The sequence below is a fragment of the Rutilus rutilus genome (genome assembly GCF_951802725.1).
Source record: "Rutilus rutilus genome assembly, chromosome: 21".
Taxonomy (NCBI): domain Eukaryota; kingdom Metazoa; phylum Chordata; class Actinopteri; order Cypriniformes; family Leuciscidae; genus Rutilus; species Rutilus rutilus.
This window is the reverse complement of record NC_140226.1, coordinates 28,585,352-28,873,709: the sequence shown is the minus strand read 5'-3', so window position 1 is coordinate 28,873,709 and position 288,358 is coordinate 28,585,352. Positions and strand designations below refer to the sequence as shown.

Below are 288,358 nucleotides of genomic sequence, written 5' to 3'. Positions count from 1 at the left end.
GAGGTTCAAACTCTGCCCAAAAGTAATGCTTAGAAAGTTGCAAATGTTCTGTCTCTGTCTGAAAAGATCATTTTCGCATGATCATTGAGAAATGTGGGAAATGACGGATCAGACTTGAATATACTCTTTAGATCTAAATTAGTTTGGAGGTTGTTTCATCTTTTGTAATGCATTGCATATTATATACAAGGAAAGTGTACAAATGAATATGTTTGATATATTAAAACATTTGTGAAAACCATTAATTCAGATATGCATTTGTGCACACTCAAAAAGGTTTTTGCCCTTTCAAAAGGTACACCGTTGTGCCAAAAGACTACATATTATTAATACATCAAAGGTGCATATTGTTACCAAAAGTATACATATTAGTACCTAAATGGTACATATTAGAACCTTTTAAAGGGGAACCGTCCCAGTGACATCTTTTGTACCATTTTTCTTTTTCTGAGAGTGTGTTGGTTTTTTGATTCATGCATTCTAGGGTTAAAGCATGCATTTTCACATGACTGAAGACCTGTGACTACCGTTATTCAACACATTTGTTGTCAGAATAAGTTAATGGCAGACTGTGAATAGAGAATTTCTACTATAGCATCTGTAATAGATTTGACCCTTTTAAACGTTTTAAAAGTTTGGGGTTGGTAAGTCCCTTAACAAGGCTGCGTTTATTCAATGTAAAATACAGTTAAAACAGAATTAATATATTTTAAAATGTAATTTATTCCTGCACTGTAAAAAAAAAAAAAAAACATCCCCAAGTCACAATTTTCTAGTGACTGGTCACATCTAAATTTTTCAATTAGTGTGACATATTATTTCTCATTGAGCCAATGTTAACAGACTATTGCAACAAGAATTGCACTTGGGCCAATTTAAAAATTTAGATGTGACCAGTTACTAGAAATTTTTGACTTGGAGAGGTTAGAATTTTTTTACAGTGTGTGATCATCAATAAACATTTTTTATGCTGCTTAATATTTTTGTGGAAATGCTTACTTTTTCACATACTTTTCACTTTTGATCAATTTGATTCATCATTGCTGACAGGAACCTTGCCTAATCTATTATTTTGCTCTTCAGAATGGGTTACTGGTTCTTCACAATGATGTATATTATACCGTATAGTACTGCGTTGAAAAAGAAAGCCATACAGAACCAACAGCTTTTCCCTCCTGCCGGCAAAAATTCAGGAAGATAAAGGCAGATAAGTATCACTCCGTTTCATCAGGATGGACATGCTTTGCATGGAATGTGTGAGATTACTCCTGAAATCCATGACCACAGGACAGTTATGATAGAGGCACTATCTCTGATCCTGCAGAGACTTTCACACCGTTACTGATGCAGGGCTGGATATCTCTGCTGGGGTCATGAGTGATGCGAAGGGATAGTTTTGGCATCTGTTATTTTCATCTGACTGATATAAAGCATATGTTTTTATAAGAAAGGCTAGAGAGATAAAATAGTTCCGTTAGTTAAATATTTCGACTGTTTTTTTCTAGTTACCTCATGCAAATCTTTCATTTCTGTTGATCAGAATAACAGTGCAGATTTTCTGATGGGGATCTTTATTTAAACAATCCCAAAGCTGATTCTTAAAATCGCATGTAAACTTAGTAAACTGGATATTTTGGGTCCTTTTTTTAATTAATATTTGTGCATGTTTGAATGTTCCCTGTTTCTTTTTCAGCAAAAGTACAAAAACAGAATGTGCCACAAAATAATGGCATATTTTTTTATTGAGTTCATGTGAGCTGCATACAAAAACAAACGTACAGTGTAGTCCGATTCTTGAACAAATTACTCTGAGGCATTTTTTCAATGAATCAAAAACATACAAGCGCAACCAATGTAGCCACAATTCTGAAATGAATGTCCTGTTATTTTAATAAATAGTTCAAAAAGACGTGTATAATTTACAGCATTCGCAGATTATATATATTTATAAGTGAAATGGACGAATCGAAGATTTAAATGACAATTAATCTAAATCAAGAGCTTGTGAATCGGTTATTAAAAATAATGGTATAACAGTAATAAGTAAGAAATAAAAAGAATAAATATAAAATGAAATAAAGTCACTATATTGTTATTATTTGTTTAAAACGACTTATATTATTACTCTGTGCAACAGTTGCAATTGATGTGTGGAAATTAATTTGAACAAATTGCAACAATGATATTTGATGATGCCTCTGAGCAAAATCTTATTTTCATTTTGACCTGATTTACATTTTATCATAGCTTTACCTGTAGACAAAGCTGACAGAACATGGGTCAGATAATGTAAACCATAATTCATCATTTCAGTTCAATCTTTAAGATCTAATTTATTTTTATGTCAAGCGCATTTTGGCTAGAAGTCATTCGGTAGGCAAATGCGAGCAAGCAGAAATCTCCATCTGTACTGATGATACCCGTGAGATTCATATGACAGCAAGTTGGAGAAAAATGGGCACACTGCCAATTAATTATTTCTTTACGAACTTTACCTTTAAAGCAATCTGTCCCATTTTAATAACAGGAGAATTCATTTGGACCCAATCATTCATAAAGAGATACAAAAAAAAAAAAAAAAAAGGGAATTAGGACAAAAAATTAATTTGGACATTTATGAGACACATTTTTTTTCTTTCTGTCATTCCATTTCAACTAATTAAGTCATTTATGCTCTGATTAAATTGTCTGTGCTGCTTAGAAATCTTCATCTGTAAATGGCAAGAGTTTTTTTCCCCCTATTTGCACAGATAACAGTAAAGCTTTTGGAAGTGTTCAAATTTTAATTCCCTTTTGCATGTCGCGTTTACTCCAAGCACCATAATTAATGAGTTTTGTTTTTATTCACCTCAGATTGAATAGAGACATCAGCGTCTGCCGCTTTCATGGATCAGGTTCTCTTGTTGTGTTTACATGGCAGCATTGCTCCAGACAGGCTCCAGCTATTGTTCCCCTGTCCCGTACTCTCCACAGCGTTACGCTCATCCAAATTCTTATTACTATTATCTCGCCTCCACAGCCGAGCGAGCCCAACTTTTTTTCTCTCCTTGAGGAGTGCAACATAATTTGTTTAGAGGATATTTAACAAGCGACACAAGAAGAGCCACTCATACATATACTGTATCTGATCTGGCTCACGGCCTGAAAGTTGATACACACTCGCTCAGGGAAAAGCCGAAACGAGTTCAGCGAGTGTTTTATTTTTCCGCCTGTCCTGACTTCTTCACTCATCCTGTCAGGCCAAAATAACCTTCTCTATTTCATTTTACTGACCTTGGTTTTGCGGTAGAAATAACTGGGGTGTCATTATGGGTTCTGTGTGGCCATTATGAGTGCTGGAGAGGAAGCTGAGCTCTTCTGTGCCCTGTTTGACAGACAGCTTTATGATTTGAGCATAAACTAACCCGTTCCATGCCTCACATTCTCGCTGGAGCCTTACTAGTGACAGCAAATAGCTTTCAGTGGGAGTAAAATGAGCTAGCATGTATGCTAGCATGCATACATTCCCATAGACACTCAGACAATGGTGTTTAAAAGTGCATTTTTGTTCATATTTGATTTGATCCGGTATGACTAGATTGTAAATAGAAGGCTGACTTGTCACAAATTATTCAAAACTAATATGAAGTCTCTTCATTTTTCTAAACTGTGGCTGTGTTCGTGTTCATCTTAGTTTGATGGCTGTTCCGATGAGTTTAATTTTACTGTTGACAACATGCCAACAAATGAACATCTAATGGGATACAAATTAATGCTGTTATTTTCAGTGCATACTAATAAGCCAAAACCATAATAATTCACTCAAAGATGAAAAGGCTGCCATTAAGTGAATGGAAATGGTGGCTGTCAAGCTCCAAAAAATGACAAAAACACCAGAAGGGGCCATTTACACAGAACGCTTGCGTGTAAAAATGAGAGGCGCAGTGAGACACGATGCAGTGGTCAAAGATGTCCATCTAGCACAGTCATTCTCAACACTTTTCCTGGAGCCAACAGTTCACATTTAGTCAGTGTTCTAGTTGAGAATGAGTCAGAGTCAAGTCTGAGACCAGAAGAGGGCTGAGTCAAGACTGAGTCCACATGCTCCCTAGTCAAAGACCACGAAAATATGGTCTTGGATTTGGTCTCGGGTCCATGTCCAGCACCATATTTTCATGGTCTTGGTCTTGGGAGCATGTGGATTTGGCCTTGACAGACCCTACCCTCTTCTTGTCTCTGTCTTGACTCGCCCTGCGTCTCAATGTCCATACTATCCATCCTAAACAGTATGTGAGATTAAAATAAGTGTGTCCTAAAGCATAGTATGTTGAAAAGAGTATGCCAGAAGTCCCCGGATGGTCTTCTATTTCCGAACTGTGGATCCGTGCACACTCTAAAGGCTAATATTGCCCACAAACCATTGCGCTTTGGTGGAGGAACTACAAACACAAGTAAAAAACTACAAAACATGGCGGATATGCGCCACCAACAGTGAAAGGTTTCCGTTACTAATCAAAGTTAACTTGATAAAAAAATATTGATTTCATGTTATCCGTGTTATATTTCATCTGTAATAACAATGTGGACTTTTATAAAGATTCGTTTGACCATTAACTTTTAAATGCATAATTTTGCATTAATATGAGGAGAGTTATCTGCATGAAAGACCCGCGACTATTAATGTGCAACTGCATTTCTCTCCGATATGGTAGGAAATGAAATTAAATGAAATTTGGAGGATTTTAACTGTGACAAGATGATGGACAGTCCAGTTTACTGTGCCACAGAGAGCCACCGTTGAAGACGCAATTGTATGACGTGATAGTATGTCCCAAAGCTTGTGTACCCTTTTGCTACACACTCAAAAGTATCAACTTTTTCTTCACAAAAAGAGTACATACTTTCAGGGCGTAGTATAAGTACTAGGCGAATTGAGACGCAGCTTCTGACTGGAATGAGCTACAACACTTAATTTTGTTTGTCTCCCTAATTGGACACACCTGGTTGAGGTCATCAGCTCCTCATCAGCACCTAAAATGGGCGTCTCAGAAATTCAAAATGCGTGGTGTTGGAGAGGCTTCAAGAACAGAGTTGAGAAACAATGTTCACTCAAAAATGTAGCTTGAAAAGTTCCTGTAAAGCTCAAACAGTAGAGCATGGAGCTAAATAAACCAACTCATTTGTTTGGAACAACATTGAAGGTAAGTCCGTTTTTGAGTGAACAATCCCCTTAAGATGGCAATCCAATGAAAGATGAAGTGCAGGCTAATGAAAAAAATTATAATTTGATTCGCTCCAACATTTTGGTCTCATATTTCCAGTCAATCAGAAGACAGGATGCCGAGCTACATCTGAAACAACAGCGTCTCAGGGGATACTTATTTCTACACTGTAAAAACCTGCAATTGCTACCATAAAGAGTTATTTCTACCTGATTTAACCTATATGATTAGTTTTGTAATATATATTTATATATTTAGGTTGATTCAGTGATGTTAAATAATATTTCTGATTTGAATAAAATCAGTTAAGTTACCTATTTTTTTTCAGTGTACTAAACGGCTGTGTGGAAAGCTGTGTAACCTGTAGCGCTGTGTGGGTGTTAGCAGCTAGCAACGAGTGGTTATCTTACGTGTGATTGCTGTTAAAATGTTGTCTGTGCTCGCAGCGATTGGTTCACAGCTGGTGCGCTCGGTGTGTTAATTCTGTCCCTGCCCCAGCCCACAGAGGGCCAACATTCAGGCAAGCAGTGCTTTCAATAATTGGACTGGGATTCTACAGCCCCCACTTTGGGGCATTGAGTTGGTGTTTATGCTAATGGCTTGGGCAATTAGCCTCAGGATGCACACTATAGAGGAAACATAAAGGATCTGAAACAGAAGCAACGGGTGGGATAGATTACTTTTTTCTTTATTAGCAAGACATTTGTATTTGATATAACTAGGCTAAACGGTAAACACATCAACGGTAAATGATCAGGTAAACGGATCCAGCAAGGCGAATACATCCAGTTAATAGAGACACTCCAAAATAACAAAGAGAAAGAAATTTGGCACACTATTGCTTCTGACAATACATAAATATTAATCGTACAACATATTTGGCAATTCAAACCAAAGGTATTGATGCTTTTAGTTAAAATAAAAAAAACACAGCTTTTAGCTTGTTCTCTCTCTCTTTCTCTCTCTCTCATTTTCCCTTAAAGGGTTAGTTCACCCAAAAATGAAAATGTTGTCAATATTTACTCACCCTCGTGTCATTAGACTCATTTGGAACACAAATGAAGACCTTTTTGATTACATCTGAGAGCTTTCTGTCACTCCATTGACAGATACATGACTGACACTTTCAAGGCTCAGAAAGGTAGTAAAGACATCATTAAGGCTATGTTTACATGGAAACGATCTGAAGAGAAAACGCAAAAGTGGCGTTGCGTTATCACTTTTTATTCTGCGTTTAGACGAGCGTTATGGGGGGGGGGAAATCTGCGTGCATATGGTGACGCAAAAGTGTGTGAAATTCGATGTAGTATGCACTCCAGGCGGCTAGGTGGCAATGTGAAGCACTGCCACACAACAACACCAAGTCCACGCGCCTGCGTACAGCCTTCAACTTGCACGTTTTTTACCCTTTAGACGGGAACGCGACGGTGGAGCGTTTTTAAGATTTCCACTCTGGAGGGTGGTTTCACTTTTTGCGTTTTTAAGCCCCAAAAACGCCGTCGCCGTCTAAACGAAAGGCACATCTGATCAAATATTTTTACGTTTTCACAAAATCTTGGTGAAAAAATACTGGCAACAATTCTCCTTCAGAAAAATATATTTTCACTCATTACACACTGACCTAAAAACACTAACAACAGGTAGCATTACATATATGTTGAACTTTTATTTTTAAAGTTTGAATGATATTTCAAATAAATCAGTATTTCATTATAGGATAAGAATAAGATCTTTTAATTTTACTGACTGTATACTGAGAAATGCAGCAATTTTTTTTTTTTTTTTTATATCTTTACATATAGTAATTTACTTGCAAAAAATATTAAGTTGAAATAACAATACAGTAATAATTACTAAAAACAAACAAACAAACAAAAAACATGTACATTGTAATCCCGTATGTGCAGTATCGGAGTCCCAGCTGTGCCAGGAGGCCTTTCTGTGTGTAGTTTGTATGTTTTCTCCGTGTTGATGTTAGTTTTCTCTGGGTTTACCCCACAATCCAAAGACATATTGGAGTGTGACTGTAGCATTGGGTGTGCATGACTGCGTGCGTGTGTGTCATCCCTGTGATGGACTGGCTATCTGTCCAGGGTGTTTTCCTGACTATGACCCGAGGCGCTGGGAAAGACTCCAGCCTCCCCATGACCCTACAGGACAAGCACTTTGGAAAATGTATGGGATATATGGATGGATGGACAGTACTGTGAGGGTTCTATAGTCCTCCCTCTCTCAGCCACTCACCCATGTGTCTTCCTTGATCCATGTTTCCAAACAAAATCATTCTGAAGCCATCCCAATTTATCAAAAGATGACAAAAAAAAAAAAAAAAAAACACTGTAATAGAGACTAAAAATAGGACACCTGCTTTCAGCCGCAATTGCAATTAGTTGTGTTTGTAATTATTATTATTATTATTTAATGTCATTGTAAAAATTCTGCTAAGGTTTTATTTTTCAATATAATTACTGCAGAAATGCATAGAGTTTGGCATCATTCTGATTTGAATGTGCTTTTATCAGAAAAATATGCTGCAAATATATAGTGTTATGCAGATGGTGAAGTATGAATGACAAAAGTGTTCATGGATTTTGGGAAATGTGGTCAATAAATGTATTTTGTGTGAAGGCAATGAAAAATGATTCACAGTTTGGTCCGCATAAACTTCTGTTTCGCTTGACCGATGCTTGTTAGCAATTGAAAAAAACAACAACAACTGTAATGCATCCTTGGTAGGCATAAGGCATGGTTTACTTCTTTAAAAAATAAAAAAGTCTTACCGATCCCAAACTTTTGAACGGTATACAGTGCCAAGATATCTTCTCAATGTATGCATTTTTCTGAAAAATTTAGTTTTTAGAGTGTTTTCTCATCTGAAATACATCAGCAGCATGTGTTGCTCAGATGACACACTCTTTCAAACATATCTGGGCAATGCTCACATGCTTGCTGGGTTCAGTGTTTGTTTACACTTTGGATATTGTAGCTATACTTATGCAAATATGAGAAGCACATGATTACCTACAATGACAAGAGTTATTTTTAGGATTAATTGCAAGACTAATTTTGCTGCTCCACTGGATCAAACCTTGCATGGAACAAAGTAGATTACGAGCTAATTTGAATTAATGATCAAGCTGTGCTTAATATGTTTTGAAAGCCAATATGTAATTCAGTACCATGCAATTCAGTTCAAAGCAGTGCCAGACATTTTAAACAGGGAATATTGATGCCCTGGAATTGGGTTTTTGAGGCATGTTCTACCTTTACCATGATAATATACTGTAAAATCACACATTATGCTGCCAATTTATGTTAAACTTCCAATGAATCAATTGATATTGATATTATAATATAATATATATTGGCATTATGAGTGAATTATGGCTGTTACCCACTAAATCAAAATCAAATAAAAAGTAATGTCATGGTGCTGCAGAGATGATGAAAGGAGAGTTGAGTATAGGATCTTTGCAGCAATTTTAATAAATAATAATAATTTAATAAATAAAATTCAAACAGGCAAATCAAATCAAAACTTAAACTTAAAGACAATAAACGACAACTAAAGATAGAAACACAGGGCAAGAGCAAACAACCAGCCAAACAAGACACAGGTGAAGAACATAATCAGTAACCATAGCTCAGGGAAACAGGAACTGAATACATGCAAAACAAGGAAAAAATTTATTCAGCAAGAATGAATTAAATAGCTCAATTGTGACAATAAAAGACATTGATAAAGTTACGAACAATTTCTATTTCAAATAAAAGCTGTTCTTTTTTCTATTTGTCAAAAAGTCGTTTCATGGTTTCCACAAAAATATTAAGCAGCATAGCTACTGCAGCATTAATAATAATAATTTTTATATCATTCAAAATGCTAGGTGTGTTCGACTTAAAGCGTGCCATGTCGTGCTTGTCAACTGCTAGACGTTTTCTGGACTGAATTCAGTGTGCAGTCAGAGATTTTCTTTGTTTGTTTGAAATTACTTTTTTGGCACTACGCACCTGTAGCAAAATATTTTTTTTATCCATTTGGAGCACAACAATTTTTTCTAGTCCAGTTTATTAAAACAACAGCTGACCTGGTTTATTGGTCTCCCTCAGTATACCAAAGGCCTCTGTAAAGCAATGATCCAACGATCATTTGGTATGCTAATAATGTACGTAATCAGTTTAGAAGGACAGATTGGATTCCCAATAGACTTTATCAGGGCTCATGAAAAGCTTTTTTGACACTTACCTTTTTGTTTTTTTGCCATAAAGTGTCATCCTGTGCCATGTTATTATTTTCCTCTTGTCTTGAATGACATGTTTAATTCCTGGGATAAAACTTTACAAAAAGCAGGATTATGCGGTCAATATTCTTCTCTGCGTGTGTGTGTGTGTGTGTGTGTCTCATTCTGTCACTGTCAGGCAGACTGTCTCTAGAGACACAGGCCTGAGGCTGGCTGGCAGGGGTAGACTATTGATCAGCTGCAATCTGGACAGAAGATGAGTACAGCTCTTGACGATGATAATGAGAAAGTGTTCATGCACTGTTGACATTTAAATATTTGTGAAGGGCCCCAAGTAATCCGCACAAGGCATTCACTCGGAGTCCTGCAATCAGATGTGACATTTATATTTGTTACAGAATAAAACTGCTCTTGGAAATACCAGAATTTCCCTACAGTCAGATTTTTAAATCATGCTTGCTATTGATTATTTTCATAAATTATGCATAATCAGCATGGATTATTTTGTTGCCAATGTGCAAAGGAAACTCTGCTAGAGTGACTTTTGTCCATGCACTACCAAAATCATTCTCAGCTTAATTTTGGATGATTTATATTTGCATGTTGTGTTATATATGTTGTGTTATATATTTAATAGCAACAATTATTATTAGTAGTAGTAGTATTAATAATATACTGTGTCACAGTCTGTGTGGCAGAACGGAATAGCCACTTGATTATTATCATTTTGTTGACCAATTAGAAGAGGCTGATCATTTGTGACGAACTATCTAAGGAGGGGAATTGTTTCGTTGAGGGTGGCGGAAGTGAACTGGTGACGTGAGAAGTCTTGTTGTTACGGAGATGTGTGCTGCCTGTTAGAGGTGCTTCGGTGCGATAAAAGAGTCTGCTTGGGAGAGAAGAGTGAAGGAAGCGTACAGTGTCCAGAAGGTGTGGCTTATGCTTACCTGGGTTTGGATGACGTGATGGTGTGAACGAGAGTGCAGCTGTGAAGCGGCGGCGGAGACTCTCTATTTCGGCTGACGGTAGAGGTGCGTGTATGGGAGGCCGGATGGGACGAAACACATTAAAACACTTGTGCATTCACATTAGACCTGTGCAGACATGCGAAACACAGACAAAACACATTGAAACACTTGCAAAACGCATGTGAAACACTTGCGCGTACAAACATATATTTGCACATATATATGAAACTACGGTGGTGGATTGCTACCACATACATATTATTTTTTCCACTCAATTGTGTTGTAATAACGAGATGTTATGTCGTTTTAATGACATCTTTTCTCGTAATAATGAGGTTATGTTAAAACAATATATTTTCTAGGCCTAAAAGGACACGTGTAGCCATGTACAGAATATGCCTTTATCCACATAAAATGTATATAGCCTATCATGCCGTTATCATACTTCTACGTTCGAAAAGCTGAAGCAAATAGTAGCAGGACATTCTAACGCTTAACATGAAAAATTATTAATGTGGCTTAATGAGACAGTGATATTAAAAGATCAAATTCTGTACACCTTATTAAAGGTGCACTAAGCGATGCCGGGAGTCGTAACTTCTTGTTTGACATTCAAATTGTTGTCAAACAAAACGAGGCTAGCTAGACCCTCCCTCCTCCTCATCCCGTCTCCTCCCTCCTCCCCTCCCTTCCGGCATAAAGGAAAGTCAAAGTAGTCACTACAAACAAAGTTAAGTTTTACTGATACTTCATTCAATGTCTAATGTCACCAAGTTAGATAAATGCTTTTATATATTGCAGAACAGAATGCAGAAAAAGAGAAACATTATCTTAAAATCGTTTTGCCACCTGAGGTTATAACTATAGCTCCCATACAAGGACGCAATAATCGCAAGATAACGTTAGCTTAGCGTTTCCCAGTGAGCATAAACAACGGCGGCGTCGTAAACAAATTTAGTCAAAGTTGTCAACTGCCTATAAATGAACATTCAAATTCATAACAAACAGTGGGTGAAAACAATCATTCACACAAATTGTCTTGAATTTTCTTGATCATTTACAATAGAGATTGATCGCTAGCTGCTAGAAACATATGTTGTATTCACCAAAGTTAACGCTGACTGCATAGTTCTAGCTAATTACATCCTTGTGTTGGTTTGGCGAACATGAACGTCAGTTTAGAAAGAAATATGGATTTACCCACCTGTTCTGCAAAAACAGAGCAACTGAATGTCGGATTGGAAGCCCTTCTGCCGGCGGAGTTCTCGCCACCTTTCAAAGGTTTTTCCGATGTAAATTCGGTATTTCGCGCGTTCCTTATCCTTGTCCCTCTTCTTTGCAATTTAACGTCGTCTCTTTGGTCGTGTGTCGGCCATAATTCAAACTTCCCTCTTCATGCTTCTCTCTCCTCCACACCCCCTTCATGGGCATGCGCACTAACCCCCCAAGCCCCACCCTCAAATACTTGCCAGTGATTGGCTTAAACACTGTGTGTTTCATGGTGCGGCGTCCGAGTGAGCCCAGTTTGTTTTTGTTGTCGTTTGTGGAGCCTGTGGTGTCTAGAGAGACCGCGTTTTTTTACAGTGTGTTCAGGGGACAGGCAGCTAGCAGATAGTGAGGAGATGTTTGCTGTATGTGACAAAAAATGTTTTGGCCTAAAAAACATGTGGTATCGCTTAGAGCACCTTTAATAAACCATACTATGTACATAAAAGCAGATGAGCCCAGAATATGAATGCAACGCATGAATTACACGTTCATCTACCGTCAATTACAATCCGCTACCGTAGTTTCATATATTTGCGCAAATATATGTTTGTACACGCGTGTTTCAAATATCTGGGCAAGTCTAATGTCAATGCGCAAGGGTTTCAATGTGTTTCGCAAGTGTTTTAATGTGTTTTAATGTGTTTCAATGTGTTTCACATGTCTGTGCAAGTCTAATGTGAACGCGCAAGTGTTTCAATGTGTTTCGCAAGTGTTTCACATGTCTGTCCAAGTCTAATGTGAACGCACAAGTGTTTCAATGTGTTTCGTTCCATCCATTCCTCATTGACTGTTTTCCTGGACTGTGCTGCAAACGAAGCTCCTGTTACTTACCTGATACTCCAAACGAAGACCAGCGGTACCGGGTACAAGCTTGACGCACCCACACATGCACACGCCCCGCAAGGCGTACAAATACACACACACACACACACACACACACACGCAATCAATCGTACTCTTTCTTGGTTGCATGTAAATTCCATCAGTTGATGGGTTTGCTCGGACATAGTTCTTCTCTTTACCTATTATTTTTTTTAAGGAGTGTATAAGATTGATTGTGACTGTCTGAGTAGAGATTGCCAGTGACGAAATGCCATTGCTGCCTCCTTATTTAAATCATGGCTTTGTTTTTTTTTTCTCTTATACTGATAAAGATATATTTTTCTTTATACTGATCGTTGTTTGTGTTTTGTATTGTTTTTCCATTTTTGTCTTGTTTTCCACGGAGGTGTGTTACTGTCTTAACCCGTGATGATTGAATATGAGTGTCATGTTGTGCTGACTGTCTGATTGTGCTGACTGAAAATAAATTTGCAAATGAATTGATTGGTTTCCTACAAGTTTAATTTGATTCTCCTTTCTTAAAAGACCTTCATATGTAGCTGGTGGTTTTTAATAAGCTATCCGGAGTTTACTTATTGCCAGGATTAAATGCCTGGCTGGCACCCGAACAAATCAAAATAAATATAAAAGTAAATGTTTGTTAATGGGCCACCATCGCTACAACTGGCATAATTATATAGACATTTTTGAGCCCCTAGCTCCACCTCAAAACCTGAACCACTACACAATTAAAAAATTAAAATGGATAATATTATTCTGTGCAACCTGTGCTGTATTCCAAGAGTTTAAGCCGCATGTTTCATGTAAGGAACAGAGAAAATACACTTAATTTCCCTCTGCCTCCTTAAATCTCATTACAAAATATGCTAAACTGGTCACAAGACGTGACTGGTGTCAAACCTAGACCAGTCTGCGGAATTTGAGAGTGTGTTTATTGCTGAGCTTCTCCGATATTTGAAATCATTTATGAAGAATAAGGTAGGCGTATGTTCTGGTCCCGGTGGCATGAGTGTCAGGCCTACAAGCATATACACTTTAATATAAACCCAGTGCACTTTTAGCTGCATGTTATTGGATGAAGATAAAAACTGCTTTTCTCAGGCACTGAGAGTTGCCCAAGCTTGTTGCGTGTCATTTTAATGAACTATATTCTCTGCAATTTTGGATGATGATACTCTTCTTATCTGGGTCACTGTGTTAACAAAGCCGTGTTCCTGAACCTACTCATTAAGCTTTTTTTGAGTGTTAAATAAGCGCCTGCTGGGAACTATTTGGGTAAGTTGGAACATGATTATTAAGCCTTATGTATCGTCATATTCAACTAGATCAGCTCAGAAATATTGAATATTTAGAGGTGTAAATGGACTCCTTGATGCTATGTTACTCATTTGCTTCACTTCTATATATTCCGTATCCTACTGATTTTATTATTTTTATTTATTTATGTTTGTAGTTAATTACACACATACCAACATACAGTTGTGGATATTTTAGTATTTAAAAGCCTTGAAGATCATTAAAAGTCCACTTTATATTAACAATCTTTATATTAACTGGCTTTTTATTAAGATAATACAGTGAAAGACAGCCGTCTGTGGTCTCCCAGTGGCTTACATTAATGGCAGTTTAATGTTAGTGATTCATTTACACCAAAAAATAAAAGCCTTAAAAACCTTAATCTCCGAAATAATTATTTTTGTCTTACATTTCATAGTGATCTCAGACAAGCTCAGTGGCAACTCGTTTTTCATCAGTTCTTTTCCGTGAAGTAGAATGTGTGCAAGGATTTTGGGTGATTGAAGGATGCGAAGAAAACACTGCATCCTTCAGACCGAGCTGAATCAAGGACATGACACTAGAGATGCACCGATATGAAATTTCACACACTTTTCCAGCAATCCATGTTTTCACTGTTGCACAGTAGAGGACGCTATACACATCTTCTGAATTGGTACAGAATCTCCAGATCAAAAAACAGTTGAAGAAGAAGCAGAAACAAGTGATAAAAGCATTGCTTATGCACATATAATAATCACATAATCACAATAATAATGCAATCAAACATTCAACAGCATATAAATCAAAACTGCATGCCTTCCGTTGCCGAATGAATTGTCGAAACCCACAAAGATGTATAAGACTGTGAAGTTTTGGAGGTGTTGATGGACGCAATCTACTCCAACTATGTTTTTATCATTGCTCTTAATCCAGTGTGAATTTTCTGTGATTTTCTCAAGTTTTTTCTCAAGATATCTATCTGTCTGTCTATCATTAAGCTTTGCCACATTTAAGTATTGATAAAAAAGAGGGCATAGGTTTTTTTTTTCTTTTTAAGCAGAGGCTCTGTTTTGTCTTTTGATATATTGTATGCTCAGACAGATATTCATAGTTGTATGAAATGAATAAAAAATGCTAGGGCTGGCTGGCAACTTTAAGATTCTCTGTAGTAAATATATTAGTTCAGTCTAAAAACCTTAAAATATTTACTGCTGTTTGTGCTTTTAAAATGATGTCACTTCCTGGAGGATGATATAATTCTTGAACTGGCTATTGTGAGCTAAATAGATATTATCAAAAAAGACTAGCAAGTTGGAAAGTTATATTGAGTATTTTTAACTGAAAATACCCACACACCTCAGTGTTGCTGAGATACATTTTCATTACAGTACCAAAAATGGCCAACTAGGGCCTACTGGGTGAAATATTTTGCACCAACTTTTGTAGGCGAGGTTTTACCAGAAACACTGCCCACAAATAATGTTTCCCAAATACTGGAATGCATCTTCTTAAATAACACAGGGTTTGAGTTTCAGGCACATACAGTGCCGTCTGAAGGGGAATTTGGTCTCATTCTTTCCCCTGAAACTTAACCGCAACATCTAACACTATGATTAACATTCACACCTGAGTTTCCCTACAAATGCACAGAAATAGTTGTATCATGAGTCAAATATACTTGAGCAGGTGTTTAGTGTATGATATTATGGTTGTAACCAGCTCTGGGAGAGCAGTCGACAACTGCCTGCTGAACGTATACATAAATATTGGTTTGCCAATTCTTAATCTCAATCCAAAACGCACGCATTGACATCAGTGTATATCAGATTACTGTATGTCAGTGTATCTCCAAATTTATAACAGCATTTGCTTGTTATTTTTTATTCATGAACAATCTATATTAAATGCATTTATTTAGAATCAATTGTGGAAGTAAGTGTAATGAAACAGTTGCTCTGGTTGACTGATGCGTATGAAATTACAAAAATGAAATTGCTCATTTATCAATATGGATTTTAGAATGTTAGTTCACTGGAAAATCATTTGTAAGAGAGTCTCTGTAAGCTGAAACATGTTACCGCTACTGCCTAAAACACTGGTTTAGATGTAAAAACCAAGAAGCATAGGTTGCCTAAGGTAATTCATGATAAAGAAAAATCAGATTTTTCAAAAAACCCAACATCTGGGTAGAAATAACCTAAAAATTAGTTGATCCTTTTTTAACCCAGGAGTTGGGTCAAAAAATAACCTAACTTGGGTTACTATCCCAGTATGCCTTATTTCAGAAAATAAAACTTTGTTTTACATTATATTACACACTTCAAGCACTTTTACATTTTTATTGCATTAAATTAAAATCTATATGAAAAAACACACACTTGGACATGTTTATTTTCCTATTTATTTTAGGTCACATTGTAATAACAATATTATAATTTTTTTTTTAAATTAAACAACAATTCTCTGAAGAGCCTCAGGAATTTAAGCCTGGTGTCCTCATCAAAGAGAAGAAATGCCTCCTCATCTATGTCTTCATCTGAAAGACAGAAAACAAGACAACATGAGTATTGTTAATAAGTCGAGACAATTGTGAACCACTCACCAGACACAGTTTTGTTTTTTACGTGGCCCAAATTGCTAGTTAACTAATGTGGTTCTTTTGCAGCATTACCCATTTTGTGTGAATGACAGTCTATACTGTCCATCTTTTCTTTCATTAACAAGTGTAATGACATTAATGCAAAGGTGAATATCTGGCCCATTCTTATGCATAACAGCTTAATGACAAGGCACAAGTATATTTTAGGGTTATATAGATATGCATACCCCACTGTCGAAGAAGTTGTGACTTTCACTTGCACTGACACATTTAAGCCTTATTAAAGAAAAATGTTTAGGTATAGAGAGATGATATAAGGGCAGTAAGAGTAAAATGCTATCAGCTCAGACAGCCGCCACTCAGTTAGCTTATCAGCGACAAAGCTGTCCATTCAAAATGACCTGGAGAAAAACATAGCAATATGGAGGTTAGCAACAATTCGAAGACTTGACCCGCTTCTTTAACTCTCACTACTTCAGCCAGTAGAGCACTGTATAATATGATAAGCACGGCGCAGCTAAACATAACTCAACTAACTTACTGTGTTGCCTCGTCGCTCTGTAGCCGCGGCTGGGTCGCACACTGGACGAGAAGCGCAGCGCAGCGCCGCGTCGCGTCTAGGACAACTCGAGGTATCGCACACTGGACGCGCACTCTCAGTTTATAATGTCTTTAAAATTCGAACACATTATTCTCTATGAGTGTACAGACACCGACGGCGCCATCCGGCATCTGTCCGCTGACTTTATCTACTGACTTTACCATGTGCTTCAATATACATTTAGTTTTACATTCATTCAGAGAAATGAGCTGATTGAATGAAAATTGCTGATGTTATCGGATTTATAGGTGAGATTCTGTTTTGACTGCAGACTTAGCAACAATTGTATTTAATTGTACAGTACAATCAGAACATAGTACAGACATTATCTTAATTTCATAATGTCCTTGAACATAACAATATTGCTGGCCATAAACTGAGAAAGTGCGCGTCCGGTGTGCGATACCTTGAGTTGTCCTAGATATTGTCGCGATAGCCGCGGCTACATGCCAACCACAGAATTAACGTTACCATGGCTAACGCTAGTCTCAACGTAGCAACTAAGCCATGGCAATTTTTTTTAGCAAATGGTGCTAAACTAGCAAGGGACATGGACACAGAAAAGTTTACGTTACATCAACACTGAAAATACTCTCTTACCTTGAATATAGATGAAGTTGCGCCGAAGAAGCACAGGCCAAAACAGATCAGCGCGAAGCGACTGTTATTTCAAACGACTGTTGTGAGAAAATTCCAGAACAACTGCGGGCGGGCGAGAGAGAGAGAGAGAAAGCCAACCCTATAACCCAGAACATGAGTTACTCTTTGAAAAATAACCCAGAAACCCAAACAACCCAGGAGTTGGGTCAAAATATTAGCCCTATAACCCAGAAAATGGTTACTCTCTGAAAAAATAACCCATAATTTTAACCCAACACAAATAACCCAGAAAATGGGTTGAAGAAATAACCCAGGAGTTTTTAGTGTGTAGAGTTCGTTTTCCCCATTGGTGCGGTTCGTTTGGGCAGGTGTGAATGCGACAATCGCACTCAGGTGCGCACCAAAAGCGGACCAAACATGCGTACAGGAGGTCTCGGTACGCTTTCAAACGAACTCTGGAGCGGTTCGTTTGTGGTGAGAACGTGATCCGACCTCGAACAGAACCAACTGCCAAAGAACTTCGCATTTTTGGACTAAACCAGTTGCCGTAATCAGCTGCGCTGTGCATTATGGGATGAGGAGAAATGTTTGTTGACAGTTTGCACTTTAAGCATGGCAGCTCAGGGACAAACTTGGAGTTGCGAGGAGGTGCGGAGCCTGATAGAAATTATTAACATTATTTTCGAGCCGCATCCTCGCTTCATTCTCAAATATTATTGTTTGTCTAAAGTGGTGTAGACAAACTATATAATAAAATATGACCAGGGATACATTCAGCCCACGCAGTCGTCTCGGCGTGTTGTCTGCCGGATTTTCCACCTCTTTGTTTACTTTGGGGAGTTCTGTTGGAATTTTCCCGCACGTTAATTCTGACCAATCGAAGTGCAGTTATGGAAATGTGTTCAAGACACATCTGGCCAACGAGTGATGTGAATGTTGTCACGTGACTGCATTTTGGTTTGTTTTATCAACTCATAAACTGATCCGGACCAGAGCGATCAGTGTGGTATGAAAAGGAACCAAAATACCAGAAAAATGCTACAAAGTATAATTTTTCGCCCTTGGTCCGGACCAAATGAACCGAACTACAGATGTGAAAGCACCCTAAGTCTGGATAGGATTCAGAACGATGATTATTCGGTAACATTGGGCAGGTTTAATTTATATGCTGTTTCATGTTAATGATCACATTATTTTTTATGCATCTAAATAAATAAAGAAGAAAGAAGAAGAAGCATCTGCTGATTGCATGTTTCTGCTTTTTCTTTGCCTGTTTTGATCAGGAGATTCAGTACTCTTTCAGTATAATAGTATACTAGTTCTTGGTTATTTTAAATGTTGGTCAGCCAATTCCTTCCTGTATAAATTAGCAGTTCTTGGCAAGAATAAGACGTTAAGCGATGACTCAGTGTATATGTAACAGACAGTTTAGACACTGTCAAGTCTTCTGGATTACGCTTTCAGCACAATCTAAATGAATCCTTTCAATTTCACATTTTGGTAAGCTGCATGTGTGAACTCATGAGGGGGGTCTGAAGCAAACACTCTAGGGGTCAGACAGAGAGGACACTGCCAATCTTCTTCCTGAAAGGGGAAATACACAGACATGCTGTCAGATAGCGGACATGCAGGACTGACAGTGAGAGACGTGACATCCGGAGGTCAGGAGAAGTGTACGAGCCATCCACGTTTGTGAATATTGGAGAAGGAAGGAGGCTCTGTGGGAATGGCCCATTAGAGAGTGCATGCACCCAGAGGATAATCAGATACAGGCCAAATTACCCCCAGCTGGACGCCAATCCTGCATTTTCATGGAGACTGAGGGGAGCGGAAAGACCCTTCCTAGTGTGTGGGTGATTGCAATTGCGATTCCATACGGAGCGCCGCTCGGGATGCTGACCCTGACCCAGTTGGTAGGTATGATGGTTTATGGGCCATTGGACTGCATTTAATTCTGCGGACAACAGAGGCCTATTACAGACATGACTGCTGGGAGATTTCATCCCTTAACCCTCTGACTTTGTTTTTTCAATCTTCACATTTCAAGCTTGAGCATGAAGAAAGGTTATTGACAGCAGCGAAGAACGGTCTTATATATTTAGTTTTTATTACCTTGGTCTATATTGTATCAACCCAGCAGCTACTGTGACTTATCTCATGGGTTATTTTTATTGGTTTTCAATACCAGAAGACAAAAAATTGGCCTCTAACACTCATGAAGAGACCCACACAGAGCCTGCACACATTTTCTAAACTGATTGTGGGGCAAAAGCACTAGAATCCTTAGGAACGGGTTTGAAGTCAACATGAACTTGCATTCAAAACCTATTTTATTTTTTTATGTGGTGTATGCCCATGCAAGTGACACCAGCTATTCACCATATTTTTTACATATAAAAGAGTACAAGACTCCCTGTCAGCCACTTTCAGTTATTTTAGCTGTACAAAAACAGTCTGTTATGCTGCTTGATAGGGCTGCATGATATATCGAAATATCGCATATTTACATATATTGCAATGACTTAACAAGGATGTTAGTACCTCAAAAGATTACAAAAATTGAGGCGGAGAGCAGAGAATAGATTGGACACATGACTGTTACATACATGTGACATGCTCAGTAGCTATGTTTCCATTCAAAGTTGCGAATTTAACGCATATCGCATAAAACATTTGCGAATAAAGCAACGTTTCCATCCAGTGAGCCGAAAAGAACAGAATCGGCACTTCCTGATAAACTGACACTAAATATCACTAAGAAAAGTAAGAGAAGCCACTGGATATTATCATTTTCTTCAGACGAAATGCAATATACGCATTTTGGAGAAAGATGCCTGCTGTTTGGGAACGCAGTCATTAGTTAGTCCACTGGTTAGTCCAGTTATGCCGTCCCATCGCACAGTCACATGATTTTTTTAATGCGCATCGAGTAATTTATTCGGTAAACTTGCTTCCATCATAGTTTATGCGCATGTTTTGTTATCGGATCAAATATTTATCTGACTCAAACGAGAGCATACGTTTTTTTTTTATCTGCATTTTTAGAATTTATGCGCATCTTGGCGTTTCCATGCAGCAGTTTATGCGATATCCAAAAATGCACATAAAATTAGGTGGATGGAAACATAGCTAATGACATCAAGATATAGGTAAATAATGTCAGAACTCTTACTGGTAGCTGAAAACGTTACATTCTGCAGAATGACACGTTGCAGAACTACCCATGACCACTGAATGATTGTAGTTTAAATTTACAGTTTAATTCTTAGTTTTTGTAAATGGACACTTGTAGCGCAAAGTTGGCAACTCTACTTTGAATACCCGTATGATTTTGGCCCGGCTGCTGGGTGGAGTTATTGTTCAGGGATAAAGAGTAAATCTGTCCATTCGCTTTGATTCATGGGGGCCCGTAAACATTGTGCTAGGTGTATGATTATAGGAGCAAGGTGTTGAACACACAGTTATTCACCCTGGAAGAGAACCTGAAACCCCACCCGGCTCAATCTGCCTTATTATTGCCTAGCTGTCCGTACATGTCCCTTACAGTAACAACGTCTCTGTCCTTCCTTCTTACTAGCACTCTTTTTGCCTCTTGTTTTTTTTCTTTCTTTTTCCATTCTCATTCCAGAATCCAGTAAAGAGAGCATGAGCACATACCTGTGCCTTAAGGTCATGGATTGAACTGGGATAATGGATGCTTTGACACATTTACAAGCCAGCAACTCTGTAATTATCATTGTGAATTGTTATTTACACCATCAGCTGACTGTGTTTTAATCCAGATCCTATCCTACAATCTGACAGGAATTTACAAGGTAGAGTTACAAGAAGAAAATGTACCCTAGAGTGCATGTGTGTATTGGTGTGAATGAATGGAAAGGTGTGCCGACAGATGCAGAACAGAAGAGCCACACTTGAACTCACTGACACCATTAACAACAGCACAAGGTTGATCAATATTGCACTAATAGAAAGAAAACTTGATTGTATATTATGACAAGTCCACCCTTGAGAAAAAATGGTATAGGATGTGCAAACTTGCAATGCAATGCAGACTTTTCCCAAGTTCTCTTATGTACACTATTTAAACTTTAGTCCAAGACCTCGGCATGGCTAGCATATGTTATGTCATTGCTCTACTTTTGAAAATATGGCCAATGTGATGAAAGGTGTCAGCTGCTAACCACAGCATATGTTGGAAACTGACCAGGATAAGAAGCCTGACATTGAAAAGCGATGTAAAATCAATTGGTGTTTAGCAGTAGGATCATTTAGCCCTGCTGCAATTGTTATGAGCATGTTCAACATAAGCTTTTGGTTGGCTAAGAAGTTAAAATAAAAACTAGCTAATTGATGAATATTCAGAGGGTGTTGTTTATGGCTGAATGTTTCACTGAGGCAAGCAGTATTGTTGGAAATTGAGAGTTTATGGATTGCCTCATAATGTGGGGAGAGGATAGAAAATAGTGAAATAAGGCCATTTGTATGACAACGCACATACACAAATTGGGACTCTATTTCTTAATACAAACATTCTCGCCAGGGTTGAACATATTTATGAACTGCCTGCTTATTAATTAGAGGATGTGTTTTTTTATTTGGCCACAACGCATGTATGATGTGGAACTGGTATTTGAATTAGAATGACAGGAAGATGAGTTGTTATTATTATTTGCTTTCCTGCATGTTGTATATTAAACTGTGTCAGTCTTAATTATGAAATTTGCTAGCATTAAGTAAATATATAATATATAAAAGCTCTCCATCTACACTAGCATTTTCCAAAAGTTGCTTGTCCACACTAAAACATCTGAATATGCTGGAATCAGCTTACAGCACATGCATAAAACATCATAGCATCATAAAAAATGCAGTTGCCTTCATGTTTTGCTATAGGACAGCAATTGTGCGTACATTTTCTGTAATATTTGCAGGAATATTATATGAACATTGAAAAATTGTATTTTCAAATGTATCCACTTGAGAGAGCATTTTCAAAAACCTCTCATGAAACCTCTCAAAAATGTGTACGCAAGGTTCTTAAAAAGAAAAAGATTTAGAAATGTACTTTAATGTGAATTTAGCAATGTGAAGAACGTGTTAGAAATGTTAGGGGCGGTTCTGTTCACTTACACTAACGTTGATTAGTGAAAAGCATTTTCCTCTGTTCTGATTTTGGTAACACCATTTTACAGCGACTTTGTTACATGTTACGTTATTAATAACAGTGAATTATGTATAATTACATGCAACTAACCCTAACTCTCGTAACCCACATAGTATAGTAGTTATATGTTGATAATTAATATTACATACTACATAAATGTATAATTACACTGTAACAAGAACACCTTAAAATAGTGTAACCTTCATTTGCAGTCAATCACGCTACTTCATAACGTAACAATTAATTTAAAGATAATGCTATAATAAGATTCACAGTTCATTCCAGCAAACCTATCAGTCAGTTTTTAGCACTTCATGATCACATTTTACAGAAAAATATGCTGTTCACAGAACATCTTTAGTTCATTCTATAGGATCTTTTGTAAAGCGTGTCTGAGTAAGTAAAGGAATTAGTGGAGTTAAACGGTCAATCGAAATACAATTTAAAAGACATTCTCAATGCAATTCTGAATAGCACTCAGTCCTAACTCACACACACACACATATAAACGCTCAGACATATGGATATGGATATTGTCAGACATGCACACAGAGTCTTTTTCTCTCGCCGAAACGTGTCTTGAGTAAATATGTTATCAGTGATTTGTGAGCGCAGAAGAAAACAGTACACTTCTCATTTTAATCTCAAAAGACCATAAACGCATCTCTCGTTTCTCTGAGACGCACTGAATTGCTGTTTCCTTACGATTCATTTCACGCTCTATCTAGCAAAAACATGCAGCACTTCTGTTCAACGCTTACCCATTGAAAATATTAATGGAAAGCGTTTGCATTAAGAAAAACCCCAATCTCTCTCCCTTTCTTCTGTCAGGCGTCTCTCAGTACATACACATGGAGCTGAGCGACAGATGTTATTGTGTGTAGCATTACATACCTGTACATAAATAAACCAAATTAAAAGAAAAGGAGGATGTTAATCCTCAGATAAACATTGGTTTTGATACAATGCTGTGAATCACCTGCCACGTTCAATAAGGTGTACATCTCAGGTTTTTCAACTGATCAGAAAATGACCTAGTTTTCACTCTTGTAGGTCAGTTCTCTTCGTTCTTTAGGTCCGAACCAAAAAAAGAAAATTATACATTTAACCCTGGTTCGCTTAGCATTTACACTGTCCTTTTTAACACTGAACCTAAACAATACAAGAAAAAACATCAACAACAAAAATGGCTTTTGTGATGTAAATTTTGCATCCTAACTTACCAAACATCCACACATGCTGAGTGCTGGGCTAAATGCGCTGTTGTATTTGTGTACACATGATGGCATTTTGACCAGCTGAGAACTCGTGAAGAGCTTAGAGAATGCATAAAGGAGTCAGAATAGTGGCAGGAATTCCTCCGTCGCACACAAGCGAAAACGCGATGTGTCTAGGTAGAGTAATCATAAACTATTATGATTTGTACTCGCCTGTTATGTAGTGTATGATTATATTTGTACTCAGATTATACAGATTATTATAGTTTTTTGCTCTGACTTTGACCTCGACTGACTTTGCTCAGATCAAGGTCAGTTTTCCCTGTGTTCCTTCCACTATGAGCACTTTTGGCAATGTAGAAATTAAAAAAAAAAAATTATTTGAGAAATATCTCAAATTATGTTTATCATCTCATAGTATTATGTGTTTGGAATCACATTTGGTTACACTTTATTTAAAGGTGTCATTGTTACAGTGTAATTATATGTTTAAATACTGAGTAATATTAAGCAACTACATATACTTACTATAGGGTTAGGGTAGGATTAGGATTTGGTTGAGGGTTAGTTGCATGTAATTATGCATAATTTACTGTTATTACTATGGTAAGTACATGTAACATATTTAAGGACACTGTAAAATAAAGTGTTACCGGTTTTATTTAACATTTTATTTGGGGAATAAAACTTTATTTTGCTAAAGTTAATTTATAGCTAGCATAGCATTTTACTTATCTTGAAAACGCTGTGAAATAATAATTTAATTACATTTTTATAAAATGACAGCTGAAATAACACAAAAAATCTGAATTACATTGATTTTACTGCGGACAGTTGTCATTTTTGTAAACAGTGAAATTTCACACAATAAATATTAACATTTTTAAAGATTATTGTGTAATAATTGAAGTTTTGGTTTGGGACACGGGTAATATTGTTAAAATCTACATAACACGCAATAAATGAATACATGATAAACAGTTTTAAAAATCATTTTAATGTGATGTACATACTGTACATACATACATAAATAAAATGAACCCATTTAAAGAAACAAAATGACATTTTATTTTATCACAAAGAATCTGTGTGCCTGTGTAGAGGACATAAAAAGAGATTAATTTTGTTTTTAGGTTGTATTCGGTCGAAGTTTCTCCTTTACAGCATGTGATTTCAATTTAATGTCAGTATAGACCCCCACTGTGACAAGCAAAGCAAATGTTCCAGCACACATCTCATTGTACCCTGAGTGAAATTTGCAAATAGTTCCCTGCCCCGAAGGATACAACACAACACTCACAGAAGCGTGCAAATACCCTAAAATTCATACATCATTTCAACTGGGGATCACTGGGGTGTGAGAACGCTTAATTATTACGAATAGGAAGGCTAAAATAACAGAATTAAGTGTGTGTGTGTGTGTGTGTGTGTGTGTGTGTGTGTGTGTGTGTGTGTGTGTATGTGTGTGTGTGTGTGTGTGTGTGTGTGTGTGTGCGTGTGTGTGCGTGTGTGTGTGCGTGTGCAAGGCCATTGCGCACGGCAAACAAAAACACACCTGCCACTCAGAATGAGTGATTACCTTTCTCCACGTGGAAGGAAAAGTCAATTCCACACTTTTTCCCCTCCTCCAAGCGCAGACACACACTTAAAATGTCTCTCACACATATGCGCTCAAACACATTCGCGTTTATTTATGAAGGCCCACAAAGTTCATGATTCTGCTGGGTGTTCCAAATCTGTAATCATTACAACAACACCAGTAGATCATTTTTATATTTATTTGTTCTTCTCGCTGTGCTGTACAGTAGCCTTTATAGTAAAGCACAGAGATCTAAGTTCCCTGGAGGGCTTCTTGTGACACAGGTTGTTTCAATGAATGATGAATATGGGCCACTTTAGTCGTATGGGGACTGCCTGTATTTATCATACTATGTCCTTGACAATTAATTCTGCAGTCAGCTACAAACATTCAAGTTTTTGTCTGTTTTACAAAACGTCCATGTAGACTGAGGGTGTATGTTTACTGGAATTAGCTTGCTGCTAAGTTGGTTTTAGGCTTTGGCTCCCTTGATGTATTTTAAGTCAAATCTAACATGATTGAGAGACTGAAAGCTTGCCGCTTCAGGAGGAAGTCAAGATTGTGCTGGCCAAGGAAACCCATCGATTGTAAGGACAGCCGGTAAGTTGAGTCTTCACCCTTTGTGGTATCTAACAGTTACATCCATCACCTCTCACAGACACACTAATATAGACTCACATTCATTGCTCACACCTCAGGGAGACTTACAAGTGGATCCTGGCTTGGTAGAAACGCATGGATATCCTTAGGTTTTCTGTGTAATCAGAGTTGTGTCCTAAAGCAAAAATGTAACAAGAAATCAATATGCAAATTAATGCAAGAAAGAAAAGAAAGAAGACCATTGGAGTACAGCATGCAAATATTAGCTAACACAATGTCATCTCTGTTGATTGGAGATTTCTTACACCTTGACTTCTTAGCTTTTCTCTTAAAGACCCCTTGTGGTGAAAATCAAGTTTTTAATGTTGTTTAAATGTCTATGTGGTGTTTTTAAAGTGCTTTAAGATAAACTATGGGCAAATTCATAAGTCAACACAATTGCTGAGTATTTTCTCCTTAAAACTGCAGTGAACAAATGACCGTCTTGAAAACGCTGGTGTTTCTGACGTCACAAACTACCTTGTAAGCAAGAGAAGCCTACCTTGTTCATAAGAGAAGCCAGGTTATCCCGGTATACGTTTCTGTTGATATGAAAAATTGGGTACATTTAGCAATATAGCTTGTGAATTATGTATATGTATATTACGATGTTATGATGAACTATGTGTCTTTCTCCACTGACGTTCACTGACGTTTCTAAGGATGCTGATTTTAGAAGGCAGCTGTCTGAATCTGAGTTGGCGAACAGGAACATGGTTTGTGTAACATTAGCAACACATTATTAGCTGTTTGATAACATAGTCAAGCAAAATACTAATCATATTAATTACCGTTATTTGTCCGAATTTGTAGAAAGCGATACATAAAACACATTACCATTATGATACGTCGACTTGTATACGAGCCTGTATAATTCATTCTTCCACGTTCAAACATTTATGGCTGAATTAAATCAGTATTTCCACTTGCTATTGTGCAGCGTTTACTATTTGAATAGACCAAATATACTTTTTTCACAAAATATTAAGCAACACAACTGTTTTCAACTTGGGTAATAATAGGAAATGTTTCATGAGCATCAAATCAGTTTATTAGAATGATTTCTGAAGGATCAGGATGTGACAGCTTTGCCATCAGATGAATAGATTACATTCAGATATTTCAATTTGTAATAATATTTCATAACTCTAATGTTTTACTGTATTTCTGATCAAATAAATGCAACTTTGGTGAGCATAAAATACTTCTTTAAAAAACAAAAAAAAACATTAAAAAGCTTACTGACCCCCAACTTTTGAACAGTAGTACTTTAGAAAATGTTAGCATGCCCATGCATTCTGCAATGGTTGCTAAGGTATTCTGTGTAATTTTAGTAAATTGTTACATGCTTGCAAGGGTGTTCTAAATGGTTGCTAGGTGACTGCATGTTGGCCCAAGTCAAAACAGCCCATCACTATGGTATTCGCAGACACAAAATTGTCCAGTCATTTAGAAAAGCAACACTTCTCCTCAACAAGCTGCAATTTAATCACTCATGTCTGTAGCAACGGTTCTGTAAGAATTACACACCAAAGTTTAATATTTAGCAACAGGGATTTATTCAAATCCATAACCCTAAGTATGAGCAATCATAGTAGTGATGTTTCCTTTAGTAAGCACCAATACTACTATTGCAAGCACTGTAATGATCGAGTCATAAGAATGATCCAGTATCATTAGCAATCTATGCCATATAATGTTGCAGTACACTTTAACAATCCAAATGATCTAAAACTAGCAGAGCCCTCTCCGGATCATTGATAAGCTAGCTGTACAAATGTAAGTGGAGGCTTATTTCAGTGTGTGAATTGGTAAGCAATCTGACCTCATGAATATTTTAAAATGAAGAGTTATTGATGATTCAGAGGAGCGGCTAAATTCACTTGCTATAGAGTGTATCATGCCGTTATTAGTTTTTCTCAGTGTGTCGCCTTTCTCTGAGATGTCTATGTAATCAAAGTGCTGTTTGTTTTCACTGGTAGTGATCTGGAGAAGGCTCTTTCTTCACTGAGGAGAGTCTCTCTGTGGGATGGATAATCTGGCCCTGGGCTTGATTCCAAAGGAACGCCATAATGACTGCTGTGACTCCCTGACCCTTTATGATTTATGCAGTGCTCCACGAATTACAGGCACCATGGACCCTCTACACATATACGCACACATTTCCATCCACTTCAAACCTCAACCCCCCATGCTCCCTAAAGGTCCAAAAGCCCAGTGAGATTCCTGTCTCAGGGATCAGCCCTACATATCCAAAAAATCTCCCCCAACACACGCCTGCTTAGGCCCCAGTGTGCTGTTGGGTCAGAGGTCATGTTGGAGCTGTCAGTGAGCTGCTTGTGTCAGGAGTAACAGCGGTCCGTAGGGACTGCCGTTCTCTCAACCTGTTTTGGGTTTGAGGTATGAGGAGGAAAGATGGGGAGCCAGGTGATAATGCATCATACTGGACACTGTGAAAGGGCCAGACCTTATGGATTTGTGTGTGTTTTAGTAGAAGACCTATTAAATTCAGATTGTCTGACAGACCTCACTGTCTACATAGGCTGCTACCTTTCAAGGCAGCATCTTAACTGAAATGGAACCTCAAGAAAGACAACAGCAACCCAGCAATGGTCACAATAATTCTCACAGGGAATTCACAAGAGACTCTCACAATTGATTCCAATACAGGTTGTTTCCAATGAAGATAGCATGTTCCCAAGCAAATTAGTTCAAAGAAAAGAAAGTTTTTTATTTTGTAAAATTAGATAAAAATCTAAAGCAAATTACCATGCATCTCGAAAACGCTGGTTCGAATCCCGCTCGGAGCAGTGCAATTAGAACCAGAGGGTTTACATTGGTGCCGTGACCCGGATGAGAGTGACGTTTTGGGGGGTGAGTGTAACAGAAGGCCAGCTAGTAAAGAGCTGTGAAGGTAATCCTTACTCCTCTGGCCTCAAGAGGCGTATAGAGCCAGCGGTCTTTAGTGTCCTTGTTTGCTCACCCACCTCCCATGTTGGAAACGCCGGTTCGAATCGCACTCAGAGCAGTGCAAGTAAAACTGGAGGGGTTACATTAGCATCTTGCTAAGCTATTGTTTGGTGTTCTAACAAACACAAAACCCACAAAGCATATGCTAATAAAAGTGCATTTAATTAGATACAGCTGGTTTCTACTGCTAATTCTTATTTGTTTTTATTTGGTAGAGACTTTAATTGGCTTTGCATTCAAGGTATTTTTGTCAGATTGGGTATTCCCTGTACACATGACCTTGGTGTGGCTAGCACTGTATGCTGAAAAATGCTAGTTAATTCTAGTATAGATTTGATGCTTGAATACACACAACACACCAAGCATACTGAGAAAAAAGTGCATTTAATTAGATGAAACTATTTACTTTGGCATTGCTAGCATCATGCAATACGCCTTGAGCTACAGGAACTGTCACAGTACTGAATTAAAGATGGGATAGCCTTATCTGTGAAAGAAAGATTCAATGCTGTCTTTTCCCAAAACAAGGTATAAGTCATCATAACTTCTTTAGCCTTTGGGTCAGAAGTGTGCCTATGATGCCTATAAATTTTTCCTAGGTAGCACACTTTGCAACACAACTAGTGTGTATATATGTATACTAGACTTGGGTGCCTCTGTTGGGTACCTCTACACATCCATCTGTTTGAGTGAGTATATCAGCCGTCCCTGAACAACCAAAAGCTTTATGAGGCCATGAATTGGGTTGCTTTTAATTGGCCCTCTGTGTAGAAGAAGCAGCCTGCAGCTACAACGAGCTTATCAGCTCCTGCCCTCCATCAATAATGCATGTGTCGGGCATTAATGTGCTGTGTTCTGCCTGTTAGCAAGAAACAACAGTGGAGTTCTTGAGGACAGAGTTACTCAGGGAGGCAAATGGATGGTTCAGCGCTGCGCGCCAGTGTAATACAGATGAATGAAGGGACAGCTGTCCTGCTTTCTTATCTCTTCAGCCCTGAGGCCATCCCCATGGATCGCTTCTGCTCTGTGACTTCAACAGTTGCCTCACATCAGAACTTTACACAATAGTATTCAATGTTGGGGTAACACATTACAAGTAACGCAAGTTATGTAATCCGATTACTTTTTATCATGTAACTGTAATGGAGGCAAGCTAGTAAGAGCTGTGCGTGTAAACCTCAATCCCCTAGCCTCAAGAGGCATGCTAGCGACTGATGCTAGAGACTGTGGTCTTTAATGTCCTTGTTAGCGCATCCGCCTCCCATGCCAGAGACACAGGTTTGGTAGTTTGTAGTTCAAGACTAAATGTGAGCATGCATTTACTCATCTCACTTGTGCAAAAACAGATTCAGTATTCCACAAAATGAATAAAAAAAAGTTAAATAATACAAACAGTCTTTATGTATTTAATCTCACTTTATTAACCAGTGTCTTTGCTGCTTACCTTCAATGATCCAATTCCGCCATACTAATAAGTAAAAATGACTTTAGATAAACATCACATCTGTGTTTCTTTTTTTATTGCTGAAGTATGAGTGTTGAACTGTCTTGATGAAAAATGTAAATTTGAGAAAAATTTTGATTTAATAGTAATTAATAAGAGTAATTTAAAGATGGCTTTACTGTGGTGCATTACTCAAATGTAACAAAATGTGTGCACACTTGTTCTTCAAAGGCATGACAGCCTCACAGAAACCTGATGCATAGTGGGAGGGGGGGTGCAAGAAATATATTAGTTATGGTAATGACCTGTGCTCAAGCAGAACACCGCCTTAGGGAAGAAAGGGCGATCAAAGCTTTTTTGCTTTTCTCTCTGGACCCTCTGTGACCCACCCCCTCATCTCTCTCTTTTCCGCGGCAGGAAGACCCCTCAGCTAAGAAGCATCTGCCACAAAAGGTATTGCTACTGTAGGTAATCCATTGTGCACTCAATGCTGAAGTAGTTACTGCACAAAGTATTTGTGAGAGATCAGTATCAAAAGGGCTCTTAGTGGTGCAATGAATTTTGGTTTTCGTTTTAAAGCGATGGAAAAAAAGATAATAGCCACGGGGCTCACATTTTTCCCTCTCCCGCTGGCGAATTGAGAATTGTTTCTTTGAGCATCCTGACCGGCTCAAAACAGCATGTTTGGTGAGGCTAATGGTGCAGAAATCATTTCAAATATCCACTGTCCTGCCAGAGCCATTAGCGTAATTCCCAGGGGGTAGTTACTCTGCAAATTTTGTCTGCATCACCTTTTAAACTACATTTTTTTAACACAAGTTGTATTCAGCACCAGGATAACTTGTCTTTTGAACATTTCAACTATATCCCAGGAAAAAAGAGCCTCATACATACGTGTATCAAACATTTCTTGGTTGGCTTTGACTTCAGATCAGAAGTGTATATATTTTTCTGACACTCTGTCAATCTAGTGTTCTGTTACATAATTTTGCATCAATACACATATTTTTATATAGCGTAAAGATTTTTTCTTGTGTTAACTGATTAGCTTGCTAAGATATATTCCATTAAAGTCCCTTTAAGGCAAGTCATTGCACTCGTCGGCCATCTTTGAAACGCCTCTTGGGCAGCTATTTCAGTTATACAAGTACAGCTCCTATCTTTTTGAATGGGGAAACATCAAATTCTCCAAAGCTGTTCACCAAAGCCTATGATTAAATTTCATATTTGAAATCACCAATGACATCTGACAACAACTACCCTATGAATTTTGTTGCTAAACGCTCAAATCATGAATTTTTCAGTCTGGACCAGCCAATACGCATGTATAGTCATAAATGTGCATCTCAACCGGAGCTTCTAAAGGCAGCTGCAGTGACACAATTGCTGCATCCAAAATGTAATACTTCCCTACTACTTAGTATGCGAAAAAGAGTACGCCAACAAAAAGTGGTAGCCTATGTCCAAATACATAGTATTCGAAAAACAAAAGTCCCCGGATGACCTACTACTTCTGCCAGATTCTGAGGTGCTCATTCAATTGACATTATATTTAAATAGTATGGAATCACAAAGTATAAAAAACTGACATTTATGAACAACATCTTTGTTCAGAGAGCACAATACAACCTTTTAATATTTATAACCTACCCTCATTATATTTGTCATATATTGTGATGATGTTTTGATAGCATTGTGTATTTAAAATGAAAGTTACAAAGTATTCTCATTTTGTGTCATCTTTAGATAATCGTTCAATAAAATGTTTCATCGACTTTAGAGAAAATCAACCATTGGTCGTTCTCGTCCTCCCTGCCAATCCATCTCTACAGCACAACTTCACCATCCAGCTTGCTTCATCATCGATCCCCCCATCAAGGTCGGTCAGAAATCTGGGAGTAACGTTTGATGACCAGCTGACCTTCACAGATCACATTTCAAAGACAGCTCGATCATGCAGGTTTGCGCTGCACAACATCAGGAAGATCAGGCCTTTCCTAACTGAGCACGCAACACAACTCCTCGTCCAGGCCCTGGTCATTTCTAGGCTTGACTACTGCAATGCTCTTCTGGCCGGACTTCTAACATGTGCAACCAAACCTCTACAGATGATCCAGAATGCTGCAGCTCGTCTTGTCTTCAACGAGCCCAAGAGGGCCCACGTCACTCCTCTGTTCATCTCCCTGCACTGGCTACCTATCGCTGCTCGCATCAAGTTCAAGGCATTGACGCTTGCTTACAGATCTATCACACGCTCAGCTCCCTCCTACTTTCACTCACTCCTACGAGCCTACATCCCTACCAGACACCTACGATCGATCAACGAGCGACGTCTCGTGGTTCCATCACAGAAAGCCACAAAATCACTTTCCAGAACATTCTCATTCACAGTTCCATGCTGGTGGAACGCTCTCCCCACCCTCATCCGGAATGCAGAATCCCTGACAACATTCAAAAAACAGCTGAAAACCTATCTCTTCCGTGAGCACTTAACCTCATAAAAAAAAAAAAAAAAAAAAATTCTCTTTAAAACCTCACTTACCGTGCTTATGCTACTCTGAATAATGCCTGAACCTTGTATTCTGAGCACTTCTTGCAGTGTTGTTGTTTTTTGCCTCTTCTTGATGACTCGCTTAAGGCGAGACACGGCAGGCAAAAACATCGTTTTTTTTTTACTGGTCAATTTTGAGATTTGGGGATATTTGTCTTCAATAACATGTCTTCTTTCAGACTTGTGTTGAAAAAAAGTCCGAAATACACATTTAGGTCTTTATTTTATTACACTTTGTCTGTTTGCGTCTGTAGATTTCTCATAAATTCAACAAAAGTTCGCGTTCTTAATCAACGTGCTGCTCCGCGATCTCTGCCGTCAGCCTGTCATCAGAAGCACCGTTAGGAAGCTCTCTCTCTTGTGTACAATCCTGTCGGATCCAAATATGGTCATTTCCTTTTTATCAGCAACCAATCGTGAAAGTAAAAGGGCTGAATGCGCAATCTCATTGGCTGATGAAAAATCTTTAAAGCCCGTTTTCTCAAAATGACCTTTCTCTCATCCTCCAAGTACGAAATCTCCACGTCAGTAGCACCTATATACACCAAACTTTCCAGACTTGTACCTAGTTATATTATGAAGACATTTACAGAGGGATTTGTAAATATATTATTCCTAGCCTGATTTATATAACATTTTATTCCAAAAAACATGGCGAAAATCATTTTTTTAAGGCTATTGACAGTATTTTCTGATTTACAGGATAACAAAAGTAGATATCCATAAATCCCTCTGTAATTTTTTTCCCATCTAATATGTGAACACACTGAAAAAATAATTTTTAACCTGGCTTTATCCAATACTCAGATATCGTTTTTTAAAATATATGCAAATTAGTGCATATTTGATTAGATATTGCCTGATTTGCATATTTAAACATTAAATTACAGAAAACTTGTAATACTTTTTTTTCTCATCTTAATGTAGGTAATCAACTGGGAAAGTTTCATGGTGATATCTGCTAGTTAAAAATTTTACCCTATTCACCTGTAGTGTCTCGCCTTAATTTTAGTCCTAATTTGTAAGTCGCTTTGGATAAAAGCGTCTGCTAAATGACTAAATGTAAATGTAAATGTGGTCCCTACCCCACCCCACCTAAGAATTAGAACAGTGAAAGTCAGATTATCATTCTTTTTGATTGTATTTCTTTTAGCTTGTATTTCCAGCCAAACAAAGTTTCCAAAAGTTCAGGAACTCAGTTTGACCCATTTTAATGCTTGTCGAGTGTCCAAACTTTTATAGAGGTCATGGAAGTGTTTAGAAATCAACAACCATGAAGGCTTTTAGCAATGTGCAAACTCAACATTACCTATGTGTGCTGGGGAAGTCCCTCACTCCATAACATTTATGTCATATTTATCTAGCATATAATTGCTCAATGACTGGGAAGCTCATGATCAGTCTTGCATTTGAAACCAAAAGACATTAAACAGAGTTCCAATTGTGTAGTGTGAATGCCTTAGCATGTCTCTCTTTTTTTAAATAGTGTTGGAATGAGTTGGAGTTTTGGATATATCATTTGAAATGTGAGAGATAAAGCAAAGGTATAGAAACTTGTTTCCTCCATATAATAATAATAAAATTATGACTTTTTATCTCACAGTTCCGAAAAAAGGCAGAATTGTGAGTTTACATTTCTCGATTCTGGCTTTATTTCTCGTGACTGTGAGATAAACTTTCAATAGTACGGAGCCCGGGAAGTCACCTGTGGGAGAAAAAAAAACAATCCGTGGCGACGGTTTGGCAATCCGTCCGCTCAGTTTATAAACCGTACTCACGAATTCTCAAACTGTTCCCTCGGTTTAACAAATCGTGCCCATGGATTAATAAACCGTACCCCCGAGTTTCTAATCCGCGCTCTCAGATTTGTAAACCGTGCCTTCAGTTTTTGCAATCTGTACCCACAAATTCATAAACCGTGCCCACGCTTTCGCAATCCGTTCCCACGGTTTTGTAATCTGTACTCACGGATTTGTGACTCGCCCTCATTTTAGAAGAACACGTTGTTAATGAATCTTATTGTATATTGTTTTATTGAATATTAAGTGGAATAATACATCAAATTGACATACGTTTTGAATGCTTAAAGTGATTCTCAATTGTAGCGGGGTGGAATATACGATTTAATATGAATGACGTGCATCAAAATATTTTGTTTATTTGTGATAATCTTAGCACTTTATTATTATTTTCTAACCTGTATTATGACTGATATTTGACAAATTGCTTTGTTAATTTTTTTGTAAGTTTTGGACAAAAGCGTCTTTTAAATATATAGCCAAAAAATGTAATAATAAGGCATAATAATAATAATAATAATTATTATTATTATTATTATTATTATTATTATTTAAGTTATAAATGAACTATAAACGAGTTAACTTAGTAATACAGTAATATGTTTGTCATCAAATAATTTATCAATGTTTTATTATTACAGGCTATAACCTAACCTTTTACAGTTTTGGATAAAATAGGCCTACATTTTTGCATAATTTTTTTAATCTTAAGTGAACTCATTTATAGGCCTAGTTATTAATTTAAATAATAATAATAATTATTATTATTATAATTATTAATATTATAAAATTTTAGGCTACATATTTTGAAGACGCTTTTGTCCAAAACTTACAAAAAAATTAACAAAGCAATTCGTCAAATATCAGTCATAATACAGGTTAGAAAATAATAATAAAGTGCTAAGATTATATCACAAATAAACAAAAGATTTTGATGCACGTCGAGAATCACTTTAAGCATGCAGACGTATGTCAATTTGATGTATTCCACTTAATATTCAATAAAACAATATACAATAAGATTCGTTAACAACGTGTTCTTCTAAAATGAGGGCGAGTCACAAATCCGTGCATACAGATTACAAACCCGTGGGAACGGATTGCGAAAGCGTGGGCACGGTTTATGAATTTGTGGGTACAGATTGCAAAAACTGAAGGCACGGTTTACAAATCTGAGAGCGCGGATTAGAAACTCGGGGGTACGGTTTATTAATCCATGGGCACGATTTGTTAAACCGAGGGAACAGTTTGAGAATTCGTGAGTACGGTTTATAAACTGAGCGGACGGATTGCCAAACCGTCGCCACGGATGGTTTGTTTTTTTCTCCCACAGGTGACTTCCCGGGCTCCGTACTATTGAAAGAAAGTTGCGAGAAATAAAGTCAGAATTACAAGATATAAAGTTGCTACGCACCAAAAGATGAGGCAGAGCAGGTTTCCTTTGGTATGAAACAAAGTTTTTAATTTTTTTAAGAAAGTCAAACAATAAATACTGTTTTGTGGCTCTTCAATGTGTCATGACCGATCGCTGTAATGCCTCAGTTCAAGCGGCACATGAACCGATCATCTGCTAGTTATGGCACGAAATAAACATGAATGAACATCAGAAGGTATGTTGTTTCAGGAAAAGACGTCAATAGACACAATTTTTCAAGTTAAAGTCCAACGACGTTAATCTACTAACTCGCCTGTATGGACAAAATGGCAGATACTGCGTTATGATTGGTCAGATCGCCTGTCAATCAAACTCCTGGCAAAGGGTGAAATGTGAGAAAAAAGCCTGAATTCTAAGTTAAAAAGTCGAACTTACTTTTTTTCTTTTTTTATTCCGTTACAGAAACAAGCCTCCATAGGAAGGAAATATACTTGTGTCTGTCCTGATACTCAATACAAGCAACATATTTATGTGCTCATCAGTGTCTGTGCATGTGTATATTGTATATAATGAATGAAGACGTTTTTTGTTATGTAGACCTCTATGACAGGTCATCCATCCTGCAGTGATTTGGCAGTGTCCTTGTGGTTGTGTGAGTATACGAACCATAGGCTTGTGTCAGCAAACTCTGATGGAAGAGTCTGCTGGGTCTCTTTAGACAGAGAGGCACGGTTTACTCGCTCTACCTGTAAATGAGGACAAAAGATGTGTGAGACTGCTGGGTCTACTAACTTTGAAAAGGAAACAACTGACAAGAGACCAGAGATTTCCTTATACTTGTTTGTTCTCGGTTCAGAGAATTTAACATTTAGATTAATCATGAATAAAAAAATGTGTGTAAATGAAATGCTAGAGTTGTTGTCACACGTTGTTGTTTTTAGTCAGTTGCACATTGAAAGAATCAACACATTGTTATTGTGTAGTGTAAAGGCAGCTATAAATGAATCAGGCCATCCATCTTCCAAACCTTGTGTTATGAATGGTTGCGGTACATGGCAAAAATTTACCCTTTGCTTACTGGCCTGATGAATCTGATCTTCAAGCAAAAGGAAATGGATGAAATATTTGAATGTTACCGATCCACAATCTGATTTCTGATTTCAGCCTGAATCATAATCACATCGTGTTCGTTAGTTTGCCAGAGGAGTTCTTCCTTGTTCTTCCTTGTCATTCGTTTATCTTCGTTTTATTTTTTATTTTTTATTTTGCTTCTCTTCAGCTATGATAATGAGACACCCGGTCTCTCATTGTGTGCTTGTGTATTTGGGGGTGGAGCAGTGAAGGGTGTGTTTGTTTGAGTTGATTTCAAAAATCAACAGTGTTTCTCAGAAATCGCTTAGTGCAGAAGTTTAATACTGAGCTTTAGAGGTTAAGAAAAAAAAAATGCTTGAGGAATATAAATCTGCTGCTGCCCTGCCCTGCCCTGCAAGCACTATAAATAATCTCATACCAATTGGTACCACTCTTATATCACGAAAGGGCATTAGAATGTCATAATACACTCGATCATTAGCATGATTTGTAACATGTTTAGTCTGGCCCATTGTGTAAACTTGCAAAAACTCACTAGCATCAGACGAGAGAGGTCTCTGACAGTACTTTATGATTAATGACCCGCAGCTGTGGAAAATAGTGAACATAAAGTCTAAAGTGTGTTCTGCATTGGAAAAAAGCACCTTTGTGGTTAGGTTGATAATTCATCTCTGTATCGTAATAAGAAAATCTGATGAGTAACTTCTGATCAAGTGATAATAACCACAAGCCAATTTAAATAAATTTACTTATCCCACAATGCTCCGCTCAATCACTGGCAACATGTACTGTGTCTTTGTGAACCTTTCTCTTGTTCATATTTCTACTCACCTACTGCAGCAGCACATAATTCTACCGTATAGCCGCCACAAGATAATATAAGTTGTCGTTCTTGTGGGACTCGGCGGTAAACAACTCTCAGTGACAAAGCCAGGAAATAAAAGCTGCCTTGCTAGGCTAATTAGTCGGCGCCTTGAGCTGGCAGTACAAATTCATTTCATTGTGTCATTCACAACAAGCTGTCGGTGCTCATCTGAAGCCCAATGTTTCATAGCCAATTTGCAGTGCACTCACCTCGTTCGACAACTTTGGCCAGTAAATCTTTTCTTATAACTATATTCATTGGTGATGAGAATGAGCAGAGGAAGGAGGAGATATAATGAAGCCCATACTTTGCTGCAGTTTAAAGCTCCTTAGAGGAGTATCGCACACAGCGTCGATATACGCCTCCCAGTAAAGATATGAATTTGAAATGCAGTGCAGTAAATTTTGCCATCTTGTAATGAGTCCTTTCCCAGCTAGCAGGGAACGTTCTCAGAACTTTCGCTAACATTCCCTACAAGTTTGGTTAATGTTCTAAAGAAAACATTTAAATGTAATGTTTACCGAACATTTTAAGGATGTTTTCTCATTTAAAAAAATGTTCCTATAACGTTATATGAAAACTAAGATATAACATTTTAACTGCAACATTCAAAAGATGTTTTGGGAATGTTTCTGAAATAACAAGTTGTACTATGATCTCAAAATATCATTGTCCCTATGTTTCATTATAACGAAAGAAGAACGTTCTCTCTGTCACGTTAGGAAAATGTTTTGAGGATATCATTGAGAGATGAGATGTTGAATGTTCTTTATAAAACGTTATTTTAATGTGACGAGTTAACAAAATTATAACATTCTACTTGCAACATTTTGAGAATATTTTGGGAATGTTGTTAAAGTTAAAGTTTGTACAATGATCTCAATATAACATTGTCCCAATGTTTCATAAAAACAAAAGAAGAACATTCTCTCTGTCGAATTTGTAGAATATTTTGAGGATATCATTGAGAGATGAGATGTTGAATGTTCTTTATAAAACGTTCTTCTAATGTGACGAGTTAACACAATTAGAACATTTTACTTGCAACATTTTGAGCATATTTTGGGAATGTTGTTAAAGTTAAAGTTTGTACAATGATCTCAAAATAACGTTGTCTTAATGTTTTGTCATAACAAAAGAAGAACATTCTCTCTGTCACGTTAGGAAAATGTTTTGGGGATATCATTGAGAGATGAGATGTTTATTGTTCTTTATAAAACGTTCTTCTAATGTGACGAGTTAACACAATTAGAACATTCTACTTGCAACATTTTGAGCATATTTTGGGAATGTTGTTAAAGTTAAATATTGTACAATGATCTCAATATAACATTGTCCCAATGTTTCATGCTAACAAAAGAAGAACATTCTACTTGCAACATTTTGAGCATATTTTGGGAATGTTGTTAAAGTTAAAGTTTGTACAATGATCTCAATATAACATTGTCCCAATGTTTCATAAAAACAAAAGAGGAACATTCTCTCTGTCACATTAGGAAAATGTTTTGAGGATATCATTGAGAGATGAGAGGTTGAATGTTCTTTATAAAACGTTATTTTAATGTGACGAGTTAACACAATTAGAACATTTTACTTGCAACATTTTGAGCATATTTTGGGAATGTTGTTAAAGTTAAAGTTTGTACAATGATCTCAATATAACGTTGTCTTAATGTTTTGTCATAACAAAAGAAGAACGTTCTCTCTGTCACGTTAGGAAAATGTTTTGAGGATATCATTGAGAGATGAGATGTTGAATGTTCTTTATAAAACGTTATTTTAATGTGACGAGTTAACACTATTAGAACATTTTACTTGCAACATTTTGAGCATATTTTGGGAATGTTGTTAATGTTAAAGTTTGTACAATAATCTCAAAATAACGTTGTCTTAATGTTTTGTCATAACAAAAGAAGAACGTTCTCTCTGTCATGTTAGGAAAATGTTTTGCGGATATCATTGAGAGATGAGATGTTGAATGGTCTTCATAAAACGTTCTTCTAATGTGACAAGTTAACACAATTAGAACATTTTACTTGCAACATTTTGAGCATATTTTGGGAATGTTGTTAAAGTTAAAGTTTGGACAATGATCTTAAAATAACATTGTCCCAATGTTTCATGATAACAAAAGAAGAGCATTCTACTTGCAACATTTTGAGGATATTTTGGGAATGTTATTAAAGTTAAAGTTTGTACAATGATCTCAATATAACATTGTCCCAATGTTTCATAAAACCAAAAGAAGAACATTCTCTCTGTCACATTAGGAAAATGTTTTGAGGATATCATTGAGAGATGAGATGTTTATTGTTCTTTATAAAACGTTCTTTTAATGTGACGAGTTAACACAATTAGAACATTTTATTTGCAACATTTTGAGCATATTTTGGGAATGTTGTTAAAGTTAAAGTTTGTACAATGATCTCAATATAACGTTGTCTTAATGTTTTGTCATAACAAAAGAAGAACGTTCTCTCTGTCACGTTAGGAAAATGTTTTGAGGATATCATTGAGAGATGAGATGTTGAATGTTCTTCATAAAACGTTCTTCTAATGTGACGAGTTAACACAATTAGAACATTTTACTTGCAACATTTTGAGCATATTTTGGGAATGTTGTTAAAGTTAAAGTTTGGACAATGATCTCAATATAACGTTGTCTTAATGTTTTGTCATAACAAAAGAAGAACGTTCTCTCTGTCACGTTAGGAAAATGTTTTGAGGATATCATTGAGAGATGAGATGTTGAATGTTCTTTATAAAACGTTATTTTAATGTGACGAGTTAACACTATTAGAACATTTTACTTGCAACATTTTGAGCATATTTTGGGAATGTTGTTAATGTTAAAGTTTGTACAATAATCTCAAAATAACGTTGTCTTAATGTTTTGTCATAACAAAAGAAGAACGTTCTCTCTGTCATGTTAGGAAAATGTTTTGCGGATATCATTGAGAGATGAGATGTTGAATGGTCTTCATAAAACGTTCTTCTAATGTGACGAGTTAACACAATTAGAACATTTTACTTGCAACATTTTGAGCATATTTTGGGAATGTTGTTAAAGTTAAAGTTTGGACAATGATCTTAAAATAACATTGTCCCAATGTTTCATGATAACAAAAGAAGAGCATTCTACTTGCAACATTTTGAGGATATTTTGGGAATGTTATTAAAGTTAAAGTTTGTACAATGATCTCAATATAACATTGTCCCAATGTTTCATAAAACCAAAAGAAGAACATTCTCTCTGTCACATTAGGAAAATGTTTTGAGGATATCATTGAGAGATGAGATGTTTATTGTTCTTTATAAAACGTTCTTTTAATGTGACGAGTTAACACAATTAGAACATTTTATTTGCAACATTTTGAGGATATTTTGGGAATGTTGTTAAAGTTAAAGTTTGTACAATGATCTCAATATAACATTGTCCCAATGTTTTGTCATAACAAAAGAAGAACATTCTCTCTGTCACATTAGGAAAATGTTTTGAGGATATCATTGAGAGATGAGATGTTGAATGTTCTTTATAAAACGTTCTTGTAATGTTATGTGTTAACACAATTAGAACATTTTAATTGCAACATTTTGAGGATGTTTTGAGGATGTTGTTGAGATAACAGATTATATAATGTTCTCAGTAAAACATTGGCACAATGTTCCATAATAACAGAGGAGGAACATTATCAAATCAACGTTCGTAAAATGTTTTGAGGATATCACTGAGACCTGAGATGATGAGTGCTTTTAAAAAAAATTATTGTAATGTGACGTGTTAACAACACTAGAACGTTTTAAATGTAACATTTAGCAATCAAACTACACAATTATTGTTAAATTGAGCTTGCTGGTCAGACAGCAGGCCAACAGGGTTCACGATGGAACATATGGTGCATTTAAGTCCTCCTGGGAAGTTTGTATTCATGAGGTTTTACAATTTTGTTTAATGTTTTAAATTAATGAAGCCACTGTAAACTTTATCATCACATATTATACTGTTACATATTAATGCTATCATATTTTGTGCAGGCATTAGCTTACTTCATTGTCACTGCTAAATACCTAAGTATAGTGGTATCCCACAATGTTTCCCACTGACACACCCCTAACTCTTCAAGATCAGGGTTAAAGAAAATCCTGAGCTTCCTACTCATATTCTCATCATTGTGGTGGCGTTCAACTTGTAAATACGATCTTTATGACATGACTTGAATGCACCAATAGCTCTAGCTTAATTAGGGACAATCCATACAAACACTCTTTGCTAAAATACATTACAGACTGTCACAGTAAGAAGTTATTCGTCCTGTATCAACGCTAAAGGCCTAACCACTGCAGTCAACACCTTGGAGTATCCATGCTGTTAAATAAAAGTCTGTAGACAAGGGTTAGGGTTAGGGTTAACCTTAACCCTTAATTTCTAACCCAGACCCGGTTTCACAGAGTTTAGATTAAGCCAGGATTAGGCCTTAGTGCATTTAATTAGCTTTTAAAAATGTGCCTTAGAAAAAAGAAAAAGAAACATTACTGGTGTGCATCTTGAGACAAAACAATGGCACTGACATATTTTAAGATATGTCAGTGCAAGTTGCTTTCAGGTAAAACAGCTCAAACGTGCATTTTAGTCTGGGACTTCAGGCTTAAACCTTGCCTGTGAAACCCGGGGTATATGTTGCAACTTGTATAGAATTATGCCAATGTTACCAAAGTGTTGTGTTGGACAGAGGATTTACCCTAAACCAACAGGTTGTGTAACTGTGCCACACAGGGTGAAAAGCAAGTTGACATTATTAGGCATAAGAGTGTTTCTAAAGGAAAGGTCAATATTTTGTTAAAGTGCAAAAGGATCATTATGGGTCACATGAATGTAACTCTAATGTTACCATGATACCAATCCATTAGTTTTTCATGTAGGTAGGTATACAGAATTGTATATGAATAGCCTACATATGCAATGTTTGCTCTGTTTAATATATAATATGTTTGCTCTTTTAAACTGCTGTTTGGCAGAGCAGTGGTAAATATATGTTGTTATACATGGTATATATTATTTGAATCAGAATCAGAATCAGAATCAGAAAGAGCTTTATTGCCAAGTGTGCTTGCACCCACAAGGAATTTTTCTTGGTACTGAAGCTTCCAGTGCACATATACAAATACAAATACAACAAGAACACAGTAATACAAATTCTAAGAATGAAAATATATAAAAAATAAATAAAAATAGTATAAAAGTAAAAAAGTAGGGTCACAGTTGGGTTTAGTCTGAATAAACATTTACAGATTATGAACATATTTACAGTATTTTGAGTAGTATGAATAATATAAATATCACCTGAATTAGAGAATATTACACTAGACAGTGGGAGTCTAGCGCATGTTACAGATTATAAACATATTTACAGTATTTTGAGTAGTATGAATAATATAGATATAAATATCACCTGAGTTTATTGCACTAGACAGTGGGAGTATTGCACTTACAGGCATATGCTTTGGGGGGCATGTTAAGTGTTCAGAAGGGAAATGGCCTGTGGAAAGAAACTGTTCCTGTGCCTGGAAGTTCTTGTGGCCAGTGATCTGTGTCGCCGTCCTGACGGTAACAGTTCAAACAGGGGGTGTCCAGGGTGAGTGGAGTCTGTGATGATTTTACCTGCTCTCTTCCTCACTCTGGAAGAGTACAGGTCCTGGAGGGTTGGCAGGGGGGCACCAATAATCCTCTCTGCAGTCCGGACTGTCCGTTGTAGTCTCCTGATGTCCGATTTGGTAGCTGAACCAAACCAGACAGTGATGGAAGTGCTTAAGACAGACTCAATGACGGCTGAGTAGAACTGGATCAGCAGCTCCTGTGGCAGATTGAACTTCTTCAGCTGGCGAAGGAAGTACAGTCTCTGCTGGGCCTTTTTCACAATGGAGTCAATGTGATTTGCCCACTTCAGGTCCTGGGAGATGGTAGAGCCCAGGAACCTGAATGACTCCACTGCTTCCACAGTGCTGTTCATGATGGTGAGAGGGGGGAGTGCTGGGGTGTTTCTCCTGAAGTCCACGATCATCTCCACTGTTTTGAGCGTGTTCAGCTCAAGGTTGTTATAACTGCACCAGACAGCCAGCTGTTCAACCCCCAGTCTGTAAGCAGACTCGTCACCATTTTGGATGAGACCGATGACAGTGGTGTCGTCTGCAAATTTCAGGAGCTTGACAGAGGGGTCTTTAGAAGTGCAGTCATTAGTGTACAGGGAGAAGAGCAGTGGGGAGAGAACGCACCCTTGGGGGGCGCCAGTGCTGATGGTGAGGGTCCTGGATGTGAGTTTCCCCAGTCTCACTAGCTGCTGCCGGTCCGTCAGGAAGCTGGAGATCCACTGACAGATTGTGGATGGCATGGAGAGCTGAGTCAGTTTGGCTGTGAGAAGATCAGGCATGATGGTATTGAAGGCCGAACTGAAGTCCACGAAGTCCACGACAGTCTGAATTGTGTAATTTATTATTATTATTTATATGTTATTGTAAGTTTATTTTTTTTTATCATGCACTGCAATGAAGACACCATTTAACCAATTGATTAAATATAACAGCCAGCTTACAAATACAACTAAATAAATAGCCGTGCACATTTTTTTCATATTCTTTCTTTTAAAACATGTAATCTTTTCCTGTAATTGCAATGTTACCACATTATTGGCTGTCTCTTCGAGTTGTTTTGAGCATGATTGGCTATTCAGACTGTCATCCAGGAATCTGGCCAATGGCAGCTATGCGCGCCTTTTACTGGTCAAGTTTGAAGTTTGAATATTCGTCTGTTAGAGTGAGAGTGTAGCTGTGTCCCAAAGTTGAAGGTTGCATCCTTCGAAGGACGCAGACTTCAAGGATGCAGCCTATGCGTCCTCTGAAGGACGCACCATTTAGCCTTCCTAGGATTTCCTAATTGTGCAACCAGGTGTTCCCGATCACCGCTCCTGGCGCCAAGCAACGGTGCAAGAGGACAGCTGCTATGATCATTCATTTTGATAACTGAGTAAACAGCTATGGAGCCAGAATTGGCTATGGTCATTTTTATGTTTTATATTTTACTGGAGGACATGGTGTGCCCCGGCGCTGCCGGATCATGTATTTTCGGTTTAGCCCTGTTTGAATGTAAAACCCAATTTAATATAAAAAGTCCAGTATTTCTCGCGCTCGTCATCTGCAGCTGTCACGGTTGCCAGGCGACAAGAACAATCCTTCATAGGCTAGACCGGTCCGAGCGCTTCAGATGCGCCCTTTGATATGGGACGCTGCTGTAGTTAGCAACAATTTGTTAATATTGTGACAATAAGCCTACATTTTGTTACTTTAATTTTCGGAACTGCATATTTCGTTAAGTATTCACTTACAAATGTGAAGTAACCTGAAGTACTTTTTTCCCTCACATCACAATGTGATTACATTACACTACACAAAAGTATATAATGTAACAACCAGATATTACTGTATATTGAAAATATACAGAAGTAAAATGCAACATAGCCTACGCAGTAATGCAGTAGTAGCCTAATATAAATGCAGTAGTTATTAAAAGTACTTTTTTTCAGAAAGCCATCGATTGAATCAGCCCTGCAAACCTGTTGGTAGACAACTTAATGGATAGTGGAAATATGCACTTTAACACTCTGGAGACCATCCCAGATGATGTCCCACCAGCAGGAGGCCTTACCAGGGGCAGCCCATCCCGGTCCAGCAGCTCAGCTCAATAGAGTCTACATCATTTTTTTCTTATTTTATGTATTGTAAAATGAAATGTTTATGTTGATTTTGATATGTTTAACGTATTTTGTAAATAGTTGGAAAAAGTACTTTAATGTAGCCTAAAGAACAAATGATTTTCATTTACCAATTTTATTTGAAAAAATAAAAAGGTATAGAATTTGTTTCATGCAGAAAGTATTACTGTAATTACAAAAATAAACAATGTCCAGAACAATTCATTCTCTTTTATTTACACAATTAAAGTTGCATAAAAATAAATGTACATAATTTTTCTTTTAAAAAATAAAAGTGAAAAAAGTTAAACAAGAATATGTAGAAAATATATATATTTTTCAATCATTCTCTCAAGAAGAGAGAACAGCCTGTCCATCCTCTCCCTTCTTTCCTGTGCACTCCTCGCCTCTGCCTCCCTCTGTAGTTGCATTTCTTCTCTGATCAAGTCCAAAAACTCGTCCTGTCTCGCCGCCTTCGTGCTGGTGCTGCTGCCTGGCTCCTCCTCACCGTGGGCACCCACTACTGAACTCGGCCCTGGTGTGTCCTCAGGGATTGAGGCGATGAGGACAGGGGGGTTGGTGCAATGCCTCTGTCCCAACATCTCATCCATGAGGACAAACCAGGGCCAAGTTGCAGCAGTGGGTTTCCCACTCACACCCTCTCCTGTCCCAGGACACTTGCAATCCTAAAGGCAGAGCAAATTAACCATGGCTTTTAATAGGACAATACATTTCAGCAAAGATGTGTGTATTACTTTTCTTTAATATATATATATATATATATATATATATATATATATATATATATATATATATATATATATATATATATATATGTAGACCCATTTTTTCCTGAATTGTTCTAAAAAAGCAGAAAAGGGTACTTAACACAGAGGAGCAATCTTAAGTGCATTGTTAACACTGCAAAATATGACACATCAAGACATGCATACAAAATACTTAAGAATTCATATTTCTGTATACTAAAATTTGGTTAAAACCACATAGCTTGCATGACAGCACTACAAAAACACATAAAAGTGAAACCCCATTGCCTTATCTACTGCTTTTCTTATTGTTTTGGGCTTTATTGGGTGAGTGATATTTCTTATAATACACAAGTGCAAATATTACAAATAGGTCGTTAAACTAACGTTATTACCACAAGTTTTGCCTAAAACTACCTGACAAATGAAGCCACGCAATGGTGACGAAGGAGTTAAGAAGAAGTTTATAAGAAAATTTAACTCTGGTTTCGCTAGCTATTTGAGTAAATGAAAACATAATACTTACATTTAAATGTTAATTTGCTGTCCACCACCGATCTCTAGTCTCGGCCGCCTTTAAAAATAAATAAATAAATGCTGTCGTCAACGGCGCGCAATGAATTATGGGGTAAAATAGGCCGCTAGTGTCCATTTATGTCAAAGAGTATAGAAGCCCAAGAGGCGAAACTCTGTTGTGTTATGGGTAACAGTCTGTAGATGGCGCTGCGGAGGCGAATCCGCCATTATGGACTGAAAGCTGCTGGAATCGTTAGCGCCAGTCAATGGCAAAATCCATTTTAGTATGTGTTAATAGTTCATGTGTGCACTGCTAGATTGCACATCTTTTTTGTACCTTTCCGCCTGTAATAGGACATTCATAGTTTTTTTTTTTCTTGCCATTGAAACGTTCACTGTGTAAAATATTAACTGTCTTTAGAAATGTTCATTTATAAAAAAAAAATTCCAAATCATATATATGGTGATGTTTACTAATTTCAAAATCAACATTTGAATAAATATCTTATTACTTATATCTAATTACTGTGTATCTGCCTATAGACAAGCGAACATATATTATTTCATGAATTTCTGTTAGTCATATAACAAGGAAAATGCATAATAGAACATAAATATTGATAGATTAAAGTTTTGCAGTAATTTTATAATTGTATCTTTGCAAACCGTAAGTGGTAGGCTAATGAAGCCGATTCGGTGGGGATACCCTTACTAAAAAGTACTAAGGAATCTTATAGTATTTTGGGACAAAATAAATGTTTTTTATTATTATTGTTTTCATATTTATAGTATTTTGGGACAAAATATTATAGTAATCTTATAGGAATACTATAGTAATTTGGGACATACTACATAAGTACGATAAGACTACTATAGCAGCTTAAAAATATTATAGAGAGGCTATACAGAACATCACAGAAGTATGTTATGTTCTGTAATACCTCTATAATATCCTAGAGCCGCTATAGTATTTCTATAGTAGTCTTATAGTACTTCTATAGTAATATTTTGTCCCAAAATACTATTTTCCTAACCAACACATATACGTATATTTTCTGTCATTTAACGTCATTTAACGTCGGTCATCCTCATTAATGTATTTTAAATTGTTTTCATATTTAGATATGACGGCCAGAAAAAATTAAGCTATGTTAAGTTTTTGTTATTTTAAGTTTTTCAGTGCCATTGACTCCCTTTATTTTTCGGCGTTTTCCTTCAGTTTTCAGTCCATAATGGCGGCCGCGCCGTCAAGTCATGGGGGCAACTGTTGCTATGGGGCGTTCTATTGAGTTTCGCCTCTTGGGCTTCTATACTCTTTGTTTATGTATCCTTCTTTTCACGGGGAAACGAAGGGTGCATTTGGCGTCGCTTTTGAATCAGGGAAGCCTTCGTCGCGGCGCGATGACGCAACCGGCCTTCGAATACGGCCTTCAAAGGATGGAGAATTGAATTGGGACAGCCTTCATCGAGCCGCGGTGACGCAATCGGCCTTCAAATGCGACCTTCCAAGGATGCAGCCTTTGAATTGGGACGTCCTTCGTCGCGCCGCGGTGACGCAATCGGCCTTCAAATACGGCCATCCGGCCTTCAAATACGGCCTTCGAAGGACGCAGCCTTCACTTTGGGACACAGCTTGTGTGTGTGTGCGCGCTGCTGCTGCTCGGGAGGATCTTCAGTACTAGCCTCCTTCGGTTCTGTGGCTTTTACATTGTTTAAAACATGGATTATTTTGCATCGTACTGTTACATTTTTATTTTGAGCGAGTTGCGGGATGTAAATGGACAACGAATTTTAACAACGTAGCCTACGTGTAACGGACATATTGCAATCTGCGGAAGGTAAATAACTTTATTTTATATAAAAATACATTCTGCTACATCAAAATATAGTGTGTTAAATTGAGAAGCTAATTTTAAATGCGACTAGAGCAATATCGATATTATGTCAATGTTTCAGGCTGCATGTGTAACGTTAGGCTAAATATTGTCAGCTAAGTTAGTTTTTGATAAAAATAAATAAAAATAAACCTCAGCATAGTCTGAGCTTTACAATGAGTGAACTGAGAACATTGTGTCTTTATACAGAGAGGAACTCGAACCACACTATGAAAACTAGGCTTTTGAATGATCGCGGGATATCGGCCTAACGTTACCGTCAAAATGATGAGTCATCATCATAATATGTTTTTGAGCTGGTGAGTAAAAATTTGCAAGCTTTTTATGTCTCTTTTAGTAAGTAAATACAAATAGCTAATAATATTGCTGTATGTGTGTGTTTCCCATCCAGGAATTTTGGGAATAAATTATCCAGCCACATGATCTTCAGTTGCGGTGAGTATTGTCATAGTAAATTACACGTGAAATAGAGGCAGAACATGTAAACTCTGCTCAAAGGCACACTGGTCCAAACCCTCCAGTCAAAATTGTACCTGTCTTCTTGATATGAGTTTTTATGGGCCTAGCTGACCCAAACATATGTCCTTTCAAAATGAAATTATTTTCAAACCTGTATGACTTGCTTCTGTGAAACACAAGAATGTTGGGAATAAAACAACATTGGAACCCATTTTATGGAAACAAATGTTCCCAATGTTTCATGATAACAAAAGAAGAACATTCTACTTGCAACATTTTGAGCATATTTTGGGAATGTTGCTAAAGTTAAAGTTGTACAATGATCTCAATATAACATTGTCCTAATGTTTCATGATAACAAAAGAAGAACGTTCTCTCTGTCACGTTAGGGAAATGTTTTGAGGATATCATTGAGAGATGAGATGTTGAATGTTCTTCATAAAACGTTCTTCTAATGTGACAAGTTAACACAATTAGAACATTTTACTTGCAACATTTTGAAAAAATAAAATAAAATAAACCTCAGCATAGGAGCTTTACAATGAGGGAACTGAGAACATTGTGTCTTTATACATAACATAAATGTCCTTTCAAAATGAAATTATTTTCAAACCTGTATGACTTAGGCTACTTCTCTGAAACACAAGAATGTTGGGAATTAAACAACATTGGAACCCATTTTATGGAGAAAAAACAAAAAAACAGTGAAGTCATTTCTCAAGATATCTTAATTAAGGTTATACAAAATAAATTCATACAGTTTTGGAACAACATGGAGTACCGGTAAATAACGATAGAGAGTCTATTTTTTGGATGAGCTGTTCTTTTTAGGACATGTTCCCAGGGTCCTTTGCTAAATTAACCATGGTTTTTATTATAGTAAAGCGTAGAAACAATATTTTTATGGTGGATTGATTACAATAATTTATTACCATTTAGTTAGTGTAGCAAAACCATGGTTAATGTTAGTAAGGGTTCTCCAGATTTATATAGCCTAACACTTAAGGAAAACATAAAAAATGGTCCTATGTCACCCAGATCAATAGTCTGTTAACACACATTAACACACTTTTTACATTTTCTTAAGATCAAGCATTGGACCAATGTTTACGGAGCAGAACAGGCACCAACAGAGAAACAAGTCCATCACTAGTAAGTATCCACTGCATTTTATAAAACCGTAGTCAATTTTAAACGCACAATGCACTCCAAAATAAAAATGATCTATTTTTTTCTCCCTCGTGCCAGATTTATATCTGTCCCAGATTTATATCTGACTTTCTTTCCACAGAGATTTTTAGAAAAATTATCATTAAAGAGAATCATATAAAGAGAAATGTGGGAGGAGCTTGAATTTATTGCCTAGCCCTGTTTGTTTGAACCGCGAGAGCCGTCAAAGCTTATGCTACTCCTATGTCATGCACCTACAAGAGCCTTTTATAGTCAACACGTCGGACGCAAGCAACTTGCAGTTTTGCCCCCACCAACAACGCATAGTATTGCTATTGCATACAACGGTGCGTCGCGTATCAAAAACTGGGACGACACATTTTTCTACTCATAGACGCATATGGCGGCCGAAGTGTAGTGATGCGTAGCCTTGCAGGCGCATATGCGTATCGATGCGTTGACTAACTCTTTGGGCGTAATTTGACTTGCATATGGCTGTCTGCTGGAAGCTAGTTATTTAAGTCGATAAAATTATAAATATGGTAGGGCTGGGGGAATTAACACGTTAATCTTCGCGATTAATTTGAGATGCTTAACGAGTTTATAAAAAAAATTTAATTAACGCAGCACTTTTTTTGCCTCATTTTAATGACTTCCTGTTGCGGAAAAGGCTGCAAAATATGCCGTCCCGCCCCTCCGTGTTTGGCGATCAGGTTTTATTCTCGCGCAGCTTTCATGACCGGGTCTTTTCCGCTCTGCGCTCTCCATTCCGTGTGTGTGTGTCGGCGCACTGACACACACACACAACACTGAGCAAACATTGAGCTCTTTGCTCAATGTTCTGCTCCGTGTTTGCGCTGCGTGTTCTGCTCTGTCGTTAACGGCCCAAACGCTCCAATCATGTACCGATCATGCACTGGAAAAGCTAAGTCAAATAACGTGAAATTTCTCAGTAGTAGACTTCTGTGAAATAGCCCTACTGAGCTGGTATAGTCATGCTGACAACAATGGTAAAATTACCTGCTCTGATCACATGCTCTTGTAATAATAGCTTTGTAGGACTATGTTTTATTTTGATAATTAGAAAAAAAAAATTATAATAATAAATTGTTAAATTTATTATGTTGATTGATTATTGAAAATAATAATATATTGATATATTGATGTTTAATATTATTTTAATACAGGGCTATTTTCTGTTCCTTTTTTTTCCTTTTTGTTGTTTAATTAGGTTATTCTAAGTTTAAATATTGATGATTACAAGCTTGGGGGAAATGCAATTAATTGCATTTAATTACAGCAAATTGTGTAAATAATCAGTTACTTTTTTTAATCGATTCCCAGCCCTAAAATATAAAATATGGATATGTTTCTTACACAAACGCATCACTTCGCTTCACCTTTCGCCTTTATTAACCTGCCAGAGCCGTGTGGAGTACTTTTATCATGGATGGATGCATTTTTATGGACTTGTCAAAAAATTCCCACAGGGAGCTACAGAATAAGAAATCTTTGAAGTCCACTTTTTTACTGTCTGTTTCCATCAGTAAAATTACAGTTTTTTTTTTCTCTCAGAATTGTGAGGCAAGAACACACAATTGCAAGAAAATATCAGAATTGTGAGCTGTCTTTTTTACTCCCCTCAGAATTCACCCTTCGAGGGAGTTTGATTGACAGGTATTTTTTACATTTTTATTTTACCAAAAATATTTTTTTCTAAAAAAATTACACAAATTAAACGTTGAGACTTTGTTTCAACTTTCATATCAAAAGTAACCTGCTCTGTCTTGTCTCTGCGTTTAAACGTTTCAGCGTTTTTTCTGTGATCCGCAATGTATTTTTCATTGCGTGACAACATGATGTGTGGCGTGAGAGCGCCATGGCTTGTTGGACATAGCAACAGTAACTAAAGGGGGCGGGTCTTTGCAAATTGCATTAACCATGGCTGCCTGTTAATTATCACTGGACTACTTCGCTCTCGCATCTCCCAAAAGTAATTTTTTTTTTGTTTTCTTGATTCCATTTGAATGGTTTAATTAAATTGCTATAACCAATTATTTAAAATGTAATGATTTAAGCAAAACGTTCTTCAAAGGTTAAACCAAACTTTTATTTGACGGATTGCCGTGTAGACCTTTGAGTTTCTCTGTGTTTTATGATATGATGATAGTTTTTCTCAAATGAAGCTAAAATGCTGCTGAAGTGACTCTCAGAGCAGCTGTATTGATGAAGTGCATTAATGTTCTCATATAGAAACGACAGCAAAAAAAAAATAAGCCAGAATTGCTTTTTTTTTCTCAGGTTTTACTAATTTATCCTGTGATTCTGACTTTCAAACGGCCAATTGCGAGTTTATATCTTGCACTTCTGAGAAAAAAAAGTTTGAATTGTGATTCGCAATTACCTTTTTTAAAAATTGTATTCCATGGCGGAAACAAGCTTTCATATGCACAGACAGTAGCTCACATTTAACATGCAGATTGTGCGCACACAGAAACCTACTGGAGCACAAAAAGTTAGTGTCAACACTGTCCTGTGATTTCTCAATAAGAAACAGAAGTTATAGCATATTTTTCTTTCTGCTTTTGAAGTAACTAAAACTTACAGCTTAGCTAATAGCAAAGAGACGATTCACAGGTATGATTAAATCACACTAGAAATTGTTCTATCTCAAATGCAGTACTACTTTATCTGTATCTGATTTAAAACAAGCAGAAATCTGTAAGAAATGTAACAATCCATAGACAATATAACTGATGAAAATGAGCTGTTACATCAGAGCAAAAGCATCGTGGGCAGTGCTGTGACATGCTGCAGCTGTGCTCAAGGCTACCTGAGTTCGAGGTTCACACTTCTCAAGCCAAGTTTGTAGTTTGTTAAAATAATTTAGCCTCTAGTTGTGTTATTAAAGGGATACTCCACTTTTTTTGGAAATAGGCTCATTTTACAACTCCCCCAGAGTTAAACAGTTGAGTTTTACCGTTTTCGAATCCATTCAGCCGAGTTTCTGATATTTGGAAGAATATCAGTAACCAGACAGTTTCTGGTCTCATTGACTTCCATAGTAGGAAAAAATATATACTATGGAAGTCAATGAGACCAGAAACTGTCTGGTTACTGACATTCTTCTAAATATCAGAAACTCGGCTGAATGGATTAGAAAACGGTAAAACTCAACTGTTTAACTCTGGGGGAGTTATAAAATGAGCCTATTTCCAAAAAAAGTGGAGTATCCCTTTAACATGTATATAATGGATTAAGTATATGTTTTAAATTACAGAAACAAAATAGATACTCATAAGGTATCATATTTATACTTTTAAATAAACTAATCTAATTAATTTCTGATTAATAATTAGGCTGGCTAATTTTGAAAGTTTTCAAAGTCAATATTGCTTGTGATCTTAATATGTAATATGTATTTGTATTATTTTTGTTTACACTGTTGCATGATCTTCTTTTATAGGCTATGAGGAAAAACTCTACCATGCACACAGAGAATGGAGCTCAATTCTGCTAACTGGGATAGCAGCTGAAAAAGAAGAAGAGAAGAACAGTAGAACACCTATTAATGCAGATGACTTTATTCTTTTTCTGCAAGAACCAAGACAACCAAAGACTGATGATGAGCGCTCTGAGCAAACAGCAGTCAAGACGTGTGATTGCACATTGGACTTTACTGAGTTCTTCATTTAATGTTGGGCATCTACTGTACGCAGAACTTCTAATAATTTATGTGAATGCCATTCATAAACCTGTTAGATTTTTGTTTTATTTTAGAGATTAATAAAATTGTATGTTTTAACAATGTTATAGCTAAGCATTTTTTATGTTTAAGAGAACATTTTGGGAACAAAAATAAAACTTCCCACTAAAAAATTTATAAGAATGTTAAGTAGTATTTTTAAGAGTATTTTTAGAGAATGTTATCCTAACTTTTAGAAGAACGTTCTAAGAATAAAAATAAAACTTCCTGCTAAAAACTTTATAAGAATAAAGGGATAATGTTCTAAAAATGTTATGATTAAACATTTATAGAAGGTCATCATCACAAAACATTTTTAGAGTGTTCTTAGAGAATGTTATCCTACCTTTTAGGAGAAATAATGTTCTAACAATATTATTATTAAACATTTTTATAATGTAAAAAAAAATGTTATCTGAACTTTTAAAAGAACATTCTGGGAACAAAAATAAAAACACCCCCTGAAAACTTTCTAAGAACGTTAGAGAATAATGTTGTAAGAATGGTACACCTAAACATTTTAATAATGTTTTTAAATAATGTTATCCGAACATTTAAAAGAACATTCTGGGAACAAAAATAAAACTATCCGCTTACAACATTATAAGAACGTTAGAGAATAATGTTATAAGAATGTTATTACTAAACATTTTAATAATGTTTTTAGAAAATGTTCTCTAAACATTTAAAAAAACATTCTGGGAACAAAAATAAAACTACCCGCTGAAAACGTTCTATGAACATTAGAGAATAATGTTATAAGAACGTTATTACTAAACATTTTAATAATGTTTTTAAAGAATGTTCTCCAAACTTTTAAAAGAACATTCTGGGAACAAAACTAAAACTAGCCGCTGAAAACTTTCTAAGAACGTTAGAGAATAATGTTAAAAGAATGTTACTACTAAACATTTTAATAATGTTTTTAGAAAATGTTCTCTAAACATTTAAAAAAACATTCTGGGAACACAAATAAAACTAGCCGCTGAAAACGTTCTGAGAAAATTAGAGAATAATGTTAAAAGAATGTTACTACTAAACATTTTAATAATGTTTTTAAAGAATGTTCTCCAAACTTTTAAAAGAACATTCTGGGAACAAAACTAAAACTAGCCGCTGAAAACTTTCTAAGAACGTTAGAGAATAATGTTAAAAGAATGTTACTACTAAACATTTTAATAATGTTTTTAAAGAATGTTCTCCAAACTTTTAAAAGAACATTCTGAGAACAAAACTAAAACTAGCCGCTGAAAACATTTATAGAACAATACATGCTAATGTTCTTAGAACATTTTTAGAACAAAAAATTTCTAGCTGGGTTCGTAACTCATTTTGTAAGTTGTCATTGCAACATCCTCCTCGCTCTGGGGTGCTTTTTCAGGAGAGTTTCTACTGATTTAGTGACCAAATTCCTTCTATAAGTCGTACAAAGATATGTCTGCATTGGGTTTGTTTAGGCATGCTAATTTTCTGTTCATATTGTTTTTTTGCGGTATGTACGTGTGTTGAATGTGATTTTCTGTATGCGTGCAAAACAGCAATGTTTAAATTAATATTAATTAATTCTTAATATTTCTTAATAAATTGCCTGTTTTTCCTTTTTAAAGTTTAGAAGTTAAGTGAAATTTAAAATGTACCCATTTTTTTTTTATCTAATCATGACATTTTAGTACAAGTGAACAGCTTATAAATCATACTAAGTTATGTTTTTTGAACATGTAAAAATGCTGTAATAGTGTTTAGGGGTAGGGTTAGGGTTAGAATAGGGGATCGAATATACAGTTTGTACAGTATAAAAATCATTATTTCTATGGAATATCCCCATAAAATATGTGTTTTGTAGCTATATAGAAATTATAACATTTATACTGCATTTAAAATTTAAGTTTAAATGCTGATTAAAATTTAAAACATATTTAATGCATTTAAAGTCTACAAATGTAATATTGAAGTAAATGTTTTTGACTATGTTGTATATATTTTAGGATGTTATGGTTTTTTGATTCGTTTTTTTTATTTATTTAATGTTTTAATATTGTGGACTACAGATGGAAAATAGCTTTTGCTAATTCTGGTACAAAACATCTTTTCGAAAGATTAATGTATTTTGTACATTGTCCCTGACAAATAAACTAATAATAAAAAATAAAAAAATATATTTTTAATATATTTATTTATATTTTTTAACATATTTATAATTATATATGATTGTTTTCTGTTTATATATTTATATATGAGCTCTGTCCATAACTATTTTCATAGTTACATTACACATTCTGCAGATTGGTCTATTAAAATGCTTTTAGGGTGATGTTACGGGTCCATGTATTCATTTTCAAATCTTTCTTGTTGTGAATCTTAAAAGTACAGTAGCAAAGACAACCTCAGGGTCAGCGGGTGGAAAATGGTCATAGAAAAATACTGTTTTTGGAGCAAGAAACATTCTTTTTTTAACAAAAAAAAAAAAAAAACTGCCACAAGAAAGTAGAATATAGTAGAATACGACATTATGCATACCATATTAGGATACAGATCTTATAACCTATAGTGCTGCCACAATATTCTTGTTCTGTTATGCAGAAGGATTATTAAAAGGCATGTCCTTCCATAAGCTGACATATTTAAAACATCCATTAATCTTTCTTCTTGTCCTCTGCCCTTGAAAGAACACATGCATCTTATATGGAAAGACCACTCACACATAGGTCAGCATGTATGAGTATCCTCGTAAAAAAAAAAACAAGGTTACTTTAGCCTACCGTAGATATAACGCATAATTAATTGCTAGGGTGAACACCGTGGAAGAAAATGGGCTTGGATGGATTTGTGGCCAGACACACAAACATTTAGGTTTTCCATCTCTTAGACAGCAGCACATTTATCTCTGCATGTAGAGACTCCTTATAGCATGTAATTACCATATCATCAGTCAAAATCCACAGTGAAACTATGATGACATTGTAATATTGAGGAATTAATGTATTCCCAAACATCCAAAAAAGCAAGTAGGGACATGAATCTTGCATGATCACGATGAAGTTCAAGGGATTGTTCACCCAAAAATGAAAATTCTGTCATCATTTACTCACCCTCATGTTGTTCCAAACCTGATATCAAAAGATATTTTGAAGAATGTCGGTAACCAAACAGTATTTTTTCGCTCTATGGAAGTCAATGGTGCCCATCAACTGTTCAATGATGACAGAATTTTCATTTTTGGGTAAAATGTTTTTTTAATTTTTTTATTAAATTTAATCATTTACGCTGTTCAGGTTAATTCAAATCTAAAAAGAGATTTCAGATAGGATTTACTGGCTGCTATTTTGCATACAATTAAAGTGATTGTGTTGCCAGACATTTAAAATGAGAAACAAATACCATAAAAGACCATAAATGTCCTGTTCTACATAGTTTTGTGAGTTTTAGACCTAATTATTCACTGAAAATCTTCTGTTCAACCGTTGCTTCCAAATTCTATTTGTGCAGTTTAAATTGCACACAATTTGCTGTCGCAACTGGTTATGAGAGTCATTTGCTCTCAAACCTGGAGTTTCATTTCGGTATGTCAAGTTCAAATATATGCGTGAATGTAAAATGTAGCATTGCAGCATAGAAGAATATGGAAATATTGGTCTTTTCCTCACACTCATGGTGGAAGGGGACACATTTTCCGCTGTTCGGCAAATTTTTGCAGTTGAATTTGAGTCATGAGCACATGAGCATTACGAGCTACTTCAGCTAAACTTTTCTCTTTGGGATCCACAAAAGAAAACAAGTCAAATGATTTTGGAATGGCATGGGGATGAGTAGATGACAGAATCTGCATTGTTTGAGTAAAAAATAGTGCTGGGCATTTAAAGAACTGTAATGACATTTCATATCTGTCTCTTCGGCTTTTTGTGGAATCTAACATTCTGATTAATCGTTACTCAGTAAAACAAAGCTAAAGCATATTTAGCTACATCTGGACTTAAATGTTCTGACTTGCCATTAGTAATACTTCATTTGTACATGTTTGCAGAGTGTAATGCTGAGGTGGAATAAAGCCAAATTCGACCTGTGGCCACAGGCAAAGGCTTAAATCAAGTATTTTATTGAGACTTTCCTTTTGTATCTGACAGGTGACTGCCGAACTGAAAACCCATGACCCAAGAAGCACCATTAATCCTTGCCGTCCCTCATGGCTCTCGCAGTTGAGGCTCAGTGCAGTAAGACTTCACTGTGTTCGGCTGTAAATAAATTACGGCACATGAATGAGGTTTCTCCAGATCTTTCTTGTAAATTCAAGGAATCCAGGGTGTCTGCTGGGTTTTACAAACTTTTCTAGGCATTATTGATCTAGACGTGCTGGATATGGGGTTCGGAAAACACACCCATTTTTGATGTTTGGTCTTTCTCTCATCAGGGTGAAATCTTGTATGTGAGACAGGATGGATGAGTCTTCAGTAGGGATTTCAGTAGAGAATGTATTTTGTACAGAGCTGATCCTCTTGTGCCGTCTAATTTGGAATGATATGTTGTCGAACCACTGACTTCATAAGAAAAAAATCTAATTTTTTTTTATCAGATACACCTATAGACAAGCTGCTGTGTTACAGAGAGTTTGAAGAAGAGATGGTCAGATAAAACCCCCAGGATGATCAGTCAGGGTACAAGAGATCATTTGTGTCAAATTGAATATGTCTTTGCCCAGCTGATGGAAAGAAATAAGAAGAAATGACATTCTACATACACTGTGTCATTTTGAGAGCTGTTGCATTCTGGGAAATATATTTTTGCCTATTGGTGCTGTTTAATCTCTTCCTAGGGCAGAATGTCTAGTATATTTGGGTATATGCGGCACTAAAGGGGCTATTTCATTGAAAAAGGATTATCCGTGCTCTTCTGAATAAAAAGAGATTGATTGTACTTTTGTTTTATGAAGTTTATTGGCAAGCTCTTTCTGAAAGCTGAAAGAAAAAATTAGCAAGGACATCATGTACAAGTGAGTAAAGTTAACTTTAGAAGAGGCCCTGAAAGCTGATCGTCTCTGTCGGACAGCACCTGGACTTTGAAAACTAGGCACTAAAACCACACACACACACGGCTCACCTTTGGGTTTTCAAAGTCCAGGTGCTTTCTGACAGAGACGATCAGCTTTCAAGGACGATGGGTGACTTAACTTGTGTATAATGGCCTTGCCAATTTTTTCTTTCAGCTTTCACATAAAATATATATATTTATAAAAGTTTACAGCTATTTTTATTTTTATATTTGTACTTTATTTGTTAAAGGGATAGTTCACCCAAAATATTTATTAATTCTGTCATTGACTACTCACCCTCATGTCATTCCAAACCCGTAAGACTTTCGTTCATCTTCAAAACACAAATGAAGATCTTTTTGATGAAATCTGAGAGCTTTCTGTCCCTCCATTGACAGCCCACTTCAAAACGTTTATAAAGAGGTCGTAAAACTAATCCATATGAATTGAGCATTCTTCCGAAAGCTCAAACATACTGCGTAACAGCGGCGTAATGCACAAGAATGGACAATAAAACTTGGCTGCCTATACAGTAGAAAGGCAAAAACGTATTTGAAATTGATGCTATCTGACTGGAGAAGCAGAGGAAAGGCGGTTGTCTTCCATTTTACCAAATAGGTTGAAAACTTCAACACCCATAATGCACTGGGCGTGTTGCTGTCCAAGGCCACTCCCATCAGTCTGCTATGGATACCCTTACCAGAGTAAAATACCACCTTGCTTTAGTAGGAAATACTTCTTAGCAAACTTTAGTTGTAATGGTGTGGAAAGAGTAAACGTTCAGTGGGAGTGAGTGACTTTCAGTTTCCGGTGAATGATCCAGCGCGATGTAGGCTGTGGCTAAAGCCTGCAAAGAATCGTAATTATGGAGAGAGCAGCGTGATGAAAAACCTGAAAAACCTCTGTGTTTGTCAACATTTCAAACTGGATGACCACGAACACAGTGTTTTAGTCCAATCGGAGGGGAAACACTGAAAGAAACTGCTGTTCTGTCAGTTCCGGATGAAACAAAACACTGTCGCTTACAGGTAAAAAAGCTTTTGCCATAGTGTTCCATTTTTACCATAATGCTGTTTAAAGAGTAGACATGCTACAATGTTGTTGTTTTTTTTTACGTAATAAATGTACCTTTACAGGGTTTTTCCTGGGTCAAAATTGGTCTTCGGTGGTGGCTGACCGACATGGTCATCCACACACAGCAAAGAGTACTCTAGTACCCACATGATCCGCAAGCCCAATATCGACAATAAATGTTACATTTAAAATAAATACAAAGAAACAGTTTGTGATTTTTTTCTTAAAGAAAAGAAAGTAATTAAATGAACAAATATGAAAATAAAACAAAACATAGACTTCACTGTATAAATTATACATTGATACTTATTAAAGTTATCAGTGAAGAGCAGTGAGTGATTTTCTCTTTGCATTTTGTTGTCTTATTAGGGATAGTTCTCCTAAAAATTCAAATTATCATAATTTACTCTCTCAAGTTGTTTTAAACTCGAATAAGTTTCTTTCTTCTGTTGAAAATAAAAGTTATTTGGAAGATTGTGGGTAACCAAACAGTTGATGTACCCCAGTGACTTCCATAGTATATTCTCCTATGAAAGTCAATGGGGATCAGCTACTGTTTGGATAGCCACATTCTTCAAAATATTAATATTAGAAAAATATTAGAAAATATTAGAAGGAAATTAATAGAGGATTGGAACAACATTAGAGTGCATTAATGATGAGATAATTTTTATTTTTGGGTGAACTATCCCTTTAAGGACAAGCGGCAGCGTGTTTACTATAACTACTGTCCCTTTAAGAGTTGCGCGCGACGCGTCTAATATACAGGCATTTGACAAGCAGATTTTCTCTCAATTTTCTCAAGTTTGCTTTCACTTTAGACATAACCGACTTTGTTTATATAAACCTTGTGTGTATTTAACAGTATAAGCACAATAAGACTCGAAAGATAACTTAGTACCAGGCGCTGGTAGACAGGCTTTTAGTGCATGTGAGCTTCACAGCACACGTCAGAACAGCGCATCAGCACGCGAATTAAATGTTTAACCGACAAGGCATTAAAGCACATGCAAATTATGAACTGCAGTGTCCCGTTCCGCTGCGTTAACATTTATGTGAACATACGTCGCGTTGTTTAGTGTGTTGGGAGGCACCAGAACAGATATAGTGCACGATTCTACGATATTTCTTCAAAAGCAGATCGTGGAGACATTTTAATCGTCCACGATCAAAAATCGTCATATCGCACACCCCTAAAAACCACTTCAAACTGGATTTTTTTTTTTTTGCGTTTATTTAAAGTTATGTCAGCTGCATGTGCGGAATGCTTGTCACAAGCTGTAAGAGAAGATAAGGCAACTTTTTTTTACTGCAATTCACACCCAACGCTAATTCAGCAAAAATATTCTCCGAATGCACCACGTGAAACATGGATTCGGTCTTCCGACCTTTATGATCAGTTGATTTTGATGCGAGGGAGAGAGCAAAGACAGAACTGAAGACGGAGAGTGCCCGCGCGGGGGTGGGGCGCTGTGATCGTTCTCTCCGTCACTCCGTCAGTAGCCTGCTTCACTCGCAAAACCCAATTACTGATCAAATAAGGCTTTGGCGGGACAAAAAATCGTTTTGGCGGCCGCCAAAAAATTTTCAATGTAGGAAAAACCCTTAGTTCACCCAAATATGAAAATTAGCCCATTATTTACTCACCCTCAAGTCATCCTAGGTGTATATGACTTTCTTCTTTTAGACGAATACAATTGGAGTAATATTAAAAAATGTCCTGGCTCTTCCAAACTTTATAATGGCAGTGAATGGCAGTTTATGTTTTGAAGCAAAGTGCATCCATCCATCATAAAAGTAATCCACACATCTCTGCGGGGGTTAATAAAGGCCTTCTAAAGTGAATCGATGTGTTCGTGTAAGAAAAATATCCATATTTAAAACTTTATCGACTAAAATAACTTCCGGCAGTATGTTTTCGACTTCGACTGTATGTTTTTTTTTTTTATGCTCACAAATGATATGACCTACATCATTGTAGTCTATTTTGATACAATTGTGCACATATGCTGAAAAGTTACAGAATAACCCAGAGGGTAATAGATATCGGAATGAACCTGGATTTATGAAGTACCATTTCCATGTCTCACTGAATGGCTCCAATGTAAGAAATATGCCATTATGCTTGAATTATCCCATTATCCAACATCACAGTAATATTTTGAGGTGCATGACAAAGTAATTAAACCACAAATTGACTTCAAGACGGACCTCTGATAACCAGGTCCAGACAGTTGCCCAGGTAATTTCAGTCTTGACCGGTTCTCAAAGGCGACCACGGGTCCTGCATATTAATGAATCTCTTCCCATTTCCTCCCATTCAAGTGTATGCATGACTTCCTGCTAATGGCCACAACTAAGAACACAATGACTCGATTTTGCACTCTTTATGGAGGTAAGGAACATTCCATATTGCATGAATGTGTCTTCCTGTTGAATTGTAGGAGTAATAACTTAAATGTAATATAAAGCTTATGTCTCTCTCTGACAGGAAATCTTGCTTCTCTGCTGCTCCCCCAGCTGTATGCGGCATTAAAGGTAAAATACGGATCCCTGGAAAGCCATTTGGCACCTAATTGAGCAGTGCTATTACTTTAAACTCCCAACGGACAGTGACAGTCACTGATGTGTGTGTGTGCGTTACAATGTGAATGAAATAGAACGGAGAAGGAGACCGGCGATACTGCGGTTAATGGTCCCGTGTTCAGATTTCTTTGTAATGCTGTACAAAGAAAGAGTCAATTGCTCTTCAATCCATTGCCACACGGTAGAGTAAAAAAAAAAAAAATCACTGCTCGTAATTATGCTGGATAAAACAAAGCTGCCAGATGAATCCGCACTCCTATTTAGTTTATTGAGGAAAGGGCTAAAGTAAATATGATAGTTCATCTCCTACAATCATAAAATAGGACTACGATGGTTAACTTCATAGATTTTCCTGTCATAATCACTATATTTCACACATAAACATCTCTCTATCTCTCTTGATGAAATATTTTAGTACACAAATCTTGGGAGGTAACCACTATGTTCAGTTCTGTCGGAGATGAATTGAGCATGCATTTCGGGTCAAAGGGTGCCTGTGTTTATTTTGCTCAGATCTGCAGACTTCTGCCTGATCATACATTAGTATGCGCTGTGCTGTCTCTGGTCTATGAAACACATCTGCCAGCCTTTTGCAGGCCTTCTTTCAGATCGAGTAAAGCCGAGAATACCAATTTACCATTAAAGTGTTTTGCTGTGAATTCAAAATGCCTGAGAAAACAGCAACAAAAATGCTGGGTAGACAAACTCTCTCTGACCTCTCTCTAAAAAGAATATACTTAAGTGCAAGTTTTTGGACACTAAATTGCATGGTAATTGTACTTAGTCGATAATTGTATCCCTTAAAACTCATTTATTTTTCCTTGAAAATAAATTCCTTCATGCCTTAAAATATCTTGAATGTAACTCTACACCCTTGCCTCATTTAGTGTACGCGGTTCTATGAATATGCAAATTAGCCCCGCCTCCACTCACTGACAGCAGCTCCGAGATTCACTCGTTGACGTGATTGGTTACAAGGTAGTTTGTGAGGTCAGAAACACCAGCGATTTCAAACCATGTTTTTGAGACCGTCTTTGGTTCACCGGAGTTTTAAGGAGAAATTACTCAGCAATGGTGTTGACTTATGAATTTGCACATGGTTTGTCTTAAACCATATTAAAAACACCACATAGACATTTAAACAGCATTAAAAGCTTGATTTGCACCACAGGTGGACTTAAAAAAAATGCATTATAGTTTAAATTGGCATTAAATGCAATTAGCTGAACCAGCTTTTTTTTACCTTTAAGGACTTGAGTGCGTCTTTATACTGTATGAAATTTCATCATTGTATTGTTGAGCAATGTGCTCAAATCCCCTCCAAGTACTTCAGCAACCACATAGAAACTATAAATAATGTCTAGATTACTGTAATGAATATTTTCGTAACAATTATGAAGATAAGGTATAAAGTGATTATCCGGTGTTGGCCATTATATTGTAATCTAATTTACAAGAAAGGATGGATCACATTCACACCCTCATGATCATAAATCCATATGGAACGGAACTGTATTTACAAACTGCTTAATCATTTGGATTTTGTCAAATTTACTGAATAAAGAGCAGGGCTGGAGTGGACCACTTTTTCCATGGTGGAATTCCAAATTAGCAGTTTTTCCAAATTGGATAAATGAAGCAACAGTTCAGCTCCTACTATTGTGTAGTTTGTATTAATAACATTTGGTTCAACAAATAATGTAAAGGTTAAATAATAATTCACTTAGACTTTATAAGAAGCAATTGTGACTTTATTTCACGCAATTCTGACTTTATATCTCGCAATTCTGACTTTATAACACGCAATTGCGACTTTATTTCACGCAATTCTGACTTTATATCTCACAATTCTGAGAAATAATGTCAGAATTGCGAGATGTAAACTCGCAATTGTGAGATAAAAAGTCGCAATTATCTTTTAAAATGTTTTATTCTGTGGCGGAAACAAGCTTCCATACCTCCTGGCCTCTTCCTCCCATCCATCCTCCCTGACGCGTACCGTTACGGTAGGGCCGGCCCAGCTATCGGTAGGCGATGCCGCGGTAGCCTACCTGAGAAAACGTTTTGGAAAAGACGGGCTATGGACCCAACCAACTCTATAGGAGGGGAGGGGAGAACTCCCTCACATGGTACAACCCATGCAGAGGCTGCACACTGCGGTGTCAGAATGTGAAACGTGTGTAGCCTAACGTAACTAACGTGACAAATGTGAAAAAAATAAAATAATAATCCTCGACCGGACCAAAAGTGAAGCGGCCCACCGGGAATTCTCCCGATTCTCCCGATTACCCACCCCGGGCCTGATAAAGAGGTATTTATATGCCAGTCGTGTTAAACTTGCATCAAGCCCAAGTCTTTTTTCAATCAAAGTGTAAGTATTTCACTCCACATTAGGGTGCTATTGCAACATTCTATTGGGTTTGTCTCTTTAGAATTAGAACAAAAGTCTTTTTGACCCTGTATCAAATTAACTGGCCCTATGTATAACAGATGTCTGGGCTGAGCAGTCAACCATGCAGAGATAATTTCATGTCTTTTATTCCTTTTCTGCTGACAAGCTAATAGGGGCCTAGCAGTACATTTAAAGCACCTTTTTATTTCTTCAAAAAAGGAAAATCATCCACGTTTCTCTGGTTCACTGGTTTTGGTTGCATTGTGTGACTGCATTACTTAGGCCATTTGCTCACCGGACTCAACTGTTCCAGGCCAAGATACAATGTTTATTCATGCAGTCACGCGTCTCTGGCCTTTCACCTGTATATCTGTTGAATATGAAAATGTGCTCACCCTCTGAGCACCCCCGCTGCCACACACACATGTGCAGACACAGGGACACTGAAGGACAGCAAAAACTGCCCACACACAAACACAGACATTTACTCTGCTTTTTTGGCCAGCATCAGTGAAATGGAAAATATGGCCCTTTGGTAGATTAAAGTCGGCATGAAACGGAAGATGCAATAGTCTTCTTCCCAATTGTGACGTATATACAAGTGAAACGGCTTCTTGTTCAAGAAAGAAATATGGGGCGAGACTTGATTTAGGCCATGGGGAATTGATTGTATGGTTGTGGTTTGCTATTGCTGTGATCTCATGTGATTGACAGGTTGTACCGCACTCGTGCCAGTAAACACATCATCAGAGAAGAGAAAATATTTCATAATTTATAATAAATACTGCCATTTTCCATAAAAACACAAGTCATTTTTTTTTTTTTTTCATTGTGACTTTAAAAGAATAGTTCATCCAAAAATAAAAAAGGTGTTTACTAACCTTAATGTTGAATAGGTGAATATTTGATGACTAAGGGCCATATTTACTAACAGTTTGCTCCAGCACAAACCCTCTTTTGCCATTAAATTACCTACTGTCAGGATTTACTCAAGACACACCTTCAGACTTTTCTGAAATGAATGGGGACTGGGGCTGTCATGCACTGCAATGGCAAAAAAGCACCCTAAAAGTATTATAAAATGGATACTTATGCACTGTATTCTTTCGGAATCCACCTTGTAGCTTTGTGTGAAGAACAAAAGCAAAATTTAAGTATTAAAATAAAGTCCACCATTGTAGCCATGCTCACAAGCAGTGATGTCAAACACAGTGATGTGTTTGAAACAGTATCACTGATATTGAAAGTGATGTTATTTTAGGCAATTTAGCTAAATTTTTCCTTTCTGCTTAAATATTGTTTAATATTTCTATAATTTAAAAAGCGTATCATGTATTCGGTCCACTGCACACTCAAAGTTACAATGTGAAACGCTGTTTCCTGCATTTTGTTTCTCTTAAATGCACCATTAAAAAAAATAAGTCTATGTAAACACATGATGTGGCTTCTGTAGAGTAAAATCATTTTATTTAGGAAAATGCAACCCTAATACAATTGTCTAATGTATAACTGGATGTGAGGGGCTGATGGGTTGTCAGTACCAGGGTTATTGTAGTTAAAACTAAAATAAAACCATATAATTTTTTTTACTTGAAATAAAATAAACATTAAGTGAAATTAAATTAAATACAACAAAAACCTACATTTTATTTTTTCAGTTGCCAATGTAGCATTTCTCCTAAGTAAAATAGGTAACACTTTAGTTTAAGGTCCAATTCTCACTATTGACTAGTTGCTTATTAGCATGCATATTACTAGGATATTGGCTGTTTATAGTAAAAGCACATATTAATGCCTTATTCTGCATGACCTTATTCCACATTCCTACTCCTAACCAATACCTAAACTTAACAACAACCTTACTAACTATTAATAATTAGGTGTTTGAGGCAAAAGTCTTAGTGCATAGGTAGTTAATAGTGAGAATTGGACCCTAATCTAAAGACTATATAAATATAAAAACTATATACTGTACACATATTTAAACAAAAACAACATATCAAAATGGGTAAAACTTACTAACTAAAATGAAAAAAGCGAATAAAACTAAACTAATTCAAAATACTAATTAAACCTACACTGAACAAAATTGTAAACGCAACACTTTTGTTTTTGCCCCCATTTTTCATGAGCTGACCTCAAAGATCTAAGACTTTTTCTATGTACACAAAAGGCCTATTTCTCTCAAATATTGTTCACAAATCTGTCTAAATCTGTGTTAGTGAACACTTCTCCTTGGCCTTCTCCATCCACCTCACAGGTGTGGCATATCAAGATGCTGATTAGACAACATGATTATTGCACAGGTGTGCCTTAGGCTGGCCACAATAAAAGGTCACTCTAAAATGTGTAGTTTTATCACACAGCACAATGCCACAGATGTTGCAAGTTTTGAGGGAGCATGCAATTGGCATGCTGACTGCAGGAATGTCCACCAGAGCTGTTGCCCGTGAATTGAATGTTCAGTTCTCTACCATAGAACTGCTATCATTTTGCTCAGTGTATAATAGCATCTCAATTATACTAAAATACCCCAGTAGTCATATAAAATAAAAATAACAAATAAAAAAAGTCATGGGGCTTTGGAATGACATGAGGGTGAGTAAATGTAGAGATAATTGAAGGGATAGTTCACCCCACCTGTCATCAATTACCCAGCACCAAGACAGCAGGTTCATTATATGTTTAACCACTTTTGTTCAATGACTGTTGGTTGGGCTGTTCTTCTTCTTCTTCATCATTATCAGCATACTGAAGGAAACCTGTTCAGATTAGGGCTTTGTGTTAAAGGTGGCAGGTGTAGTGAATGGAGCAGTGTGCACATCAAGGGCCCCAGTTTCTCCCTCGCTCTCTGTGTCCCCATGATTGCAGTGATAATATCTGTGCTGACTGTTCTGAGCGCAGCTGCTGGGTGAAAGGTCATTAGAGGCAGCTGCCCTAGTGGATCAAGGGTGCAGGTGGCACTGGGCACCAGTAGTAGAGAAGGGGCAAGTGGCAGTCAGTGCCAATGTCTGGATCCGAGTCCAGCAGGTTTGGGTCAAAAGACAAGCTGATTGTTTTCCAGGGGGAAGACCTGGAACTTATGCATGATCTAACTACGGGCCACATCTGTACAGCCACATCAAGAACAATAAGCCAAAGACTGTGTTGTTTCCAGTAACAGTCTTTCTTCCACGGCATTGTAAAATGAATAGAATTCATCAGTGGTTCTCGACTGGAGGGTCGTGGCATGCTAGGGGCCCTCAGCAAACTACCAAGGGAGCCTTTTAAAGGCGGTTTAAAATAAGACAAAACAAGCTTTAAAAAAAGGTAAAACAACGGAAAAAATTCACATCCTCACACATTTGGAGAATTTTCAGACTTTGTGAAAAATGCAAAATCTCGTCAGAAGTAGTTGGTCATCTGGGTACTTTTTGTCTACTCTTTAAGAGTACTGTGAATTCAGACATACTTCTTTTGTCACATACTGTTTTTCGCCTGCTATAGTAGGGAAGTATGCGATTTCGGATGCAGCCAACGTGTTTTAAGTGATGTAGTGAAACAGTATAAATTGGCTAAATGGCTGAAATTAATTAAAGTCCCCACAAAATCAATGAAGTTTTAGGGTTTTTATAATGAATATGTTAGCCATAAGGTTATCAATAAGTGCTTTCATCAGATATTCTGTCCAATCAAACGCTCTCTAGAATCTGAAGCGTCCCGCCCCCTTCAATAAAAATAAATTACTATTTTCTATATGATCCTTTAAAGTCCTTCTTTAACATCAACATCAATTTGTGACCCATTCTCAACTGAAACAGGATATTCAGGAAAAGAAAGTCATCAGTAATTGACTGGGTCGTGTGAAGTGGTCTCCATATGACATGGGTTTGAGGGGAGTGGTAAAGAAATAAGAGGGCTTAGTGATGTCAGCGGAAAAGGAAGTTGTTTCAGAGTAAGCCGTTACATTCTGATAAGGTTTCTTTTTTTCTTTTCTTTTTTTTTAAATGCTGATGAATCGCTCCCAATAAGACCAGGAATGTGTATTAATAAAATAAAGATTTCATGCTGACTTTAAAGAAAATTATTACAAGAATTGAAGGAGAGAGAGACCAAAAGAGCCATTCATTTCCCAGTAAAGTGCGTTGGCTATCTCTGCCTCTACAGCTGAGGACATTCAAGGTCATGAGAAACGAGACAAACTCATCTCTATGTGCACGTTTGTGTTCATATATTTATGCGTCATGGCACGTTAATACCTCAGACATCATCAATTTCCTCCCCAGACACAACTTGTCCGAGGCAAGCCGATTAAATCAAATTCAAATCAAATTATCTCCACCCCCAAAATGATCAAGTGCGTGAAAGTCCAAGCACTGAGTCAGCCGCTTCCCAGAGCTCCGGACAGGAAGACTTTGATCCAGCGCTTTCACACAGTCTAAGAGAAAAAACAGAGCAAACAATCTCTCTGAAATCAGACAATGACTGCTAATGCATTTAGGGAAACAAGCAAGGAAAGTCATGAGGATATTTAAATTCGTATTTAAAATGCAGCGGCTCCAGATAGATGGAGCTATGTGAATGAAGTTAAGAGGATTACAGGTTGTTTGGTGGAACTCGAGGCTGGCGAGGAGAGATAAAGCAAGAGAAGAGTGGACACAGGTGTTGCTGTTTGGCTCACCGCTCGGAAATCTGCTCATCCGGCACGGAATTTCACTTTACACTACGGTTATGGATTAGAAGTTTATTCTTTTTATCACTGTGAACCGTTTTTTTTTTTTTTTGTCAACCAAATTTGTGATATTTTTTTTTTCAATTCTGTCAGGTTAAGTTACAGAATGTTAATCAGAATATGTGGGCGAGCAGGACGAGGCTGAGGGCCGTGGGAGAACGGCGCGAGGCCGGTGGCGTGATTACTGATGAGCGTTCTCCCACGGCCCTCAGCCTCGTCCTGCTCGCCGCACATATGTTACATAGAATGTTATGTTTCTAAGCATCCATTAAGACATCCAACCATTCATCCATTAATTTGGTCATCCACATTTACATTTAGTCATTTAGCAGACGCTTTTATCCAAAGCGGAATACAACAAGCGATTCATCTTAAAGAGACAGTAAACATGAGAAGTTCTGGCAGTTTCAGGAATAGTTTAGAATAGTACAAGCTAGAGCAGGGTTTGTCAGGGATTCTGCATTCCGGATAGGGTTGGGATTCCGGATTCCTCCAGTAAGGGACAGTGAACAAAAACGTTCTGGAAAGTGATTGTGTGCCTCTCTGTGAAGGTGCCACGAGGCGTTGCGTACTGACCTCAGGCTTCTAGAGGAGACGAAGACTTGTAAGAGCGAGTTAGGAGTGTGCAGAGCCCGTGGATATTCTATATGCAAGCATCTAACCATTGATCCATCCGTTTGTTCATTCTAGCTATCCATTCGTTTGTTCATTTATTAATCTAACCTCCATCTTCCAATTAATTCCAATCCATCTATCCAATCATCCATCAATTCAACCATCCATATACACTTATTCCCTCCAGCTTCAGTTTAATCACTCACTCAAAGAATCAATCCAATCATCCATCCATCCAACTATCCATTCGTATTCATTAATAAAATCACCTAAGTTTTATTCGTTCGTTCGTTCATTCATTCATTCATTCATTCAACTATCCATTTGTTTGTTTGCTTGTTTCTTCATTAATTTATTCATCTACCCTCCAGCTATTCAGTCAGCTATTCAAAAAATCCATCCATCTTCCAATTAATCAACCACTCAAAATCCATCCATCCATCCATCCATCCATCCATCCATCCATCCAGTGCGTCTGTGTGTGTGTGTGTGTGTGTGTGTGTGGTGTTTCTCCAATACTAACACTAGTGAGATGGGTATATGTGGCATCTTATTCCCTGGAAGCGAGATTGATTGATCTAGTATTGATTTATTTACATGATTGATCTATTATCTAATTATATGATTAGCATTCGTATGACATGATGTCAAACTGTATATGCTAATATTCACACTAGACATTGATCAAGATGTTACTGTGCAAAAATCAGGGAAAATATGTTGACATTTGGATAAAAAGTTTAATTTGTACAAAAAGAAAATATACAATCTATTAAATGGACATAACAATATATATAAAAACAATATAATCTTGCTAACTTGCAGCTAAATGTCTCAAACAATACTTTTATTAGTATATTACATTACATTACATTACATTACATTACATTATATTATATTATAGTATATTATATTATATTATATTATATTATATTATATTATATTATATTATATTATATTATATTATATTATAATTTTGATGTCAAATCCAGAAAATGGTTCTAACACCAGTGGCGTGACTGAAATGTAGGAGTCTAATGCCTGTGGATCTTGTCTTGATGGTTAGATGGTTGTCTCCCCCTTGTGGTTCTCAGTATACAAGGGAAGCATATTTAGGATAATTGCAAAATATTTGAAGAATATCCTCTATTTTGACAGAGTTCAAAAATCCCTTAATTATGTTCTCTGTTTCTTCAGTCAGTGTCTGTTCTCTTATCACAAAATTTCCTCATTAATTTCAACTCATCTGTCTTGCCTTCTTACACAAATGTTCATTCTCTCTCTCTCTCTTTCTCTCTCCAAGTTTGTCCTTTTTCTTCAAAGCTGCTGATGTACGCATAATGAATAACATTCATCAAAGTCATAATCGCTTTCATTTGAGTTCATTCACAGTGCCACACAGTCTCTCTTCCACCAAACTAGAAGACAGAGACAGACCAAATCCAAACCCACCATGACCATACATTACTTCATTTTCACAAAGCAAAAGAACAAGTATTTCTGGCTGAGAGTATGTGGTTACATTTGTATGATTTTAAAACAAATAGCATGTATTTGTTTCAGAAATAGGACATAACATTTTATTTTATACAGACTAAATGGAATGAAGAATAATGGATATGTAATTTATAAAAACCTGTTTCCATCGCAATAAAAAAAATTATAAAAAAAATAGGTTGTGTTAACGCAATGCCATTCTTATTTTTCGCCTACTGTACCTGCCTGATTAAAGGTTGCCAGTTCCGGTGGACCTTATTTATGCAGCCTAACAATCTTTTAACGCATGTGAATTATAGCACATTATCACTTTTATATAAAAAAGTGATAATGTGATATGTGTATGCCAGGGTAAAGAGATGTGTTTTTAGTCTAGATTTAAATTGACAGAGTGTGTCTGCTTCCCAAACAATGCTAGGAAGACTATTGGGTTTGTGAGAAATAAAGTCCTTTTATTTGTTTGTTTGTTTGTTTGTGGAAATGGGCTTCAACAGATTTTTATGAAGGTGTTCAACTAAAGGTTTTCATTATCTCTGTTATTTATTTAGTTTGCTGTCAGAAAAAAGTATTTGAGCAGTTTCACACCTATGGGTTTTTACCCGGGGCCTTCACTCCATCGTGCAAATTCTGTTTGTATACCACCATTTTTTAATAGACATATTTTTCAGTTTCATTGAGCTGATGCAAGAGACTGGTGCTGAGACAGCACACGATTGATTTATTTCCATGCATTATGTTAAAAATGTAATATGAGAGTTGTAAGTAGACCATGATATGGTTTATCACACAATAACCATTTTGCAATTGTTGCCTGACCCGGCCTCATTCTTCGGATCTGTTTCGTCATTGGTGGAATCGAGCGAACTCAATAAAAAAAATCTCCGCCATCTCAGCACAAAGCTTGGAAGACAATTCGGCAAACATGAATTTTTAATCAAGAGGAGTTCCTTCTCCCAGTTTCTGACCTTCAGCCTGAGCAAATTCTTTTCAATAATTCATAATTTTCAGTATCCCACCCCCAACTGAATACATAGGCACGCTTACACACATTCATGGGGGTGGGGGCTGTGTTTTATATTATATAGTTATAAATTATATGTCTGTCTATTTACACCAATATGGTTTTATATTATATATTATTATATTATATAGTTATAAATGATATTTTTTGGCTATTTACACCAATATGGTCATTGTTGCTTTTATCATTTTATTCTGTGGATTGACTAAGTATTGCAACTTTTTAAAACTAAAACTAAAGTTATAGTATTTTTTACTTGATGTGCCTTCTACTATAATTGTGCATTAAACATATACAGTTGTCTAACCAAAATGCCACGCTGTACCTGGTGCTTATAACTGCATGTCTGTTTCATCTTCAATTTCACACCTGAGTGGGTTCTTACCCGGGCACAAGAAAACACTCTCGCTACCCATCTGTGTATTCTGCCTTTTTACAGATCTACAGAATCCCTTGAATGCTGTGAGCAAAAATAAAAGCTGTTCTTTAGTGTGTTTACTTTTAAAAAGTCTGATGAGTCACTAAGGTCGAATAAATTTGCTTCATTTTCTTTTGTAAGATTTGCACACAGTTTTTTAAACCAGTTCAATGGATATACAAAAATAAGTAAAATCGGCTTATTTTAAGTTAAATGATCAAGAAGTATGAGTAAATGTAACTTTTAAAAAGTAAAAGTAATTGTTATACTGATAATTTTACCAATAAGTAAATCTGTTTTCCTCATTTTACATATTTTACTCATTTTGGTACATCTTTTAAGTTAGTTGGACATACAATAAAAAAAAAAAAAGTTCATTAAAACTCTATTTTTAAATAGACAATTTTCATTTAAATTCATTAAAAGGTGGTGTTTATCCACTCTGTCTAAATAATTTATAAACTATGTAAAAGCTAAATTTTTGCATAAAAAATAAAATAAAAAATCTTGCCTGTAAAAAGAAAAGCATGTTCTATCTAGTGGTAGTTAGTGTATTGAATCACTGTCACTAATAGGTCTGTCTGGTGGTTGTGCTGTGTGGTTGCTAGGGTATTCTGGGGGGTTGCTTGGTGATTGATTTCTTAGTGATAGAATGATATTCTGGTTGGTCCCTAAATGTAAGTGTCGTCCAACAATAATCATAAATCTGATTTGAAAAGTAAGAGCACAACTTCGCCTAACAAGGTGTGCGATTTGACATGTCATTTATATGAGCAAGAGTAACCTCTAATAACAGAGATTACATCTTTGATTCATAACCTAGACGATCAGAAAAACCTAACCCAGGAGGCTTCCCGGATCTCTGGATTAATGGCTCAGACATTGATAATGTCTCTGCATGCTGTGCCGTGTCAAATCTTCTCAGTCCTCACGGGGATCTGCTGTGTTTGCTCTTTGTTTGTTTAACTCATCTTAATGTGAAGTAAATGAATAATGTACTTTCCTTCAGAGTTCCATTGAATGACAAATGAACCCTTTTATAAAAGTTTTCCGCATTTAAGTCCCTTTTACCTTTACCTTATTCAAGGGGGAAAAAGGTGGTTAGATGATGGAGATTTTTCAAATTACATACAGGCCGATGTCAGACTGTTGTTGAGTGTCTGTCAGCTAGTTTTTTGTGCGGTGTGTTCTGCACCATTGGCACTAGTCAGTCCCCCATCGGCGGCTTTTCGGCCAATTGAGCATGTTGAATCGGCGGTGAAGCCCCGTCCGTGAGAGAGACCACTTTGATTAGTGAACTAGTTCACGTCGAGAAGAAAAACTGTGATGAAAGAAAGCTACAAAGTGAGGAGGTAAGCAAATACTGCTTTGCAGTATGTATAGTTGCGTCCCAAGTGACGCACAATACACGATGCAGTATACACTATGTACTTGTGTACTCATACGTGTAGTGTATGAATTTTATAAGGTTATTTTGTAATTCAACATCTCAGTCTGATAAGTGATAAGTGCATCATCCAGATATTTAAAGTGTACTTTTTCATTTAGAATTTTCAGTGAACACACTTGCACTTTCTATACAACTAAACGTCATAGAAAAGTGCATAAGTACGCAAATTGGGATGCACTGATCTTCCAGTTTCACTTTTTGAATGACAAATGCAGACTACTGCCACCTGCTGGTATGGAGAGTCATTTCCTCAACCATTCAGGTGCAAGACGTACATGCGAGTTAGCCATTGACTGTGGTGTTTGTTGTGTTCAAGCGCAATTTTTTGCCCAGTCGCAGGGTAAACCACAGTTGGCTTTTGTTGCTGCTAATTCTTTGATGTCGGTTTGGTGTGTCTGGGCCTTAAAGGGACAATATGTAAGAATTTTGTATAAGAATATCCAAAAACCACTTGCACAGTGTTATATATGTCTTTCTGTTGTGTACTTCCATTATCCTAAATGTTTGCAAGAATTGTTTTAATTCAGAGAAATTCACAATTTTAAAAAGTGCCCGTCCCTGTTCACTTGTCACCTGCAATGACGTAATATCCGCGTTATCCCTGGTTTCCGCTTTACTGCCATAGTAACAGATGCGGACAACTGCGTAGTGCGTAAAGTCTAGCGGCACGCTCATGCTGTTGTTGTTTCGTTCAAACATTATGGACCATGGCAAGCAGACTTTGGGACAAAAGGAGACCAAAAAACATTAGACCAAATGAAACAGCGCTGCGTTACCTCAACATATTAATTCGTCAAATAAACTGATCTGGTAGAATTAAATGTCCTCATTCCTTTATATCCGCGGGACTCGCGTGTGGCGAGTGTGATATCTGTCTCTCATTAGCAATCGCGCCCTGCTTCATACCACAGTCATGTTAAAAAACATCAATGTTTTCACTCATCCATAAACATTATTAGTTCCATCAGCATGACAGCAAGTCTCATCATTCCGCTTATCACTGCGTCATCAAGCCTTTGTTATTGTAAGTGGTTAGCAACCTCTAGCGGCGAAAAGAAATTACAAATTGTAGCTTTAAAGCTGCAGTCGGCAAGTCTGGCAGATTGGGTTGACTTAGCCAAAATTTTGAATGTTTACAACTCTCATGCCCCTCCCCCACTACCAGCGAGCACCCTCCCATCGAGGTCGTGCTCGTCAGTGCGTGTGTAGCTGATTTTCTGTGAACGCGTCCGTCTCTTCAGCATCGATCAACACCATGGACTCGGAGGTAGGCTGCCCTGGCTAATCTATCCATAGATAGCAATAACCGAGGAATTGGAAGCTTGTTAGTAGATTTTCTCTCCGCCATCACGCTTCGTTTAATCTTCAGGCGAACTTCAGGCGTGTCGTGTGCATGTGATATTGTAACGTGCGCGAGGGAGGGGGGATCTGTGGCGTGTGCACGACCTGTGATTGACAGTCAGATCTCACACCCCCCTGCGCTGATTGGACCCGATGATCCGGGAGCGGTGGATTTTTGCAAAACAAATAACAGTTAGAAGTTAGAAGTTTGGGTTTTTTTCTAAAACCACCTTATTTATGTTGTTCTGTCGGATTATAGTGTCGATTTCACTGAATATGATCAAAAAAAATTTGCCGACGGCAGCTTTAAGGTGTAATACATGAACTATTGGTTGACTACGCCAATAATACTGCCAGCAACGCGCATCAATGTACTCTTCACACAATCCATTATGAAGCAGCTTAGAAACAGATACTTCTGATTTCCACAGATGGAGCCCCTCATTAGGCCACCACTGGTTCCACTGAATGTGTTCAAAGATGCTTCACATCGATGAGTCTTATGTATGCTCTTGTTATTGATGGGAAACAAGATCTTTCAATGGCTCTAGCATAATCGCTTCTAAGAACATTTTGTGAATTGAAACAAAAGACTTGGCACGCTTGTCTAAAGCAGGCTTATCCGTGAGCAAGATTCAGATTCAGGTCTGGATTTGTGAGGTTCATTAATATTGATAAAGAGCTGTCAAACTTATGATTTCTCTTTGAGCAAAGGTTGTGCTCTATAAAATATAGTCTGTCAGTTATATTTACCTGGTATGTGGTTTATCCACTAAAGCACATTCATGTCACAGGTATCTTGTGCTTGGGAAGACCTCAGGAGCAGTGGTGTGAATAGAATAGTATGGGCCCCCCCAAAAAAAGCTTATTTTCCCACAGATCCTTGGCAGATGTCTACCTACAGTAGGTGACATTTGTAAAATGTATCATAAATGTATTCCTATTACAAACTAATGCAGCAAAATTATGCTACCTTCTGTGATACTTAATTTGATCCAATTCTAAGGCAGCATTGCAAAATATTTTCTTCAAAATGATGGACAATAAAAGGGAAATGTCCATTTTAATTGGTTCAGTCTAAGTAAAAACTATTAGCTTTTTCACTCAGTATTAATGTGTGCTGTGTATTAGCCTATTTGTGCTTATTAGAGTATTGGGCCGTTAGCTTAGCAACATGCTAATGTCAGTATTTATTTTAAAAGTGATTCCAATGGTATTGTTCCTATGTGTGATTATTGAGTTGTGGTGTGGACTTCACTATTATCATAGAATTAGAACAATTATTAATAGTCATCATTTATACATATATAGATATCATTATTGCTAAAATCCTTGGTATGAATGGCCCTTTAGTGTGCTGTTTGTGTGGTGCGCGTTACACTTATGAGATTTTGTTTCCGTTAGGATTTTTTCTTAGAAAGTGGACAATAGCCTGAATTAATTAGAAATGACTTCAAGAGGCAAGAAAATACATTTTAGGTCTTAATATATGTAACTATTTTTATATTTATATTAGTATAATGCTTTCTGTTTCTTAGAGCTTTTGTCTTGTTTATCCTCTGCTCCTGTTTTCTGTTTTATGGTCCTGGGCTGGGTTTCCCGATAACGTTGTCTCTTAGCGCGCTACGAAGACTCTTAAAGGCCATGTTGCAGGTTAACCACCACTGTTGATCAATGGGTACATTAATCACTCAAGATATGTATACCAGTTTTAAAATGTCTCAAAAATGGTCTTAAAGACCAGTTTTTTATGTTTTTTGGTATGAACGTTTTTTTTTACGCAATTCGGTGATGACGTCACGTTGGGGAGAAGCGGAGGAAAGGTAGCCTCAGCCAATACAGTTTGTATTAGAACTATGGCGACTGACTGGGAAAAATGAGTGAAAAATCAACGTTTTCTTTATATCTAGTGGCAGTGATCATGACATTAGTTCAGATAAGTACCGGTAAACTTTGTCTTCATCTAGAAATAGAAGGCATCATGCTAGCTATGGGCAAATTTGCCAGTCCCACCCGTTATCCACCCCCTCCAGATAATCCCTAATTAAGTCTTTCCCCCAACGTGGTAAACACATTAATGATTAGTTATCCCACGTTTTGATGGTAGCCTACTAGCTCCAGTAACAGCATCATTGCCAAGTGTTTCTAAGCGTTTACCTCTTCCTCCGGTGAAAATGTTGCAAACACAGCCGCCGCGTGTCTGTCGCTGTTTGGCAGGTGCTTGTGTGGGAGCCGGCGGTGCCGTCCCATGGAAACTGCGTTGGAAAGCTTGTGCTGTAAGTGAGTGCGTTTTGGTCGCTGGTCGAGGAGCTCACCCCGCGACCAGATGTGACGTGCCTCACTCAGCATCCAGGATTTGCATGCTGCCTGAATCCGTTTGTGCTGAAGATAGCATAAACCCATTTCACGCAGGATCATGGTCCCCTTCAAGCCGGCACGCACGAGTATGTTAATTGTTTGTTTACTTTACCATTCTTTTTACACTAAGTCTTATGAACCAGCTTAAACAGTTAGTGACTAGAGATGTGTTGTATAATCTGCGCTATCTGAATACTCTCGTCTACTACTAGTCACTCTCAACGCTCTCAAGGCGGGCTTTGGAATATTCTCTCCCCAACGTGACGTAATGGAATGCATTGTGGCGGAAAGGAGAATCGTTGCAAACCGCTGTAAGATAGCCTACTTTTTCGTTTTATATTGCGTTTTGTGATACCCAACAACATAAAATACAATGGATAACAGTTTAAATGTTTATTACCAACAAGTAAACTGCACAAATTCGATGAAAAAAAACCCCTGCAACATGGCCTTTAAGGTATAACTTAACTGAAGGTATACAATTTCTAGGCGTGTTCCCCGAACCATACCTTAGGAAGCTGCTTAAGATATACCTTCTTACGTGCGACGTTACCCGGCGCTGTCTGTGGTGATGGTGCTGAATTGGTTGATATCGATGGCTCGAGAATCAATTATTCTCTCTTGCAGGGGCTGTTTATGTGAGAAAGCGGTGATCTTTATAAAAGAAGCACTTACAGAAATAGTTGAAATTGCATTTATTAGGACTAATGGGATATTATAAAAAAAAAAATCCAAATTATAATAGCCTATAATAGCCTAGCCTACATATTTTTAAATTGTATCAGATATTGCTGCCATAAGTACCATTTCAAATTTTTACGTGCTTTCTTCTCTTTCCCATTTTTGTTTGCTGAGGTGGAGCTGCGATGAAATATTGTTCTTGTAAATACTTTCCAGCATTTCAGTAATTAAAAGTGTACATCTAACGCACGGTGCTCGGCAGTGATCAAAAAGGATTTAAACAGTGGATTTTGGATCTCTTCTTGTAAACTCAGAGATGTGGATTCAGATGGCAATTAAATTACCACACGACCTGTTTGTCAAAAAACAGTAGGCCCTAGGTACTAATTTGGCCAGGGATTTTTACGCGGGTTAGGTAAGAAAAAACACTGATATTATGGATTCGGACGGCACTAAAATCACCGACTTGCCCCTGTAAATGTTTAAAATACTGTACGAGCCCATGAGAAACAATCTTAACAATATCACTGGGCTCTTTAATTAAATTAATAATATTGTATAATAATATAATTAAAAATCTAACAACAATCAGTGTAATGACAATTTTATTCTTTGCATGAAAACACTTGAATTAGCCTAATTGAACACTGTCTGGGTGTATTAAAACTTCAGAATTATATTCGTATAGACCTGCAACAGTGATAAGGTAAAGCTAAGAGTGGTCCAGACCAACCTTCCGAACGTATGACTTAAGGTATACTTAACTAAGAACGTTTCGGGAAACACGTATTAACGATAAGGTACAGCTTAAGGTGTAACTTAAGAACGACGTAGCGTTAAGGAGGTTTCGGGAAACCCAGCCCTGGTTGTTTTCACCTGTTTCTTGTTAGTCTGTTAACCTGTGTGTGTATTTAAAGCTAGGGTAGGCAATGTTTTTCATAAAAACAATAAAAAAAATTCTTACACATTTATTGTCATACTGGTAAATAATAAGTGTAAATACTATATATACATAGTAATATGATGTAGAATAGATGTAGGATGGGGCTTGATTGGAATTGATTTTATTTAATTGAATTGATTGTCCCGCCCTCCAGTAATCACGTCATCAGAGGTGAGATGAGCTGCAAGATGGAGGGAAAGTTATTTAGATTAAAGATAATAAAGGCACATAAATAAAAAAAAAATAATGATGTGCACAGATAAATTATTTATCTTGAGCACTGCAATATTCCATAAAAGATGGGAATTGTCCATTTTGATTTCATGGATGTCATGCTTTATGGTGTACGGCCTGGAAAATGATACTGTGTATACACTAGTGGTTTTATATTGTGTACCACGGTACAGCAGGACCACCATTACAACTCTCTCCTTTAAGACTCACTCCACACATCGCTGTTCAACCATCTAAATCAAATCATTACGGAAATCTGTACCAGTGGGCAGGATGGCACTGAATAATTTAACAGGAGTGTTTTCATACACAAACACACAAGGGGATGTCGAACAGAGACAGAGGATGATGTCATCTCCCTCTCACCCGCCAAACAATATTGTCGTATCTGAAAGCCACCTCGATGCACACACACTCTTCACAACCTTGGCCTCATTAGTGCTATCACAGGCTCTACTGACCAAAGAATAGAAATACTTCTAGGGGAGAAAAAAAAATGCTGAATTAAATGTTACACGACACAATGCTATCTAAAATGAAGTGTGAGAATGTGTGGCAGAGATGAGTGAATACTCTTGAGAAGGAGGTAATGCCACTGGGAGAGCCCGAGATGGAGTTTGCCGCATTAGATAAATGACTGGTTCTAATAATGTCTTTTCTTTATCAGAGGCAGGCAGACAGGGGGTGGCACCATGCCATTGCTGTTACTTTGTCCTTGTCATTGGTGCTCAGAGGGCACAGGCCTCCAGGGAACGATACTGATAGTTTAGCACAATGAGGACACCAGACTGTAAACCTCCTCTTTTGTGCAAGAAGTGACACAGGGAAGGAGTGTAGGGACGTTCATGTGTTTTTAAATTAAAGCATTTTAATTAAATCTTAACATTCAAAGCCTATGGAATGTGCAGACTTTTTGTCTTGGGTGGCCCAAGCTCAGATCATATTACATTTTATTATTTAATAATTAGTTTAAAAGTTTATGGGGGGTGGTCCATTCACTATCCCAGTTACACCACTGTTCCTATATATATTATATAGTTTATTAAATAATTATTGAAATAGTTTGATGGGTTGATAATATTTCCTCTGCGATGACTGGTCATCTGTCCAGAATATTTACCTATTTTTTTCTTTTGAATTTGTGTGCTTGGAAAAACTAATTTTCCCCTTCATCAGGTACATACTACTTCTATGACATTTACAGTTATTTATTTGTTTATTTGTTAATTATGTTTTAATTTAATAATTAAATCATATAAGCATTAGTGCAAGGTGTAACAAAAAAGTAATTACATACAAAATTGTTGTCTCTTGATTCTTCCTCATTGCTGTCATCATTGTTAAAAACTTGTACATGGAAAGTACCACAAAAAAAAAAACAAGGTCAAAATTCAGAGTTCAGATGTGCAGATGGTGATTTTTTTTTTTTTTGGTTCTTTTAAACATTTCAGTTTTGAGATGATATTGATAGCATCTTAGAACATTAATTAATGAGAATTTGTCACGCTTATTATCATCACTAGTGTTAAAACCTTTTCTTTATTCATAAAATAAAATGAAAAAGTAAACAAACTGATCATATGTGTAGTATTTTGTGCCACAGCTAAAGATAAAAAACAAAGTAAATTAAAAGCATAAATACATGAATAAATTATGATGCAAAAGGTCATTTGAAAGACACAATTTAAACAAAAAAAATGCTATGTTTATATGAAAATTTGAAAAGATAATAATAATATTTGATGATAACCCTGATATCAGTGTTATATTATTCATTAAAACTTTCCTTCGATAATAATATAGAAGGAAATCCAATGTGATTTCATTCCCAATATTGAATTGACAAAATAAATAAATCAGTTTTAAAAGCCAACTTAGACATTTAAATACCTAGGTAACATCCTTATTAAAATCAAAATATGTATGTGTGCGTTTTTTCATCAACCAGATGTGTACACAGTTTTTTTTTTGTTTTTGTTTTTTTTTTAGAAAAAAGAAATGTAAGACCTGTTCACACCAAGGGCGATTAGCTATAATGAAAACGATAAAGATAGCTCTAAAAATCTTTCTAAATATAGATGAATAATAGAGTCCACACCACAACTACAAAGATAACAACGAAACAATATCGTTGGAAGTGATCCCAAGTTGGAATCACTTTCAGAATGATTTTTTTTTTTGCTATCTGATGAACGATAAAAACTTTGACTGCTCGAGATCTTAAAGCAGGATGAAACCTCCTCTTTCCCCCCAGCCCAGTATTAGTGATGTTTGGCTGCCTCAACCTTTACCTCACCTAATCCTCAACTGAACGCCCCTTTAAAACAACATACACCAATACACTTACTCTGTGTCCCGTCATATCACAGAGGAGCAGACAGTGAGCATTCATCATCATCCTTGAGCTGATTCAAGCTGACAGGCCAACACTTACAGTAGCTTAAATATTCAGGCCAGCTTGCCATTAGCTGTGTCCAGAGACAAAGGGAAGCTCCCATCCAAGTCTGGCACATGTTCTAGGACTCTGCCCTATACTGGGTTGAGGTGACATCATCACACAGTTCACCTTGGTTTGGATAGAACAACATACACAAATGCCCTGAGACCACACATCTCCTCTCCTAATGCATTCGGTGGAGCTCGGGTTGAGTTTTGTAAGGATGCTTCAGTGGTGATGAAAACAGATGAAGAGAAATAATCAGTGAAGATCTGTTGCTTTCTTCATCTGATTGATGGAATTCCATTACTGGTGAAAGTACTTCCGTCGCCCAGCCATTAGTGTTAGACCCAAAATGACTTTCTTCACAAGTGGTTTACTTGAAATAACCTTTTGGTCACTTACAACGAATGAGGCCGTGGTCATTTGAAACAAGGGCTCAGAGGAAAGGCACTTTAACATGTAATTCCCCTGTCGGTTCTTGAGGTTACCACGTCTGTCCTGATTATTTTCACTTGGCTGGTAATAGCTCACGGTTCCCCCACCTTTTCTTGATCGGCCATTTTAGGATCTTCTTCTCGCTTGTCTCTTTGTCACTCTCACTTGACTGGCTCTGACAGGACCCTCCACATCGTGTTCGGCTGTCCATTTAACGCTAAAAATGTTTCTGGCCGTTATCTCTAAGGTTCATGTGTGACTGGCCATCATTAATGTACTAATTTATGAAAATGTATTAAATGATTACAATCTATCAATACTTCTTTAGCTAAAATAAAGGTTCTAAATATTATTATTTTTTTTATTTTTTTTGCATTGATGCCATATAAGAACCATTTTTGGGTTCCCCAAAGAACCTTTCAGTGAACATTTTCTAAAAGAACCTTTTTTTCTGTATGTAAAGAACATCTGAACTTTATTCAATATAAAAAATACAACAATTAACGTTCAATGGATGTTAAAGGTTCTTCATGGAACCGTATACCAATAAAGAACCTTTATTTTTAGGAGTGAAAAAGTAATTGTAAAGAAACTGACTGTAGCTATTCATATGAGCTTATATTTGGAAGTATAATCTAGCTTCCTTTGTGACATTGAATAATGTGAATTCGCATTCCTAAAATGTACTTTACTATCATCAAATAAACTGTAAAGTAATCAAAGTTTGATCTCTCATACAGTGTTTGTGTGGGGAAAAAAGCAGTGCTTTAAATGGAACAATGTGTACTCTTTATATAGTGTTACTTTAATGCGATAGATGTTCGTAATTGCACCATTTTATCCGATTTTTGTCTATTTTTGTTCAGTTAAAGAAAATAATTTCAAACTAAGGAAAAGAGGATAGATTATCTTATTTTAAATGAGTTCTTACATTTATGACAATAGCTTTTTGAGCAATTTCTCATCTCATTTTCCAATCCTGTTTATGTTTTTATTTTTTTATAATTCTTTTCTTCACAACTGCTCCCTATCCATACCATCAGGCATTTGTAATTAATGTTTATATTCTCATATGGAGTTTCTCTGAGTCCCCTCATGACAAGTGAATGAAACAGTGGCTGAAAAAGACACTGTATCTCAAAAAAAAAAAAAAAAAAAACACTTTTCATAATCTGCCCACAGATTGTCATGCTGTCATAGTGCCTCTGAGGTGATTTGCTATTTTATTAGAGAAAGTGTGGCTGGTATGATTTTTTAATGAGAGGGTTACTTTATTCAGGCAATGAGAGTCATTGAGCATCTGCGCTTGACTCTAGGGAGGGCTAATGGCCCACGGCTAAAGGTTAAATGCACAGAGAACAAGTTGCTTTATTGCTGTTTGTTTATTAAGATGCTCGCTTAGAAATTAAAACAGCAGTGTTAATTTTTATGGCTGCAATAAACCGTGAATTCATTTTGATTTCCTGGTGGTCTAGATTCCGACTGCTTTAAAGACATGCTGTATGCTAATAAGTTAAACCAATTGCAGCTGTATTTCAGTTAGGACTATGCTGACATGTTTGAGATACTGTCATGTTTTTTTGAGAGAGTGTTGCAATACAACATAAAGGAGGCACTGGCTCAGTCCCACAATTCTCTGATGTTGTTCTCCTTTGCTTCCACAGGGGCCAAATGCACGTTTCATTAATTCATGATGTTTGTGCAGGGAAAGAAATCCGAAAAATGTGTGTGTGCGTGTGCTTGTTTGGCAGTCGCATGGATAGTGTCCTTCTCACATTAGATATTCTGCTACCGGATGAGAAAATAACATAAGTTGGACAGATAGGAGAGTTCATCAAACCATATGCTTTTTCTGACTGTGTAAAGCACCTGCTGCTCTGCATTAAAGAATCCCAGAGAATGGCTGAAGTTGATTTTTAACAATGTCCTTGATCAGTGTGGATTGTTTTGTTATTCTGTCCCAATGTAATACAGAGAGGCTGTTATTGAAGGGATACTTCACCTCTGGAAAGATAAATGTGTATTTAAAATGTAATTTATGTAGTAGAAATTTGAAATTATTTTTGAATTTGGAGCCTTCTAGACTGAGAAAAGCCAGAAAATGTATTTCTGGCTCATGTGGATGAAAGACAACAACTCCCAGAATGCACTTGCTTCGCTGCCCTCCGAGGCCACTCCCAAGCCACGCCTACCGGTATGAGCACGCAGTTAAACAACTAGGCTAGGCTACTAGTTGACTCGAAACTTAAAAGACGCCGTTTTATCTTGAGTCTCCGTGACGAGTCTGCCCGGGATTTCGAGATCGCCCAAAATGTCCGGGATTCGGCTTTTGCGTTCTACAGTCGCCATTCATTATGTTTACTGTGGCGAGCAGGACGAGGCGGGTGACGAGAACGGCGTGAGGCCGGTGGCGTGATTACTGATGAGCGACACCTGTGAGACGCACCGGTTTCGTGGGCTATCTCTCACAGAGGAGCGGGAATTTTCTTAGCAATGCTAAAACGCACATCAACCGATCACTTGTTTAGCGTTCATGTAAACACTACATTCAGATTCACCAATCGGAGTGAATTCAGTTTAATTGAAACAAAAGGTGTGCATGTAAACAATGAATGGCGACTGTTGAAAGCAAAAGCCGAATCCCGGACATTTTGGACGATCTCGACGGCCGGACATGTCCGGGAAAAAGAGGATGGTAACCCCTACTACTCAGCTTTCTCCACAGAACAAGAGCCTGCTAGCTTAGCTTCCAAAAAAAGATGGCTGACACTATTTATACATTCTGTGAGTGAGATCCCACCCTCTCTGGGTGGGTTGAAAACATGTGGAACTAGCTCCTACTACTGGCTGTAGTTTCTAGCCAAAAAATCCTCCGATGACGCAAACTGCTACTTGTTTAAACATGCAAAGCGAGTTTTTCTTCAAGGCAGAGCAGCAAACAACAAACCATTTCATTCTAAGAGTCAGTGAAAGGTGGAAAATGGTAAAAAAAAAAAAAAACATACAGTATGACCCCTTTAAATTCACTATCAATTTGTACTCTATGGGAAATGTACAATGTGTCATGATGCTGCTATTCTGACGATTTGTCTCTTAATAATAAATGTACTTAATGACATATTGACTGGCTAAAGGTTAATGTGATGCATTCGTTGGTGAAAAGGTTAATGTATGATCTGAATATTTTGTTTGCAGGACAAGATGCACAGGTTCGATTATCCGCTGCATACGCCTGTGACAAATTGCATGTCATTATTTACCACAAAATCATGTGCGCAATTTTACCTCCAACTGGAAAATTAAATTTCCCCGTCTTGCATTTGTGTAAGTAATGTGATTATGTAAATATTCTCTTGCTAACTCCCACACAACTAGTGTCAGCATTTACCAATGTGAATATCATATTACTACAATAACCTTTTTGAACCATTAGTTTAACAGAAGAATATTTCATGTGGATGATGTCACCCTTCTTCATCCCTTTCTCACCAGTGTGTTCCTCATGTAGGGTTTGCGGAGACGAAGCACCCTGCGTGACAGGCCGGTGACATGAATAAGAAATGGCGAGCGTGGAGTGGAGTTTTGGCCCATCAAACGGTGATCACTCCTGGTTATGGACAGTGGGTAGAGCGTGAGGAGGTGTCAGAGCAATTGACATCCTCAACCCCCACCCTGCTCATGTGGGCTGTTTCTCCAATGCTCAATTGCAGTTTTCCATCAATGCTACATTTTAGAAAACCCCCGCTGAAGATGTGCTAGAGATCAGAAATTTGGGGCCTTCCTTAGGATGAATTAATTTGGAATGAATCAGTAAATCAGTCATTGTGAAATCTACTGGAAATGAGAACTACTGTGTGTACAAGAGTTTATTTTTAAATGTGATTGTTGGTACATTTTATCAGTATTTACCATATTTCAAATATAAAAAAATATGAAAAATATATACAACGGGAGATTGACAGACGGATCGGTGCAGCTTCTGCAGTAATGCGGTCGATGTACCGGTCTGTCGTGGTGAAGAAAGAGCTGAGCCGCAAGGCGAAGCTCTCGATTTACCGGTCAATCTACATTCCTACTCTCACCTATGGTCATGAGCTTTGGGTCATGACCGAAAGGACAAGATCCCGGATACAGGCGGCCGAAATGAGCTTTCTCCGCAGAGTGGCTGGGCGATCCCTTAGAGATAGGGTGAGAAGCTCGGTCACTCGGGAAGAGCTCAGAGTAGAGCCGCTGCTCCTCCACATCGAGAGGGGTCAGCTGAGGTGGCTCGGGCATCTGTTTCGGATGCCTCCTGGACGCCTTCCCGGGAAGGTGTTCCGGGCGCGTCCCACTGGGAGGAGACCCCGGGGAAGACCTAGGTCACGCTGGAGAGACTATGTCTCCCGGCTGGCCTGGGAACGCCTCGGTGTCCCCCTGGAAGAGCTGGAGGAAGTGTCCGGGGAGAGGGAAGTCTGGGCATCTCTGCTTAGACTGCTGCCCCTGCGACCCGGCCCCGGATAAGCGGAGGAAGATGGATGGATGGATGGATGGATGGATGAAAAATATACATTATGAAAATAATTGTCTTTATGAAAGACCAGATTTGGTCCTCAAAAAGCCTTTTTCCAAAAGGGACATCTTGAAAATGGGGGTCGTCTTATATTCGGAACAATAAGGTATTTGCCCGTTTGACGTCTCAGATCCCCGTAATATCAAAGCGAGATGTTTTTGGAGCTTGATGAAATAAACACTTTGTTTATCATGAGGAGTTTAAACTATGAAACTTGCAAGATGTTTTAAAGACTTCTTATATGTCAAAATATCAAGGCAAATTTGATTTATCATGTCATGAGCCCTTTAATAAAGTGTTCTTTCACCATTATCCAAAAAATAATAATAATAATTTATGAAATATAGTGAAACATACAGTATACAATTCAATATTTGACGTTTCAATTATACATTTTTAAAATATAATGCTTCTGGAAATACCTCGAATGCAGTTTAATTTTAGTAATATTTATATACTATTGTATTGTATTTTTTTAAATTAGTTTTAGTAATTTTATTTCGTTTTATAATAATTTTTCACATTTCTATTTAGCTTTATTCGTCATTTTTAGTTTACTAATTTGTACTTAAACTTCAACTTGTTTTATTTAATTGCCATGCCAAAGTTTTTCATCTAACATTAATATTTTATTTTATTTGAGCTTTTCCTAAAAATATATATTTTAATAGTTGTAGTTCTAGTGAACAATAGCAACACTTCCCATAGCTGTATGATAGCGTTTATGCAAAAATCACGATGAAAAAATAAAAACATAATTTTATAAAAAATTACAAAAAAAATTATTTCTTAAAATCTCATTTTGTTTTAAATCTACTTCCCCTACTAATTTTGCAACATTTGCTACCTCAACTCAGAAATTCAGAAAATGACGTTGCAATCTACAAGACATTTAATATTCTGTTCTGAATATTGCAATAACGCAGCAACAACCCAGAACACCCTAGCAACTAAAGCTACACTCACAACCTGCAATGGACATTTCTCATCAGAAAATGCAAAATCTAATATAATACAATTCATGCATTTTCCCCTTCACCTCTATTCCAGTCTGTTTAGGTTCTCTTATCAGAGTCCGTTTCTTCTCCTTCACAGAGAAAGATGATCACTTTTAAATATGATCTCTCAGCAACAGTTCAATCAGTTTCTCTGTCTCCACATCATTTTACTGCGCAGTGATCTTCTGCATGTCCGATCGTCTGTTGCTCCCTCCCTCGGGGGATGTTTAATGCTCTTTCAAGCATTCTGACCTGTTGTTAAAGAGTTGGATTGTCATGCTAAACATTGCCAAAGTTTCAAAAGTTTATGACAGAGTATTTCTGTGCCAAATACACTCCTTCAGGGATCGTATAAGTTTCGGAACGTTTTTTCGAGTATGGCCCTGAATGATGTCATAAAGGGCTTTGTTCTTTGTATGGGCACTTCTCCCGGAAGAGCACGCGCACACATCAACCAGAGCGAGAGCGAGAGCATGAGCAAGAGCAACGCCCATCAACGTGCTTCGTTCAGGTTACGGAAGTTTCGTTTTTGGACCACAAAATCAACAATGTCGCAAAAGAAGTGAGTTTTTGGTTGTGAGTGAAAGATAACCTTGTTCAGCTTCCCAAAGAACCCAGCGTTAAGGGAACAGTGGATGCAGTTTGTTTTCCAGGGCAGCAACGGAGTTGTGCAAGTGTGTTACTTGTTCCCGGCATTTCTGTGACTAATGTTTTATAAACACGGCCCAGTTCGCTGGATTTGCAGATAGTTTGAAACTGAAAGATGGAGCGGTCCCAGCGATAAAAGATCCCGGTCATGAGTCGGAACCGCAGACAGCAAGTAAAACTGCATCAAATGTCTGTGTTTTGTTGGAATAAGTGCATATAATGTAAACAACACGAACGTATAGTGAATCAAACGTTATCCAGGGATAATGAGATGACATATTGTGTGTGTTTAAATACACTTGTTTAGCTGACCACCATAAGTGTCCATTTGTTTATTCTCGTTGCTCGTGACTCATTAGCTCCGCCCACGGCACGCCTCCAGGAGCTCGACTGTTTTCGGAAAGAATCGGTACGACTGTATTTGTCTCTTATAAATCTGATAAAACTAAAGACTCTTTGGAGATATGAAGGATGCGATACTACAGGTCCTCAAGACAGAAACTGTGTGTGTTATGTACCCTTTAAGAACAACAGAGTCCTCAGTTTGACATGGCCAGGGTCCACAAAGATTAGATTTGAATTTATGAAGATTGCTTCACCTAGGTCGGTGCTGTAATCTATGCTGTTGTAGTATTTCACGTGTGGCCCCCTCCTCACCAAGCCACCCAAGGGCCCCATATTTCACCATGACAACGTAATCACAGCTCCGCATTAAAAAGTCATTATTGTTTAGAATGGGGGCCTCATCCAGAAAACACTAGCTATAAAATCTCTTAGCCTTTGTGTCTCGGGCAGCACACATGTTTACTCTAGAACACAAGCTCAGGTGATTTAAATGACCAACTCAGAACTCCATTGATCTCACAGAGGTTTTTGCCTTCACAGAAATACACACTTGCCATTGCAGAGCCATATGCTTCACAATTTATTCATACACTAACAAAATAATGTTTTATTGCAAATATGCAGATTATTCATTTCTTGCTGCACTGATAGCACTTCTCTAAAATGATTTGCCAATACAAATGTAAGGGTCATAACAATTAAATATATATTAGCAGCGTAGCCTATTCTAGGAATTTGAATAAACCTCAGTACTTGTACAATTTGTGTTATAGGCATCAACAATAGCTCAATCATAAGCTTGTTGAGGTAAGGTGGGCTGTTATTTTACTAAAGGATCAGACGTTCATCTGCCAGACGATAAATTGGATGAAAAAATGGCTGTCCATTTATCTCAAGCCAGTGTTATTTTAGTATTATTTATGCACTATCATAGTATTTATTAATATTTTGAATGAGCTTTTATTTTTATATTTAGTTTAAATTTCAATCTCTTTAAAAAAAGTTTGTAATTTTTTTTTTTTAGCTTTAATTTACTTTTATTTAAATTTTAGTAATTTATCACTTCAACTTCAACTTATTTTATTTCAGTTAGTTGCCTAGGCAACATTTTTCATTTTAATTAAAATCTTTACATTTTATTATTAAAATATATATTATTATTTTCATGTAATATTTATATTTTATTTTATTTCAGCTTTTTAAACAATTTTTAATAGTTTTACTTTCAGCTAACAGTAACAACACTGTTTCCAACAGTCTGGTTCCAGAAGTAAAAACTTCTTTGTATACTTCTTTCTCCTTAGGGAAATGTGTTTTAAATGCTAACTTACAAACCTTTAAAGACAGTCCTGCTGTGAGAGGCTGTTTTGCTTCTGTTGAAGCCGCAGCTGATGTTATTTATTTTTCTAATTATTTTTATTTTATTTTTCAAAAAAATCCACCAATCAGAGTTTCGACAAGCAAAACGTGTCAAAAGAGCTATTTAGCTCGGCCCTCTTCCACCCTGAGAATGAGCAATCGAGTCTCTCTACGCTCTCAAAATACTATGTATGGTCACACGTTAGATTAGGGTGGATAGATTACTATTAAATATCACCTTTAGTTCAGTAAACTCCTAATTACTGCTTATTAATAGTTAATAAGGTAGTTGTTGAGTTTAGGTATTGGGTAGGATTTAGGGATGTAGAATATGGTCATGCAAAATAAGGTACTAATAAACAGCCAATATCCTAGCAAATTGCATCCTAATAAGCAACAAGTTAAAAGTGAGAACTGGACCCTAAACTAAAGTGTTACCATCAAGTCAAGTCAAGTTAAATTTATTTATATAGCGCTTTTTACATTACAGATTGTTTCAAAGCAGCTTTACAGAGATAACTGGAAAATAATGCAAAAAAGTTTGTTTCCAGAAGAAAATAGAGTCACAGTCCAGCTTCAGTCCAAGTTCAGTGATGTTTCATTTTTGTTTTAAAAAAGTTATTAATTTAGTTCATTTATATATATATATATATATATATATATATATATGCAACAGTGGCAAGAAACCAAATATCCTTCAGGTGACAGGATGGAGAAAATAACCTTCGGAGAACCCAGGCTCAGTCGGGGAGCCAGTTCTCCTCTGGCCAATGAACGAACAGTGTATGATTATGATTCAGGCAGCATTATAGGTCAGAAGTCAGATTGGTTTGGAACAATCAGAATATTATCCAGTTCCATCTGGTTTAAGATCAGAGTCATCTCACCGGGATTGAGACGGGTTGTTGAAGATCATTGCTGATGGCTGTCGTGTCGATGAGGCCTTCGATGAGAGTCGAGCTGACACAATCTCTGCTGACACTTCAGGGATGCGTTGTGGTCGTGTCTAGGTGCAGGTCCTCCATCTGGTCTGGATACGGCCCGGATCCGGCTGACTACATCATGCGTTGTGGTCGTGTCTAGGCACAGGTCCTCCATCTGGTCTGGATACGGCCCGGATCCGGCTGACTACATCATGCGTTGTGGTCGTGTCTAGGCACAGGTCCTCCATCTGGTCTGGATCCAGCTGATTACAGTAAACCTCGGAATAAGCAAGACTAACATTAGCGTAGATGCCATTCTTCTTATGATGTAAGGAGTACATTGGGTGTTATAGGAAGTGTCCACTGTTCCGGCTTACCTAATTTATGCAGCCTTATAATCATTTAACTGCTTTGAATAATAGGAATGTATAATTTTCTATGTGTATGCCAGGTTAAAGAGATGTGTTTTTAGTCTAGCTTTGAACTGACAGATTGTGTCTGCTTCCCGGACAATGTTAGGAAGACATTTTGATATAAGCCAGCAGTCGATTTTGATATTCTAGGTATTATCAACTGGTCACATACGGTCAGATAAGTATGATTTAAACCATGCTAAAGCAATTCCACTAATGCCAACATCATTTTCGAGTCTATTTAAAAGAATGTTGTGGTCAATGGTATCAAATGCAGCACTAAGATCAAGTAACACTAATAGAGAGATACAACCACGATCGGATGATAGGAGCAAATCATTTGTAACTCTGATGAGAGCAGTCTCAGTACCATGGTACGGTCTAAATCCTGACTGGAAATCCTCACAGATACCATTTCTTTCTAAAAAGGAACATAGTTGTGAGGATACTGCTTTTTCTAGCATCTTTGACAAAAAGGGTAGATTTGAGATCGGCCTGTTATTGACTAATTCTCTAGGATCAAGTTGTGTTTTTTTTAATAAGAGGTTTAATAGCCAGCGTAAAAGTTCTCGGTACATATCCTAGTGACAAAGATGAATTAATGATAGTAAGAAGAGGATCTATGATCTCTGGAAGCATTTCTTTCTGTAGCTTAGTCGGTATACTGTAGGGTCTAAACATACATGTTGTTGATTTAGATGATTTAACGAGTTTAGACAATTCTTCCTCTCCTATTGCAACAAATGAATGGAACTTTTCCTCAGGGAGATTACAATGCATTCCCTGATGCGATACTGTAGTAGACGGTTGCATAGTTATAATTTTCTCTCTAATATTATCAATCTTGTAAGTAAAGAATTTCATAAAGTCATTACTGCTATGCTCTTTGGAAACTTCAGAAGTAGAAGCTTTATTTCTTTTTAATTTAGCCACTGTGTCAAATAAATACCTAGGATTGTGTTGTTTTTCTTGACAAATCTTTGTGCAGCACAACAACAACCTGTTCATAAATTCCATATTGACACAATCATTCTATAAGCTCCTTCCTTAATCAAAATGTAAAGCTTTTGGATGTTACAAAACTGTCAAAAACCAGGTTGTGCTTTGATCCACTGTTTACCTTCCTGACAGATGTCTGACGTCCAGCCTTTGGGAACTCATTCTGACACCTAAGTAATCCTTCAACCAGTTCAATCAGGTATCTCCAGATGCCAGAAGATCTGCTGGGATGAATCACCTCATTGTAAGGCAGCACCATAGATGTTCACCTAGCTGTCATTTATTCTTCTCAAGGCGTCTCAGGTAAGAATTGCAAACTCTCTCCGAGCCCCAAGAGGTTATGGGTATCAGCTGATTGTGTTTTATAGCTTAGCATGATGCTTGGGGTGGCCGTGGAGCTTGACCTCAAAGGTCATTGTCCTTGACTCCCTGGCTTTATTCTAGACCCAACAGGCCCAGAAAATACCACTCTATGGACCCTGCAGTGAATAAAAGTAGATTTATGGGCTGTTTCTGCTGTGTTGACACACAAGATGTAATTATGCATTAAGGAACGGCTACTGCACCCTGTTAAGGTTTAGCTGGATTGGTTAGAGACAAGCACTGAAATAAGGAGATGAAGTAGGAACATTGGGGAAAATAAGGACTGTGTATATAGATGTGTCAATGTGAACAAAATACTGCCCTCCTCGGATTTAGATCTCTATTTTTCTCTTTCTTTCAGTCTGTTGCTCCATGCATACTGTTTCTAAGTGGATCAATAAAGTCAATTCATGAGTCTGCCACCTTTCATGAATTAGATTTTTCTCCTAAATCAATATGTTCCCATCTGACTGCATCATCACTACTAAATCTATTCTATCCAGCTCGTCGCAACAACCTTCTTTCTTAGAAAACATAATATAATATGCTATATCCCATATGCTATTGATTACAGTATTAGTCTTATTAACCCAGTAAGTTCACTGTCTGTCTGCAAATGGTTCATATAAGCTGCATTAGCAATGTATTTTTCATATTGTGACTGTCTCAAGTCATAGAAATATTTACAATGGATTCGATTTCATGGGTTTTGAGTCATTCTGTTGATGTATGTCACTATTACGATGAGGTAAGTTTGTGCTTTGTGAATTTTATGCTGTGAGATTTACCTTAAAAGGTTCTGTTAGGTGCTTCATATTTACAACATTTAGCGTTTGTCATGGAATATTTCTGTGGATTTAGTCTTAATTAATTACTTTTGTTTTAATTCATTTTAAACTTTAATAAAATAAAATAAATTATTAAGCAGCTCGTAAACATACTTATCAATAGAAAACAACGTTATAACCTGTTAAACATAAAAGTATTAGGCAATCATTTAAGGCATTTTTTGGCATAAAGTGTTTGTTAAAATTGAGTCGAGAACCCTAAGCCCATTGACCTTTTTTTTTTTCAAAAGTGTGCAATGGGTTAGATTTCATAGTCATTCTATACACTGTAAGTCCCAGTTCAAGTTCTTTTTAAGATATGCTTTGTGAATTTTATCTTGTCAGAATCATACAATTGTGTTCTACATAGTGTACATCAAATATTGCAACACAAACCTTAAATGTAAGTCAACGTCAAACCTCACTGGTTCTCACGCATCATAATGCTGGGTAACGTGACAATTGAGAACCAATAAGGTTTAACGTTTTAAGGTTTGCGTCACCAAGTCTGTGTATGTATGCTTTGATCAATTATTTTGAGAATGAATAAAGGCACTTTTTGAAGCTTGAAAGTTTTGGTCCCCCTTGACTTTCACAATGTGGACAAAAACAATTGAAACATTCTTCAAAAAAGTTTTGGTGGTCTTTTGGGATCAAATTAGTAAAAGTTCCCATAAAAATATAATGTTAGAATTATGTCACATATACACTGTAAAAATGAATATGAGTTCAGAGATTCAGGGCAAATGATTGTGAAATAATGATTATGTCAAAACACAACCAACACCATCAGATCACCTTTTCTCTTTGTTCATCTGGCTGTTATAACTCAGGTACAGCAGCCAAACAAAATCTAAAATAAATGATTTAAGGTCAAGAGCCCAACTAAAACAAACACCGATCACCATAATGGCGACTTACAATTACGGTTTTCTCCTTCAGTGATTCTGCTTGTTAACATCAGGTGTCTTCAATGTTGGCAATAAAAAGAAAAGTTTAACAAAAAAATTTTTTTGTCAATTTTACTCATTTTAAATGGTTACCTTTTAAGGAATTAATTTGATTAATTATTACTCAATTCTAATTTGTTACATTTAATTAATAATATTGCTTGTAATCTGTTGCCTCAATTTTATTGATTAGATATAGCGTATTCTTTTTTACAGTGTATAAACATTATCAGTACATCAAATCACAGATGATCTATATTAATAATTGTAACTCAAATATAATTTTAAAAACTCATACAAATGGTATGCAGAACAGAAACATCAAACCAACAAGCCTATTTTCTGCTCAAGATGTGAGTTTTTGTTTTTCGGAACAAAGAAATTGTTTCAGTGCCATTAATGTTCACACTGAAATTACTGCCTGGCTTCATCTCCGGTGGGTTTGCTTATGTTATCCCGCGCTCTAATTCACCGCTAGATTTATGGCCTTTCAGGAGGGACCAAACAGGACGAGAAACTGAGCCTGTTTGATCACGGGTTAGATTCTGATTTACCATCCACAGCTTAATTAAGTTACATGGCACCAGCGTGTTGGCCAGCTGCTGGGAGACGGAGCGCTGTGAGCGGTGGAAAGGATATCTGGTTGCACAGCCTTCCCTGAGCGGTCCCTGGGGAGGTTTGCAGTTGGACAGAAGCCTTTCTGGTACCCATAAGGCCAAGCTTGACTGATGCATGTGTAATTCATATCTCTATGTAGACCTGACATGGCTTCCTAAATGTATATGAGGGTGGTGTCAAGTGAACATGAAACTTTAACTTCAGTCTGTCAGGGGAGCCATATATTACAGTGGATGTTTTGCTGTACTATGGATCATTTTCAACCCTTTTGTAAATTGAGACCGTATGCAGTTTTATACTTTGGAACCCCTTTTCAGGATCGTCAAATGATAATAAATAATGGTAACACTTTGCAATAAGGTTTCATGTGTTAGCATTAGTAAACATTAACTAAGAATAACCAATACTTTTACAGCATTTATTAATCCCAGGTAATGTTAATATCAACATTTACTAATACATGATTAAATCAGAAGTTGTATTTGTTAACTTTAATGTGAACTAACGTGAACAAACAAAGAATGATTTTTTTTATCATTTTTATTAACTAGCATTAACAAAGATTAAAAAATACTGTAACAAATGTATTGCTCATTGTTAGTTAATACATTAACTAACGTTGATCTTATTGTAAAGTGTTATCTAAATAATAAACCATGATAGGCTATGTGTTACAGTGATTTCAATACATTACAAATATGTTAATAACAAATAATATATGAATGGATTGTGTGAGTGAATGATTCAACGACTCATTCATTGACAGTCACTTGTTTCATTCCTGAATGAATCAGTGTTTTTGAATGAATAATTTGAAAGTATTATTCAATGACTCATTCATAAAGACTTTTATTTGTTTTTATTTGAAATGAATCAGCATTTTAAACTATTTAGATGAGTGAATGATTCAAAGGCTCATTCATGAAGACCTTTATTTGTTTTATTTTGGAATGAATCAGGATTTTTGAACAAATCTGTTGAGTGAATGATTCAATGGCTCATTTACAAAGACTTTTTGTTAATTAATGAATCAGCATTTTTGAACAAATCTGTTTGAGTGAATGATTCAATGAATTACTCATAAAGAGAGTCATTTGTTGCCACCTACTGGCGTAACAATGTAACCTGCAGAAAAAGTAGGCCAAAAATCCCCACCATTAATGTAAGGACTACTAGATGGTCTGTCTGGAATGCACAGACACAAGCAGAGTGATACCTTCAGTGAAAAGCTCCAAGCAAATTTGAGCAAATTTGAGGACTGAAACTAATGGTTGTATAACATATATGTCTTTTTAAAATGAACTGACTTTATGAAGAAGGTCTACATTTAAATCTTTAAATTTGTGCTTTGTTTTAATGGTACTAGAGGAATATTTTACTTAAAAATATGTTTTGAACATGTTTATAAATTGCCATTTCAAATTTCATTTGTCTAATGAGGAGGGAATCCCATTTCAACAAGTGTGAAGGTTTATGAACTTTTAAATTAAAGTAGTGATTTATCGTGCAATTGAAATGCAATTTGCATTTAAGGGCTAGTTTATGGCCAGTGAGGCCCGTCAAGGCCATTAAATCTCGATAATGAGATTTGCATTATAAAATGAGGAGGATCGAATTCATGATGGCTGATCTAGGGAGAGATGTGAAATAAAGACCCTCACTCCCCTCTATCATTCCTAATCACATATTCAAGTTATTACAGGACCATTTCCAAAGTCAAAACTGTGCAAAGTTAAGATTAAGGAGTCATTACACCAACAGCTAATCTGTGTATCTGCATGTGAAATTACAAAGATAAAAACATGATTTGTCTTGCTCAGCCATGGTTTTTTTTTTTATCTCCTGCTGGCATTTTAATACTCATCTATTCCGCTGTCCATTTTGGTTTCCTTTATATCATTTCTGCTCCTGCTTTATGAGAATACTGCATGACAGGCTCATGTTCATGACCTGAACCCATGTCATTTCTGGCCAGAGTGATCAGTGTTCTTTCATTAATGTAATTTCAGTAATGAATTCTGGGGGTGATCTCACAGTCAGAGCCAATCTAATGCAGATGGTTTTCATGTTCTTTCCCCTTCCTAGCTTTTTAAATCAATATTAGGCCTTAATTCCCCATGTCTCATACTTTTTCCTTCATTAGTAGAATCCCATAGCGTGGAGAGAATGAAATGGCCAATGCAAATGTCTCCACTGATAAATTATGTTCAGCATTTAAATATGAAAAACGTTTAACCAAATGCAAAATCAATTAATGGCATTGTTATGTCTGATGAATTTGTTGAATAAGTACCAAATGGCATCTTATATAGTAGAGAGCGTCACTAATGCCATTTCTCATGCTAAGGGCTGTGGATTTGAACAAACCCTGAAGTCTAAAGGTTTGCTAATAGATGTGCTATAATGACATATAAAAGTGTCCATGGTAGGAAAAAAGGTATACTTTGTATTCATGCTATTTCATTTGGTTTTGGAAAATGTAATTACTCTAAAAATGTCAGCAAGTATAAAGTATAACATAATTTTCTTTACACCTTGATAACAGTACATTAATGTCCAAACATATATATATTATGAGAAATACCAATAAAACATTATGCTAAACTACTTTTTTTCCCATTATGATAGCAGGACAGTTGTATTACCCAGACATTTTTGACTTGTGTCTCCCAAAAATGTATTCCTAAATTAATAGTTAGTACAGAGAAAGAGAAAAAAAATATATATATATATTCACCATTGGCCAACCAGCATTTGCTTAATGCACCATTGACTTTTTAAATAATGAATAAAGCTTAGCTTTTGTTTTTGCGTACATATTTGAGGTCATTTAATCACATTTGAGGTCACATAAAACACATGCTAATATATTGTATCATCAACTCCTTTCTCTTTAGCCATAAGGTCAGCTGACCAGACTGTTGTATCTCTATTTTTCATCCTGTAAATGAGCTGCTTACTGTTAGTCCTAAACAGAGGCCCAGAACCCCACGGAGGAAAGGACAAGCTAAGTACTCATTTATAGAGGGGATTGCTTGTGTCCTAGATAATTATTTTTAATGTCACTCATTACAGCGTCGCTGCGGGGGAAGAGCGGTATCAACATTCTTGTTGCTTTGCTTGGACACAATACCATTACAACAATGTCTTTCAATTAACCTTTCCTCTCTTCTATAATCAGCTCTTTCTGCTGGCCAGGCAAGTGCTGGATTAGAGGAGAGTGACTCGGCATTAATGGACTATGACATGGAGACAGAAAGATGGTAAGACAGAGACGGAGATGGAGAGACAACACTTGCTGGCTGAGATGGCAAGATTCTCTTGTTCCAGGCTTGGCGCCGTCCAAAAACCTTATCCTCTATATCAACCAATTACAGATATCTTGTGGAATCATTTTAAAGAGGGCATAGGAATCTTAAAAACAATACAGTAAAGACACACCAATGATGCCAATACGGCTAACATTTTTACTTTCTGATATGAAAAGCCTATTAGAATGTGATAATTCCCCCTCTGCATAGAGCAATTGCTTACTTCCTCGGAAAATAGTGGTTTGGTGCAAACAATTCCATTTCATATCAAAGCATTTTGCGATAAAATCCAAAAGTGTCCTTGGAGGGATATGAAATGAAAAGCGAGTGAAACAACGTTCTCCCAAATCAGACTAGTGCTGAATCTACTAAACCTGGGAGGGGTATTATTCATGGGATGGTTATGAGAATCATGGCTATAGCACTGATGCGGTGAGTGCCATAATCAATGTTTCAGAGTATGTCTCAGTTTTGTTTGCCTTGAATCCTGCCAGCATTACAAACAATCACAGAGAACAGATGTCCAAAATGTGTCAACAAATAGTGGCACTGAATTTTAACTCAACTCGTGTTCTCTGGCAAACCTACGAATGTGCATGACTACACATTTTCTATACCAGGTAGATTGCCTGAATGACTAATCGAACCTAAGGGGATAGTTTTTTATTTTTAATTTTTATTGTCTATACAATGGAAGTCAATGGACATCAATACTGTTTGGTCACCAAAATTCTTCAAAATATCTCCTTTTGCTTTCCACAGAAGAAAGAAAGTAGCCTACATGTTGACTATTAAAGTTGAAAATAACGCTAAAGGAAAATACAAAGTGTATCACTACATAAACTGACTGCTGCAAACCAGGCTCATTGCAAATACGTGACTCTGTCTACATTTCTGCAAAATCTGAAATGCGTTGCTCAGATCCAATTCACGAAAAATTGTTTTTACGTGCATATGATACTTATTTTATGCCGCGTAATACGCACGTACCCCACACCAATCCTACCCAAGGGGTTTACAGTGCGTATCATATGCACGTAAAAACTCATTTTCACATATAAATTGCACAATAAATACAATGCGTGCTATAGAGACGCATTTCATGAGATCGGGTCTTAATGACATTAATTAGGCGTAGAGATCTGAAACCATTCAGCTGCGCACAATTGCAAGATCATTTGCGATTTATAAATTTTACATCTGGAAGAGAGGCGTATGCGTGTTTTTTGTGCATATGTTCATTCATGTAGCCTTGCAAAAAAATAAGTATAGCCTACTTCAAGTTAATTTTGTTAAGTATACTTAAGTAAAGTACAAGTATATTTTAAGTATACTTTATGTAGTAAGTATACTAATATCGATGTACTAGAAGTATACTTGTAAGTGTACTGTTTATACTACTTGGGACTAAATTGGCCCAATTTTTACTGTATAAAAGTATACATTTAAGTACACTTTAAGTGTAACAGTAGTAAACTTTGAGTACACAACTAGTTTACTATTTAATTTGTACTGCAAATATACTACAAGTAAACTTATAGGTATACTATTTTTTGTTTATCAAAGTACACTTTGGAGTATACTCTCAGTAAACTACTAGTTTAGTAGTTCTGTACTGCAAGTATGCTTGTAAGTGAACATAAAATCATACTTATAGTTTATTTATATATTATTTTGTACTAAAAGTATTCTATTATGTTCCTTTTTAGGTATTACTTTTTTTATACTTGAAACATACCTTAACTTTACTTTAACTCTTTCCATAAAAAATAAATAAAAAAACTTTATGCATCTTTTTTTATCAACACTTGAATGTGGGCAAGTTTCATTTATAAAAAAATAATAATAAAAAAAATACATTTTACACAAAAAAAAACAAAAAAAAAACATTTTTGTCAAAGACTACGTCCGGATCGGATTCCAAACGATGATCAAAACATAGAATATATCGAGTCCATCAACACCCCCAAAGCTTCACATTCGTTAACCCTTCCTGGGTCGACATTTCATTCTGTAACGTTAGGCAGTTTTACACTGATATGCTGTTTAATGTTTGATGATCATGCTATTTTACATTTGCATAAACAATCTTCTATCACTTTTTTCTGCTTCTTCTTCACCTGTGTTTTGTTCTGGAGATTCTGTACTATTTCAGAAGATGCGTAATAGCACCCCCCTAACCTATAACAGTTAAAACATGGATGGCGGGAAAATTCAGTCAGTGGCGGGGAAAGAGTAAAGTTCCTATGTACACTACCAGTGTACTAGACACAAAAGATACTCAGATACTATACATAAAGTATATTTCTGAGAATACATAAAAAGTAAAAAAAAATATATATATTTTAAAAGAAGTAATACTAAGAGTACACTTGAATAAACTTCTTTTTAGTAAGGATAAGCATTATTAGATGAATCAAAATGTATTCATTTACACATTTGCATTTTTGTAAAAGTGTTTTGAGGTCATAACATAGTATTGTGTGAGGAACCACACAAAAAACAAGTCTTTCTTATTGGATAATCTGCCCTCTTGTGTGAAAAGGATCAACAGATGTAGGTGTTTTACTGCCTCTAGTGTTCATCTCAGTTAGAAATTGCAGTCAAATGTATGTACAAGAATGTTTTTGCAGTTCTGCAGAATGTAGCCAGTCTCAAGTGAGTCTGGGTTGTAACAAGAGTAAAGTATGGGATGTCTTATGTTACTTTACTCAACCGCAGTGAGTAGGCTAAAGAAGATGTCCTTCCCACAGAGAGATGCAGTCATAGATTTTCAAAAGTTTGCTGGTGTCCTTTTCCTAATCTGATCAGCATGACTCCAGATCAAGAAGGCAGAGACAGCTGGAATCAAATTATAGTCAGTTCCTATTACACAATGGCCCATCAACCTACTGCCTGTCACTCACACACAAACACACACACAGAGAGAGAGAGAGATGCCCTCTCAAGCAACTATAGAGTTGCCAACCAATATCGTACTTTAACTAGTTGGGCCTTCAATAATAATAATAATACTCCAGAACACTGTGTTGCTACAAGAGAAAATGACACAGAGGTGGTAAGCTGACAACTCAGTTTTGTTTAAAATACCCTATTGAAGATGCGTGCATCTGGGCGAACGGTCACTGTGATTTTGCCAAGAAAGTTGTCCCTCAAATCTGATTAGTTGATTGGAATGTTTATGTCAAGTTTAGGCATACAGCCAGGGTTATGTGCTTCTACATCAGTGTTATTCACCTATCATTTCCCTCTGATATTAGGCATAAGTTATGGGAAGGGTTATGTTTAGGCGAAGGGATTTGGTTAGGACTACATTTTCGGCCCAGAAAGTTGCTCCAGGTCTTACTCTGCATTTTAGCACAGCATTGTATAGCTCAAACATTTTTCTAGAAACCTTAATATTTCTATGTAGTAAGTAAATCATTTGCAAAAAATAATCATCAACAGTGTAGCTCTAAACTTAAATCCCACATTAAAGTGATAATAATCAAATGACAATTGTGGTAGTTTAACATTTTTGTATTGTGCGTCAGGGAAAGTGGTTGAATAATCATCCCATATTCTTTTCCTGGCCACTGTAATGTTGAGCCTGGTTTCTCCCAAGGTTATTGTTGTTGTTTCATTTCTGTCACCTGATGAAAGCACTTTTGCCTTTGGCTTACTCAGTTGGGGTTTTAAAGACCATTAATATTCAGTAATATTATCAACAAAACTTGAACTGAATTGAGCTGGATGTTGCAGAGCTGCTTTATAGCTGATTCGTCTTTTATAACTGATGAATTTTGCAACATCTGCACTGTTATTGAACTGAACTGAATCCACACTGAACTGACTCTATAGCTGAATTATGATTATTGTCTTCTGTAGAGCCGCTTATAGCTGATTTGATCTTATTTCACAATTGACAAACTTTACACATTTATTGAACTGAACTGAATCAACACTGATTTGAGCTCAATAATTACACTATTGTCTTCTCTAGCAAGATTCTAGTTAACCTGAACTGAAACCATTAAAAAAAACTATGACAAAACAAAAGTTGGTTGTATAAATGTGAACATTGTCAGAAATTAACAAAATGATTGTCTGTTTTTGTGTGCATGAGTATGTGTGGGTTTGTCGAGGAGTTAATGATCAACCCGAGTCATCACCCTAATCTGTATTTGGCAACACTGGACAGCTGCCGGACTCTTATTAGCAAACTTCTAACAGAGCTGTCTTGGAAAACTGCTGTCTTATTTAGGCATATAAAGCAATGGTTTAAAAAGAATTGATTTCACGATTGGCTTCTGGCTGCATCTGTTGTTTGTGCTCATATGGCTCAGTCTCTGAGAGCCTGCCGAGGCTCCAAAAGCATGTGTGTAACTGATGCAGACTGACCTCCAGACCAGGGTTTAAAGCCTATCATTCTTATCTAAACTGGCCTGGATTAGTTTGATTTAGAAAAAAATTAGCTTGGACAATCAGCAGCTTTGAAGTGTGATACTTTCATGAAGGCCTTTTGCCATAGGAGTTTTTCTCTTTGGACATACAGTGGTCCAAATATGTGTTTGGACACTTAATATACTCTTAAATGTAATAATATCACTTAAATATTCACGTGCAGTATGTTCTACTATTTGTGGAGTTATTTTGGCAAGTGCATTGTTTCAACTAGTGATAGGGAAGATCAGATCATTTCCCTGACTTGGATCTTTGAATCGCGTTAACAAGTTATAAGAAATTAATGATTAATTCAAAACTTAACTTGTCTTGTACAACCTGTCCAGTCCACAAGGGCTCTGATAAGGACAAATCAATATATATAATAGCTGACCTTTTTTGTTTTTTTGGATCTACGCACCGCAAGAAGTTCATTCATCTGTTTGGGACTGGTGTTTGGCGCTACGCCTTTCCATCCCCTTGATAGTCAGTCACAATAAAATATCATTACCATTCGAATAATTTTTCATCTGCTTTTAATACAGTTCAACCCTGTATGTTGGTCTTTATTTTAAAAGAGTTGTCTGGATTCTGGACTTCTTAACAGAGAGAACGCAGAGAGTAGAGTGAGCGGGTGTTTGTCTGAGATGTCATCATCCGCAGGGTCTGGGTTTTCTCACCACTTCTTTACATTCTTTATACTGGCGATTGCTGTAGACAGCATGACAACAGATATATTTTACATTTTGCTGATGATTCGGCTATTTTCCGTGTCCTCCACTGATGAAAATGATCACAGTCCTATCACTGATGACTTTGTATGCTGGTGTGACAGAGCATTCCTGCAACTAAATGTGGCAAATACAAAAGAAACGGATTTTAGACACAAGCCCTCTGTTCCTCAGAGTACTATTATCAAGGGGCAGGTGGTTGAAGTTGTGGAATCCAATAAGAACCTTGGTAGCCTGATTGACAAAAAGTTGAAACTAACCTCTAATACTGAGATGATCTGTAAAAAAAGAAAAAGAAAAGAAAAGCACAACAACTGTATTGTGTTCAAAATAGTCAACATGTCATGTGGATAAGACTCTTATGATGCTCTTTTACCAAATCTACATTTATACTAACATTTTCTTTAGAATGTTGGTACAGCAATCTTAGTACCAAGGCTTAAAAAAATGCTCTGTCCAAAATAGTGAAGGTCAGTAGTAAAATCTTATGCATTGAGCAAAGTAATCCTACTGACCTGGCGTGTGTTTCCCAAAAGCATTGTTAGCCAACTATGGTCGCAAGTTCCGTCGTTATTAGTATAGTTGATCTGAAAACTTAGTTCCAACGAACATTCGCAAGCAGCATCGCAAAGTTGTGTGGTTGGAACGACATCTCTTGGCCTGTGGTTAGAAGCATAGTTTCTTGTTTGCGTGACAAACAACTTAATAAATCCTTAACTTGAGTCAAATAAGCAAGCTGACATTCAGTACAATCTATATCTTTTATTTAGAATACATACAAATGTCATTTACGTCTTTTAGTTTGTCAAGAGATTTAAAGCACTGTTTTTGAAGAGTGCGCATGTGCGAACGTGCACTACTAAGTAAGAACGAGCCTATGATTGAATCTGGAAATTAAGCAAAATAACTGAGAAAAATGAGAAATACAGTGCTATGCATAAGTTTAGACACCCATGCTAAAGTTGACTAAAAAGAGGAATAAAAAATCATCTTTTGGAAATTGAACTTTAAAAAAATAAAAAATAAAAATCTGCCTGCCTCTATGGGAATTTAACATGGGGTGTCCAAACTTATGCACCCTGTATTTTAAGGAAGAACATTTATTTATTTACGATACATTATTCATTCACAAAGAAAATTGGTGTCCTTAAAGGTTGGATTTTTCCTAATTTTTTTAATTAAGGCATTAAGTTCAATTTCCAAAAGATTATTTTTTATTCCTCTTTTTAGTCAGCTTTAGCATGGGTGTCTAAACTTATGCATAGCACTGTAGTCCACTGATGCCATGTCCGTAATTTATAGCAAAACATCTAGCATTTTTTCGATCTCAAACAGATTCATTAAAGTAGTTATTACTCCACCACCTACATCATTAACCAACGTGGTTGAACGACCAATTTGCAACAGTACGGTTTTGAGAAACCGTGACTAGCTAGTTGATTTCTTCAACGATACATCATACTATGGAACTTAAGCAACAAGTTACGTCTTTATACGGGAAACACACCCCAGTACAGACAGGTGGTGCAGAAAGCTAAATCTATTTTATCAGTTAGTGCCCACTCCCTTTACTCAGACAGTTCAAGATTTTTCCTCTGGCTTGCGATTTAGATTTCCTTCAGTTATGAGTAATATATAGATACTCATTTCATCCCACAGCCATTTCCCTTCTGAATTTAGGTAAAGGCGGTGGTTAGTAGGGGCACGTCCTGATTTTGCAGAGTTAGACGTGTTCCAGTGGCAGCATTTTTTTATTTATCCTGGAACATTCCTGTCTGAAAACTGAATCATAACCACATCCCTACCCCTAAACTTACTCTACCCATAAGTTATCCCTAGGGAAATGACAGGTGAATAACACTGATGTAGAAGCACCCAAGCCTAAACTTGACATTAACTGTAAACTTGTCCCTTTAATATGATTGGTTGATTGGAATGTTGTTCCAGGATCAACAAAGATGTTATCCAGGAACACACTTGGTGAAATCAGGTTCTGTGTCAGTGTGTCAGTAATGTCGTTTGTGGTATTTCTGTGTTTTTCTGGTTTTGGATGTTGAAATTTCTGTATATTATGGTCTGTCTGTCCGAATGTCTTGCCGCAAAAACAATTGCCCCTTGGGGGACAAAAGCTGTAAGTTGAAATTGATTTCTCTTTCCTGTACATAGCCTATGCAGCTGTCAAATAGACGAAAGAACGAACAACTTGAACTCGGAAGGTGAACTAATAACTTCTGTTTCCTGTTGCGCATGAGTGGAACAAAAATAATGAACAAAACACTTTCTAAGGCAACCTTTTTGACATTTTGAGTCATTCAAAATGAATAGTTCATGAGCAACCCATCACTAGTTTTAATTAAAGATTTATTTATTTTAAAAGGACCTTTATACCTGATAATTGTAACACCTCCTGAACGGGACGCTTCTCCCTTGATTATTTTGTTACCTCATTTTGTTTTGATCCTGTTTCTCCTTGAACTTGGGTTATCTGCATTTAGATTTTATTTGGATTGTTCTGTGACCTTACACTCAGTTCTGCACCTTTTGTTCAGTTGTGTCCCTTTTCTCTGTACTCTCATTATTTGCTATCTTATTTTGCAATCTGTTTTTGATCAAACTGAACAGTTTAAGGGCACTAGCTGGACATTTCATTTTGAAAGCGTCATAAAACGTGCAAGAAGCAATGTAATGTCATTTTGCAGATTTCCTATTTCCAGTGAGAATGAAAGAATTTCTTTCTTTTCTTTTTTTTTATATAGTTTGAAGAACAATAGACATACTACAGCATTCAATATTATTTTCAATGTTATAAGCAGGACTTTATCCACCATAGATATTTCGGTGGATGCATCCCCTAATCATGAATATCTGGTTTCTTCGAATATAAGCTTCAAAAGTGGTGATTTTCCTCAAGCCATTCTAGATGTAACAAAAAAGTACTTATAAAACAAAGCAAGAGAATATTGGTGAGGTTAGTGTGGTGTAAATCTTAAAACAAGACTCTGCCTGTCCACAAGGGGTGAACATGTTGTACATCCATCATTCCAAAATACATCCAAGGAAACAATTTTCTCATGGGAAAAACCTCAAACACAGAAAAGAGCATGTATCATCTTCAAATATCATCTATCATCTTAGTGTCTGTAGCACCTGCTATTTACAATTACCACATAAGCACATAAGGCACATACAATTCAAAGACTGCACAAGACCAAATGCTGATTTGGATACAATGCATTTTGATATTTTGCATTGCATTTTATTACAGATGTTTTTATTTATGCCACAACATGACCTTCAGGATGCTTGATTCAGTCATCATCCTCAACAATTATGTTGGCATGCATTCAAAAGGCCAAATGAGGGCATCAGTCAGAGGGTCATAACAAGGCATTAAAAATGAACCCTTGAACACCCACAATTACTTGGAAAGATCCACATGTTGTGAAACAGCTGTCTGTGGATATGGGAGGAACTCAGAGTAATCATGCGATATAAAACAGGTGTTGCCATTCATTTTCTCTAAATTTGCCTTCTGAACTGCATACAGAAAGTGAACCCTACACATATACTGCCATGAAGACTGTCGAACTGAAAATACTTTGCGTTCTTTTCTTCGCGGTTTTTGCCTCTGCTCAAGTTATGCCCATGCCTGACTTCAACCTCGGAAAGGTTAAAACATTTATCTTGTGATCTTACTGCAAAATACTGTAAATTAAAGTATCTCGATATTATCAGAGACAGTGAGTTATAGACGTGTTATATTCATGTTTTCCAACTCCATTCTCTGCAGATGGCAGGAAAGTGGTATCTCGTTGGCTTTGCTACAAATGCAAAACATTTTGTCCAAAGTTACAAGGCTGACATGAAGATGGGAACTGCCATGATGGTGCCTACTGAAGATGGAGACCTTAACCTCAGTTACACTCATCTAAAGTAAGCTAAAGTTAGCTTTGTTGTAGTGTTAAGGCAAGACACCACATGTGTAGGGTAAACCACAATAGGGTAAAATAATTGATAATAGATTAACAAAAAAATTTTGAAATGTTGTGTTCTCTTTTTTGATCTCTGAACAATTAGTTTCTTGTTCATATCAGATTTTCTTATTGATTTAACTGACATGATTTAATTTAATTTAATTGATGGTATTGTGTTTTGGCACATGTGTGCAAAAGAGTAAGTACAATTGTCTACAATTTGCACAATAACTAAGTGCACATGACTTGTTTATCAAAAGTCATGAGTTGATTCTCAGTGAAACTCTTCACAACTTCTCAACATTGTTTCATCGTGTGAGCTAGAACAATCACTACTATTTTTGAACATGTAGGAACATCACAACTTTAAACAGCAGTGGCTACAGCAGGACTGTATACATACATTTGTATTCATACAGTACTTTCATTTTTGTAATAAATGAACATTACATTACACATTACAAATGTGTTACCCAAAAGCTGAAAATTCACAGTTGCTTGCCATGGAAGAGCAATAGAAATATATAAAAGACTGTGAGTTGGTGTTAGGGGAAGACAGTGTGTAAAAATAAACAAGCAACTGTGAATTTTCAGTTTACATAAAACATTTCTACAAAAATGTACTGTATGAATACAAATGTTCATTTTTGTTTTGTGTTCTACAGTATTGACTTTTCCTAGTCAGTTTTTACCAATCTGTTGAAATCTGTATCTAAAAATCTCAGTGTGATACACAAGAGCATTTAGCAAAACTGACTTTTCTTGTATAGTATAGAAAATCAACACATTATCAACAAATTGTCAACACAAAAATAGAAGAAAAAAACAAATTTTTCCATAGTGAAAAAAACATCTAAACATTTTGACCAGTGTGACTCACACGATGACAAAAAAAATGTATTTTTATTTTGGTGGCATTGGCCAATTTACTGACACAATAACTAGGTTTTGAAGCATGAATGAAATGTTTTGGTTTGTTACTATGTTTTGCAGGGATTCTATAAGACCTTATGCACCAGAGAAACAAGGGCGCCGCCATCTTTGGAAAATTGTCTTTTAACTTCCGTTTTGCGGTCGCTCTGTATATTTATATGGCATTTCTGTCCAGGAGTAATTCGCTTTTTAAGTGGATTTACTTAATGTAAAGTTAACGAAAGTTATCATGAGGACTGTAATGTTTAAAGCAGATGACTTAACAAATGTAAATCGACCGGGAAGATTTTAAAACGAGCCGTTCATTAATAAACACGCAAAACGCTGTGAAAATACAGACCGGAAGTCAAAAGACAATGAGCGCAGCGCAGAAAAGGGGCGGGGCTACATAAGGTCTATAGAGTTCTGATGTTCCAGCAAACAGTCGTGACAATTAAACTTACAGTTTAGAGAATTGTAAGACAAAGTGATTAAGATAAACTGTAATAATAAATTAAATATGCACTAAAGCTATATGTTCAAAATTCTTATCAGCCAGGAAAATATTATATACAGTAAATCAGGAGATGGATGGATGGAATCTCGCCTTAAATAATAATAGTCTGGATGATCGTTCTCATGCTTACAAAATAAATCATTTTAAATGTTTAAAACTTGTTTCTTAGGAGTGATGGCTCCTGCTTCAGGCTGAAAAATCTTGCGATGAAAACTGAGATTCCTGGACGTTTTGTCTTCTACAACAAGCGTTAGTCATCCTGCTTTTGCTCTTTAGCTAACAGTCAGATTGCTCTTTATTAGGGGTTTCATCAACTAGTCGACTAGTTGACTAGTCGACTGTTACAACCACTAGTCGGCGCTGTCGGACCTAATCGACTAGTTGGAAACAAAATGGCGTCAGGCGTTGAGGTACCTATGCGTCCAAACCGGTCAAGGTCATCCTATGTGTGGAAATACTTCACAGAAAATGTAGACACATCCACCGTTACCTGTAAGTTATGTAAAGCAGTGCTAAAATACAATAGCAATACGTCTGCAATGGATAATCATCTTAGGATGAAACACCCACTGCCAACAGCAACCGTTTGTGGCAATGACGCTGATTTTCATCGACTGAAGAGAGACCAGCTCGGGGCGCGAGCACGGCAGGTTACACAATACTCGTTCCCTCTTCTAGAGAGAACCGAGGTTACGTTAGGTAATATATTGGCCTATACATGCTTAAATTATATTTGCTTAAAGATGCAATGAAAAATGTAGTTAAAACTATATATAAAACTCAGAGTTGTGATGTTGACAATGTTATTGTCTGAGCGTTCACTGATGCGACGTTCACTGATGCGCGTGGTGTGGCGGTTCATAACAAGAATGTTTTAATTACAAGAATGTTTTAAATGAATGCTGCTGTTTTTGTATTAAAGGGGTCATATAATGCCATTTTTGTACAAGCTAATATGATTCTTTAGGGTCTAAATTAAAAGTTTGTAATATACTTTAATTAACAATTCTCATTAGTATTGTAAGAAAACACTAATTTTACCTGGTCAAAAACAGCTCTGTTTTCAGCACGCCGTTTAAGTGCATGTGTCTTTAAATGATAATGAGCTTTGCTCACCCCGCCCCTCTGTTCTGTGGGTACACCATATTAGACATTCTCTGACCGTATCTAACACAATAACCACGTGTTATTCGTTATAAACGTGGGATTATGAATTATATTGAGAATGTTGTACATAGAAAACATGCCGTAATGTACCCTGAGTGTAAACCTTAGACGCATTCATCGTGAAGCCTGCAGCAAGGTTTGCAAATTTCGCAAAGATTAATATAAATACTAATATAAAGGTTAATAAAACATTACACTCACATCTTCTGGAGGTTCAGCAGGAACACGTTGGTACCGATCCGTTTTTTCTCGTTTGTGAAGCTGTCTGGTGTGAAATGATTCGCGCAAACATGAAAGCACAGGATCGTGGGGAATCCCCGTGAGGGAATCCCCGCGTCAATCCTTTGGGCATATCGCTTCAAAAACAAAACTCAGCCACTGCTTCTTCAACGGCTCGGATTTAGGAACATCCAAATGACTGCTGTGTTCCTTATTACATCTAAGAACAGAACACCACAATCGCTTAGACGCCATTCTACTCCAGCATATCAACAATGGCGGACTACTAAACAAAACCACTGGATGGATTTTTATCATGATAGGATGGTTGTTGTGTACAGGCACTGCCAACAGACATTTCAGTGCAATCAACTTGTAAAAGTGCATGTACCATTATATGACCCCTTTAACACATGTTGATGAAAAGAATAACTGATGAATTTATTTATTAAGTTATTTCTGAATTTCAAAAATGCATTTCCAATGATTCACCAGAACTCCTTCCTCTGTGTCTTCCTTAACAATGCTCAATGCGTTAATGCGTAAATTTAATGACTAGTCGTCGACTGTTATGCAAAACTAGTCGACTAGCAAAAATCAGTAGTTGTGAAACCCCTACTCTTTATCATCATACTTTTGTATCTTTGGCCTAAATGTGTCTGATTCTATCAGGTTGGGGAAATGACAATGACATGCGTGTGGTTGATGCCAAATTTGATGAGTATGCTATCGTTCACACCATCAAGACCAAGGAAGGGAAATCTGAGGTTCTCAACAAACTCCACAGTAAGAGCTCACTTCGTCTAAATTTCACAATATAGCTGAAACGTTTTTGTGAAAAGATGCTAAACAGACTCTGAATGTGTCACGGTTACAGGCCGTACCACAGAAACAACTGATGACTTGAAGGAAAAGTTTAGGCAGTTTTGCCTGGACACCGGCATCCTTGAGGAAAACATTGCCATACTGGCAAAGAACGGTACATTGTCTCAATCCTTGTGGTCACTGATACTGTACAATAATAGTTTTGTTTTTTTTAAACTAACTTTTAACTACTGTTTTGCAGGTGAATGCTAAGTTGCTCAAGTGTCTCTTCAACCACAAAAAAAAAAAAAGTTGATCTGATCATCTCAATGAAAAATAAAAATCTTTCTGCTTCTGACCTCTTTGTATGGAAACATTATTTCCTCTATGTGCCTTAAACACATTTCTGTCATGACAACTCTCGGTGTGATTGGCATGGTTTGATATATTTAGTCTTGGCGGACTTGCTACTGCTGATACATACACGACACGCTGCTGTGAGCAAGTAAGACATGCTGCTGCTGTACAATATAGCGAACATGAATTACTCTATACAGGTGGATCTGGGGAAGGTGGAGGGTTTCTGAAAGCGTGCTGCAACTGCTAAAGCATATGCTAATCAAGTATTTTAGGGTTAAGCACGTAAGCTCATTGGCTACCGTTACAGCAGGAACCAGTCAGCTGTTCCCTATAGAGAATATTATTGCAAGTGATTGAGTTAAAGACTCATTAGCCTGTGCCATCTAGAGTTTCATTACAGACCTTTGTATTTACATTCTGTTCACATTATGATAAATCAATTTGTTATAGTGCTTCTCCAAACAAAATCTCAAACAACACCTCATATTAGGAGAATGCAATAATCAATATGTCGCACCTCTAAATACTTTTTTTTTATTAACAATGCTTTATTTTTTTTCTTTGTTTTCTTTACTTCTGTTGGATTAAATTGGTTTGCAAATGACAAACTGTTGATGTTTTACATTAAAATTCTCCATTTATGTTTAATTTCCACTTTGAAAATAATAATAATAATAAACCTTTCTGGGAGCAAAATACTGTTAATTACCTCGGTATTTACTTCTGCAAATATAAGAGGCTTATTTAAAATGACCTTACTATGCTTTTTTCGAATATTACCTTTAATGTAGTGTGTCATATAGCTGTTTGTGAATGTAAAAGGTCTGCAAAGTTTCAAAGATCAAAGTAAATAACAAATAGAGTTGTTGTCTTCCAAAAGAAAGAACCGATATTGAACTGTCTGAAACGAGTCATGAGTAATTCCAGTCTTACTGCACGAACCTATATAGGTTTGTGACAAATTTGTATAATGCCAGCATATGATCTTCATTGGCCCCCTGTGAACAACGTCTACTTTACTCCTCCCTCAAACACTGTAGTTGTAGCTGAGAGACTGCAAGAGTTTGGTTTGTGTTGAAGATGTTGTTTTCTGCACTGCGAAAGCAAATCCATTTGCACGCACTTCTAAAGAATGAGGATTTGAGCTCGAATTGATACGGTAAAACCAACGCCATTGTTACTGTTCGTATCGCTGTGTATCAAGCACTGAGCTGAAATTAAAAATAGAACTCCCAAAAAAATTGGGAACCTTTAAAATAGCATAATAGGGGCACTTTAAACATCTGTTGTAAGTGGCACACTTTCTGCCAGTTGGTGGCACTATGACCACTACTCACAATAGTCATGTGCATGATCAGTCACCATGACAAAACATACAGCTCAAGTTTGATCTAAATCACTGAATGCACACAGAAAATATGAGACACTTTTTCACCATAAATATTGCGTCGTCACGGCATAACCGTTGCAGAATCAAAAATCATTTCGCAATTTAGAATCTTGAATGTCTTGGCATAATGTTGAGTAAATTTCTGTTTCAAGTGTTTGACATGATGATTAGAGAATTTCGTACAGATATGTACATGTATGTACAAAATATGCACCAAGAATTTGTACACTGCAAAAAAGGTCTCTGGCCCTAAAAACATTCCTGCTGAAAGTGTTTTATTATAAACAGAAACATTGCCCTTGTCTGCAAATAGAAAATAGAAGGTTTGCACTGATAAAAGGCCATTCAGCACATTTGGGTGAGTCTCTCTCTCCTCCAGCCACATTAGTTTAGATTGAATGACCTGTGCCATAATGCAGTGTTTCTCCTTTTATTCTGTCTCTTTTTGTTTGTGGTCAGGATTTGTGCAGTTAAATAGAAAAATGGCTTTAAGAGGGAGTGAATGTTTTTACTGTAATAGATTCTAGTGATGAGTGTGAATGTGATCGTGCTGATATCTGCACTGGGTCTTTACTGGCGCATTCAGGCTGGCTGGGAGGAAATGAATCAAAAGATGGATGCCATGTAAAGAGACATCATATTTACTTCTCAAGGAAAATGTGGGTGATATGATGGTGCAACAGTGTAAGGGATAATAATGTAGAGGATTATAGGCAGTTTGTAAGGGGAAGGAGTGATTCCACTGATATGTTTCAGACAATTGCATAAATAGTATCTCGCTTCCCCCATGGTTCAAGGTTAGTACTATGATAGTATTAGAATTGTGAAAATCTTACAAAACCTCTTTTTGGGTACATCTGGGAAGAACCATAAAATGATTAAATGACTAGTCAAATTAATAAATGATGAGACTTTTTTTTTTTTTTTTTTTTTATATATGAGCAGGCGATTTTTGTGTAAATCTGGGGTCTTCACCAGGGCCTCTGTGGCCTTACGGCAAGAGGTTCACCAATTATTTTGAAACTGAAAAAAAAAGGGGGGAAAAAGGGGGAAAAGGGGGTCAACAAAAATTCAATAAAACCAAATCCAAAGTGCATTAAAATGTAAATGTACCGATTTTCAACCCTCTATCTATTGTTACAATGTCGGTAGTATATGTAAATGAACACTGGACTGAGAAATTTATTTGTCAGCAAATGACTTTTGACAACTGTGAAAACTATAGATTATCCACCTTTTTCCTGAATGTGGAAGTCTCGTCAAACTCATAGCGGAATTATCCTTTACATTTCCAGACTCTGGTGTTTCTTGTTAAATTAGTGTAGTTTCCAAGCTGATAATGTAATGTTAAACCTATGAATATGGTTTTAAAAAGCACATGGCTCCATGGTACCATCACTTTACAATGTCGCAATCTCAGACTTTTGTCAGTGCCTCACCCGTCAAAGTTTAGACTATGGCAGTCAACAACAGCACAGCTTAACCCTGCACTCATTTACATTTTTAGTAATGTTAAAAAAAGATTCTGTTTAATTCAGTTGCTCTTTTTACCCTGTTTTAACAATGGGTTCCTATGGAGACCGGAAAAGCACAGCATCAAAACGGAAGTTAGAATCCATCCTTGTTTCTTCCATGGGTGCTTCTCAATTCTTATTTTTGCATCCTCGCTTCCTTTCCTCGCGTCTCAGCTCCTCCCCCTGTAGGAAGCGAGGGAAGGCTGCAAGGAAAGAAAAGGAGGACGGAGGAATCGAAGGAAAGCTTTTTTATACATTGGAATACTTGAACACTCGAGCGTCACTTCACAGCGTCATCAGCAGCGCTCAAAGGATCTGCCCTTGTGTTGTTTTAGTTAGTTATTAAAGAAATTCATAATAAATAATAATAAAGCAAGATACCCTGTTGAAATATGTGAGATGTGTGGTTTATTTAAACTGCAAAGGTAAAGTATAAATTAAAATGATTGTGCCCGATGTGAAGGGGGAGGAGAATTTATACGTGCGTCACGTTTAGTCGGTAAAACACTTCCCCAAAGGATACACCTGTGCATCCTCGCTCATGACTCCTCGGGAAGCCTCCTCACTCCTCGATCCTCGCCTCCCCTCAGTGCAATTAGAGAACTGAGATGTCCTTCAAGATGGCTGAGCTCCGGGTCATACACTATATCCTTATGCATCACTTTCTGCCAGGACTTTTACGCGCTTTTCCCAAACCACTGAAGTGACGTCGACGTCCGGGTTAGTAGTAGCATGAGCCGTTTGGCTTGAGGTCATGGTGCAAATAGGGTCCCTAGGTTGGTTTTACTCCGAACCATGCCTTTGAGTAAACGCGTTGTTATATCTGTCAATCAGATTCGCGTGAAAGTCGCGTTCATTAGCCTACTATAACAACAGACTCCAGGCGCGTTCTTTGTAAATCATGGCAGGTACAGATAAAAACTTCTCGATTTCGTCACTTTAAAATAACGAGGAACATATAAAGTGTAGCTAAAAGTCTGATATTATGCTCAATGTAGTGAAGAAAATAATAAGCTTCATACACATACAACAGATAACATTAGCCTATTGCAGTGTTTTTTAGTTATCATACTGCATGACCATTGACACCTTCTGTGACTATAAGTAGGCTATGTCTTGTCATGTTAACGATACTGATACATCATTTTAATTTCCTTTCTCATACAATGGGGATATGAAATAATCGAAATATCATAAATCATTTATCATAATTAATTCCTCTACTTGAAGGTCTGAACCTCCTGCTGTGGATAATCAACCAAATAATTTTTTTAAATGTTGTGGGGTCGTTCGTACGTTAGCCTAAAGACCAGCTTAATTTACCAAAACAATCAACGGTTTTACCCTTCTGTGCATTATAATGGCTCCGCGGCCCCGCGCCGATCTGCAGGCTGCAGAGAGATCCTTCTCCTTCGTTTGGACTAAAACACTGTGTTTGTTGACTCCAAACACAGAGGTTTTTCAGGTTTTCCGTTGCGCTGTTCTCTCAGAATTTACAATTCTTTGCAGCCTTTAGTCACTGCCTAAAATGCGCTGCATCCTTCACCGGGAGCAATACAATTCCACACTATTATGACTGAAAGTTTGCTAAGAAGTATGTCCTACTAAAGCAAGGCGGTATTTGACTCTGGTAAGCGTATCAGTAGAAGACCAGTGGGAGAGTTTTATCCACCAAGGGATCCTTGACCTCTGGTGACTCCCGATCTAAATGTATTCATTCTTCAGAGTACTGTCCTGTTAAGGTTAAGACAGTCTTTATTAAATGGCCAATATTTTACTAGGCTACTATATGTGAAAGAAAAGGGAGAATATACTGTATGTTTCTGCATCTTTACATTCCAAGAAATGTTCTTTAGGGATTGGTAGAAGGTTATGAGAATGAACAACATCACAGATAATAATAAAATAGTGTATTTCAAAGACTTTTGGTATTCACAATATGAACAATCTTGCAATCATGTTGATTACCTGTATGTACTGTATATTCAATTTATATCCATCCATTCATTCATTCTCCAAACCGCTTGTCCTATGTAAGGTCGTGGTAATACTGCAGCCAATAGAAACACATCACAAAGAACATATTTTCTTTTGGTTCCTTTTAAATAAATAGAAAAAGTATGTCTTTAGACAGAAAAACCATTGGCTGTCCCTACCAGCATAACTGACCCTCCATCATAAAGATAAGACTGTCTTCCGTTTTACTGCACAGCCTTCTATTCAAAACGGGCTTGTGCTTGATTACTCTCAGTTCAAAACTAAACATGAATGATTGGAGCACTTTTATGCCCCATGTCATTTTGAAATACAGTCCTATTCCGGCTCATTATTGCTGCCTGCTGGGAATGCTTTTTAGGCTATTGTCAGAGCTTTACTGGTATGGTGAATTGTCTAGAAGGGACAATAGCTTTCAGGCATGCAAATGGTATGTTTGTCATATGTAGCATAAAATGTCTCACTTGGAAAGGCTGTATTAAAAGCAACCCTGCAGAAACAAAGACAATTGCAAATTAATGATCTAAAAAAGGTTTCCATTGTTTGTACAAATCTCTCCAATACTGACATAAATCTGATGTTCATGTGGCACAGCACACTTCTTTCTTTCTTCTTTTTATTTTATTTTATATATAGTCAACAATATGTTATTGTATAATTTGTTGTATCTCATTTAACAAAGAGTTGACAACATCAAGCTTAGTTTATTTATATTTTTTATATGAAAGTACTTTTAATAAAAAGAAATGGGATCAGGACATGAAGCATTCCAGAATCTAACCTGCATCACCCAAGAACCAGAGCTCAACATATCTCTGTATATGCGTCAATCAGCGTTCCATGGTTCTCAATACAACGTGTTCCTGGATCAACATCTTTGTTGATCCTGGAACAACATTCCAAGTTTAGAATATCAAGTTTAGGCTTAAAACCAGGGTTAGGTGCTTCTAGATCAGTGTTATTCACCTGTCATTTCCCTCTGATTTTAGGGATAACTTATGGGGTAGGGATATGGTTAGGACTACACTTTTGGACAGAAATGTTGTTCCAGGATCAACAAAATACGTTGACCCAGGAACATGTTGCTCTTGGCAAGATAATGGTGGCCTTCTAATAACATAATATTGATTGTATGAACACTAATCCATAGGTGTTCAGAAGTACAAATATTACTTTTAGTTATTTTGTTCTATGTAGGGTTGCATAGTTCATCGATGACACACACACACCGGACAATTTAGTGTATTCAAATCATCTATGCTGCATGTCTGAAGGGATTGTGGGGGAATCAGAGCACCAGCACAGGGAGAACATGCAAACTCCACACAGAAAGGCCTCATGGGACTCAAACCTGGGATCTTCTTGCTATGAGGCGAGATCAGTCCACGTGGAACTGAGTTTTTTCTTCATAATGTTCCTTTTGAGGTTTTGAAATCCAGGCCATTTTCTGAAGGCCACCACTGAGAATATAAATTTCTTGAAACTAAATTTTCCATCCTTGGCCACATGCTGTCTCTCAAGGTTCAGACTGCATCATGGCAGTACATGTGCACGACACGTCTTCAAATGAAGCCTCTCCTGCCCTCTTCAGGACTGATGGCAATATTAGAAGTGCTCAAAGAAAATCAATTTCAGCTAAAGCTCCTGCGCTGCCTATCGCATTCCATTATACTGGAGCTGAGAAGAGCACATGTCCAGTTACATTTCAGAGTGTGAATTATCTGGAACTTGACCACCAGATTTTTACTTCACTTCCATTAAAGGCTTTTTGGATCCACAACTTTGATCTCTCCTGCCAAGTATAGCAATTACAGTTTTTTTTTATTTGTTCAATTTTTCCACCAATGCTGCCCATCAACCAGACTCCAGGCCGTTACTGTTCTGTTAAGTTAAAGACTGAAATGAGTTTCTGACATTCTCTGTCTTCACATTTCACAAGAATGGCACCACTCCGGTTATTCCCACAGCAGAGGTGCTGGGTTCACATGGGACCTGAGGCAAATTACATATTTTCCACACTGCCATTACAGTCACATACGGCTGAAAAAGCTGGATATTTCTTCCACCCGACTTCTAAGCAGGGTTCAGGAAAATAGTGTGGTTTCTAGTGTGTATGATTTCTCACTGCTGCAAGTCATTTCTATCTATCTGTATTGCCAGAGACCCACATTAATAGTTTAAAAGGTTTTTCCTATAATGCACATTCCACCCAGTAGCTGATAGCCTCAGGTGACCTTAGAAGAGGAATGCAATTATAGGGGAGAGGTAACGCTCTATTGTTTCTGAAGGCTCACTCTGTCTCTCATGCTCTGTGTGAGGTTAAGTTTAGCCACAATATACTCTTCCATATTACTGTACTGTACTGATGTAGTGACAACACCCTGTACTTCTACATTTTACACAGGAATAAGTATAAAATATCTATCACTTTTCCTGAATCATAAAGTAGACTGTTTTTTTGTCCATGCAAAACCTGCTGCGATACTAACGTTCTGTGCTTGCAATTCACCATCTTGCTGATAGGTTGCTAAGGTGTTATTGCTTACAATATATTTTTTTGATATTCAAAAAATAAAATAGTTTTTTCCTCAGTTTCCCTATGTCCCCTAAGCTTCCTCATGTCTGGTTAGTTAGAGCTGTGAGAGTAAACCTCACTCCCCTGATCCCAGGAGGCGCACTAGAGACTGCGGCCTTCAGCATCCTTGTTAGCACCTGCTCCCACTCGAGAGACGCCAGTTTGAGTCCCGCTCAGAGCGGGTCATGTAGGACCAGAGGGGTTACACTTACATCATTGCAGTTATATTCCTTAAGTCTTCTCAACTTTATTATGTCTTTTCAGTTTCCTTATGTTCAGCTTCCTAATGTCCCCTATTCATGCTTATGTTCTTTTTGCTTCCTTACTGTATTCAGAATACTGTATACAGAATATTCATATAGCTTTCTTGTCTGCTCAGCTTCCTTAAGTCTCTACAGTATAAACAGTGATGCACCAACTATAACAGAATATCCCCTTAGTTTCCTCACGTCCTTTTAGCTTCCTAATGTCCTCTTAGCTTCCTCAAGAACCTTCAGCTAATGTTCTTTCAGCTTCATTACTTTAGCTCAGCTTCTCCATGTCCCCTCAACTTCCTTATGTTGTTTCAGCTTCATTACATCTCCACAGCTTCCTAATGTCCCTTACCTCCGCTGTGCCCCTTCAGCTTTCCTCCGGTTTTTTAAGTTCCATCAGTTTTTTATGTGCTTTTAGCGTCCTTTCGCTTTCTCGCCAGTGGATAAAAGCTGGTAACATGGAGAGCAAGTAAACACTGTTCATTTACATGTACTATCGACACTGTAACAAATACAAAGCGGGCTGAAAATCTGAGATGTTACACTTTAAGTTTGCTCAACCTTTTCAAGTCCATGCAGCTTCCTTTCAGTCAGCAGTGAGAAAAGATGTTTCAGAGGATGCTATGCAGTAATTCACTGGAGGTTTCTTTGGAGGAAATTGTTCATTCTAATAAATTGGTTTCGGTTGAAACTGTTTGTTTGAGCCCATCAGCAGCTAAACTCACTCCACTTTGTCTGTTATTTCATGCGTATTCATTCCAGTCGCCATATGTACTGTACGTGCTCCCTGAAGACTACAAAGAAGCAGAGCCCTGAAATTAGAACAGCAAACAGTACGAGCTTCCCGGAGTGTCCTCCAGTGCTAAATCTAATATTGCAAGATAATTATCATGGATTTTTTACAGCATGCTGAGCACATTTGTCCTAAAGGGGAATCTGTCAGCGTTTCTGCAGATGGAATTTGTATTTTATTTGCTCATGGTAAAATTGTCATATACAACAGGAGGATTAAAACAATCACCCAGTTTTATAGTTAGAGGAATAGGCCATATAAAAATGAATGCATGAGCAGAGATGCAGATACAGACAGGGAAATTTCCTTGTAAGAAATTTTGGATGTAATTCAAAGCAAATTTCCTTTCTAGAGGGATGATAGAAAAGTGATTTACTTTGTCTCTGAGGGAAAATTTACACCTCTGATGGTTGGTGATTTTGAACAGTACAGATGGCATTTAGTAAATGGCAAAAGATGGTCCAATTCATTTCTCAGATCACATGCATCGCAAATTCAATTTGAATACCAGATTTATGGCAACAGATGTGCGAGAACAATAGATGCTGTAGATGATCAAAAATCTTTTGCCAGTTGTTTCCACAGTGGCATGATCTCTAATTATGGTTATTTTTACAGCGTTGTCCATCACATTAGAATTATCCGGTTTCATTTAGAAACATTTAGTCAAGGGTTAAAAGGAAAAAAAGAATGAAAGGATTGTGAGATGTCAGTTTGGGGCAGGATAACTACACCCATAGGAGGTCTATAATACCTGGAGAAAACTGTTAGCAAATTCTGAGAAAATACTGAGGGGAGGTTGAAAGTCTTTCTAGAATAGAATGGACATCTAATGTCAGTGCAAGATTTGCAGCAACAAGTTTGTCTTCAACTGAACGCGAAACGTTTGATTGCCTTCAGCTAATTCACGCCTGCACGATTGGTGGCGCTGACCGAGAATACATTTTTCCTCATGTATGTATCATACATTTATGTTTCTTTTTTGACACCAGTATCAAGTTTGTAACATGTCAACAGTCTACATTAAGACTGCAGTTTGAATTCATTTGATTTGAATCATAAAAACCTCTCACCTGGAGAGCGAATTGATGCACGATGCATCCAATGCAATTATTAATTATATAAACCGATATACATTTTATAATTGTATTTATAAAATATGTTAAATCTGCAAACTTTACCTGTACATTTAAGGCAACAACTGCAGTAATGCTTTTGTTTGGTTAAAATAATCTATTGCCATGTGACTATTTTCCCAAGTGCGTTCATTAAACAGTGTCCTTTAATCAGATCCGACCTGATCTGTGGGCCTAGTTATAGCCTAAATCAAATTTAGTCTTAATTAACAGACCTGCCACATCAACTACCCATTACCTTCCTCCTTAACCGGAGGAAGCTGAGCAGCTGTTGAGGGCCCTGGAAGCTTTTTCACGTAAAACCGAATGACAGAATGAACATAAAGATGGAAGGTATCACCATGAGGTCACGCTAGCCTTTCCCTCGTTTTATTGATAATTGTACATGCCTAGAAAAGGTCAGTCAAGAGCATGCAAGAAGGAAAAAAATGTGCAATTTAAATTAAAAGGCAGAAATGAAAAATAAGCATACTGCACAATGTAGCGCTAATCTATACCAACAAAATGTCAAACATACTGTTTTCTTACTTGAGTAAACAAATGCATAATGCATTTACTGCTTTATCAGCACAATTTATTGGCCCGATGACTTTTCTATGAAGCGGATCTATAAAGTTCTCATCTCATGTGTTCTAAACCATATAAAATGTTGAAGGAAATTAGATGGCAAAGTCTGCAGGATCAATAAAGACATTGTTTGCCACTGTTCACTGATCTGCTGAGAGCTGTCCTGTAGGGCAGGCCGCAGGGCTAAACTGCTCACATGTATAATGAGCCAGACCTTTCTAGGCTGTTAAATCCAGAGGACCCGTTTTTGATAGAGAAAGCACTGACCAAATGTTCTGCTTAATTAAATTTAACATTCATCCTCACATGGGAAAAAAAAGAAAGAATGAGACATAATGAAAAAGAGACTGGAAAGCAAAAGATGAGAGCTCATGAAAATTTACAGCGTGATACTTCAGCCTATAGAAGCAAATGCTACGCTCCCCTTGTTGAGTTGTTACAAAGGTTTTAGCGTCAGCAGATTATTTCAGAATGAAGAAATATTTTTGTGTAAGTACAATGTTCTTTTTTTTTTTCTGTGGAAAAATGCAACATGGGATAAGGTTCAGAAATATAATTTTATTGATTCTGGTTAATGATAATTGAATAGGCAGGTGGGTCGTTTTTATTAAAGTGAGATTGCTTTAGAATGTCATCCAAAGAGAGTAAGAAATTTCCCTCAAGCTAAAGAATCATTATTACCACCCAATTGCAATGAGAGTTAATTCCCACTGCAATCGCAAGACTTTCAATGCATGAGCTACTTTAGAGAAATTAAGCTGTTTTAGAGTTCTATTTAATTTGTCTTCAATTAAGGATTCATCTATCAAGGCAAAACCTGTAAATCAGAGAAAATGTGGGCTGGAGTAATTTAGTTTATTTGATGTAATGCTTTGTACAAGATTTCCCAGTTGAAAACGTGATGCTTTGAAGTGCATACTCCTTCAGTGAACACTGGTTGGCAATATAACCATCCTGAGCATTATTACTTTTTTTTATTACCATGTGATGTCTAATTCAGTCATATAGAGCAAAAATTTTAAATTGAGGCAATGACAAAAATTCATTATTTGACTATAGAAATAAAAAAAGAAAAATACATATGTATTTAAGGCAAATAAGTGGATGAATGGATGGATGGATGAACAAAAAAATATGGATGGATGAATGGACGAACAAACAAACAAATTATGGATGGATGGATGGATGGAAGGAAGGAAGGACAAACAAATTAAGAATGGATGGATGAACAGACAAACAAAAAAGATGGATGGACGAGCAAACAAACAAATTGAGGATGGATGGATGGATGGATGGATGGATGGATGGACGGACAGATGAAGGAACAAACAAAGGATGGATGGATGGATGGATGGATGGAGGGACGGACAGATGAAGGAACAAACAAAGGATGGATGGATGGATGGATGGATGGAAGAACAAACAAACAAATTAAGGATAGATGGATGGATGGACGGACGGACAAACAAACAAACAAATTAAGGATGGATGATGGATGGATGGATGGAAGAATTACAAATTAAGGATGGATGATGGATGGATGGATGGATGGATGGATGGATGGATGGATGGATGGATGGATGGATGGATGGATGGATGGATGGATGGAAAGAAGGACAAACAAATTAAGAATGGATGGATGAACAGACAAACAAAAAAGATGGATGGATGAATGGATGGACGAGCAAACAAACAAATTGAGGATGGATGGAAGGGTGGATGGATGGATGGAGGGACGGACAGATGAAGGAACAAACAAAAGATGGATGAATGGATGGATGGATGGATGGATGGATGGATGGAAGAACAAACAAACAAATTAAGGATAGATGGATGGATGGACGGACGAACAAACAAACAAATTAAGGATGGATGGATGGATGCATGGATGGAAGAATTACAAATTAAGGATGGATGGATGGATGGATGGATGGATGGATGGATGGATGGATGGATGGATGGATGGATGGATGCACAAAAAATGTGGATGGATGAATGGACGAACAAACAAACAAATTATGGATGGATGGATGGAAGGACAAACAAATTAAGAATGGATGGATGAACAGACAAACAAAAAAGATGGATGGATGAATGGATGGACGAGCAAACAAACAAATTGAGGATGGATGGATGGATGGATGGATGGACAGATGAAGGAACAAACAAAGGATGGATGGATGGGTGGAAGAACAAACAAACAAATTAAGGATAGATGGATGGATGGACGGACGAACAAACAAACAAATTAAGGATGGATGGATGGATGGATGGATGGAAGAATTACAAATTAAGGATGGATGGATGGATGGACAAACAAACCAAGACAAACAAACAAATTATAAGGATGGATGGATGGGGTTTGTCACAAAGCAATCCTTAACTAGATCCTGTTTATGGATGGATGGATGGATGGATGGACAAACAAAAATGTGTACCTTGAATAAGAATATTGCAAGCAGTTCCAAAGCACACTACAAGAATAATTATGAAACAAAATCCATAAAAGTATGTAAGAAAATGTCAGAAAACAGAGATTTTAAAATTGGAAGCCATCTACAGAAATTGAAGAATAGCATGCACTATTCATAAATCTGACATGAATGGAAAGGATATAAACCCTTGTTGATAAAGCTCATCACATCTCTGGCAGAGTCATATTTGAAACAGGGTGATGCAGCATTGTGTTTGGAGATGCTTTTTTACAACAGGGTGGGACTGGAAAATTTATTGAGATAGAAGGAAAAATTGATGGATGCAGAAAAACCTGCAGGAAATAGTGCTGCAGTCCCAAGAGCACATGCACTTGGAAAACAATTCATCTTCCAGCAGACCAGCCACACAGAGCTGAAGTCACTGTGGAATGGCTTAAATCCAAAAAGGCCCTATAGTGGCCCAGTCAAATCCCACAGCTCAATCCATTTCAATGACTTCACAAATATTGTTCACAAATATTCCCCATCCAACTTGCCAAAAGCAATTTTGCCAAGAAAATTTTTTCAACATCACGGCATGCAAAACTGATAGACATATACTCAAAGAGACATATAGATGCTTCCAAAGGTAGAGTACTACGGGGCTAAAGACGTGACGAGGTAAAAGGTGCAGTGGCTTTATTCTCTTTTAAAACACTAGATGGCACCAAAATTCAGCTCAGCACATTTCTCAACATACGCCAATGATGCACGTGGAAATTTGGCTGATTCTTGGACGTGACACCGCAAAGTTGATTCTGCGCAAATTTGATCTAATGTTTAACGTTTTTTAAAATGTTGTAGATATATGTAGCAAATGAGAATAGATCAAAATTATTGACTATATTTTGAGACAATGGTCTTCTTAATGATTTTCAGATTTTCAAACGGGAGGATATGTAAAAGTACGGTATTTGGGGTAAATGGCACCCCAGGTGTTGGGGGGCTGTTGTAAAAACATTATGATTTTAAATGCATTTTATTGTCCCTTGAAGTATATTTTGTAATATATTCTGGCATTTGAAGTTTTAAAGGGGTGGTTGATTATGACTTCATTTTTCTAACTTTAGTTAGTGTGTAATGTTGCTGTTTGAGCATAAACAACATCTGCAAAGTTACAACGCTCAAAGCTCAAAGCAAAGGGAGATATTTGCTTTTAAAGAAATTGCTTTTTAAGGACTACAACAAACGGCTGGTAGGGACTACATGACATTCTAGTGACATCACAAACCCTAAAATTTACCTAAACCCCACCCCCGGGAACGTGATTTACAGATTATCATGACATGATATGCTAATCAAGGACTAGAAGATAACTACACATAAGCCAGAGCCATATAGAGAGAGAGTTGCGACAACTCCATTGACTACAATGGAACGCTTTTTTTACAGCAATGGCGGCTCGTAGAGCCTTTCAATAGTTCCCGGAAGTAACAGCAGCGCAGTAGAACAGACCGTTTGTGATGCAGTTTTAAAAGATAAGACGTTTAAAGAATAAGATTGTATATTATCAGATTATCTGAATCAAATAAACTTGTGTTTTAAAGCATGCTAGTTGATTCCGAAGCACTTCCTGGAACTATCTGAGGTCTACGCGAATCACGTGACAACTAAGCATTTTGAACTTCCGTTGTCGCAACTCTCTCTCTATATGGCTCTGACATAAGCTACATAAATTCATCAACTAACCATTCAGAAATGTCCTTTTGCTTTCTACATATTGTCACTTCTTCTTGAGTCTCTCCATCATTGTCTGACTCCGGTTTGAACATAAAAAGCTAAAAGTTTTAGAAATTTTCAGTGCATGTCTGTGTGAGGTAAAAGGACACAAGCTGTTGAAGCTCCGCCCTCTGTGCCGGGAGCAGGAGCTCATTTGCATTTAAAGGGACAGACACAAAAACAGTGCGTTTTTGCTCACCCTCAAAAAGTGACAAATTTAACATGCTATATAAAAATATCTGTGGGGTATTTTGAGCTAAAACTTCACATACACACTCTGCGGACATCAGAGACTTATTTTACATCTTGTGAAAAGAGCATTATACCACCCCTTTAATACAGTATAAGTATCAGACTCCCAAGGGATATAAAAAATATATTTGGAATATATTTAAAATAGTTATATTTTCATTTACTTTACTTTTATTTCAAGTAACAATGTTTTTTGTATGTATATATAGGCTATATATATACTGTATATACAAAAACTCTGGTTCAAACCGGAGGGTTATAGAATAGATTTGAAATAGTTATATTTTGATAGAAGAAATATAAACCTTAGCAACTGCTTAGCAACGCCCTGGCACCAATGCACAACACTTTGGCACTGTATCGTCAATTTCTGCATGGGAGAAGCATAAAAAAGAAAAGTAAAATTTCTTGTTCTGCCAAAACCATCCATAACTGTCTGTGTGCAACTCTTCATTATGTCCTTAACGAATGCGCTGATGTCGTGTGATGTCTGCGTGAGCAGGAGGGTGGAGGTATGGAAATACATGTGGACAGGCAGGTAGGACATCGTATTATTGCATTAAGATCGAATGCACTACTTTTTTTTTTTGTTGTTGTTCCTGAGACTTTCACAGAAGATATATGTACATGTTTTAATATTTAGACCACTTTTATTATTGATTGCTATCAGGATAAGAAGAGAGTTTCAACCAGTATAACAAAAAGTATTCATAAAACAAATTGCCTACCCTAACTTTATTTGTAGATCTACAGAGGAGTGTTAATGCATTGCATATACCGTTATAGTTACTTCTTTAACTTCTTTATTTTAGCTGCCAGGGCAACATTTCTCAATTTCTTTAGTTTAAGTTTTTATATATTCTATTTTATTTCAAGTAACAATGTTGTGGTTTTTTTATGGTTTCATTATTTTTTTTCTTAACGATAGTAACTCTGATTTGATTAACTTTACTTTTTTGCTAGTATTGGGGAATAAATGAATAAAAGTAGCAACATACTTGCAAATTGCCACATACTTTTCTATATGATGCCAGTTATATTAAAATTCCATGTCATCATGCAACGAGTTGATCCCAACTGTTACAGTATTACTGTCTCTATTTAGCACCGTCTCTGATCCATGATCTTCTTATACTCTGTTCTTAGACTCTGACTGCAGAAGTTTTGTGCTTTCCATGCTGCTTTTTTCAGACGAGCAGCTCAACATCGTGGTAATCGGATTATTTTCCCTGGCAATCCATGCGTGTAGTTCACATAATCAGCCTAATGATTTCATGCAGTTTGGATTGCCTGTCGAAGACACAAAAGACAACTTTAACAAATAGGTGTCAAATAATTATGATGTAGTCTCTTTTTTGCACTGCCCTTTGACCACTAAAATATTTTTGCACTGTCCTTTGACCCCTGGAAGTTGATGGTGGCAGTGGTGCAGTGGACACATCATGTCCTCTTTGTGCTTTGGAAGTGTAAGAGAGACAAAACACTTGAAATATGAAAATGCGTTAAGGATGAAAATAAAAATGCTAACTGTGTCCTTTCTGCTAGAGGACACCTGTAATAAATATGACAAATTATTGTCTATACAGTATATTTTGCATGGATGATAAGTAGTTAATAATAATTTTAAATGGAAATACTTTCAGTTGAGATCTTTATATTTAGGGTTGCAACAGATTATTCGTAGAAAAAAAAGTAAATAAAAAAATACCATTAGATTCGAGTTCATTTAAGTGCGATTTTTAAACATTTCACCAGAGGGTGCCAGAGTGCAGGAAAAGAGCTACCGGATCTTGACGGAGGTCATAGCATTTACTTCAAAGTCAAAGTCAAAGCAAATATATATATATATTTTTTTTAGAATAATACAAAGAGAACTATAGAAACAAACCCTACCTTGATTAAATTGATTTGCTCTAGGAAATAATTAGACACATGCGATTGTAAGGTGCACTAGAAAATATTAATTGCTTATTTCCAAAGTACAGATTGGATTATTTACTTTAAAATAATATTTTAAGAATATTATTTAAAAAAAATATATATATATTTAATAGCAAATATTCAGTACATATTAATTCTAAAACAAGTCCAACATAAGCATGATCAAACAGATTTTAGTGATAAAAAAGAACAAAGGTTTAGATATAGTGTGTAGTGTAGTGAAAAATAGCCTACAGAAGTGTATCAGGATCACAGCATGAGCAAGTGTCCACAATGGGGACCTAACAAGGGTGTAGTAGGGATGCTAGGGACATATCCAGCGGCTAAATTGTCCCTAGCAATGATTTTGATCAAACAATTAAAGTCATCATGAAATAAAAATGGACAGAATGATTTATCCATGCACATAAATTTTTTATTCAAGTGCCCTCATAATCTTTAATCAAAATAACTTCCCCATCCTCTTGCAGTGACATCTCTTCTGTTCTCTGATGACATGTTTACTGGCATGAAGGCGGGACAACCTGTCAATCACATGACATCACACCATCCCACATACCTTCAAAATATATATAATCTCTGTGTATAGAAATTATGTCAGAATTTTCATTTTTTGGGTGACCTATCCCTTTAATTCCAGAGAGGTGTGGCGATCGCCACTGGTAATCATGGTAAAATACAGAGAGAAACGTAAATCAGAGATTGTTTTTTTCCTTTTGTTAAATACCAGATGATCCAGGTAGTTGAGTTATCTGGGTGATGTCATTGACTGGGCTTGTTTCTGTTAGATAGAAAGCAATTATGGTTTATGGACACAAGATTAATAATCTGCATTAGTTTTAGAGGACATAATGGCTGAAGCTCAACATTTATAACCAGACCGTGAGAGAAGAGTAAACATTTAAAGTCACCCCACCCTGCAAATAAATATTAGCTGTCCTTGTTTAGACAGTAAAGGCACCATCACCCATGTAAGATACACAGTACATTGAGCACACTTTATGTGTTGTGCCTTTTTATCATGCTAGATTTATTTAATGTTTCTCGATTTTTCATTTTCAAACTCTTTCTATAAAGAATGTATGTAGGCTACATTTATGAACCTTATAATTAGATGTATGCTGTCATAAACAATTTTAACCAAAGATATAATACATTAAACTGTAATGCTATTTATTACAGTTTATATATATTCATCAGCATGCTATCATTTGATTACCTTTTTTTTTTTTTTTTTAAATGATCTTCTTTTGTGTTTAACAGAATAAAGACACTTATGCAGGTTTGGAACAACATGAAGACAAAATTTTAATTTTTGGGTGAACTATATCCCTTTGATATTTTCCTTCTCTGCCAATGAAAATAGTTCCAAATGAAGCCAAAGCATCAAGTTTTGCATGTTGCCAAAGCCCAGCAGCAAACAGATAAGTCAGTCTGGATCCACATGTTTGAGTGAAGCGTTCTAATCACTCGACTCCAGCTCCACTACAGCTGTTTTCATTTGCTCAGTTGTGAGAGAAACCCACTCTGAGACATGGAGGCCAGAACAGTTCTATAAAACGCATTAAAACAAATGATCAACACAAAACTTCATGTGCTACAATACTTTTTTAAAAAGGAAATTAATACTTTTATTCAGTAATGATGCATTTAATTGATCAAAAGCGACAGTAAAGACATTTATAATGTCACAAAATATTTCTATTTTAAATAAATGTCGTTCTTTTGATGTTTCTATTCATCAAAGTCTTCTAAAAATGCATCATGATTTCCACAAAAATGTTAAGTAGCACAAATGTTAATAAACATTGATAGTGATAAGAAATGTTTCTTGAGCTTCAAATCAGCATATTAGAATGATTTCTGAAGGATCATGTGACACTGAAGACTGGAGTAATGGCTATTATGGGAATAAATTATCAATATATTATATTAATTTAAAATATAGTCAAATAGAGAACTGTTATTTTAAATTGTAACAATATTTTACTGTATGATTAATCAAATAAACACAGCCTTGCTGTCTGTCTGTCTGCCTGTGTCTGTGTGTGTGTGTGTGTGTGTGTGTGTGTGTGTGTGTGTGTGTGTGTGTGTGTGTGTGTGTGTGTGTGTGTGTGTGTGTGTGTGTGTGTGTGTGTGCGCGCGCTAAATATTAACATCATATCGTCCACCTGCTACTCTGATCTCTAGTCAGTATCAGCACAGGCCATTAAATACCCATTCAACCCCTGATATGCGTTGTTCCTGTAGCAAGCTTAATTTTAAGGTTTTTTTTTAATTTTTTATTTGTATGTATCCCATGAACATACAATTTACCTCTCAGAATAACATCTGCAAAGATTCCCTAATAGTGTCACCATAGTGTGAAGAGAACGACTCCATCATCTGAGCTGTTGCTGTACAACAATAGGCCACGAGCAGCGTCACTCAAGCGACAAATCCTCCAGTCCTGATGCAGTGTAGGCGGTGTGTCTCCTCTCCTCTCCTCCCCCCACAATCCCTCTCTTCCTGCCTCCCACGCACACACGTCTCCTGCCCTTGACTCTTACGGAGAGCAGAGGAGTGATCTGTTCGTGTTTTGAGATTGCAGTGCCCGTCTGTGTTTCTCCATGCTCGTGCTTCAGCTCAGATGGGACACGGAAGTGCAGCGGCTGTCTGGCACATGAACGCGCGCGGCTGGTCTCTCTGGCGGGACATCCCAGGCACGGGATGCTGAACGGGAGCCGTGAGGGTTTGTTTGAACTGGGCAGGCAGCTCCAGCAGGAAGGAGACTCTCAAGCTGCTCTGCACTGCTTTCTGAGCTGCCTGCTGGGACTCACACATGTGCAGAGCTTCCACTCGCTTCCCAACTGCCTGCATCAGGTGAGCCCTGCAGGATGGAGCGCTGCGATGATGCATTGTGGGATAGAACCCATTCAAATGGGATTCAAATGTAGTAGATGACAATTTACATGCAAAATTGTTGGTAGGCTAGATAGCATGCATGTGCAAATAATGCACAGTTGATTGCACATAAAGCTGTAGTTTGCATGCAAAATCATCTCATGCATGCAGTTTTTTAATGATTCGATGGCACACTAACCTAAAACTAGCTTTCAGTCAATGCATATTTTAAACTGGCAAATGCATTCTGAAACATTAATGCTGTACACTGACAGCATGAGCCAGCACAGCAAAAACACTCTCTCATATGCAAAGATTGTGTGGTCACATTTGTTTGCTAGTGCACACAGGAGACGTGCTTGACGCTTATAGCAAGGGTTGTTTATCATTGTGTGCAAGCTATTGCAATAGCTATTCAGTGTCCATCATGTGTTTACATGAAACATCAGGGCAATTTATCGAATAACGTCTGCAGCTTGTATACATATTTCTTTATGTGTTCACTTCCCTTCAGTAATCATGGAATCTGTTGGATGACAGTCCTTCAGATAAAAACACTCATCCCTGCTTTCTCACTTTGGGTTACTCTGTTAAACTCTGTCAAGGGTCCCAAGCAATGTCCAGAATATAAACAGTGGCTCTTACACAAGAGTACTGGAATGTGTGTTATGACATTGGCCAGACGGAGTCGCTTCTGACCGTACGAAAAATACATATTTAGAATTTGCTAATATTTATCACTAACATTAACAATAATATTTCATCTGAGGTATTTTGACATTCATAAGTTATAATAACTAGAATGTTAAATTTTGAGTGAATCTGACAATCCATTGTGTGTCATATTTTAGCCTAAATTCAAAAGGAAGAAAATAAAATTTTATTGAAAAAAAGTTTTTTTTTTGAATATATATAATTAAAATGTTAAGAACATTCATATTTTTTGCATTGTGGCATCATTTTCATGACATTTAAGCACTTATTTAAGCAATTTCAGCACTTAATCCAGATTACTGCCAAAAAATGTCTTACTGTAATGTGAATATATATATATATTAAAGATACACACACACACACACACACACACACACACATATATATATATATATATATATATATATATATATATATATATATGTGTGTGTGTGTGTGTGTGTGTGTATCTTTTATATATAATATATATACATAGATAGATATATATAGATCATGACAATTGAAAATTATTTTATTGATAAGAATGGAATACATGTCTTGACGGACTAGATTTGCTGCTGCTGGCATAAGTGAAGGCTACTTCCAGAAAATGCACATACATATATAGGGAATAGGATACAAACTGCTGCAAGGAAAGTAGGAAGAACCCCCTAGCTAGCAGAACTAGGCAGGTGGTGCTGGGGAAGGTGGTGGGCTAGGGAAATTCCCATTGCACACTGCAGCCAGTTCAGGACAGAAATCAATAGGTTACGTAGATAGAACAAAAGAATGATTGGTCCATGCAGCCGACTTTAAGAGAAGCTATTAGCCAGTGTTGTTTTTGGCAGCACTTTTAGTTTTAGTCTTAGTTTTAGTCTTTTGGACGAAAATGCTTTTTAGTTTTAGTCACATTTTAGTCACTTATAAATTTGATAGTTTTAGTCAAGTTTTAGTCGACGAAAACACAAAAAAGTTTTAGTCAAGTTTTAGTCAATTTTAGTAAAAAAAAAAAAAAAAAAAGTCTTTAACAATTTATTTAGGTTAAAAAGTATTGGAAATAGGCTTAGGTTTGACAGGTTGTAGGAAGTGTTGCAATTCATAATTTTTTTTTGTGAAAAATAACCCCTGAAATGATTACTTCTGGTGAATACTGTGGAAACTAATTGATACATTTAGATAAATATATTTCATATAGCATATTATAATACAACGTATTAGGCCTAATGCCTTTATATTTATAGAATAGCAAAGTAGGCCTAATCAATATACAAGACTGAACCACGTAGATGTGAAATATAAAGGCTATCATGATCATTTTGCCAACAATGAACCATGGATTTGTTTAGTTTATAATACGTTTTATTTTTAACTTAAACAAATACAATAACATTCAAAACTCACCGGCTTAGACTGCATTTGAAGAAAGATAAACACAACAGTTTTCTGTAGCCTTCTGTGCGAATTTATTCAATAGAATTATTAGATTATCTCCTGATGCGTGCTGCTTAATATCACACACTCCGCCGTGACAAACGAAAAAAAAAAAAACGCGACGGCATATGGTACAATTGGCCTTGTATTCATTGTCCCTCACGCATTCCAGCCACGGGTATTTTAATCCCATTCAATTTTACATTTCTGTGCTCTTTTCTTTTTCGCCGGCTGCTCGGAGGTCATTTTTACATTTCCCGCTGTTGTCACTTGTCGTCATCGTTGCTACGATACGTGACTCACAATGACTGAAACGACCAATTAAAAGGGCATTCTCTGATGATGTTCCAAGATGTTAAAAAAGCTACGCTGATCATAGACAAACAGGGGGAGAAATTAGTATCTACCGCACCGTCGGTTTTTTTTCTCATAGCCTACAAATGTCTTTGTTCATAGTCTGACATATTAGAAGCTATGTGTCTGTCATGGATTTGCACTGAATTAATTCTCAAAAATACGGAACGGAACAATACTTTATTGTGTCAAATACGTGATGATTCAACCGTCAGACGTGTAATAATTTTCGTTCCATCTCGTCTCGTCAACGAAAACTCGAAAACGTCTCGTCATGTTTTAGTCACCTTGGAGCCATTTTTAGCTAGTCATCGTCGCGTTATCGTCATAAAAAAAAGGTGCGTCAACGAAATCATTTCGTTATCGTCATCGTTGACGAAAACAACACTGCTATTAGCTGCCCAAAAAAATTATATTATATATTTTTTTATTATTGCATCTCCTAAAGCCAGCTGCACAGCCAATCAATCTTTATATACTGTATATTTATTACTGTTTTATATATGTATTTATTTTATATATTTATGTTTATGATGCATTATGGTAATAAGGGATAGAGGGAATATGCTTAATTCTCATGCAAAAAAATCAAAATGTGAAATTTTTTCTTTCATTCTAAAATTTGTTGCTTTCTCTCTTTTATTCTGTGAAGCACTGGAAGTTTTGAATTTTTTCAGACAATATTCTCTCTTAATTCCTTCATACAGATTGCTGAACTCTACATTGATGAGAAGAATTGTATCCTTTTTGATAAAGTATCAATCCTCGCTCCACATTGTGTACTGAACATAAAGTATTAAATCCTTTTTGATCTGCACAACAAACATACATGTAATGAAACACTGTATGTTTTACCGTATGCTGTGTGTGCAATGCAGTTGTGCAGTTTGGTTAACGCAGGGCCTTTACAACTGTAGCTTCTTCAGTGTGGTCTTTTCCCTAAGAGGATTTGTGGACACTTATCGAATCTCAGCTGAAAGAGCATCACAGCTAATTAACCTGCTTAGACCCAGCACGAGCTCCCCTGTCATTATTCATCCACGGACTGCCATTAACAGCAAGGCTAGTGTTACGTGACATACATTCCCTCTTAAACCCATGGCCTCTCAATTACTAAAGCATAGAGTTTAAACGGGTTCAAGACTGGTAGTTTCAGCTCAAACGGGTCATTTACAAGTCATTAACCAAGATCATTCATAACCTCTTTTCCAATTAAATTCCAATTACATGTGAATTGGTCTTAACATTTTTTCTATGATCTTGAGCAGTAAATAGTGGTGGGACTTGGTGAAAAATGTGATCTCTGTGTAATTACATAAAAGAGAAATAATTGTTGTAGATTTTATCATTTAATTGAATAAGCTATTTAATAACATGCAAAACATTAGCCTGTTCAATCAATGCACAACAAGGGAATTTGGAATAGGTGATTTGAGGAGCTGGGGATGAATTGGGTTACACAGAGATGTTATCTGGAATGTTCTGCCATTCTATTGTCCTCATATGGACTAGTGCTCATGCAAAGCCTGTATATCAGTAAAAGGCAGAATGGTGAATTAGGGTGTAAAACACATATACTTGCTTGCAATGGCAATTGTTTTAACAAACAGTATTAAGTCTGGTCCACATTATTTTGACAGAACTGCCCACATACATACACTGGACCAGAGCGTTTGATTGACACGTGAAGCGACCAAACACAGTCCAGCACAGAAAACTGCAAAAGTTTGGTGTCAGCAAGATTTGTTTTTAAAAGAATAAAGATATTAAGCGACAGTGACAGTGTAGACATGCATAATCGGACAAATTATTTATATTTAAAATACATTCTGAATTTTTATTTTTATTTTTTACTTTACTTTACTTTTCACCTGAAAAAATGGATCATGGTTGTAATGGAGTAACGGCTGCTGAAAATTCAGGAATAAATTACATTTGAAAATATATTCAAATAGAAAGTTATTTTAAATTGTAATAATATTTCAAAATGTTACTGTTTTTACTGTATTTAATCAAATAAATGCAGCCTTGGTGAGCCTAAGAGACTAAAACAATTCCCAATCTTACCAATCCCCAAAGATTTTATGCCACAAACCCTGCAAACGTAAATAAATATAGTAAATGTTCTTCTTCCAAAGCACTCATTGTAGCAAACAAACGTTTTTCAGACCTCAAACCCACGTGAAAGTTAAAAACATATTATATGACACCATGCTTTCATATCTCTTCAAGTACATGTATGCCATCAAAGGGCTTGCAGTTCAGGAAGATGAAAGGCATAACTTTCATCATGTATTCATTTTCTGACCGGGAGTAGATACAATGGGTGAGATTGACACTCCCGAACCGGCATGATCAACAAGAAAAAGAAATGTAGAAATTGCTTCCACAGTCATGCTGAGATTGCAGGAAATATACATGCCAAGCAGAAGGACAAAGCTAGTATATTTATGTATTGATAAAGTGCTGCGTATTTCCTCTAAAGCACCAGAGCTGGGATAGTAATAAGTAATGCACATATCTGCCTTGCCAATGCATCTCTTTTCATTCTTTATTTCTAAAGCTTGCATACACAACTTATTTTTAGATGTGTCATTTTTAAGATATATAACCAGTTAAGATGGAAAGGATCTCAAGCTGACTAGCTGAAGACATTACTATAGCTATATCCATTAATAGATTCCAGCACAGCGCTACAACAACCATAATGAAATGACCCTTCACAGTAGATAATGCTTTACAATCAACTCTGTTAGAGAGCTACATATGGCAATTTATCTGTTCAGTAAAATACTTTACTGACCAGTTGAGTCATAAAAACAGCATCTCCCTGTTGCTTTTACAACATTTCTAATTCCTCATTTCTCGACATCCCCGAAAAGCAAGCTAATGTTGATTCTTGTTTTATTACGAACTCTGTCACGTTCTCTTTTCCCCAGCAACTCTCCTCTGTTCTGCCGTTTTTAAACAGGTGATTCCCTGGAGGTTGAAGATTTAGCTACTCTATGTCAACCTTTCTCTCACGTTGTGACAACTAACCTCTGCCTCTCCCACACTAGACACGACAAAGCAGGGGCACCGCTAAGGGGGAGAAAATTAGGACGACTTTAAGGGGCCTGAGATCGATTTTATTAATGGAATGAGTGCGGTAGGGGGCCCAACCTCATATTCTTTCGAGCCCAAAGTTTCTAGCGGCTCCCCTGCGACAAAGTACCCGGAGCAACTTTTCTCTATTTATGGATATGATGAGACTCGCACGGGCGAGTGACGCATGTACGCAATTGACCGTTCACAAAGACCCGCATCTGTTGCTATGTCCGACAAGCCACACGCTCTCACGCCACATACCATGTTCTCACACGCTGAAAAATACATCGTGGAGCAAAGAGGACACTAGCCGCGTTTCCATTACCCTTCAAATTGCACAAATTGAAATTGCGAATTGAAAATACGCTTAATGGAAACACGTAATTTCGTTCCCATTTATCGCCAAAAAAGTTTTTACGCTCGCATGAGGTGGTTTTTCAGGCAATTCGAAAAAGAAATATTTCGCAAAACTGCAATGGAAACAGTTTTTGCGCATTTACAGGTCACCTGACGTACGCAGTGTGTTTGGACAGAATACGAGACAGAGTTCTTAAGAATTCATATAAGACAAAATAATAACAGCAATAATGGATTCTAAACCTCAAATAAATGCAGAAAATTAATAATAATGGCAAGTGCAGTGGCTGGGATTAGTACATAAACCTACATTTTGGAATGATTTTACTGATCGCGAGAGGAAATTTTAGTGAAGTTTTAGTCGCATAACATCGGTTAATGGAAACACCGTCATAGGTTTTTGACCACATTTAGAAAAAAATCGCACAAGTTTTGCGCAAATCTGTAATGGAAACGCGCCTACTGACAACTCGCTGACAGACAGGACAGACCACTTTTAATATGATTTTTTAAAAGAAATTGAAACAATAAATACCGTTTTGTGGCTCTTTAATGTGTCGTGACAGATCGCTATAGAGCCTCTTAAAGCTGCTCGTGAACCGATCATCTCTTCCTTCTAGTTAACTTATAGCATCAATAAACATGAATAAAAGGGACAATAATGGTTGTCTCCCTCGGTTGCAAGGTTTTAGTTTTGGTTTGAACTTTGGGGAGTTGGAGTATGAACGGGGTCTCAGGGCATGCTCCTTCGTGAGGATTGTTTATTTATTTGTGCAAAATTGACTTTTTGTGGTATCATCCACACATGCACACCATACAGCGTATAAAAGCTCAGAATGCGCGACACATAGCTACAATTAATTAATTGCCCGATTCACTGTATCGTGTGGGTAGTCAGAGTACCTGGAACGTGCTGGTACCAGCCCACGTCAAAGTGAGTCAGGGTAAGACAAAAACACGTTTTGGAAGAAGGATTGATGATATGTGTTGACAAATTATTTACATTTTTTCATTTTCGCATCGTTCATTTTGTTCAAACCATAAAAAAACATTTTTATATAATATTATCTCAATGGTACTAAAATAACACTGACTGACTACATATTGTATACTAAGCAATAATTCCAAAAATATGAAGCATAAAGACTGGCCTTTAATCAAATGGAGAGGAAGGCAATGCTAAATGAATGACAAAAATTATTACAAAATCCACACAGAATACATTGTTCCTGGTCTCACCTCCACAGCTATTTCAACAGTTAGCATCACATTCACCACAAATAGATTTATCACTTTCAAACTGATCCCCATGTGGTTAGTCAGCAAATTCAGATGTTCCTCAGCCAGCTGGGATCTAAAAATATGTCCGGGACACCTGGGAATATGCTGCCCATTCTTGGAAAAGATCATTTTAAGAGGGACAACATACCTTAGCACTGCTTATAATGAGACACACACATTGTCATCAGTAAATGAAAAAAAACTTCTAAGTTTACTGCTAGACCATGTAAACTAATGTTTCAAAGTTTTGGGTTGGTAAAATGTTTAAATGTTTTTGAAAGAAGTCTCTTATGCTCACAAATCATGCATTTCTTTGATCTAGTAAAACAGTAATATTGTGAAATATTATTACAATTTAAAATAACTGTGTTCTATTTTAATATATTTTAACATTACATTTATTTATGTGATGGCAAATCTGCATTTTCAGCATCAATACTCCTGTGTTCAGTGTCACGTGATCCTTTAGAAATCATTCTAATATGCTGATTTGGTGCTTAGAAAACATTTCTTTTTATCAAGTCAAGTCACCTTTATTTATATAGCACTTTATAAAATACAGATGGTTTCATCTTTACAATGTAAATAATTCAATGATTTAAACAGAGTTCATTTCGGCTGTACATCAGCTCTAAAAGAAAATAGTGTCATTGTTCAGCTGAAGTCAGTTCAGTGTTGATTCAGTTCCGTTATAAAGATCAACAATTATTACATCAGTTAATTTCATCTATAAAGCGGTTCTGCAGAAAAACAGTGATGTCATCATAAAGCACAGTTCAGTTCTCATCCAATAGAGTCAGTGCAGTCAGATCAATAATATTGTTGAATATTAAGTGAAGTAATATTCATATTTTTATTATCAAAGAAAACAGTTGAGTTGCTTAATATATTTGTGGAAACTGTGATATACATACATATACTGTGTGTATATATATATATATATATATATATATATATATATATCCTTGCTGAAAAATATAAATTTCTTTAAAAAAATCTTTTGAATGATAGTGTATATGACATAGTGATAGTGACTTTTTTAGTTTGTTTAATATAATTAATACTGTAGCTAAAGCAAACTTTCACAATTCTAACAAGAGTTTCATCTGTGTTTTATGATATCAAATAGAAACATCAGCAAATCACTGCACATACAAATAAGAAATACTGCCAATATCTAGGTCATTCACGGCTATTTTAAGAACATTTTCCTTTCTGGCTGTATTTTTGTAATGACACTTAAGGGCAAATATGATCTTCTTATGAAGAGATAGTAATGGCATGCCTTTGAAAACATTGAACAAACTCTTTAGTGACTATTTATAGAACTGCTGCAAGCTTTGTGTCTTTCTATAGAGCTAAAATGAGAAGGTGACACAAACACTAACCAATCAAAATATCAAACAGGCCTGGAGCTAGAATAGGGTTGTGTGTTTGACTGTTTTTTTCTGTTTAGGCAATACATCAAATTTTCAGTGAACACTAGTGTTCTGGATTGTCTTTGGTGATGCTAGCAGCTGAACAAATCAGGATTTCACTGAGCTGGAGTAATTGGGCGGGTGTGTGTGATCAAGTCTATTTCATGGTGACAAGCATGTCTAATCCTTGACCCGTATAAAATCAGATGGGAAAGCTCTGCAGTTCATTCAGGCGGAGAAGATGTTTTACGAAGTGGCATTGATCGAGCTCACCTCGCTGCAGGCCAGCACAGGCAGGTCCACTTTTTATGGCTTTACATAAATATATTTGTATGATGCTGTTGAGTGGACATGTGTCTTCTTGATCAGTATATTCACAATAGACATTATCATCATAGCTGTGTTCAGGTCAGCAGCATGATTGTGAGAGTGTGCACTACTTTTTTTACAACTGTTCAACAAACAAACTTTTCTATTTTTGCCCCATCAACAAAAAAAGTTCCAAACAAAGTCAAAGCTTTCCTTCCTGAATGAATCTGTTTATGAACTAATTGGTTCAGTGAATTATTTAATAGCTTACTTACAAAGATATTAGGTGCATTCCGATCGACCGCAAGTGCCCTGTGAAGTACACTTCAATGGGTATTGTGCCATCGTAAGTGAAATTCCAGTTCAAAGGGAACATACACTCTTAAAATGAAAGGTTCCATAAGGGAATTTTCACACTGAATGCTATAGAAGAACCATTTTTGGTTCATTTTCGGAAACTTTTTCCACTGTAAAGAACCTCCTGGGAAATGCAAAGTTCTTCATGGAACCATCAATGGCAATCAATAACCTTTATTTTTAAGAGTGTACATGTTCATTTCAAAGGGCAAATGACATAAAATGGGTATGGCGTTATTATTTGTCAGGTTTGGTTTTTACACATTTATTCACCGGTAAAAAGTTCACAAGATGCGACGGTTACAATACAGTTTATCATTATTAAGGGTTATATAATATAAGAAGACACATCTTACATTTTTCATATTTTGCTTGTTTCATTCCTGAATGAATCAGTATTTTGACTAAATGATTCATTAGCTATACATTTACATACACCCAAATAATAGGATTGATGGCTCAGTTGGACTGAAAAGCCTTCATTTTGCACCTCAATCGATTCGATTGAGCTTGATCTGAATTATATTTTGTTCGTAATAGCCTACATATATGTGAATCGGAGTGCAACGTTTAGGGTTGATATAAAATGAGGAATCTGGAATCGGACTGGGTTCATTAGTTTTGGCCAAAACTAGTGTATGCAAACCTATTTACCATCTATTTACATTCAATAAATTTCAGAAAATAATCATCTCTGTCCTTTTCAAACCTTCTTCTGGCAAACATTGCCATAAATTTGCCACAGATTAATCACAAATCTGCAGCAAATAAATCGCAAGGGTTCAAGTCTGCTTCCACAAAACACTGAAAATTGACCCAACAACCAAACCTGTCCCCAAGGTCCTGTCAGAGAGCAGTAATATATTTAACAGAGGTTCATCTTTATTTGCCGTGAGATGAACCGGTATTTATGGATCAAGGAGACCCATTGATCTCCTCCCATGGTGGACGTCTGCCTTTCCTCTGGCTCTCTGCTTGCTGCTGAGACAGCATAGAGCTCTAGCATGGGCAGAGAGTACAGGAGCCTAGAGAGATTTATGACCACGCTATACATTACCTCATTAAAGAGCTGTTGAGTACCATGGAGACGCTGCCTGAGTCAGCACTTTGTGTGATTTCTACCCTCTGGCCTTACTCAGTTCCCATCATGCAGTCTGGATACACCAAAGGATTTCTATGTATAGCGATATTGTGTCTGCAACATTTAATAGGTGTATTGATCCAGTAAAATTAGGTTTGAATACAGAAGTGCATTTCTTAGGGGCTGTTCACTTTTGCACTCCAATGCAGTGGTTTTTCATTGTTTTATATGTAAACATGCTAGATAGATGTGTTTGACCGCCGTTGCGCTCACATCTCATGCCTTTTGCAGCGTCGTAGACATGAAGCCCAAAAAATACTTCATTTTTTACGCGTACACTAGGGTATCCGTACTTCATGGATTTCACTTAAGTCTAAAGCGCAAGTTATGCGAGTAATGCGACGTACTTCTGATATTTACGCTACGCCATGACAAACTACACTACTTCCGACGTCACAAGTTGCGTAAGTTGCGCTTTAGGCGCAAGTATGGCCGAAAGCAAACATTTTTTTAATTTGTAACGTGTTAAAAATGTATATAGTTCTTTACACGAACGCATCGCTTCGCTTCAGAAGGCCTTTATTAACCCCCGCAGAGATGTGTGGATCACTTTAATGATGGATAGATGCACTTTAATGGTCTTCAAAATAGAAACAAACAACCATTCACTGCCATAAAGCTTGGAAGAGCCAGGACAATTTTTATTATAACTCCGATCGTGTTCGTCTGAAAAAAGAATGTCATATACACCTAGGATGGCTTGAGGGTGAGTAAATCATTTTTGGGTGAACTATCCCTTTAAACTGTCAGCTTGAGATTTGAATCCGTGGTGGAAGGAAGTTTTTAAAGACACTCTTGCTGTTTCTTATTGATTTACAGACTCGTATGAAAGCAATATCACACGAGTAGGAGTGTGATATGGCTCTGTATCAGCGCGTCTGTGATCGCCTCCTGGACTCGGCCTGTGGCCTTGTGTCTATGGCCCAATCACAGCCGTGCTGAGATGGAGCCATATCACACTCCTACTCGTGTGATATTGCTCATGCATTGCCAGAACATTAAGCTTACAATCAGGTCTTCGTTTCAATATTGATACTCAGGCAGAAAATATAATTTAGTAATCTTCTTGGATTTGCCAGTTCTAGTTGGTCTTTCTAAGCTTCTGTTTTTCATATGTTTCATGTCCTTGTAAGAGCATTTGAATCTGTGGGTGTGGTGGCAGTGATCGGCCGTCTCTCTCTCTCTCTCACTCTCTCTCACCCTCCCTCCCTCTCTCTCTCTCCCTCCCTCCCTCCCTCCCTCTCTTGTCTTTTTCAGTCTTGTCACTGTCTTGTTGTCTCTGTACACGCGAGTGTCTCTGTGAGTGTTTTTGCATTGTCTGTGAGGTTTCTGACAGGCTTTGTTTGAATCAGGGTCTCAGGAAGACGGGACATTGGGAAGCTCAGGATGTCTGTCTCAAGAGGAGTTATCAGAACAGGCTTCTCAGGCCCAGGATCTTGAGAGACTGGCTCAGCTCTGCATCATGAGCAAGAGGTAGGAAAGTGAACTGAAAATGATACTGCATACATTCAGCATGATATACCAGTCTAATTTTGACATTAAATGCCAAGTCAATGTGTATTGATAGAGGCCATTTAATGAGCACTAATGGTCTTGATACATGATTTAGGAAGATGCATTCAATCATTCTTACATCATTTGGCCCAGTTTTACACAAGGTCATTTTATTTGTGCTATTTGTCCACACTACATGCCTTGTTTATGTCTCATCCAAAAAATACTTGACTGCTGCTCTAGTAACTTTTCTTTGTAATATAAACAAATATGAAGAGTGAACTGTTTCATATGGTAACATTCAGCTTAAATGGTTTTATTAAAGAGGAAATGTAAATTATTTAAACTATAAAAAATGATGGTCAGATTTATAACTGCATGTTTTACAGTCTTCTGATTTTGTTCATATTCTGGGAGTGCAGTTAATATTCTGGGATGTACACAAGTTTTTATTTATGTTGCATTAGGAATCCCTTACTATATTGGCTCAAGTGTGCGCTCGTACGGAGAGAGGAAGAGAAAGGTGACTTGTGTTATGTGAGTCTCAAGGTTTCAGATGTTACTAGGACACTCTGAGAGAGGTGTCCGCTTTCCTCCAGGGGCTTAAAATGATGAGGCGGTCTTTTGTAAGCCACTACCACATACACTTGAGGACATTTATGACCACCAGTTGGCCATTGTTGGGGACTGAAAGCATTTAACCTGATTGTCCCAGGGAAGGAGACAGGTAGGTTGTTGATGCCACAGGAGAGAGAATGGCATTAAACTTGAATGAGAACGAGATTGTTTATTGCTGCTCCAATACGATAATGTTTCACAGGACAAAGAAATGTGGGGGTATATCCACACCATTTGTATGTAATGCCTTAAACACTTTGGCTCAGGTAACTCTTGAAAACCTGAACAGGATAGATCTTCAAGATCTGTTGGTAAACTAGGACAGCAGTCATGGTTGAAGTTGTTGCTATTTCAGCTTAAAAAATCCCTGAACAAATGTGACCTCGTTATTTCTCCTTTTAATAATATCAGTTTAGGGGTCAATGTCAGGACACTCATTTTTTACCTCATCATTTATTTTAAAACATCACATATTTCATACAAACACACAATTACTTAACAATGGCTGCGTCCGAAAGCTTTGGCAGCTGACTTGTTGCCTCGCTGCCTGTCTTATCAGGCAATGACTTCACAGGCAGCGTTTGCGCACAAAGTATAACGATTTAATGATCTACAGCAAAATAGATAATAAAGAAATAAAACTCATTTATAGAATGAAATTCTTGAACAGAAAAAAACTAAGTAATTTGGCTTAATATTATATTTCTTCGATTTTTTTTTTTTTTTTTTTTTTGAAAGTCATGTGGTGCAACATGCACAAAAACAGAAAAAAACGAAGTAGTTTGGCTTAATATTATATTTCTTAGAATTTGTTTTAGAAAGTCGTGCTGCAAAACGGTGCAAAAACGTATATATCATTTTATATATGATTTTCTTCCCTTTCTTAACCATGGGCAGTGGACATTCTTATATTATTGACCCTCAAATCAATATTTCATGTCCATTTATTTATTTGACACCCCACTGATACCCCCAAAATGTGCTTGTATTACTTTTTCAGGCAACAAATAAGTTTACTTGAATGTCTGATAGTTTTGACACAAAATGTAGCTCAAGCCTCATTGAGTGAATAGGAAGTGGTTCTGCCTCTTGAATCTTTCAGTGTTGGGGCAGGAAGTGCTCTTGTAGCTGAGAGCTTTGCCATGTTGTGTCCGATCAGATGTCCTTTGAGGACAATCCAAAACAGTGCAAACCAACACCTAGTCATTATTAATTAAGCAGGACCATAATAACCACACTGACATATGTATTGGGTTTTAAAAACATTCTGTACTTAGAAGAGAGAAGTACAGAAGAGTATTAAAAAATTTGACATTCAAAGCACATGGGAAGGATTCAATATTGAATTCCTGACCTATATTAAAGTCATTTTATAAACCAATAGTGCTGCAATATGGACTGCGTAGTGCTAAATGACCACATGAAGAAAAAGTTCCATGTGAAATCCCTCGGGACATTCTCATTATACACCTTGAGGGCAAAGCATCGCCTATCCAAATTCTTCACACGCATGCCAAGAATTCCATTTAAAAAGAATAGAGTGCCATATCTCTGGCACGTGCCGCACATTTCCACTACCTCCTTTAGGAATCATAGCACACGTGTGCCCAGATTTGTTGTGACGGGTGCTGTAATGGATCCGCATGCCTCACCGAGCCTGACTGAGGTGGGCTATTGCTGTGGTATTCTGAAACAGTCTGTATCTGTGCTTAAATTAAGCAAAAGTGTCAGGCCTGTGGGATCAAAATACAGCTTTATGCCTATGTGCGCTACTTTTTTTTTTTTTTTAACAACCGCTTCCCAATAGTATATGTAAATATAGACAGAACAGAATCTATTTGGATAAAATATGGTACTGTATGAGTCACAGAGGATTTAGATAAAGGATGCACTTTGTTATCTTTGGTGCCATCATAGTTCATCATGCATGTCTTTGTCATTTAAAACTCTTCTGTATTTGCTTTTTACATAGTCTAAGGCTCCTGTAACAAATGTTCAAGTGTACCAAACCTTATGAATCATCTTTACCATCAGAATAGCGTACTGCCGCATTACTCATGCTATTTATACAGGATGTACTGTGCACGATATGTGACTTTTCTGGATGCATAACTCACTGGGAAAAAAAGTACACTTTATAGTTTTAAAAAGTGTATTTATACAGGAATAAAATGAAAATGTATTATAGTTTAAACTTAGCTTAAGTTTAAAGTGCTTTTTGACAGACTTAAAATATATCTACTTGTAATATTGTAATTTAATAATACACTACAGTTACTACAATTATTACCAAGTACTTGTTATATGTTAGTCAACACATCAAAATAAGTGTACTTCTTTAAAGCATAAACAAATATAATCAAAAAATCTCAATTTAAAATGTACTGTAAAGTGAAAACTTTAACTTGACAATTACATAGTGCGTGTTTTAAAAGTGTACTTAAGTGTGTTAAGAAACATAAAAGTGTGCTCTGTCTACACTTAAGTGGCTTTTTATTATAAGTATATTACTATTATATTAATTGCCATACTGTTTAATATAAATGTGTGTGTATGTGTGCGTGTATATATACTGTATATATATATATATATATATATAGTACCAGTCAAAAGTTTGGAAACACTATTATTTTTAATGCTTTTGCAAGAAGTCTCTTATGCTCATCAAGCCTGCAGTTAAAAAAAAAAAAAAAAAAAAAAAAACAGTAATATTATGAAATATTATTACAATTTAAAATAATGGTTCTCTTTTTTAATATACTTTAAAATGTAATTTATTTTTGTGATGCAAAGCTGAATTTTCATCAGCAAGTACTCCAGTCTTTGGTGTCTTATGATCCTTCAGAAATCATTCTAATATGATAATTTGATACTCAGTTATTATCAATGATGGAAACAGTTGTGCTGTTTAATATATTTTTTTGGAATATTTTTTTCAGGATTCATTGATGAGTAAAACGTTAACAGCATTTATTCATAAAAACAGCATTTATTCAAAATAAAAACATTTCTAACAATATAAATCATTACCATCACCTTTTATCAATTTAACGCATTCTTGTTGAATTAAAGTACTAATTTCTTTTAAAAAAAAAGTTATTGTTCCCAAACTTTTGAACGGTAGTGTATATTGTTACAAAAGATTTCTATTCTAAATAAATTCAGTTCTTTTTAACTTTTTATTCATCAAATAATCCTGAAAAAAGTATCTCAGGTTATAAAAAAATATTAAGCAGCACAACTGTTTCCAACATTGATCATAAATCAGCATATTAGAATGATTTCTGAAGGATCATAAGACACCAAAGACTGGAGTACTTGCTGATGAAAATTCAGCTTTGCATCACAAAAATAAATTACATTTTAAAGTATATTAAAAAAGAGAACCATTATTTTAAATTGTAATAATATTTCATAATATTACTGTTTTTTTTTTGTTGTTTTTTGTTTTTAACTGCAGGCTTGATGAGCATAAGAGACTTCTTTCAAAAGCATTAAAAATAGTAGTGTTTCCAAACTTTTGACTGGTACTGTATATTTGAGATTTGAAGTACACTACAAGTCCACATTCTTTACAATTAAGTGCACTTCTTTTCACAAGGGTAGTGCGCTACATTAGCCAAATTGTAAAGTATAGAACCAGGGTACACTGCATCCCACAATGCAATGTACACAACAACTTGACCTTTCAATTGAAAATTTTTAGAACAGTAGGCAGTATTTAATATATACTGCACAGTAAGCAGTGTGCTATTCCATGAGGTGACAATGTTCTCTGTCAAGAGTTTCTCCAGTGTCAAGAGAGTAGTTATAGAAGGTTTTATAGAGGGCGAGAGATCCAGTGAGTGTCAAGTGTTTGCCTGACAGTCTTTATGATTATAAATATACTGACCTGGTGTGACACGTTTTTGATAAGCAAATAAACTTGATACCAAGTCGATAGTTATGTCCTAACATGCTTTACTGTACTGACTCATGTACAGCAAGTATTATGGGTTTTGCTTGATCTCCTCTGATGTATTCCCATTAGATGGATTGTTCTTGCTGTTGCCCAAAACATATCAATATTAATGATCCATCTAGTATAACATGTTGAAATATGTGATATTATACTGGACCTTCTCTGTAAATACAGTGTTACTTTCTCCCTCTTTATGGCTGAGGTAATAGAAAAGGGTCAGCCGAGTCCCCAAGGTGTAATCAGATATATAGATTTGCTGATCGATAATATACAACATGTGCATGCATCTCTCTCACACGTGCAGTAAATAGGCAGACACATGTTCGGTGATGTTTAGACTGCATGTTTCCATACTATTTACAGTATAGTATTTTTTTATGCATGTACTGTACACTGCAGTGTTGGGGGTAACACATTACATTACAGTAATCAGGTTACTTTTTCAAGTAAAGTAATGCTTTACTTTTACATTTATAACAAAATATCTTATTTACTTTTTTCTTTACGCAAGTTATTTGTTTTCGCATTCATTAACTGGCAGCTCTCCTGTCCCCATGTTGAGAGAAATCAGGAGTAAGTGCAGAGGCGTTGTGTGTAAACGTGATTGAAGCGTTTGTACAAAAACAGATTCAGAATTCCTCAAAATAAATTAAAACAGTGAAATGCAAACTCAAATTATAACGCAAACCTGCAATAATACAATGTTAAATAAGATAAATATACTTTATGTATTTAATCTCACTTTTTTAACCAGTGTCTTTTCTGCTGACCTTCGATGATCCAATTCAACCATACCAATAAGCAAAATCACATTGTGTTTCATTTTTTTTCTTTGTTTTTATTGCTGTAGTAAAAGCGTTGAACTTTATTCTCATGTGTCCTATTCTTCTGTAATCCAGAATGACAGCACAGCTGAAAAGTTTGAGCTGCATCCTCCATAAAAAGCAACTAAGTAATGCAATTAATAATTTTTTTTAGGGAGGAACACACTATTGTAATGCCTTACTTTTCAAAGTAACTTTCCCCAACACTGGTACACTGTACATTTTGTATGCATGGACACCCTGAAAAGAATATTGTATCTCACAATGCAATGCATTTAACCATTCTTTTCTAATGTGAAAAAAAAGTACTAAAAATAACATCAGTTGTAATTTTCCTCTTTTTTTTTAAATAGCATTTTTCATTAATTTGATTTTAATAACTATTTTACACACATTTTGGACCATAATTTCTAACTTTTTTGTCACTCTTCATTGTTTTCAGACCCCATCTTGCTTTAGAATACAGTGGCAAGGTACGTACATTGTGTTTTAGTATACATGCAAAATGACAGAAGGCTTTTAAAGTCTAAAAAATCGTAGGAAATGTTGAAGTAATTGTAATTTCTCCATCTTTTTCCATTTAGGCCACTAAAATCCACCAGCGGGCTTTTGGCAATGACCACCCCATCACAGCCCGGAGTCTGGAGCTGCTAGCCACTGTCTATGCTGAGATTGGCAAAACAGAATATACAAGTAACTTAACTATTTTTATAAGTCCTCTTGATTCCACATGAAGTTAGGTCTTCAGTTTCCATTCAGCCATGCCACTAAAACATTGTCAACATTACGTAAATAATTAGAAAGTGAATTGTCCTTACAAAAATGTACCATGATATGCATACACTGGGAAAAAATGCTCTAGAAACAGTGTTTACTCAGAAATTGATAGTAAATTTTACATCTGCAAGCAACACATTGAATAAAATGTGACATTAAAGTAGAAAACTGGTATGTAGGGCAGGACTTGATTTAGTCCATGGGGAATTGATTGTATGGTTGTGGTTTGCTATTGGTGGATCTCATGTGAGTGACAGGTTGTCCCGCCCTCCCGTCAGTAAACACATCATCAGAGAAGAGAAGAGATGAGCTGCAAGAGGGAGGGGCAGTTAGTTTGATTAAAGATGAGGGCATATGAATAAAAAAAATATATATATATTCCATATAAAACAAGATTTGTCCATTTTGAGTTCATGGTGACTTTCAAATGAAAGCTTTCTGTATTTTAGTTTGATTTGTTTTTAGCGTTTTTAATAATGACAGTGGCGGCTATAACCAACTTACCTAAATTGCTAAATCTTAAATTTGTATAAACCTTCAATTAATCACATCTGCTTTGCAATTTTGGTCCATTACATTCCTGTACATTCTAGTCCCATACAAGCCAGCAATCTTTCATATTCTAAGCAGAGTGTTCTGATTGTCATATCACAATATCCCTTTCAATGAAATCTCTTTTAAGAACTTTATGCATTTAAGGCCATTTACTATTTCCACTCAGTGAGGAAGCAAGCAAATTGCACTGCATCTAAGTCTACTGTACATACTGTACGATAAAAAATCAATCGAATGAGTAAACATGTATTCCAAGCCTGCACTTTCTGTCAGTGGCTGATGGCGTTGTAGATCTCTGGCTGAAAAGCTGGGTCATGTCTTTGACAGTTTGAGGCCAGGGCATTTTTGTAAGCAGAAATGCTTTGCTAGTTTTCTGGAGGGACGGGTCGTTCTGTGTCTTCCCTATTGCCTTTTTCCTGGACGATGAAAAATGCATTGTATAGGGCAGCAATGTGTCACGTACGTCAAACTCAGCTGCCAAGTCAGCTTATTGAGAGAAAATGCTTTCCCCACAACATATCACCTGCGTGGCACTATGTCATAGTTTCAATGCTAAATTATTCTCTTCTAAACTAATTGCATCATGCAGACTGTAGAAACAAATGTGTGTTGCTTATTTTGCTGATTAAATGCCAAATATGTTGTTTTGCAGTTTGTAAAGTGCTCGTTGTGTTTTACAGATTCATTGGGAGAGTGTGTGTCAACTCTTTCCAAGAGGTTCTCAGCCAGCGAATCATTTAGCGACGCTCTGAGTGGCATTTCTCATAGCCATAAGGACAGACACTCTGAGTTACGACACAGAAAACAGCCATATATACAACAGGAAACTCTTAAAACTAAGGTAATCCAATGGACAAAAGTGTCCATGATAAAGAAACTGATCATTCAAAATTATGAATTCATTTGTCTGATATGATCAGATTCTTCTTTATTCCTCCTCTTCTTCTTCATTATGGTATCAGTACTGTTTTAACAATTTTTACTTTATGCCATATGAAAAACATACTCATCATAGAGGTGTATTATAATAGATTCATCACATTATTGACCCATATCTAGGGTTGGGTATCAAGAACAAATTCCAAATTTCCAAGAACAGTGGACTTGGCACGCGCATTTCTATTACGCTTATTGATTCCTGTGTGTGCAGGACAAAATATTCTCGTAAACATAGTCGTTTTATCTGAAAGTAAGCAGTTGAGAAAGAAAACACGTGTACCAGTATATTGGATCCGTACATTAGGGGCCCTATCTTGCACCCAGCGCAATTGCCTTTGTACACCGACGCATGTATCATTCCTATTTTGCACCCGCGCACAGCGGACTTTTCCCTCCACGGACGCACGTCGGTAAATTAGGAAATTAACTTGTGCTCCCGGGGGCGGTTCAGCGAAAAGAGGAGGCGTGTTCCGGCGCAAATGTTCCCTGGTGCTATTTTGCAGGTTTAGAAAACAATTGAAAACGTTGTTCAGAGGTTTAGAAAACGCCACTGACCAGGAAAAACCTAGTCTAAAGTCAGCGGCGTGTTGCCCATGTTATTCATATGCTATTTTAAAGGCTCATGCTTGGCCATAATCAATGTAGCGTGTGCACAACGCTCATGCACTTTGCTTATCTCATCTACACACAGACGCAGTTCTCATTTTTAGAAAACCATACATTATTACAAGGAACAATATTAACACACGAGGGAAATCATTGTTGTGTCCACGAAGATGTGAAAAAATAGGCATAAATCTAGCTTACACATTTACCCAAATTTGTATACGCCTGTTTAACTGAAGGTAATTTGGGTGTGTTTCTCCATCCCCAATGTAACTTCTCTGTGTTTTACGGTCCTGACGAGAACGTCGGTCTCCTCGGCTGTGAACCGCTCCTGGCGTGCGCCTGGCAAATCCGCTGTTATAGTAGGAATCCGCTTTAGAACAAGCGCGCCTGCTCTTAAAGGGAATGTGAGATGTCGCTCTGATTGGTTTATTTCACGTTACACCCAAACCACACTTATGAATAATAAAGCTACTTCAGACCATTTTAGATTTGCGTCGGGCGCAAGAGTCATTTATCCCGCCGGTATAATAGCAACAGCGCCTGAGATCCGCCCACAAAGTTACTTGCGTTTCTCGCTTGATACTTGCGTTTCAGATCGTTAAAATAGGGCCCTAGGTCTTAAAGTGACAGCAGGCTAAAATTTCTGCTGCTGTCTGTGTCATTAATCTTAATAAAAAAACAAAAGACAAAGAAACTCACTCACTAATCCTGACTGAATAACTTTTGTAACTTTAAAAGGCTTAATCTATATTTTATGAAGTATTATTTTGCAGTGTTATTTTACATTTGATTTCAATTTCTGAACTAAATTTTTTTTAGTTGTTTTTGTTGTGGTATTTTTGTTAAAACCAACAGCAAAAGTTCTGTAGGCTGCTGATTTTTGTTCATGGTATTCAGCTGCAACATGTTTTGCAAAAAATTTTTTACCTTATTGGAATCTAAACTGGGAACCGGAATCGCTAAAATTCATACGATGCCCAATTATACCCACATCTCAGCTTAATGTGATTTACTCACATGATATAGCACATATGGCATATGTTTAGCATATGTTTTTGGACCAACATCATTTCTTGTGTCAATCACATTAGACTACTTTGTGCTTTTAAAATGTCATGATGTCATACTGCAAAGAATCTTGTCACATGGAAAGTGTGTTAAATGTCAAAAGGCCTTAGAAACGATTTCATATTATGTCTATCAAACATTCTAGAAGTCAATAGTTTTGTCTTTTCTGATTTCAGGTCATAAATGAAAAACTGCCCACCTCTATCCTGAAAAGGTCCAACTTGAGCAATGTAGAGTCCGACTCTTCGCGCAGGAGAAAAAACGAGAGGCGGGTTCGCTTCAGAGAGCCGGAGATCACTGTTCATGGTAAGAGAGTTCAATAAACCTGCTCTAGCAGTCCCTAAAATCTCTAAGAGTCTTTTTCAACTGTTCTTTAGAGTGAAAAATTGTAAAGTAGTCAAATAAAAGTAGGTTAGTAAAAGATTTTTCTTACTTAGAGCTGAGGTAAATGAATTCCCTCATTCTGAAAAAAAAGATAAGAAGGGATGCACAAACATGCCCAAGTGAATTACTTTCTCATTTGCATGCAAATTAGGCAGTGTGCATCTGTGCCAACAAGACTGTTAAGTTAATGAAACAAAGAATTGAATTTAAAGAATTACGCTTTAGTGCAGTTTGTCTGTCTCTCAAGAGCTCTAGTCTTGTCGAAAGGCCTTGTTGAAAAATGAAGGCAATGTGCTTCCTGTTGTTCATATGCTAGTCAAGTCAAGTCACCTTTATTTATATAGCGCTTTATACAATACAGATTGTTTCAAAGCATCTTTACTGTGATAACAGGAAAATTATTCAATGAATTAAACAAGAGTTCACTTTGGCTGTACAGTAGCTCTATGAAAATAGTGTCATTGTTCAGCTTAAGTCAGTTCAGTGTTGATTCAGTACCGTTGTGAAGATAATCAATTATTACATTAGTTCATTTAATCTATTTTCATCTAAAGCAGTTTTGCAGAAAACAGGGATGTCATCATCAAGCTCAGTTCAGTTCTCATCCAGTAGTCAGTGCAGTCAGATCAATAATATTGTTGAATGTTAAGTATCCCCAACTAAGCAAGCCAGAGGTGACAGTGGCGAGGAACCCAAACTCCATCAGGTGACAGAATAGAGAGAAAAACCTTGGGAGAAACCAGGCTCAGTTGAGGTGCCAGTTCCCCTGATTATGATTCAGACTGCATCACAAGTCAGAAATGAACAAGTAGAATTAAGGTGCAGTCACATTACCAAAATTTCACGAGCAAATATCCAATGTCTGTTGTCAATAGTGTAGCAATGTATGAAGCACAGCTCATACAGACATCACTATCAAAAAAAGCAGCTTTCTGTTGGTCAATGCAGCTAATTTCAAGTTACTATTGAAATGACGGGAATTCGTCCCCAGAACAATGGTAAATGTGACCGCACCTTTAGTTATATGAATGTTCATGAGCTTTACAAAGACCTTGACTAACTTGAACTCAAACCTAAAACTCATTATTACTTTTTATGTTGGCTTTCCAGACATTCCGTACTATGACTGTTTAGGAGGTAAGAATACTAGATAAGAAATGTGTTGAACAGTGTCGTAGATCTCAAAAATGCATGAAAACGTGCATGACATTTTCTTGCATGCAATCTGGGACTCAGAACAGCCTGAAAGTTTATTAGTAACTCTTTGCTGTGGTTTAAGAATTCACATGAACTGTACTACAATTTGTTTGCCTTTGCCAAAAATGTGACATTTGTGCATGTAAAACCCAAAGAAAGAGACCTTTTTCTTAATTTTCTTTGGTTTTGGTTTTTGAATTTTAGAGTGCTGTTAGCCAGTGAATAATGCTGCCCACATGCTTTCAGAAAATTCCTACTTCCCACTTCTGAAATCATAATTACGTGTTACTAATCATGGAGGACACTAGGTTCATTCTTGCCTATTTCTTGGAAAAATCTTATTAAAGCCAAAATGTAACGAAGATATTTTGTCAATATCCAGCATATTTTAAATAAAATGTAGTGCCCCATTCGCAGACAACCATACAAACATTACCTGCGCTGTACATTCACAGTCAGCTTGCTGAAGATTCTGGAATTTCAGTCAAATAAGTGCTGTTTTTGTAGTGTATTGATTACAATAGTAATCAAATGGTTATTGATAAACGTAAATATACACTGATCAGGCACAACATTAAAAACACCTGCCTTATATTGTGTAGGTCCCCCTCGTGATGCCAAAACAGCTCCGTCCCAGATACCAAAACAGGTATCTGGCACCAAGACATTGGCGGCAAGTCCTGCAAGTTGTGAGGTTGGGCCTCCATGGATCAGATTTGTTGGTCCAGCACATCCCTTAGATGCTCAATCGGATCGCGATCTGGGGAATTTGGAGGCCAAGGAAACACCTTGAACTATTTGTCATGTTATTTAAACCATTTCTGAACAATATTTTCAGTGTGGTGTAACCGGTCCTACTTGACCCGCACCGAGCGGGATTTGAACCGGCGTCTCTGGCCTCTTGAGGCCACGGGAGAGAGGTTTACTCTCACAGCTCTTTACTATCTGGCCTCCATTACACTCACCCCAAACCTCACTACCGTCCGGGTCACGGCACCAAATTTAACCCCTCCAGTCCCACTCGCCCTGCTCTGAGCGGGACTCGAACCGGCGTCTCCAGCATGGTAGGCGGGTGTGCTAACAAGGACGCTAAAGACCACAGTCTCTAGCGTCATTCTCTAGTGCGCTTCTTGAGATCAGTGGAGTGAGGTTTCCCTGGCTTCCGTTACAGTGTTAGGGTGTATTATCCTGCTGAAAGTGGCCAATGCCATCAAGGAACACCCCTGTCATGAAGGGGTGGTCTGCACCAATCTTTAGGTAAGTGGTACGTGTCAAAGTAACATCCACTTGAAGGTTTCACAGCAGAACGTTGTCCAGAGCATAACACTGCCTCTGCCGGCCTGCCTTCTTCCCATAATGCATCCTGCTGCCATCACATCAATGTTACTCACTTCACCTGTCAGTGATTTTAATGTTGTGGCTGATCAGTGACTGTAACGGAAAGAGAAAGGAATGGAGATGTTGTGGGAAAACGAATAAAACTTAACATTCAGTATAGCAATAGTTCTCTCCTCTGCTATGTTTAAAGTTTATGGCAAGCAAACTAGTAAATTAGGGTATCAAAATGATCTTGTATTTCTTAGGTGTACAGTATATTCGACTTAAAAGGTTATTCACATCTAATTTCTTAGAAAAAAAAACTTGTATTTAAGAATCAGAGATGAAACAGGAAATAAGCAGCATGTAATTTCAGTGTTGTCTTGTTTACACGATAACGATATGCTTAAAATGGAGAAGTTCTTCCTTTGATTTTTCCGCGTACAGACCACACTATTGTCAAAACAATCCCCATTAACACGGATCCGTGAAAACGAATAAAACCCCCTGTATTCTGCTGCCAGTCCATTAGATCAAACGCTATAGACTGAACAAGTAATACGCATGTACATGACGTCATCGTCTTCAGAGATTCGCGTTTTTGTTGTTTACACGGAGACCATTTGAAACCTGTTTTCAAAACTTTGCGTTTTCAGGCCCCCAAAACGCCGTTGTCGTGTAAACAAACGGCCAAAGCGCAAAATAGCCTCTAAGACAAGCTAACAGCTAACTACCTAAAAAAAATAAAAAAAATGTTTACAGCACCTTTAAAGAACGACTGTTTTAAGCAGTTGCGCAGCCAACAAATTTAGCATTTCACACCAAATCTTTTTTGATTTTTGTGCTCCAGTGTACGACACCCCCCAGAGCCATTTGCACCTGGCCTTGCTCACCTGCCTGTTCCTGCTGCTGTCTGCGCTGGGTCTAGCACTGTACTGCACGGACCGCCGAAGACCCCAGCGTGCCTGCGAGGAGCTGCAGACGGCACTGGCTGTGTACCTGCTTCAATTCAAACAGATTGTTTGGGCCTGCTGGATCTGGCTGACCATGCAATGACCATAACCGACCACAGAGGGCAGCAAAGAGCAGAAAAAAACCCACGAAAGGTCAGAATGGTTTTAAAGGACTGTGGAGGAAATAAAAGGGTCCTTGTTTTTTTATTGCTTTATTTTCACTGTTATATATTCAGACTGGTCACCAGTTAAAGTTTTTGAGGATGTTCAACATCCGCCTCTTTTATTTTGTAGTTGATTGAAGGCCACGCCATTAAGTGATGGTGTGCTTTTTTGCCCTTTATGGTGGCATATCCATTGCCACAACCTCATTATACTGAGTCGTATATAATCAGAAATCTGTATATGTAGCTATTTGTCCTTGTATAGCTTTCCTGGGCGATTATGTTTTAAAGCATCTGTTAGTCCTTTTCCAAATAATACTTGTGCAGCAATAGTAATTAAACCCTTTATCAATCAGAATTATACAGGACTGTCAAAACATAACACGAATGAATGAATTCCGTCTATAACACTTAGAGCCCGACTGATATATTGGTACTGTAGGTCAATATTATCATGCGAGATATACTGAGAACCTGTATTGGACTTTAATAAGCAATATTGAAAAGAACGACATGTAGCGGTGAGTAGGCCAACATGCATAATGCCATGTTTACCGTCACAAATAGTTTTATTTTAACCCTTAAATGCATGAATGTTTCACCAATCAATCTTTATAACCGGGTCTTTAGCAACCCGAAACTATATCTTACACGGATAGATCTCCAACTGCTGCAATCGCATAAAACTCTCCTGATAATTCCAAAATAATAAAATAAAGCTTATTTCATTACTTTTTGGAACTTTAAAGGGTTTCAATTTGAACAGATGCTTTTTACCATCATCACTGTTATCGTCAGAGCTCATTTCCCGAGTACATTCAGCATCTGTCTTTTTCACGAACATATTCTCAAAACTATCATTTTCGACGTCTTCAAAATCAATATTTTGATTGCTGACAGCTTCTTCCACCATCAAGTGAGACTAATATTTGATTGCGTTCAGTACTTGCTCTACAGTAAATCGCTGAGCCATATCAAGTTTTGCTGATGCCACTTGTATATTCTTTTGTTTTATGCCCGTGGTAATTATGAGTGAAACATTCACAACATCGTTGCGTATCAGACATTGTCCCCTTGAGGAATAAAAATGAATTGCACTTATTGAGTCATAAGAGATTTAATTATTGTTGCGCAGAAAAAAATTCTACCCTATAACACTAAACACTATTACATACCTCGGGTCACTAGCGTCCCTATAAACATTTTACAAAAAATGAATTAGAAAACAGACATTCTTTTATAATGTTTATTCTTGTTATATTGTTTATAATTAATAGATTAAGGAACTCTCTAAAGCCTCTGTTAAACTTTCCGCGACCACGCGAGGGTCCGCGTGGCGTAAAAATCGTCATCGGGGGTGACATGCAGACATCCGTGTGCCTCCCATTTTTTGTGACCGCGCGGTCAAAAGGGCGCGCGTTCATTAGGTTAAAACCGCGAAAGAGATGGAAATAACATGGACGCCGAATTTGAAGAGAGGCTGTGCGATGAAGTCCGTTGTTAGTGAATACAATAGCCTAATATAATATATAATGTTCTGACGATAACAAGGTTCTGCGCGCCTAATTTGGAAACAAATGAAACATTCAAAATGTGGAGTTTTTATATTTATAACATATGATAGAGTTAAGCAACATCACACGACCAAGAGCGCTGAATACCATCACGACTGAAAATGTGACACTGATTTCATATTACAGTTCAATAAACAAGTAATTACTATTAATTGTGTACATACTTTAAATTGCACATGCAATTTATCGAATCTGCATTTTGCTACTGTCCCGGCCGATCTACTGCGCATGCGTTGAACGCGTTCACCGAGCGGACCTCAGCAGAAAGTATAAATACAAGTAGTCCGCGTCCGAGCTGTGCGCAGCTGTCGTGTACGCAAAACTGGAGTATAACAGAGGCTTAAGAAGGTTCATGTCTACCTTTAAAAAATGAATGAGGGGTAGGGTAGTGAATGATGTCCTGGGTCGACAAAGACCCGAGGTGTGTTTAAGGGTTAATTCCGATGACACTTTTAGACACACGCATATCGCATGTGCTTATAGAATGTTTAAATGCATGGCTGGATCAATTCCTGCTAGTGTTGTACTTTACATTCTTAGCTTCAAATATTTACCTCACTATTTTGTCATAAGATACAAATATCAATATAAGGGCTTTCTGATTCAAAGGGTGAATTTAGGAACCCGTTGCACTTAATTTTCTTGTATTACACGAATAAAGACAGGATTATATTGTAGATCTATTTATGCTCCAACCTATTCAAGAATGGATTTATTTTCATGCCAGCTTCAAAAACATCTTAATGTTTTGGTGTCGTTTTATTTTAATTAAATATTAGATCAATGACAGTATCTAGTCATTTTTTTGTGCAACTGCAATTAAAACATATTCAAATATTTAACAATATTAAGAATGCAGTTAATACATATTGACTTGAATATATATATTTTGTTATTGGTTAAGTTTGTACAATGTCATGTAGTACAACTCCCCGAAACCTTAATGATATTTACTGAATGAATACTTCATTGGAATTAAAAAAAGAACACTATATTTAAATGATTTTTTTTAAGTAATGATTAAAATGTTGAACACTCGTCTGAGGAAAATGTGTCGTTACTTTTTGCGTGATGGTTACACCACATGATCATTTTAATGTCAGTCAATATAAACTTTTCTTGTAAATGTTATAAAAGTTTCCAAACCATATGAAACCAACAGGAACACAAAGAGTACATGTCTAGATTATTTTTTCAAACATGTTTACTTTTCTTTATCATGAACACTCTTATGCCATTGGATCAGACCCAAAATCAGTCGGGCTCTACTGAATGTGCACACTGTGTTCTCTATGAATCAATGTATCACAGCTTTTTAATGTCAGAAATTATTTCATTTATTTAATCCTTTTGTTTTTAATGCACTTGCTGTACATAATGTGGTTGAATGTGTCTGTGGAATGCAAGACGATGCTATTTATTTTACTAATAATCAAATATGTTTAGAGTACAAATATGCGTTTTATGCATTATCAACATGTATTAACAGAATGACACTAATCATTGTTAAAGAATATATTATATATAATGTACATGTGAAAAGAGAAGAACTGGCACAATGACGACACCTTTAGCATTTATCTACTTTACGAGTTGAAACGAAGGGCAAAGTTGTTAAGCACAAACGTTTCCATCTGCCACAAATTCTCCCCGAAAAGAGAAACAAGACTGTTCAAGGATGAGTTGGCCATATTTTGTCTCATGCACTGCCAGATTTAACTGGCAAATGAAAGAATGCCATTTTAGAGAGTTGAATGCTTTATGACGCCCGCAACATTTGAGTTTATATTTGACATGAACCTGTACCAGCATCTTGGCCTAAGCCTATGGTGCATTTATTTGTTTTAATCTGTTTTGTATAAGAATTTTCTTTTTCTGTCTTTTTTTTTTTTTTACTATTCCACTGAAGTTTTATACTTTTAGTCTTTTAATATTCCATTATAGCAGCAGTGTCTGTTTTCTAGTTTTTGGGTGAGCATTTGGAGAATAGTCAATATACAATAGTCTTTGGATTCTGGTGTCAAAAATAATTTGTCATTCTTAATATTTTCTCCATTAGCAACCAATTTGGCATGTATTGCTATAGTAAATAAGGAGATATTAGGCAGAATGACAGCCTTAGTCACACACACACACTCAAAAGTTTAGGGTCAGTAAGATTTGTTAATACTTTTTTCACAATGGGTGCATCAGATTGATCAAAAGTGACACTAAGGCTGGTTTCCACAGAAATATTAAGCAGCACAACTGTTTGATAATAAGAAATGTTATTAAAAAGCATCAAATCAGCATATTAGAATGATTTCTGAAGGATCATGTGACACTGAAGACTGGAATTATGGAATTATCACAGGAATAAATTACATTCTTAAAATAAAAAACAGTGAAATTAAATTGTAATATTATTTGTAATAATTATTCACAATATTACTGTTTCATGGTATTTCTGATCAAATAAATGCATCTTTGGTGCATACGAGAGCTTTCTTTCAAAATCATTACTTACCAAACCCAAATATTAGATATTTTTTTATCATATTGATTGAAAATACAATTGGATTAAATTCATCAGTGCAAGTGACGAAGAGAAACAAGTTAAAGGTGTACAAATCATCTGTGACCTGCATCAAATCACTGTGAGTTACTTGGACAGAAGCGCCTGATATTGTCAGACACAGAACAAATGTTTTATTTATATGGGTGTCATTTACATTATGTATTATTTGCTATTTATATGTGCATTGTGCACTGATTATTAAATGTATGCAGTAGACAGTTAATTGGCACACTTGCTTAATGTACCCGTTTGAGGGGTATTCAGACGACAAAAGGGAAATCAACTAAATATGTTGTACTGTTGGGCCAGCCAATCACTGAAGCAATAAAATTGCCCCAGGTCCAGTACATGCTCCTTTTCTGTAACGTGTATTTCAATAGAGGTGCTTTTTGGCAGTATATTCACTGCTTTTCTTTTTCCTTTCTTTTGTTTCAAAAATGTAAATATTAAAAACCAAACAGAGCTTTAAATGGTCATTAGTTTAAAGACTGAATTTTATTTTCATGATCAGAAAAATCACCAATTGCTTTGTATTTTCATCATCATTGCTGTTTATACTGCTATCACTGCTTTTATTAAATAAAAGCCCTAAAACTAATATAGGCCTATAATGTCGAAGAGATGTGTTCACACTATGACACAATAAATAAAAATGATGCACAAAACAATGTCTGCATAATTTTTTGTGGGCCTGAGTGTGTTACAGAATTACAGCGAATCACGACTCATGCTCACACACCATTAACTAGCAAAACTAAAATATAATCCTATAAATCAAAGGCATACATCAAAATGTATTCCAGCATGCGCAATAATACTTCAAAACATTGGGAACTATATGGAGTGTTATGGCATTAACTTTGTAGATTCTAGGAAAGTAAGTAAACTGAATGAAGCAAATCATTAAATAATCTCACATATTTCATCAGAGTGATGTCATGTCCCGAAGACAGTCACTTCAATATCTTTATAGAGCCTTCCTCTTCACCTGTGTATTTTTATAGCATATATGTACATGCAAGCATGTTTTAAATCCCTTTACATAGGAAAGATACTGTCACAGTCATATACATGATTATATATGTCTTACACATGGAGGCAGTACTGGAAGGGAATGATCTTTAAGTAAAGAAAACCTGAAATGGATCACACACACTTTAAAAAGTGTTAACTCTAGTATTGCCTGAGCTACAATGTATGTACTAAATCCAACTCCTCCGCTAACGCTGAAGGAATAGAGACTGACTGGAAGCTGTCGCTCTTATCTAGAACTGATTTAAGGAAAGCATTTGGTTAAGAAAAAACATAATTGTCAGTAAGACTTTGATTGTATGTCACACAGGATTTATAAGAACATTTATTTAAGCACACTTCCTTAAACGGATAGTTCATCCGAAGAAAAGAAAATTGTCATAATTTACTTACCCTCATGTCATTCTAAACCCATATCACTTTTGTTAATTTTGAAACACAAATGAAGAGATTTCTGTCCCTCCAATGAAAAGTTAATAAAGACACCATACAAGTAATCCATATGTGACCCTGGATCACAAAACCAGTCACAAGTCACACGGGTATATTTGTGGCAATAGCCAACAATACTAGCCTGGCTAATAATCGAGACGTGGTCTGGGAACCACATGTTCATTTTCTCATATTCGAGGCGTGGTTTACGAATGCCCAGAGCCGTTTATTGGGCGCTACGAATGTCTATCAAATGCGCCTGTACGTAGCTCATAGCCAATCGTTTCAATTATACCAGATGGCGTATGTAGAGCGACAGAAATTCGATGAGGAAGAAGGCGATGGGTCAGAGATTTATGTGTACACGATGGCGTTCAGCGACTAAACTACTTAGAGCACTATCTAAGGCTGCATCGAAAGGTAACTTCGCGTCTAATGCCATGTTGGATCCACAGACATAAACAAACTGCTTCGGTGTGTCGCATAGACGTCGTCATCGTCTTGCTGCTCCCTCCCCGTTCTGTGATTGGTTCCCTTTTTGAGGGGAAAATCTGGTCCATGGTGTCCAGGCTGCCTAGCAGCGTGAATAAAATCGCGCTGCGCACAAGGCAGCATGGGGAAACCCAGGCTACAACAATACATTGAATGGGTCAAAATGATCAATTTTTCTTTTATGCCAAAAATCATTAGGATATTAAGTAAAGATCATGTTCCATGAAGATATTTTGTAAATTTCCTACCGTAAATATATAAAACATTTATTTTTGTGAGTTAATGAAACACAATCGTGAACATAAATGTAGAACTTTAAAGGCGATTTTCTCAATGTTTCGATTTTTTTGCACCCTCAGATTCCAGATTTTCAAATAGTTGTATATCGACCAAATATTGACCTATCACAACAAACCTTACATCAATGGAAAGCTTATTTATTCATCTTACAGATTATGTATAAATCTCAATTTTAAAAAATTGACCCACGTGACTGGTTTTGTGGTCCAGGGTCACATATGATTGCTTTATATGATTAATAGATTTAATTTAGGCTTTTATTTACATAGAAATTGACCAATGCACGTACATAAATCACATCAAATATGGTAAATGGAAGCTGAAATGTGACGTGTGAGAACCAATGAGGTTTGCTTCTATTGATCATTTTTGATGTGCTATGTGCATTGATCAGTGTTTATAAAGTGATTATGTCTCTTTAAGAGACTTGGATTAATCTCTTAATTCACATGGATTACTTTTATACTGTTGCCATTAACTTTCTGAAGCTTTCGCTGGAGAGACAGGTTTTCGCTGGATTTAACATCTTTTGGAAAGGCTTATGGATTTGGCACAACATGATGGCAAGTAAATGATGACAGATTTTTCATTTTTGAGTGAACTATCCTTTTACATTATTCATGCTCACTGTTAATTTTGTTCAGGGTCTTGTGTTTTAAGCTCAACATCAAAAAATGTTGTGGGTAAATGATCTGTGACCTCAGTCCAAACAATCGAGTGCACATGAATGTCTATTCTCAGTCATCGTCCAATGTCAAATAAAATGTTCTTCAGAAGCATTTGGCTCAATTAAGCTCAACTGAGGTCAATCAAAAGTTGAGATACACCAACTAATGAGCCATATTTAGAAGCTTATGAATACATTTTACTTGACAGTACATTAATGGAAATGTTCTATAATAGTTGCGTTGCAAAATGTTGAGTTTATCATATCATGCCGCTTTTCTCATCTACCACATCTGAGCACCGGCGTGATGAGCGTCCGAGTAGGAACTCTTTCTCGTGGATCAAGCTGTCGACCAGGTCCTCTTGACGGTAGTTATGGTAGACCTTGAGAAAGGCCATGACTGTGATGCCCAGCCAAGTCAGCCAGGCCGCCCACAACCCAAACTAGAGGAAAGCAGAGGAGGCCTGACGGTTATATTCATGATAAAAATTGGTAATAAGCAGTGTGAAAAGCAAAATTTATCAAAACAAACTTTGCAAGTTGCCTTATCTGGAAGTCTACAACAGTTTGAAGGTTAATAGAGAAACTTTCGGGTCCATCATCCTAAAGTGAATGGGTTTTTTGAATGGGATTTTGGTTAAATACCTGAAATAACGTCTGTGGTTAAAACAACCTCAAGATACTTTCATGTTTTATTTTAAGACATAAAAATTGTCATTTAAAAAACGACTTTTTCCCAGCCATTGACGGAATTTTTCGCTTTCTGTGTTTTCACTGTTATATGGTAAGAATCATAAACTTTTGTTAGCCACATAGCTTATTTTCTGCAATAATCCAAAAGCCAATGGAAAAATCCCAAAAAAACACTGGCCTACAATACCTCATCACTGCATCATTCTATTGGAGTGGTTTGGTCTGTTTAAGGATATATAGGCCTTATAGTTAAAATATTTGAACAGTTTGATTTTTGAAAGAATGTCAGCTTTTATAGGAGGTTGCAAAAGTGTCTTAATTTGTTACTAGGTTGTTGTGAAAATGTTTTAGTGTTTGCAGATATCTGACTACGGGTTCGTTTACACGACAACGATGGACTAAAAACGGATACGTTTTTCCTTTGCATTATTCGCATACAGACGGCATTGTTGTCAAAACGATACCGTTCACATGGATCCACGAAAATGATTAAAGACGCTGAATTATTCATTCCAGGCCAGTAGATGGCGATGTCACTTTGTAAAGAAACACTACGCGCCTATAATCTGAACACGTAATACACATGCGCACGACGTCACCATTCCACAAATTCACGTTTTTGTAGTTTGCATAGAGACGATAATGGTATCGTTTTCAAAAACTTGCACTTTGAATCCCGTTTATAAAAGTTTGCGTTTTCAGGCCACCAAAACGCCATTGTCGTGTAAATGAACGGCCAAAACGCATAAAGAGTTTTACGCTTTTAGTGTACTACATAAATTTGTTAAAAGTTTGTTTCACAAAAAATAACATTCTGTCATATTTACTCTCATTTCATTCTAAATTTGTATGACTTTATTTCCGTGTAACAAAAAAAAAAAGTATATTTTGAGAAATCAGTGCAGAAGAACAAAAGTCACACAAGTGATTAAGTGTAATTGTAATAGAGTACATTTTTTAGATGAACTATCCCCCAAAAACAACATAATGAACCCTGTTGATAAAAAGCAGTCATGTCGTCATTTTACACAGTTTGTATTCTTAACTGACCAACCTGTGCTATGGCAAACTGGTCATAAAAAGCAGAGTTGTCCAACCCTAGTTCAAGATCAGTGTCCTGGAGATCCTCACAGCTAGAAATGAACAGTAGTCATTGTTAGAAATGATTCACAGATTCTTGAAGAATCAACATTTATTGAGAGGATTCTGTTCATAAAAACTTGAAGAACAAAGCCGCTTGTTATACAAACTCAGGGTTTATATTCAAATACTGTAGCGGTTTATGGACACTGAAACGTGACTGAACTTTAACAGTCACTGAAGTGAACTGAGGCAAAAAGCCCCTGGCTAATTTCAATGTCACTAAACCCTCCTCTGACAGAGAAAAAAGGCCCACACAATTAATTGGGGCTCTTTCCATGCTATAAAGGCAGTCTGAAAACATAAATCTCACATTGTTTTAGTGTTTTTTTTATCTACATACATACAGGCTTAACTGAACATCATGCTTACCTGCTGGGCATACTGCCTCCTTCTGTGATGGCATCACACCATAGGTTGAAACCCACACTTACTATTGTGCTGGACAGGAATACAGCAAACACTACGAATGTGCTGATGAGCAGGTTTAGGAAGGCATTGAAGATTGAGCTATATAAATAGAAGAGAGATAGTTTGCAAAAGTCATTGTTTACACAATCCTGCCACTCTAAACATGTACTATTTTTTATCTTCTGTGGAACACAAAAGAGGATATTTTGCAGATTTTTGAGTTGCTCTTTTCCATAAAATGAAAGGACAGTGATTCACACTGTTTAACTCCAAAATGCACAAAAAAGCTGCAAGCACGCCATACAACTTCTATTCCGAGTGTCCTGAAGATATACAAATAGATATATATATATATAAATTGAAAAGACTGAAATCTCAATTAAGCTTGCTTGTCCAATTAGCCATCCCAGACAGCAACATTAGTATCGGCCCACATCTGATTCCACACGGCCCGAATGTGGGCCGGATCTGGGCCGACACTGTGTTGCTGTCTGGGATGAGATGTGCAAGAACAAATGATGTTTGACACCACTGGCACAAAGCATCTCTTGATGAATATTTTGGCCTTTTCCTCACATAAAAGACCTGGAGTACGTGGACAACTTCTATGGTACTTTTACCATAAATCCCCATATACTCGTACTTTCCCATTATCTGGAAAAAAAGCAGCTCTTACATTCTACCAAACGTCTCTTGTTGTGTTACATGTAGGAAACAAATATGGGTTTAGAATATGTTAAAAAATCCATTGTTATTTTTAATGAAAAAGGTTGTTTATGAAAACCTCTGTAGACAGTTTTTTATGTAAAGGACTTTGGACGTTTTTGCTGGGAAAATCAAAAGGATGTGGCGTTTACACAAATTTTTGTACTTGAAAATATCCAAATATATATCTTTATAAACTATAAAGTTATACGGCCGTACGTTAGTCTAGTTCCGGCGGAAGAGTGACCTCTGACACGACACACGATGTATTGACAGGATAGATCAAAACAAAACACCAGTCATGAATTAGAAGTCTTAAATGAGAATTTTTAAAGAGAAATGTCAGAGGAGGTTGAGTTTGTTGCCCAGAACTATTTGTTTGAACCGCGAGGGGCATCTACTCTCAACTCTCTCGTGAACGCGAGGACGGTGATTAAAGTTTATAGAGTTATAATTATGATTATTTTTCTTATAAAAACGCATCGCTTCACTTCAGAAGACCTTTGTTAACCCCCCGGAGCAGTATGGATTACTTTTATGATGGATGGCTGCGCTCTTTTGGGCTCCAAAAAATGGTACCATTCACTCCCATTATAAAGCTGGGAAGAGCCAGGAGATTTTTTTTAATATAACTCTTGATTGTGTTTGGCTGAAAAAAGGTCATATAAACCTAGGATGGCTTCAGGGGGAGTAAATTATAGGATCATTTTCATTTTGGGGGTGAACTAACCCTTTAAGTATTCTGTAATTTAGTTATGGCCCATTAAAAGAGTAGGATATTTAACATGTCTATTAAAAGTAAACCACTATGATGACAGGCTAGAGACTAAAATCAGACAGCAATAATTAATCATCTCAATCAGTATGCAAATTCAGTCAATGACTTTTTAACTTTTCTGTGACTAAATCGTTCAAACGTACTATCACTACCAGCTCAATTAGACTTTATTAGGCCATAAAACCTACATAATAATACCATCCATAATCACAGATAGTATCAGTTTGTTATGATATTGAACAATTGTCCCATATAATAAAATATGAAACTAAAGTAATATTCTGCTATATGACATCACATAACTGCATCCATGCTTCCCAATCACCGCACTTGCACGGGTTTAATAGCTTACACGTGAGACATCAAATTCACAAGTTAAACGATGAAATGAAGAATCACTCACTCATCGTGGCCTTTGCAGATGAAGAGCAGCAGCCTCCAGGCTTGCACGGAGGCCAGGATGAGGGACGCGATGGCGACAGCGGTGATGAAGCTGCAGGAGGACTGAGGTCCCCATTCCTCAATGATGAAGCGCTGCTTAGACACCGTGATGTTCTCATTCTGCCACATACCCCGGGTAAAAAGCAAACATTTTCCTCGAAAATCCTCCGTGTTTTCCGACAGAGGTACTATCGCTATAAAGCCAAAGACGAAGGCTAAAAAATAAAGGATGCATTGCGCAAATATTAAATTATCCATTGGCATTTTGTCCGAGCTGTGTTGTCGGTGCGGCTCGAGCTCTCTCTCGCGCTGCTGCGGCTGCGCAGTCGGACTCTGCAGCACAGGCGAGCAAGAGATACAGCTGAGGGCATTTTTGGAGAAAATAGAATCAGAACCCCACAACACTTATTAGTAGTAGTTTTTATGGAAGGCTAATACAAAATCAATACAAAATGCTAAAAAATCGGGTAACACGTTTAATACTTATTAAATTAACAAATCATTAGGCCTAAGTCAGACAGTTTTATTTGTGTAGGGCTTTTAACAGTAGGCCTACTTATTGTTTCAAGAATAGGCAGCTTTACAGTAGTTTAATAACAAAATTCTACTTATTTTTAAATAACACTGAAAGGTTAAGTCAAATGTAAGCCTTTTTGTTACTATTCATTATGGCAATCATCTAAACACAGACACTAAAATAAAATAAACATTAATTCAAATATTCATTAAATATATATTATATTACATTATTCAAAAATTGCACATAAAAATACAAAACCAGTTTACAAAGCATGACAGAGCAAAAAATCAAGCTATATGAACTCCATTCAGTTTGCCAATGCACAGTTCTGAATCATAACAGACCTGTGTTCCTTTTGACAAATATGAACTCCATTAACACAGTCTTCTGGCTTCCGGCTTCAAGAATACTACACAATACTAATTCAATGAAAGGTCTGAAAATGAAAATAGTTCATTTTAGAAATATGGTTCCACACAAGGTAAAAAGAATAAATGCTGAATAGCTGTGAAAAATGAAAGGATGCACCAGGACGTGATTTTATCATATTAGTTCATTAATATTAATATAAATTAATAAAATTAATAAAACAGTGTTGCAGGTGAATATACTCAACTCAATTACACAATTCTCCAGCTGTGATCCTTGGACAGCCTTTGGTAAGTTTAAGTGCCTGAGCTTGACCAGAGTATATTTCTGAGTCTGCTGCTATAGAAATACTTCTTTAAATTTACAAACATATTTATTTTTTTACCTCAAATGGTGCTGCGTAACAGGAAAGACCCATGTACAATCATGGTCAGAATTATTGGCACCCTTGGTAAATATGATCAAAGATGCCTGTGAAAATAAATCCGCATTGTTTATCCTTTTGATCTTTTATTCATAAAATTTGCAGAAATATAACCTTTCATTGAAGTAAAATAATTGAAAGTGGGGGGGAAACCCTTATGGTTATGAAGCTTAAACATTTTTCCAAAGACAAATAAAAAACATTTCACTTAGAAAAAGGAAAACACGTTTGATTTATTTATTTTATTTTCTTTTTCATTTTTTGTTAGAAGTTAACAGAAAGAATAAGTAAAAGAAAAATATGATTGTATGTACAATAGTTCATATTTTATCCAAGACATGAAAATGTACTGCATAACAGTAGATACATAAAGCTTTCTTAAGGCGCAGAAGGAAGTCCAGTGAGGTGCTTGCTCAGCATTTGAGTCACTCTGCACTGTACTGTACAGTACTGTACACGCTTCAGCTGTTTTATACAAAGTGGATTTGTGAGGCGCAGAGCAGCCAAGAAACCATTCTTGCAGAACGGCAACAAGCAGAGGAAATTACTGTATGTGGGTCCATTTACCTTTGAGTAACAGCCAGTGCCAGAAAGTCCATTGAAGCAATGAGTGCAAATAAGTGAAACGGACGGTTGATTACAAAGAAGCCTTCTGTAAAGTGCAGTGAAAGCACTGTCACTGCCTGTACAGTAAGAGCATCATAACATAAACAATACTGTGTTATCACTTGGACAGGACAATAAGAAACCATTTTATATAGTGTTTTTACACTGTTAATTTTTTTTTTTTTTTTTTTTAAGTATAATCAACTTGGTTGTAAAAGTAACTTCAACTTACATTTTTATTGAATCCCGTATAACTTACTTTATATTTAAAAATAATAATAATAATTGTTAGAGTTATTACAAGAGATAATCTAAAAACATAAGTTGCCATGACTGATTGATAATTTACAGTGTACAAATAATATGTGACCCTGGATCACAAAACCAGTCACATGTCGCACGGGTATATCTGTGGCAATAGCAAACAATACATTGTATGGGTCAAAATTATCGATTTTTCTTTTATGCCAAAAATCATTAGGATATGAAGTAAAAATCATGTTTCATGAAGATATTTTGTAAATTTCCTACCGTAAATATATAAAACATTTATTTTTGTGAGTGAATGCAGCACAGTCGTGAACTTAAATGTAGAACTTTACATTTTTTTGCACCCTCAGATTCCGGATTTTCAAATAGTTGTATATCGGCCAAATATGGTCCTATCTATATATCAATGGAGAGCCTATTTATTCAACTTTCATATGATGTATAAACCAATTTTAAAAAATTGACCCATGTGATTTTTGTGGTCCAGGGTCACATATTAGCAATAAAAGCGAGTTCCTTTGGTGTCCAAATACCTTTGCATAATATTGCGTAAATATTGTGCCTTGAAAAAGCATTCTCTCATTTAACTGAATAGAAGATTCATCATTAAAAATGCATAGAATCTCAAATTGTAACTTTTAAAGGTGATGTGGTTGTAAAAAAGTTTACATTAATTTATTTTGATCCCTATAACTAATTTCTAATTGGTTAAACTGATGATGTTACAACTCGCCATACAACATCTACATATGCAAACATATTTTAAGCTCGTTTAATTCGTTTACTTGTCTTTCCTCGGCGGCCTCGATGTGAAGTTGATCCGTGATCCATCTGATTAATGGTCATTTTAAAAGATCCTCTCCGACCTGTTAATTCACCTTTCACAGCCTGAAAGCACAAAATAAAATAAAATAAATGTAGCTGTTTTTCAAAATAAAAGTGTTTCTCATCATTTCCTGTGAATGTGTGTGGATGGGATGAGAGAACCAATATCCTGGTGCCATTAATCAGTGCAGAAATCATATAAAAGAATACTGCTGATAAAGGCCATGATTAAATGTCTTTGACAGAGGGTTTTTTGGAAAACAGGAAATAATCCAGTTAAAAGAAAAAAGGTGATAGATTGTTTGCCATAACCTTCATGTATTCTGTTAACAGCTCCTAGAAGAACAATCATCACAGTCCATGAATAAACCAGATATGATTTGCTTGGCCACGATTAATGATGGAATCATTAGTAACTGAAATACTGATGTCACAACATTGAATAAAAAAGCCCCATTGGGGTTAAATTACATAGAATAATATTCAGGGCCTGAAATAAACATTCCAAAGGGCAACTTACATAATAACCATAGAGCATAGTATATTAATTATGCATTATCACCAATTAAGCAGATAAGATGAGATGAGATTGTGAGACTGATTAGTGCAACTCTCACTCTTTGTACAGAAGCAAACAATTTAGAACAACAATTTACATGCAAAGCCTCCATGTGTTCATTTTTAGCAGTCTAATTACAAGGACAGGCTTTCAGTAATCAAGTGATTATGTTGAAATAAAATGATTATGCAATGCACAGCTGCAATGCAAAAATCAGCCCACTTTACTGATGCAATACTGCCACTATGTGGGCAGAAGTCTGTTCTAGGATGTTTCTGCAAATGCACTCTTACACAAATCAGAGGTAAATGAGCTAGTCATACCTGTTGGACTTCTCGTTTTTCCACTTGTGGATTGGATGGAAAGTCTAAGAAGCTTCCAAGCCCATGAGGTGGGGGACGTCGTGGGTCAGGAGTGGTCCGCTTTACTATAGAGGAGGCTAAGAAGATTGATAAATTAGTGGCCCAGAGAATAAGGACAATGAGTAAAATAACATTGTCAATTTAAAGGTACACTATGTAACTTTTTTGTTCAAAATTAACAAAATTTGAAATAATGAGTCAATACATCATCAAACTTTCTTCCAAAATGTGCTTCTGTCTTACCCTGATTCACTATGGTAAGTCTATTATAATTGTTCATATTTTAGACTGGGCGGGATGGTTTATGGTGTGGGAGTGGCAGAGTTGGCACGATCGAGAAAGGTTGACGTGGAGCATTTAAATCTCTAACCTACGGGTAATCACTCGTTTAAATAAGACAGAACAGAAGAGAGTCTGCAGGGGAAAAGAGAACGCGACAGAGCTCGTAATAAAACAAGAATCAACATTAGCTTTGCTTTTCAGAGATGGCGATAAAAGTGACACGGAGATGGTTTGGTGAGTAAGGTATTTTATTGAGCAGATAAATTGGAGTTCTCTAACAGAGTTGATTGTAAAGCATCATCTATTGTAGAGGGTCGTTTCATTATGGATGTTGTAGCGCTGTGCTGGAGTTTATTTTCAAGAAAGTCCCGTGTCTATTAATGGATATAGCTATAGTAATGTCTTCAGCTAGTCAGCTTGAGGTCATTTCCATCTAAACTGGTTATAGTAGTGAATGTTTTATGAGCAGTAGGATTATCTCTTTCTTTTGTTCTTTTTTTTCGTTATAAGAAAGAACCATATTCATCCGCAGAGCTGAAAAAACAACCAAAACAATGTTCTTCCGCAAAATGCATGCAGTTTTGTTTTTTAACCGCTAGAGGGCTAATAGAATTAAATAGAAATTAAAAAGACATTTTTATTTAAAACTTTAATTATTTTTTTTTAAAGGAACAGTGATTTCAAATTGACAAATAAATAAAAATATTTAAAACTTTTTTTATGTAATCCATAATTAAAAATGTACTGTATTAAATGTAGCAGTAAAATAATAAATCAATCACAGTTGTTAAATGCAAAAACAAAATGATGAATTAATAACTATTCATTATACATTAATGTATTCATTTTAAATGAAAAAGCAGCAGCCAGTTGTTTTTCTTAATCAATTTGTCAGTTGTATAGAAAAAAAAAAAAAAAGTCAGACAGCCAATGGCAACCAATGTTTATTGACTGTAACAATTATGTTAAACAGTTATGTTTCTACATGAATTATTTGAACAGTTTTATATAAATTATGTATTGGTCAATCTGAAATGTTAATTATTTATATGTTAATATGTTTCATGAATACATTGAAATTAGTGGCGCTTATTCATCACAATAACTATGAATGTTTCACTAAAGGGTGCCCATCTAAATACTTTATGTCATATTTCTTCAATGGTATATGCAATTTTTTATTATTTTGCAAACTCTTCTTTGTGAAATGTTTTGTTTTGTTTGTGCACCCGTGTTATAGTATTAAAAATACTTTTATAGTTTCATTCATATTGATTCTTACTCATTGGTTTATCCATATTTTTATATTTCCAGTTTTCATTTATTTTAGTAAAAGTTTAATTAATTTTGTTGCATGTTTTTATTAGTTTTTATTTCACTTTTAGTTTTAGTTATTTTAGTACATCAGTTAAGTTAAACTCAATGAAAATAAGAAATCTTGCCTTGGCAACTAGCTGAAATAAAACAATTTATTGTAAATTTTGATTTATTTCAGTTAACGTTCAGTTAATGTGCGCTATGATTCTTCAAAGTAAATGTCACAATGTCTGATCCTTTTGGGCCACAGTACCTGTTATAGCCGGTGTGACGGGAGAACCCTGCTCTAATGCAGGAATCTGAGTGCCTGTCTCCAGTGCCTGTTTCCACCAGCTGGCCCGTTTACAGTGACCCACCCGGTCTGAGCCGGCCCGGAAACACACCGCCTGCGTGCTGGAGACCCTGGACTCACTGGACTCACTGTGTCTGCACTGCTGAGAGAGACTGAGCTGTGGGGTGCGGGCGAGCCTGGAGTGGGAGCCGATGGGATTCTGGAGTTGACGGGATGGTTGGGATCCGTCTCGGATGAGGCTGAGGTCCATATCCATGATGGAGCCTTTAAGGGCTCTTAGGGAACAGGCCTGATAGGGTTCTCCATCATCTGCTGAGAGGTCAGTCTGTTGGAGATGAGCCGGGACGTCATGCATGGTATCTGTGAAGCCGCAGGAAGTGAGGATTTCTGGCTGGTCTACGGCATCCTCAGGGTCACGACAGAAGCCTTCCTGAGATTCCTTCACCCAGGAGAGAGACAACACCAACAGTCAAAGCTTTGTTAACAGATGCTAAACGATTTAAGTGATGTTCATTTAATTAATTAATTAATAAATAAATAAATAAATAAATGTCTTCAACCTGATCACATTTACAGCTGCAATACATGGCCAGATTTTTTTAATACTATTCATAACACTACCAAAGAACACTACTGAAGCTGATGTTCATAAAACAAGCAATTTGTTAATTTAAATCTATTTTTTCCCATCTCTTTTGTTATTTCCAATAAATAGGCTAAATATATACAATAAATAAATAAAATGAAAATGTATGTATGTACTGAAATTGAAACAAATCCACATTTATTGAAGCAATACATGGTCAGATTTTTATGAATACTAATTTATGATATATTTTAAGAATATTTTCATATTTTAAGAATATTATAATAAAAGAAATAAATAATAAAAAGAAGCATTTCATGAAAGCTGCTCATATATATATATATATACTGCTCATATAAATTCATATTGCATGAATGAATGCATGAATTAATACAATTATTTAATTATTATTATTTATTTATTTTTAATCTTACCCGGATCACACTTATTGATGCTGCAAATAAACAGCCTTTTTTTAAACAAATAATATTTTTCAGAATATTTAAAGAACACTAACAAAGCTGATGTTCATATTAAACAAACAAACTAACAAATAAACAAATTATTTTTACGAACCCAATCCAAATCACATTAAATGATGTTGCAATACATGGTCACATTTTTTATTTAATAACATTTTTATAAACATTTTTAAGAATACTATCAATGCATACATTTGTATTTTACTCATATACACATGTGAGTGATTTACACTTTAAATAAAAAGCTGCGATATAGTCATTAACATGTCACTCACCCCTAAAGGCTTCAGCTCCAGAAAGCTGGAGGTTCCTGACGCCTCAACACTATCAGAATCCTGCAGATATTCATACTCTGTTTTCGGCTCTCTTGGTGAAGTAATCCACTCTTCAGTCTCAGTCCGATTCTTGGGCTTGATGCTAACGGCATCATCCGCAGTTTTATGGTAAATGAACTTCTCTGTGAAAAACGAGTGATAATGCTCACTCTGAGGCACAAGCAGTCCTCGAGAACAACTGTATTGCTTAAAAGTTGTTCTTTCATACTGTAGCTCAGTTACTGTATGTTTCAGAAGCATCAATATATTTTATTTGTCTAAGATATTTCACCCAAAAAATGTAAAAAAAATAAAACAAAAAAACTGCTCTTTTTTGCATGAAAAAAAAAACTAAATATAAACATTAAGTATATAAACTATATAAAATAGAAAGTGTGCAGCATAGCTCAGATTATTTAGACTTGAGATGTTGAGAGTTTTATTTAAATTCAGATCTCTGAGTGTGTGACATTAAGATCTCCTCTGAAACTATAGGACATACATGTGAGGTCATCGTCTTTTACTCAAGAGAGAAATTCTGCAAAACACAAGCAAAAGTCTCCACTTGCTCTTCATTTAATCTTACTACTGTCTAGGGGTGAGATTAATAATTGAGATATTACAGACATGATCTCTTCTGTGATTATTCTGTCGTGTGGAACGAGTCGACCGCTTTTACTAGATTCTAAATTATGAGGAAAAATTCAATTGATTAAAAAACTACCAGTCATAAATGTCAATGACTCACCATGATTGCGTGATAAAAGGTTATGACTCTCCGTCGGGATCTCAGGAATTGAGTGATTGGAAAAGTCCTGATTGTCCTCATTACTGTAGCAGTTAGGCTGGAGGTTAAGTGTGCTCAGGAGCCTATACAACAGCAAATAACACAGCATCATCATCAATGCAGTAGGGTAGAGTGGGGGAAAACGCCCCCCTTAAGGAAAATGTGACATTACAGTGAAACAAAACATAAATGTGACTAGAATTGCCATCCCGGTTTTGAGTGACTACGGCAGGAGACAGGAGTTATTCACCAAATATTAAAATTGCTCAGCCTTCATAATTAATTAGTATTTCCACTGAAAATATTTTTGTACAAAGGGGGCGTTTTGCCCCAGCGGTGGGGTAAAACGCCCCCCAAGGTGGGATAAAATGCCCCCTTTCTTACCAACCAGTTTGCTTCATAGATAAACAGCAAAATTAACAGACAATAGTTTTTAATCTCTAAAGGTAAAAGGCAAGTAATGTATCAACATGTATATCTATTAATATTTATTTCAGAAATGTTCAAAATAGGCAAAATTAACTACCTTCCATCAGTGAGCTAACTGTGCTAGCAAGCTAGCTAGTTAATGCTCACTTGAGGTATTTTTTTCATGTTTTGTTCAAATATTTTGATTTTACCACCTAGTTATACTGCATTAAGTGTAAAACAAAGGATTTGATAGACATAAATATTTTATTATAGTAATTATGATAGAGAAACTATGCCCCCAAGGGGGGGCGTTTTACCCCTCAGCGTAGGGGGCGTTTTACCCCACAAGCTATGAGTTTTTTTAAATAATGTTTAATTTTTAAAATATAATTATATTCCTTATAAATAATATATGATCTCAAACTACAGACTTCACTATTCATCTATCATACATCACTGTGATATCCTGCAGAACAATATCTTAAACACTTATTTACTAATATCTGAAAATTATAGCATTTACCCTGTAATCCTCTTCTCTTCAAATATGTCGCTGGTGTCAGCTTCTCCATAGAGATTTGTATATCCCCGTTATCAACGTAGTGCATAGCAACAGTAAAAATGTATCTTGACTACTTTTAGTGGTTATTTTGGGAAAAACAGGTGGGGGGCGTTTTCCCCCACTCTACCCTAACAGCTGTAAAGACTTTTAACAATGACAGAACGGAACGTTTAAACATTTCACACTGCTAGAATTGTCATAATTTTGGGATGATTTTGTCAGTTGGATATCATATAGCAACATAACAGAATGACCAAATTAATTCAAATTCACATGAAAAGGAAGTTGCAATAGTCTTTTCTTCCATTGTGATGTATATCCGAGTGAAATGGCTTCTCAAGCTAGAAAACATGTAGAGACTAGATTTTGTCCATCTGTAATTTCCCAGCTAAAAACACAAACAAAAATATGTTCTAAAAATGTTCTGCTGACGTTATAAAAAATATCAGTTTCCATAAAAAAAATACTAAGCTGCACAACTGTTTCCAACATTGATAATAATAATTGTGTCTGGATGTTTACGGAGGATCACGTGACACTGAAGACTGAAGTACTGACTGCTGAAAATGAACAAAATCAATGAGTTGATATTTGTTTCTTACCTTCTTTTCTTTGGTATTGGACATATTTCAGAAATAGATTGTCTGAGAATCCTGACAAAATCTCCAGGGGTCAGTTGGTCATCCGTTTGGTACAGCCATGCAGACAGTGGACGGGGAGTGTGTCCTTGAAACCCCATCATTTACACAGAATAAGAGGACTACATCTAACATCTTACAGTATATTTGAAATGAATACTTTAGCATAGCTTACCTGGTTCAGGTCTTACTGGATGTTGACCTATTGTTTCTTGATTCAGTATTTGTGATTTATCGAACTGCATATTTCGGCTTTCCGTCAAATGGAGATGAGCCATACCCTGCCATGAAAATTAGATGGTTGTCAAAGAACAGATTTGTTTATCAAATACCCCAGGGAGAAAATCATTACTGCACTGTTAATTATTTGACTATAAATTTACGGTAAATTGCAGGTTACCAGTTGCATGACTTTCACAGTAAGTTACTGTATCTACAGTAAGTAAATAATTGTGAAATGACAGCTGTATACTGTGACTTCACAGTAATTATGCCGTCGTATTACTGTGATTTAGCAGTAAGCTGCTGTAGTCTAAAGTCTAAATACGGTATTATATTGTGAAATATCACAGTTAAAGCCTGTGAAGTGGTAATAATGTAATTAACTGTGAAATATTACAGTTATATCTTGTGAAATCCTGGAAATATTTTACAGTGTGTGTGTATCACCTCGCATAGTGTGGCCAACGTATGACTACAAATCCCACAATTCTCACAGACGTGAATGAAGTGTTTGAACAAACGAACATCTTCAGTGTGAAGTCCTCTGAGCAGAGCCCAGGCTGCAGAGATACATCTGAAAAATAATCATAACCCATAATTATTCGCAATATAGGGGTCACCGTGATTTTGCTAAGTAAGACCTGTTCCTGGATCAGCATATTTTGTTTGGAAAACTTGGAAAAACATTCCCTATCCCCTAAAATCCCAACCCTACCCATTATAGGTATCCCTAAAATCAGAGGGAAATGGCAGGTGAATAACACTGATGTTGAAGCACATAACCCTGGTTGTAAGACTAAACTTTAAACTTCAAATCTTATTGGTTGATTGGAATGTCGTTCCAGGATCAACAAAGATGTTGATTCAGGAACATGTACTTGGCAAAATTATGCTCACCACAACATAGGATGATTTTGCAGAATAAGAATCATTGGGATTTACTTGTTCTGTATTAATACATCCACACAGAGTTTGATATCATGAATGTTCTCCACGGCTGGTGTGATGCTGTATAGATACTTCAGTGCTGCTTGATTCTCTCCTGTCCTCAATAAGGTCCTCAGGACAGCACAGTGGTGCCATGACAGTGCTGGAGGACAAGCTCTTGGGCTCAATAAGACATCCATTGAATCCTGGGAATAAAAAGTGCCATATGTTCAGCAAACAATGATGCCAGGACAATTTTTGATAACACTGAATGATGGTATTAAAAAGCGTCTCACTGTTACTAATCCGTGATCTAGAAGCCAAAATCCAAAAATCTGTTGGGAAAATGCAGATGGGATACTGAAAACATGGCAGAATGACTGCAGGAGATCATCCTTACACTGCAGGAAGTTAGACACATCCAGGACAAAGTACATTACCTGGAGCCTTATTAAAGAGAGTTAACCAAAAGTGAGGTTTAGGTTTAACTTTATTTTGATGGTCCTCTTTAGACATTCTGTTGACTATAAGTAACCTGCACCTACATGTCAGATAACTCCCGTTAGAGTATTAGTAGACTGTTAGGTTAGAGTAGGGTTTGGGTTAGTAGAGTAAGTTGACATACACTTGCAAAGTTACTCAGTAGAATGTCTGTTGAGGAGCATCAAAATAAAGTTTTAGCAGATATTAAGCAGACAGTTTAATACTCTAATGAGAGTTAGTTGACATGTAGTTGCAACGTTACTTATAGTCTTAAATACTTATAGTGTTTCCTCTATAAGATAGTCTCTTATGCTCGCCAAGGCTGCATTTATTTGATCAAAAATACACTAAAATCAGTAATGTTGAGAAATATTATTGGAATTTAAAATAATTGTTTTCTATTTTTTCCTGTGATGGCAAAACTGAATTTTCAGCATCATTACTCCAGTCTTCAGTGTCACATGATCCTTCAGAAATCATTTTGATTTGCTGCTCAATAAATGTTTCTTATAATTGAAAAAAGTTGTGCTGCTTAATAGTTTTGTGGAAACCATGCTCAGGATTCTTTGATTAATAGAAAGTTCAAAGGAACAGCATTTATTTGAAATATATATTTTTTGTATCATTATACATGTCTTTACTGTCACTTTTGATCAATTTAATGCAGCCCTAGTGAAAAAAGTATTAGTTTTTTTTTCTTTTTTTTTTGAATATGAAATGCTATCTAAAGTATATCAATTCTATTATAGGTTATTTAATAGCTAAATATAAACAGTAAAACATTTATAAACTAAAAATGGAAAAGATATACAAACATATATCATGGGTAACAGAATTTTGAATTAATGAATACCATAACATTTCAACATCAAAATATTAAAATAAAAACAAGCAGGATACAATGGCTTGGACAGACACCATGTCAATATTAGGCAGCAGCACCAGCTTTAGTAAAGCTTCTAGAGATGGTGGTGGGTACGTCTGGTAGGCACAGTCTTCTGAAACCCATATAGGCCCGTGTTGTTTGTCCATATGAGCTACCATACCCTGAATAAGAGAACTCCATCGGTACTTATCCTCAGCATAACTGCTGATGAGAGACAGAGCATGAGAATGTTGGTTAGTATTTAATAATTAATGAACTCATTAATTACTGTTAAATGCTAAATAACCATGATTTTGTCAGAGTGGAAAAGTAGTCACCTCAACTGCAGACATGTTCTCCTTTGTTTGTGGTCCATCTCACGCCACATCTGAGATATCCTCTTGAGCTCATGGGCTTCTAAAAAAAGACAAAGCAAAGAGAAATAAAAATGGCTGAAACAGCTGAAAAGCTATTAAATAGCCTATAATAAAATTTGATATAAAGGGGATAGTTCACCCAAAAATGAAGATATTTTGAAGAATGTCGGCAACCAGACTGTTGACGGTAGCCATTGACTTCCATAATATTTTTACATTTCCAACTTTTACTTTTTTCCAACAGAAGAAAGAAACTCTTACAGGTTTGGAACAACTTGAGTAAATGATGACAGAATTTTCATTTTTTGGTAAACTATCCCTTTAATGTAAGTTTTCAGATATTACCTTTCATGTGGTATGTTATATAGCTGTTTGTGAATGTAAAATGTCTGAAAAGTTTCAGAGATCAAAGTGTACGATAAATGGGGTTATTGTCTCCCAAAAGAAAGAACCAATTCTTAAATGCCTGAAATGAGTCATCAGTAATTCCAGTCTTACTTCCTGCATGAACTTACACAGGTGTGTAACAAATTTGCATAATGGCGGTCTGTGATCTTCATTGGCTGCCAGTGAACAACGTCTACTTTGACCCGCCCTCAAACACTAGTTGTAGCTGAGACTGGAAGAGCTGTGAAAATCCAAAGGATGAGGACTCATCGAACTGATACGGTAAAACCGACACTAATGTTTACTGTATAACTGTGTATTCAAGTGCTGAGGAAACCTTTGGAGCTGAAATTCAAATATGGTAATAGGCGTTTCATTTCCAATCAACCTCTAAGCGGTAGACCAATCAACCAACAGACTGGACCATCTGACCAATCAGAGCAGAGTAGGCTCTCAGAAAGGAGGAGTTTAGAGAGACTGAATCCTTTATCAAACTGTTTCAGGCACTGTGAGCAAAGAGGTGATGCTGCAATGTATATTATGAGAAATGTTTTGACCTTGGATACATGTAAACCTATTACAGGATTGCATTAAATTGATCAAAGTGACAGGAAAGACATTTGTAAAGACACAAACTTAATTTACATAAACAAAGTCCCCTATCCAGAATATCACCTGGGTACTTGGGCAGAAGTCCTGTGACGCTCCACCACTGCACCAGGCGGCCCAGCAGGATGTGTTGCCTCATGGCATGATGCTCTTGTTTCCAACAACCCCATATATATGAAGCCCTGCTTCCTAGTGTACACCCGTGAACAGAGATTGAAAACCAGTTTGTTAGAGCACTTCATATCCCAACAGTGTCATACTGTACTGTTATTTACAAACATATTGACATCCTTGGATTTTTTTAAATATCGCAAAAAATTTCCCAGAACATTGTTTTGGTATATGCATTTCTTTTGCTTTGCAATAGATAAAACACAAAATTAATAATGAATAAAACAGTGATTTTAAATTATTTCATCATTGTTTTTACTTTATTTGAAAAAATAATTGCAGCCTTGGTGAGCATAAGCAACTATTTTCATAAACATAGAAAAAATATTACTGACCACAAACCTTTGAATGTTGTATATTTTATTGGTGACTTTGCATGTGGTTTGTCAAATAAAGTGAACAGAGACTCCAAGACTGACCTTGTTTCGAGTGTAGAGGCTCACTTTGTTTCTTCACTAGGTGGACCAGAGAAAGCAGGTTCTTCAACTTGAGGACCAGTTTATGGACTAGAGCGACAGAGTTTTCATCTACAAACATCCACAAGCCTTTACATCGACTGGAACCTACAATCAGAGAAGAGCCAAGTGAGGTTTATCTGAACACCCTAAACAAAAGCGGTAAACCTCAACGTTTAATAAGATTTCAGCTACTCACAGAGCATTAACAGCTCCTTCTTGGCCAGTTCTGCTGAACTCTGAAGCCAGCAGTTAAAACGGGCCAAACTTTCACTCGTATCCCCTTCACCTATAGGAAACAACACATCAAACAATTAATGTGTCAGATCATTGTGATCCATATTGGGCCGAGACACTGGTACAATATAAGACACTGAAGTCCTACCTTCAGCACAAAGGCCCCGTAAGCAGCCAATGAGGCCCTTGATATTGTTGTCTGTTAAAGCTTTATTCCACAAGACCTCTGTGTTTAGCATCATCCTGTTTTTCCATAAAGATCCTTCCAAGTGTTTCCACACGGAAACCTTAAAGATATCACCTACCCAATCTTGGCTTTAAAAGTTCGACCTTGGTTAAACCATGTTCATAGAAAGGAGAAAAAAGCTATTTTAACTTGTGCATATTCAAATGCTAAATAGTCAGTATAAAGGTTGTGTATTTTAACAGTTATTCATCTATACAGTAAGTGAAAAATTGTCCAAGCTCATAACTCATAAACATTGTGGTTACCAGTACTCACCAGATAAAGCACCCTTCACCCAGTGTCCTGCATTCAGATCTGCTGACTAGTATGTGCTTTCCCCTGACTCAATCCCCTTTAGGCCTGAATAATCCTTTGGATTTCATTTGCTGTCAGTACATGTGGTATTACATCAAATATGCATAAAACAGGAGTCGGCCAAATAAAGAATGCCTATTGTTTACAACAAAGCAAACAGCCTCAGAGTCAGGAGTCCCACTTCTAAAAGGGAATGTTAATGTATAGAAGAACATATTCTAAGCCATAAATAGACTGTTTTGTTCAGTTCTGTTGTGTTCTGTTTTGTTTTGTTCTCTAAAATAAAAAAGTATATTTTTTATTTAGCAATATTATTTAGCAATAATTTACATTTTTAGAAGAATAAACAAGGATCTTGTGCACATATGTGTGTTTTGGTACATACATATAATGTATATATTGCCTGTGTTATGGGAAAAGATTCAAAAGTAATCCCAATTTTTTTTCTCCAGATCTTTCAGGTCTATATTATTTTAAAAGAAACTACAAAGTAAAGTAATATGAAAATCTATATTTGTATTTAAATGGGATATATAAAACACCATAAAATTAGTGCTATCAAATCAATTAATCGTGATTAATCGCGCACACACACACACACACACACACATATACATATTTATAAAATATATACACATATATATATATATATATATATATATATATATATATATATGTATATGTATATGTATATGTATATATTCGTAATATTTACAAACTTTTATGTTAGACGTGATTAATCACGATTAATTGATTTGACAGCACTACCATAAATATATAATAAATAATATATGTAAATAATGTCATTTAACAAAAAAAAAGAAGGATATAAAAATTAAACTACACGCAAGCATAGTTGGAGACTTTTAGTAGCTCAATAACCCTTTTCTCATTCTTTACTCTCTAACACACTAATACACACACACACACACACACACACACACACACACACACACACCAGTCAGTGAGATTTGTGCTGGTGGCAGAAGGTACTCTTCCAAATCCAACTGGGCTGATTACTGATTAGACAGAATTACGAGAGAGGTCACAGCTGAGTCTGCGGCAGACACTAACACACACACACACACACACACACACATTAGTATTCATTTGCAAACAATGCATTCAGATTGTTAACCAAAAGCTGCGAACATCTGATGTAAAGAAATCACTTGGAGAAGGGCGGGATGCCATTGAGGGGTGGAGAGACATGGATGGGTGAGTAGTTATCTGATTATTACTACCCTTGCGCAGGGATCATCTCCCTCACCACTCCTGGCTGAGGACAAGCCCTGTGCCTGTCCATTCAGGTGAACCTATTTTGTTTTGCCTGCTATTTTGAGCTTTCAGCACTCAGAGTATTCTAAGCTTTTTGAAGAGTTATATGGCTGGAAATAATTGCATGGTAACTGTGCCGTAGATAACAATTCTTGCACAAAAATGTAAACTGTACTTCATGTGGTAAAATCTAAATCCAAATTTTTTTATTTAATATGACTCAATCTCTATCCTTCTATTTTTATGAGACTTTTAAAGGTATGCAATAATGCTCTTCTTGATATTGTCTCAGCTGTTGCTAAGTATGTTTTCTCTCTTTTTTTGCCTCTCAGGCATACATTCGCAAAACAAAATGGAAATAGTTTCAGCTTCTCTACGTTTCTAATGGACCTCACATGGCATCTCCAAGGAGTCAAAATATAAAACGGCTTTGTTTTGCCCAATTCTTTTTTTTTATACTTATATCTAGTTCTTCTCATTATTTAAATGAATGAGCTGCATGAATGCTGTTTGGCGATTGCAGTTCAAGGTCCTTTATTGATTGACACTCACTAAGTTAGCCTAAGAAGCTAATAGCTAAGAAGAATTAGTCCATTCATGTCATCTTCTGTAAGAACCTTACACCTCAATGACTTTCATCTCAAATTTCTAATTTAGCTATTTGATTTTTGTACTCCATTAGACTTCCACAAAATCAATTATATAAAGTGTAGGGTTTTCTGAAATTTTGAGCCAGTTCCCACACACATACTGTAAAATGGCCGTGCTGCCGGTTAGATTCACCAAAACCAAGAGAGACAAACTGGCCCAGGTTTTGTGGGTGCTGAACTGGATTTCCATTGTAACTGGAATCATCCTCTTTAGCTTGGGCATCTTTTTGAAAGTGGAAATCAACAAGCGGCAGGATCTAATGGTCGAGCGTCAGCTCCAATCCGTGCCAAACATGCTAATTGCCGTGGGACTTATAGCCTGTGCGATTAACTTTTTGGGAGGAAAGATCTGCTATGACTGTGTGGACACCAACAAGTTCTTACGTTGGAAGTTGGTGATGCTCCCGTACATCATTTGTACGTTTTTCTTCACTCTGAGCGTGCTGGTGGGTGCCTTGATGTGCTACAGCATGCTGGGACAGCTGGAGGAATCGCTAACGTTGGGGCTACGTGACGCTATGCGTTACTACAAGGACACGGACACACCAGGCCGCTGCTTCTTGAAGCACACAGTGGACCTGCTGCAGATTCAGTTTCAGTGCTGTGGGAACGAGGGCTACAGAGACTGGTTCCAGATCCAGTGGGTCAGCAACCGATACTTGGACATGTCTCAACGGGAAGTGGTAGAGTAAGTTGGGCCTGAAACAAATAGTTATATTAATATTTAATATGTAATTAGTTAGTTGAAATGCCCCTATTATGCTAATTTAAAGGTTCCTAATTTAGATTGGCAGGTCTCCTACAATAGGTTCGCATACATCCAAGGTCATTTTCATTTCATTTCATTTTCTCATAATATGAATAACAGCATCACCTGTTTTCTCACAGTGTCGGTTCAATCAAGGATTCAGTCTTTCTAAACCTCTCCTTTCCGAGAGCTTACTCTGCTCTGATTGGTCTGATGACCCAGTCTGTTGTGATTGGTCTACTGGTTATAGAGTGTGGAAACGAAACACTGTTACCATATCTGAATTTTAGCTCCAGGTCTTCCTTAGCCCTTCATACTGATACGAACAGAAACAATAGCGTCGGTTTTCAATTCGAGCGTAGAAAAAAAGCATCTCCTCGACAACACAAACCAAACTCTTCCAGTCTCAGCTACAACTACAGTGTTTGAGGGCGGGTCAAAATAGACGTTGTTCACTGGCAGCCAATGAAGATCATAGACTGGCATTAAGCAAATGTGTTTCAATCCGGTATATTTTTGTGTAAGAAGTAAGACTGGAATTACTGATGACTTGTTTCAGGCAAAATCAGTTCTTTCTTTTGGGTGATAATAACTATCTTTGAAGACCTTTTACATTCACAAACAGCTATATTACACACTACATGAAAGGTCAAATCTGAAAAATCATAATAGGGGCACTAAAATAATAATGAAATCAATCGAAATGTCTTCTGATTTTGGTGCAATTATACAATTATATATTTTTTCTAGCCGTCTAAGGAGCAACGTGGAGGGAAAATACTTAATGGACGGGGTTCCCTTCAGCTGCTGCAATGTCAATTCTCCTCGGCCGTGCATTCAGTACCAAATCACCAATAACTCCGCCCACTTCAACTACGACTACCAGACAGAGGAGCTCAACCTGTGGATGAGAGGATGTCGTCAGGCTCTGCTAGATTATTACGCAGACATCATGCATTCTATCGGCCTCACTGTTCTGATCATCTGGCTCTTTGAGGTTAGTTGTGTCTATTGCTTTGGCAATACATTAGGGAAGGATTCAATATTATAACATTTGCAAAGTTTAAAGAACTTATATTCAATCATTTTCTCACATCGGCCTGGTCAAATGAGTCCACCTAGCAATTCCATCTGCCTTTTAATGGGTACTCTACTATTCAGGCTACAGTAATATACAGTAAGATAACTAGGCTTAATACAATAAGGTGCGGTCACATTAGTGAAATTTCATGTGTAGAGAAGTATGAAACACTGCTCACAAAGACGGCACTTTAAAAACCAAGCAGCTTTTTGTTGGCCAACGCAGCGAATTTGTATAACCAACTCGAGTGCGAAATCTGTGTGCAGAAATGTTTCGCCCTCACAAAAAAATTCCTGATCAAGTGGATGACTATTGAAATTACTGGATTTCGCCCGCAAAAATGTGTCCGCACCTTTACAAAACGTTAGATTCATGACACCAGTCTTTGAATTTGATTGGCTAAGTGTTGACAGTCCAAAAAATGTTCATCCAATCATTGCATTCGGTCCGAATGCAATGATAGGATGTCCTACCTGCCTATCAGCGTATGTATTTGCATACCTCTACACACATCACACATCATCAGCGCCTTCCGCGCCACCAACAAACAGCCAACTTTTAGTTCCTCCTGATCCAAAACAACGTGTTTTTCCTGCGTTCACGACATGTCATAATTACCGTAATTAAGAGAGTGGCTGTGCGCGTTCATGTGTTTTGAAGGAGGCATGGCTTTGGAGACGCTCTGAAGGGAGGGTAGGGTCTTGTTTTTTAAAAGCTAGCTTGCTATTGCCAGCCTCTCCGAAATTGCCCACCCATAGCTTTAAGAATCTGATCCGGTTCTGCGGCCTAATCCCATCCTGGGATTGTACACTCCTTTTTATAATCTGCTCTATGCACCAGTCACTCCAATCCCTCAGTGTCCTATGTAACGCATGTGAAGCTTCATGTAGGTCTTCAAACAGTATGAATTATACAATAGTTTCAGTTGAATCAACTTTTTTTATAGGAAAAAGTATCAGACTGCTATCAGTCAAAACAACCTCATCGATTCCTTCTCTGACAGCTCTCGGTTCTTACTGGGGTCCGTTACCTCCAAACGTCCCTGGAGAACGTGCTGCGACAGGGGGACCCCGAGTGCGAGTCTGACGGGTGGCTCCTGGAGAACAGCTTTGTGGAAACCGCTCGCACTAATTTCAACATCATCAAACACCTGGGCAAGTTCAATCAGATCAACACGGCCAGCAATGGAGATCCAAACATCGATAGACCACCTACAGCACATTATGGTCCAGATAATGTGCCTCCGAAGCCTCTTCCCACGAGCACTTAACCCTCCAGAATGCTCCTTCTGCTGAGAAACATTACAGAGGACTGGACTCTGATGCTATATGACTTAAAGATTATGAAAATGATTAGGTGAAAACTTAGATGGCACTGTAAAGCAAGAACAGAGTGATATCACAACATACTGAAGTTCTATTGTGATTTAATGTGAAAGAACATAAGGCAAAATATCATGGGGCCTTCAAAGTCTTAAAACCTTCTAACTGCCTCTCATCGAGCATGCAACAGTTTCATTCGTGTGTGTTTTAGAGATTCTCACATGAATTGTGATTATCGAAGAGCGTCGCTGGATTTGTTTAGAGTAAAAACTGTTCACTGTAGGTTTTTAATTAGGGAGTTTTCAATATTTCCATAAAGCGATTTTCTTTTCAATATTTCCAAGATATCAAAAATGTCAGCTTACTCACAAGCCATCATGAATTCTTGTTTCATGCCTTGGTCTCGTGCCTAAAGCCAGGTATTGTAATCACTTGTGAAAACATGATACAAACAGCCTCTAAAACATTTTTCAGATGTATATTTTAAGCACACCCATGCCTAAAATGATCATGAATATGTACTGGCAATTAATGCAACATGTAAATTTAATTAATACATCATTAAAACCTTAAAGTGTTGGTACCAAGGGTCGTGTGTGCAGTTCATTGACTTGATGAAACATTTGAAATGTTTTGGTAACACTGTGCTTGAAGTATGTATATATAAAGAATACATTATAAATACAATATTAAATATATTTAAAAATGTAATTTATTCTTGCATTACATTTTCAGCGTCATTACTCAATTATTCAATGTCACATGATCATTCGAAATCATTCTAGTATGCTGATTTGCTGCTAAAGAACATTTGTTATTATTATTATCAATGTTGAAAACTGTTGTGCTGCATAATATTTGTTGAAATCATGATATTCAGGTTTATTTAATACTCTTTTGTAAAAGTATTCACTGTCACTTTTGATCAATTTAATTCATCCTTTCTGAATTAATTTCTTAAAAAAGGCCCCAAACTTTTGCATGGTAGTGCACAGATTTAAGTAAAGTGTTACCTTTCATGTTTTTACTTTAATTGAGCTGTGCTACTCAATACAATAATACAAAAAAATACTTTTTTGCCTTTAGGAAATCTCAAAGCATTCACCAAAGAAACATTTAGCTTGTGTTTTTAATATCTGATAGATATACCCACATCAATCACTATTAATGAATTATTTAAATATAACTTTAAAACCTGAATAAACAAGAGTCTATTCACCTTATGTGTAGCAAAGCGGAAGTGAAAGCTATTTTCTGTGAATGTGCGAGACATACGATTCAATAGCTGTTATAACTGGAGGAATAACAAAATGCAGTAAAAGGTCAAATAATTTGCACCACAAACCAGTGTTTATGATTACGATAATACATTAAAATGATATGATAATAAGTTTGCAGTATCAAGCAGTACAACTAACAGTTTGTGCGGACGAGACGGGAAACCTCGACACAACAGAGTTAAAACGGTCGCGTTAAGAAGGACAGAATCTGAAGTAAAGGTAGAGATCAGTCGGCATGGACACGATGTCACTCAGGAGTTTATTTCATGTAAGTAAGAAGTTTAAAAGCACCTTACAGCTTGAAACAACCGATGAGTGTGTGGGGGGGGGGAAGAAAACGCTGAACTTGGACTGACACTCAAGAAAAACACGTGTTTGATTTAATACATATTGACAAGTGATATATTTGAATTTACCCAATAGGCATTGTTACATGTGATTATTGACCTTCTTTTGTTTATTCATTAATTCACAGCTGCATTCTTATAGTAAAATAGCATAATCTAATTATACACTGTTTTATATACATGTTCAATGTGACATCCATAGCATGAGTGAATCTCATGAAATCCGTCAAGAATATGCCTGGCTCATAATTCACCCCGAAATCAAGAGAAATAAGAAAATGTGCTTAAATTAAATAATGCCTATTTTTAGGACCATTAAAATCATTTGCCATCTAGATTATTACTTCCAATTTTCACATTACTGCAACAAATCTCATTCTCATTACTGTAAAAAAAAACTGTATATTAACTGTAGATGTATATTATTAGCATTCACTTTCTAAATTCTTATTCATTCATTATATTTCATTTATACTGAATTATGTTTTTAATGCATTTTAGCCGTTTTTACTGTAATGACAATAATTGGAACTAAAAATAAAAATGGTAGTGGCCTTAAACACAGGTGCCTTCATGCAACAAAACAACAACTTTATTTCTTCTTCTGACTTCTGGATGGCATGTGACCCAGACATGTTTTTGTGAGATTCACCTGAGACCATAAGTTACAAAACAGCGTCTCGCTCAGAAACACTGGGTATTATTTTTACCTTTGAGGGCATCTTTGCTTAATAAAGCAGTATAGAGATATATTACATTCACATGAATACATTTCTCACACAGATGAAAGAGCAAACAAGCGGTGGCAGGGTGAGAGGACTAGAATTCACAGAGGTATAAAAGCACGTTTTGAGTTTCGTAGTGACACAAGCCCCTCAATTAATCTTTACAACCTGAAAACAAATGCAGAAACACCACAACGAGCCAAAAAGAAAGAGATGCAGTGCTATAATGAGTGTAGATCCGCAACCGAAGCCAAATAAATAAAGAGCTGAGAAAGCAAACATACTTTGTAAATATCTTTTATGGGTGGCTACCCATAATGCACTGACAGCAGTAGGTAAGAGATGTTGAGGGTGTTTATTACTCCCTGCAGTCAGGCTGGTGTCATGCGCAGGCTAACCGAATGTGGCGTGTCTTCGGAGCTCAAAGCATCTGCCACTCAAAGGGGAACATGACGTTGAGGACCTCCAGGCTTCGGGCGATTTCCTCCAGGACACAGTGCTGATGCCACATGTGAAGGAGCTTGTGGTAGCGCTCGGGACACAAGTGGAGTGGGTTCCCACGCCTAGCAAAGTCCAAACAAATACGTGTTAGCGTGAGTGCTAATAAAGAATAAAAAGACAAAGCACATGATAAAAGAAGATATTGTGTAACTAAAGATTCATATCAGAAATACTAATTAGCATTAGTGCTAATACAGAATAAACAGACAAAGCACATGCTAAATGATGATATTGTGTTAAAGCTAAAGCTAAGGGAAGATTTATGAAGATTTATATCACAGGAATAAATTACATATTAAAATATATTAAAATAAAAGTTATCTTAACATTTGTGCTAATAAAGAATAAGACAAAACACATGCTAAATGATATTGTATTTCTACAGCTGAGGGAAGAATTATATCAGAAATACAGATTAGCATTAATGGTATTAAAGATTATACAGACAAAGCACATGCTAAATTATGATATTGTGTTAAAGCTAAAGCTAAGGGAAGATTTATGAAGATTTATATCACAGGAATAAGTCGACTGACGCTCTAGAGCGTCAAAGTGCGCATGCCTGACATATCTATTAATAGCTTCGGAATGGAAAAAGGTATTAACTTACTTTTTTTTCTATGAAAAAGCTGACATTCGTCTGCGTAATAATGAGTAAACTGTGTTGACTTCCGCGAATGATAAGCCTTCCGATCTTCTACAAGCATTTAAAAAAAAAAAAAAAAAAAAAAAAAAAAATTAAGCCTTCCGTATTTGAGTGCAAATCTATAGCATTTTACCGCAAAACAGAGGACTGGTACTTTACCCTATCAAATGATATATAATGCTGTTGGTGTGTGAACCAATCACAGACCCATATAAAACAAACAAGGACATTATCAGGTGTCCTAGGAACGTAAAAAAGGGAGGGGTTTGTAATAAATCTCGCGCGTCTTCTTCTCAGACACAATCTTTTTATATACGGTTTTTGGACACGATACATTTAGATTACTGTGGAGATAGACGTTTTTGTACTGGTTAGATTTTACAGAAAATCAACATGGCCAAACGAAGATTCACAGCCGACTCATGCCGAGCAAGCTACTGCAATGATTTTTTTTGAGAGCGATGAGAGTGATAACGGATCTGATCCAGACCGATATGATTCAGATGAAGAGGATAAAATTCTGGACGGAATCGATCCATTTGAGGAGTAAGTATGAAGGCAATATTGCTGATAATATATTGTCTAATATGTATTGTGTCATTTTTTTTAATTAAAATTATTTTATTGTCAGAAATAACGGTGCAGTAATCAAATAATGTGCGCTATTACTATTAGTAAGTAGATTTAAAAATTCATGGGCCTTTGTCTGCTACATAAACGGTAGTACATTAGCTTATTGCTAAAATGAGATTGCAGATTAGGCCGCATGTAGTACATCTTCATTTTTTGCATAGTAATAAGCTATATTTCGTTTACTTTGCTTGTCTATTTTATTGTAATGCTTTTAGGGAAATTTTATTGTAGCTTTTCAGAAATAATGGTGCAGTAAGCCTTATCTAAGGCCTGTAACGTTACTATTTGTCTACATAAAGCTGAAATGGAGAGGGGGTTTGGTTTAGACATTGTATTTACTCATATTTTCTCATTTACATCATTTTTACTAAAGTAGTGTCATTTACATGATAGCCTACTAATATCATACTTTACATCATTGCTATGATAATAGAAATACTAATTTTGTAGTTAGAAGTTCTATGACTCTTTACTTGATGTAAAAAATACACACATGATGATGAATAGCTAATCTTTATTTACCACATTGTACTAAAGGCTGTACAACTTTTGATATGTGGGAATGTAAACTAATAAAAAAATCTGTGTGTTTTAGTCTAAATCAGGAAACCCCAGAGCAGCCGAGTAGCCTACATCTTCTGCTGAACCCAGGACCCAGACCGCTCGCCCTTTTCTACACAGCACCGCTTCTGGCCAATTACTTGATTGTAAATGTGTATCTTTCTTCTCTGTTATTATGTTATGTGTTTGTTTTATATGTTTGACAATGCAGTGGCTGTATTCGTGAGCCCAAAACAAATGTCCCATTGGGACAATAAAGTATACCTAACCTAACCAAACCTAATATTCTGTTTTTCCCCAAAAAACGTATGGTGACTACAGTCACAGAAATGTAAATATTTATTTTGTTTCTTTATATTTTTTCACCCAATTTTTTACAGGTGTTCTAAACCCTTTGAGGAATCAATATTTGATGTAAAATCCCTTATTCATTATGGTTTACTATTTTTATATAATAAAAAACAAAAATTTGAACTTCCGTTTTTTGTATTTCTTGGTGATATATCACATCAGAACCCATACAAGTGTCTCAAGAAGTGTATTGTCAATGCATCCACCTTATAGCTGAGGGTCTATAGAATCCAGAAATATGACTCTCTTCACTCTGCTATGAAAATTGACCCTTCCAGAAGCCAAAATATTAACATAGTGCCTGGCGGACTTAAAACCCCTTAGACCTTGAAGGGTTAAGAAGGACAGAATGTGAAGTAAAGGTAGAGATCAGTCGGCATGGACACGATGTCACTCAGGAGTTTATTTCATGTAAGTAAGAAGTTTAAAAGCACCTTACAGCTTGAAACAACCGATGAGTGTAGGGGGCGGGGGGAAAGAAAACGCTGAACTTGGACTGACACTCAAGAAAAACACGTGTTTGATTTAATACATATTGACAAGTGATATATTTGAATTTACCCAATAGGCATTGTTACATGTGATTATTGACCTTCTTTTGTTTATTCATTAATTCACAGCTGCATTCTTATAGTAAAATAGCATAATCTAATTATACATTGTTTTATATACATGTTCAATGTGACATCCATAGCATGAGTGAATCTCATGAAATCCGTCAAGAATATGCCTGGCTCATGATTCACCCCGAAATCAAGAGAAAAATAAGAAAATGTGCTTAAATTAAATAATGCCTATTTTTAGGACCATTAAAATCATTTGCCATCTAGATTATTACTTCCAAATTTTCACATTACTGCAACAAATCTCATTCTCATTACTGTAAAAAACGGTATATGAACTGTAGATGTATATTATTAGCATTCACTTTCTAAATTCTTATTCATTCATTATATTTCATTTATACTGAATTATGTTTTTAATGCATTTTAGCCGTTTTTACTGTAATGACAATAATTGGAACTAAAAATAAAAATGGTAACGTTAGTGGCCTTAAACACAGGTGCCTTCATGCAACAAAACAACAACTTTATTTCTTCTTCTGACTTCAGGATGGCATGTGACCCAGACATGTTTTTGTGAGATTCACCTGAGACCATAAGTTACAAAACAGCGTCTCGCTCAGAAACACTGGGTATTATTTTTACCTTTGAGGGCATCTTTGCTTAATAAAGCAGTATAGAGATATATTACATTCACATGAATACATTTCTCACACAGATGAAAGAGCAAACAAGCGGTGGCAGGGTGAGAGGACTAGAATTCACAGAGGTATAAAAGCACGTTTTGAGTTTCGTAGTGACACAAGCCCCTCAATTAATCTTTACAACCTGAAAACAAATGCAGAAACACCACAACGAGCCAAAAAGAAAGAGATGCAGTGCTATAATGAGTGTAGATCCGCAACCGAAGCCAAATAAATAAAGAGCTGAGAAAGCAAACATACTTTGTAAATATCTTTTATGGGTGGCTACCCATAATGCACTGACAGCAGTAGGTAAGAGATGTTGAGGGTGTTTATTACTCCCTGCAGTCAGGCTGGTGTCATGCGCAGGCTAACCGAATGTGGCGTGTCTTCGGAGCTCAAAGCATCTGCCACTCAAAGGGGAACATGACGTTGAGGACCTCCAGGCTTCGGGCGATTTCCTCCAGGACACAGTGCTGATGCCACATGTGAAGGAGCTTGTGGTAGCGCTCGGGACACAAGTGGAGTGGGTTCCCACGCCTAGCAAAGTCCAAACAAATACGTGTTAGCGTGAGTGCTAATAAAGAATAAAAAGACAAAGCACATGATAAAAGAAGATATTGTGTAACTAAAGATTCATATCAGAAATACTAATTAGCATTAGTGCTAATACAGAATAAACAGACAAAGCACATGCTAAATGATGATATTGTGTTAAAGCTAAAGCTAAGGGAAGATTTATGAAGATTTATATCACAGGAATAAATTACATATTAAAATATATTAAAATAAAAGTTATCTTAACATTTGTGCTAATAAAGAATAAGACAAAACACATGCTAAATGATATTGTATTTCTACAGCTGAGGGAAGAATTATATCAGAAATACAGATTAGCATTAATGGTATTAAAGATTATACAGACAAAGCACATGCTAAATTATGATATTGTGTTAAAGCTAAAGCTAAGGGAAGATTTATGAAGATTTATATCACAGGAATAAATTACATATTAAAATATATTAAAATAAAAGTTATCTTAAATTGTGATTTCACATAATTCCTGTTTTACTGTATTTTTGATCAAATCAAAATGCAGCCTTGGTGAGCATAAGAGACTTCATTAAATCTTACCAACCCCAAATTTTTGAAAGGTAGTATATCAACTTATGTGCATTAATAAAATATACAAGAAACAATATTTATCTACAAAATGATAAATGCTAATTATAATATTTCTGATCTGATCTGAATATTTCTGACTAAAATGCTAATGAAATATATTAATATTGATTAAAAAAAGAAGTCACATTATAGAAAACTACTCATTCACTACAATGAACTTTACCCAAGCTGAGGGTCTGTTTCTCCATAATCATCTAGGTAAGGTGCTGGATAGGGACTGCCCCGTGTCTTACTGGCCATCAAGACGATCTCACACTCTCTAACCCTGTTCAGAAAGACACAAACAGAATTATTAGCAATAGTTATTTGTATTTATAACCGTCACGGTACGGTGCATACAGTCAGACGACGAAAACAGGAGATCCACACTCCAATCCAGAAGGGGGCGCACACGGTAATGCAACGCTGTTTGCTGACCGCCACAACAGGAAAAAGAGCAGAAGATGATGATACGATCTATGCACTAACCCAAACCAGTAGCCTATACGCTGAGTTTTCGTGATGCGCTCCACAAGCTTAATGAAAAGGAAAGCGGGATTGAAACTTTACAGTTTCGAATTATGTCTTACTCTTATATGACCATAAATGATGGAGTATTTAAAGTTTTTTCTGCTGTTATGACACAAAATCATTTGGCATTGTGCTGGTTTGTATCGTGACTCATGGAAGTCTCACTAATACAGTGCAGTGATGTGTGTTCCGTGACCGTGACCCTTGAACCGAGGTGCATACCGAACCGTGACTCCTGTGTATTGTTACTTCCCTACTTAACAGACATACACACAGTAAACTTTCTCCTTCCTCTCACCTGAGAAACATTCCCACTCCAGCCCCACAGACTGCGGCGTGGGCCGTACACGCTCCCACTTCCTCTCCGTTCAGCTGCACCTGACAGCATGAGCTCTGCGCACACAGCATAGCCCCACACAGCAGACACAGAGTCGGGTGCTTCCGCTCGTCATCTGATGAGTTTGGGCATCTATGGAAGAAAAAAATATAGTCAACACAGGAAACATCCTATTAATCTGCAGAAAATATTCAATTCCCTCAATAGACATTCTAGGCAATCCTTTATTAATGGTACTTACTTAAAGTGACTAGCTTGGTTGAGCAACACACTATAGTCCTCTGGAAGATCTATTAGCCTATTTCTCTTGTGAGGATACCTGAATAACAGTTGAGAAATTCGAAGAAATGAGTGCTTTAATAAAGAGGAAGGGAGTTTACTATCAGTCGGAGGAGAACTCGAGTGTCATCAAACCTGATGATGTGCATTTCTCCTTTGAGGGCTTTGGATATGGCTGTATTCCCACACCACCTGAGACACAGACACAAAGCAATGTTTATAATCAAACTCAATCAATGGATAAATATATGGAATTAGGAACGTTCATTGTTGTCAATTATTAACTATTATCATCATCATTCTTATTTTAATTATCAACAAAAACTAAACAGCAATAACAAATTTAATTGTTCAATGTATTTTTTTTAAATGTAATTATTAGTTCTTATAATTATTATTTGATTATAATAAACAAAACAACATTTTTAATTATCATTAATAATAAACTATGTATTATTGTTATATATAATCTTTTTTTGTACAATCATTTTTAATCAATTAACAACAACTGAACAGCAACGATAAAACTATTATACTACTTGTATTACTTTGGTTGTTTGTTTTTATTATTATAATGATTATCAATAAAGCAGCAGCAACAATAATAATAATAATATATTACTGTTTATTATTATTATTATTAATATGTTATTATTGTTGTTTTGTTTATTATTATTATACATTTATTTGTATAATTATTATTATTATACCAAGTAATGAAGTTCATTAGCAAAAATGTAGGCGATATTGTAGACATGGCTCATTAATACATATATTAAAAAATAAAAATTGTGAGCTTGCATCATCTGATCTTTACCTCTTTAATAAGGTAGTTACGACATCCCTGTAGTCTTGAAACAGTTGAAACAGGTTGGATGGTAAGGAGAGGTAACTACACAGCAGAGCGAGCTGACTATCAGGTGATTCTGCAAAGATGAATTATGATTAATAATTGTTTTATACAATTTATACTGATACAGCACTGTGGAGTTTGCTGCTGTGTGCACAGTGACATACAATTATACTACTAGAAATCAATCCAGTACGCAGTACACAGTACACACACACTGTTAACAATATTGCACACTGCCCAATTCATTCACTGAATGATATCCTGGATGATAAACTTACTGCACGTAAGCGATTTCTGAAAAATACTGTTGATATTTGAAAATCACCAGAAACAAACATGCCCTTACCCAAAAGGATCACACCCTTATCTTGATAGCTCCGCCCCCAAATTCACCAACACGGTGTGCAACACAGGCACCTCCCCCCTCATGAGTAGACACGCCCCTTACTGCTGATTGGCTACAAATGTGTTTAGGCACTCAGGTCCGATCCACTTTCAACAAGGTTTCTCAGAAATCGCTTCCAGCACCTTTAAGTGTTTTCAGGGAAACAGCAGTGTGGCACGTTTAAATCCAACTAATGAAGTGCAGTGACCTGCAGTACTGGACAGCTCCTCTGGAGGGGGCACTCCTGTAAGGCAATTAAAGAACAGTGCAGCGCAGCGCAGGAAGGGAAGGACACCTCTCTTTACACTCTCTACAGTGAAACCAGATACACCAGGCCTCAACCTGAGAAAGAAAGAGACGATGAGAGACAGCAAGAGAGGAAGTGGGCGTCTTCCCCTACATGACGTGTATAAACTCACCCGTCTGTGTGTTGATACACAACAGAGAAGAGTTCAGCTGCAGCCTGGGCCTCGTCGCCCTCCTCCGCCATTCCTATCACAGCACAATCTACACACATACACACAATATTGCTGAAACAGTGCTGTGAAAAGGATTTTGTGTCAACTGGCATCCAGCAGTGTGTGTGTTTACCGTGTGAGGCCAGCAGGATCTGCAGCATGTGTGCCATAGTCACCAGGTGCAGCAGGTAGAGGTGATTGAACGCTGTGCTGACTGCCGAAGGCTGCAGGTCAACGGCCTCTTCCTGGTACAACGCTGGGATGGACAGAACCAGCCCCACCTGAGCAGAACATCACAACATACAGTCCAACAACTCAATAGTAATGTTCAACCATTTAGACCTAACATAACTAGCTGCTCTGAATTATCGCTTGAAGTCTAAGTGCATAAAAGAGCATTTTTCTAAAATTGTTAATGATACGTGCCCGTGCAGAAGTCGCCTCCATAATGCCAGGGCGTCGACATGTGGTTGCTAAGTTGTTCTGTGTGGTTTTTAGCATGTTGGTATGTGGATACTAGGGTATTTTGGCTGGTTATTTTCTGGCTCAGAGCAAAAGAGCCATTCCCTAAGTCTCTAGATATGGTTTGGGTCAATGCAAGTCTATGGGACCTCTTTTTGTGCTCGTTTATCATCTTCCAGGCAAAAATGTAGCCTTTCAGTCATTTAGCATTTTATTTATTTAGATCTAGACGATGGATGGATCTGCACTTTTGTAAAATTAATATAAATGCACAATCATATAAATCAATAAATAATGTACAATTCAATACAAGTTTACTATCTATCTATCGATAGGCAAAAATAATTTAGCCTTTCCTTTAGCATTTTATTTATTTAGCAGATGGATATGGATTCATATTGTATGGAAGCTTGTTTCCGCCAATGAATAATAAATAAATAATAATAATTGCGACTTTTTATCTCACAATTCTGACTTTTTTTCTCACAATTGCGAGATATGAAGTCAGAATTGTGAGAAATTAAGTCGCAATTCTGAGAAATAAAGTCGCAATTGCGAGATATAAAGTCAGAATTGCGTGTTATAAAGTCGCAATTCTGGGAAATAAAGTCGCAATTGCGAGATATAAAGTCGCAATTCTGAGAAATAAAGTCGCAATTGGGAGATATAAAGTCAGAATTGCACGATATAAAGTCGCAATTCTGAGAAATAAAGTCGCAATTGGGAGATATAAAGTCAGAATTGCACGATATAAAGTTGCAATTGCGTGATATATAGTCAGAATTGTGAGATATAAACTATTCTGAGAAAAAAAGAAAAGATGAGAAAAGATGTCAGAATTGCGAGATATAAACTCGCAATTGCGAGAAAAAAAGTCAGAATTGACTTTATAACACGCAATTCTGACTTTATATCTCGCAATTCTGACTTTATAACACGCAATTCTGACTTTATATCTCGCAATTCTGACTTTATATCTCGCAATTCTGACTTTATAACACGCAATTGCGACTTTATTTCACGCAATTCTGACTTTATATCTCACAATTCTGAGAAATAAAGTCAGAATTGCGAGATGTAAACTCGCAATTGTGAGATAAAAAGTCGCAATTATCTTTTAAAATGTTTTATTTTGTGGCGGAAACAAGCTTCCATAATATTGACTATTTATAAGGTCCAATAAAAAAATTAAATAAAAAAACCTCACCAGTAGATGAAAGAAATCCACTTCTAATATTGATGGTGTGTTTTCTACATTTGGAACAGGTACCAGGACTAGAAAGAGGCAAAGAGAATTATTGTATGAACATTATATGAACAAAACCACCAAACATATCCATCCTCTCATAAACGTGACATACCTGCTAACATATCAGCAAAATGCTTCTGTATGACAGCTTGACTGCTCCTCAGCCTCTGAGCTGCTGAAAACTGCACCAGCGCTTTGAGTCCAGAGAGCTGAGGAACAACACGGTTTTAGAAATCAATCCCACATTAAATGGTGCATACTACCATCAATATCAGTACAGCCAATCCAGACCTGTCTGTTCTGGAGGGATCCAAAAAGAGCCTTTCCCTCTTCCTGTAACATGTTCTCTAAAGAGACAGAAAGAAATCAGATTAGACGCACAAGTCTAAATGAAAGGATGCATCTCAGTTATCTATGAAGTCTATGGAGTTAGGTCAAATTTACTTGTATACTACTTTATTTTCACAATACACCATGGCCACATTCACAAAGCAGCAGAACACAGTTGGAAGTGTCATTCACACTGCTGATGCACTGATCATTTCAGAGTGAATCTTAAATATGGTTGTTGACACCAAGCACTGACGGTGTGAATGTTGCCACTGTTTTTACGCAGCTTTACAAACAACAATGCCTTACAAAGGCCCCAGTTATGACGTTAAAGGAGGAGCGCATTACCGATGGCCTGGATGGTGTAGGCACAAGTGTTCCAGGACATGACAGGCACGTACGGGCACAGGTCATTGGGAGGCGTCTGCAGACCCACCCTGTGCACTGTAGTCGCACAGACTCCCAACATCTCTGTGATACTGCGAGAGAACTTGGGCCTGATCAGAAATGGGGATTTTAGATCATCATATTTAGTGACAACATGAATTTGTCATATGTCAATATTAATAAATATTTATTTATAAAAAATAAAATAAAAAAAAACATAAAAAAAAGTAATATTGTGAAATATTATTAAAAAGAAATGTAGGTTTTCTATTTGAATATAGTTTAAAATATAATTTATTTCTGTGATGTAAAGCTTCATTTTCATCAGCGATTACTCAGTCTTCAGTGTCACATGATTCTTCAGAAATCAATTATTTATTTTTATATATTTATTATATATTTTTATTTATGTATATGTATATGTATATGCATATGCATATCTATCTATCTATCTATCTATATAAAATTTGTTTGTTTTTTTTAATTGAGAAAGCTGTTAAAAATAAATCTACATTGTACTATAATGTGATTTCCCCACACATTCAATTGATTTACATTTGGTAAACTGAATTTATATGCAGATTTATCTATCCAATATTTACCATGCCAATTATTCTGACAAGGACTGTATATGACCAACATATTAGGCTATAAAACCAACAAAATCATGTATTTCTCATTAAGTTAAATAAATACATAAAGGATCAGAAGCATATATTAAGTAAATATGGTAATTTTTTATGCCACATTGACTTGAGTAAAGATCAGTCTGTTTAGAGACTCACGGCTCTTGAACTCCAAAACTGAGAATGGATCTGAAATCAGCTTGACACTCGTCAAAAAGTGCTGTTGCTTCCTCCGCTGCTGCCTCACTGTTATTGTCTGTAAATACACCAACACACGAATCCATCCAAATTAAAAAGAAAGTGTCAATGACATCAAGAAATTGAAAAGACATCAGTTTAGAGTCTCACCCGCTTCCCACGTGGCTCTCAGCCCTCTGATCCGAGAGGAAATAATCTGAACCCAGCGCTCAAGAGTGAGATGCTGACCAACTAACTCGGCATTCTCACTGTCAGAGAGAAAACAGAGAGAGTGAACATTTCAACTCAACTCATCAACACCAAATATTGAATGTAATAAGGTTATTAAAGGTGCTGTACTAGTTAATCCTGCTGGGCTCCACAGGGATCAGCGGGATGACCGTGTTACACAGGGACTTGCAGAGCGGACACATGTACTCGCCGTTCTCCAGGTCTATGATCAGCTCTGCATGCAGCCGATTCCGAGTGGTGTTCTGCACAGCCTCAAAGTACCTGCAAACAGACAAAAAGGCATGACGATGTAAGGTGTACTATATTATATGTATCCGTTCTGAAATAGTACAACTCATTTATTTCCGGTTATGTATATTTTCAATGTGCTGTAGTCACCTAGTTGACTAAACGCCACCTAAAATGATTGTCTGCAGGAAGATTAAAAAATCTGGACATTTTGAGACAGGAGAAGAGATAATCTGAAGATTAACGTTTAAAGAATTTTCCAAACTCAACATGAAGTTTTAATCTGAGAAAGCAGCGGCTGTTAAACATACGTGATAATTTCACCACAGGGTGTCAGTGCTCATCTAAACTAGTGACCGCGACGCTGAAGTGTGAAAGTCCTGATGAATAAGATCATTTATTTATTTTAATTAAATATTGCATTCACTAGTGTGTCCTTTTTTAATTTTTTTTATTGTCAATCATTTTGCTCTATGTAATTTACATGTTTATGCCCAAAATGCTTAATATTCAAAGTAGTTGACTGTCAGTCTCCTCTACATTTTGTGCTTTACTCTTTAAGATTAATTAAATATTGAATCTTTAATCTATCGTTAAATTGATTCAAATATTTTACAAAAATTGGAAAAAGAGCATCAGCGCACATAAGTAATCCTTTTTATCAGTCAAACTCATTTTTAAAAAATGTAAACTCATCAATTGTGAAATATGATCAGTAAGAGAAAAACACGTTAATGAGAAGACGAGCTCTGCACTGCTGCAGTTAGTGGGGAAATATATTGAATTATTATTCAGAATGCACAATTGGAAAGCAAATATATTTATAGGAACATTTCAGCAAGTTCAAGATAAGTCATGTTAATGCGGAGAAAATGATTCACTGTTTTAATCAATTGACAGCCATAAAACATAAAAATAATCTGCGTTCTTGTGTATGTAGGTGCGCTGAACGCTGTAACCAGAAACTCTCGAGTTGTAATAACTAGAACGTGGAAGTGGTTGTGCAAGTAGTCTATTAAGACAATAAAGGTGGGTTTCTTACTGCCAATCTGGACAATAACAAAGACCTACTGTACCTGTGTGTCTATCATTACCGTAGTAATGTTAAGGTATTTACTGACAACTAAAATCTAATTTTAGAGTGAGTGAGCAACTTTTAGTTTTCCTTTTTTATGAATCATTACCTGATTAAAAACATTAAAATATAGAGAGACTTTTATATACTTGAGTTTTGCAACTGAATGAAATATGGATAAGGTAATTGTTAGGCATTAAGTATATTCAATATATATATATAAATTGTTAATCACCTTTACATGGTATCTGAAGGCCTTTCAAAAGGCAAATTTAAGGCTTTTTGAAAATCGGCGAAGTTACACTTTAAAGATGCAGTCTGTAAGAATGACAATAGTAAATGGAAAATGGTACAGCAATCCAAATTCAAAATATCGGAGATCATCGTTTCCCGTCCCCTCCTCAGACTCGACGCTCACGCAAGGGTTGCCAGTTTGAAGACATGCAACAGGAACGAGTGCATTTGACATAAAGCACCTTTAAGTAACTATTTAAGCACTGACTCACTTTTGCCAGCAGATGGCATGCATCACATGTCCACAGCTGCCAGTGTGTGTGCCCACAGCCAGATCAGCGGGCATAATCACGGGGTAGCAGCCTTCTGTTGGACAAAAAAAAAAGAAAGAAAAGAAATCAGTCTGATTCAGCATCACAGTACATTAGCAATGTTTGCATAATTCCTTTCATCATTGTGTCATTAAATCATCATAACGTGTCAAGGCATTTATACATGCATTGTGTCAACGCTTGCAGATTCATAGCAATTAAGGTACTCGAGAGGTACCTTTGGTGGTGAGCGTCTTTGCACGGTTCTGGGTGAGAACTGTAGATCTCTGCACACATGCCGTGAGGACCATGGCTGCTGCCTGAGCCTGAACCTCCTGCTCCTCCTGACACAGGATACAGGTCAAAGCCTCCCAGTCTGAGGAACAAAAGCCCTGCTGAGGACCCACAGCCACTCGGCTCTCATCCACATCCATCCCACAGCTGCACACACACCGTGGAATTCATTTAGATTACATTTGTGGTCGCAGAAATTATATCAAATGATGATAGGCATAGGCTATTCTGATAGGCAGGCTTTAGGGGACAAAAGAGCAAAAGAATTAAAGAAAATACTGAATCAAATAATAAAAATGAAAGGGTAAAAAGTTAAAAAGCAAAAGAGAGAAATGTGAAAGGAATTAAAGAGCGAAAGGAAAAATTATGGATAAAAAAAGCAAAAGAGTAAAAATGAATAATGAAAATATGATAATATAATATAAAAATAATAATAAAAGTGAATGGTGCAAAAATGAATAAAGGGAAAAGGAAAGTGAACAAACAAGCAAAAACTAAAGAGCAAAAAAGAAAGAGAAAGAATTAAATTAGTAAAACATTAAATCCTGAAAGATTGGAAGAATGACAGGGAAGAGCAATGGAAAAATAAGTAAAAGAAAGCAAGAATGCAAAAAAAAGTGCAAAAATGAATAAGAAATAAGAATGAAAGAGTGAAATACTGTAAAAGGCTATACAGCAAAACAAAAGTGAATAAAAGTATGAAAAAAGAAGGAAAGTAAAGTAAAAGCAAAGCAAGAACAAATGAAAAAATAAAAGTGAGTTGAAGAAGAGATGAAAAGAGTGAAATGAAAAAAGTATGATAAAAAAAACAATGTAAGTGCAATGAGTGCAATGAAAAAGGCCAAAAGAAAGTGAAACAGTAAAAAAGTGAAAGAGAAAAAGTAGAAGAGAAAGTGAAAAACTAAAGAGTCAAAATAGAATGAGTAAAGGGGGAAAAAATAAGAGAAAGAAAGAAAGAAAGAAAGAAAGAAAGAAAGAAAGAAAGAAAGAAAGAAAGAAAGAAAGAAAGAACAAGGGGAAAGTAAATAAAAGGATGATTAAATGCCACACTAATGAAAAAGGCTGAAAGTGAAAAAGCAAGAAAGTTAAAAAAAAAAAACTAAAAAGCTAAAGTGAAAAATGAAAGAAACGAAAATAGAAACATGAAAGAATGTTTAACATGAAACATGAAAATTTTTTTATAATTTATGTATAATTTAAGAGTATAAAAAGAGTATAAAATAAAAGTGAGCTGAAGAGGAGATAAGAAAGAGTGAAATGAAAAAAGTATGATAAAAAAACACAATGTAAGTGCAATGAGTGCAATAAAAAAGGCCAAAAGAAAGTGAAACAGTAAAAAAATGAAAGAGAAAAAGTATAAGAGAAAGTGAAAAACTAAAGAGTCAAAATAGAATGAGTAAAAGGGGGAAAAAATACATGTAATTGGTAGAAAAGCAGCAAAGAAAGAAAGAAAGAAAGAAAGAAAGAAAGAAAGAAAGAAAGAAAGAAAGAAAGAAAGAAAGAAAGAAAGAAAGAAAAAGGGGAAAGTAAATAAAAGGATGATTAAATGCCACAATAATGAAAAAGGCTAAAAGTGAAAAAGCAAGAAAGTAAAAAAATAAAATAAAATAAAAAGCAAAAGTGAAAAATGAAAGAAACGAAAATAGAAACATGAAAGAATGTTTAACATGAAACATGAAAAAAATGTATACTTTTTTTTATGATAATAGATCTTAAAAATAATGTTAAATATTTACAATAAGGTCCCATTATTGTAAAGTGCTGCTATTATTTTTTACAATGAATAACTAACATTAATAATGAGGAATACATTTGTTACAGTATTTATTACACTTTGTTCATATTAGTTAATAAAAATACAACTGTTCATTGTTAGGTCATGTTAGCTCAGGTCCAACATTTGATTTTAATCATTTGATTTTTTTTTTTTTTACATTTACAAATAAATGAACTAAGATTAATAAATGCTTTAGAAGAATTTGTAAACAATGTAGTTAACTTATGTTAATAAATGGAACCTTAATATGAATCTTCTCAAAATAATAAACAAAAGTGAACAGTGCAATAATGAATAAAAAACAAAAACGATAGTAAAAAAGCAACAAAAATTTTTTGATAAAGTATAAGAGAAAGTGATGAGCGGAAGTGTTGACCTCTCCACAGACGTGGCGGTGTCGCTCTGACTCGAGCTCTCAGGAACGTTGTCGTAAAGCATCTTGTGGGACTCTATGAAGTTCTTCTGCATGGCCGACATCTGAGCCATGATCTTCTGCCGGTGCGCTTTAGCAGCTTCAGCCTTTCTCTTCCGCTCCACTTTCTCCTTATCCTGAACGCTCTGAGCAGAGACAACACACTTCAAACCCCTCGAAGACACGGAAGCATTTCCACTTTTGAATCTGTGTGAATCGCAATACCTCTTCTGACTTGCTGTGATCTACTGCAAATGAAGCAACAGGACCGGATTTCTCCCGAAGACACTTCACCGCCTCAAACATCTTGCAGTGGAGACATTCAGGTCTTTCATTTCAAATCGATGAATCCAACAATCAGATACACGTTAAATATTGATCATCTTCATACCTGCAAGTTCCATGTGATCATGTCATTCTGAGCTTCCAGAGAAGGTAAAGACTTCATTCTGTTCAGGAAGTGGAACAAAGACTTGCCATGTTCAGAACCAGTTTCTGAAAATACAAACACATCTGTATCGATCAGCAAATACATACAGCAAGGGATTCATTGTAAGGCTAACGATTCATATGCTGAAATAAAATCAAACAGTAAATCCGTGATTTGGCTTAGTGCGAAAGGCTGCTGTTTAATTAAATAAATATATGCATTGCATGTGTAGAAACTAAAAACGGAAAACTTGGACTTCATTTACATGACAATGGCGTTTTGGGCGCCTGAAAGCGAAAGCTTTTGAAAACTATACTGTTATAGTCTCTACGTAAACTACAAAAACGTGAATTTGTGAAAACGGTGACATCATGCGCATGCGTAGGGGAGCGCGGGGCACAACCTAACGCGGGGCTAGTTGTAACACGCTTGTTTTAAATACTTCCGCACATGCTTGGATGACGAAACTTTGTGTATTTACTAGTTGCCATATCAACACTATTATAGAAAAAAAAAATCCACCAAAATAATTTTTTTTTGGAAGATATCCATATACCTTTATTAAACCATAGCAAATGTACATTTCTTACTTAAGTTAATTTTTCATCTCTATTTTTTGTGTTTATTTAAAATAAGACAAATCTGATATTATTTTAATCTCTAAGATGTTATTTAACAGTTGAGATAGTTATTTAATGCTTCGCTAACTAGCAGAAGACACTAGCCGGGTTTAAATCCCAGTTGTGCAGGCGGGGGCATGTCGTAACACTGCGTTACAATGTGCCCCTATTAGAAATATGCTATTATATTCTATACTTTTATTAATTTTATTGAGAAAACATGAGAAAAAGGTGAATAAAGACTGAGAGTCAATGTTCAGAAATTACTAATTATTTATTTGTTTTGAACTATGTTGTATAGCTGTGTTTTCATGTGTTCGTAGTCAAAACTCAAAAATGAGCTTATATTTAATTATTAAAAATTGCCATTATTTTATATGAATTTTTTTTTTATTGTATTTTATTTAGAAAATATTTTAGTTTGTTTTGTATATATTTTTTTATTTGATCAGATAACATTTTAAGCTGTCATGTTACAATGTGCCCCACACGTTACAATGTACCCCACCTATGGGGCATGTTGTCACATTTCACTTCCATTCTTTCGGGGGATATATCAAGAAAAAAGTATATACTGTATTAATAAAACAAAAACACATAATTGTAGTAGACGTGGGAAAAAATAAATACTCTGAACCATAAGTAGATTTACACAAACTGAGAAAGTCAAAAAGCGTTAGGTTGTGCCTCGCTCTCCCCTATTACGTGTTCAGTGAATAGGCACGCAGTGTTTTTTTAAATAGTGACATCGCCAACTACTGGCATCTGTACGTGAAAAACGCAATGTTTTTAGTACATCGCTGTCGTGTAAACGTACCCTTAGTATTGTATTTTCACAGCTGTACAGGAAAATTCTTTTTTAATTAAACACTTCATACAATTTCTGTATGATTTATTTTCATATCGCAATATAATTAGCAAAGGCTCTGTGCTCTGAGTCGTCATGGTCAGACGTCCATAAAAGCATGAACACAGAGCTAATTAAAGTTGTAATTCTAATTAAAAGCGACACTGACAGCTCATTCATGTTTAATACTGTAAAAGTATTAAAGCAATATTTTTGTATGAAGTGGTATATAAATAAATATGACTTGACTTGCAGAGCTTGTGCAAACATATCCACATCACTATGATCAGATGCTTTCTTTACTGCTGTTTTCTCACCACTGCCATTTTGTTGTACGTTTAAAGGAAAGCGCACAGCACATATTTACATATTCATCTTAACGCCGCTCTCATATCTCATAGTATAACGGTGCCGTTAGGATGCTGTCTGTGTAAAGATGCAAAGCATCACACTAGGTTTTGTGCTAGGCCAAGATGAAGGGTAACATCTTACTTTGTGCTTTTAGACTAAAGTCAAAGGTCACTTCTTCAGCACCGCTGCTTTCCAGCTGCGTTTTTTCCTCCAGTAGAGCCTGGCCTACAAGGTGCAGTGCCTGAAGTCATACATGCACGTTAAAAATCCCCATGTCAAAACAGCAACAGCCAATGACATTCCAGGTAATCAACAATGTTCTTAGAAAAACAAAAGCCGTAAAAGTCGCACCCTCTGGATCATGGGTTCAGTCCATCGGTTGGAACGGTCCTCCACTGCTTTCTGGAGAATTCTCCTCAGAACGTGGATGAAGACGTCACAGCAGAGGAGATGCACTATTTTTGAGAATGCTGGACAGAAGTGAGGGGGCACTGGGGGGCAGAGGGCTAAAACAGAGGAACATCAGATATCAACCGTTGAAAAATCATAAATGGGCAGTTCCGGTCCTGGCTTCTGATTGGTCAATGCAGCATTCAGGTGCAAAAATGCACAATTATAGTAAAAATGACTCAAAAGATCTGCTCATATTCATTATCATATAATTGATAATACATTTTTTTAAATCTTACTTGTATATAAACAAATGTTGCATTTTTTATTCTGCACTACATGCGTACAGTTGTTTTCAGTACAAAACAGATCTACATACCTTTATTACTGCCCTCTCGATTCATTTTCTTCTGAGCCTCTTCTGCCTGACATGAACAAAAAAAAAACATCCTGCTGTTTCAAGACTAATGTGTTTTACTGAATGAGACAAAGAGATAACAGGTGCATCATATACCTTACTATGCTGTGGTCTGGAATAATGATAGAAGAAGGGGTTAAACTCTTTCAGATATTCCTTCTTCAGCTCATACAAGCCATGGCCTGACACTCCTGGTTTTCTAAACAGCATTTAACAAAGAGTTAAATGTTAGAGAGTGCTGTTTGGAATATACTTTAGAGCGGTCAGTGTAACAACTGGTATAACAACTAGTAATAACAGTGTAATAACTGATATAACCAACTAAACATTTGGTGAAATGTACTCACTTGAAAGTGGCAACTTTGGAGATAACCGTTTCAAGCACTGTTTCGTGGCTTTCCTGTGATGCATTAAAATTTTTTTTTAATTTAGTTAGAACAGATACAATTTTTTACAAGTTTTTAGTTTATAAACTACCACACACATTCAGACAATGTAATTTAAGTAAGTTAATGTACGTAAATCTCAGTCAGAACTGTCTACCATCATTTTAATGTAATGCTGAATAATTGAATAAATATTTTAACTAAATAGGTAACAGTTTAAAATAAGGTTTATTCATTAAGTTAATATGAATAATAAAAACAGCGGACGATAATATTGTGTATCGCCGATCTCACAGGCTGACGATAGGACGATTTGACTATAGAGCACATCGCCCAACACTAAATGCTCGTGTGATATCAATGCAATGATGCGCAAATGATCCATGACTATTCTCAAAAGTAATTATTTTCTTTCTTTTTTTAAATCGAGGCGTTCTAAGAAAAAAAACAAGCATTTTCAAGGATGATTTTCAAAATTCAAGCATATTTCAAACCTTGAAAGCACAACAGTTAAAGCGAGACACTACAGGTGAATAGGGTCAAATTATTAACTAGCAGATATCACCATGAAACTTTCCCAGTTGATTACCTACATTAAGATGAGAAAAAAATGTATTACAAGTTTTCTGTAATTTAATGTTTAAATATGCAAATCAGGCAATATCTAATCAAATATGCACTAATTTGCATATATTTTAAAAAACGATATCTGAGTATTGGATAAAGCCAGGTTAAAATTTATTTTTTCATTGTGTTCACATATTAGATGGGAAAAAAATTACTAAATTATTAGTTGGAAATTACTAAATTATTAGTTAAATTATTTATGGATATCTACTTTTGTTATCCTGTAAATCAGAAAATACTGTCAATAGCCTTAAAAAAATGATTTTCGCCATGTTTTTGGGAATAAAATGTTATATAAATCAGGCTAGGAATAATATATTTACAAATCCCTCTGTAAATGTCTTCATAATATAACTAGGTACAAGACTGGAAAGTTTGGTGTATATAGGTGCTACTGAAGTGGAGATTTCGGACTTGGAGTATGAGAGAAAAGTCATTGTGAGAAAACGGGCTTTAAAGATTTTTCATCAGCCAATGAGATTGCGCATTCAGCCCTTTTACTTTCACGATTGGTTGCTGATAGAATGAAATGACCATATTTGGATCCGACAGGATTGTACACAAGAGAGAGAGCTTCCTAACGGTGCATGTGATGACAGGCTGACGGCAGAGATCGCGGAGCAGCATGTTGATTAAGAACGCAAACTTTTGTTGAATTTATGAGAAATCTACAGACGCAAACAGACAAAGTGTAATAAAATAAAGACCTAAATGTGTATTTGGGACTTTTTTTCAACACAAGTCTGAAAGAAGACATGTTATTGAAGACAAATATCCAAAAATCTCAAAATTGACCAGTAAAAAAAAACGATGTTTTTGCCTGCCGTGTCTCGCCTTAAAGCAAACATTTTCCAAATGTAATTTTTTTTTTTGCTTGAACCCTGTAAATGTTTTATCCGACAAGAACACGTGCATAAACTACGATGGAAACACATTTTTGGATGCGATTGGAAAACTGGACCAACCAGCGGACCAATTTCATTGCACAGCATCTCAAATATTGGGTTTGATCATTCTGAAACGCCTGAGCCAAAGTGTCTCATCAGAATGATTTGGTTTAATTCCTCCCCAGAAATGTCTCGCATGATTGCATTTCCCAACACCAGGCATCTGAACGCAAGATAGCATGACAGCGTATATTGTGTTTCGTCTGTCATCTATGATGTACAAAAAAAGAGCCACATTTTAAGTACAGATATTTTGCACCAATTTCCCAAAAAAAAAAAAAAAATTCTCTTGAACATATGGAATGGAAACTGAAATGTTAAGCGATATTCCATTTTTGCAACTTTGGATGGAAACTGCTATTGAACAGTTGTACTTTATATGAACTAACATTTAAACTGACATTAGTCTAATAAAAACTGTAACAATTGTTAAAGTTAGTTAATGCGTTAACTAATGGGAGCTTTTTGTAAAATGTTAGCAATAAATCAATACATAAATTAAAATAATACCATGAAATATATGCACTAAATACAGTATAAATGCACTAAATGTCTTACATTATCAGGCAGGCTTTTGACCAGGCTGCTATGAGCCATGGGTTCAATACAGAGCAGATGGATAACCTCCCTCATAGTCACGTCCTCCTTAGTCACATGACTTATTCCAGGTACGTACCGCTCACCTGCATATTTTGCATGTAAAATATTTATACATGAGGTAAAACAATAAAGGCAGTGTCTCCAATAAAACCATTTACATAAAACTGTCAACTGATAACACATCAACTAGAGACAGCAAACTGTAAAAATGTCCGTAACTAACTATGATGGGAATAAAAGGTCATGATATGAGATCTTACCAACAATGACGATTATCAGGTAGAGCATCTGCTCTGTTAACCTATTCCACTGTTTCAGTACTTCCTGTGTGATGAAAAGGCACAGAAACCAATCAAAATCAACAATTATTTATGAGAAAATTTTTTGATCTCAAATTACTCACCTGATCTTTACTGGAGCAGTTGCCGTTAAAAATATCGAAAAGTTCAAATCTCAAAAGAACAAGCATGAGGAAATGATTGGGGTCCATTTTGGAAGCAGCAATCTGTGGTTGGCCAGAAAATGTTATTAATATGAATATATTTTTTATTAATTTTATAATTATATATAAAAAATTAAATAAAATACATTTTATTTACACATTTATGATTTTATGCACATACCTGCAGCATCATAACATCCTTATCAAACATTTCATCCCTGCACTTTACATCCTGATAGTAATACACCTAACAACAGAGCCAACAAACATCAGCCAAAGTTAGAATACATAAATGACACAACACAACCAGTGTATTTAAAGGGGTTATATGAAGCTATTTCATTATTTTAGATTATTGGGAGTAATAGGATATGTTAAGATGCTTTAATGTTTAAAAAAGTATTATTTTTGACATACTGTACATTATTGCAGCTCCTCTATTTCTACAAAGCCCCTTCTTCCGAAAATCCTCAGTGCGCTCTGATTGGCCAGCTGACCTTGTGCGTTGTGATTGGCCAAACAGCTCAAGCATGTGTCGGAAATGTAACGCCCCTTTATCATAATCGCAAGCTTCAGCTTTAAGCAACTGTAAACACACAGTTAATAACGTCATCGATTTTACTGTATCTTTTCGGCCCCGAGATGATCAAGCCGGTCGATCGAAACCAACTTTGCAAGCATGATTTGAGCAGAATGTTTCACAGTGGATCTGGATCAGTGTTCTCTGTTAGATAGAATAAATCTCTTTGTAGGAGTCTATGAGCTTTATAACTTTGCAGATCGTATACATGCACAAACAGATACATTACACACTAAAGGAAATGGAAAACATTAATTAGCATCATATGACCCCTTTAAAATTTTACATAGTGTGTGTTTTTTGTCCTTTTCACTTCTCAAATATACAATACATACGTTCATGTATATTTTCGTACAATACAATATCGACTGCATCAAAAATCATTAAGAGCCATTTCACACCACATCCAAAATTTACAAGATGTTAAAATGAAACTACAGATGTGTTTGAAATATCATCAATATCGGTTGATGATCCGACAGTTTTTATTTGGAGACTTTGTTATGTTCAGATTTTGAACATGTTATTCAGGTTTTTCAGAGAATTGAACTATTGTGCTTACAAATATTGTCTACTTTGATGTTTTTAGTGACATCTGATGTGTGACCAATCTTTAAAAAATGTTTTGGAATTAGTGTGGCCCTCACCTGGCTGACGAGTGACAGGCCGTTTCTGCGCCACATATCGGCACCGACCTGAGCCGCCAACACAACACAGCGCAGGGGCTGATCCGCTAGCTCAGTGAAGTTCAGCTGCACCTGAAACACACACACACACACACACCTATAAACCACAGTACTAGAACTTCACACGTTACAGGTTCATTTTATTCATGAATGCTACACTCACAGGATCCACAAAGTCAGGGAGGTACTGGATTGCTCCAGTCTGGCACAGCAGCACATATAGACCTGAGAGCAGATTCAGACTGGGGTTAGATAACAGCCAGAGATTACTGAAGTAACAAAAAAAATGATCAATGAGTTCAAATAATATATGGAAATACACTACCATTCAAAAGTTTGGGGTCTCTACATTTTTGTTGTTGTTTTTTTATTTTAAAATAAACGGATTATTTTATTTAGCAAGTATGCATTAAATTGATCAAAAGTGACAGTAAAGCCTTAAAAATAAATAAATGAAAGATTTTACAAAAAGATTTCTAAATATTTCTATATTAAAGGTATAGTGGAGGATCTTTCCGAATTTTAGATAAGACCCGCCCTCTCCACTTTTTGAATAAGTTTGATTGATTCACCAGAATGATTGACAATTAGGAGGACCAATAGTATAGGTGATCCACCCGGAAATAAAAAATCCTCCATTATACCTTTAAATAAATGGTGTTCTTTTAAACTTTCTATTCAATAAAGAATGTTGAATATACATCTAAAAAATATTTAGCGGCACAACTATTCCCAACACTGATAATAATAAGAAATGTTTCTTGAGCACAAAATCAGCATATCAGAATGATTTCTGAAGGATCATGTGACGCTAAACACTGGAGTAATGATGCTGAAAATTCAGATTTACCATCACAGGAATACATTATTACAATTAAAATGACTATTTTCTATTTTAATATATTTTAAATTAAACATTTAAAAAAAAACTGCTATTTTAAATTGTAATTATATTTCACAATATGACTGTTTATCAAATAAATACAGCCCTGCTGAGCATAAGAAACTTTAAACAATCTTACTGACCTCAAACTTTTGAATGGTAGTAAATGGTAGTTAAATCAGAGTCAAATTATATTTTAGCTGTACTACATTTACTTTTATATATTAGTGTGCATACATAGAATATATAAACAAATTTGAATATATATATATATATTTTATATATATATAAAAAACAAAATCTATTAAAAGCATGTCATAAAATCTAATTAATGAAAACAGATTATTGTTTTAGTTTTGTTTTTTAAAAGGAATGCAGCCAAACAGGCTTTTGGAGCTCACGGCACAGTCATACATGTCCACAGATGTTCTGCCAAAATAGTTTGGACCAATGTAACAAGGAACAAGGAACAATGTAAAATAAAAGAATGTTGGCAGAAAAAAATATGGGTTGCATTGAAAAATAGTAAATGATCTCTTTCACGCAAGAACACTGCAATTTTTGAAGAAACCGCAGACATGACTTCCTGTGTCATTTCAAAACATCACCAGCGAGAAACCCCGCAAATTCTGACTTCTGATGCAGAAATTCAACAATTCTGCTAACCGGCCAGTAGTCTGGAGATGGGCAGGTGGATGGAGACGGGCTCCTGGGAGACTTTGTATGGCCGCGAGTGGAGGATCTGCTTGCACATGTAGCTGTCCGCTGGCTCGCTGCGGAACGGCTGGTTGGTGCAGGACATCAGAGCTCTGTGACACTCCTGAAACGCCAACAGCAGAACCCGCTCCTGTGGGTAAAGAACACACACGCCCATGTTTTATGGGGACTTTCCATAGACATAATGATTTGTATACTGTAAAAACTGTATTCAATCTCCTAAACACAACCCTCACAAAATCTTTCGGTATTTTTTCATTTTCAAAAAACATAATTTAGAATGATTTATAAGCTGTTTTCCTCATGTGGACCAAAAATGTCAAAGATGTATAGTATTGCAGTCCTTGCGGGGACATTTTTGTCCCCACAACGTAAGGTTTACCAAGGCCACACACAAACACGCACACGTCCACACAGTGTCACATTTTCAGGTAATTCATTAACTAGTGGATAAACAATTTGTAAGATAATCAGTCAAGCAATAGTAAGGCTTGAGAATTCAAGCACTTGGTCTCAGCATTACAGCGAGTCAATCGGTGACCCGAAGTTGATTTTTACATGATTGATTCTTTCCATGAGTATGATTATAAAACATAATTGATGGTAATAAAGCACAATCTGTTTTACCATAGTGTTTTTTGTAACTGAGCAAAGTAGAAATAGTTTGACTTGACGATTGCACTCACATTGTACTTTGCAGCTGGTGGCACACAGTGAAATATTTGAAAATATTTGTCAATTATGAGTGAATGTGCTGAAGACCATCCGCACTTCCTTTGTTGGCCGTAGAGTCTGAAGTGATTAACAGTTTGGATTTTCATTATGTCAATTACCAGTTTGCATTGCAATGTCAAAATCTAGAGAGAAACCTTGCCTGATTTTGGTGGGCAACTGGTTGTGATTGGCTTGACATATTTGACTTTCTTTTTTTCAATATGAAACTGTCCAGATGGTTAGGTATATTTTATTTAAATGTATGTTATCTTGAAATGGACGGTTATTATATCTGTAACAGGTCACTAGCTCTTACATTTACAACAAGCTAAAACTTTTTCAAATAAATCCTCTTTTATTTATCAAAGAATCCTAAAATTTATTAGTTTCCTCTTTCAAAAACCTTACAAATATTATTGACCCCAAAGTTTTGAATGGTAGTTAAATCAGAGTCAAATTATATTTTAGCTGTTCTACATTTACTTTTATACATTAGTGTGCATACGTACTGTACACGTTAGAATATATAAACAAATTTGAATATATACAGGCTTTTGGAGCTCACAGCACAGTCATACATGTCTGCAGATGTTCTGCCAAAATAGTTTTAAAGGAACAATGTAAAATAGTTTTAATTGGTAGTGTATTTATTTCATATATTCATACTACGTAATCATGTTACATACAATATTCCCTATCATCAATTACTTGTATATATCTTATCCTAAAAAGCAGCACAGAAAAGCAAGATCTCTGACAAGCCGTGACTCACGTCAGATGAACACCAGTCCTGAAACATGGCAAGAATGTGGCGTAGCTGCATCTGGAGGGTAAAACCCGCCTCCCACTCCGGCTCCACTTCTACATGCTGACCAAACTGCCTCTTCACCTCCTCCATCCCCTGTCACCAAAGAATGAGATTCAATTAAGCTACAGATCTAACCAAACCACAGACTTTCAGGCACATAACCTTTAGATGGGAGAAAGCATCACCTGCATACAGCAAAGGAAGCGGAGAAAGACGCAGAAACCTTCGAGGAACTTCACCCTCATCGCCTCCGTCCACACAGAGGGCTTACTGATTAGAATGTACCTGATGACGTCAAAATCTGAATTGAGCCAGCTGATCAAAATAAAACAGAGCTGTTATTATGTTCCGTAATTCAAGGGTTGTGTGTAGACCTGAGGTCATGGAAGATAACTTGAACCCGGAAGAACTTGTCGGGGTTGTGGCCTTGGAAGTGGAAGCGGTGGTTGCTGTCCAGATGTTCCCGCATCATCTCCATTACAGTGTCTATAATGACCTTGATGACGTTGCCCTCCTCAATCAACTGCCTGGCCTGAAAAAAAGACGACACCGTTAAATGCCTTCAACCTTTAAATAGAGTTAAATGAATGTTCTTTCATTTACTTACAGCACTCTCTTAAAAACAGAGGGTTATTATTAGCATGAACGGTTCCATGACAAACCTTTATCTTTTTCAATGCACAAAAGGTTCTTTATAGTGAAAAATATGCTTATAATATACATAATTTAATATGTATAATGGTCCATACAACTTGTGTGCAATAGTTGAACAAGAACAAGATCTGCCTGATTTCTGATCAGACTGCATTCTCACATTCTGTATGCTAACACATACAAAATTGAGTTTCCTTGTAATTACTACAGAACTACTATGTTAATTATGTAGACTTCTTGTAACTATATTTAATTACATTTTAATTGCATTTATGAGTTGACGCAATAAAGACAATGGATCTCTGGATACAGAAAAACACTGCACATTTTAGACACACGACTGCTGTAATTTTCCGACAGACGTTCATCATACCAGCGTGGGAACAGTGTAGATTTGCACAGACAAGGCTGTGATGGAGATGTTCCTCTGATGGTCATCACTGATGAAGTCTTCCTGAAGCTGCTTGTAGTGCTGAAACACGATGTACACACGTTAGACCTCAGATCTCAGCTGTTTTTGCTAATGCCAAGCATGTGACAAGTGTAAAACAACATACTACAATATTACTTAAACATTCAAATATATGTGAAATGATATGCAGATGCAAAATGATACCTCTGTGAATTTCATGGCAAACTGCTTCTTGTATTCGGTGTCCATCAGTAAACTAGTGAAAATTAACTCATGGACGACCTTGCGGGCTCCTGAGGAGAGTAAAAAAAAGAAAGAAAAAGATTTAGAGACAGTACCAAGAAGATCTAACCAGATTTTAAATGTTTTCAAGCTACTGAACGTGCATAACTTAATTGAAGAGTAGGGCTGTCACGATTCCAGATTTTTCACTACATGATTATCATGGCCAAAAGAATTCACAATAATGATCATTATTATAGATTATATAAATATAGAAATATTTAAAATAATAATAATAATAATAATGCTATCGGTCAAATTCATCCTTCTTGTGAAGAATCACACAACTGCATTCAAAAGGAACAATTACACTTAATGGAAACCAGTTTGAAATAACTTCCTTCTGTGAATTGATGTGGCTTCTTATCACAGAATGAGGCAGAAATTATATTATTTTATAGTATTCTATATGGACATAAAGGCTATGTCAATTGGCACTGCATTATAAATATACATTATCTTTATGAAAATACTCGAGATGGCTTGAATAACACAGATAAACCATTTACTGTGGCAATGGTGTGTTAATTCTCTTCATGTTTGATCAGTCAAAATGTCTCTATATCTGCATTTCGTTCAGCTACAGGATGTCTTTGTCCATTCACGTGTCAAATCATCATATGTGTACTATTCATTTTAAATATTACTGTTATCGCCAATACCAGCATTTTGGGACAACCCTTATTAACATAACGATATTTCGTTTTTTAAATATCAGGATTATCATCAATACAGTATATCGTGCTACCCCGTTATAGAGATTGCAATATTTACCTTTATAAAGTTTGGCATCATGCAGCATGAGTCGACTGATCAAGCAGAGTTTATCGTTTTCTGCGGCCGGCTCCAAAGCCACCTGGCAGAACACCTCCCTGAGGCCAACTACAGAACCAACGACAAGGACAAAACCTCAACATGTTTTATAAAAATAAGCAACATAAAAGCCGGTCTCAAAACCCTGGTAACATTTCTTTTAAGGAAAAAATATATATTAAAATGTATAAATAGATACAGATTATTGTTATACAGTACCGGTCAAAAGTTTGGAAACATTACTATTTTTAATGTTTTTGAAAGAAGTCTCTTATGCTCATCAAGCCTGCATTTATTTGATCAAAAATACAGAAAAAAAATATTATGTGAAAATATTGTGAAATATTATTAATTTAAAAATAATGGTTTTCTATTTTAATATACTTCAATAAAGAATTTATTTCTGTGATGCAAAGCTAAATTTTCAGCATCATTACTCCAGTCTTCAGTCACATGATCCTTCAGAAATCATTCTAATATGCTGATTTGATACTCAGTCATAATCAGCATTGGTTGTGCTGCTTAATATTTTCTAATAACCTGCGATACATTTTTTCAGGATTCTCTGATGAATAAAAAGTTAAAAAAGAACAGCACTTATTTAAAATAGAAAAGAATAGCAAAGATTTATAAATGTTAGAAAAAATGCAACAATTCTTTTAAACTTTTTATTCTTCAATGAATCCTGAAAATTATTTCTGACAGATCATGTGATACTGAAGACCGAAGAGTAATGAAGGCACTAATGACACTTAAGAGTAATGGCTGATGAAAACTCAGCTTTGCATCACAGATATAAATTATATTTTAAAGTATATTAGGAATTCCTCCATTATACACACACAAACAAAGATCCGAGACGCGGTTCTGACACCTGTACCGAACTGGGATGGCCAAATCGCGACTATGTAGAGAAAAAAACGACTGTATGCTTGAGAATTCTGTCCTTTTTAGGGTCGCATCTTGTGACGCCAAGTCATGTTGTTGTTTCGTTTACATGTCTTTAGTCCATGTTGTGTTCATATTTCAGTCGAACTGCACCAGGGTTCATTTGGTGTGCACCAACTGCACTATCAGAGCAATCGCACCAGAGTGTGCCAAGTGTGAACACACCCCTCAGAAGGGCTGAATCGATGTTTGCACTATAGATTCAGAAGGGCTTACTACAGCCATGAAACGGATGCCGTGTAAATGTAACTGTTGTGAACAGTATTATATCGATCTAAAAATGGAAGAGTTATAAACAAGAACCAGTCCTTAGTTCACGAGTCCTAAATGGTCTACCTGAGTAGCCAATGATCTTCTGGAACCATGCGCCGAGTCTGAGGGCGAAGGTCTGATGGGCCATAACAGCAGTGTGAAGAATCTCCACCCGCAAAGGTCTCTGGATAATGTGCTCTGAGTTACGCTGCACAGGAAACTCAAATGCGAGTTAACAAATTTGAAATAGTCGTTACATCTACAAACAACCAAATGAGTGTATATAGAGTGTACAAGTATGTTTACCTTGATATTATCCCTGGCGTCTTGACAGGATCTGAGGGTACCTCTCTTCACTGCTTTCCGCCCCTGACATCATAATAACGGCACTATTGAAAAGTCTGTGCATTGACAACGTAAGAGCATGTGGAAAGTGGATGCTAAGTAAACTCACTTCCTTGTCAATGAGTGCAGTGTAGATTTGAGCCTGATTCTGGTCACAGGCGATTGCTCGCTGAAGTGTGTAGATGACGTGGTCATATGAGTGATGTTCATCGTTGTAGAGCACACAGAAGTAGGTGTCTTCTTTCACTCTAAACACAATATTAAATAACATTAACCTTTAACCTTTTTTTTTTTTGCTGAAGGTGGAGCACGTAACTGCATATCTCACTTTGGCTTCAGCTCTTCTGATAGTTCATTGTTCTCTTCCCAAACCAGCATGTCTGCCGTGTACCGCAGCAACAGGTGGAACAGCGTCTGAGCCCTTCCTTGAAGACCTGGATCCATCACACACTCATCCTGTGACACACATGACGGCAACAGTCACTGAGAGTCCTTTCGTTTTTAGTTGTTCACAGAATGGTTAAACTTTTTGTATACAATTGGTTTTCTTCTCACCTACAAAAATCTATTACCGTATTGTTCCAAATATAAGACGACCCTGATTATAAGATGAGGAAGAAAATGCTTTTATTTAAAATAATTTTTGATAACCTTTTAGTTTAAGGTTCACGCGATTACTAGTTGTTATTAGCACGCATATTACCAGGATATTGGCTGTTTATCAGTACTTATAAAGCACATATTAATGCCTTATTTTGCATGACCATATTCTACATCCCTTAAAGGAGCACGCTGACTTTTTGGGACTTTAGCTTATTCACCGTATCCCCCAAGTCCACACATACCCTTTTCATCTCCGTGCGTGCCGTAACTCTGTCTGACGCACCCACCGCTAGCCTAGCTTAGCACAAAGACTGGAGGTAAATGGCTCCAGCTAGCATACTGCTCCCAATCAGTGACAAAATAACGCCAACATTTTCCTATTTACATGTTGTGATTTGTATAGTCACAGCGTGTACAAATAACAAGGTCACATGAGACACAGCCATCTTCTAACCGTATGCATACTGGGAACTAGGGCTGCACGATTTGGGGAAAATGTCATATTGCGATAAATGAGGTTAATATTGCGATATGCGATATACGATATAATAAACAAATGGTTTCATGACTTGCTTGGTTCTCAAGGAAAATAAATGCACACACAGATTAGTGATAATCTGCCTAAAGAAAAAAAGTTCTTTAGTCAAGAGCAGTGAGTGTTTTTCTCTGTTCCCTTTGTTCTTTGATTAACTTTAGCGACAGATATAATTAGTGGCTACTGTGTACTGTCCCTTTAAGACCAGCCGCTGCTGTCAGAGATGCGGATCTCACACGCGCAGAACTGTATTCTGGCATGCTGTTTTGTGCGCATGCACGATATTAGCGCGAGTCTTTCTGTGTGTCACAGTCAGGACATTCACAGGCAGCGCGTTCATTTTGGCATACATGTGTGTTGTTCGTTCTACCGCGAAAGAGAACTTGATACTGGCGCGCGTCTATCTGTGGGTCGTGTGAATGTGTGTGTGTGTCAGGAGGACATTCACTGACAGCGCGTTTTATGTACATTAAAAGCATTAGCATGTCAAAAACACAGGTGTTTGATCGCATCACCTATCTGATGCAGGGGATGTGAAAAAAAAATTCCTTAACTCGATCACATAGCGCTGAAAAGACAGCAGTTTCTCCCTAAAGTCAGAGGGCAAGCGCTGAGCAAGACTAAATCATTCTTACGCCGCATCAAACCGGCCGGCTCAAAGAAACTGACAGGCAAGTGTGTCAGTACGTAGCCGAAATAAGAAATGAGTTGCCTCGCTGGCGGGTATGTTCAGGTCTTTGGCGAAGTCCAGTGCCTTCAGTTGGATAACGGCTCTGGTTATAGGCAGACCCTCATTTCCTTTTTTCAGCTACGTACTGACACCCTTGCCTGTCAATTTGATGAAAATGAGAATTTCAGAGCTCGAGTGGATGAGAAGATTTTCAGTGAATGATTTAAACTGTGGCCTTTGTCTCACATGACCTTAGTAGATTTGAAATACAGTGCACGAGACGAGTCATGTGGACTACTTTGATGATGCCTTTATTTTTGTTTATGGACCTTGATAGCGCTAGTCCCCATTCACTTTCACGGTGTGGAAAAGAACAGCTTGGGAATTCTGCTAAGTACTGGGACAGCAGGCTCACAGAGGGAAGATCACAAAAATAACATCACTGTTGTTTATTCTCATTTGTATATTTGTCTGATATCTGGCAAGAAGTCGAGCTCCCAGAGGCCTTACTGCAGTAACCTTCCAAACATCCTCAATTTTCTGAACACCACCAGAACATCACAATCTGTAACATCTCCTAAAAGCCAGTCACTCCATTAAAAGAGTTCAGGTACCGAAAGTGCTCATAAATTGACTGTGCATGGCAGACACTTTGAGCAGGATATGATGCTTGTTGTTTTGGTTTAATGCTAATCTGTCATGTTCATTATGTGCATGTTTAGATCTCGCCTGAGGGTGTCAAAGACAAAAAGCCACCTGCTGTTTTCCGACAAAGGTGAGTATGTGGTGAGTGAGTGTGGATCTAGACCCTGATCTGATCACGGCGGATCTATTGAATTATCTGACCACTGAAACAGACCATCTGCTTTCCAGGCCAAAATCCAGGCACACAGCTAGAAATCTGCCATGATTACATCCCATGTCAGTACAACCTAGCTTTTGATGGAATACTGGGATTTATACCCTTAAACACCAAGTCTATTACTTTCATTCTAACACATTTGTTTGCTTGTACAACAAACCCTCTCACGAAAGACTTTACTTGTTCTTCTACCCCTGTAGTCTGTTTGTTTTTTCCAGCTGGTTTTGCATCACAGCCGATCACAGCGTGTCACTTTCCCACACACTCCGTTTTCCCACAGAGGGAGGGAGGGCTGGGGGTTAGCGAACGCAGGGGCAGAACAGCTCCTCTGACCTCAAGGCAGGAAGTTAGTTCAACAATACTGTTCACGGTAAAAGTCTACAACAATCGTTACACCGATAAGCTTCAGGAGAATGAACTGTACCGTTTCCATAGCAACTGAAGTGCCAGGGTCGTGTTGAGAGCAGCAGGGTCCGGTCTTCCAAGCCTCCAGGTCTCCACAATCGCAAAAACCTCCTCCTGCTGAGGCATGCATCTGCGGTCGCAACGTAAATAATTATAATTATAATAACAAATACATCATATAATATAATATATAAGAATAAAAAATAAAAAAATTTATGTAATTACATTTTTTTTAAAAACTATATCATAAACATTAAAGGTAAAAAAAATAAAATAATAATAATAATAATGAAGATGATGATGATGAGTGCACGTACCTTGTAGCGATGACTTTTGTGCACACTCTTCTGGAAGCATTCTATGCAGAGTACACAGGTGGGATCTATTGCACAGTCCCTGGAGATACATATAAGGATGATTCAAGGCAAGGAAAGCAATAGTGTCGAATGCAACCCATACATTGAACAGGGCTCCTCACAATCTCAATAAAATTTTTTTTTTTTTATAGTTATTTATACCTCAAATATGCGATTTATATTGAGAAAGGGTCCGTTAGTGATTTTGATTTCGACTTCAGTGAAAGTTACATTATAACATTAGATGGTTGCAAAGACTATCTTCATGAGGAAGCCAATAGCAAAGACTTTTATGGTGAAAGTGACTGAAACAAGGTTGTAAATGCATTGGCTAGTGCTGTCATGGGAAATCCCCTTAACTGTTTAAAGGACAAAGACAAAGATATTGCTTTCCTCAGCACACATTCAACAGATTTTATGATTATGAATATAAGATTGACCTAAAGAATATCAGCTAGAAGCGGATAATGCACTTGCTTAGTTGATCTCTCTCTCTCATTACTCTACATAACACAAGAAGCTTCAATGAAGTGACTCAGCATTTCTTGTTGCTATTTCTAAAGTGACATATTAGAGTTAGTAACAGTGCCTTGGGCTCATCTGTTAAACTGTCAACCTGAGATCTGAATCCGTGGCGGAAGGAAGAGGGTTTTTAAAGACACTCCATTGTTGTTTTTGATTTATTTACACAGTTGTGCCGTCATACTGTTGTATAAACACAATATCACACTCCTAACCATGCGATATGGCTCTACATCAGCGTGGTTGTGATTGCCTACGGCACATTGGAGCCATATGGCACGGCTACTCATGTGATATTGCTTAATGCTTATATATAATATGTCTACACCTTGTTCTAATGAGAGGATTTGTGAGCGTGCAGAACTGGACAAAACTCCAGCTTTGAGCAGTTAGTGGATTCTAACTTAAACACCTCTGATTGGCCATTGCATTCAAGAACTCAACAGACATGTCTGTCATTAGCTACACTGCTCAATGCTAAAAAAGCACGTTGTAAAAATAACCATTTGATGCTCTCCAGAGTGTAAACACAGATGATATGCACAGGATCATTTGCCAAATCGCCAATGTGCTATTATTATTACGGAGCAAACTGATCCTAGACCAGCGGTTATGAGCAGATTTTTCCCTACAAGTCTAAAAGCAATCAGAAGCAGTGAGAAAATCCCATGCCAAATCCAAGTCCAAGACCAGGGGAAGCCTTTCCCAGCCTTACACACTATGTCTATAATTATTTACCCTTCATCTATTGTATTCATTGGTTATTTTAAGCCTGTTTATAATAGATTTTGTCATTTTCATGAAACTGTTGGCTGAAAATAAATCACATTTAACTCATCTTCATTGTCTAATTATTTGTATCCCATGAATTGTAAAATTATGTCATTTGAGAGTAGGCATTGAGGTCCACCCTATTTCACCAAGGTCCACTCACTTTAAAAATTCTGGCCTCGCCACTAACTTGAATAAGCAAAGCGTGCATTGTCCATTGACCACGGCTGTCCAATGAACAATGCGCATCGAAACAATGCCCAAATACGGAAATACCGGCCCATCAATCAGTCTTGCTGATGTACTCCTTACAAACATACATAGGAGTATGTTATCCGGGCGTCACAGCAAAATGGCTGCCCACTGCCCCCGGTGTGTGTCCACGGTTTGCAGTGAGCGTGTTCACTTCTCACTGCTCCTAATGTGTGTGCACTAACTTCGATAAGTTAAATGCAGAGGACATGGGTTACCAAACTCGGCCTTCACATGTCACTTTCAGCTGATGGTGACTGCATAAACCGTGAAGTATTTTTACTTCACCATTCTAACCTGCAGGAGTAGACGGTCTCGCCCTCTTTGAAGACACGTCCACACTGCTGAGCTGATGAGCTGCTGTTGTGTTGCTGTAGCTTCTCCAAGCCCACACAGGGGTCCTCCCCAAAAAGAAAGCACTCCAGAGGATACAGGAGGCGTTCCTCAACCTTTTGCTCCTCCTCTCCTGGCTGTGGCTCTCTCTCTAGGCAGTAAATCAGGGGGACCTGCTCCCCCAAATAGCTGAGTATAGCAGCCCCTCTGTTTGAAGCCTCCTGCCATTTCTGGTGGCAAAAGAGAAAGAGCATAAACAATATAGTAAAATTAAATTAAATGATCATATGATGAAATATGGAATTTATAATTGTATTTGAGTGTTCAAAAATTACATTTTAGCAATCAAAACACTCTCCAAAACACTGTAAAACGGTGAAAGTCAAGCTTGACAACTAGTTTAAAGATTTTCTTTATTGTTGGCACAATCTAACAATTACGATGAGTCTGATCACAGTCTTCCCAATCTTTTACAAAAATTTGATTATTGTTTAGACCAGGAAGAAATATATTTTAATTATAATATAACTTGATGATTGAGTTAACCTCACTGTCTGCCACAGGATCATTCAAGGAAAACCAAGGGTCAGTCCTGACGCATACTTGCGTTTCAAATCTAGCTCAACATTCACAACCAAATTTTTCTAAACTTGTTAAATGTTATTTGTGTGTGTGTGTGTGTGTGTGTGTGTGTGTGTGTGTGTGGGGTGAGTATAAGTTTTTAAGAAGTATAAGTTAGTTAACCACATATTAAATATGGCTAGAATATGCAAGACTACATTATGTACTAGCAGATATCAAATAAAAAACTATTATCAAATATTCTGATTATAAATAATGATTATATATATATATTGTTAAAAAGCTGCACTAAAAGGTGGAAAAAAAATTGCACAAGGCCGAAGACCTGGTAAAAAATTTGTCTCTCAAAAGGTCTTATTCAACTCAATTTAAGTGAGAGTGGATCTTTATTTATGATTTTCGTCGTTTCGTAAACAAATTAAACTTTTAAAAGCATCAGCCCGAAAATGTAACTAAAAAAACATACCATAATTTTCTACCAACCATTTAACACAAAATATTAACAGCTCATGTTACAAATTTAAAGAGACAAAAAACGTACTAAATGCCATAGAATATGCGATGATGTAGAATAGAGCGCTGTTAAAATCTGCTGCTTTACATGCTGGATGATAAACAACAATCATGTCAACAAAATCTGGTATCTGACCAAAATGTTCATCATTAAATCGTAAATAAAACATAATCTACAGGTTTACCGCACAGATTCAGCATATATCTTTCCCTGCTAAAAGCACAATCTATTGAAAAACTCGTGACATGCGATTGCATTTGTGTCTGAAGTGGTTAAAATCAAGTATTTACCGTGCTCAACTGTACACCGTTCAGCGACTCCGCCATGATTCAAATGCCGTAAAGCGTCACCACAGCAACACATCCAGGACGGATTTTGCAACAGTTTAAAAGTCTTGATGGATTCAATTCTTTAATATAACAAAAAAAAAAAAAAAGTTAAATATAGGCTACATTGAAATTTCATCACAGATTGTAATCAAATTATAAAAGCATGTGGTTTGACATACAAAATTACATAACACAAAAAAATAATATAAAAGGTTAAGAATTATGTTATATTATATAAAAGTAATTGTTGAATGTATGACTTTTTATTATTTTAGAGTATCAGTATACTGGAAGATTCAATCAAATTATTATTAACAAGATATTCATTTTCCCCTCCATTTTTAGTCCAAATTTCATTAAGTCGCAAGGAATAATAATGTGATGATAACGTTGTGTTCCACAGACGAAACAAAGTCATACGGGTTTGGGCCTATGCGAATACATTATTAAAGAATTTTAATGCTTTGTAAAGCAGCCATTTCCACACCATAGACAGTTGTTCCACACACACACACACACACACACACACACACACACACACACACAAAACAAACAAAAACATTTGTATCCCTGCAGCGCCCTCTGGAGGAACCTTTTGTCTTACGTTCTAAGTGGGTGATTTAACCCACTGAAGAGCAGTTGTGTATGCATGCAGTCCAAATATAGTCATGAGAAAAATGTTTTGGGTGTTTATCTAATGTTTAACAATCAGAGATTGCCTTATTCAAATATGACCCCATAGTAAACGCAGATGTGTTTAGGACCACGTTTTAGCACGCTTAGGTCAAATGCAACAAAATAAATAGGCTACTTACAGTAAGGGAAAGCGAGGTAAGTTCAGCCACCTCGTGTTTAAAGATAAAATAATGTGAAGAAAAAAACAATAATAATAATAATGTCCACAAATGACGTCGCCTTTGTAAGAAAATGTAAAATAAAATGTTACTCAGATGGCTTGCTGTCTCAAACGTATTTGATACAAAGGTATCAAAACGCATACTATTTGCATACTATTAACCCTTTGTCTACACCGTACGTGAGTGACAGCATCTCACACGTAACTGCAGATAACTGAACACTTGCTCATCCTTATCATCTCATTTCCTTTTGGCTGTGTCGCTGGACGGATCTAACGCATTCGTGGGGATGAAAAAGAGCGTTCGGGCTTGTATTACATAATATAATTTGACAAATAGGAAAAGAGATTGATGATATGAACACTGAGACTGAGTAGAGTTTCCACGATCACCTGGAAGAGGTAACTGTTTTATTCGTTATGCAAAATAGTTGTGGTTTCAACTTACCTCTTCAAGGGAAACAACCAATGCATCATGTTGTTGAATTGTAAAATCAAATTTGATAAAACTACTGATAGCTACTGTTCTGAAGCTTAAAAAATGCTACAAAAGAACGCTTTTTAATGCAGCATATCCTCTTTTAAGAGCTATACTTGTAGAACATTTTGACATCATACTTTTGTTATGTTGTCAAACTCTTATATTATATTGATATTATATACTTTCTATTGGTTTTCTCTATCAGGATCGAATGTTTATGATTTTGTTAAAAGATGGATAAAAAGACTTTAATGATAGTCAGCATTGTTTAAAGCTGGGTGTAGTGTTTTTTTTTTTGTTGTTGTTTGTTTTCTCCTCATTAAAAGCTACACATCTAGAAATGAATAGTACTTAAAAATGTTTAAAATCATTTATCAGTAGCCTAATAATCTGTTTTATTTACCATGGTGTGGGGCGCTCATGGTGGTCGCCATATTTTCAGTAGGTCACGTGACGATTAGTGGCTTCATAATTCATTCAGTTATTTCTGTAAGTTCAACTAAATGGTGTGGTCCCATTAGTGAAATTTTAGCAAAATTTTGCTGGCATAAAAGGTCTGTTGTCTATTGTCAATAGTGTAGCGACATATGTCGCACAACTCACAGAGAAGTCTCTGTTTCAAACCAAGCAGCTTTTCTGCTGGTAATGCGGTGAATCTCATGGACCTGTTGCACAATCTGTCAGAGGAAATCTTTTCCCCTCACTTAAAATTCGCAATTGTGTGATTCTGGACTGGTTTTCCCCTGCGAAAATTCCCTGAACAATGTGACCGCACCTTAACTCTGATTAAAATGGCCATCTCAAAAATTGTGAGTTTAGTTTGTCCAATATATTAATACATTGATTAATATAAAAATGTCCTGTATATAGTATTTTATAATATTTGACTTTGCTGTGGGAAATAATCTGAGTGGAAACGATAACATACTTCTGAAAATGTATTTATTATACTTAAAGCTACACTGTGTAGGATTTTCTCCCATCTAGCGGTGAAATTGTATATGACTACCAACTGAATATTACTTTCTAGCCCCTCCCATTCCGAGGGCGTTTTAACTCCTACGGTGGCCGTATTATTTCAAATCTTCCGGCAGTCGCGAATAATCTCCCCCTCGCATTCGTCACGGTGCCAATGAGTGTCAAAACGCGAAAGGCGAAGCTTGAATTTCCAGGTATGTCCCTCTTTGGCTAATGTATTTTCAAGATGGAGGCGCAACATGGCTGCCGCCATTCGCTCGTATGTATTCTAAATGGCAGATTCTACGCTTACGAGAATACTTGATTAGTTGGTAGAAGGAGTACATATCAATTTGAAAGAACAAAGTGTTTTTTGCAGAGAATCAACTTAAAAAATTACAAAGTGTAGCTTTAAGGTAGCACTGTTTAAGATGCCATTGCCATACTACTGCTGCTAACCGCATGTTTCTTTAAATGAACGCCAATTTAACTATTTTTTTTTCTATCTTTTTGGATAGTCTCAGCCTCCCAGTGACCATGAACATAACCAGTACAACATCAATACCCCCAAACCGCACAAACGGTTGTGAGCCGCCTTACGATGAAGAAAACCCACTTCCACTTGTGGCTCTCTACAGTATAGTCATCACAGTAGGTCTGCCTGCTAACCTGATCACAGTCTTCTTCACGCTCATCGAAGTGTGTCGGAAGAACGTTCTAGGAATCTACCTCTTCAGCCTGTCAGTATGTGACCTGATGTACCTAGGTACACTTCCGCTCTGGGCCATTTACATCAACAGAGGCCATCACTGGGAATGGGGCTCTCTGGCCTGTAAGTTCACCGGCTATGTGTTCTTCAACAACATGTACATCAGTATCTTCTTGATGTGCTGCATTTCCATGGACCGCTTCGTCGGGGTGGTCTACGCCGTGGAGTCTCGAGGTCTGAGAAAGATGAGGCATGCCGTGATCATCACTGTTGTGATTGTGGTAGTCGTTGCTGTGGGACACGTGCCGGTTTTCATCATGACAGAGGGCAACTCGGAGAAAATGGAGGAGAAGCGGTGCTTCGAGCCAAGCAACCCCTCTGATGTTGTGACGGCACTCAACTATGCCCGCTTCTTCATCGGTTTCTTCATCCCGCTGTGCATTTTAATAGTCTGCAACTTGGCCATCCTTGTTAACGTGCAAGCTAGCACGGGCCTGAAGCTACGGACCAAAGTCAAAGTTCGTAACCTGGCCGTGGCTGTCGTCTTGTTCTTTCTGGTCTGCTTCACGCCTTACCATGTCATCCTTTTGCTACGCGCCGTCAATTACTCTTTGAAGGGGAAATGTGACTTTGAAAGAAGTGTCTACACACCCTATACGATCTCTCTGGGTTTGTCTACCATCAACAGTGCCATAAATCCAGTTTTCTACGTTCTTACCAGCGACAGTGTTATTAAGAGGATCCACAAAGGCCTGCAAGGGTTACGAAGCAGTTCAAGATCTTCTGAGTAATATTAATTAACTACATGTACTTACTATAGAGTTACGTAAGTACGTGTAACTACGTCACCTTAAAATAGTGTTACCGAATTTAAATATGAAATGTTCCTGTTATATTTGTTATATTAAAATGAATCATCCATACCTTTGATATCATTACAGTAACAATTCATTGATCTTTTTGTGAATATGTTTTGACTGTTACTTTTTTTATCAAACTGTCATTACTTGATTTGTTACGGTGAAACAACTTCTCTCTGGTGACGTATAGCAGACTTTTCAAATAGTTTAATAAATCCAACCTCTTTCATTCAAATTACCAACTTTAATTCGTTGCGTAGCTGCATTGGGATATTTTTTCCCCTCACTCGAAATTCCACATCGCATGGATTCCTATTGAAATTGCTGGACTTCGCCCACAAAAAAAAGTTGAACAACGGCAAACGGGACGCATCTTTTCATACAGTGAAAACCTTAAGTAGTTATTCATATCTGAAAAGTTTTCTGCCAAAGTCAAATGGTGTCACTAACATAAAGCAGGAAATTATATCATAGAAAGGACCCTTGTTGTGACTGTGTCAATGTCTCTTATAATTTAAGTTAATAATGCATGACATTTCTAAAAAGTTGTATAAAATAATTGAAATACTTTAACCTTATTTATTACTTGGTTACACCGCATGACATTTTCAGAGTCATTCATTTGAAACTATAAAAGTTTTCACAACAATATGAACCTGCCATAAATAAAGAGACCTTTCTAAAAACTTGTAAACTAGATTATGAAAAGATTTAGCCAAAGTGTGAATTCAGGAGAGCATTATGCAATTGTCGGCGAAATGATGCGAGACGCCACAGACACTTGTAGAGGAAATGGTTAGAGCAAGGTGCTGATGTGCAGAAAAAAAGAGGATGTTTTGTCCGCTTTCAGGTGAGAATCACACGTACGGACTGTGTGCCTGCATAAAGACACGTAGTTACACAATCAAACGCATGTGGCTGATAAAAGGCTTCTTTTTTATAAATAAAAAGAAATTAAAGGTGGTCAAATGTATCAGTTTGGTGATTCATTGCTCTCTAGAACTACCGAAAGTGAAGTTTGTGTGTTTGGAAGATGCTTTTATTCAAAGCATTTTATGGTGCATTTAAGGGTAAATGTGGTTCTGCCACATATGATGTTCACATAATCAGCTTTTCATGTTCTATATTCAAATCAATGCAAAACATTTCCAAAAATAATACATACACATCTATATAGACCAAGAGACCTGTACAAGAAATGATAACAGAGTAATCAATCAGTTCTCCCTGAATAGTTCTTGATGCTTTAAACTTTGTGTTGCAGTCAGGACTTTGAGCGTGAGAACGGATGCTCAGATCAAATGTGTTAACTTGTATTTTCTGTGACCTTTTTGACTAGTAGTGAACTTCCTATTTGCTAGGTTTTACCAAACATAGAGTAGTACTGTTTTTAGTTTGTACACAAGCACAATGACAGGAAGTGTGACAGAACTCGGGAGTGCCACATAAAGCTAAATGTGTCAGTCGACTAAACCAGGCAAACGGTTCAAACTGATGAACATTAAACTTGACTAATTTGGTGATCAATTGTGTTGATATAATTAATAAGCTTGATATCAAATTAGCCCTAAACTGGAATTAGCTATAGTAAGTCACAGGAGTTTACAAAGGCATTCTTTCTAACATAACATACAGGAAGCCCTTTTACATTTTATGAATTGCATATAGGCTACACAGATTCATAATAAAACTATGTAAGATATTCAGTCAAGAGCAGTGAATGGTTTTCTTTTCTTTTGTTATTCGATTAACATTAACATAGACAGCAGCAGGTAGGCCTATATGAGGCTGCTGTCACTTAAGACCTTATGTATGAATCCATTATTGGATAATAATAATTTCGCCTAACTCTACTTTCAGTTTAGACATAACTGACTGTGTTTAAGTGAATGCTCAACAAGATGGCCATTTTGATACATAGATGTGTATATTTAAGCGTTCAGGTCACGTTGTCATTGCCTGTCAGTACCGAATTCAGTACTGTACAGTATTTATTGTGCTTTTTAAAGGGGTCATATAATGGTACATGCACTTTTACAAGTTGATTGTACTGAAATGTGTGTTGGCAGTGCCTGTACACAACCATCATATAATGATAAAAATCCATCCAGTGTTTTTTTTTTAATGTCCTTATATGTTTTCCCCTGTCTCAAATCAAGCCGTTCGATCTTGTGACGTCACAAAATCGACGCCCCTCCCACGATTGTTGATTGACAGCAGCATTTCAACACAGACCTGCCCTCGCTCGTGAGCGAGCTGTCAATCATAGTCCGAGCGGTCCGACGCGGTCATTGTTGATACGCTGGAGCACTGTCTATGAGCAGAATGGCGTCTAAGCGATTGTGGTGTTCTGTTCTTGGGTGTAATAAGGAACACAGCATCATTTTGATGTTCTTAAATCTGAACCGCTGAAGACGCAGTGGCTGAGTTTGTTTCGAAGGGAATATTCCCCACGATCAACGTCAATGCTTTCATGTTTGCGCAAATCATTTCACACACCAGACTGCTTTACAAACGAGGGTCAGTATAAAGCTGGTTTTGCTAAGAAGCTGCTCCTGAAAAAAGGATCGGTACCAACTATTCGTGTTCCTGCTGCACCTCCAGAAGAAGAAGTGAGTGTAACGTTTTTTGTAATGATTCCTGTCTTGTGTTTCCCTTGTCTTGTGTGGACTTTAGTTATTTCCTGTTCTGTGTCATGTTTTGTAGTCCTTTGTAGTTTTTCTAGTTTATTAGTATCCCCAGGTGTTTCTGATTAACCATGCCCCCTTGTTATCTTGTTTAGCTTGTTAGTCTCTGTATTTAAACCCTGTGTCTTGTTTCAGTGTTTGTGGGTTCATGATGTTGTTAGATGTTGGTTGTGCTGTTCCCTATGTCTGAGTTTTTGAGTCTGTCTAGTCTTTAGTTTATTTAATAAAAGTACTACTGCTGCATTTGGATCCTGCTTCCTTCTATGTTCCAGCCTGCCACGTTACAGTTTTATTAACCTTTATATTAATATTTATATTAATCTTTGCAAATCGCTAGCACGCTTCACGATGAATGCGGCTGTTTACACTCAGGGTACATTACGGCATGTTTTCTATATACAACGTTCTCAATAGAATTCATAATCCCACGTTTATAATGAACAACGCGTTATGGTTATTATGTTATTGTGTTACGGTGTACGCACAGAACAGAGGGGCGGGGTGAGCAAAGCTCATTATCATTTAAAGACACATGCACTGAAACGGCGTGCTGAAAACAAAGCTGTTTTTGACCAGGTAAAATGAGTGTTTTCTTACAATACTAATGAGAATTTTTAATTAAAGTATATTACAAACTTTTAATTTAGACCCTAAAGAATCATATTAGCTTGTACAAAAATGGCATTATATGACCCCTTTAATAAATCATCAAGCATATCTTTTCTTTTCATGTATCCATGTTTATTTTCTGCTCTGTCATTTTTAAGCAGTCCTGCTCTGCACGGATATATTTACATACAGAAAATATAGACAAATATCTATCGATGTCATCATATCGCCCAACCCTACTCCACGCATGAAAAAACCCTGACTGAGTTATAAGATATACTTTTGTTAAAGCATATGCAAAAATTGTGACTGACAAAAATGTTTAATCTGTTTATTACTGATGTATTTGATGTACTGAGTCTAAAAAAGGACTTCCAGAAAATGTAATAATCTATTTTTAAGACTCATTGACACACCCAACCAGAAATAAATATTATTCCGTAAAAGTTTAAACTTCTCTTTTTTATTAAACATTTGAGTTACATTTTTCAGTCCTTTTTAAAATAAATAAAAATAATAATAATAATAAAAGGCAAACTGATCTAGAGTGCAGGAGGACAAACTATTAGAGCTGTATATTCATTTATTCTTGTTTAAATATTTCCAATATAAATATACCAAATACATTCAAACATTTAAGATATCAGTTCTCAATAAAAATAACAGATTTAAGAACAGTAAGCAATGAGCTTAGGCAGCAACAGACAATTGAATATATAAATAATGATATGGCTGTTAACTTCATATACTTGAGGTTTGATTTTGTTCTTATTAGGCACTTGTTAGTTCTGTTCTAATGCTTATGTTAACAGCCTCTTATTTACGTTACTAGTAAGTGTGTATGTCAAGTAAGTTAGGAAATTCTTCCTGAGCTAGTGTGCATAGTAGTACGTCCCTGTGCTTTTGTCAAGCAGGCTTTACTGGGATATATTTGTGAAAGTGCGTGAAGACCTTACCTGTGCTTGTTTGTGTATACATTAAGGAAAAAAGGAAAAAGTTTGTACTTTGTTTAAAGAGACAGTTTACCCAGGTACTGTGTGTGTGTGTGTGTGTGTGTGTGTGTGTGTGTGTACATGTGATGTTTATTGCAGAGGATCTTTCTAGTGCTGGTTGGGCCGCAGGTTCATGTTGTACTGGTTGAGCCACTGGCGTGAGATCTGATAGAAGAATCCTGGAGAATTTTGACAGTGTGATGATGGCATCAGCTACAAAAAAAAAAGTTTAAAAGGCAATGAACCTGTTAATTTTTTACCTTTAATTCATTTCCTCTAAATCATTTAAAAAAAATACTTAAAAAAAACAAATAAAACAAATCATAGACCACCTAACACCTCAAATTTGGAGGAAACCAGTTTAAAAAATACATAAAAATAAAATAAATACAAATTCTGTTATCAATTACCATATTCACCCTCATTTCAATCCAAACCTGCATGATTTTTTTCTTCTTTTGTGGAATAGAAAATATATTCTGAAGAATGTTGGTAACCAAAATATTTTGGTTAACTTTGACTTCTATTGAATGTCCAAACAACGTCTCAAAATATATTTTGTGTTCATGACAATTTTCATTTTTGATTGACATATTGAAATATCTTTATTTTTACCAGTCCATAATTTTGGTAGACTGCCATCTTAATGTTGTTAAATCGCTTAATCTGACAATCTCTATTCAGTTTTTGCCAAATATTAGTTGGTTTTATGCCTTTTCCAAGACATTTCATGCTTTTCATCTTCAGAAAGATCTTACTTCCTCCCCATATTGCATGAGAACTGTGACTTGCTTAATAATGTGAAACAACCTCTTTAAATAGGTTTTACATTTACCTAAGAAGACCTGGCAAACTATTTCACCAGTTATCTAAAAAATATATTAGAAATGAAACAAACAAACACTTTCTTTGAAAAATGACTGTACTGAAATCATACTGATATGTCACCAACCTTGGTTTGAATAAGAGCTCCAGGAGGGTCTTCTGGATTTTCTAGTTCAAGATCAGACAGAGTTGTGTTCTGAAAATAAAAAATGAAAGTTGCTTTATTTTAATAGTCTGAATATGTAACAGCACAGCCTCTCCCCTCAACAAGCCACATGAGGTATCAATCATGTCTGTAGCACAAAGGATGCGGGTCGAGTGATGTGCTAAATCTGAATACTCCGTCCATAGCCATGTCACTCTCTACGCACCTGTGAGTCAGCGCGTGCATCGGGGTGTCTGAGCTGCAGTGATTTCAGCAGTCCTTCATGGGAGTATAGTTTAGGTTTGGGACCGGACAGTCTCAGAATTCTTGACCCAGACTGTAGATGACACCAGAAATGTGCAGCTTGGCTTGATGAGAAAGAGAGAAAGAGACTTTTGACAATGACATTCCATCATTTAAAACAGAGTAATAATTCACAGCATTTTACTGTGCAAAAATAGTTTGAGCACATTGACGCAAATGATGACAATGTACACACATACCATTAGATTTAAATGTTACATTATCTGTTTTAACTTAAATTTTAGTTGAAGGGATACTCCAGTTTTTTTGGAAATAGGCTCATTTTGCAACTCCCCCAGAGTTAAACAGTTGAGTTTTACCGTTTTCGAATCCATTCAGCCGATCTCCGGGTCTGGCGGTACCACTTTTAGCATAGCTTAGCATAGATCATTGAATCGGACAAGACCATTAGCATCTCTCTCAAAAAAAAATGACCAAAGAGTTTCTATATTTTTCCTATTTAAAACTTGACTCTTTTGTAGTTACAAAGTGTACTAAGACCGACGGAAAATGTAAAGTTGTGATTTTCTAGGCTGATATGGCTAGGAACTATACTCTCATTCCTGCGTAATAATCAAGAAACTTTGCTGCCGTACCATGAGTGCAGCAGGCGTAATGATATGACGCAGCGCCTGAAAGTAGTCCCCAGCTCGGTAACTTTCAACATGACCGGGACTAAGTTTGTCTAACCCATTAGACCTATTTTCATATCATTACGCCTGCTGCACTCATGGTACGGCAGCAAAGTTTCTTGATTATTACGCAGGAATGAGAGTATAGTTCCTAGCCATATCAGCCTAGAAAATCGCAACTTTACATTTTCCGTCGGTCTTAGTACACGATGTAACTACAGAAGAGTCAAGTTTTAAATAGGAAAAATATCAAAACTCTTTGTTCATTTTTTTGAGAGAGATGCTAATGGTCTTGTCCGATTCAATGATCTATGCTAAGCTATGCTAAAAGTGGTACCGCCAGACCCGGAGATCGGCTGAATGGATTCGAAAACGGTAAAACTCAACTGTTTAACTCTGGGGGAGTTGTAAAATGAGCCTATTTCCAAAAAAAGTGGAGTATCCCTTTAAAGATTTAGTAATTTGGCTTTGTGTTTTTGTCATTTTTAATAATTATAATACTACGTATTATAAAGCACCTTTCCTAAGCTCAAGGTCACTGTGGAAGAAGATAAGAAAGTTTTAGTTTAGTTTGTTTTAGTTATTTTAGTCATTCAGGTTAAATTAAACGAAAGTGAGAAATGTTGCCAAATGTTTTTCAACTAACAATTAAAAATTATAATTTTAATAATAATAATAATAATATAGTTATTTTCCAAACATTTAAGATAAAACTTTTTTTCTTTTTGTTTTTTTTTACAAATATCAGGACTTTGTAAAGTTTTACAATCTGAATCTCTATACGATATGATTTCCGGCTTTATGTTTTTTATGTTTCTATTTTTTTGGTTGCACCACATGATCTTATTTGTCAGATAAAAGTTTTCAAATATTTATAACGCCTTAACAAAACTGCTTCACTGTATTTTTTATAAAACATATTCATAATAATAAAATGGGTAACACTTTCGTTTAAGGTCCAATTCTCACTATTAACTACTTGCTTATTACCATGCATATTACTAGGATATTGACTGTTTATTAGTACTTATACAGCACTTATTAATGCCTTATTCTGCATGACCATATTCTACATCCCTTAATCCAACCCAACCCCTAAACTAAACAACTACCTTACTAACTATTAATAAGCAGTAATTAGGACTATATTGAGGCAAAAGTCGTAGTTAATAGTGAGAATTGGAACCTAATCTAAAGATTATGGCAAGTCATAGTAGAGTAATATTCAAGTTATTGTTTGTATGATGTGCATTTATAATTGATTTTGTGAATAAATGAATAGATCCAAATAAAAAACCAACAAAAAAAGTAAAGATGGCTGCTGTAACGACTTTGTCTAATTGCAAAGCATCTCACCACAACTGGGTTTCATGATCTCATAGTGAACAGTAGCAAAAGCAATAGACTTGTACCTTGATATTGCTGCAGACTGAGAGGGCATGTCTAATGTGCTCTGTTGTAGCTGGGACAATGTAGGGATTTCCATCATGACAAGATTTTTCTCTGCCTCCTCAACTGGAAAGCAGTCATTAAAAATGAACCAGGGATTTACCTTGTCACCATTTTCAGCCTGTAAAACAACACAATAACACTTAGCACAGACATAACGGTTTGAAAGTATGTCACCTCTAAATGATTTTAGTATCATGTAACCACAGTTAAATATGCAAAACTGCAGAACGTACGTTTTCAGGAAACTCGAAAGTTCCTGTTTCTGTCACAGGTATGGTTGATAATTCCTCCTTCCTGGTTTTGTCCTGTAATCCGCCCAAGTCTGACACCCCTTTGTCATCTTGCTGGGGTTCTGTCCAGTCCGCAGAACTGAACGTGGACCATTCGTCAAACCCTTCACAACTTTGAAAATCATCTTCACCATAGAGGTCCAACATACATTCCCCCATTACACACAACAACGCAATCCAATAACACCCGTGACGCTATTACAGTTGTGTCTACATCTAGTTGTTCTATCAAGCTGTAGCAGGATCAGCAGGGGTTGCCTCTATATTGTCCTAATTTCTGTTGTTGTCGTCTTTGAAGCTATGCTTTTGGCAGTGTGCAGTTTGCAGGGAGTTCCCATTGTATTTCAGAGGCAGGTTAGATGACACATGCTTCCTTCCAAAGACATTTCCTCAGTCGCTTTGCTTCGATTTCCAGGAAGAGGACCGAGGAATCTGAAGACAGGGAGAAACAAAATGTCTGTGGAGTAAAATATTACATTTTACGTAAACATTATATTTTATTTACACTTTATTAATCCCTACAGGACAATCGCATATGAGGTATTTATTGTGGAAAAAAAAGATAAATAAATTTTTTTCTCACAATTGCTAGTTTATGTCTCGCAATTCTGACTTTTATCTCACAATTCTTAAAAAAGGTCAGAATTGCAAGTTATAAACTCGCAATTGCGAGACATAAAGTCAGAATTGTGAGATATAAAGTACATTTCTGTTTTGTTTTGTTTTTTTATTCTGTGGCGGAAAACAAGCTTTCATAGGTACTTGTATCTTGTTGGTTATAGAACATTCATTAAACACAATTTAACATTTTTAATAAAAACAGTTGAACAGAATACTTTTTTTTTTTGCAAAAAAGTAAACGAAAATATACAACTATTTATGAGTACTGTTTATGAGTTGCTGCTTTCTGGCAGACGATATAGGCTGCCTATGTGTAGATACAATCGTTTTAAGAAATCCTTTGTACCTACGTCGATTAGACTTTTAAATAAGCAATACTTTTTATTTATTTTACATTTTTTATGTGCTTGTGTATGGTTTATGGATTGTTATGTTTTTGGTCAATGTATGTGTATGTGGGTACCAGAGTCCAAGACAAATTTACAAAAAAGTGTATTGTATTGAATTGAATTGAATCGAGATGTAGTATGTATTTCTATATCTATCTATAAGATATAAACTATTATGTATTTTCTAACTTTCCAGTTTTACATAATCTTTTACAGCAATAATTATGTTATGTAGAAATTCGGTACGTTTTTTACATTTAAATATTAATTTAATCTCTTATAAACGCTATATGTTATATAGAGAATATTACAGTCTGAAAGGAGGGCTCTGTGAAGGCTGAGAACCACTAAAAATCATAGCTTACATTACAAAAAGTTGCTTTTTGACACAAATATATGATTTTTTTTTTTAACAATCAGTTATCACTTTAACGTATTTTTATTAACGTTGCTTTGCCTTTTCAACAATGTAGAGGTCAGATTAACAGACCAACAGTAAACAGATTAACAGTAAATAAACCTTTTGTGTGATACATTCTCTAATAGTAAACAAACGTCTTGTGGTTAAACTGACTTACGCCAATAAAACGACAATCACACTTACCCTCATAAACAAACAGCAATAGATGTAATAAAACGCTGATTGTCTATAATAGCCTAGTTATTCCACGTAGCATTTCCGCAATTTTCTTCCACAAATCTGACGTCACGCGAAGAGGCGGAGAGAGTGAAGTGCGCACCTGTACGTTTGACAACACGCCCAGCACGTGCTCGTGTCTAGAAGGGTAACCGTCGTACTGCAAAAGTCTCGCGAGATTCACAGTAACTTACATTATCTCGGCTCATTATTAGATTTTTCTCATATTATACATTCTCTTTTTTTTTTTTTTTTTACCAATTTCACATTCATAAATGCAATTTTACAAATAAAACCCAACTTAATGATTTTGTTGACTGAAGTAAGGCTACATGGACAGTAGGCCTATTACTATTAGAGTCTCTATGAATAAGAAAGCTATAAAGAATGTGTTATATAACGACTTTGTGAGAGTTTTAATGACCTTTGCAAAGTATTTATTTAATATTTTTATACCTTTTTCTTTAAAAAAAAAAAAAAAATTATTACCCACTGACACTTTTTTATTTTGGTAGTTGCTTCTCTCTCTCTCTCTCTCTCTCTCTCTCTCTTTGTATGTTCAATATTTGCATTTGAGTGAAAAAGCATGTATAATAAATTATGTTTATTAAAAAATAATAATAATAAATAATGCTTTTTATAAATAACCTTTATGATGTTTGTAAAAAAAAAAAAATTCTCGCTGGAAAATACTGCTTTACAGGAGATGAATTGCTTCTTGCCTATGAATTAGCTTCTAGCCCCTGCATGCGTGGACGTTTTTCAGAGGTCTATTGATTCACACATTATCATACCGGTTCCAAAATAAAATAAAAACAGTCCTGAAGAGTATAATGACTATCGCCCAGTTAACTTAATCTGCATTGTCATGAAGTTTGGAGAGGATTATGATGTGGAAGTTTAAGGAAGAAGTTTATCAAATTGATACTGGTTAAGCTCCATCCACACTACGGATTCTGACAGCTGGATTTTTTGCCATCGGATTCTGTTTTCCCAATGTTTCATACACAATGAGGTTCTTATGTGTACAAAACCAAACCTGGTGAGCTGTCGGAGATAGCTTTGTGGTTAGAACATTGATCTAAATCACTGTTGCACTTTGAGTGACCTGAGTTCTAACCGAGGCTTGAGAAGTTTTCAAGTCTCTCTCTTCCTCTTGTCCTACATACTGTCCTATCATAATAAAATGCAAAAACACCCGAAAAAAAAAAATCTTTAAGCTGATGCTGGTTAAGCTCCATCCACACACACAATAAAATCACCATCTTTTAAGCCACTACATCAACATCTCTCATCATGGGGGTGGGAGAACGGATAAACCAAGTTTAGTGTTTTGTTCCCTCATATTTAAAAAAAATATATATTTTCCTTATATTTTGATGGTTTAATTGAACTTGTAGGGACATTAAAAACTATCCCCTCCTGACATCACCTTTGGCCACTACTGTAGTGTAGTAAATGTTTATGTACATAAAGAAGAGTGAAATCCCTTGGTTTATGGAGTGTTACGTAATCATTTAAGAAAACACCTTAATTTCTGATCCCCATGTAAACATACCAGACAAGTCACAAAGAGCACAAAAACAATAGAAATTAAGAATCCCTTTATTACAGATAATGTTTGTTTACAATTGTCAGCAATTTATTTAGGACAAAGATGTGCAAAGGTTTAGTATGGTCGCACAGAACATCAAATCTCAGCCTAAAACTCTGCCTGTCAGCTAGTAAATCTGTGACCAGAAAAATAGAGGATTCCTCCAAAATATAGTAATAAGCAGTATTTAGAGTGGTTAGAGATGATGACAGATGGCTTACAGTTATCCTACTAGTGCATTTGATAAGGGGAGTCACTATTTTGGGATGACAGACGGTTTCAGTAACTGCGACCGAACAACGTGTAGAACTGAGCAGGCTCTTTCCCGCTGACGCACATCTGGCCGGCCTGCAGGGTCTTCAGCGGGCCGAAGGGGATACACAGACTCTTGGCTCCCATTGAAGGTGCACCAGGCTCCAGGTCTTGATCCCTGGAGACACAGGAAAAAGTGTGTGTGTTAAGAGTACCCACTTCTATCTTATCTTTTTTCTTTGAATTGATATAATTATATTCTAGTGTTCAAGACCAGAGGTTTTTAAATAGGGCTTCCTGGGGTCCATAAAAAAAAAAAAAAAAAAAGAGTGTGTGTGTGCATCTTTGGTTAATGTATTAACTTGTAATGTATCAATTTTTAACACTATTACAGAATTTGATATTAAGAAATAAATAATAACTGTGTATAAAAAAAGCTGTCAACTTTGAATGCTACCAACTTACAATATTAGAATTAGTTTCGCCTTTAGTAGTAACAATATACAAGATAGTTTATATTAACAGTTTGTATTAATGAAATAAAAAAATATATATTTTATTACTTTACACAAATAAAATGAATGCCATTTGGGCGAGGTAGAGCAAGATCTATTAAACCACAAAAAGATAAAAAACTATGATTTATTCAACTTTAGTTCAAATAGTCTAATACAAATGAAATGTTTTGCCTAATAAATAGCCTGATAAAATGTTCTATAAAACCTAAAAATGTCAGCCTTTAAACCATTTTTAAGAGATATAAATGGCATAAAGTAAACAGTCATGATTCAGCAACAGTAGATGATAATCAAGAAATTGTTTGGCATAAATGTGCAGTGTTCATTGATTGCATTTCTCTAAAACCACGAGCTAAAGAAAGGCACCACAGCACATGTTTTTACTTGGAAATGTGCAGCGCTCACATTTATTTCATTACATCTTTGCCCTTTGAATTTTAAATCACCCAATTTTGAGACCTTCTTTTAATTCTTACACCATTTAAGATATTTAAGACTTTTTATGGCCTTAAATTTGATACATCACGCGTTGCATAAACTAGTACTACTATGACCAACTAGCAGTTAGTTAAAGGGCAATGAATCTTACTTTTTGGTATCAAATTAGACCAATGGATGTTTTTATGTAACTGACTGACATTTATGAATAGTCTTAAAGAAAAAAAACGTGATGACTAATTTATACAACTGGCCCCTTAATTTAAGACTTTTTAAGGACCTGCTGAGTCTCCATATCACACGTAATATTTTCTACATTAAAATATATAGCTGCCTTTATATTGTAGGAAAATAATTCCATTGCAGACGATCATCATATTTGGGAGATTTTGGCATTGAAATGTTTAAAGAAAAAATACTAAACTGAATACTGGTTATCTAGGAAAAACAACCCAAAAGCATAGATTAGTCTCTTACTTGGCTGTTATCTTCTTAATCCAGTCCTCACACTCAATGCCTCCACAGAAGGGAATCTGTACAATCTGTAAGAAATGGCATAAATTAGGCACCTTTCTGGTTTTAATTGAAAATAAATAGTATCCAAAGAGCTCTGGATCCACACAGTTTACTTACCCTTCCCTGGTCCAGATCTTTCTGGAATTGTTCCATCGTATCGGCCACAACCATGTGTTTGTTCAAATCATCAGAGGCCCTGTGACGAGGTGAAAATAGTAAATCATTCTGCCTCTGATGGAAACGGCAGATCTCAAATGTAGTGATACTAGGTGAAGAAGTCGAAAGCAGGAGTTTGTTTGTACCGTTTAAAGAGATTGTTCTGGATCTCTTCTAGAAGGTTTGGGATTCTCTTCACGGCATCAGCCTCTGGCACAATGACTTTCTGTCCCGTGTCTCTCCTTACTGCTACGAACTGGCCCTGTTTTAAGTCCTTCGGCCCAACCTCCAACCTTATGGGCACACCCTGCATTCAGAAAACAGGGCGTCAGACAAAGCTTTCGTGCATTGGTGGTACGGCTGTGCGATTAATCAAAGTTTAGTTTCATAATTTAAATTATGAAAACACCATAATCGAGATAAATTATGAGCTGCATTCTATTCCCTTCCTTTAATGTGATTATGCTGAGATGAAGAACCTACATACCTTCAGCTCCCAATGATTGAACTTCCAGCCAGGTGAGTAGTTATCCCGCAGGTCGGCCTTGACTCTGATATTGGCCTCCTGTAGTCTGGAAAGATACTTGGAGCACTGGGCCAACAGAAGATCTTTCTCTGCTTCTGGCAGTGTGGCTGTGATGCCACAAGGAATGATGACGACCTGCAAACCAGAGTGTAAGTTTGCTTACAATGCTATAATCCATTATAAACAAGAAATGATGGATCTCCTGCACACCTGTAGACATGCTACTCTGGGTGGCAGCACCAGGCCCATGTTGTCTCCATGAACCATCGTCAGGACTCCGATGGTCCGAGTGGTGATTCCCCATGAGTTCTGGTAGGCCAGCTGCTTCTCGCCTGGTCTCTTAGGGTCCTCAAAAACAATATCAAACATCCTGGAGAAGTTCTGGCCCAGGTGATGTGATGTGGCACCCTGAGAGAGCAATAATGAGTTACTGCAGTACGTTAATACTGCTACAATACTTCTTTTACACACCCTGCAGGTACATTTGTACATTTTTCTGAATGTTGGGGTGCTGCGGGTGTTCTCCAGGGCATTGTTAAGGTGGTCCGAGTGCTTTTAAAATGCTTCACATCCCTAACCCAAAATATAACCAATCGCAATAGTGATTCGTGTCTTAGCAAGCACTACTACTAAACAATAGATTTGGGAGGAAAAAAGCCATTCTTGAGACAAACTAATGAAAAATCTATTTATAAATGCTATGAGATGATGATATAATGGCTGATACAATAAGAAAAAAGTAACTTTCTGCAGCAGAGGTATGGCCGACTTCCACTGTGTTCCAACATGCACTAGTTGTCTTTGAATGTTGCGTTTGTGTCTTGTGTGGTTTGTAGCGTATGTGTTTTTAAGATGCCATTGCATGCTAAATAAGTTTGAATTTAAAAATACAAGTCTAGTATGTATTGACCTTTGGCGCATTATACAAGCATTTTGAAAATGTATGTTTATATGTAAACAGTCCATTCTGTCTTAAGGGATTGTAAACAGAGGGGAATGGTCTCTTTGTTATTTACTCCTTGTATTTTTTTGTTTTCATGTATCATCATTTTTTTTTTTTTTTTTTTTTTTTTTAAACAGTACTTTTATAATTCAATTTTGTTTATAATTAAACAATTAAAGTAATTAAACAGAATTCAACATTATGGACATCAAGAGCCAAAATGCATAAAATGCTAAATACATAAAAAAATTAAATAAATGTATTGCAGCTAAATATAGTTATAATACTGAATCAGAAGGTCTATGGCAAATCTCAGCCCTACTAAACAATGACTGTAAAATAAAGGCCTTGATATGCTCACGGCAAAGTTCTTTTTAGTTCTTCGCTTAGGAGTGAAATAATTTCAATATACGCTTACCTGAATTGCTCTGCCGCTTGCTGAGATGTAAGCCTCCACAGTGGTGGTGTAATCTCCTCCTGCAAACTTCTCCTTCTCTGTTTTCCTGCCCTTGACCACAGGGATGGCCATCAGCTCCTCGTACACCCGTGTATACAGGTCCAGAATCTGCAACACCTGCACACATGATGGTTAAAAGAGTGGGTCAGAAACATGCTACAACTATTTCAAGATCAGCATGTAAATATTAAGTTGCGAGTGAGGCGTGACTGATCACATTTAACCAACCTCCTCTACAGCTTCCTCTTTGGTGGCAAAGGCTGTGTGTCCCTCCTGCCACAGAAACTCTCTGGTTCTCAGGAAGGGCTGCGGGTGTTTAAACTCCCAACGCTGAGAACAGCAAGAAACTGAATAAATACACAGGCCTTTACTTGAGATGTTTTTGTAAAAGTGTACGACTGATGCTGAAACTGACCACAACATTGCACCACTGGTTGAGTTTGATTGGCAGGTCTCTGTGTGACTGGACCCACTTGGCATAGGCAGGATACATCACTGCATCAATGTAAGAAGAATGCAGATGTATTAAAAAGCTAATACAAAGATAAGAATCCAGTCCATTTCAGATACAACTGCAGTTGCTCACCTGTCTCACTAGTGGGACGTACAGCGATGGGCTCCGCCAGCTCTGTCTTTCCTGATCTTGTCACCCAAGCAACCTAAAGACATTTGCAGATAAAAAGCACAAATCTTTGAGTGGCTATTTATACATATTTATTATCCACACACTGAAAAGCCCCAAATACAATCCACCATAACATGATCTTTTTCCAATCATCCATTATTATAATTTTCAAAATATGCACTTATTTGATTAAAAACACAATTTAAAAGAAAATAACTTCAAATAACTTTTTGCTATCTTAATATATTTTAAAATGTAATTTATTTCTGTAATGGCAAAGCTAAAATTTACTCAAGTCTTCAGTGTCACATGATCCCTCAGAAATCATTCTAATATGCTGACTTAATTCTCAAGTAAAACTTCGTATTATTTGTTTGTATGTGAATGCTGTTTAACATTAATATTAATGACACGAGTGAAGCACAAAGCTTTGTTTACAAAATAAATAATAGGTTAGCAATTAAATGTTATATTGCAGCCATGGAAAAGTTTGAATGCATGATGAATGAGAGAGTTGTGCGTGAGCCCATAAATTTAAACTTTGTCGGCTTTGAATTCTGGTTTGTGATCTGGTCACCCGATTATCAGCAAATTTAACAATATTCCATTAGTTATTCCATATAGAAAGCTTGAATTGTCTACTTTTAAACAAAACAATTCAAAACGAAAATAAACCGACTAGCATATGCTTATGTATTCCGTATGAAGTGTGCATTTCTCTCTATAGGCGCGTTCACTGCGAAGACGACGAGTCAGCATCGTCAACTTCATCTTTGCAGCCCGACACTGACACAGAAAACACTTTATTAATAAACAATTCAAATGTCTCCTTGCTATATTTGACGCATTCATAACCATTACTTTTGCCGGTTCTTTGTGACAGCTGTTATGTGCATTACTGGCAGCGTCACCATCTGGTTACATGAACCCGTCACCACCGCATCAGCACCAGACCATGGAGATTTTATTTTAGAGAATAATCGCACAACCTATTAGATATTCTATAATTAAATCAACTAATCGAATATTCAAAAATCGTGACTCATCCCTGCATGGAATCTCTTGTTTCTTTTCCCATATCGTCACTCGCGTCTCACCCATTTCCGAAGGGGATTCTAAACGTTTCTTCCTTTGTTTGCTTTTAATTTGGCCTATTATTTTCGTATTCTTTCCTGTGGTAAAGTAGAAAAAACGCTGTAGGACAGATAGCCTACATTTTTACTTGTACGTCAAATTCTTTTATCACAGTTTGTGCTTGTTATTAGACATATGGTAATTGGTAAGGCGCGTCAGTTTTTTTTGTAAAGCGCATTTGTTTCTTTGTTTTTCTTATTTCAAAACAACCCCCCAACCACGCACCACCGCCGTTAGTTGGTCCATTACCACCGCGGTGGTAAAAAACTGCCACTGTCACAGCCCTATTTTAGGGGGAAGTTGTGGCCTAATGTTTAAAGAGTCAGACTGGTGACTCGAAGGTTGTGAATTAAATTAAATGACTGAGGTGCCTTTGAGCAAGGCCCCTTACCCCCAATCGCTCCCCGGGCACCACAGCAAAAATGGCGACCCACTGCTCCGGGTGTGTGTCCACAGTTTGCAGTGTGTGTGTGTGTGTGTGTGTGTTCACTACTCACTACTCCTAATGTGTGTGCACTAACTTGGATGGGTTAAATGCAGAGGACAAATTCCTAGTATGGGTTACCATACTTGGCCTTCACATGTCACTTGAATGTTGAAAACAGTTCTTAATATTTTTGTGGAAAAAGTGACAGATTATCATTAAAAATATCTTTACGGTGACAAACTATTTAATGCATCCTTGCTGAAAAAAAGTATTAACTGACCCTAAACTTCTAATCTTACATTCTTTCCAGCTTCTCACCTCTGGAGCGAAATCTGCAATGTGTGTTTTCTCTTTCTCAAGGGCAGCTTGAGAGACAAACATGGGGAAGTAGCAATTCTCCACACCCAGCTTCTTGATCTCCCGGTCAAAGAAATCTTTGATGGCATCCCAGATAGCGTAAGACCAGGGCCTCAACACGTAACAGCCACTGACATCGTAGTACTCGATCATCTCTGCCTTAGTGATCACCTGAAAACAGCAAATACAAACATTTTTAAACAGCTGAATAAAAAGAACTGTGTAAAGATAGTTCTTCTACGGTTTACAAAATCATGTGAGCACAGTGTACCTGTGAGTACCAATCAGCCAAGTTTTCCTCTTTCTTTGCCTCCAGTCCGAGCCTACATTTAAGAAACACAAAATAAGTGAGTGAATCTATAGATCCTGCTGGTAAATGCAAAATATACTTAATACATAATTGAATAGCCTTCAGTGAAGTGTCCATGAACACAGCTTGTAGTCTGAAAAAGTCATTCAGACCAAAGAGACTGTATTCTGGGTTTAGTCTTGGAGGACAAAACCAGTTGTGGCAGTACTAAAACAACTGCAGAACTTTCTCAAGCCTCCATTTAAGTATTTATCCATAGGGCCTTTCGCACCGGATAGTTTTAGGAACTTAGTTCTAGGAACTAACCACCAGGATGGTTCCCCAAGAACTAATGGTTCCCATAGGAACGTTTTCCTGTTGCATTCGCACCGCCAGTAGGAACTTTGAAGTGACGTAAGCCGAGCTTGTTGTTGTGAATTTTATTTTGACGGCACGGCGTACCTTTATTTTGACAGCGCTGAGAACGCCAGAGCAAACAATGCTCGCATTCTCTGCGTTCATTAGTTCACGATCTGTCTAACAGTCCTGTCTTTTATGTTATTAGATAGAACTGTTATACATGGAAAGTGGACAGTATATGAAAAGGTATTGGTGTATGCCGTGTGGTTGATGTCCAGTGTTGCTAGCTGAGCAGAAATACATAATCATGTTTGTCTTGGTCCCCTCAAAGTCACGTTGGATTTTCTCCTCAGTGTAAAGGTTTAGAGGCCCATCTATCACTGTTTAAAAATGGCAGATGCAGGTGTTTCGCGTGCGTTCAGTCAATCAGCGTACACTAACGTCACGGGTAGTTCCTATAGTGCTGGTTTAAGACCCTACTCTGAAGTAGGAGCTAAATTAGTTCCTCCAAAAGAGTTCCTAGAACTAAAATCGATCCTAGTTCCTGCGGTGCGAACACGCCGACATCCGGGTACTTTCACCAATAGTTCTAGGAACTATGAAAAGGTTCCTCCGGTGCAAAAGCCCCTCATGTCTCAAGGAAATAAATAAAGGGCATTTGACACTGTACGGATTACTTTGCGTTTTTGTCTCTCACCGTGTCTGTTTCTTTGGCCCTTGGCCTTCTCCTGCTCCACCTGCTCCAGAGTCTTGTCCTTGTTGAGGCTTCTCTCCTCCCTTCTGCTGCTTACGTCCTCCTCCTCCTCCTCCCTGCTTCTCAGATTTGTTCTCCCGCTCCTTACGGTTCTTGTCTTCCCCCCCTGTGTTCCCTGAGCTTCCTGGGGTAGTCACAGGCTTGTACTCCTCTCCAGTGAGGGCTTTATACTGACCCTTCAGCTCAAGCAGAGTCTTCACTGCTTTATCAACTTGATCCTAAAAAAAATGAATTACAATATCAGGAGAGCTAAAATAAAATCACTTCAAAAATGTAATATTTATTAAACTTGTTAGCAAACAAATTCAAACAAACCTTAGGAGCTTTCTCTGCTTTAAGCCGTCTCACTTGCTCACCCTGCTGGGCTATGTCTGCAAACAGTGCTTGAGCCTGAGGGGAGGAGCTGGATTGAGGTGGGGTGGAGCTAGACTGTGCAGGGGCGGGACCAGAGGAAGGAGGCACGCCTGGTTTGTATTCCTGTCCAGTTTGCTGCTTGTACTCAGCTTTAAGACTCAGCAACTGCTTCACAGCCACATCTATCTGATCCTGTAAAAATATGGACAATTGTTGAATACTACTTACAATCATTTAAAAATGAGATATTTTTTAAAAACAATGACCAAAGCTGAGATAAGTCAAAAACCTTGGGTGCCTTGTCTGTTTTCAGTTTCCTCACAAGTTCTCCTTGTTGAGTGACTCGATCATGAATAGACTTAGGAGAGCTGTCAGAGGAGCCAGACGGCGTAAGGGTGGTGGCGGCAGGCTGAGCTGGAGTTGATGGAGAAGCACCAGCGGGGAGAACTCCAGGTTTGTAGTCCTGCCCTGTCACCTGCTTATATTCTGCCTTCAGAGCCAAAAGCTGCTTGACTGCTGCATCAACCTGTTCCTGAAGAGGGGAAAAAAATCATGGTGTTTTACCAACAAGTAAATTACAAATTAAACACAATGTTTCCTGAAATCGCCATAAATACATACATAAATAAATAAATAAATAAAATTTTTATATATAATATCATAAAATATTTTATATCATAATTAAATATATAATTTATATTATATAACTTCATATAAATTAAATAACAAATGTTTATATATAATCATATATAATATAAAGCAATTATTTGCAATATATAAAACATTTTGTAATACTATTTTAGTGGCTAGCTAAAGATGCATATCTGCAACAGATATTGAGTACTATAAAACCAAAAATATGTTAGGAAAAAAAAAGTATTGAGTACTGTTTAGGGTGGCCCCAGTGCAAAAACAAAATCCTGAAGGAAATATTAATTTCACCATAATCTAAGGCAAGATGTAATTATAGTCTCACTTTTGATGCTTTCTCAGCTTTCAGCTTTCTGACCACCTCCCCCTGTTCAGACACGTGCCCGTATATGGCAGCAGGGGAGGAGTCAGATGAAGGGGCGGGCTGTGGAGGAGATGATGTGGGAGAAGCCATGCCTGGTTTGTAGTCTTGACCAGTGAGCTGTTTAAACTCAGCTTTGGCAGCCAAAAGCTGTTTTACTGCAGCATCTACTTGCTCCTGTAAAATGAAGATGTGGTGAACAGTGAAACCCCAAAATATATATATATATATATATATATATATATATATAAAAAAAAGATGGTACAGTTATAGAAAGACTAAACTCCTAACATGATGTCTGATCTAAGGCCTTGTGAGCTGCCTTACTGTATACTTCTTAGAGAGGAAGCTAACTTGTTAAGATGCAGGCACATTTATCTCTGCTCTGCAAAATAACATGGGTAAAATCCAATAGGAAATTTCAATAGGAATCTGTGCAATAAGGACGTGAGGGCGGAGAACATTTCAAGTTGGTGATGCGAATTTGCAACGTTGACTGAAGAGAAATCTGCTTAATTTGAAACTAACTTCTATGTGACAATACACTGTTAAAGTCAGCATGAAATGGAAGTTGCAATATTCTTTTCTTACGTATTGTGACGTATTGTCAGTTGTGATTTCAAGGTGACTTTAACAATGGACTTTTTGGCCAGTAAAATTTCGCACCTGATCGCCCCTTAAGATAGCACCCTAAATGAAGCAGACCCTTATAAGCAACTGAATGACCAACAGACCTTGGGTGCTTTTTCAGCCTTCAGTTTTCTGACCACCTCACCCTGCTCAGCAACACGAGTGAACGGACAACCGGTGGAGGCAGGGCTTGGACTTCCTGCTGCAGGGGTGGGGGCAGAGCTCTTCGGTGCTGGGGTGGAAGTAGGTGGGGCCATACCAGGTTTGTACTCCTGTCCGGTCAGTTGTTTAAACTCAGACTTCAAGGCCAAAAGCTGCTTTAATGCGACGTCCACTTGCTCTTTAGGGGCTTTGTCTGTCTTGAGCTGTCTGACCAGGTCTCCCTGAGCCACAATGCTGGAGAATAGAGAGGAAGCGTCTCTTGCTGCTGATGGAGCAGGGCTGGAGACTGGAGCCAGCTTGGCTTTGCTCAGAGGTGCAGACTCAGCCTTCACCTGGAGGAAGAACAATATGAAAAGAGTGATCATTTTGTTCAATGTTTGACTTGTTAGGAGAACAAATGGATCCAATTCTGTGCTCACAGGTTTAGCAGCTGTCTGGCTCTTGCTCTTGTCCTTGGAGCCAGCAGTGGGCATCTCTTTTGTGTGTCCGTCTGGGATATAGAGCAGGACACAGGGACTCTCCTTGCAGCTGTGGGGGCTAAATTAATAGATCAAAAAGTACAGAATTAAAACAAAGTATAAAAACAGAAAAAAAATATTTAAATGTTTATAGTTACAAAAGATTCATAATACTGTGTTAAACAGATTAGAGGTGCAACCTGATTGGCTCATACGGCTGATCACAGATATAGAAACCCCGTCTCTGCAGCTGTATGATGTCACCTTTCTTCAAGTCCTTCAGGCAAGGGTCTCCTATCATCTTCTCCTCTATCTGAAAAATAAATAAATAAATAATAATACACATCAGATTTTAACCATTTTATACACTACTGTTCAAAAGTTAGGGGTCTTTTTAAAGAATTTAATACTTTCATTCTGCAAGGACACATTAAATTGGTCAAAAGTCACAGTAAAGACATTGTATTTCAAATAAATGCTGTCCTTTTGAACTCTCTATTCAAATAATAAATGAAAGTAGCCTAGAACAGAACTGCAAGCGAGAGATTGTGATTTTTATTTTATTATTTGCTGTTCACCCCCCAAAAAAACTGCTCAACTGTGGCACAAATGTATCCACAGAAACAGAGACAACACCCCACAGCAGACTTAAGTACCACACCTTGCTGTTCTTGTTGATATAATCCTTGAAATCATCATCCTTGCCCAAGACTGGTTTGGTAATGAGGTGCTGGTAGTTGACGCACACAACAGGCAGGAGGGGGGCACGGCTGGATTCAGTGAGCCAGGTGATCTTAGTGGTCTTTTTATAATCAGTGTTCTCCAGGTTCAGACGACCATCTAGAGACGAGATCGCTCCACTGCTGTCCCTGCAGGCACCAAGACAGAAGACATCAGCAGTAAATCTACATGTAAAAGCACATATATAGGGCTGAGAAAGAATATTATAGGCCTGTGTACCATTGCTTACATACTAGTAGTTCCACATGACCGTGTAATACTAAACCATATTAATGAGGCTTTAAAATATAAATTAAGCTCAAGCGCATGCATAAAACTTGCCGAGGCTCACCGGCAAAAGCAGTGATTATGAGGGTCAACAAACAGAATGGAGACTGACTGAATATTTTAATAATCTATTAATAAACAAGTGTTTTCAGGTTCAGTGTCAGCTGCAAAGATGAAGTTGACTCGTCATCTCAGTATAATGGACGCGCCAATTGAGAGACATGCACGTTAAGTTAAACATGTCGCGGTACTAATTTAGCTTCCACATGAACACTTGGATATGCACCTAATAATAGCACACATTTATCTGTTACCATTAACCTTAGAGCGAGCAGCCGTGTGGCTAACATTAGGCTACAACTAACATGTTTCAAATGATAAGCCATGTATGAGGTCGATGAATGACAGGTGAACGTTTGGATTTCCTGCCCGAAATAATTACCACATGGACCAGTCGTGTTAATGATCAGTCCGTCGCGCACTGTGTGACTTTGGCACTTTTTTTTTCTGCGACTAGCTGATTAATTAACATTTGGTCAACTAAGTCTCTTCTCGTCGACTATTAGGGGGCAGCCCTTGGTGTATTTAATTTAGCAATGACGCATAAAATGATCCGTTAAGGCGAGACACTACAGGTGAATAGGTTAAAAATATTAAATAATAGATATCATCATGAAACTTCCTCAGTTGATTACTTACACAAGTATATAAAAAAAATTTATTACAAGGTTTAGAAATTTGTATGTTTAATTATGCAAATTAGGCATTATCTCATTAAATATGCACGATTTTGCATATATTTTCGGTAGATAGATCTGAACATATGATAAAGCCAGGTGTAAAATTCTTTTTTCATTTTGTTTACACACAGGATGAAAATAAAAACTCAGAGGGATTTCAGGACATATGCTTTCATTACCTAGGAAATCAAAATATACTGTCCATAGCCATAAAAAATAGATTTTCGCCATATTTTTTTTATTAAAATGTCACATAAATCAGGCCAGGAATGATTTATTAAAAAATCCCTCTGAAAATATTTTCAGAATACTGCTAAATGTATAGCTGGAAAGTTTGGTGTACACAGGTGCTACATAGGCTGAGAAATATGTACTGGAGAATGATAAAAAAAAAACGCAAAAAAATCATTTTGAGAAAACAGCAGTTAAAGATTTAAATAGCTCTAAATGAGAAATCGTCGTTAACTTTAAATCCCCCTTTGGACATTCACGATTGGTTACTGATAGAAAGGAAATGCCCATAATTGGGTTACATAGCGTTGTGCAGGAGACTCAGAGCTTTACAATGATCCCGGTCACGACAGACTTAAGTAAACAGACGGAGCTCGGCGTGTCGCGTTTGAATGCTAGCTTCCTGGTAAATTCGGGAGAAACTTACTGTCGCAAGTAAACAAAATGTAATAAAATAAACATCTTAATGTATGAAGAAAACAACGTTTTCTTTATAGCAGCTTGAAAGAACACATACTGAAGGAGTAAACTAGCCCAAAATCTCAAAACTGACCACTGCATAAAACAAATCGATGTTTTTGCCTGCCGTGTCTCGCCTTAAAGGTGCATTGCGCAAGAGTCTGAGTTTTCGCAGAACTACGCCCCCTCTGGTGGCAAGCGAAACTGCAACCAGAGGTGTGCACGCTCACGGACCACACGCACACGCACGCTTGCACGAGCACGAGCTGGTCATAACCCAAGGAGCATCAGCCGCACAAATCTTTTGTTTACAATCATAATGTCTTCAGAGGTAATAAAGTTTTAAATCTGCAAGTAATTTAAAATATGTGAAAGGAAAGGCAATTGAGTAAATAACACACTTATGTGTGAGGGAAAAAATGGGGGTAGTAGAAAACTTCGTTTTTTATTCCCATCTATCTCCATGTTGAACTGTGTTATGTGTTTACTGTATCCACTTATGACTATTATTATGGAAACACGTTCATGAACAATATAAGTTATTACTTTGTAAAAGCTCAAAATAGTAATCATGATACCATACCATACACAGTCGGTCAACAAAGTACACCCAAATGTCTCAAGGTAATAAACAATCAAGTGGCACTATGACGTTACCATAAAAGCCAAACAGGCTAATCCGCCGAAGATTTGCGGGGGTTTAGCCTGTTTTATTGATAAGCTAAGTAGCATATTCCAATAGCAATACATCGTAATTAAGCAGTAATTTGCTCAAAATTTGTGTCTAAGTATCTAACTTATATATCAGCATTTTATATCACAATCATTCTGAACCTGATCACTGACAATGGTAAGTTAGTAAAACCTATTCCGATTGTACATTTATCTAGCTTACGCTAAAGCATTACACATTTTATGGATCGTCATTTATTGTCATTATTGGCCGTATCAGACATTAGAGAATGGGATATATCTTACCTTTTTATCAAGAAAAAAGCCAACTGAGGATCCCGTTTGAGCCCTAGAGCAGACCGGAGATCTCTCCATTTGTTGAAAGCCTTCCCTATGTTTACTCTCGTCTTACCCCGACGCCTGTCTGACTCCAATTTGGACCTTTTGGTTGCACTAGACAAAAGTTCTCTTTTTTTTATCTTACGTGGAGTTTGCGTTGGTGTTTGAAATGAACTACAAGCCGGTCTCTTAGAATCCATTTTCTACGGAGAATGGCGGCGTCGGCGCATACACAAACCTGCCAGACATATGAGCGTGCCGTGAACGCGCATGACGTCAACGCGCATGACGTCACGCCCAGTCTCAGATTCCGACCCGAATCCCTCTTATTTATTTTACTGTACAGGATTATAGAGGCAATCGCAGTGATCAGAGAAGGGCTCATTCAGCCCATCAGGCAATTGTTTAAGCATGTATGGGTTAGAAAACGGGTATTTTTAACATGAAAAGTTGCGCAATGCACCTTTAAATGAACTGTTTTAGACACAGATAATGATAAGAAAGGTTTCTTTGCGACCAAATCAGCATATTAAAATGATTTCTGAAGGATCATGCTGAAAATTTTGCCTTCTTACCAAAAGAATAAATTACATTTTAAAATGTATTAAAATAGAAAACAATCATGTTAAATTGTAACAAGAGTTGGCGCCAGAGCACACAAAGTAAGGGGTCTTTTTTTTTTTTACCTGTGGATTTTGGTGATGATGATGTTTCCCCAGTTGATGAAGGTCACAGTCTCACCCTCTGTGAAAGTTTCTGCGTCAGCACCCTCGATAAAGACCTTTGGCCCGTACCACACCTGCTTCATTCCCACATCTGCATTCTGCAAATCCCCACAAAATAGGATGTGACTCAAATGACAAGGCCCAATTTATATACCTGTCTCTCTTTATATATTACCTACCTACATATGAATTAATGAGAATATTTTCTATGGTACTGACAAGTTCTTTAGTGGTACGTGCATGCAGATTCTATTACCTTGGGATGCTTGGCAATCTCTTTCATTTCCTCCTTGGCTTCAGAAATGAAGACTGGCACAACCTGCGAGCTTAGTAGGGCAGTGTATCTTGGGGCTATTGGGTCAATGACCTATACAGGGAGGGCGAGAGAGAGAGAGAGGGGAACAAATGATTCTTTAGATATGTCAATCAAGTTTCTTTGCTCTCACATTGCTCTGAATGGTGGTCAGACTGAATAATGAAACAGGATGAGCAAGGACAGGTAGAGAAGAGTGATATGAAGAGCAGGGCAAGCCAAACACTGTATCAAACAAACTGTAATAGCCACACGGGTGCATAATTACTGCCCAAAACTGCTTGGAGCCTTTATTTAAGTAGGTTTATAACATCAACAGTAACTATCAATGTTCTCTTGACTGGGAAATGAGGGAGTTCACAACAAGAGTTGAAATCAAGAGCAAAAAGTTTGAAAAGAGTCACTGGGGAGCGCTAAAGCTAAATAAGTTTGAACACCATGAATTTCTCAAAATTTATGTATTTTCACTTTCTATAGAATCTGCCAGAAGCTGTATGAGGGCTGGAAATGAGCGATAAACACAGATAGAAGCTGCAGCATATGAGAGGAAGTCAGAAGGAAAAAAAGAGAAGAAATCTGTGCCTTCGATGAATCCGAGGTGCAAAATTACAGAACAGGGTTGTCCAAAATACCAATTATTTCTAGGGATGCACCGATGTGAAAATTGTGGCCGATACCGATAACCGATATTAATATTGCTGTTATGGCCGATACCGATATTTACCGATGTCGATATCTCTGTATAGAAAACAAATTTTAATGATTATCAAATAAAGAGCTATTTTCCAAAACACATTTTTTTTTACTTTAGAAATGACTGATATTGGGCACCTTTACCTGTGTGCAAAATATGTCACACATACACACATTGCATATAATGTGTGCTGGTCAACTTGTCTAAAATTAAGAAACCCTTAGAAAACAGTAAAAAAAAAAAAAAAAAAACAGGAACATGTAATAATAATAATAATAATAATAATAATAATAATAATAATAATAAGTTTTATTTATATAGCGCATGTGTACAATTAAGATAGGCTACCGTATTTTCCGCACTATAAGGCGCACTTAAAAGCCTTTATTTTTTTCAAAAAACGACAGTGCGCCTTATAATCCGGAGCGCCTTATATATGGATCTGGCGCCTTATGTTAACGTCTGTTAAACAACCGCTGACTTAAACCTTGTTTACTTTCGCCTGACACCGGAGCGCGAGCCTCCGCTGACTGCGCGCGCAACTCCCCAAACAGACGAGGCATTTATACTTGACGCAACTGTTTTGTTTTAGACTGAACACCAGACCATACAACTGATTTAGACGCGCAAACTGGGTGCCGGTGTGATGAGATGTACTACAAATATCCGTCTGCTCGGGCAGATTCGGCTCAAAGTCATGCATCTTCGGATTCAGAGGCGCGCGCGCTGTTAAGCCGAATCTGCCTGAGCAGACGGATATTATTTTTTTTATTAACTTCGCGCTCATGCGGACGCGTCGAGTATAAACAAGGTATCTTGGTTTACATTTGGACTTTGGATGTGATCTTAGGCTTGAAAAGGTTGGTGACCACTGCATAACGCAAACCCAGTCAAACATTTGACTGCAGTATCTTCTATTCTATATGCGCCTTATAATCCGGTGCGCCCTATATATGAAAACAGTTCTAAAATAGGCCATTCATTGAAGGTGCGCCTTATAATCCGGTGCGCCTTATAGTGCATTTATTATTCCAATATCCAAATATTATTCTAAAAAATACCACAGGGAAAAGGGCTTCTTGTGACGTGCTGTCTTTGCGTTTGAACAGTGCACATTTTAAACAGGACACGCAGCTGAATAAATGTTAGCCAATACAAACATATTTATAGAAAACAGTTGACAATGAATAGACAGGAGTCCAATAATAGCATAACGAATCACTTATTCTAAAAATAATAACAAGTAGGCTATAAGACGAATCCGACATATGGGCTATGTTAACAGTAAAACGTCCGTCATTTAACGAATTTTAAAAACACGGATGGATAATACAAAATGCTTTCTGACATTTTGACAGAAAAAAACAAACAAGCAAGAACAAAATTTAAACTTAGCCCGTTTTCATTTTACAATTATCTTCTCTCTCTATGTGCGCGCGTCCGTGTTTGTGAGAGAGCTCGCGCAGCACCGGTAGCCTACTTTTTTAATCCATAAGTAACGAACGCGATAGTTTTCATACAAAATAAATATGTAACATAATTAGGTAGGCTACTTTAGTTATTATTAACACAATAACACATGAAGGCTACGTTTCTCAACACTGAGAATGAATAAATAAACGCCTGTTTCTCCACTCGCGCTTATCAGAATCCACAAATCACACGCGCTGTCACTTTTGAGAAAAATCTAATTCGAATGGGTATCATATATCAAGCAATATATTCAAATATCTACGAGTCAAAAAACGATCAGTCAAAAATGTGTCATGAGGAGGAAAAAAACATAAGTCGCACTGGACTGCATTAACAATGTTACGGACGTGAGCGCTCTCGGCACTTAAAAACTGCTTTAAAACTTTCACAGAGACCTCAAGCAGAAAGCACAAAGCCTGTCTTTAAATTTAATTTCGTTTTGTATTAATTGTATCTTAATTTTGATCAATGTTTCATCAACGAATTGCATTGGATTTAATAAATAAAAAGTAAATATACTAGAAAATATTTAATCAGGACAGAGGCGACGGCGCGTGAACCTGGAGCGGGTCTCATAAATGAACCGAAACCTAATTGTATCTTAATTTTGATCAATGTTTCATCAACGAATTGAATTGGATTTAATAAATAAAAAGTAAATATACTAGAAAATATTTAATCAGGACAGAGGCGACGGCGCGTGAACCTGGAGCGCGTCTCATAAATGAACCGAAACCTACCTGCCTCACAGACCTGAGACATATATAGAAAGCTTGAAACTTCTATTTTTAAACAGAACAATTCAAAATGAAAGAAAACAGACTGTTCTCTGCTTATGTCATCTGTATGAAATGTGTATTTCTCTCACATCAACCTCTTCAGCTTCACACGTTAAATATCGGCCTGTTCACATCGGCCATATTTTGACATCGGAACGATACCGATGTGTAAAAAAATGACCATATCGGCCGATATTATATCGGCGGCCGATATATCGTGCACCACTAATTATTTCAGTAGGCGATAAAACACCACCAAAATTTTACAGTTCTTAACGATCAACATTGATAACAGCAACAACTAACATACAAGTAAATAGTGGTTGACCGATATATCGACAAGGCAGATATATTGGCCAATATTTGGCTTTTTTGCCCCCCATGTAATTATTCTAGTCAGACAAAAAAGAAAGGAGACGCGGTCTGATTTCTCACAGTCATGTTGACTTCATAAAAGACAGCAGGTATATCAGATTGTGAGGTCAAACTTTTGTTATATGTTAAAAGAGAAGCCAGGAACCTGCAAAATATGTGTCTTACATGGAAGAAAGAAAATCATAAGGTTTGGAACGTCGAAATTATGAGAGATTTTTCAGGTTTGAGTGAAGAATCCATCTGCCAGATGAATAATCCAGACTTTTGCGAAAGTCATAGATCAGGAAATAGAAAGTTAGATGGAAAGGAGGAGCAGACAATACAGGGGCAGGGGAAACACGAGGAAGGAGGAACAAGAGGAAGGAGGAAGAGGAGTAGGAGTACCTTTTTACAGCTAACTGGCAGCTTGTAAACAGAAGAGTGAGATGCAGTTTAATGTAGAACTGGGGATACAGAGCTCAGAGACAGACAGAACGGGAAGTGTTTCAATGTGATATGATATCACAAGCACTCGATTACCGCTCCTGTGCAAACCTAAATCAGGGAACTCTAACCAGAAGTTGACCCCCTAGAGGCAATGGCTAAAATTTCTCTGAACAAATTAAAGGGGTCCTATTATGCCCTTTCACAAAGTCTTGATTTTGTTTTTGGGGTGTACTAGAATATGCTTTCATGCTTGATTGTTCAAAAAACACATTTTTCACATATTTTACATTATTACTGCTCCTGTCTCCCCAGTCTGTCCCGAACGCGTCGTTTTCGATGAAGCCTCTCCTTCCGAAATATGAAATGTGCTGTGATTGGTTAGCTGGCCCAGTGTGTTGTGATTGGCAGTGCTTTTTTTCTCAGATTTCATTCAGTGCTTCGGTAAATTTCCCGCCACTCCCTAACCGCGAGTTCTGCTCTAGTGTAAATATAAAGGATGGCGTCAATCTCAAACCCGATTCAGACCCTGACAATGTTAACAAACATGAGAATCATCCAGAATGGATTTCATGCACTGACTTAGCAAGCACGGATTTCACAGGACGTTTCAGAGTGGTATGTTTTTCTTGATACAATGTTATCCACCATTTAATCATGACATTTGTCAGAAAACTATGGTTATACAAACAGTAATAGATCACAAAAAAAAAGTGTAATTTTCCTAAAGGATGGTGAACAGCCTTACAAAAGCGAGAGCTTACAAAAGCTATAGTAAACAACACTATGTCAACACTAATGTTGGCTACCAGGAGAGCGTATAGCAACAACATAAACCTTATAATTAGAACTGTTAATAGAAAACGCAACTACAAATAATAAGACATACTTATAAGTTGTGATTCATTAACAACAGATTGTCCCGACAAAGAGGATACTGCTCCATTTTAGGAGATGCTTTTATGTGTAGCCTGCATTGTGCTTCTGGAAGCTATTCTCCATAAAATGTGCAGAGCACAGGGAAGCATCGGGATTATAATGTTCAGGAACAGCGTTTAAAATAAATTAACCATTCTAAGTGCGTCAGGCTTTGGAACTTCAAACAAATGAGATGTGGAAAAAACAGCGTCTCTATCACATTGCAGGAGCTCACCCAGGCCTCGTCCACTTTTCTAAGTATTCCGTGGGCGGGGGTTATTTAAATGAGGAGCATTATGACTTCATAAAGTCATAAATGACTTTCTTGAAAAGTGGATCCTATGAAATAAAATATCTCCCTTTGGAGTGGCTTTGTAACCTTTCAGATCCTTTTTATGCTCAAACAGCAACATTACACACTAACTAAAGTTGAAAAGTGAAAAAGCATAATAGGACCCCTTTAAGAGGTTTTATAGTTCCTTGCTACTAAAACACCCATGCTTGAGGTTGAGGTTTGTTCTCATGTGTCACGCATGTCAATCATGCATGTTTTCATGTGTTCAACTTCTGTGCATCATTTTTGTATGTGCTTTGATCAATGTTTATATGTGAAAATAAACCATTCAATTCATATGGATTACTTTTACAATGCCTTTATGAACTTTTTGAAGGGTCAAATGTTTTGTTAGAATAGACTTTCAGAAACAGGTTTCATAAAATAAAATAAAAACTTTAGTACTGGGGTTGGGTTTGGAATGATATGAGGGCTAGTAATTGATGACAGAACGAATTAGCCCTTTAAAATAAATAATTCACCTAAGAATAAAAACTGAAGTAAATTACAACAATTTGCATTTTTGGGTCAAGTATTCAATAAAAAAAATAAAAAAAATGGGTGAAAAAATGAATGGTGCCAAATCAAGAAAAGAAGTGAAGACTAAAGCTTACAGCTAATGAACAGAGTGTTAAAGAGCTCAGGTCATGCTTGATGCAGGAAATGAGGTGTAGATAACGGGACAGATGCATAATTACAAACGTTTGTAGCTTTTGAAAGATGGTGGCAATAAGACTTGAAATAAAAACATTAAATCACAATTAAAAGCAACACAGAACAACTCCTGTTTTAATTATTACTAATTAATGTCAAGAAATTACTCTATTTTTTTTACTTTAATAAACAAGTAAATGCAAGTGCATTTAAGTTGGTCACAGAGAATGAGAAAGTGGGAGGGAGGGTGACATGCAAATGTAAAAAGCAGAGAGAAGCACAAAAGGTGAACGGAATATCTGGTGCGTACCGAGGGACTGGAGAGATTAGAGGCTAAAGTTTTGAAAATTAGTTTCAAATTAAAGTTTTGCTTGACAAAATATTGCCAGAAGAATGTAGAGATGTTAGCCAGCTGCTCAGGGTATTTAACTAGTGAATGAATGGGATGACAAGGACCAGCTGGAGATTAGGTGCAGCCATGATGGACCCTGGACGTGATTTTAATATTTACCTTCTTGTTGAACGCCCAGATCTTGTCCCACTCCATATTGACTACAGATCTTGAGCCTCCCTTTAACACAGTGGAATGGGCAGAAAAGAAAAAAGGATGTGAATCAAATTAGTTAAGGAATTAAATCTGAATTGTGAAGACTGCAGATGTGGGGAAACACTATAACTATAAAGTTAAGTTTTAATAGCTATACTAGCTACATTTATGGACCAATGATGTCTTTCATAAAATTGCTGTCTGTGCTATTTTATAAAGTGTGCAATTAAGAGTGATTTTACCAGTGTCACAGCAAAGAACAGCCATTGCTTTGATAAAATCATTGTAACAACTCTGTGGCTTTTGTATTCTTGGCCAAAAGTCATTCTAATTGCAAGAAATACACATACCTGAGCAGCAATGAATTGTTTGAGTCCCTCCACAGTCATTCCTCTACGTAGCACACCTCTGACTGTGGGGAAACGAGGGTCATCCCTACAGAAAGGAAAGATGGGAAGAGCAAGAAAAACATTTTACCATACAATCCAAAAGAGTTTTTTTCTATAAAGTAAAGACAACGAGGACTCTCATGATACTCACCAGCCATCCACATAGCCCTGGTCGACAAACCAGGTGAGCTTCCTCTTGGAGAGCAAAGTGTTGTTAAGATTGAGTCTGGCGTACTCCCAGATGTGCGGTTTACGCAGACCAATAGCATTTATTACCCAGTAGAACTGCTCGTCTCTGTCATGGTACTCAGTGGTACGCAAGGCATGAGTCACCCCCTCAACACTGTCCACAATGGGGCATGCAAAATCATACGTGGGGTACACTCTGGATGGAAGGAGAGAAAAAGAAAATATAAGAGAAACATCAATGAGGAAGCGTCATTTAGCCATATTTGGTAACACACTGCATGTAGTGTAAAATTTGTTAATGTTCTTCAACAAAAAAGACAGAAGCAAATATTATACAATGATGAGTAAAATAAACCCTGCGTATGAATTGACACCCTTTATTTGTGCTTATAAACCATTTGAACAGCTATTCGACGGTCTAAGTAAGTGACGTCTTTGTTCCTGGGACGTTTCTGGTTAGTTGTTGAGCACATTCAAAACAATGGCGTGATGCGCTTGATGTACAGTGGAATTGCGATCATTTATGTAATCCTGCTATTTAAAATATCAAAATTATAAAATTATGTCCTTGTTGCTTGGTAAATTAAAGTGTTTAGATTTTAGAGTTTGTTATTGTTTATGTCCTTGAAATGGTCTATAGGACCATGGTCTATATGTCTATATGGGTGCAATAATTTTGATGAAAATTAAAAACATTACTTAAAAGACAACGATCATGATTAGTAATCATAATTACAATTTTGAGCAAAATAATTGTTAATATCAGTTTAACCATTATACACCATGGCTACAATATCAAAGTCTTCATTGACTAAAACTAGACTTAAATTCTAAGGGCCCTATTTTAACGATCTGAAACGCAAGTGTCAAAGCGCAAAGCGCAAGTAACTTTGTGGGCGGGTCTCGGCACTGTTGCTATTTTCCCGGCGGGATAAATGACTCTTGCGCCGGGCGCAAATCTAAAAGGGGTTGGTCTGAAGTAGCTTCATTATTCATAGGTGTGGTTTGGGCGTAACGTGAAATAAACCAATCAGAGCATCATCTCACATTCCCTTTAAAGACCCACTCCGATGAAAATCATGTTTTTCTAGGTGTTAACATGTTCTTATGGCATTTTTCTGATGTTAGAGGACAAATCTTGAGAAAAATAAGTTCAAAGTTGTATTTCTGAGTATTTCTGCATTCAAATGGCTGTGAATCAGTAGCAGACGTTAAAATGCCAGCTAAAATAGACTGGAGTTGTGACGTAGTAACTCCACTGGGCGTGCCACAAGCTCATACTCCCCTCCGCCCCCGCGGCTCAGGTTTTGAGGAGTAGAGAAGACGATGGCGGATCAACACCTATGTGCGGTAGCGGGTTGCAATGCTAACTGTACGTTCACACCGCCGCCGACTTGAGCGGCAAAGAAGCTCTGGCCGCCCTGTCAAGGACGCTTGTCAAAAAGTACGAGGAAGCTTGTTGACGCTTTGGCCGCTCTGACGTAGCAGAGCATTCTATGTTCGATCATGGGAGAAGAGAAGTGCCACACCATGAAAAGTAAACAAAATAAATAAGCAATACATTGACACTAGAAACCTTTTATAATGACAGCATTTGTATAACCGTTTTGGTCACTTTATTATTTAATATTATGAATAGTGAGTGCGCGCGCGCGGCCGAGGCTCTCTCTCTCTCTCTCTCTCTCTCTCTCTGCTATCTCTCTGCGTTCTTATATGCCCTGTCAAGCGCGCCCTGTTATACTGGCAGGACTTAAAAACACATGCAAATGATAAACTTTCACTCTGATGGTTAAACTGCAATTAATCCGATAATGATAGGAAACCCAGCAACGGCGATGATCAGCTTCTCCTCCGTTTTCTCGGAAGCTCAAGTCGGCGGCGGTGTGAACGAGGGGGAGGGTCGTCTCCGTGTCAACGGCTCCCCCCACAACGCAGAGGCGAATTGCTAATGAGCTACTGCCGCTCTGCTGAAGCAAAGTCCCAGAAAACGGCACAGGTTTTGTGATTTTGGCTAAAAACGGCATAATCATCATTTAAAGACCACTGAGAATGTTTAAAAATAGTTCAAAATATGATCGGAGTGGGACTTTAAGAGCAGATGCACTTTTTCCTTGGCGTATTGCTATTATAACGGCGGATTTGCCAGGCGCGCGTCAAGAGCGGTTCACAGCCGAGGAGACCCGACGCTCTCGTCACGGCCGTAAAAGAGAGAGAAGTGACATTGGGGATGGGAGAAACACACCCAAATTAGCTTCGGTTAAACAGGCATATAATAATGTGGGTAAATGTGTAAGCTAGATGTATGCTTTTATAATAAATTATTATATTTATAATAAATTGTCTATCTATCTATCTATCTATCTATCTATCGTTTGTAATAATATGATTTGCAAAAATGAAAACTGCTGCTTCTGTGTAGATTAGAGAATCACAGTGTATGAGCGTTGTGCACTCTATACATTATGGTCAAACATGCGCCCTTAAAATAGCATAATGAACAACGCGCAACGTGCCACTGACTTTAGACTAGGTTTTTTCTGGCCAGTGGCGCAATTGTTTTATAGAACAGTAAAATAGCACCAGGGAACGTTTGCGCCGGAACACGCCTCCTTTTTTGCGCTGAACCGCCCAGGGAGCGCAAGTTCATTCCCTAGTTTAGCGACGTGCTTCTGTGGAGGGAAAAGCGCGCTTTGCGCGGGTGCAAAATAGGAATGAAACATGCGTCGGTGTACAAAGTCAATTGCGCTGGGTGCAAGATAGGGCCCTAAGACTTTTACACCTGGTTTCACAGATAAGGCTTAAGCCTAGTCTCAGACTTAAATGCATGTTTGAGCTGTTTTAACTGAAAGCAACTTGCACTGACATATCTTAAAATATGTAAGTGCCATTGTTTTGTCTCAAGATGCACACCAGTAATGTTTTTTTCTAAGGCACGTTTATAAAAGCTACTTAAATGCCCTAATTGTACTAAGGCCTAATCCTGGCTTTATCTAAGCCCTGTCTGTGAAACCAGGCATTAGTCAAATAAAACTTGACAAAAAACAAAGAAGGATGGATAGACCAAATATGAAAAAAAAAAGAAAAAAAAAACTACATAGCTAGTAGCTAATAGCTAGTACGCAAGTAACACTAGTATGATGTCCACTCACTTGTAAGTGTAGCCGGTGCGAGGATGAGGAGCGTTCTTGCAGCGGTAGAGTGTGGGGTCACGCATGCAGCCGTTGTTGGAACTCATGTCGATCTTCGCTCTCATGCAGCAGGTCTGGCCAAACTCTGTGCCTTTCTTCATCTCCTCCCACATCTGCATGTTCTTCTCCACAGCTGAGGAGAGACGGACATAACATGTTCATTATAGTACCTCAAATTACATTTCCTGTGATGAAGACATATAATAAGACCAGTACTGGTGATGCTCACAGTTGCTGCGGTTTTGAGACTCGACCCTTTGCTCCCTCTCTAGTTTCATGATGTCTGGAGGAGTGTTATCTATGTAGGCCTTGCCCTCCTGTAGAAGTTTCTCCCCCATAAGCAGAATAGCGGGAAAATGATCGCTTGTGTAGGTGAACTGGTCTGGTTTGATCTGTAGCATGGCCACGTCTTCCAAGATGACCTGTAGAAAAAAAGGTGTTAGCTTAGCCAGGGGTGTCGAAAAATAATTATTTGGAATTTAACCCTTATGTGCTGTTGAGGATATGGTGCCACCTGGTTATCAACAGTAAAAATTACAAATTTTACCTCTTCCCAACAGGGAAAACCACCAACAATCAAAAATGCATGATTATATGGTGTCATGGCTTTGCAATCAAAAAATGTGGTTATAATGGAAGTCAATGGGGCAAAAACAGCTACGAACAGTAAATGAGGGAGAAAAAGTTCAAATCTGATGCTGCACAAAAACTAACAATGCATCAAAACCTATGTTGTTTCTAATCTTTGACATGTCCAAGACTGTGATAAAAGGTAAAAAAAAATCCAGTCCACAATCACATTTTATATTGAAAATAAGTCATTTTGTGTTTTTTTTTCCCCAAATCAGTGACATCATTTATGAATTTGGCAATTAAAGAGTTAAAATCCTGAATTTGTTTTAAACATTTAGTAGTTTTGATCAGGACTGAGGTTGATTAATAGATTTATGCAAAAAAAAATGAAAAAAATATTTATCTGATACATTTTTACAGCAGTTTAAAGTAGTGGCTGTTTTCAGCCACGAACATAACGAAAGGTAGTGAATTTGAACAATGCACAAGGGTTAATAATAATAACTTGTTACATTTATAGTGTAAAGTTGCTTGTATAGAAATTTGAGCCTTTGATTGAGCCTTGGTGCCCATCCCAAACATGCAGGTTCAGATCAAATACTGTGTTAATTAGTGAGGGGGAAGGATATGGGCCATTTATAGAGGATATGGGCAATAATAGTGTATGAAACGAGGCAAAATACCTTCTCAAAGTCCTCTTTCTCCTTCTCAGGGTTTGTGTCATCAAAACGCATGATGAGCTTGCCCTTGAAATTGACCTGGTAGTGCTGGTTGAGTAGAGCTGCCTTGGCATGACCGATGTGCAGGTATCTGAGGAGATGGAAAGATCATTTAGAGAGACACTAATCTACACTACCTTTCAAAGATTTAGAGATAAGTACTTTTTTTTGTTGTTGAAAGAAATTCATTATTTTCAAAAATCACACTTATAATGTTGTTTCTATCTATTCTGTCCACAAAAATGTGAAGCAGCACAACTGTTTTCAACACTGATGATAACAAGAAATGTTTCCTGAGCTCCATAGCATATTAAAATGATTTCTGAAGACTGGAGTAATGGCTGCTGAAAATTCTGTTAAAATGTATAAAAATAGAAAAGTTATTTTAAATTGAAAGTGGTATATTAAGTGGAAAGTAAATATTAAATGGGTTAAGTGCATATTATATGACCACCTTGAAGGCTTTTCTATCTAGCGAGTGTGTGCATAGACACTTCCAGGTTTGCCTGACGCCAGTGCATGGTGCCGGAGATTAGAAAGACGAAAACGATAGAATCGATGGACACTTTCCAGTCCATGTAGAGAAAACTGACTTGGACTCATAGTGCACACACATACACAATGTCTTATTCCCAACCAATTATGCCTACTGTAAATATACAAATATGTAAATATAACTACATTTAAAAATAAAATATAGCAAAACAATGTGTGTAAAAACAAGGCAAGACATTACACAGCCCAGTTAGCTACGCATCCACACCCATAAAGAAATATTTTAGTTCTCGCTAATATTCGTATTGCACTTGTTAAGTAACATTCTAAATGAAACGTATAAAATATCTTAAACGGTTATACCTATACACTTGAAACCTGTAGCCTACCTGGATCAGAAAAATATGTTTTGTAATAGTTGTTATAAAATATCATGTAAACATTCACACGTTTGCCCTGTGAGACACAGGCTACAATTGATCTCCATAAAAGTTTCAATTAGAAGTTTCTCCTTACAGTAAATGCAAACGTTGCTAAGACCGGAAGAGTATGAGTGGAAGTAAACATGCAAACACTCGCATCCCGAAGCTCACAGGTGACATCTTGTGCATCTAGCCTATAAATGAAGCCTTGGTGAGCAAAAGAGACTTCTTACAAAAAATACAAAAAATCTTCTGAGCGTTAGTATATTGAGAAAGACCTTCATTGTATACATTAACGCTACTTACCCACTAGCCTCAGGGGGAAACCGCACAATTACTTTGCCCATCTCAGCACCAGGGAGCTCCACAAACTTTCCCACATCCTGCTTTTTTTCTTTGTCCACAGGCTAAAAAAATAAATAAAATAAAAATAAATAAATTCACAAATTAACAAGTTTATTAACATTTAAAGGTATGTTCCATGTGCAAAGTAAACTTTTGCTGAAAACATAAATGTGACTTGTTTCAAACTTTTTGTTTTGTTTAAAAGAACAGATAAAACTGCAGTAGTCTGCCAGAAAGCCAAAAACACATCCCTGGGTTGGTAACAAACTCACAGTGGCTTTGCTGGAGGCGATCTTGCTGGCCCATTTACTGCCCACAGAGCTGAACGGCACCTGAGAGCTCAGGAACGAAAACCAGCGGCACAGATGGGGATAGGAGCTCGGCTTGACCTGGGACTCGCCATTTCCTTTTGAGAATTATCACAAATGTTAAGTTGTCTTCATTTTGGACTCAAAACTAAAGTGAATAAAATATATATTATGAATGTATGTATATATATATATATATATATATATATATATATATATATATATATGTATATGTGTGTGTGTGTGTATGCATGCATTATATATATATATATATATATATATATGTGAACAGCTCAGATGCAAAAGCCTCTAAGTGCCATCTGAAATTTTCTTCTAGAATGATAATTTTTATAAAGCATATAAGTAATTTTTATAAGTAATTTCACTTAAATGACAATTAATAGGTAATTTGCATTGCCATTTAAGTGAAATTATTGAACTTAAATATACGAGCTTGATAAAAATGATCATTCTAGAGGAAAATTTCAGATGGCACTTAAAGGCTTTTGCATCTGAGCTCTTCATATATATATATATATATATGTATATTTCTCATAGCCAGATGACTGACCTTTGAGAGCAGCCCAGATGCAGAGGTCAGCCAGTGTCACACTGTGACCCACCAGGAATGTTCTCAGTGCCAGAGCTTTATCCAGATCTCCCAGAGCAGAAGACAGATCTGACTGACCACAGAGACGACGGGCGCTGAACTCCAGCCAGTGATCAACCTGCAAAAGACAGAACATAATCAACAACACTGCTAACCGATGAAAAGACTGTAATATGCTATAGAGAGCCAGTGGAATGTAGTTTATGATTCCCAAATCTAACCTCAGTTTGCTCCATCATGTTAGAACCATACAGTCCCAATGCCGGAGCCACTCGGGCAAGATAACGGGTGATGGAGTTCACGTCACTGAACTGCACCTCACTGAAGGAGACGCACCGAATGAGAGAAATGGGAAATTAGACAGAATGATGCGTATAAATAAAAATACAAGAAATATTGTGTACTTGGTGTATCCTCCTCCTAATGTGTCCATAAAACACTATAATTATTATATTATACATAAAGCATGCACTTGTAGTCTCATACAGGCCATATACTCACTCAGAGACACGGAGCATGGTGTCTTTGCCCTCCTTCACAGAGAGATTGACGCTGCCCTTCACATGTTCAGCAGTCAACAGTGCCCCTACAGGCAGAGAGGTGAATTACAGAGAAATCTAATGTACCTGCTGTGTGCAAACACAAATCTAAACTGAAATTATTTCCAAATCCCATAAATATAATTCTGCACGTAAATGCACACACACACACAAAAACTGCAATTAAAAATAACTTCATTGTTTATACTGCATTGTTGCCCTCCTTTTATGTACAACATTAAAAAATGTAATCGATGCAAACAAATTCTCTGAACTGTCACAATAATATTAATTTGCACATTTCATTTAATTGTGAAGGGTTGAGAGAGCAGAAAATAAAAAGCCCAACCTCAAATGTAACAGAAATAGATTTGCTTTCATTATAAGGTTACATTATGAGATGACAGACCAAACTGGTCCATCTAGATTCTGTGCAAATAATCTTTGTGGCGACAAGTGTGCGAGAAAACCCCCCCAAAAAACGTATTTGTCATTGAATCATTCATTCAAACCGATGTAACTGATTTTAAATAATGAATTCAACATTTTGTCAGAATCTCAAGTAAATGTTATTTTATTAAGTTGTCTGTTCAGAATCATGTTCTCTATTTGAAACAACAAAAACAATTCTCAATCGTGATTCTCAATTCATCCAGAATCGTGCAGCTAAATAGAACGACATGGAGGTCTTTCTGCAGGAATGCCATGACAAAAATAAAATAAAAAAATCTCTTTTGATGATTTTTACATTTATTTAATTATGAGCTAAATTATAAGTTTTTTTTAAAAATTATTGTTTTAGTTTTTATTTAGGTCTAAATGTCGTTTTGATTTTCAAATGCACATTCAACTTCTTCAAGGCTTTGTATTAAATGTTTATTTGAATTTGGCATGATTAAATACAATATATTTAAACTCTGTATCTTTAATACTGCTTGTAACAATACGAACATGAAGGAAATAATTTCACATAGCCTAATACAGTAAATGGAAAACATTTTAAAACAGGGTTACATTAGTTAAATACAAAATGGATACAATTGCTATCAATAAGCACTGTTTACAGCATATACATATCTTGATATTTTAAAATTAAGCTTTTTAAAACTTGACCCTGAAACTGCTGGTGCTGCAGGTCTGCAGCTGGATACGACTGCCTCAATTCAGGACTTGCATATCAGCATTAATTTATGCAAGAATTTTATGCATGGCATGTCCTGCTTTATGCATGTTCGTTCTCTGAATTTCATTTATGATGAAAATCAGGTTTGACAACAGCCATTTACTGTAGGCTACTGCATAAAACCAGTCACAACAATTTTGGTTTATCGCATTTCCCACTGGTTTTGCAAAGATTCAACATTTCTAATTTTAATCCATCACATGACACCATTAAAAAGATTTCACCTTACCACACATATACAATCAAAGATTTATAACAGAAGGAGTTAGATCATCCTGCTGCTCAAAGACAGCTCTTTCAAATGACTTGCATCAGCCAGTGACACAGCTTCCCCAAGCACTGGATGGCGCACTTCAATTCATTTACCAAATAATAAACACCATTCTGCAATTATAACAACATTTCTACATCTTAGCTATATGGTGGAAAGGCTCTAAAACCAAGAAAACCTTGGTTTTGCCCTGTATATGACTGCAAACCCCACAAAACTCCCTCTTACCCTCATAATAATGAAAACAAAACATGCACAAATTAGCCACACTTTCTGAATCACTTTTAGGGAAGCAGAGCCAAACTATTACAGTACAAGATCTAGCTTTGAATCTATTAAAATGTAAAGCGGTGAAAGCCAAGTAAAGCCTAATGAACATTGGGAATTGCAGACTGTTAATTTTAGATTCTGCCACGACGGCACGAGGATGTTCTGCGTGTCAGTCCATTGAACCGGTGCGCGAGCTCAGCGGCTAAATGCAATGTAGCTTGTAATATATTAATTGAACACGTCGCATTTGTACTTACCTAGAGGTGGGTTGCTACTGTTTATAGTCAAGTTTAGTGCCATGTCGTTCCTCTTGGTCTTCTCGTAATGGCCCTGTCACACTTCCAGCATCAAACTACTTCACGACTGCTCAGCGCCGCCTGCTGTAAGAGCGCAGCAGTGGAATGACACGGGTAACACTAGACCCAGCAACAATGGTTCCGCTCATTATGGGTTTGAGGACAAATCTGTACAGTAGTAAACTATGGGTTTCTAGGTTAACGTTCTTCATCTTTCTATGGAAACCGTGACCGATGACTGACGCTGTCAGTTCCTCACATATTTTTGTAATACAGGTTTGGAAAAACATTTTAGCCTACGTTGTTTCCTTTTACTTTACGATTTCATTTCTGAAGTAAATCTTAATCCATAAACCAAATAGCACCAGGACACCAGCCTCTTTGCAATTGGTTAAATTAATCTTGAAATTAATTTTTTAATATTCACAGTTGTAAGATAATTATAGGCCTACAGTTTTACAAATGTATGTAAATCACTATGCTTCCTAAAGGAGGCGCTATAAGCCTTGAAAATGCATCTGCCTATAAACTGAAAGTTGGCCTAGTCATTTATATTTTATTGGGAAGATGCTTTGGAATGAAGTGCATGCTGTAAATCTTGATTAATTTGTGTAGACTAATTCAACAATTACACTATTCTAGAGTTCAGTGCAATGTCACATAAGCTACACTAATCATTTGATTTTTGACAAAAAACCTTGTCACTTCTAGCAAATGTAAAATACCATTAGCCTATTTATTCTAGTTTTCTCCAACTAGAATTTTTCTGCATTTATAATTTGAACCCACACTATTTCAGTGACTTAGACAATAATTCTAGTCAGTATTATGAAACTATGTTTTATTGTTTTTATCATTTAAATAATTGTTATAATGGTTACATATTTACTAAAATGTATTATAGTCTATATAGGCTATAATAATTTATAAATAATCTCATGGCAGCAACTCAATGCATTTAGGCATGTAGAAATGGCCAAGATGATCTGCTGAAGTTCAGACTGAATGGGGAAGAAAGGTGATTTAAGTGAGTTTGAACGTGGCATGGCTGTTGGTGCCAGACGGGCTGGTCTAAATATTTCAGAAACTGATGATCTACTGGGATTTTCATGTACAACCATCTCTTGGGTTTACAGAGAATGGTCCAAAACGGAGAAAATATCCAGTGAGAGGCAGTTCTGTGGGCTAAAATGCCTTGGAGAATGACCAGATTTGGTTTGAGCTGATAAAGGCAACAGTAACTCAAATAAGCACATGTTACAACCGAGGTCTGCGGAAGAGCATCTCTGAACGCACAACACGTCGAACCTGAAGCAGATGAGCTACAGCTGCAGAAGACACACCTGTCAGATAAGAACAGGAACCCGAAGCTACAACTCATACAGCTTCACCAAGATTGGACAATAGAAGAGCTGAGAAACGTTGCCTGGTCTGATGAGTCTTGATTTCTGCTGCACTATTCAGATAATAGGGTCAGTAAACATGAAAGCAAGGATCCATCCTGTCTTGTATCAACGTTTCAGGCTGATGGAGGTGGTGCTGTAATGGCGTGGGGATATTTTTGGCACAATTTGGACCTCTTAGAACCGACTGAGCATCACTTAAACACCACAGCCTACCTGATTGTTGCTGACCATGTCCTACCTGAGTATTGTTGCTGCGTGTCCATCCTGATGGCTACTTCCAGCAGGATAACGCACCATGTCACAAAGCTCAGATCATCTCAAGATGGTTTCTTGAACATGACAATGAGTTACTCACTATACTCAAATGAACTCAAATGCAGTCACCAGATCTCAATGCAGCAGAGCACCTTCGGGATGTGGTGGAACAGGAGATTCGCATCATGGATGTGGAGCCGACAAATCTGCAGCAACTGCGTGATTCTGTCATGTCAGCATGGACCGAAATCTCTGAGGAATGTTTCTAGCATCTTGTTGAATCTGTGCCACGAAGAATTAAGACAGTTCTGAAGGCAAAAGGGGGTCTAGCTGACACCATAACTACATGATTTGTTTTCATCCGTGGTCATTAATCTACCTGACAGTGCACTAACTCTTCGCACCAGCTCTCATTCTTCTCCTGTCCAACATGACAGATTCGTATGAGTATTTATGTGGTAAATTGTGGTTATTTTCCCATGTATTTTTGTTAAGATTAATGAGATAAAGACATAAAGTGCTCTTCATGCGAATGAGTCAGTTCCATCAACGAAAGTGTCTCCTCTCCTACGCCGTACTTCATTAGAGCCCATCCAGCACATGCTCTACTCCCACCTTCAAAAGCTCTAACTGGTTGGAAGCACATTTGCATTCACTCCTAATGAGATTGTAGCAGTGAGATGCTGCATCAGATTTATTTTTTTTAGAAGCCAGAGACATAAAAACCCAATAATGCCTGATGCCACGGCAGGTAGCTACACCACAGACTGATGAAATATGGAAATGTGACTTGTTTGTTCAGTCAGGTCTGCAGCCAGTCGCAGCTGACATTTTCACACATAAATCCAGTGTAAGCTTATTAATCTCCTGGACAATTCCATATGTGAAATCAAAGAAGCAGAAGAGAGGAAAAAATCTCCTCTGAATTATGCTGTTTAATGAATGCAAGGCTAATATTTGCAAGATAGCGGCGTCTTATTAATGGACATTCACAACAAATCTACTTTTTAGCCCTGAGTTAGCATGTTTTATAACTGTGATCTATCTACATTTGGTCTGATGTTAGTAACTTTTTATTTAACCCAAAAATGTTATTTAGAGTTAGTTAATTATAGAACGAGGCTTAATGTTATGCTCTTACACACAGAAGCAAGATCTAATGGATGTTGTGAACTTATAGTCTATAGGTCTATTCTGCATGGCAGATACTATATTTACAAATAACAATTTGCAGTGTATATCAAAACAGTGTATTCATCTTTAACATACATACATAAATATAAACGTATATAAAAAAAAAGAAAAAAAAAAGACTGCAGCATCTTATGTGAGACAGAAAAGAAATAGTCGGAGGGGTTACTTTCTTTCCTTTCCCCTTAAATACATTGCAAACTTGACAATATCTTCATTAGACGTCATATCAAGTATGTAATTACCGAAGAAGTGAAGAGCCTTTTGAAAGATCAATCTTGGCGGCGTAATTGTCTTGTCATCTCATTCAGTTGGGAGGTCCGTGTGAGAGGAGAGAGAAATGGCTTTGTCAGCTACACTTTGTAATTTTCTCATCTGGTAATAATAGAGTCACTCGAAGACATTAATGCACTTGTTCACTTTTACATTTTTTAAAGAAGGATTTAGCACAAGGTTTCAGTGACTTTGAATCTCCTGATATAGGCTTGTTGGCCAGCAGATGGCGGTGTGTGACTTTTGTTTGTACTGATGTTGCTTTGGTGTTACTTTTCCATACTGGAACTGCGCTTGAAGGAACCGAACGGTAGGCCACACACACACACACGCGGTTTCGCTATCTTTGTGTGGACTCTCCATAGACGTAATCGTTTTTATACAGTACAAACCGTATATTTTACGTGAAAGGCCTACATAAGCAGGTAACGTTAAGCCTATACGCAGTAGTAGGCCTACCCACTAGGAAAGGTCAGGATTTCCGTATATGTACCCACTTAAAAAAGCGCGAGGATACGTAACAACATCGTTTTGTGACAGAACTTTCACACACTCATTCATAAATTCATACCGTCTGTGTTGCAACGCACTGCTTTTGGACCATTAGGGCTTCAAATTTCAAGAATCGAGTCTATCCTTTTTCAGTTGATGAATGAGAAAGGGACATTAGGGCTCCTTCCATCCAATAATCGTAATAAGCTTTGTTGTTGCTTTTGATTTGAAACAAAGTCTCAGATTTCAAATTCTGTCTATTTTACTACAGAATTTTAAAAAGTAAACGCCCGCCGTTTATAAAACGGATAGTTCCGGTCCTTGATTCTGATTGGTTGAGCCGCGTTCGAAGCCGTTGTATATTACTCAACAAACATACATCTGTGACCGCTTTACATAGTATTACTGCGCATTGCGCAACTGCCGTTTGTGGTTCTTTGTTGCTGCATGTGTTGCTTGCCAACCTCTTTGGAACTACATTTTGTTGCTGGTGTTTATTTTATGAATAAAATGAATATTTTTATGGAGCAACCGTTTTATAAAAGCAATAAGCCCCTTGAAGCCGTGTTTTATAGTGAATTTAGAACAGCTAAGGGGGTTTTAGGCACTATGCGGAACACCCCTTAGCTGTTCTAAATTCACAGTAAATCACAGCTTTGTGGGGCTTATTGCTTTATTTGGCGCTGTGTATGGCATGAGCCAGAGCTGTTGAAAAAACTGTGAGTGTTTAGGGTGCCATTTGGGACAGGGCCAGTTACGTCGCTTCACTACCATTCACAAATCCTCTCCCGTGGTCTCATGGGATAGTAGGGAAGTGTGATTAATCGTAATTGAATTTCAATTTCAATTTTGGCTTCCAACGATTATGAAAACAAGATAATCGACGTGAAACGATTATTGCGCCGCTGCCGCATTCCGTCTCACGCACCTTCTTTTCCTTCACAGCGGTGCACTTTTGTTCCTCTCTTAAAGCCCAAACATGACATCCAAATCAACCAAATAAGTGAGAGTTGTAAAAAGCAGTATATTGATGCTAATCTGCGGGACGTGCTTTACATTAAACCATGTTATTAAAAGCGCATTAAGCTGCGAAAGAGATAGGCCTACTGTTAACTAGACGGCCTCCTGTGTGCGAGCTCCGAGACAGGGCGGAACAGATACGCGCCTAAACGGTCAAATAGCCTACATACAAATATGTCAAAATGCTGTTTTGGCAATTATCCTCATAAACACAGTCGGTTATGTCTCAAGTGAATGTAAACACTGAGAAAGAGTGTGTGTGTAACAGTATGTTTGGTCTGTACGTTAGCTCTTAAAATGACAGCATCCTAATAAATCTGCTGCAGTCATTATTGTTAATCAAACAACAAGTGATAAAATCACTCACTGCTCTTGAATGAATAAACTGTTCTTTTAACAAGTATTAGTCTATTTAAATTTTGTCTCCATTCTGTTCAGTTTAATTTAATTTTCATGGACCATTATTCAATTTTTTTTCATTTGTCACGTGTCTTCTTTGTTCAGATTCCCACCACTCGTTTGTCTCCTTGGTTACCGTTATCATTATTTCATATGTGTCAGCTGTATGTGATTAATTATCCTCATTTGTATTCCTTCTTAAGTTGTTACCTCACCTGCACTCCTTGTATGTGTTAGCATGCTGTCTCTCATGTTGGCTGTTTACGCTGAGAATTATAGTAAACCTTATGTTATTGCATCATTATCTTCATCGTCCTCATCTTCCTTGAACTAGGCACGGAGGGCGGACAACAAGACATTTCTGAATGGTTAGTTGATGAATTTATGTAGCTGATGTGAAGTTAACTATCTTCTAGTCATTGATAGCATATTCTTTCATGGTAATCTATAAATCGTGTTCACGGGGGCGGGGTTTATGTAAATTTTAGGGTTAGTGATGTCATTAACCCGGGAGGAAGCTCGTGTAGTCTCTACCAGCCATTTGTTGTATAGTCCTTAAAATTATTTCTGTAAAAGAAAATATCTCCCTTTGCTTTGAACTTTGAGCATTGTAACTTTGCAGATTTATACTCAAACAGTAACATTACACACTAACTAAAGTTAAAAAAGTGAAATAATAATCAACCACCCTTTTATTTAATTTGTATTTTTGTTCTGTTGTATTTTTTTGTCGGTTTTATTTGTAATTTAGTTTCTTTGTTCTTATGTTGCCGACTGTTTACTTGTCTTCTGTAACAGTTTTGAGGACTTTTACTTAGGCTACATTAATTAACCTAGTAGGCTTAAGTAGGCTATTGATAATTGTGAAATTTCACTGACGTTTAAAATTAATCATATCATGAAAGAAGACTGATCATATCACCCACCTATAATTGTGTTAAATAATAGTGATTTCAATATTGAGCAAAATAATCTTGATTTTGATTTTTGCCATAATAGAAAAGTGTCCATCATATCTCCCCGGAAGAAGTAGATCATACGGGTACTTTTACTCTTTTGAGTACTGTGAATTTGGACATCCTTCTTTTCAGCTAATTTCAAGATAAGACCACAATGGGAGAGAGAGCGGCATCAACACTGGTAATAATGTAGTTTCGCTACTTTTAATGAAGACTACTGTGTGTTGAGCTTCAGGATTCGAAACACATGAAGTGACCAACATGAGCGGAGTTTGCTTTTCTCAAGTTTTTTTGTTTTTGTTTGCGCGTGATGTGCAGCGCTCGTGCTTTCTGAGCTGTGCTCAAAATGCATCAGAATATAGATCTGTATGCAGGTGCGATGTACTTTATCTGAATTAAATACACATCTCTCGCTTTTGCTTACTTGCCAGCAACTGCCTATTGCCGACCCCTGGTTTAGTTAAGGAAATGTAATTTCGCCAAAGAGGAACTTTTGCTTTAAATAAATGTTCATTTTAAAGCGGTATACTTCAGTGTGATATGCTACCATAGCGTCATGCTTAACACTGAGAAGAATAATTGTGATTTGACGATTGGATGCGGATATCTAAATGAGAGGAAATCATGGTGAATGATTAGTTTTTAAAGGGATACTCCACTTTTTTTGGAAATAGGCTCATTTTACAACTCCCCCAGAGTTAAACAGTTGAGTTTTACCATTTTCGAATCCATTCAGCCGATCTCCGGGTCTGGCGGTACCATTTTTAGCATAGCTTAGTGCAGCAGGCGTAATGATATGACGCAGCGCCTGAAAATAGGTCTAATGGGTTAGACAAACTTAGTCCCGGTCACGTTGGAAGTTACAGAGCTGGGGACTATTTTCAGGCGCTGCGTCATATCATTACGCCTGCTGCACTCATGGTACGGCAGCAAAGTTTCTTGATTATTACGCAGGAATGAGAGTATAGCTCCTAGCCATATCAGCCTAGAAAATCGCAACTTTACATTTTCCGTCGGTCTTAGTACACGATGTAACTACAGAAGAGTCAAGTTTTAAATAGGAAAAATATCGAAACTCTTTGGTCATTTTTTTGAGAGAGATGCTAATGGTCTTGTCCGATTCAATGATCTATGCTAAAAGTGGTATCCCAGACCTGGAGATCGGCTGAATGGATTCAAAAACGGTAAAACTCAACTGTTTAACTCTGGGGGAGTTGCAAAATGAGCCTATCCCTTTAACGGTGGATTCGAGTTAGAGCTGATCCGTGCATCTCTATAAGTACATTTTGTCCCATAACATAGGGTTTACCAATACCACACACACAAACCTGTTTTTATATCTTTATGTAGACTTTCCATAGACATAATGGTTATTCTGTATAACTGTATATTCTATCCCCTTACACTAACCCTACCCCTAAACCTACCCATCACAGCAAACCTTCTGCTTTTTTTACATTTTCAAAAAAAACATCACTTGGTATTTATAAGCTGTTTTCTATCATGTCAAAATTTTCACATTTTACTATCTTTGTGGGGACGTTTGGTCCTCTCACTGTAGGTTAAACAAGAACACACACACACAAACTCTAGAACGTTAAACATTACACCTAAAAACATCACTAATTGGCCTAAACCCTAAAAACATTTGTGTTCTTCTTTAATGGTTGCATCAATCTGAATGGCAGTAATTCCATTTCCATGCACAGTAAAATAGACTTCACAGGTTACACTACCTTTATTTGGTCGGGATACAGCTTTGAAACTTAAATTCTGTCTGACGGCAAGGTGTTAGAGAGCTGCATTGAGTTTTCGTACAGTAGCCTACAGCAGGGTTTAACACAAAAAATGCAGCCCCAGCACTGGCAATATCACATGAGCCCTGGATTTCAGAAGTCAGTTTCTTAAAAATAATCTCTCCACTTTTCTCAATATAGAGAGAGACCCTTTCCTGTTCACTGGGGTTACACGTGTTTTAGTAAGGAGATTAAAACATTTCAAATCATGATACATTTCAGTATTAATTCTGGGACTAGATTTGGCAGGTTAGCACACACCATTTAGTCTGTGCTGATAAATAAACCATTATGGAGTCAAAAGACTCTGCACTGATGGGCATGTATTCTGACAATTTATTTACTGCAAGCAACATACAATATGAATCTCACATTATTACAATATAACCCATTTTACCAGTGCCTGACTATTTATTGGAAGGATTTTAAAAGCGAAATTGGACTTAAAATATTCTTCACATCGCAGCTCAGAGTAGTTGGTACTGAAGGCACTTGGAACTTGTGGTGCCAATCAACTTTGTCATGATGTCATTGTAGAATGATTAGTCACATGGCATTTACACCTCCAGGGGCTGTATTACAGAAACGCCCTAACTCAGAATCCTCTCATTTCTGTTTAGTAACCATAGTAATTTAACTTTCAAATCTTAAGTCAATAATTAAGATGGGCAGTTTCCGTGAGCCCCAGGTGTCAGGAAATATACATTGAGAAGGATGGTAAGATAAACAGGCAAGTAGATATTGATTATGGCAGTTGATGGATGGTTGTTGAATGACGTTAATGAAAGTCTTTGTCTTACAGATGGAGGTGGCTGGCAGTCCGGTGGAGCACACACTTCAGTGTAATGGAGTATGGTGACGCTGGGGAGAACACACACTTGAAGACACATGAGGGAGAAATCACAGGTAAGTACGCTGGAGATTATATTCAAGCACAGAAGAATCAGGAGATCACAGAAATGGGCACGTATTCCTTATCTAAAACCCTATTCGGACGGTAATTGTTTCTCATGGGGTCAGGGGCTAGGGGCTTGTCTATGATTTTATTGCCGTCCGAAACCAGAAGGTCAGTGTTTTTCTCCCACCACCCACGTAAAAATCCCTGGCCGAATTACCTACACTCTTACCGTCTGTCAACAATTGTCTCATTTGAGTCTATTTTAATTTCTCCAAAGCCTTTTTAGGAGAAACATCACAAAGTCGATACTTAAAAGAAACATTAGGATGGAGAATGAACATGGGAATATATTAATTCTCCTGAGATAAAAGGAAAGTCTTAAGAAATACAATTTTCCTCTAGGTAGTTCAAAATTAGTCAGAGCTGAAGATCCCCAGGCAGAGTACTGTGCTGTTGTCCTTAAAGCATTTTCTTGTTCATTTCTGCTATTTAAAGTTGCATGATGAATTTACTACATGATTTAGATTAAAGTATTTTCATTTCTACAAATATTCAAACCACCGGCTGAGGTGCTCCAGAAGATCGTTTTTCATAGTGGGCTTTTTTTTTGCTGCCATTAGCCTCAAAAGATTTTTTTTTTTTTCAGCCATTCCAACTTTTCAACAACCTATATATGCAAGATGGATCTGTGTCACTTTGACTGTCTCTGTGTTGAGCATGAAAGTATACAACTCAGTTAAGCTGCCTGTCACCTTTGCTTGTGCGACAGTTCAAAAAGCACGGTGGATAATGTCTCAAGTATTTTTACGTTTATGTGATCTGTATACGTCTATGATGTTCACGCATCCATAAATATGAACAGCTCTCCAGAGTCTCATTTTTAAATGCTCCGAGATGTTATACTGCTGTATAAGTCATTAAATGACTTGGCTGTTGGCACGCATAATTCCCCCATTAATGGTGTTTGGGTGTATATTTCTCCACTAGGATAACAGCAGACATGCAGCCGTGTGTTCATCAGTGACTCTGCAGCAATAATTTGCAATTTTCTTCTTCCGCTGTCTTACTTTATCTTCATCATGCTGCAGAAAGGGTAAAAGGACGTGGGAAACATCCACAAAGAAAAATGGAGCAGCTATGTTTGCAAAATTCATTTAAATCAAAGCCGGATGCAAGAGCTGTTCTAAGCCTGGACTTTCTGCAGCTTTTAAAGTTTGTTGGTGTACTGCTTAGTGAGAATACAACAACGATTCTTGATATATTTTACTTGCCATTGTGAAAATAGCAAAATTATACTTTTAATGGATTAATTACTAAATAATTTTTTATAGCATGCATTTAATTTCTTTCTTTTATTTTTTTTAAACTACATTCAATTATAGTAATAATTATACACACACACAGGGGGTTGTATATATACACTGATGAGCAACTTTCTAATGATGTTGACACAATATGAGAACAAGTAATGAGAAAAATGGAAGAAGCAGAAGACTTTGCCTTTGTCGAATGTCTTAAATATCAGTTCTAACCAAATAGAAAAATAGATTACCATTATCTTTTACCTTACCCGCTTAAGATTTCATATTATTCTCTTATCTACTATGCATTTAGCTAATTGTCATTTAAGCAAGTGCTGTTAATCCAGTGAAAATGACAGTATACTGATTGCTAGGACAGTCTTCTTGGAGTAACCTGGGGTTAAATGAGTGCGAAGGGCACAGTGGTGATGGAGAAGGATTGCGATCTAATTAACTTCAGTCCAAGGTTCACACCAATTTGGGACTGAACTTATAACCTTTTTGTTAAAGCCCAGAACCCAGAACAATTAGCATAGCAACATCATTAGACTACGGTCACTCTTTCAGGTTTCAGGACAGCTCTGGGACTTTTACTGTTTGTCACTCTGCTTGTCTGCTCCTTCCAGACAGACTGCAATAGTGGTGGGGATCTGCAGGTAACATACAACAAGTGACTGTCTTTCTAAGTGAGCATTCATTGATTCATTAATCAATGAAACAAGTGACTGTTTGAGTCATTGAATCACTCACTCAACTGATTAGTTCAAACACACTGATTCGGTCTGAAGCACCACGACTTTGTTTTGCAGATTTAGCTGCCCATCCATCATGGTTTGGTTTCATTTTTGTTGGCGTAGCAAAAATGGACAAAGTAATTGCCAATATTGGGTCTAAAATAAATACTCAATATTAACATGTTTATTGAATTGTTGTATAAATGCCACATGCTGCTGGTTTAAGCACAGCCTTTATGATATTAGGATGAACATCATGTTTGTGATTGTGATATTTCTTAAATGTATGATAGGCTACAACAATAATGATTCATCACAACTACAAACGTCTGTACAGAACACATTAAGAAAAAATCGTGGAAATATGTAGATTTTGTAACCAGTAATTTGTCCAACTATAAGCAATACTGATTATTTCACAGGCAAAAACAAATACACAGTTATCTACTAAATGCCTTCTATAAAACTCTGAATGTTTCATAAATTTGATACCTCTAACCTCAGTCACAATGACTGCCAATTAGTAGCGCATGTGAGCAACAGAGGAGGTGTGACAATTAACACTTTGACATGTGTTTTCAAAGCCACATGAAGGAACAGAGGCCGAAGGGCTATGCTAAATTGTAGGTGCAGTAGCAGTTACAAAACAACACATGAAATAATGAAAGCACATGCAAAATTGAACCAATTATATTAGTGAAAAAGTAAGAATGCTGATCTCAAGTTGAAGCTCGCATACATAAACTTACACACACCTTACAGTATATTTGTTGTATTCCAGAAGCAGTGTTGGGGAAATGTACTTTCAAAGGTTAATCCTAACAATATTGTGTTACTCCTAGGTCAGCAGCAAAGACATAATGAAGTGTTAATAAAGTGAGATTAAATACATAAAGGCCCGGTTTCACAGACAGGGCTTAGACTAAGCCAGGATTAGACCATAGATCAATTAGGACATTTAAGTAATTTTTATAAACATGCTTAGAAAAAAAAACATTACCGATGTCCATCTTAAAACTAAAAAGGCACTGATATATTTTTAAGATCAGTCAGTGCAAGTTTATTTCAGTGGAAACAGCTCAGACTTACATTTTAGTCTAGGACTAGTCTTAAGCCCTGTCTGTGAAACCAGGGGAAAGTATATTTTTACTATTTAACATTTAATTATCGCAGGTTTGCATAATATTCTTAATTTGCATGTTACTGTTTTTATTCATTTTGAGGAATACTGAATCTGTTTTTGGGCAATTGAAATGAGCGCACACAACAAATCTGCACTTCCGATTTATACCTGGCTTTTGAAAAAGAAACTCTGATATTTTGTTGTAAATTTAAAAAGTAATGTGTTACTTGTTACTTGAAAAAGTAATCTGATTACCCCCAACACTGCACAGCAGCTCAATTTTTTTCAGTTACTTTCAAATTTCCTGAATCAGCTGTTTTGTGACCCTAAAGTCATTCAAATCTCAGTTGGGGAATTTGTGGCAGGGCTGCCATTCGGCAAATCGCTTCTATTCAAATCCAAAGCGCAAAATCGCATTGCCCAATAAGGTCTCCTGTGTCATCTTTTCTCGACCATGAAGGGTTTATGTTTGGGGAAAGCCAAAGAATGCAGTTGGTTCACATCTGTGACCAGCTGCTAAACCTGCTGGGGGTTCCCGAGGGCTTCTCGAGGAATAATTTGGTTTGAAGCTTGCTATCCATTGTAGATGATGTATGATGTAAATAATGTTCCTTTGTTTATTTTACTATATTCTGGGATGAGCATGAATAGCCTTATTCTTTTAGAAAGGTCAGTATTGCACTGCATTTCAGGACCTTGTATGATGATCTTGAAGAGAATGCGGCATGCTTCTCATATAGGGTGACCACCCGTCCCGCGTAGCGCATGCGCGCACAGCGTTTGAAGCCCAATTCATGCGTCCCGCAAATTGAGACCGTGTCACGCATAATCTATGCTTGCTCAAAAAAAAAAGATGGTCGCTCTATAATATATCCTCGAGCCCCAGGCAGCCAAACGAACATTACTTGACAGTTCAGCAGTTCAAATATTATGAATCTTTATTTAGAAAAAAATACACATTGGTTGGCCTATTCATGAGCATACATCAGCAATTACACATGTTTAGGGGAATAGGGCATTATTAATATACCATGTAAGGTGGTATGTGCTAGAAATGGGTAAACCACTATCAGTGAGTCTGCCCGTGGGGTGGGGGCACCGCCGTGCCAGGCAGTGTCCCACATTGTCCCTCAGAAACATACCCCTTGTCCCCCCTTGGGCTTATTAGCAGGTGGTCACCCTATTCTCATAGCATAGCCTGAAACATGATGGAGGTTCTTTTGCCTTAAATGATTTATTCATCCAACAATCAAAATTCTGTGATTTCTTTCATGTTTGCACATTTCAATCTTGGTGTGTGCCGCATCATATTCATTTATGAGTCATTTAGAAATGGGAGCTCTATGTGCAAGTTCTACCGGGAAGACTCTAATATCACGTCATTCATTAACCACAGATCTAGCTAATAACCACTCGACATATTTCTACGCATTAACACCCATTACTACGTTCGCAGAAACTGACGCCGGCGTTCACCCCCATCCTCCCCACCACCACCAGCTCGGTCCCTGTCCATCCATTGGGGTATAGGCTTCGTCCTTGCCTTCATCTTCAGGCAGGAGCTGCAAGTGTCTTCTACCCTCCGGATTTGGATCACGGACGGGGCTTACACCAAAGAACTTTAACATTTCATGTTGCATACAAACTGTTAAATAAATCTTATTCATACGTTCTCTTGCCTCCCGAGTCTTTCTGGTAGAACTAATGGTATTCCCGATTTTCACTACTTAAGAAAGTCATGCTTTGATCATAATTATGACAAAGTTGACGTGATGCCTAGTCTACAAAATATTCTCCAACTTGTTAGTGAGTTCGCAGTTTGAATCAAACTTAGTCGCTCATTTAACGCGTCACATTTATCCTCAATTCAAAATGAACCGGGAACCGTTAATATGATGTATTTTTAATATGATGTATATTTCAGGTTTGTGAGACTTCAGTTTATTTGCTAACTCCGTCATATGAGTTAAATGTGTTAAGATTTATTAATTATTTGTGTTCGTCATATGAAAGGAGAATGATGATGTACAGAAAAGGAGTCATGCAAGTTATGCATGATTCAAAATGAACCGAGAACTGTTACTGTGATGTTTATTTTGTTTAGGTTTGTGAGATTTCAGTCTTCTGACTCATATAACTGTAATTAACATTTGTTCAAATAGGCTTTATTTGTGTTTGAAAGGAGTCATACAGAATGATGACACACAGGAAAAGAATGAGAGTCGTTTTTCTGATAGTTTTTCATGAAAGTTATGTCTGACGCAAAATAAACCGGGAACTGTTACTGTGATGTTGAATGTGTACTGAATTTGACAGCCTGTAATTACTTTTTTTTTTTTCTAAATAACTTGATTTGTGTTTTATGAAAGGAGTCAAACAGAATGATGTTTTTAATTACACGAGGTGGTTAAATGACAGGGTTTTCATTTTTTTTGGTGAACTAT

General features: G+C 36.8%; 9 protein-coding genes and 1 long non-coding RNA gene across 16 annotated transcripts; 5 read left to right on the top strand and 5 right to left on the bottom strand.

Moving 5' to 3' along the window:
• Positions 1-48,923: 48,923 nt before the first annotated feature.
• On the top strand, positions 48,924-54,660 carry LOC311281216. Its single transcript, XR_014625778.1, has 5 exons — positions 48,924-49,161; positions 49,408-49,517; positions 49,610-49,653; positions 50,765-50,829; positions 54,314-54,660. It is a non-coding gene; the product is annotated as an uncharacterized lncRNA (long non-coding RNA).
• Positions 54,661-108,776: 54,116 nt separating this feature from the next.
• Positions 108,777-113,218, top strand: LOC311280619 (lipocalin-like). Its single transcript, XM_084392898.1, has 6 exons — positions 108,777-108,936; positions 109,058-109,200; positions 110,840-110,919; positions 112,729-112,842; positions 112,934-113,035; positions 113,123-113,218. The coding sequence occupies exons 1-6, from the start codon at positions 108,841-108,843 to the stop codon at positions 113,131-113,133; spliced, it is 546 nt and encodes a 181-aa protein (XP_084249024.1). The 5' UTR covers positions 108,777-108,840; the 3' UTR covers positions 113,134-113,218.
• Positions 113,219-132,304: 19,086 nt separating this feature from the next.
• On the top strand, positions 132,305-159,209 carry cUnh14orf180 (chromosome Un C14orf180 homolog). Its single transcript, XM_084393163.1, has 10 exons — positions 132,305-132,692; positions 135,899-135,929; positions 141,541-141,627; positions 144,494-144,614; positions 150,481-150,511; positions 150,623-150,731; positions 152,051-152,211; positions 154,163-154,292; positions 155,481-155,507; positions 157,735-159,209. The coding sequence occupies exons 1-10, from the start codon at positions 132,540-132,542 to the stop codon at positions 157,938-157,940; spliced, it is 1,056 nt and encodes a 351-aa protein (XP_084249289.1). The 5' UTR covers positions 132,305-132,539; the 3' UTR covers positions 157,941-159,209.
• A 3,394-nt stretch (positions 159,210-162,603) lies between these two features.
• On the bottom strand, positions 162,604-169,557 carry tmem179ab (transmembrane protein 179a-B). The gene is made up of 4 exons (XM_084393162.1): positions 169,186-169,557; positions 167,261-167,398; positions 166,803-166,881; positions 162,604-165,498 (listed from the first exon to the last, which is right to left on the bottom strand). The coding sequence occupies exons 1-4, from the start codon at positions 169,485-169,487 to the stop codon at positions 165,316-165,318; spliced, it is 702 nt and encodes a 233-aa protein (XP_084249288.1). The 5' UTR covers positions 169,488-169,557; the 3' UTR covers positions 162,604-165,315.
• A 1,274-nt stretch (positions 169,558-170,831) lies between these two features.
• LOC311281243 (uncharacterized protein) lies at positions 170,832-184,105 on the bottom strand. Its single transcript, XM_084394036.1, has 17 exons — positions 184,065-184,105; positions 183,711-183,892; positions 183,525-183,614; positions 183,290-183,433; positions 182,766-182,888; positions 181,665-181,743; positions 181,362-181,551; positions 180,275-180,418; positions 179,994-180,184; positions 179,499-179,625; positions 179,005-179,110; positions 178,794-178,917; positions 177,180-177,301; positions 176,393-176,574; positions 175,011-175,488; positions 173,120-173,235; positions 170,832-172,300 (listed from the first exon to the last, which is right to left on the bottom strand). The coding sequence occupies exons 2-17, from the start codon at positions 183,802-183,804 to the stop codon at positions 172,175-172,177; spliced, it is 2,436 nt and encodes an 811-aa protein (XP_084250162.1). The 5' UTR covers positions 183,805-183,892; positions 184,065-184,105; the 3' UTR covers positions 170,832-172,174.
• A 961-nt stretch (positions 184,106-185,066) lies between these two features.
• Positions 185,067-189,772, top strand: prph2la (peripherin 2-like a). Of its 6 annotated transcripts, none has more exons than XM_084393851.1 (4): positions 185,067-185,321; positions 185,714-186,719; positions 187,530-187,776; positions 188,864-189,767. In XM_084393851.1, the coding sequence occupies exons 2-4, from the start codon at positions 186,139-186,141 to the stop codon at positions 189,128-189,130; spliced, it is 1,095 nt and encodes a 364-aa protein (XP_084249977.1). In that variant the 5' UTR covers positions 185,067-185,321; positions 185,714-186,138; the 3' UTR covers positions 189,131-189,767. The 6 variants fall into 6 exon arrangements, with proteins under 6 accessions (XP_084249977.1, XP_084249980.1, XP_084249978.1 ...); XM_084393854.1 differs by having other exon boundaries at positions 185,136-185,321; positions 188,807-189,772; XM_084393852.1 differs by having other exon boundaries at positions 185,178-185,413.
• Positions 189,773-194,597: 4,825 nt separating this feature from the next.
• On the bottom strand, positions 194,598-228,277 carry ubr1 (ubiquitin protein ligase E3 component n-recognin 1). 2 transcript variants are annotated; one of them, XM_084393534.1, is made up of 47 exons: positions 228,141-228,277; positions 226,719-226,984; positions 224,838-224,916; positions 224,540-224,650; positions 221,774-221,901; positions 221,555-221,693; positions 221,407-221,469; positions 221,185-221,320; positions 219,862-219,969; positions 219,010-219,098; positions 218,767-218,865; positions 218,114-218,271; positions 217,925-218,024; positions 217,704-217,832; positions 216,167-216,347; positions 214,781-214,842; positions 214,579-214,689; positions 213,533-213,598; positions 213,313-213,414; positions 213,170-213,233; positions 212,868-212,992; positions 210,697-210,749; positions 210,446-210,548; positions 210,311-210,356; positions 209,893-210,047; positions 209,683-209,782; positions 207,685-207,788; positions 207,519-207,599; positions 207,258-207,439; positions 205,049-205,251; positions 204,772-204,865; positions 203,071-203,223; positions 202,882-202,979; positions 202,693-202,789; positions 201,869-202,017; positions 201,482-201,537; positions 201,303-201,399; positions 201,149-201,216; positions 199,613-199,760; positions 199,441-199,528; positions 199,230-199,363; positions 198,601-198,709; positions 197,919-197,975; positions 197,746-197,823; positions 197,466-197,636; positions 196,821-196,922; positions 194,598-196,012 (listed from the first exon to the last, which is right to left on the bottom strand). In XM_084393534.1, the coding sequence occupies exons 1-47, from the start codon at positions 228,174-228,176 to the stop codon at positions 195,871-195,873; spliced, it is 5,220 nt and encodes a 1,739-aa protein (XP_084249660.1). In that variant the 5' UTR covers positions 228,177-228,277; the 3' UTR covers positions 194,598-195,870. The 2 variants fall into 2 exon arrangements, with proteins under 2 accessions (XP_084249660.1, XP_084249661.1); XM_084393535.1 differs by having other exon boundaries at positions 221,185-221,308.
• A 995-nt stretch (positions 228,278-229,272) lies between these two features.
• Positions 229,273-233,005, top strand: gpr132a (G protein-coupled receptor 132a). Its single transcript, XM_084394226.1, has 2 exons — positions 229,273-229,437; positions 230,992-233,005. Exon 2 carries the CDS (start codon positions 231,011-231,013, stop codon positions 231,971-231,973), a length of 963 nt encoding a protein of 320 aa, XP_084250352.1. The 5' UTR covers positions 229,273-229,437; positions 230,992-231,010; the 3' UTR covers positions 231,974-233,005.
• Positions 233,006-235,905: 2,900 nt separating this feature from the next.
• LOC311281312 (uncharacterized protein) lies at positions 235,906-241,695 on the bottom strand. Its single transcript, XM_084394157.1, has 6 exons — positions 241,592-241,695; positions 239,921-240,409; positions 239,648-239,805; positions 237,527-237,668; positions 237,283-237,351; positions 235,906-236,543 (listed from the first exon to the last, which is right to left on the bottom strand). Exons 2-6 carry the CDS (start codon positions 240,134-240,136, stop codon positions 236,439-236,441), a joined length of 690 nt encoding a protein of 229 aa, XP_084250283.1. The 5' UTR covers positions 240,137-240,409; positions 241,592-241,695; the 3' UTR covers positions 235,906-236,438.
• A 1,516-nt stretch (positions 241,696-243,211) lies between these two features.
• Positions 243,212-274,165, bottom strand: eprs1 (glutamyl-prolyl-tRNA synthetase 1). The gene is made up of 34 exons (XM_084392576.1): positions 274,029-274,165; positions 272,010-272,094; positions 271,730-271,829; positions 271,470-271,626; positions 270,863-270,996; positions 270,552-270,652; positions 269,293-269,419; positions 268,266-268,458; positions 267,998-268,169; positions 264,811-265,044; positions 264,621-264,705; positions 264,235-264,294; positions 258,017-258,127; positions 257,722-257,858; positions 254,248-254,455; positions 253,787-253,899; positions 253,548-253,665; positions 253,071-253,460; positions 252,301-252,513; positions 251,614-251,856; positions 251,286-251,516; positions 250,914-251,188; positions 249,839-249,890; positions 249,529-249,738; positions 247,611-247,683; positions 247,440-247,519; positions 247,253-247,354; positions 246,986-247,141; positions 245,835-246,032; positions 245,586-245,759; positions 245,245-245,405; positions 245,060-245,138; positions 244,904-244,968; positions 243,212-243,648 (listed from the first exon to the last, which is right to left on the bottom strand). Exons 1-34 carry the CDS (start codon positions 274,069-274,071, stop codon positions 243,498-243,500), a joined length of 5,031 nt encoding a protein of 1,676 aa, XP_084248702.1. The 5' UTR covers positions 274,072-274,165; the 3' UTR covers positions 243,212-243,497.
• Positions 274,166-288,358: the final 14,193 nt, after the last annotated feature.

Excerpts from the sequence above, each read along its gene's own strand:
- ubr1 (XM_084393534.1), bottom strand. The coding sequence starts at position 228,176 with ATGGCGGAGTCGCTGAACGGTGTACAGTTGAGCACG. Across the intron at positions 210,357-210,445 it reads CCAGACCACAGCATAGTAAG|GCAGAAGAGGCTCAGAAGAA; the intron begins GTATATGATGCA and ends TGTTCATGTCAG. Across the intron at positions 202,790-202,881 it reads GAGAGCCACGTGGGAAGCGG|ACAATAACAGTGAGGCAGCA; the intron begins GTGAGACTCTAA and ends GTGTATTTACAG.
- tmem179ab (XM_084393162.1), bottom strand. The coding sequence starts at position 169,487 with ATGCCAATGGATAATTTAATATTTGCGCAATGCATCCTTTATTTTTTA. Across the intron at positions 167,399-169,185 it reads ATCTGCAAAGGCCACGATGA|CTCAATCTTCAATGCCTTCC; the intron begins GTGAGTGATTCT and ends CTATTTATATAG. Across the intron at positions 166,882-167,260 it reads GGAGGCAGTATGCCCAGCAG|CTGTGAGGATCTCCAGGACA; the intron begins GTAAGCATGATG and ends GTTCATTTCTAG.
- gpr132a (XM_084394226.1), top strand. The coding sequence starts at position 231,011 with ATGAACATAACCAGTACAACATCAATACCCCCAAACCGCACAAACGGT.
- eprs1 (XM_084392576.1), bottom strand. The coding sequence starts at position 274,071 with ATGGCACTAAACTTGACTATAAACAGTAGCAACCCACCTCTAG. Across the intron at positions 257,859-258,016 it reads AGATTGCCAAGCATCCCAAG|AATGCAGATGTGGGAATGAA; the intron begins GTAATAGAATCT and ends GGGGATTTGCAG. Across the intron at positions 253,461-253,547 it reads GCCAGACAGCTGCTAAACCT|GTGAAGGCTGAGTCTGCACC; the intron begins GTGAGCACAGAA and ends TTCTTCCTCCAG.
- LOC311281312 (XM_084394157.1), bottom strand. The coding sequence starts at position 240,136 with ATGGGGGAATGTATGTTGGACCTCTATGGTGAAGATGATTTTCAAAGT. Across the intron at positions 237,352-237,526 it reads ATGCACGCGCTGACTCACAG|AACACAACTCTGTCTGATCT; the intron begins GTGCGTAGAGAG and ends TTTTATTTTCAG. Across the intron at positions 236,544-237,282 it reads GAGCTCTTATTCAAACCAAG|CTGATGCCATCATCACACTG; the intron begins GTTGGTGACATA and ends TTTTTTTTGTAG.
- LOC311281243 (XM_084394036.1), bottom strand. The coding sequence starts at position 183,804 with ATGATGCTAAACACAGAGGTCTTGTGGAATAAAGCTTTAACAGACAAC. Across the intron at positions 176,575-177,179 it reads CCTTTTATCACGCAATCATG|AGAAGTTCATTTACCATAAA; the intron begins GTGAGTCATTGA and ends CGTTTTTCACAG. Across the intron at positions 172,301-173,119 it reads AAAAACGAGAAGTCCAACAG|GCTGTGAAAGGTGAATTAAC; the intron begins GTATGACTAGCT and ends TTGTGCTTTCAG.
- cUnh14orf180 (XM_084393163.1), top strand. The coding sequence starts at position 132,540 with ATGCTGAACGGGAGCCGTGAGGGTTTGTTTGAACTGGGCAGGCAGCTC. Across the intron at positions 132,693-135,898 it reads TTCCCAACTGCCTGCATCAG|ATTGCTGAACTCTACATTGA; the intron begins GTGAGCCCTGCA and ends TCCTTCATACAG. Across the intron at positions 150,732-152,050 it reads TGGCAAAACAGAATATACAA|ATTCATTGGGAGAGTGTGTG; the intron begins GTAACTTAACTA and ends TGTGTTTTACAG.
- LOC311280619 (XM_084392898.1), top strand. The coding sequence starts at position 108,841 with ATGAAGACTGTCGAACTGAAAATACTTTGCGTTCTTTTCTTCGCGGTT. Across the intron at positions 109,201-110,839 it reads CTCAGTTACACTCATCTAAA|GAGTGATGGCTCCTGCTTCA; the intron begins GTAAGCTAAAGT and ends CTTGTTTCTTAG. Across the intron at positions 110,920-112,728 it reads TTTTGTCTTCTACAACAAGC|GTTGGGGAAATGACAATGAC; the intron begins GTTAGTCATCCT and ends TGATTCTATCAG.
- prph2la (XM_084393851.1), top strand. The coding sequence starts at position 186,139 with ATGGCCGTGCTGCCGGTTAGATTCACCAAAACCAAGAGAGACAAACTG. Across the intron at positions 186,720-187,529 it reads TCTCAACGGGAAGTGGTAGA|CCGTCTAAGGAGCAACGTGG; the intron begins GTAAGTTGGGCC and ends TATTTTTTCTAG. Across the intron at positions 187,777-188,863 it reads TGATCATCTGGCTCTTTGAG|CTCTCGGTTCTTACTGGGGT; the intron begins GTTAGTTGTGTC and ends CTTCTCTGACAG.